Here is a 286,809-nt window from a genome sequence, read left to right on the forward strand (position 1 = left end):
CCGGTTAAGGACAGCCACCATCTGCTCATACGTGAAACGAAGCCCCATTGGAACCACACCAAGAGCCAACACCAAAGGCTCTTAAGTAAGGCTAAATAGTCCCTATTTTAATCCTCGTTCCAACCGTAATCAGAAGATAACTCATTAAAACCCTTCAAACATTTAACAAAGCACCAAGCCTCAGAGGCATTTGAGTTGTGATTAATCTCATCAATTTTGTTCCCAAAGCTTTCTTTTTTGTTTTTTTTTTTACATCGGATTTTCATTGTTCCCTGCGTTGCAGAGCAACATCAAGATTTTCCGGCGTTGGGAAATGTTTACTTTTTTTGAAAGACGCTACCATTAACCGATATGATTTAGCAAGTGCATCGTTCCACCAAGGTTTGCGTACCATCTTGACCTTTAGAAGAAAAGTGTCAGCCTTCACCTCCTCTTTAAAAACCTTCTCATATTTTCAAAGCAGGGTCGAAATTTGCATCTTTTAAGGCGTAAAGGAGTTTCTTTTTGATGATAAATTTAACTTTTTTTCGCAACCGTTTTAATATCCAAAACGACTGGGAGATGCTGGCTGCCCCAAGAGGGAAGGGAAGAACTCTCCAAGCACAATTTTTAGCGATGCTAACAAAGATTAGATCTATTCGAATTCTTTAGGTCTTTTTAAACGAGATGTAACCAACATTTAGGCATATAAATTTTTAACCGAGAATGAGGCTAACTAGCTTTTTCCCCTTTCCTGTGTCCATTGCATTTCCCCATAATTTGCTTCTACCAATAAAATCACCCACGATGATAACCGCCTTTTAAAAAGCCTAAAGTCTTTCAATTTTTGCTTCAAAGTCACCAGTAGAGATGCTGGGCGGGAAGTAAACTGAAACGAAAATCAAATTTGGGACTAGTTTTTTGTTTTAATAATTAAAATGTCTTCAACTGTTTAATATTCTACTGTTCTGAATATAATGTTTTTTCGTATGGCTATGGCCACCATATCTCTTTTTGACAGAATTTGGAAGTTTAAAAACTTTCTACTGTTTGACACTTGAAAGGAGAAAATTTCGCTAATAATAATACGTTAACATATAAGTAGACGATCTACTTTTTCGTGCTTAACTCCCAAAATGTATCTCCCAAAATCTGAGATTATATTGTAAAATAATCTTAGATAGTAACCATACTTTTGGACTTTTTGTTTTCTGTGTAATAGATCATTATTTGGTTTAACAGGATTGTAGACATAATTCTAATAAAATGTTTGTTAGGTATTATTAACTATGAATTTATTTAACAGAAAATAAGTGTGTGTCCTTTTATTACTTATTATAAAATGTAATATCCAATTTCGAATGCGTGTTGCTGCCATAATTTTTTGAAACCTCCTTTCCTTCAACTGTTTATTATTAGCAGCCAGTTGCGCAATTAAACTAGCTATGCCTTCTCCTTGTCTTTTCTTAGTAATAATTAAACAAACCAAAAGCATCGAAATATTCCACCAAAATAATTTCTATGAAGAAAAACCTTTCACAACAGTATTGACAGCTGATTGTCAATTTTGCAGGTAATCTGCCATATGTGAACGGGTAGCTTAATTTTGTGGATTTATTGGTAATTAATGCATATGTGAACGTACTTTAATGGTGCAACACTGACCAATGTATCGTGGTTCCTTGCCGCAGTCCGTAAAGAACACAAAATTGAGCAAAACTTATACCGTAGAAAACCACTGCGTTCTTTTAGTTACATATTTTCACAATACATCGGTTTGTGTGTATTTGTGTTTGTTTGTATCGACACAAAGTTGCCATTGATATTATTGCATACACACTTTTTCATACATGCGAGTTATCAGTTACACTTTTTCATTGTTTAATAAACCAAAGCCAAAAACCACCAAATGCAAATAGTTCATTTATTTATAATTAACATTTTTCAACATTTTTTTTAAGTTATTTTAATAAAAGTTATAATTTTTCTATGTTTATGTTGTAAATGACTTCGAAATGTAGTGTTTGGCAACACTGTATGGTGAGAGCGCAATCAGCTGACACGATTCTACGGAAATTTCCAATTTTGGATTTTATAAGTCCAATGGTCTAATCGGTTAATGTTCTGGGTCACGAAAACAAAATGAATTATGACGGAGCCAATATATTTACGGCCTGATATAGTGAATATATATGTTACACATTTTAAAACAATTTGAATTTCATATTAACATTGGTACGTACAACATATTGCATGCATTTGTACGGTAAAAATGGCATTCACTGCCATTCTGTCGTGTTTCGATTGCAACCTATCTGTTTCAAATGCCTAAATCCTAAAATAAAACTTGCATTGACGCATAGGTTGTTAAATTGCTGATTAATTGCTGTAAAATAATATTTCTTGTAACTTTAGTCGTAAAACAATAATTGGACTTTAAATTCAATAATAAACTTTAAATAAAGATAAACGTTCCAAGGTATTATCAAGGCAATGGAACAGTTACAAAAGCATTTGACGAAAATTCGCGTACCATGCGATAATGTACCCATCTATAAAGATGAATGTGTCTATTCATATGATACCCCGGAAACTCCGACTGGACTTTATGTGAGTTTAAGTAGCTTTCTTGGCTTTGGTGAAGCATATGTCAAACGATATGCTGAAAAGACTGGAAATGCAGTGTTCTTGCATATACAACGGATTAAGACTCCCAAAGAAAGTACGGGCAGTGCATGCGCTGAAGAAGGTGGGCCAGAGCGTAAAATAACCCGATTGGCTATAGGCGTTGAGGGTGGTTATAATGAGGCAATTGAAAAGAAATTTGAAATTAAGGACACTTTTAGTATTGTGGTAATGCCAGACATTGAAAAGAAATTGCCATTCCCCGATGAGCAATTGCCTCTGCTTATAACACAGTCGGTTGGGGCGGTGCTGGCACAGGATTCAGCTTTGGCTCAATTAGAAAAGAAAACACTAACAGGTAAGACTTCAAGTACATGATTTTAAAATCTAATTGGCAATTAATAATTCATGTAGGTACTTGGGATGGCGAGGTACGACAAGTCTCCAAGTATTCAGATACCTTAATTCAGCTAGATAATGGCAAAAAAATACCGCCTTCAGGTTGGAAATGCGAAAAATGTGACTTAACAAACAACTTATGGTTGAACCTAACTGATGGTTCCATACTTTGTGGACGTAAATTTTTCGACGGTTCCGGTGGCAATGATCATGCTGTGGAGTACTACCAAGAAAAAGGCTATCCGTTGGCTGTTAAATTGGGCACCATTACTGCCGACGGTAAATCTGATGTTTTCTCATATCCAGAAGATGACATGGTTATCGATACAAATCTGGAAAAACATCTCACTCACTTCGGTATAAATATGGCCGCCATGAAAAAGAGTGAAAAATCGATGGTGGAATTGGAGATAGAAATTAATCAACGCATTGGTGAATGGTCCCTACTTACAGAAAGCGATAGTGAGCTACAGCCACTAGCTGGTCAAGGTTACACGGGTATGCGTAATCTCGGCAATTCGTGTTACATCAACAGTGTAATGCAGGTGAGTAATATTATATCAATATATTATATATACATATATATATATTATGTAATTTGCCCATTTACCCATTTTGGATGTTTGGCCGATCTCCTCCTCCTATTTGTGGTGTGCGTCTTGATGTTCCACAAATGGGAGGACCTACAGTTTCAAGCCGACTCCGAATGGAAGATATTTTTTATGAGGAGCTTTTTATGGCAGAAGTACACTCCGAGGTTTGCCATTGCCTGCCGAGGGGCGACCGCTGTGAGAAAAAACGTTGTCTTTATTTTGATCTTCCACCGAGATTCGAACCTACATTCTCTTTAAATTCCGAATGGTAGTCACGCACCAACCCATTCGGCTACGGCGGCCGCCGATCAATATATTATACTTACATAAAAAAAAGAAAAAAATGTGATTTTACTGCCTAACTCTTATTTTTTGATGTTACTCGTAGAAATTATTTTGTTCTCACATAGATACATATGTACATATGTACATATGTATATTTAGAAAGTTCTCATTTAGTATTTTTTTTTTGTTTTTTAAATAGGCTCATTTTAAAGAGCAATCCTGTACTAGGGCTACTATTCTGTTGCAAGACACATATAACTACTTGTTTTTAATTTTTCCTTTTCTAAAACCTAAATTTTAGGACATTTTCAGGATCATTATAAACTATATTTAATTTTTTTTCATGCATAAAAAACAGCATTTCCAACGTATGATGGTTCGTAATTTTAAAATCATTTTTAACTGGAAAATATTTGTCAACTATCTATTTATTATTCTAGCTGGAAAATTAATTTGACGTCATATAACTTTAGTCCTGAAAACGGGAATGCCCATTTCTTTGCGTTTAACTCCTTAAGAAAAAATAAACATTTTTTCGGCATTTTGTTATCTATATTTATTAATTTACAGAATTTATTTAATTATTTTTGCATAAGTAAATAATTTTAATTTTTCCAAAAACTCATTTAACAGGTAATATTTACGCTGCCTGATTTCATCAAGCGATACGTAGGACAGGGTGCTGAAAAATATTTCAACGCATTTCCATCAGACCCTGCAAATGACTTCAACATACAAATGGCCAAGCTGGGAAATGGCCTGTGGTCAGGGAAATATAGTAGCATTTCGGAGAACTCGCTGGATTCGGAGTGTACTGGTATTTCGCCAACTATGTTCAAAAACGTAATTGGCAAAAATCATCCTGACTTTAGTACAAAGCAGCAGCAGGATGCTTATGATTTTTATTTACATCTTATCAATATAATCGAACGAAACTCTCGTGGTGAAGCCAACCCAGTAGAAGCACTCACAATCAATTTGGAAGACCGTGTAGAGTGCATGACTAGTAAAAAGGTAAAGTACACACACCGCAATGACTATTGCTTGCCCTTGGAAATACCATTGGAAAAAGCCACAAACTTAGACGAAGTCAAAGAATATTTGGAACGTAAAGCCGCAGATGGTAAAAATAATATCAGTGACAAAAACGTAGTGAGACACAAAGTGCCCCTACTAGCTTGTTTAGAACGTTTTTTCGCACCTGAATTGCTTGATCAATTCTACTCATCCGCTGCAAACTGTATGACCACCGCCAAAAAGACCACACGACTTGAAAACATGCCAGATTTCCTGATGTTGCATTTGCGTAAGTTTACACTTGGCTCCGATTGGGTACCAAAGAAGTTGGATGTGTCGGTTGATATGCCAGACGAATTAGATCTCAGCAACTGGAAAGCCACGGGAATGCAGCCGAATGAGCAACCTCTACCTGAAACAGAAGACAAGCCAAAATTTTCATTTGATGAAAATTTAATGGGCGAGCTGATGCAAATGGGATTCCCTCTTGAAGCTTGCAAACGAGCGGTGTTTCACACCAAAAACATTAGTCTAGAAGCAGCTTCAAATTGGTTGATGGAGCATATAGGCGATGCGGATATATCGGAGCCGTTTACTCTGCCTGTTGATGGCATTGGCGATAGTAAAGCAATTGAGTTTATTGCTAATCCTGATAGTGTAGCTATGCTAATGAGCATGGGTTTTGAGGAACGTCAGGCAACTAAGGCATTGAAAGCTACCGATGGCAACATTGAGCGGGCAACAGATTGGATTTTCTCACATGCCGACGATATGGACATAGATGAAACCCCACAAAGTCATGCTGACGCTGATACTGGTGTTGGAGAGCAGAGAACGTACCGCAATGGTGTAGGCAAATATAAGCTCGTTGCCTTTATCTCACATATGGGCACATCGGCCCAAGTTGGACATTACGTGTGCCACATACAAAAGGATGGACGATGGGTGATCTTCAACGATAGTAAAGTAGCTCTTTCACAAAATCCACCAAAAGATCTTGGTTATTTATATTTATATAAACGATATGAGTAACTTGGCAAAGTAGATTTGGTTAGTTAAAATATGCGCATTTCAAATGAACTTGCCTTTATTTCAATATTGAATTCTTAAAGTATAACACCTAGTTTTAAATGCAAAGAACTGAAAAATTTTAATACTTCAAGAAATATAGCTTATCGTCGGAATTAAATTATGCCGTGAAGAATAAAATTTCAATCGAGTAAATTTACGAATGATTTTCTGGCATTATTTATAAAGCATTCGCGAAAATCTTATTATAAATTTTTCATGGCGTTATAAATAATTCGTGCTGATACATTGCAATCTCTTTATTACTTATGTCTCTTTTTTCATATTATTTTCCTTTGTCCATGCCGGTTTCATTACGCTTTCCACAATATTGTTGAGTTTATCGGTAAAAGCTTCGAAAGAAAATTTTTGCTGTACCCGCTTGTGCCCCATCACACCCATTCGTTCACGCAATGCATCATCCTTATATAGCTGTAGCATTGCATCTGCAAATTTTGTCGGTTGTTGCTCACATAAAAATCCTGTTGAGTTGTTTACAATTGTCTCCGTCGGTCCACCACTATTTAATGCAATCACTGGTTTTGACATATACATACCTTCGAGTGGCACTATACCGAAATGCTCGTTATCAGGGGTATAAAGTAGACAATGAGCTTTATAAAGCAATACAAATTTTTCATCGTCATTCGGGGAACGTAGCAATAACACGTTTTCCCTCAGTTCAAGCTTGTTCACCAGCTGATGGAGTTCTTCGTAGTGCTCTACATTTTCTACAATGCGGTTATCGTATCCGCCAGCGATTATTAACCGGCAACGTCTCGATTCCGAAATGGGCAACGCATCGATCAGCAAACGAAATGCGTGCAAAGCTAATGCATGGTTCTTCTTTCGTTCATATCGATTAATATCAAGAAATACAAACGCATTTCGTGGTATATTTTCACAACCATGAACTCCAAACTCAATACTTTCCTTTTGTGCAATTTTGGCTTGCATTGCATCGAAATTTTTAGTGTTCAAAGATGGATATAATACGTCGGGTACTCCATCTAGGCGACGGAAGGTGTCACCGAAAACACGTAAGGTAAACTTTGAGTTGACTAAAGTCACATCGGCCATACCAACAGTAAATTCTTCCAAATAATTTAATGGTGCTCTGTAAACACTTTTAATATACCCTTCTCGAATACTCAGTAACTGGTCGGGAAAATGACAGTAGAAAATAATTTTTGGTCGTCTCTTAGCAAGTTTCAATATAGGTACACCAACAGAAATTTGATCACAGAAGAAAACGTCTAAATGTTCCTGACGCGACAACACGAGAGATGCATATAATGCGGCATACATCATACGTAAGTATGCGCAAAGGGCATAAAATCGGCCGAATATCTTGCGTGGCAACCAATCACCAACTACTTGCACCTGGAAAGTGCCGTCTGAAGTTTCCTTAAAACAGTGCGATGGATCATGATGATTTGTCAAGAAACTGACTTCATGCCCTCGCGATTTCAATGCGAGCGCTGCATCCACAACCAATCGTTCAGCGCCGCCTATCCCCAAATCGGGATGAAGAAAAACTATACGTACCATTTGGCGGTTTGCTTTGGCGTAAAATAGAAAAATTAATTAGCAGCTTAAATCAAAAGAAGTTTTAGACTAACGTTTGCACTTACTAAATATTTCTGTGTCATTCAACCAAATTAAAATTCCGCATCTGTTCTAAACGTCTGAGTCAATACCACAGCTATTATTTTTACACGTTTGCTTTCCGATGCAAAATAAAAGACAGCTGATTAAAGTACACAGAACTGCCAGCGGTGTTGAATATCCAGGATTTCTACATATAACTTATGGTATAGTTAGACACCAATAGATAGAATATAAATCTGTCAACTAATAATACGTTCACATATGCATTAATCACATATAAATTCACCAAATTAATCTACCCGTTCACATATTACCTGCAAAATTGACAATCAGCTGTTAATACTGCTTTGAGAGGTTAATTGGCTGCTAATAATAAACAGTTGGAGGAAATCCGTATGCGACGTTTACTGCGGTTGCAAAAAATTGTGGCAGCAATGCCCATGGGATATTCTATATGGCATTTTATAATAAGTAATAAGAGGACAAAACGTTTATGAACACACGTTGTTTTCTGTAAAATGATTCCATAATTACTAATATTTAAATAAAATTTTATTAGAATTATGTTTACAGATCTGTTTTCTTTGCCACCGTCCATTTCATTTAGTTTTTATTTTGATGTTTCTCCTTACATTCGTAATAATAATTATCGATAACACAGGGTTGTATGTCAAAAGGTGTCGTTATTATCTAGGATTATTTTATAATCTCAGATTTTGGGAGAGAAATTTTGTATGGGAAATTTAATTACGGATTTTGAGTTAAGCGCGAAAAAGTAGATCATCTACTTATATGTGAACGTATTATAATGTTACCTATCCTAAAAGCACGTTTACATTTGCAGTGAGTAGCAACAAATCCACATTAATTAATCTATCCCCTCACATAAGGCATATTAGCTGCACATTTGATCATCACCTGTCAAGATTGTTTTGAAAAGTTTTTCGTCATAGAAATTGATTTGGTAGAATATTTCAATGTTTTTGATTTGTGTAATTATTATTAACCATATGAAGAAAAAGCAAAAAGAAGAAATATTTAATTTAATAGCGCATTTTTCTGCTAGTTATAGACAATTGGCAGCCACCGTAGACGAATGAGTTGGTGCGTGATTACCATTCGAAACTACATGAAACACCAAAATGAAGAACAAGTTTTTTCTGATAGTGGTCGCCCCCCGGCAGGTAATGGCAAACCTCCGAGTGTATTTTTGCCATGAAAAACCTCATAAACAAATATATGTCACTCGGAGTTGGATTGAAACTGTAGGTCCCTCCATTTATGGAGCAACGCCACAAATAGGAGGAGAAGCTCGGCCTAACACCCAATAATGGTGTAGGCGCTAATTATATACATATATATATAATAGGCAGTTGGAGGAAATCCGTAAACGACGTCTACTGAGATTGCAGCAATGTGCATGCGAAACCCAATATTACATTTTATAATAAGCAATGAAAGGGCAAAGCGTCTGTGAACACAATTTTTTTTCCGTAATATCAATGCAGAATTAATATCTAATAAAAATTCTATTAAAATTATGCCTGCACACCTCTTAAGGTTTATCCTTACATTCGTAATTATAAGTATCGATAATACGGCGGACGTCGGAGCCGAATGGGTTGGTGCGTGACGACCATTCGGAATTCACAGATTGAACGTAGGTTCGAATCTCGGTGAAACACCAAAATTAAGCGGTCGCCCCTCGGCAGGCAATGGCAAACCTTCGAGTGTATTTCTGCCATGAAAAAGCTTCTCATAAAAATATCTGCCGTTCGGAGTCGGCTTAGAACTGTAAGTCCCTCCATTTGTGGAACAATATCAAGACGCACACCACAAATAGGAGGAGGAGTTCGGCCAAACACCCAAAAAGGGTGCACGCGCTAATTACACATATATAATACAGAAAACATAGATTTTAAACATAAATTTTATACAGGCAATCTCGCTTTTTACGGATTGGGAGTTTAGCTCGAAATGGTATGAAACAAACAATATCAATCGGCAAGGAATGTGTGAAGTTGAATCAACATTGAGAAAAGTAATCATGAATACAAACATGTTTTATACTTCTCCAAAAATGTGTAACCAGTTGTGCTAAATAAGGTCAAGTACGCCTAACATTTATATTTGGGATGACATTGAAATATTTAAATCTCATACGCTAATTCGTAGAGCCTTGCGAAACACTATTTTAGAAAACCACTTCTGTAATTAATTATTGTACACATTTTCAATTTATATTTGAGATTTAATTGAACAATAACTCTATAACTGCTTAACATATTGCAGTAGATTGGATGTACACTTCAATATGTAAATAAGTACATATAAGCATACAAAGTGTAAGAATATAGGACAAAAGTTTAATAAGTACAGACTAAAAAATCTGTGTTTTAATATTGCCTAATCCCTGGTGGGATATACATAGGAAACCAATAAAATTTCATAGGTGGTAAAAATCTTTGCTAGGTTTCATTATAAAGTGTACACACATACATATAATGTGGGTTGCGCATTACATGAACTTGTTTTCTGTTTCTTGTTTTCGTACGCAAAAAACTTTCAAGGACAGGGAAACTGAGAGCGCAAAGTTACATTTCATTTTTAGATGAAATGGCAAGTTTTTACTGAATAAACTTTTACTTGTAATAAAAAAAATTCATAAATGTCAACCTACAATTAGTGAACTGATGAAGCAAGTCTTTTGAAAATTGTATATGGAAGAGTCTAAGAGAGCCAAGAGTCGACAGCAGAAAATCGCCGGACACGCCAAACACTTGTCTTATTTATGCCTCTCACAAACAAACTAAACATTCTACCTCGTACATCGAAATCAGAGGAATGGTGTGGCATTAATGTTCATATACATGCGAGTATGGTACACTGAAATATTATTAAAACCTAGAAATAAATTTTCCTGAAAATATTTGAAAATTTGATTAACACATGCAAGCTACCGTAAGAAATAAGAGTAGGGAAGTAGCTGCAGGCAAATACTTTTTTCGTTTGGTGTTGTATGAAATATAATATTACATTATTAAAATCATAATTACATAAACCATACTACATTATTAAATATCTAATACCTTCAAAAGTGTTTAAATTTGAACTCTGTAAATTTATATTTGCTTGCACATATTGGTAGGTATTTGTTTCGTTTATGTCACGATGAGAATAGCTGACTGTCAAACTCAAACCAAAAAGATAGCGAAACACTCGATGCGCAATCTTATATTCGTCATTCTTGGTCTGGCATCACTTGACCGTTGACATACACATATAAACTATTTGACAGATTATCCGAACTTTCAAACGCACGTGTTTACTTGGAGTAATATTTTTGATTTTTTAGCAGTGAATTTATGGTAAAAATGGTGAAATTACAAAAATCATTAACCAAACCAGTGGAGATAATAGAGAAGAAGAAAAAGAAATTGCTGGCACCGCCTCTTGCTGGTATTTCCAAAACGAGTAAAAAAGATAAGTCAAAAACTTTTGAGAATGTTTCGAAGTCTAAAAAAGAAATTCTCGGAAAGGCTATCGCTAAAGATGCTGATATTGTGGTGCCTCTAAAAAACGAAAAGAAAGAAAAGTTAAAAAAGGAGAGCAAAAAAGCGTCGAATAAACAATCTAAGGAAACACAGTCAAAAGACTTAAAAAAAGAGGCAGTAAAAGCTAAGAAAATACCATTAGTTCTAGCACCACCTGAGTCTCCTGCTGCTCCCAAGCCCATAAAATCTGTGCTTAAAAAAAAACCACGGCATCACAAAAAGTCTAAGGCACAAAAAGACGAAAAAATAAATTCAGCAGAGCAAACATCAAATTTAACGAAGTTGGAAAAGAAAAAAGCCGCTAAGCGTGCATTTAGAAAGCAACAAATAAAAAAGAGGCGTGAGAATAAATTAAATAAAATCAAAAAGGCCCAACCGAAACGCCTATTTAAAGCGCCACCTTTTAATGAAGAAAAATTCAATGCTATTGTTAACGAAGATAACATAAAGAATATAGCGAGAGGTCTCAAAAAGCAGGCGGAAAAGGAAGTGTCTGGCAAGAAAACTGCTATATTTAGCGATTTTCAATACTTCTTAAATGTTGCTTGTTTTAAGATTCCCAATGCTCCTAAACGCGTCGTAAAACTGTAAGTGTTAAATATAAATTATTAATTAGATTAGTATCGATGTATTTACTTTTATTAATATCTCCCTTTTCCTATCACGTTAAGCAATTTGAAGCATTCTTTAGTCGATAAGGATGATGATGTAGCTATTATTGTGTCGGATTTACAACGTGGCGCCAAAGTCGACTATGAACCAACAATTCAACACTATGAGGATATTTTTCGTGAGGCCGGAATTGAAGGACTGACGATTATACCATTTAATAAACTTAGAAATGAATGTAATACTTTTGAAACGGTACGGAAATTTGGAAACTCCTATGACTATTTTCTATGTGATGGCCGATTGGTAGGGCATGCATCTGGCTTTTGTGGCAAGGTACGATTTAATGAAATATCTGTAGAATTTTTAATTTTTCTAATAATATTCAAATAGGTGTTTCAGAAACCCCGTACTACTTTCCATTCTGTGCGCATGAGTAATGAGAAAAATTTAAAGCGTGAGATTGAAAAATCTCTACGTCGTACTGCTTATAAACAGTTGCAAAAAGGTGATCTCATATCCATACCAGTCGGTAATCACAAGTTTACAAAAGATCAAATAGCTGAGAATGTTATGTACGTGATGGAACAATTAAAGAATATATATCCAGGTAGTTTTCCCAACATACGAGGCTTATATCTAAAAATTAGCATTGCTGGGACATCGTCATTGCCAATTTATCTCAGCGCTGCCAAAGCCCCTGAGGATACACCATACGTTGTTGGTCCACGTGAGGAGCGTTTGATAAAACTGAAACGTAAAGCTAACGAAGTTTTGACACAGTTTGAAATGACAAAAGAGGGTAAATTGTTGAAACTCTCGAAAACAGACGTGAAACGTAAACAAAAACTAAAAGATATGCGAGCTGCCATGGAAACTGAGAATACTGCATCAGAACAAAAAGATGCCGATGAGTCCAACGGAAAACAGTGCGTTGTACCCACAAAAAAGGCTAAAACTGAGAAGGGTATAAGCACTGGAAATAAAACTGATAAGGAGAAATCAAAAGATGAAAAATCAACTGTAAAAGAGAGCGATGAGGAAGAAGACAGTGAAGAGGAACAAGAAGATGCTGATGATCATGATAGTGAAGATGATGATGTTGAAGGAGATGATAGTGGAGAAGGGGATGATGATGATAATGATGACGATGATGATGATGATGATGACGATGATGATGACGATGATGATGATGATGATGATGATGAGGGTGATGAGGATGAGGATGATGATGAGGGTGATGAGGATGAGGATGGTGAAGGGGATGATGATGATGAAGAATAAGGAAGAGGATAGTAAAAATGGCGATGTCTGGAAATAGTTTTAAGGCTGTGTATGTAAGTGTAGAATTTAAATTTATATATTATATCATAAACGATAATAATGAAACAAATAAAATTCGAAATGAAAAAAATTACTACTATTACAGCAGTGGTTTATGAAAGTTAATAGTTCATGTTTTTGTACTACCCTTACGTATTCAATCCGATCCGCTAAATACACTGATGCATTTTTATTTTTAATTTTGTGAACTGAGATAAGGTTATTTAGTTCAAATCTTTCTTTCATATTAAGCACCTTTAAAGTATCTAAACATTTACTCAATTGATGTACTTACATATCTGGTTCTGGAATAATATTTTTGGAACCGTAATAGCCCGAAAATGAATATGATACCGCTTAGCCATCGAAATCGTTTAGAACATATTAGGCCGTAGTTATGCTGAAGTTTTGTTTGGCAAACATCGAGCAATTGTTGCACCAAACACGAAGAGAGAAAGTTCGCCGACTCTCACAGCAATCAAAATTTGTCCAGAGAAATAGCCTTAAAGCATGGTGTTGCCATATATAAAAAATTATTTAAGCTCAAAATATATATAAAACAAAAGACAGCAAATTAAATGTCACGGCCTATCTGGAGATGTAACATCGCTCATAAAAACATCGATGCTGAATTTGCATTCACACGTCCACGATTTTAAAGATCCAATAATATTTCGATAAATTTTAGGGATTTTCTTTTAAAACTTATGTTCATAATATGTAATTTTTTTGCATATTGCATATATTTAACGCTTTTTTGGCTAGTATATATGTACAAAGTGGAATGTAGACGTCTATACTTTCAGACACAATTTGAAACGAACTGTGAACACCCCAATTGTTGCACACAGTACAAGGTGAAAAATGTTTTACTAGCGTAAATAAACCTGCCCTTTAAACCAATTCAAAAACCAACTGGTTTTGATAAAAAGAACTTCTTTCAATATAACCACAACTGTTATTTTTCAAAAATATTTAGAGCATTGGAGAGGTTGCCTTCACTTAATTTTAAACTGGAAGAGGTTTTACATCCGCTTGGCGACACCCACGTACCACTATCCTGCTCTCAGTGAATTCAACAAAATAAGCTGATGATATAATAATATAATATTTATGTACATTCATTTTATTTTCGAACTGTCTTTTATTTTTATTGGTATTCACGAGCGAATTTTTCCTACAACGCCGTTCTTTTTTTCTTGTTTAGGCAATTGTTACATCAATTAGAAATGCTGTGACGAATGTTGAAGTCCTTTAATCGATGACATAAGGAGAGTTAAGGTTTGAACTATACATTGAATATATTTTTTTATTGTAAAAAATCACAAAATTATCACCCATGAGTCACCCTGCGATATATATATTGATAGAAATGTCAGTTTACCGATTATTAAAAGTCAAATTGGTCTTAAAATATGGCAACTAGGTATTTTGTTCTGAGTGTGTTTTTCTTTTAGTCCGTCTCGACAATTTCCTTTTAAATAAATATACAAGGAAGTAAAACTAATATAGAAGAAATCAGAGCTAAAAAGAGTAGGTTTATGTGCGTAGTGTTTTCGCAAGTGCAAAAAATGTAAATTCATAAATTAACTACGGGTTTGTTGTTACTTGTTCGCTGCAAATTATTAACGTAACTAAAGTTCTATCCTCAACTCCGCGACGATGTGTTTTTTATTGCATTCGCCAAAGAATTGTGTGGTGTTTTCAGTCGTCTATTAGTTGCTTGCGCTATGCATTTTTGGTAAAACTTATATCAAAGTACATAATTGTAGTGTGCTAACTCTCGCGCCGCGATATGTGGATCTGTCGTTCATTGCCACTAGTAGTATTTAATTAACTTGTACATAACGTGTGAAATAGCTCGAATTAAAACAAAGGGCTTTGCATTAAACACTGTCGCCAGTCCATTGCAACCACAAGCGGCGAAAAGCGCCAACTTTGGCGCAGCTGCCGGGTTCCGACAATCCACAGAGAAAAAACTAAGACACTTGCTTGTATGCTTGTTCCATTGTTCCCTTCGAGAGGACAAACAGAAACTAGATAATCTTCGTTTCGGTCACCGATTGGTTGTTAAGAAAAATCTAAAATGCCGAAAATTTATATAAAAAAACCACTAGGCGGCATGGTAATACGCAATCGGAACGCCATCAAGGACGTGGTCATCACTGTAAGTTGAACTACATATTTCAGAATTGTAACTCTTCTTATTTAATTTTTTTAAAGAAATATTATATTTGCTACATGTCATATGTGTGAGTACCTGATAAGAGTAAATATTGGTGATTCATGCCAATTGCACGATATTACCTATTGATGTAGCTTGTACTGAGGATCGGCTGAGCTTAGTGAACACTTAGCTTGCACACATTTATCGACAAGTGAAGGCTTATCGCTATGACCATCACCCAGGTTGTTCCACCCACATACATTCTTTGAAGTACATACTATATATATGTATGTATGTACATATATGTGTGCCTATATATTCGAATACTAGGGTTGCTCCCCCTACTGATGATGTCGCCTAAATTTATTATACCAGCGCATTATGCTCATGGGTATTATAAATTGGTTCACATACCGGTTGTACATTCTGTCATAAAATATTGGGAATTGTTCATAATAAAGCGCGCGTTACACATATGTATGTCTAAATTTCTTTTACTGGAATATTGGTACAACTGTCCTCTATAGTGTCGCACAGTTTGAGTGTAATCTGTCAATTATCTTGTTGTTGGTATTTAATTATATCAGTCAATAGCAGGTATACTTCGGATTTTCACCATAGATAAAAATATCGAACAAAGAATTTGCCTTAAATTTTGTGTGTTTGAACAGGATTTCGTGTGCCGAATCGTGGAAAATGTTGCAGGAAGCCTATGGCGAGTGTGCTTCATCATAGACACCGGTCTACGAATGGTATAAGGCTTTTGCTGAGGCCGAGAAGTCGTGCAAGATTTGCCCCGATCTGGTCGCCCATCATTGAGGGAGGTAGCTCGTGACTTTAGTGTGTCTCACGAATCAATTCGCAACATTTTACATCATCAATTGGGCATGCGACGCGTGGCTGCTCCACTCTTTCCAAGAGAGTTGAATTTCTTGCAAAAAATTCATCGGAAGAAGGTGGCTGAAGACATGAAGCAAGTGAATTCGGACCCAACGTTTATCCAGCGCATCATAACAGGTGATGAGCCGTAGGTATATGGTATGAGTTTGATATGCAAACCAGTCAACAGGCGGCTGAATGGCTCTATCCATATGAGCCGAAACACAAAAAATCACGTTAAAGTCGGTCAAAAGTGATAATGCTACCCGTTTTCTTTAATTATCATGGGGTTGTGCACTCGGAATTCGTTCCAAATGGTAAATAAAGAATATTATTTGAAAGTTATGCGACGTTTGAGAGAGAAGGTGTGTAGGAAATGTGGAAAGAAAACTCTCAAAAGGCTCATATTCTGAATACTTTTTTGACCAAAAACTCGACAAATATCATGGAACAACCACCGTATTCACCAGATTTAGCCCCCTGTGACTTTCCTTTTCTCAAACCTTAAGGGGTTATATACCTTGTGTTTTTCAAAAAAATCAAAATAAATTTTATTTCTTTATCGTAAAGTACAATCCCTTGAGAACATTTTCCAAAAATTTCATAGAGATCTGAGCAATAGATCGAAAGTTACAGCGTTTTAAATTGTGCGTCGTCACGTCCTGAGCGTACGGCCTCATGCGGCGCTTGAAACTTTAAACGCGATTATCTCAAAAACGTGTTTTTCCAAAAATGATTTTGCGGTGGACGCGATTGCAAAAAAAGTATTCAACCGATTTTTATAATTTTTTTTTAAATTGTTCGTAATTGATGTCGCCTCTTAGTGAACGATCAAATTTTTATGTATAAATTTTTATTTTGCAGATATGAATTTTTTAATGCCAATTTTAGGACTGTAGAAGTGGAGTTTTTTAAAAACATGTTCCTATTTTCACAAAAATCAAAATATTTAATATATTGATCGTTCACTAAGAAGATATAACTCTATACTAATGAAATCTTTTCGATTTTTTGATTTCAGTTGACTTGGTGGACTTGAATCGCGTCCACCGCAAGCCTCTTCCAAAAAAAGGGTCTTGGGGGAAAACGCCATAACTCCGCCATTTTTAAATATTTTTACACAAACAAAGCCTTTTTTTTTTCTTTAAACATTGTAATATCCAATAATAAAAACTTTTATACAATAAAATTATTGCTACATAGGCCATTAAGGAGAATTCGCTGAAGGAGCTGAAGAAGACCCTTTCAAACGCGTTTAAAAGGTGCTTTGATGACTGGACTAAACGTTGGCACATGTGTATTGCTTCGAATGGAGACTATTTTGAAGGCGACAAAATAAATTTTGATGATTAAACAATTATTTTCTGTTTTATTGAACAATTTCCGATACTTTTTTGACCGTATGATTGTAACAGCAATGATTGCAACCACGATAGATGTGTACATACATATATAACCAAAATGTTCAGAACGATAAGAGGAGTCGATTACTACATGTCTGTCAGTCCGTCCGCTGGCGCGCATAACAGTAGTTTAAGAAAAAGAAAAAAGTGATATCTTTATAAACTTACTGATATTTGATATCAATTTTGACCCCAAAAAAATATAGACGACAAAAAAGTATAGATGACAAAAAAATATAGATTAAAATTAAAAAAAAAAAAATAAATACTTAATAAAGCTCCAAACTTGGTACACGTGTTGCTCCCAACCTCATTTAGATCCGACGCAAATATGTTTGCGATCGGATAAAACCCACGCCCATTTATTGAATGCTAAGACTAAATTGCCACCTGCCCATCCATTACTCTCATTGTCTATGCGCCTGTTTGATTTAAAAAATTAGCAGCTATTCCATATTAAATTATATTAAAATATTCGCGGACCGAACTTGGCCTTCCTCGCCGTTTTTTTATATAAAATCGTATGACTCTTATAAACATACAATATGTATGAAAAAATTACAAAAATACCACTATAGCAATAATCATAAGCTTCATCTATTAATAAGGCTCAAGTTTTCTTTTTAAGCTTTTTTTGTTTAAAAGTCCATGCAAATCACGTCTGCTTTTGATACCGTTTCCCCTAGTTAAATTGCTTGAATCATGACGGCTCTTGATTTTCACTGGCAACTTTGCGATAAAATATTCTTTAAACGCTTAATTTGGTTGTCATACTAAAAATAGCCAGTTCAAAGCAGTTGAATTATAAAAGTATCTACATACTTACACATGTGCACATGTGTATACTTACCTACATACTATACCTTACATACATAGGTACGCACTGAATGTTCGTTTGAGTAACAACATGAGCGTTTGCAGTAGTTAATTTGAATTAAATGAAGATTTAAATAGTTAAATGCATTTAAAAATTCGTTATACTTAATAAATTCATATTATCCGCCATTGAGTGTATTAATATTTCGTTTGAATGCTACACATTTTCAATAGGATCATATAAAAAATTGTGCATATGTATTATATTTATTTTCGATCGGCGAACATGTAGATTATAGTTAAAACTTTAAATTCAAATTATATTGTACGATCACTTGCGAAGAAAGCAAACAAAATTAAATTTTGATAAGACTTAGGCAATATTCATTATGAACATTCATATGTACATACCGACGAACCGGGCAATTCAACGTTATGAGTAAGATAATTTCAAAATTGAAATAAATTGTACATACCTTAAATTTTGAAAACAATAAATTTTTGCGTGATTCATTTTCTTCAAAAAAAGAAAGAAAGAAATAAATCAAACTAAAGGCACTTATTAGGCATATTTTGTTCTGCTCACTTATGATTTCAACCTGTTGTTTAAGGGGTAATAATTTTCAAATTGATACTGTATATTTCCAATGACGTGCACATAGTTTTTGAATGTCTAACGCATTTATTAGATAATAAATTATTAAATAGAAAAAATTGAATAAGGTACAACCGAATTGCAATAATAAAATGTGTTAGATACTGGCATGCACCCTTAAGCAAGCAATATTCGAAATTTTTCTCGTTTGAACTGCGACTGGAATTCCAATTCTTAGCCCTTTACAATCCCTATTTTTAATTTTTTGATATAAATTATAAATTGTGAGTTGCGCGACAGGGTGCTGTGTGTGGCATGAGCTTGAACAATAAAACAATAAGGTTGAGCATTATTTTAAGCCTTATAATTGTCAAGTCAAGCGGCAATTTTTAATCATATATTTACTAAAAATATCAAGGTATTGTTCTTTAATAATCATTTTTGTCGTTTATCCCTTTTAGAAAATCTATCCAAACCCTTCCGTAAAGGCAGTGTCAAATATTTCCTACTGCTATTATTACTTCACCTTTATAATTTCATCATATTTCTAGTTAAAAAAAACGTTTGTTTACGTTTCTTTTCCTAATTAACCCAAAAGTTTTTTATATTAAAAAATAAAACACTTTCATCCGTTTAAAAAGGCAAGTGGTAATTTTTTTTGTAATTGCTTAAATAAATTTTAAATTTTTGAATGTACATATACATTTTTCGTAAGTTGCGCTAATTTCTGGGTAATCAGACATATGAAGAATATCATACATTCAACATACTTTTATCTGATACTTTAAACTTTATGCGAAGTTGTGCAAAGTACGTATAATCAGGGTTATGGTGTATTCAAACACGCGTGTTAAAGACATCGACAATCTTATAGTGTCAAAAATTTTCAAACTACTTAACCTATGACCATGAGCAAACTAATAATCAAAAACAACATTATCCAGAAGCCAATAGGTCATTGCGAGACCAAGTTCAGGGTCCGGCACTCGAAGTGTAACCAACCGCAGCTGATGCACGGGCAGTCTGTTTGTTGGCTAAATGTCAGTCCAGAGTATTGCTTATAAGCACGCGGAAGCATTTTGCCGAGAGTTAACGCGAAAAAAGAAAATCGGGATTTCAAACGCAATAGTGCGATTGAATTATATTTGGCTGGAAACTCACAACCAGCGATTGTTCGTGAGCTGGAGCACCTTCAAGTAAATAAAGTTTCTATTTATCACACCATTACTCGTTACAATGATACTGGTAGCGTCGCGAAACGTCATGGAGGTGGTCATCAAAAGACTGCAACGTCACGTGAAATGGTTCAAAAAGTGAAGAAGCGACTTGAGCGAAATCCCCGACGAAGTGCCAATCAAATGGCGAAAGAACTGAAAATATCTGACCGCAGCATTCGCCACATACTGAAAAATGATCTCAAAGTCAAGCTTTACAAGATCCAAAAGAGAGCGAAGGAGTTGCTGCGCTTGGCCGAAAGCGGTCAATTTCCGAAAATTGTGTTTTCTGAAGAGAAAATGTACATGATAGGGTTTATTTGACCGACCGTTCATACGAGAATTTGAGTTATCGATTGGGCACCATGAGGCAGCACCCGCCGCAGGCAATGGTTTGGGCCGCTGTAACCGCAGATGTGCGCTCTCCAATCGTTTTCATCGAGCCTGGCGTCAAGGTAAATGTGAAATATATAATATTATCGGGAAAGTATTCTGGTGGGTGCTTTGAAGCCGTGGGCAGATAAACATTTCGGTGGCAGACCATGGACGTTTCAACAGGACTCGGCACCGTCTCACAAAGATCGAGTGAACCAAGAATGGCTAAAAAACAATCTTCCGAACTTCATAACGTCCACACCATAGCTCTCAAATTTACCAGACGCGAATCCGATGGATTATTCTCTTTGGGTCATTTTGAAGAGCAAGGTCAGAACTAAAAGATTCACCAGTATCGAGGCGCTGAAAAAAACCATTGCCTGCGATTGGGCCAAAATACTTGCAAGTCACATTCGGGCAGCTTGCGACTCCTTTCTGGACCGCCTCACGGCCATAGTCAAGGCAAAAGATGGTCATATCGAGCAAAATAAAATTGATTCTTAATTTTGTATTATTTACACACATTTTTTACTTTGAATTGAATAAAAGTAATTTTCCAAACTATATTTATGACCTTTTTAATTGGTTACACTTCGAGTGCCGGACCCTATAATAAATATAAAATAATTTAGTTGGCGCACAAATTTTGGGCTACAGGATATGGCTTGAATGTGGGCAGTACTCGTCGATACTATTGTACTATATATATATATATATATAAATGGCGCGTACACCCTTTTCGGGTGTTTGGCCGAGCTCCTCCTCCTATTTGGGGCGTGCGTCTTGATGTTGTTCCACAAATGGAGGGACCTACAGCCGACTCCGAGTGGCAGATATTTTTATGAGAAGCTTTTTTCATGGCAGTAATACACTCGGAGGTTTGCCATTGCCTGCCAAGGGGCGACCGCTTTTAGAAAAATGTTTTTCTTAATTTTGGTGTTTCACCGAGATTCGAACCAACGTTCCCTCTGTGAAATCCGAATGGTAATCACGCACCAACCCATTCGGCTACGTCGATACTACTAGATTACTAGATTAATATAGCTCTTGAAGTATTTTTCAAAGTTAGCTTGTTTTTACAAGTTATAGTCGTTTAGGCTGAACACTTTCAGTATGTTTTTGTATTCCAATGCATGCGCTTCAAATTAGTTACACATAAAAAAGTTATGCTAACTTTCGTTGTTTCTTTCTACTAGCGCATACATACGAGTATGGGCTAAAGCGAACTTTTCACATTATCATTTTTATACAAAAAGTGTGCTATAATTACATAGCGCATATGTTTGAATACACATTGCGTGAAACAACACATCAATTTTGTTATCAATATGACTCAGATTTTTCATAAAAACTATAATGATAGTATTGTCCCGGTAAAATGACGAGTATAGCTCGTCATTGGTTTTTCACACCATACCGAATAATAACGAGCTGTATTCGTCATGCGTTTAAAGTTACTAATGAATATGATAACTATTTTAGTTTGGAATTAAATTTAATATAATAATAAATTAATTAAAATTAAATTCAGTGCACTGATTTTGGCAAAATTTTTGTTATATACTATATATTGTGGATTGTGGAAATATCACAGAAATCATCACTTTTTTTTAATTTTGCCCTTTTTCATATTATTTAAAAATATGTAAAAATAGATATTATTGAATTTGCCATTTGCGGCGTCATACATATCTGTTGATCTAGGTTTTTTTGAGCAATTTTAATCACTTCTAAATTCTTTTATTGTATTATTGTAATTCAGTTTCTGTTTGATTCTGAAACGTAGACTTGGCTGTTATTTGAACGAACACCTCTAGTGTACGCCATATTATGATATTCGGATAAATGGGGCACTTTTTTCCATTATAACGGATGACCACACATCCATTTTGTGTACGCTCTCTACCCAGAAAAAAAATTGTAATTACTATTCTTGTACGATTTCGTCAGGGGTAGCTGCCAGGAATGTGCTTGTGATCTTATATTTTATGCACAAATTTTCAAGGCAGTGTAGGCTAATGTCTATGAAGTACACGATAGATTCCAATTTCCATTAGAGAATGTGTGACGTCATGGAAGGATGTGAAAATGCGAACAAAAGTGCAAGAAGAAGAAATTACACAAACAACACACAATTATAATAAATTGCACAAGTGCGTCGTCACACACACAGTGATTCTGTAAAATTTTCTGAGAGCAAAGAAGCGGTGCCACGATAGGCGTCATCTTATTATTTTCTCCATCGTGCATTACATATATGTATATGTATTATGTACGCATACATATACATACCCCTTTTTATGTCTAATAACGAGTTTTTGCTTCAATTTCACAAGTCATACTCACAGTGATACTTTCGCTGAAATTCACTCGTCTACGTCAGTTTAGCTTTTCAATTTGGGATATACTCGTATGTCAACCTGGTAAAAAAGATGTCGCTGGTAGAATAGTTACTGCGGTTTTTGGTAGAAATTGTGGTAATTTCTAAAAATTTTTTTGGGATTAATACTCTCTTGCTGTCGTACCTGAATGGGTTTGTGCGTGACTTCCATTCGGTAGGGTCCGGATGCAAAACTTATTGTGGCCATGAAATAGCTAATGAGAGCAAACGTTTTTTCTAATGACGGTCGCCCCTCGGTATGCAATGGCCAATCTCCTAGTGTGAAATACCTCATAAAACTTTATGCACCTCTACTATATTTGTGGAGCAACATCAAGACGCATACCACAAATTGGAGTAGTGACTCGGTGCAACACCGGACAAAGAATATATAAACTGATTGTATATATATATATACTATTAACAAGGGGGCGCAAAACTAATCATCCAATTTTATTTTTGGTTAACTTTTTTGTTAAATAAAAAAAAAATTTGACGACATGACCCAGGCAACGTAGCTGCTGGATCTTTATTCGCTGCGCTATGTCTATGTCGTCGTAAACTTCATACTGCTCATCATTCCATCACCTGCGATATTCGCCGTTGCCAAAGTGCAAAAGTCCAAAAATCTTTCGCAGAATATTTCTATCAAATATTCCAAGCGTCGCTTCATTGGATGTTGTCATCGCCATATGTTGCTGTCTAGTTCACAAGTGTCAAATATTGATTGGCACTATGAATCTTCCTATAGGGTGATTAATTTTGCGTTACATTATATAAGACACTATAAAAGTCAATCAGAGCGAAGTCTTTTTCACTAGAAAGCATCAAAAAATAGTTTTCCTCAATCTCACACACAAGCGATATGCCGATCTTGTAATATCGGTCCTTGTGCATCATCAATAATTGCTGTGGGCGGTCCACAAGAGTTTCGTTATTGAGGTTTATAAATCAATTTCGTAACGAAATTTTCTTAAGCTTATTCCATTCTTATGCTGCCACACTACTTTGAAGTTAGTGTTAGCACAAATCGTGCTAAAAAGATAAATAATTTTGAATATGTTTTTTATTAAAATTGTGAAATTTTCGGGTGAAAATGACAGTTAGCATCTTATAGTAGCGACCCTCGTACTTTACTTTTCTTTGAAGTAAGCTCTTAAAGATAACATTGAAAACAAGTGTGAATACGGAAATCTTGGTATGTACTCTACGATAACACATAACTACCTACCTGTAGTAGATCAGAAAAGGCATAACTTTTAAAGGTGATTTGTCCGTTTCGATATAGAAAATTATTTTAACATAGCTAAATACAAATTCTTACAAAATTGTGTTAATGAGCAAAAATATTTATTATGGTTTTAGAAACGAAATTATCTAACTCAATTCATTTATTTATCAGCCGAGTTTATTAAACTTAAAATTAAAGATGTGGAAATTGATTTAGAATTTAACGTCAATGGTTTCCCCTAATTGCTGATAGCATACGCATATTGATTAATTAATTTTATGTTCCAATAAAGATTGTGGGTGCGTTGCGCATATTTGCGTATTTTTTTCTTGATATTTTTTATGTAGGTTTGCCACAAAAAGTTCATTGCTCACACTGTATTAAAAAAAGTGCATATTTTGTGATAAACATTTTTTTATCAATATTAATGTATTCGCCGTCTGTTTGGATACTGAATGTTGCACGTTCTCCAATTGATAAAACCAGCTATTTATGTCCTTTTTATGTATGTTATTTAGGATGGTGGTCAAAACAGTTTGTATAGATTCAGTCGGCTTTTCGTCGGGCTTTTCTACGTTGCCAAATTAAGTTTACGAAATAGATAATAGTCGCAGGAGTGATTCTTCTCTATTCATTACTCATGCAGATTCCATAAAAACACGAATCAACTAATTTTAATGGTATGCAAATATTTCTTATAATGTACACACGAGTATGTCTAAAGCTAGTTTAGGTGAAGTTAGTTGATAAGAGTGAATGCATATGTATGAACTACAGAACTGGTTCCCTAAGGCTACCAAGAGGTTGCACGTAGGTGTAGGCTTTAGATGCACGATTTGCGAGCTGAAGTCGTATTATGCAGAATACTGGCACCTTTAGCATTGTCTTCGAATTTGCACTTTAGTTTTCAGTTTTACTTTAAATTTGGCCGGATAAGATGTTGGTGTAAGAGACATTCCTTGATGTTAAAAATTTTCCATAGTTGAGATCTTCTGATTCGAAGCACCGTGCGCTATATTGTATTTAATAGGTAATAAAATTATATAAATAAATTATTAATAATATTTAGTTAATAAAATTACGCAATTTGATGTTGAAATTTATTTTAGATATTTTTATTAGATTTTTTTTACTCGATTACAAATTTTACAGTGTTGGGTCAGTTTTCTGTTTTTACGTTCTTTGGTGTAAATGATATACAAATAGAAGTAGACGATATCTTATTTGTAGGTATTATTGGTATTTGAAGCATAATTTGTACAATACCTTTATTTATTAAGGCCTGCTAACTACAGGGAAACCTCCCTTGGACGAACACTCACCGCCAGTCAGCTTGCACAAAATTTGTTACAGGAAAAAATGCCAGGCCAGGGGAATTGCCTGTCCAATAGAGGGGTCCATTATATGTTACACTCTATTCTTTGATATCAATGGGACGTTAAATTTAATTCTTAAATAACTGAAAGTGGGGAAGATATAAGACTGATTGACTATTGTCACTGGTTATTGTTCGTACCCAAGGAAAAATTAAGAAATTCCTTATACCTTACTGGGTTAAAAATATTACAAACATGTTAATGGAAGCCATAATTTCAATTAAGTGAGTCTATTTAAACACTATTTTTGGCTACCTTTTTCCAATAAATGTGGTCATAAGGCGTTAATGGTGGCTTGAATATTTGCTGCCATGGCTTCAAGAGTTGCTGGTTTGTTGCACGTTAAATTGCACGAAGGATGCCAGTGAACAGGACCAATTCTGGAAAGAAAGTTGCCACCAAATAAATCGATTCTTGAGTGGGCTGTATGGCGAGTCCTCTGTGAAATTCGCACGCATTTTTTTTTTTTTTTGAAAGTAAATTTCCACAATTCGGAAGCGTTGTTTTGGCGTTAAACGACACATGATGACTTGCCAAAGCTCACTGAACAGAAATAGTTTGCCTTTCTCAGCTATCAAACTATAGGTATCGATATCGAATTCTCATGCAGCTAAAAGAACACCCAATATAATGCTGCAAATAATTTAATCCGAGTGTGTTTAAACTTTTTTGACGGAGCCGAAATGTAAAAACAAGTAATAAAGTAACGCTTATTTCTATAAATTCTTCTATGGTTCAATGGTATAGTATTCAATTAAGATATAAATTAGATATGCTTCATTTTCCATGCCATTCGTGTATTTTTAATTTTAAAATGCTACTTTTTTAAAAGGCTATTCTAAAATAATTAGCTACGCCTTTGCACATAATTAAGAAAAATCAGTGTTTTCATTGTTATTGCATAAACCGGTTTCCGCGGCAGCCAGTGTTTTAGTTTGTGAGTGTTACATTTATTTATGATTGTTACTCTTTTAAATAAATAAATGAATTTATTGGACAAATATGTACATACTCTTTAGTTCAAACGCATACATATGTACCTTGCACGGAAAACACCATTTTTCACCATTTTTTTTTTTGTTTAAATATTCTCACAGAATGTTTCCCAGAAACGGCTGTGGGCAAAAAAAACTGCTTATGTGAATGAAATCGTATTTGGTGCACCACGTGAGGGCGTAAAGCTTGTTGCTGTGCTCTCACTATGTTCTCTTTCCCACTGCCTCTCTCCATTCATTTTCAGCTTTCCTATGTAAATACAGGCAATAATAGTTACGCGAGAAAAGCTTCTTTTCTTTCAACATATGCACAGTATGCTTGGGAATGTACCGACTTTTTGGAAAATTTTACAAAAAAGAAAAAAAAAGATGTTGTGGTTGTAGTTTTTGTTATTGTAGAGAATGAAAGTAAAATGATGATGGCAAGCACGCAATCAAATAATTACTTTGTGTATAATGGAATGTATGTATGCATGAGAAGCTTTTCAACCCGAGTCGGAAAGTTTAGCAGAGAGGACATTTGAATACATTGTAATTGAACTAAAGTTGATTGAATTAATTCAACATAATGTAATTCATATTTAATTTAATCTTTTAAAATATTCTGTTTTGCATTCATTTAATTTAATGGAGCTTTGTTATTTTCATTTTTCATATATTCAACTAGTTGCAGCTCATTGTTGCAAAAAAACTTATTTCTAAATTATTGATATTTTGCTGGTTTTCTTGTACAAATAGAATATTTTTTGCTTGTTATTTGTCTGCTCTTGCTTTTAAGCAAACAAATTGTCATCAAGTAATCAGAAAAGCAACCCTGAGTCTTCAACCCGACGGAGAAAATAGAAATGAATCTAAATATGTTCCCGCCGTAAGAATAACCGATGGCAAAAAATCCGTCCCCGCCCAATACTGTGCAATTACATGCTAATTAAATATGTTCTAATTTTGACAGCGGGTACCCGTCAACCCGTTACCCTACCAATGTGAAAAAAATAAGAAGGTGTGACCAATATCAGACCGTTAACCGGCTCTCAGCGAATTTGGAAGAATAAGCTGAATAGCTGAAGTAACAGGGGTAGTCATGACAGCGGTTTGTTTACGAAAAAACTGAGATTGTGTTGGTGATATATGAAAAAATCAACACATTCTACACTGATTGGACGAGTGTGAATAAGTGTGAAATGAGTGGGAATAATTCTGCTGCCGAGTGCCGAGTTGCCCGGTTACATGGTAGCCGAAGTTACTCGCCCAATTTCGTTTTTCACCATAACTGAGAGCCAAACCTGGTAATCTATCATCCTTTAAATACTTTTGAAAAGACGGAACAGGCTGTATGTGGACCCAATGCAGTATCGAAAGCAAAAGTAAAAAGTCGGTTGGCATGGTTCCATTCTTGTAATAAGGATGCTGTAGGTAGACCAATCGTCGAAAATGGCGATAAAATCATAGAAATCGTGGAGTCGGACCGGCAGGAAGATTAGCCATAAGAGCGCTTAGAATCATTTACAAAAGGTCGGTCTCAAGAAAAAGGTATATGGGTATACATACAGGTATATGGTATTACATTCGCCGTATACTCGAGAGCTGGCACCAAACGATCATTACCTTTTGTAGCATATGAAAAATTTTCTTAACAGTAGGGACGAAAACTTCTTCTAACACGGAATTATGAATTGTTCCGGAATTATATACATTTATCTTGATGCAGCAGTTCATGTTTGTTTTGATTCGCATCGTCTTCATCTGGGTTCAAATTAGATACCTGTATGATCAAGTATTGTAACTCAATTGTAATGTCGATAATACGTAAATTTTTAAAGTTAAAAACTTTGTTATAAAATATTCATTCTCTCATCTATTTAATTTTTCAAAAGGCTTTCAAGTTTCAATTTTTCCTTTTTTCAATTTCACTATATTTAAAAAAAATGGTTTTAAATATTTACATATACTCACTCTGTATAATATGTACATCAAATGAAAGAGGATTTACTCAGCTATAAATATAGCCAGGATAAATATAGATTTTGTTTAGTATTCATTGTGTATTCTTTATTTCATAGGAAATAAGTTCAACTATTATTTAATGTTTTAATAAAACAGCAGGAAGAACCAAGTTGAAAAGTAAATATTTTTTTTTATAGATGCCCATATTAAGACCACAGACTGAGTATAAGTATGTAACATTTTTTTGAAACTTCAATGTCCTTTAAAATATTAAATTGATGGAAAAATTAAAAACTGAGTGTGCAGCATTTCTATGTATATAACAACTTTAGTTTCATGTGCATATGGAGTTTTTTCGGTATGACTTTTACAGTCGCATCGTGCTATACGTGGTAACTGAGAGAGAAAATTATTTCAATTGAATATTGACATACCGTTTTACGCCCTTCAGTAGCAATCAATTATCGAAAAATTTTAAAAGTATTAAAAGTATACTTCAAATTGCATATGTTTTGTTTTCGTAATTTACTAACTTTACAATATTTAAATACAATTTACAAGATTAATTAATCGTGAATTTTACCCTGTTATTTTATTATATTAGGGTAATTTTTGCTTTTTCCTCATTACAAAGTCTAAAATTCTTTACAATATGTAAATCGCTTTAATATCTTGTAAACTTTGTTGCATTTATGCGCAAATTTGGCCCTGGGCCAGCCAATGCAGCAACTTTTGCCAATTATAGATGTAAAGAATCGAAAGCTTTGTGGAAAGCAAAAGTTTCACTGTCGCATACGCTTTCCTTACTCGTACATGTGCAAAATGAAACGTGTGCATACGCGAACGGTCGTGGAAACTCGGCTTCCTTTTATATACATTTTTATTTTAGTTATTAATACTAAATTCTACAAATATTAAAGGCGATAGAGAAAAAATTAGTGAAATTAAATAAATTTGTGCAATGTCAATAATATTCTGCTTAAATTCTATCAACTTAAATAAATACTAGTCAATAACAAAGAAATTTTGTCGAACTTCGTGTTGCCTCAATGTCAATGCAACAATAACAATAAAGGTGATCAACAAACAAAACAACAAAAAATAAATAAAACATATATACAAATTTAAGTGTTCGAAACGTGTTATCAATCCATATGCGGTGAAAAACCCATTAATAAAATATTTTTATTTTTATACGAATGAATGTTCCATTGAATGAACACATAATTAATTCCTAGTTTGGAGATACTGAAATGAAAGTGTTATTTAATGCCACAACGAAAAACTCATGCAATGAAATAATCGATTTCCTAATACCACAACAAAAGACATATATGTGTATAGCTGCAAAGTAATATAGAGAAACATATAAAATCTGGAAAAAAGTAAAACACACATTTGTGTAGTATGCATGTTGATTGACGAAGTAAAATTCCATGGTGTGTATGTGCCAACTATCAGTCAATTTGTGCTTTATTTTTCCTTGTGCGTGGATTTATATTAGTTAATTTTTTTTTTGCTCCCAGCAGTTTGTTACTCTTTTCTGTAATTCGAGAATGCGACAATAGCCAAACAAAAGAATATTAGTACATAAACCTAATGAGTTTACAAAGAACACGTTACAGAGTTGCAAAAAGTCAGCTGTCAAGGCACTAGAAAAAAGTTTCACACACAGGCATACGTTTATATGAATCTTCGTATGTATGTACATACAAAAGTATGTGTATGTATATATTTATATGCATATGCTTGCACTCTGTTATGCTTAAAGGTAAAAATATTTAAAATGTTACACTCCAAATAACATTGATGTGTGCTGGAATTCGCGATCACGTTTATTTGCTCAGTTAATTGCAAGTAATACAATACGATCGCTGTACAACACGGCGTATGCGTAATTTATTTACATTGTACACAGTCGATCAATACATGTAGTGGCATATTCGTTTTGTCCACTTCTACAGTGGTGACTGTATGTAAATAACTGTAAAGTAATTACCATTTTGAAGTTAAAAAGAGTTTTGCATGATAAATTTATTAATTTGAGTTTATTTAGATAATTTTGTAACGTAACTCTTTTGAATTGAATCTGCCATCAATAAGTCCTTGGAAATTAAAAAAAAGTAATACTCTCTTCGCAAGCTCTCCGATACCTATACATTTCATACCATATTTCTGAAATTTTTTTATGCTCTCAATGCTTTCTCATTCGACTTAAATCTCTTACTGCCAAATCATTTCTTCACATTTAGGAACTGGAAATAGTCTCTTTTGCTATTACGTATCTATAGATCGTTCTCAACTGGGTTACTTATTTAAATGCTGGTTAAAATAAATTATCATTTCGTTGTATTGAAAATATCATACAACTTTTTTTCGGATATTAATATATACAATGATTTTGAACTGTTTTAAGTAGTAATGAGGTATGACAAATGGTAGTCCAGAAGAACTTCGGGTCTTAAAAGTTCTTTTCTTGGTTTTAGGATGATAATTAATTAATATGTGTTTTTTCTAACAAAATATAATAGATCTATTGGTTTATTATTTTCTTATTTTCTAAAATGTGATATATTTCAATCATGCATAAAATTATTTTTTGATACCACCTTTTACGTCCTCGCTTGTATACTATTTTACATCTTTTTGATTGATTATAACTGCCAAAGAGATTTCAACCACATTTTCCTTCTAGTGTCATATGATGCCAATTAAAAACATCAGTAAAGCCATCACATTGTTCTCCATTTGACATCTTTGTGTATAATGTTTAGTTAAGCTGATTGTTTCCAAGGGATACACTATACAAGTATTATATATGCATACATATGTATGCTATTAAAAAATCTTATTTCGCCAACATGTGGCTAATATGTACTAATGGTCCAATTCTTGCTTTGTGATATCGCATTTCGTTGCCTGGTTCTAAATTTTCTTTTCTCGCTTTTCTGAGCTTTTTTGCATTTTTTATACCAGCGTACTTGTGCTCAAGGGTAATATAATTTCGCTAAACTGTTGTATGTATGTAACAGAATAAAGGAATCGCGATAGATTTAGATATATATACCTTATGATCTGAAAGTACCGGGAATGTTTAAATAAAATAAAATAGAGTTAAATTTCAGGCAAATTTATTTTATCTCCTTCAAAATATGACCCGTCTGAAACAACACACATATGCCAACGGTTAACCAAGTCCTTCATGCACCCCTGGTAGGCCGACGAAGGGATGACCTTCAGCTCCTTCGTCGCATTCTCTTTGATCTCCTCTATCGACTGAAATCTCCTTCCACGAAGTAGGAACTTCAACTTGGGAAACAAAAAGAAGTCGCACGGGGCTGTATCAGGTGAATATGGGCTTGCGCGATGGTATTTACTTGGTGTTTGGTCAAATAATCCAGCACAATTTGGGGTAATCATCATGCAAAATCCAAGAATTGTTTGCCCACATTTCCGGCCTTTCGCGACGTACAGCATCTCTCAAACGCTTCAAAACGAATAAATAATATTTTTGATTGACTGTCTGGGCCGATTGAAGGTACTCATGGTACACTACGCCTTAGTAATCGAAGTCAGTCAACATCAGCTTCCCGGTACTTTTTGATCATAGGGTATATACCAAAATGCTCAGAATGATGAGAGGAGTCGAGCAGAACGTCCGTCCGTACCCACGAAAACTTGAGCAAAAATTAATGTATGCATTTCAATGAATCTTGGTACACATATCTCTCTTTGACTAATTTAGTTTGGTATTGCCACGATGCCATGCCCCTTTTAAAAGCGCGTATCTGAATAACGATTTACGAAAACTTACCGAAACTTGGTTCGCGTGTTGCTCAGCACCTCATTTAGATCCAACAAAAATATTATCCAGATCGTATAAAAATCCTGCCCACTTTTTAGGTGCTAACATTAAATTTTCGTCCTTCCGTCTGATGTTACAAGCAAACCCATGGCTGAAGTAGTTGTGAAAATTTCAAAACTTTTGGTGAATAATACTTTTTTGTGACTCTTAATTTGGTCTGTCGCACATATAGCATGATTGATAATTTTTGAGGACTAGTTAAATTTATGCATTCAATTAAATTTTACAAAGTCACTAATTTTTTCCAATCTAAAAAAAAAAGAAACACAACTTCTCAGTAAAGCTAAAGTTTAATATCAATTTTGCGATTCTTCACATGATAAAGCAGGGTTTATTTAGTCCCAATTAAAATTTATAAAACATATTTCTCAAGTTACTTGCGGGCCTTAGTGAAAAATTTTTCAAGTAGCGTTACTTTAATTATCGTACTACAGATATAAAGAAATAGAAACGCACAATCTATTAAGCGATAGGCCACACTTTTCGACGTTAAATACGAACGAATAAAGCTAGAACAAATCCAACCAACGTCCACAATTAATAGATCAAAGTCTGAAAAGGATAACTCTCATTGTCTATGAGTTTGTTTGATGCCAAAAATTAGGAGCCAGTCCAAATTAAATAATACTAAAATGTGCGCGGGCACAAAAAGTTCGATCCAGGCCGAGTTTATCTTCCTTACTCGGTTCTTTTTCTTCTGTTTTTTTTTTCTATTTATGATTTTAAATCTGGAGCCTTTGTGCCTCTTCTCTTTGTTTTTAGTCCCTAGAATGTCAAAATCTATAAAAAATTGGCAGTTTAGAGTAATTTAAAAAATGTTTATAATTTAGAGACCAAATGAATAGAAAAAAATCAAATCAGTTGCTCTATTGAGAATACCTGTTCAATGTACCTTCATCATGAATGTCTAGAGCATAGCGCCACCCACCTCAACTCGCTCGAGGCTGATCATTTGGTTTCACAGAGGCCAAGAAAACAAAGAAAACAATTTGCCTTGGAATTCATTTTTTGCAAATAGAAATTAAAATGGTGTCTTTCTTTAAGTGCTAATTTTAGATCAAAAATCTAAATGTTATTCCTCGAAGAGGTAGTTAAAAAAAATTGCGTGTGCAAATACTACTTCAAATATTTCGTAAAATATTTACTAAAATATTATTGAGGCCAATGTTCGCTCGTTTACTTTCATTCTAAAATCTTAATTTTTACAACACTGAAAGCGGCTAACATATCTGGCACTTATTTTTTAATTCCGACATTTCATTTAAAATCTTTTTGTATCTTTTTTTGAAAAAGTCAAAATGAAATTAAGCAAGAAGCAGTTAAACAAAACAAACCAACAACTGATGCGATCTGTTATAACAAAAAATTAAATGTGCATAAATCTTGCTGTGATATTTGGCAAAAGAAAGAGTATAATATACGCATTGTTAAGTGATACAACAAAATTGAAACGTTTTTAGAATGCAATCTCAAACACATTTGTATGTCAGCAAAAAATACAGCAAAATGTTTAAGAAATGCTCATGAGTCATGCGCCAACTATATATGTACAAAAGATCACCTATTATGAAGACCGTGTGACAATTTTTACTAGCTTCGTTTACATTTGATGCTGATTTTTATGATTTAAGACTGATTAGCTGTTTTGATGCAAATATAGTAATAATAAATAATATAAAGTGAAGTGTATTGAATTGTAAAAATAATACCAAAATCAATCTACAATTTTCATTTTCACAGTGTGCTAAACTGCTGCCAGCTCATTATGCTTTCTGCTTTCTGGTTTATGTTCTTTGTTTACTTTTTTGTTGCATTTGGCAGCTAAAATATGTAGGCTTATGAACTGATGTTACTTTTCTTACACGCCGTGACTATCCGTTGGCCTATGGTGGTTATGATCAAAATGATGTTGAACAACTTGAAGATGGCGTACTATCTGCCATATAGCTTGAGGGTAAACATCAAAGATAAAATAATTCAGTTGTAAACAAATCACAAACTTACCTTATGTGATAAAAAAGTAAGCGCTTAACTGAAAGCGTGTGTGAGTTGCAGTTCGGAATGGTTCATTGAAGCAGTGAAAAGCTATTGTTACATGTATTACAGAAAATTAAATATTTATGATTACAGCCACGAACTTGTTTAAACATATAAATTATGCTGTGATTATCAAAACAAAAACAAAAAAATAGGAAAAAACTTAAAAAGCAAATCGTGCACAGAATTCAGTGACGAATATATATAATCGTTTTGGAAGTGTGTGATACGCGCGTAGCGATATTTTGTGCAATTAAGACTGTTAATTCCTTTGCCTCCCAGTGAACGGCATTAATTAACCAACAATAAGCTTTTCTTCGCAAAAAAACCAACACTATTTATCATCATCACAAATACTCAAAGGAAAGTAACAAAAAAAAAAAGCCCGAAACATTGTAGACTACCACGAAACGCCGTTTTTGTTGCAAATGTTTAACATTTGCCGCAAATTTAAATTGAAAAACTTTGCGCCGTCATGAGCATTGATGCCACAGCGTCTCATGATGTCGCCGAAACTTCCAATACAGAAGATCCAGTCTCGAGCTGTGAGATCACAGAGGCCGATACGAGCAGTTTTGAAATTGACGAGAGTGAGGATGAGGCTACCATTACCGATATGTTGGTCGATGATGTGGCCACCGCCCCGCCACTGATGATCGTAGCCATACCTGACACTCTATGCAAAAGCAACATAAGTAATAGCAGCAGAAGCAACAGTAGTAGCAGTCATAGCAACAGCAGCACTTATAGCATCGGTAACATACCAAGGGATGCAAATGCAAATCCGTCTAGTGATCTCAATAAAAATGAGTTTACAGCAGTGGTTACGCTTAATTCATTTGGCTCATTTGATCCCAGTACTACTACTGAAGAGCAAGCGGCTGATGTGGTATATCAGCAGCAGCATCAACAGCTTACAAATAATATATCGCCAGTTTTTGCTTTGGAAGATACAGATAACAACAGCTCAAAGACGTCTACTGCATCGCATACCACTTCATCAACCCCTTCAACGGCGGATGTTGCCAATGTTATGAGGGATAATAAGACGTCTTCTTACAATCTGCCAAAGTCAAAAGCAATTGCTTTGCCTTCTACACAAACGCAATTAAGATTGATCATTGCTTCGGCTGCTTCTGCAAAACAACAACAGCAACAGATTTTTATAGATGCAAATAATGCAACTTCCATTTCTGAGGATAATATTTCGTTTTCCATTGCAACCACAACTACTATCACTGACTTAGACGCAGACAATATTAGCACAGCTTTGCCAGATACTAAACCAGGGCTGGCAAAACGTGCAATCCACAATCAGGTCACTAAATTAAGTCATAATAAGCCATTAAAAAGTGCTGACGATGATGCCACATGTTCAGCATATGCAATGGGTAATAATGACTTGCCGCTTCCGCCGGTGCTAACTGTGAAAACGGAACGTCGTTGTGTAAATTGGACTCGATGGCTTTGTTTGCATTTCAAGGTGAGATGGGAGTGCACTGAACTGCGAACGTATGTATGTAATTGTACTATGTATAAGTATATAATGACACTAAGTGCGTAATTCGGCATAGTTTTGGGATGTACGAAATTAAGACCTTCCTTAAATCCTCTTTGACTACATATAATTATATAGGGAATTTTTGTATAGAATACAAGTACGCCACATTTTTTATTACCGTAATGAGGCTATTGAATGAGAGTTTCTGTACCGAGTTACCTTTCTATCAGTTTCTCTGTTTTACTTCAACGTACCTAGTATGTAAAGATGCTGACCGAATGCAGGCTTTGTTCGCTTTAATTTAGTTTGAAAGCTTTTCTGGCGAAATAACGAAACGTAGCGACGCCTAATACTGAAGCCTGTTGTCGAAGCAAAGCAAGCGCCCCTTGGGTCAGCAGCCTTTCAAACATATTCACCCATGATGGAAAGAATAATGAGATGGCGCCTATCGTGGTCCCGTTACTTTGCTCTCAACGAATTTGACAACGAGTTAAGTGATTTTAGCACCAGTATGGATTACCATTCTTGTAACTTGATTTAGCATTTTTTTGCTATTTAGTTCTTTCTTCATGACATTTTTCTAGCCTGTTCTAATTAAAATGTAATGTTTATAATTTTGTTAAACATACATTTTTTAGTAATAGTTAAATAATTTACTCAGTTTCATTTAGCTTTACTTTTTTTTAACATCTGGTGGCATTGCCCGCGATTGCAGGTGTTGTTGGTGTTCTTCTGCTTTCGGCAGTCAAATCTCTCTCTAGCAACTGCAGCGTTGCCTTGCTTTAGATATAAAAAAACACTGAAATGCCCATCTAAAGAAAATAAAACACCAAATTTTTATTGAATCACTTAAAGAACTTTGTATGCGTGACAAATTGTCTTTAAAATGTGCGATTTTTTTTTTAATAAATGTGTAATGCTTATGTACAATTTAATTTATGAGTTTCTTTTGCTAAACGAGACTCTTTTGTTAAGGGAACGACTTATTTGCTATATTTAAGGTTATGTACCTAGATATGGTACTCTTTTTGTAAAAATGTCGGTATAGTGTCTTTAGTATTTTCTGGTATTTTGTGGCTTATTTTACAATGAATGCACCTCTTGATGCCCTATGCCCCACTTGTTGTGCATAAGCTTCTTTTCTAAGGCATATTTTAAATCTTATTTATTGGCAACACAATAAATAACTCTCTTTTTACACGAATTGATTTATTTTAACACGTTTTTCAATATATAATGAATTTTTCTTGAATTTAAAAGAGCAAATAGAGTGAGTTTTTTCGACGCCTGTACGAAGCGTTTAAATTAGTCTCAGGAAAAGCCTCTGAGACTCGTTAGATTTTGCTCTCGCCGTTCAATAATTTTTTCATATAATATATTTAATGAATTAAAATGTGTAAACACGAAATAAATTCTTAAGTGAACTCCAAAAATATTTTTTTCGTATTCTTTTCTTTCAAAAAGAGAATTAGGTATTATCGTAATGTTGCTGTTACATATTGTAGCTACACATTTATGTATGTTTTCCTATACGTCGCGAAAAAGTATTTTGAAATATCCTTGTGCCATTTATGATCGATTGTTGGCTCTCTGATAACATAACCACTAGCTGCTCGGACTGCTGTTTAATTGTTATTTTCATCTGTAAACCTCAACATGTTCAATAACTGTAATAAATTATTTAAGTCAACAGTCGGCCGAAATTTTTCAATGGGCACTAAAATGACGTTTATATTTACTAATTTTTTCGTGTCGTAAATGTGCTATTTATCACGATTTCTGTCGATTTTGATTGTACAATTCGACAGACGTAATGCCAATTTGTGGAACAACATCAAGACGCACGCCACAAATAGGAGGAGGAGCTCGGCCAAACACCCAAAAAAAAAGGGTGTACCAATATGTATATAAAGCGTTTTTCAGTAAGAGCGCTTCAACTTTTTTTTTTAATAAAACACAAACGGTTTGACTTTTTTAACTAATTTTTTTTTTTATTATCGAGTTTAAACATATACATTTAAGAATGAAATTCGATTTCTTTTGCATGACCACCGCGTGTACGTTTTACGAAGTCCAATCGTTGAACCCAATTTTCGACCACTCTTTTGCATAAATCGGCCGATATTCCTTCCAGCAATTTCGCGTTAAATATTGGCTCTGAGCTCACAAATCGTCGCCGGCTTGTTACTGTAGACCAATGACTTCACATAACCCCAAAGAAAATAGTCTAGAGGCGTCAAATCACACGAGCGTGGCGGCCATTCGACCGGTCCATTTCTGGAAATAATGCGCTCATCGAACTTACTCTTCAACAAATCAATTGTAGCGTGTGCTGTGTGGCTTGTGGCCCCGTCCTGTTGAAACCACATGTCGTCTAAGTCCATACCATTCAATTGCGGCCAAAAATAATCGTTTATCATGTCGCGGTATCGATTTCCATTCACAGTAATGGCGATCGTTCTCGTCAACGAAAAAATATGAGCCAATTACGCCGTCGGCATGTAAACCGCACCAAACAGTGATTTTTTCGGGATGCAACGGTGCCTGATGAATCACGTGTGGATTGCTTTCTGTCCAGTAACGCATATTTTGCTTGTTGACAAAGCCATTGAGCCAAAAGTGAGCTTCATCACTGAAGATGATTTTTTGGAAAAAATCTGGATCAAGTAGCAGCAACAGAACATTATTTTCCCTATCGGAAAAAGACTGAAGCGCACCTATTGAAAAACGCTTTATATAATGGCAATTCAGCCCTAGTGAATATGTTTAGGTTGAATCCGTCAAACATAACTAGGGCGATTATTAATACGAACATTTGTGCTCACATGATTAGTTTTTTTCTAATGTTCGCAATATTTTTCATCCTAAATATTTGACGTAATTTGTTTATAAAAACGTAGTTCACTGTATAGCAGAAACTTTATAAATTAAACTTTGAAACTTTGTACGAATTCACAAAAATTGCAAAAATTTCTAAAAAATTATCATCAACATTTTCAACTTTTCAATCAGAATCTTAAAAAGCTTCTGTGTATGCTGTTTTATAGCCCATTCAATTTTAGTACAATAAAGTGCATGTTGGAAATGGCTCAAAAGTTATGTTGGTTATTTTTTTTTGCATACGATGTTGGGCATGCATTTTCTTCCATATAAAATACTTCCGAGCATGCGCTTCATATGGAAGAAAATTATCCACATTAATCGCTTGAAGAGAATTGCAGCGGACAGCGGTTTACGCCTTGACGGGTACCCGCTGTTAAAATTAGAACACATTTAATAGTATGAAACTGCACATAATTGCGGCGAGGACGGCTTTCTTACCGTCGGTTATTTTATTCAATAATAAGATTGTTTTCTTTGTTATCCGACGTGTTGAAGACTCAGGGTTGCTTTTCTGATTACTTGATGACTATTTATTTAAAAGCGGCAGCAGACAAATAACAAGCAAATAATATTCGATTTGAAACCCTGCAAATTATTAATAATTTAGAAAAAACTTGTTTATTTGTAGCAATAAGCTTCAACAAGTTCTTAAATATAGCACATGAAAAGATTTCACTATTGAAAAATATTTTATTATAGCCACAAAATGTCAGCTGAAAACCGGTCCGTCGAAATAGTGTTTTCCGTCTCCGTCGCAGTTGTGTTTAACCGACTGCATTTTCCGAAGGAAGTGGATCAGCTGATCATGACCCGTCAACCCACTGCAATTCTGTTCCGGGCCTCAAAGTAATGGTTATCCGTTGCCGCAGCCGAGTGGGCTCGTGCCCATATATTATATGTTTGTGGGAATTATAGATCTAAAATTGTAAGCAACAAAAGTCAACTTGGGCGGCTGGCCAATTAGCAATAGTTCAAATGTTATCCGATCATAGGGCGAAAAAATTAACGAGTTCCCCCTTGTAGAAGCTGTGGGGAACTTTCAGAGAAGGAGACTGTTGGGCACTTTCTCTGTAAATGTGCGGGATTGGTACTTAGTCGATTAAGGCCGCCAATCTAAATCCCATAAATTTTCTCCATGATATCAACAGCTCTGGTTGGCCGTAGTTGTCTGCCTATTGGAGGTTTCATAACGGTATCAAAACGGCGGTTTAGTGCTACTGTGGGAGTGCCAGAGTGGTACTTCAACCATTTCACCTTTTCCCCTACTTACCTTCTTTGTTTTGATTTGACAACTTACTTCTATGATTTTCCGATAAAAATTTGGTAGACAACGATTTTTTCGTAAATCGAAAGGTATCGCACAAAAGTAGCTCTCTCAAAATTTTTTATGGCGAATTACATAATCCGAAGGATAATTGGAGCACCATTTTACTATATTCAAATGACTTTCATAGCTGACGGTACAATAGCCCATTCTGACAAAAAAATTTGCACTCTCATCAGGGGCGATTTCAATCGTCTCTGTGATGTTGGCTTAACATTTATCCTTAAATGCTCTCTATAAAAAATAGTCTAATGGGATCAAAAGAAAGCTTGTAGGCGGTCAATTGGCAACAAAGTTTCGGCTGATTTTCGAAGACAGTGCACAAAATTTCGAATAACGGTGGGGCATGTAGCGCTATCTTCCATGCCATCCTCTTTCATTTGGGAACACAAACAATTACTGAACATGACGCTGTAATGCTCGCCATTAACTGCAGCGGTGTCGTCTGACTAAAATCCGCACCAAACAGTCGTTTGTTATGAATGCAACATTTTATCCATGATTTCGACCTCCAAATACAACAACTCTGTTTGTTAATATAGTCACCGAAGTGAAAGTGGGCGTAATTTGAAAAGATGATTTTTGGGAAAATTATCATTTCTAATATATTTTGTAAATATCTAGCCATAAACTAAATCTGTGACACTTCACGGATTTTATTTTAGCTGTCAAAAAGAAAAAAAAGATGGTTCAAATCCCAAATGCTGCTGTCCTGGGAGTTCAACGCAAACAAGGCTTAAACGATTTTTATGTAATATAACTTGGCTTTTCTCCCTACAAATAGATAGATCATATAAGCATAGTTTTATATCACCCCGCACGAAAGATGATTTTTAAAAGAAATACATTGTTCACAAACACAAACTTTGTACACTTATTTTAACATTTTGTAGTACTTTGTTACACTTCAGAAATAAGATTTTACAATGTTCGCTGATATGCAATACTTTTTGATATAAACACTTGGTACCTGAACGAATAAATCCGTGAAATTACCGACACGTGCATACGTAGCCAACTATAACTCACCTGGGTTTTTTTTTAATTTAATTCGCACATTAGAAGATACTGCCCCTAGTTTTGTTATAATATATACATAATTGGTGCTTACACCCTTTTTGAGTGTTTGGCCAAGCTTCTACTCCTATTTGTGGTGTGCGACGTAATGTTGTTCAACAAATGGAGGGACCTACAGTTTTAAGCCGATTCCGAACGGCAGATATTTTGTTCATGAGGAGCTTTTTCGTGGCAGAAATGCACTCGGAGGTTTGCCATTGTCTGTCGAGGGGCGACCGCTGTTAGAAAAAACTTTTTCGTCATTTTGGTGTTTCACGAATAAGTATCGTTCAAACAAATTAAAGTTTATACTCATTGCCAAGGTGACATTTCACACTAAAAAAATATTTGGCTGTTTTTTGCTTTGTCCCATTCAGTTGTGGGTTACAGGGCGTTAACAGTGGATGTCAACAAAGAGAAAATTTGGTACATTTTACAGGTTTTGTTTGATAGGGGCGAGCATGCAACCAAGGCCACTGAAATTGTGAATGGTGCCGATACTGTAACAGCTAATTACCTGCAATTGTGCTTTCCTTGAAAATGTCGATAAAATCACAAAAATAATCGAAGTTCATTTAATTCATAATTTTTTCCTGCAAGTCGGAAGTATTTTTAGAATATCTTGACTCCAGTAACGAATACAATTTTTTCCAAAATAGTTTTTTCCCGTTTATCTTCTATAGCTAATAAAATAATTATAAACATAAATAGTTTCTAATAGCTATAAATCTTCTTAACTTAAACTTTTTTATTTAATTTATTTGAGTAATTTAAGTATTTGCTACATTAATTTTGCATATCTTTTTACAGAGCTCTGGCATTGGCGAGCCTAGCGTATATCACGCCTTAGTTGTAATATTTTTAGAATTCTTTGCATGGGGTCTATTAACAATGCCAGTAATAGCGGTAAGTACTTCTGAAGTTTTGATTTGTACAATTTGTTTCTTAATTATCTTTAAATATTTTAATTATAATTATATAATTATTTTTTAATTTCTTACAGACTCTGAATCAGACATTTCCTGATCACACGTTTCTCATGAACGGACTTGTAATGGGCATTAAAGGTATATTGTCCTTCTTGAGCGCGCCACTTGTAGGTGCTCTCTCCGATATTTGGGGACGGAAATTTTTCCTACTCATCACAGTATTTTTCACGTGTGCACCTATACCGCTAATGGCCATCAATTCGTGGTGGTTTTTCGCAATGATCTCCATAAGTGGTGCACTGGCAGTTACTTTTTCTGTGGTATTTGCTTATGTGGCTGATGTCACTACTGTCGAGGAGAGGTCGCGTGCGTATGGCTTAGTTTCGGCTACATTTGCAGCCAGTCTGGTATGTATTGCGCATATGTATGTAGTTTATGCTGATGCATGACTTAGAAATAACACAAATAGCAAACTTAATTAAAATTAAAATGAAATGAATACTATATGTTTATATTTTCTTTTTTTTCACATTCCTATTAAGGTGATTTCACCCGCACTCGGTGCTTTGCTAATGGAGACGTATGGTGATACGCTAGTTGCTGCGCTTGCGACAGCCATCGCTGTCCTTGACGTATTCTTCATATTGGTTGCCGTGCCCGAAAGCTTGCCAGAAAAAATTCGTCCTTCTTCATGGGGTGCGCCCATAAGCTGGGAACAGGCTGATCCCTTTTCTGTAAGCTAGTAGTGCTTTAATTTTTCACATCTGCATGTTTATGTTGTATATTTAATGGTTAATATTTCAATTTGTTGTCATATGTACGTATGCATGATGAATAGGCGCTGCGCAAAGTGGGCTCCGATCAGACCATACTTATGCAATGTGTTGCTGTGTTGTTGTCATACTTGCCTGAGGCGGGGCAATATTCATGTATATTTGTATATTTGAAATTGAAAATGGGCTTCAATTCAATGGAAGTGGCCGTTTTCATAGCAGTTGTTGGTACGCTTAGTATATCCGTGCAAGTGACGTTGGGCTATCTTATGCGGTGAGTAGCGGCTACATTCCGTTTTACATATAAAATGTGCATTAATTTTGCTTCAAATTTAAGCTATATACTCGTATTCTAATGAAATATGTTTCCATCTTACAGGGTATTTGGTGCAAAAAATACTATTATTTTAGGTTTAGTACTAGAAATGTTGCAACTATTTTGGTATGGTCTAGGCAGTAAGTCATGGTAAGTAATAAATATAATTTTGTTGTCATTATATCCTTGACTTGTTTTGTATTTCACTTCAAGGATGATGTGGGCAGCAGGCATATTGGCGGCACTCGGATCAATAACTTACCCAGCCATAAGCGCTTTTGTTTCTATTCATTCACATCCTGACAGACAGGGTAAGAAGTTAACTAAATATAAATTTTATTGTTTCACTTTAACTAAATTCAAGCGTGCGGCACGTAAAAGCGATAACTATGTTTAAGGGCCGCCGTAGCCGAATGAGTTGGTGCGTGATTACCATTCGGAATTCACAGAGAGGTCGTTGGTTCGAATCTCGGTGAAAGCAAAATTAATAAAAACATTTTTCTAATAGCGGTCGCCCCTCGGCAGGCAATGGCAAACCTCCGAGCGTATTTCTGCCATGAAAAAGCTCCTCATAAAAATATCTGCCGTTCGGAGTTGGCTTGAAATTGTAGGTCCCTCCATTTGTGGAACAACATCAAGACGCACACCACAAATAGGAGGAGGAGCTCGGCCAAACACCTAACAGAAGTGTACGCGCCAATTATTTATTTTTTTTTTATGTTTAAGGGCCAGTTTTTCAGTGCCAATTCAACTGTGGTGAATTTTTAAACAAAAAAACAGATTCAAAATGAAATAAATAAATACCTGGCGCCTATACTTCGGTGATGTCTTTAGCCGAACACCTCTTATTTTTGTTATGCGTCTTGATGTTGGTACACAAATGGAGGTACCTACAGTTTTAAGCCGAATCCAAACGCCAAATGGTTTTTATGAGGAGCTTTCTCATAGCAGAAATACACTCGGGGGTTTGCCATTTGCCTGCCGAGGGGCGACTGCTATTAGAAAAAAACTTTTTCTATTATTTGATGCTCATGTCTGGAGATTCGAACCTACACACTCCCGAATGGTAGTGACGCACCAACTCATTCGGCTACATAATAAATTCGAACGCTAAATAATGAAATTAACACTTAAAAATTGGCCCTAAGCGAGATAGTTTTAACTTTCTCCTCTCAAATGGCTTGTGTAATTTTAAATTAAAAGCGTAAACAGTGTGCATACTACAACAATGTTTTGTATTAAGCTCTTCGAGCAAATCTCTTTACAATAATCTCTCCGTGTCATATGGCATCACATTGAAGTGCGCTAACAGGCTCACTGAGCTATAAAATTCAAATAGAAAAGTATGAAATTCTTCCCTTTCTTTACAAGAATCTTCCGCAGTGTTTCCAACACTTGCATCTCAAAAGGCATCAAAACTTGGAGAAAAGTGTTTTGCCATATTAAAGGCACTCTATTTTTTTCAATCAAAGCATGCATATTTAGCATAACTGTTTATATTTAAAAATGTAAAATATAAACATATAATGCATCGTATAATTCAATAACACAAATTTTATTCGTTCATAACGATTCAGTAAAAACAATTACCCTCTATGTATACACAAAGTGTGTTCAAAAAGTATCGCGAATTTTGAATTTTTGCAGGTTAGGTATATTCGAATTTTGATGCCGACGAGTTCGACCATTTTGAATACTAAGTTAATTGTTGACAACTGCTTTGCTTGCACGTGTTTCGGCTCGTCTTCGATTTTTACATATACAAAAAACCTGTATCAAATTTTGTGTGAAAAACGAAATTAAGTGCGCGGATGCATTCCGAATGTTGACTGTGTCATACGGAGAAGCTACTTTCGACCAAAGCAACGTTTATCGGTGGTACAAAATGTTCTCAGAAGGCCGAGAAGGTGTGAACGACGAAAAGCGTGCCGGACGCCCGAGCACTTCAACCACAGACGGAAGAATTGAGGAAGTGAAGAAAATGGTTTTGGCCAATCGTCGAATCACCGTTAGAGAAGTTGCTGAGGACCTAGACATATCGATTGGCTCGTGCCATTCGATTTTTTTCAATGATTTGGTCATGAGACGGGTCGCCGCAAAATTCGTACCAAAACTGCTCAATTTCGACCAAAAGCAGCATCGCATGAACATTGCTAATGAGATGTCGGACTCTGTCCGCGACGACCCAAATATGCTCCAGAGGGCCATAACTGGTGACGAATCGTGGGTTTATGGTTATGACGTGGAAACCAAAGCTCAATCATCCTCAATGGAAGCTGCCGCACGAACCAAGACCGAAAAGAGCGCTAAGTTTGGTCGAATGTAAAAGTTTTGCTTACTGTTTTCTTCGATTGCAGGGGCGTTGGGCATCATGAGTTCTTGCCACAGGGTAAAACGGTCAATAAATAGTATTACCTGCAAGTTATGCGCAATTTGCGCAAAGCAATCCGCCAGAAACGCCCGGATTTGTGGAAGAACAAAAATTGGCTCTTGCATCACGATAACCCCTGCTCACACATCTTTGCTTTTGCGCGACCCAGATCTGACCCATAAAAATGCTTTCTAGTCTTGAATTCAGATAAACGTGTTTATTATTCATGTGATAATTCACATCATCTGGAATAACTATTCAACAACGATTTTCTCTTTTGCATAATTTTTTATGTGATACAATTGATTTACTGAGTGAAAGAACAAACGGTTAGGAATTTTGTTTTAAAATAATTCATTGCAACTTCTGCATTTGAGTATGACAATGACAAGTTCGAATTGTCAAATCTGCCACATTTTCAAATGAGTATTTAGACGTCTTAGGTTGAACCCAAAATTCTGAAGAAGAAATTAATATTTCAAATTACTTCATGTTTTTAACTATCTTAATATTAATTAATTTTCAATAAAGTTTAAGTTTGCTTCAAAAAACCGTTAGAGGTTTATTTGTTTTTCCTTTCAATACATTGAGTCGACACCAGTCCTTTCCTAAGACCATCATTGGATAAAATATATGTATTGGTAAATTGCTGGGAATTCGCATAGAACGTGTTCTGCTGTTTCTTGTGCCTCTTTGCAGAGTGTACCGGAATCGTTTTCTATAGTACCCTAAGGGAATTATAAAACGATAAAACTTTTTTGGTTTTCTGTTTATTTTTCATTTATTATTTACAAACAGGTTTGAGTTTAATTAAGTTCTTGGAACTTTCTATTTGCGTTTTTTGGCTTGTAGTTGCATTGCATACCTCGTAAAGCTGATTATGAGGCTGTTACTTATTCACTATTAACTAAACTGTCCATGGGGTATACTTTATGATATGATAAGAAGTATACGGCGAAAAAATTTAAAATACGTTTGCATATTAGAAATAACAATATATAATTTACGAGCATTACAAAACAATAAATCTGAACTCTGTTTGAAAGTGGCGAGGGAATATTAATAATATCAAATAAAATGCCGAAAATGCAATATATGATACGTGTTGAAACAATAGACCATATATGCTCTGAGGTTACCCAATATTGGCTGCAACAAAAGAGTACATGGAGTGGTATAACATGCTAGCTAAAGTCATTCACAAAGAAAATATTCACAAGAAAATATACTTAAAAATCTAAATATTCAAGAAAACACTCCCTCTGCCATACTATACATAAATACACACCAGACACAATAGTTAAAAACGATAGATACAAAATATACTATGATAGAACAATTCACACAGACAAAACAATAGCATGTAATAAACCAGATATTACAATAATCAATAAAAAAGACAATACTACCCAATTACTTGAAATAAGCATACCAAATGATAACAACGTCCATAGAAAAAAACACAGATTTAGCCAAGGCGAATCTATTAAACGTGGTATCGGTAAATCAGCTATTTTTTTTTCTTTCGTCGTGTTCATGTGGCTGTCAGCCCAGCGTGAAACCAGGAGAATTCATTGTTTGTTTTCTACTTTGCCTATACTTTTCTTTGACAATCAAATGTACAAAATATTGTTGTTGGTCTAGTGGATTTAGCAGAACAAATAAAACAGATATGCAAACAGAACGAAGTGAGTATCATACCACTCATAATCTCAAATACAGGAATATTGCATACAACTTTTATAGATATACGATACACTAGACAGGGCTAGTGTGCTGGGGCGGCAGCCCTTGGTCGGGAAAAACCCGAGTCATTCCGGTAACGTAGAACCGGCTGTCATAGCGAAGACGACCGACGATATACTTACACTGACAGGGCTAACTATGCTGTTAAAACAACAACAACAACAACAACTTTTATAGAAAATTTAAAATTAATAAAAATTGACAAAAAAAAAAAAATACACGGTAATATTCAAAAAGCTGTGATAATAAAAACTTGCAATATTGTTTTAGGTCCTTTTTAAACGAGTTCTAATAAAAAATCAAAATACTTTGAAATAAATAACAATAAAATAATACAAAACATAACATAAAAAACAAATATTTAGTACAGATACGACTTGTAATCCCAAATGTGCCGTCGTGTTCGGTGAAAATGGACCCCGCTTCGCGTGGCATGCGGGGCGAAATTGGCGTGGGGAATATAAAATAATAATAAATAATAATATAAAATAACTTCGCTCACATAGAGGCTTACCTGAAAGTTTTTTGATGATGGATTTTTAGTGGTTATAAAAATAATTGTAACAATTTTATTTATAATTTTAACTCTGCATCAGTGTTTGTTTCCATAGGTCTGCTTTTTTAATTTTACAGCTTTATATCAAATTAGATAAAAAACTATTTACATTGCCCTACAACAATATAATATTTTAAATAAATTACAGGTGCCGTTCAAGGTATGGTAACTGGTATGAGGGGCCTTTGTAATGGATTGGGACCAGCTTTGTTTGGTGTTATTTTCTATTTATTCAATGTGGATTTAAATGATGATTTGTTGGGAAAAAATCCTGATGACTCAGTACAAAAGGAGAGTAATAAATACACAGAATTGATACCAGGTCCACCATTTGCTATTGGTGCACTAATGGTAATTCTGGCAATTTTGGTTGCAATCTACATTCCAGAAAAGCATAACGATTTAAATGTTAGTCGAACTTCAAGTGAAAAGAAGCGTAAGTTTTTCACATTTTTACACACTGCAAGCAGGCATGAATGCATTTTATATTTTCTAGGTACCTCCGTAGATGTGCAGTATGAAATTGAATGCGGCAATAAGTCGACGAGCCCACTAGCACCACTAATGCGATCTGATTCAATGGCACAATTGTAGTTTTTAGTAAATTAAAACCAAAAAAGGACATATTTGTTTTCGTATTTTTTTGATGAATTTGTGAAATGCAGAGCAGAGAGGAAAAAAGAAAAGATATAAACTTTAAATAAGTGCTGACTTTTTATTTTGTAGATGCTAAATTTTAAGCTAATAGCAAAATGAATTCCTATAATGAAGTTATTTATAATTTTAACCTTAGAGAGCAAATGTATTTTTAATGCATGTATGCATGTTTGTTCTGTATGTATGTATGTGCTGTATATAAAAAACAAATGTAGAATATTAAAAAGAGCTCTAAGCTTTGCTTGTGGTTTTGTTTTTAAAACCTGGATTTGTTTAATAAATTTGTAAAAAACTACGCAATGTCCTGGACATAACATAAGATATTATGTTATACGAATTATATCTTCAATATCAATACAATACATCTAATTCGATATAGTTTTTTTTCACATTAGGTGGCTACTCCACTAAGTTCAAATGTATATTTTAATAATGAGAGTTGAAATATTTTTGTGAAACCTTAAACTTAGCGTTGTATTTGAATAAAAGAAAAGAAAATCGAGTGCGATAAAGCAGGTGCATTTCCTAAAAGTTGTAATTTTAACTTGAAATTAATCGCTTTTCCTCAATGGTGGCGCAATTTGGGGCATTCATATCCAATAAATTCTTCGGTGTATATGTATTATATAGGACATTTGTACATTTCCGTTTTTTTTTATGGAAAAAGTCATTTGAACTGTTTCTATTTTACTAAAATCGGTCCTATTATCTTCTTATGATTACTTTTAGTAGCTAATTTAGTTATTAGAGTACATATATGATTATGTGATTAATTGCTATGAGAGTATGTGATTAATTGTACCACCACTTTATTACACATTGAAGATAACTTGCAGCATAATGTGATTAACTGCACCAACACTATTGCACATTTAAGATAATTTCACTGTACAAAATTCAAATTCTTGTTTGAGTATTTTAATTTAATTACAATACATAACAGATATTTGCACATATATGAAGCTTAATTAACTTTTTTATGTAAAAATAATAATTCTAGTGCTCAACCGTGTTTTCAAGGTGGGCAGCTCCTTCAGACAACGAGTTTTTCAATCATTTTATGCAATAAGAATGGCGGCGCTACAGCTCAGACGTGGCTTCTTTAATTTGCGCCGTGGAATGTACAGCCTCTTGTATCAAATGAAATTAACCAAACGAAAAAAATGAAAATTTGAAGGGAGAAAGAAAAAAAATACACTTTTTTATAAACAAATTGATAAAAACAATGTTTTTAGTGCTGATATAAAATTTGAGGTACATGCAAAGGCCAATACTCGTATGTTAAAGAATATTCCTGTAAAATTTTAAGTTGATATCTTGATTACTTTTTGAGTTTTATTCGGCATCGCGTAAAAAAACCTTATTCCGGAAAAACGCGATTAAAGTTTTCGTCTTTATAAAGTAGAGTTAAAAGAGAGTTAAAATTATAGTTTCACAGCTGACTGTTTGTGTGTAAACAATAACAACAGTTACCCAATTCGAATAATTGTTTAAAGTAGCTCCTGTACTGGAAAAAGCAAAGCACAAAAATTAGGTGGGAAAAAATTAAAAAATATAGGCTGTGAAGAGTGCGCGCCCTCTTACCTACTTTCGGTGCTTCCGACGCTCATCACTTCACTGACTTTATAGGGGCTTTTTAGACTTTCTATTAAGCTTAAACCATTGAAAATATATTCTTTAGATTGCAAATGAATTTTTAAAGCAAAAACAAGAAAGGTAATGGAAAATTTTGAAAGTGCTAGAGGAGCTGCCCCCGTTAAATAATGAGAGTGAAGTTGTGAGACATTTTATTTGATTCTACATCTTTTTTCTTTCTTAATATCACCTAGAATATACACTCCTCCTCTATTTTTACAACTCTCCATGCGAATCTTCCATTTTTCCGAACAGTGCTGAAAGTATTCTTCTGTCAGCTGCTTGAGAACGTACGCCGTTCTTTCTTTTAATGAGCTTTTTTTAATACAGACTTCACTTTAGAGAACTAATTGGAGACTCACAGTGCAAACTGACCTTCGCTAGAAATCTCTTAACGACAATGAGGAATGAGCCGTTGCCATTATGCCAAATTTGAGTAAAAGATATGCTCAATCATTTTTGTTTTGACACATACGTTATTTTCTCGATAGATGGCTTTAATGATCTCGTAAAGTATTGATCAAATTCAATTGTGAGTTACTGGGTGTCAACAATGGAAGACAACAAAGAGTTACAGTTTTTCATTGATAAAGGCGAAAATGCAAGCCAGGCCGCTGAAATTGTGAATATTGTTTATGGTGCCGATACTGTAACAGCTAACTTAGAGCGAACTCGGTTTCGTCGATTCCATTCATGTATTTTGATGTTAAAGAAAATGTTGATAATGTCGAAAATGTCTATAAAATTATATAATTAATCGAATTTGGCCGGCATCTTAGTAGTCGTAGCATCACCCAGAAACTAAAGATCGTCCATAAAACAGTGGTTTAACACTTGCGTCAAAATTTTACGCAAAAAAAAAATAATAATAATAAATAATTGGCGCGTACACTTCTGTTAGGTGTTTGGCCGAGCTCCTCCTCCTATTTGTGGTGTGCGTCTTGATGTTGTTCCACAAATGGAGGGACCTACAATTTCAAGTCGACTCCGAACGGCAGATATTTTTATGAGGAGCTTTTTCATGGCAGAAATACACTCGGAGGTTTGCCATTGCCTGCCGAGGGGCGACCGCTATTAGAAAAATGTTTTTTTTATTAATTTTGCTTTCACCGAGATTCGAACCAACGACCTCTCAGTGAATTCCAAATGGTGATCACGCACCAACCCATTCGGCTACGGCGGCCGCCGCAAAAATAGGTGACTTAATTTCCCCCAATCATACAAAGCAGGCTCAGAGATATCGGACGCTCCTTAAAAGACGAGCCAGCTGGTTTTCGCCCTCACCGAAGCTGTGTTGACCAAGCCAACACACTTCGGATTATAGTATTATATAACAATCAGTTGAGTGGCGCTCCCCCTCTTCATGCTGCTCATAGACTTTAAGAGGGCGTTCAACAATATCAAACAAGACGCAATATGGCTGGCATTGAGAAAGGGAGTTCCCGCCAAGATAATCCGCCCCATCAAAGCTCTCTACGAGAACTCCGAACTGACAGTGCTTCACAAAGGCGATATCAGCGATCCATTCACTACCACTATTCACTACACGCCCCTTCTCTTCGCCATCGTCCTTGATGACATCGTGAGCCAACTGACCCTGCACAAAAAGGGCATCGTATGGAGACCAGACATCTTGAGGATCTGGACTTCGCCGATGACATCTGCCTCCTCTCTCACAAACTCTCCGACATGCAAGCGAAGGCGGACAAACTAGTCGCGCTGGCACGCACTGTCGGACTGGAGGTCAACATTGCTAATTCCAAGGCCATGAGAGTTAACCACAACAACGCAAGGCGGATATTGGTTGACGGATGCCCGGTGGAATTCGTTGAAAGCTTCTGCTACCTCGGTTGCATCATCACGGCAGATGGTGGAGCAGATGAAGATGTTAACTACAGGCTAAACAAAGCAAGGGCGGATTTCGCAAATCTCCAGGAGCACTTAACTACGAATATTCGGCTCATGCGTAAAGACAGTATTGTTGTACGGAAGCGAAACATGGCTGGTCTCTAACACCATCACACAGAGGCTATAATCTTTCATCAACAAATGCCTCCGCATCATCTACAGAATATTCTGGCCAAACACCATCAGTAACGACGCACTGTGGAGATTAACGAACGAGGAATCCATTCCTAGGCAAATCAAACGCAGAAAGTGGTGATGGATAGGTCACACACTGAGAAAACCACCAGATAGCATCACGAGCATGGCACTTGACTGGAATCCGCAAGGTCGACCAAAAAACATTTGGAGAAGGTCGATGCTGTGCGAAATAGCAGAAGCCGACATCTCATGGGACGGTGCAAAAAAAACAGCACAGAACCGTGTAAGATGGAAGAGTCTTGTCGAGGCCCTGTGCTCCCGAGACGAGTGAACAAGGAACAAAAATAATTTTTTCCCCCAAACTAATATTTGGGTTGTTTCGGTTACGTAGAACCGATTGCCATGGGAATTAAAAAAATAGAGGCAAACATTTTTATCCTAAGTTCTATTGTGCTCCGTGTTTTTCACAATATCTCATCCAGACTCAGTTCTTTCAATACAACTAAAATGGTACTGGGCTGGGTTAAGCGTATGAGTATCTCTTCCGGTCACAGCAGGTCGAAATACTTCTTCTCGTTATGCTATTATAATCGAGACCCAAGCATGATGATGCTTCTGGGGATAGGTCGCAGAATCGACAAGGGTCATTTGACCATATCTCGAGGCTGTGCAGTTGCTGTCGCAATCTGCAATGGCTGTGAGCATTCTAATTCTATCCTTGGAGAGGTTTAGACTGCCGTAGAAATTTTATGTATTTTATATATACATATACATATATATTTTCACAAAACACTGGCGGCTCTTCAAATATTTGTAAGCACTCATCGTTTCACGCAGTTAAAAAAAATGAAAACAACTTTTGTAAATAAAACGAAAATTCTTCAAATATATTTTTATATTAATGTACGATACCCGCGTATAAACACATTTAAAATGGCGCCTAATAAGTTTATGTACACTCCTCTTCCGGAAGAAAGGGAAGCTAGCGATAATATGCAACCACAGTTTATTGACATGCTAAAATGGGCAGAACATTCTGTTGAGCAGTTCGGCACAGAGGATGTGAAGTTTGGTATGCTAAGGACCAGATTGTTGATGATTCTAATTCGAGATTTATTCCTGTCTTGTATTTTGTTACAATAGAAGATAGCGAGGATTGGGCAGTGATATTGGCCACTTTTGAGATCACTTGGGTTATGCTAATCATCACGATAGCAGTGACATTGATAGGGTAAGTGGAGCATTCCTATACTTATATAAGTTAATATGTAACTACATAACTACATACAATTATTGGTGTGTATGTGAGCACTTCAACAGCATGTAAATTATAGGTTAATTTATCTGTTACTTCGCTGCCAAGGATATCTAAACCCAACCAAAGATTATACTGAGAAAATTTATCAAAAATGTATACGTTGGCTTCTAATACTACTAATGCTGATTCTATTAGCGGCAATTCTGTAAATTGAACATCATTACATTTAAAATTATGCACATATTTGTTTATCTTGTTTTTGCTCTAAGATATTTTCTAATCTCGTCTATAACGAGCAGTCTTGCCTTGAATCCTATACAAGATGAGAAAAAAAAGAAGCTGCATGTTACAGATCGAAGACTAGATCACGTTTTAGTTTTCAACTATCAAGAGTTCAAAAATAAGACTTATCGCAGTGCGAATGGTTTGTAAATATCAATTTTCAAACATATCTTTTATATTAAATTTTATAATGTATTAGATTTGATTGATAACTCGCTTCGAGCGTCGAATGTGAATGATGTGCCAGAAACTGCATGCCCACCTGCCAATGATATCGAGGGTGTAAAAGAGAGAATCCAGAATATAAATAAAGAATTCGAGTTGCTGTGCATAGAAGTATTGATATGGACTGACTGTAAGTGTGTGTGTGTGTGTGTTTGTGTATGTATACATGTGTTTATTAATTGCTTACATATAAGTAATTTCGAGCTCTTAAAATAGATAACATTAGATTTGTTAAAGGACTTCTGTCCGCTATCATTTGTAGTTTACTTAGGAACGAATTAGCGTAAATTTTTTGTAGCCCATTTTGATGGTTCAGGGTTCATGACATGTTAACGGTTTTATTTCCGTAAAAACAAGAAAGCTGTTGAACTTATCTTCTTCTTCTTGAGTAGCGCAAGTGATTTGTTGAACCGATTTTTGCCGACTTCAATAAAACACTTCCTCGTGTTTTCTTCATGCTAATTGGCAATAAATGGAAACATCAAATAAAGCTAAAGCTTTATACATTTATACATAGCTCGCGCTGTATACCATTTATAAAGTATTTGTTTTCGAAGAAGTACGGCTTAATAACTCCGCCAGCTCAAAAATTACAAAAAATAGGGCATGGGCATAGTTTTTCCTTGAATCTCATGCGAATTGTCAGTACCTCAAATGCGGCAGTTTTGTTTGTCAACGATTTCTTTTAGATTAAAATGTGCCATATCGCTTTCACGCAATGCGCAAAATGCACTTTTTCCAGAACGATCAGAAAGGACCACTTTTACGCGTTGTGCAACTGAATATCATTCCATGACTAAGTTTGTTAAGGCTTGTAGTATTACTTGTCTGAAAAAAAAACTTTTTAAAAAATTAACATGCCAGAGATAATTTTTATCAAAGATCTGCATCACCCTTAAATTACCCTGTACATCGAACCCTTCATTAGCTTGAAATACTTAATGACAAGTTGGCGCATAAATAATGATCGCATTTTGCTTTTGAATAACTTTTTTACTAAATAAAAAAAGTGATTTTGTCTGACGGAAATCTTTATTTTGACCTTTACGCTCTCAATTGTTTGTCTGTTTGTATACTGCATTTCATTAAAGGTGGTGGCACTAGACCAACAATACTGTTCTGTACGTTTGATTGATTGTCAAAGAAAAGTATTGAAAAACTAGAAAACAAATAATGGATTCGCCTTGTTTCATTCTGAGCTGACAGCCACATGGACACGGCGAAAGGAAAAAAAACAACTCAGCTGATTTACTAACACCACCTTTAATAGATTCGCCTTGACTGCGGCTGTCTTGTGTCAAATAAAATTGCCGTATCACGTCATTTGCAAAAATTATATATCTTCCTATATATATATATATAATTGGCGCGTACACCCTTTTTGGGTGTTTGGTCGAGCTCCTCCTCCTATTTGTGGTGTGCGTGTTGATGTTGTTCCACAAATGGAGGGACCTACAGTTTCAAGCCGACTCCGAACGGCAGATATTTTATGAAGAGCTTTTTCATGGCAGAAATACAATTGGAGGTTTGCCATTGCCTGCCGAGGGGTGAGCGCTATTAGAAAAATGTTTTTCTTAATTTTGGTGTTTCACCGAGATCGAACCAACGTTCTCTCTGTGAATTCCGAATGGTAATTACGCACCAACCCATTCGGCTACGGCGGCCGATTAGGGTGATTAATTTTGCGTCACCTCATTATAAATATATGGAGATTATAATACGAGTACATATTTATATGTATCATCAACTCCGTTTTTCTGGATAAAATGTTTGAGGAATTTTTGTGCCTTCTAATAGTGTATACATAATTTTTTTTTCAAGACATATTTTTATTCGATTTGAGCTAATTTTGAATACTCCAAGAAGCGATTTTATACATATGAACAATTATTTTACGCACAGATATGCGATTTTTTCATCGTAATATGTCTACAAACCTGTTACAAATGGATTTGGGTTCGACGCTATTAGTGGATTTGGATTTTAGTAATTTTATAGAGCGGTCGCTGCAAGTGGATGCGGTAAGTTAATTTTATTCGAAAGTTAGAGTTAAATTAAATAATACGAACAACACATCAAATGTTGTCCATACTCCATCTTAAAAGTTAAGTTTATAAATGTTTAAAATGCACTAAAAAATTAAGCAAGGATATTTTAGTAAAATTTAATATGGGTTTGTTTGTTAAAATTTGGAATAAAACAAATTCATGGACAATGACAGTTATTGATTGTAAAATCAGACGGTCGTAGGGAAATGCATTCTTATGCTGAATGGGAATACTCTTAAAATTGAAGCCTCAAACAGCTTGTACAGATTGATTACTCTGATCCACAAAACTTCAACGCCCCAAGTCTTCGGACATACCGCCAGTTTCTCATCCGCAAAAAATAGCCTTAAGTTTTTCAAAACTGAGATGCTCCCTCAAACTTGGAAGGAATATTTTTCTTTGTTTTGGATTTCTATCATAAAAACGAGAAATCAAATAATCAATCCAAAGCTTTTTTTAAGCCTATCACCCAATGCTTGTACAAAAATATCAAATCTTCTACAGACAGCTAAAGTTTTAGATGTGCCAATTGGATTTCCCAGGCATAACTACTGTGATCTGATTCTTTTACCACTAGAAAGGCCAAAGCGGTCAAATGAACGCAATCATATTTTTGATCGAACTTATTCAAACTTCACAGTGTTCTTAAAAATTGCGCTTTTTAATACTTAACAATTTTTTTTTGAGCTTTTAATAAATTCATTCATACTTTTTTATGTCCCTTTAATGCAATAATGTACAAAAAACAAATAGGTTTTATTGATCCTAATGATTTATGTTTTTTGTAGCCAGAGATATTTAATATTTATAAATATGTGATTATTTATTAATAAATAAAAATAATAAAAAATAATAATATCAAAAATAAAACATTATATTATAACTTTTTGGCTATTTTTAATTGTTCGTTATTATTAAATTAATATTTTTGATTTTTGTTTTTTTTTTTAATCGTAATTAGTCAAGTGTAATCTATCGTTAAACGGATTCTTAAAAAACACAGTATAATTTACAATCATTACAATTAATATAATAATTTTATATAATAAGTGTGAATTTAACAGACAAATATTTCTTTTAAGCTATTGAATTTCCATAGCACCTTCAGTTTTGTGGAACGATTTTTCAATTCATATTCGTTACTCTACAATACCACAACGCAACTGCCGGATGCAATGCAAAATAGAATAAGAAATGTACTGTCCCCGTATTTTCTAGAGGTAGAAAATGATTTAAAAGAAAAAGGTAAGTATTATATTTAAATGAACCAAGGATGAAAGGTTTGCCAGGTTTGCTCTATAACTATGGTGAACAAGAAAATTGCGAGTGTAGTTTTTGGTTGTCACGGCACTTGGGGATTCGACGATTCTGCACGATGCACACTCGTCCAATCAGCCGTTGTTTAGACGGCAACGAAATGTCAATGGCAGATTTTTTATATCACCAACACAATCTCAGTTTGTTTGTAAACACATCCCAAGTGATCTCAGCCCCTCAGCTGCGTATTTAAAATTTGCTAAGAGCCAAATAACGGTTTGATAAATAGCACACCTCTAAAAATCTTTTCACCATGTAAATGTACTAATATTTCCATGACTATATCACAGTTTAAGTTAATCTGATTGCCTAGGCATCCGCATAGACGAATGTACAATCTCAAATTATAAGGGAGTTAATAAATTTGTTATATAAGACACATATAACAAAATTTTAATATTTTATTCCATGTTTTATTATCTTCAAATCATAGGTTCTTTCATTTCGGCCAGACAGCCTTTACACAGATCAAATACACCATTTTTTTATATTTTTATTTAAAAAATGAGGTCATGCTGAGAATTAGGCCCCAATAGTAGAATAAGCGGTAGATTTCGAGAAATCCGTGCCATCTAGTGTTTGTCTCAAGATACAGAAATATCACAAGCTTTACCTATCTCGTGTATTTCTCGCCGTAGGATTGTCTGTCTTGCCTAACACAAATAACAGCACACCTGAGATGGTCTAAAATAGTTACCAGATAACGTCTAAAACAGTGCATCTGGTCTTTTAAAAGTTTGGGAACTTAAATGATAGCACAAAACAGAAACATTGTTGGAATGAATTTTTAGATAATTTCATGGCTTTTATTTTTTAATCTGATATCCGGCATATGTCTGCCGCGGTTACGAGTTATATGATCCGTTCGAACAGCCCAATAAATCGATTCTTAGGCGCGCTGGATCGCAAGTCGCGTCGTGTTGTTGGAACCAAATGTTGTCGATGCTTGGGCGATTAATTTTTGGAAAAAAAAGTTCTGTCAGCATGACTCGATAGCACCTGCCATTTATTCATTTCGAGAACCGATGATGCCGTAAACTTCGGGAATAGATTTATTTATTGAGTTTTTCAAAGTAAATTTCCACAAGTTGGAAGCCTTGCTTTAGCGTTAAACAATTCATGATGCCTTGCCAAACCTTGCTAGTTGAAATGTCAACACAGTTTGTCATTCCTAGCTGTCAAACCATAGTTATCGATATCGATAGTTCTCATGCAGCTAAAAGAAACACCCGATACTAAAACTAGTCGATGGGCTGCCACTGGCGGCCTCCGAGTCAACTCTGAAAAGACGGAGCTGGTGCTATTTACCAGAAAATATAAACCTACATCCTTTCGACTTCCCGAATTAAATAACCATGTTCTCCCGCTTTTACTCCTTCTATGTTCGATAAAAAATGGCCACAGGTCATGCTGTGGGTGTACAACGCAATGGTTTTGCCAATTTTAACGTAGTTTGGTGGGAAGGTCTTCGAAAGGGCTATAATAACACTCAACTGGGGAGGGTGCAAAGGACTGCATACATTGGCATCACCGGAGCACCGTAAAACTTGCCCTGAATGTTCTTTTGCACTTACTTCCCATCATCCAAATAGGTAGGATTGGATCGAGGGGAAAATCTGCACCGAAGCTTGCATCTCTTCACTGACAGTTCCGAGATGGAATCGGGAGTCGGAGCAGGGGTTTTCTCTAAATCAGCCAATTTATTTATCTCATTTAAACTGCCGAGCACTACTAGTGTTTTTCAAGCAGAAGTCTTTGCGATCCGGGTGGCATTCAAAATGCTTAGGGAACGCGAGAGCGAGGGAGATATTAACATTTTCTCCGATAGTCAAGCCGCGATTCAGGCTCCGACGCCACGGGGCAGAACGAAATTAGTAAACTCCTGTAAGGAAGTGATCAAATCTCTTGAGGGAAATGAAATTGCTGATGAGCTTGCCAGGAAGGGGACTGAATTTAGAATTTAGAATTATTTCATCAATTCATTGCACGCCTTTTCATATCCTTTCTCCCTGTAAGGTCAAACATTTCGATCACTTTCAACGAAACTTGGGCAGGACCGAGCTGAAGACAGATCAGAACAGAGCAAAGGAAATTGGAGGTCAAAGAAACCACTATGGGTTTATGTCTGGGAATGGATATGCTATCTAATAGTTATATTGGTAAGTGTAACAGATGAATATTAATAAATATAAAAATATATTATATTATTCAAGCGCAAATGATCTTCATAATTTTGGCGGAGCTCCTTTGGGCCGAGCTTTGTGGTGTGCTTCTTTGGTGCTATCATAGAAATCATAGAATAGAAAGCGTTTGCCGCGTACTTTTAAGATGATTTGATTTTCTTGCTCCTGTTAGGATCTGCGACGGTTCCAATTTTAACATATTCATTATACCTAGGACAATTTCCAGTAACGTAGAACCGACTGTCGTGAGAACGCCTTCGCTTAACTTCCTTAACCTTTCTTGTTGTCAATGAATTCTCTTATGCCATCAAAAAATTGACTGTCATTCGTAATCCATTTAACTCTTTGAATGAATTTATTACCACCATTGTAGGACCGGGCATTTGGGATTGTTGCGCGGTAATAGACCATCTCATCAATCGACTAAAAGTCGTATTTTAAGTGGCAACCCCTCCGGTGGAGAGAATTCAAAAGATGTGGCCAACATCAGACGGTTAACCTAAGGATGATAGATTACTAGGTTTTGCCACCCGAAGCAAATTTGGGAGAGTAACTTCAGCAGCTGAATTCTGTCCGGTCATTTCACACGTATTCACACACTCGTCCAATCAGTCGCTGTTCAGGCGGTTCAGACCTAACATGGACGATGGCTGCGTTGATTTTGTTGTATATCACCAACACAACTTCAGATTTTCTGTAAAAAACCGCTGTTGTAATCCTGGGGGCGTCAGCCAATCGGCTAATTGAAATACGTTGAGAGCCGGTTAACACCTCTGCTTTCTGTACATCATGTGTACAACCGAATGTTCAAATGGACCTCTAACATGTCAGCCGAAGTTACTCTCACAATTTTGGTTCGGAGGGTCAAACTTTGTAATCCATCATTCTTGCTAACCACTCTCTGTGTTGCTACCATACGGTGAAAGAAAGGTAGATATGGTATATATGGAAGCCATTCATAGCCTTTCGTTTGTTGTAGTCAGACCGACGATCTAAAACACTCGGTATGCAAATATTTGTGCTTAGTGGAAGTAATTTGAATAAAACAAATCAGCACGATTACTATTTTTATTTTCAAAACATCCTCCTTATTTTGGGAAGTAACTTATAGAGATATCGATCTCTAAAAAAATTCTTAAGTACTACACTAATCATACATATCATATACTTGTCAAGTATAATTCAATGGAAGATGTAGAAAAAAAGTTCACATTATTCCAAATTACAAAATTTTCTCTTACTGCAATTTACTGCCAATTCAACAAATATCATGCATAGCACTACAGCTCGGTGTGACCCTTAGCTTTCTCCACAATTTATCTCCATGCACATCCATAGCCAAACTACGGTAGTTGGTCGCCCCTATGTTTCTTAGATCGTCCTCAACGTCGTCTAACAATCTTTTACGCGGTCGCCCTCTTCGCTTTTTACCATACATGTATGCATCCGAAACGTTGCGAGGTATTCTTTCAACTACACTTCACACTTGTGCTTACCGTCAAATGCGTTGCGTGGGCTTGCCGTCGAGAGTGTAGGCATTAGTTATTTACAAAGTTGTGTTCTTGTCGTCTATTAATAAGCTTCTAATTTTTATAAAATTATTGGGATTATTTAATTTGGAAAACTTAGGTCCCAGGATTTGTTAGAATTTTTCAAGCAATATCTGCAAATACTTTCTTCCAAAAATCTAAATAAAATCGGTAAAGATCAGTGACCTATTCAAGACTATTTTAATATTTTATGGACAACGAGCCCCTAGGCGGTGCTAACCTTATATACTGCTGCGTACATCGTTAGAGGATAACGCTGAAACAAAATTTTTCGAGAGGAAAATTATTAAACATACATAATAACTTATTCAGTTTCGAGAAATTGTTAAAAGTTAAATTATATTAAAGTTTAAAAAATTTTAAATTTTCTATTGCAGATTGCCCTTATATTATTAGTTGCATCCTTACTGAGATGCTTCGGTAAGCGCTATAGAAATGAAGCCGAATGCTGCAATCAAGAAAATGGTTCCATACTTTTTCAATTGTAAGTGCCAAATACTATTATATAATTTCGAATCAAATTAAAAAATTAATAACTGTTAATGTTTTATTGGATTTCAGGGCGGCATTTCTAATATGCATATTTTTTCTCATCGCCCTTTTACCATTTCTGTGGAACTTCGTCCATGGTGTTGGCCTTTACAATGGTGTTTGTTGGAAACTTGGAACAAATCGACAAAAGCGAGCAATTGAGGTTGACGCCACACATAGCGACACCAATTGTCTAAATGAATATTCCATCCAAAAGTTTGTGGAATCTGTAAGCATCAAACCAAATTTCACCCAACTGATAGCAGAAGATTTGAAACTGATTGAAAAGGAGCCTGAATTGCGTAAATATTCAAATGATTTTAAACAAAAGGCAAAAGATGCGAAGAATATTAATCTAACAAATGTGTGTGATGATATCAAAATTGATATGGATCCAGCATATTTCAGTAAAGTTTATAATAAAATGTTCGAATATGTAAATGGCCCCATAGAAAATAAGCAAACCAAAAAACTGGGGCTGTGCAATTTAAATACTTTTAAGAAATATATAATTGATCAAATTGGAACTAATACAATGTATAAAAGTGCCGATCAAATAGCTGAGGAATGCAAAAAAGTTGTGGATTTCTTTAGTGAAAGTTACACACAAATTACAACAAAATGCATAGATAGTATCGAAAAAATGGGAAATTATTATTCAAGAGATAATAAGCATAATTTGAGTGCAATTGTTGATAGCTTGAATGAAATGTATGCTGATGAGCTTAATGGTTATGTGGATATGGTGGAGGATGCACTAGCCAATAAAGTTGGTCTGTGCCGCCGCCTCGCGGATACGACAGATGATGAAATGGAATGCCATGGATATGCACATATACTAGTAAATTCTCTACATACAAATATTTTTAAACGTTGTTTTTTAGAGTCTTCATATTTCTTTTCAATAGAATACTATATGGAGCGCTTTAATGATTTTACTCTGGCTTCTACTGCCTCTAATCCCAATAGCACTTTATTTAGCTAGATTATATGGTACGAACTGGCCGCTAAAAAAATGTAGTTGCGTAAACAGAAAGTCAAGAGAGCAAGAACAATCCAATTGGAAAGGAGATAGAACAAATCAGGGTGCAAATACATCTCGAAATTTGATGTCAGCACAACAACAAATATTAAAAAATCAATATCGCAATTATAGAGTAGAAAATCGTGCACAGAATGGCCAGCCCATGTACCGAAGGGGAAGAATTAATAAAAAAGTAGCGTGCAGCGAAGTACAGCAATCTGAAAATGTGTCAAGAGACTGCTATGAAAAGTGTTCAGCTCTAGAAGATAGAAGCAATAGTGTTCATCATAACGTAGTGGTACATGAGACATGCATACGGTTGTATAAAGAAGAAATACGAGATGCACACAAACCTTCAACTTCAGAAAGTGTTTGCCACGCAAGAAAGGAATCAACATGCAAATCGACGCCGCCGAAAATAAAAACTGAAAAATGTTTCAATGAGGTAGAAGATGCGCTAATATCTTCAACTCCACAAGATGAATGCCCTCACACTAAAATGGAATCATCATACAAGTCCACGCCTTCGGAAAATGTAACTAAAAAATTTATCAACAAGATAGAAGTTACATATAGGCCTTCAACTTCGAAAAGTATATGCGACACTAGAAAGGACTTAACAAGCAAGTCGATGCCTCCGAAAAAGATAACTAAAAAATGTTTCAGTCAAGTAGCAAGTGGGTTAAGAAGCATACCGGAGAAGGCTAGAACCCCAGTGTGCAGTGAGGAGCACTCAACATATATGGGAAAGGAATCAATGGAAACTGCAGCACACACAAGGAACTCTAATGCCAGTAATATTAAAATACTCGAAAAGGCGAATACCCCTGAAGATATGCATAGGGAGCCAAGTAGTTCTGAAGAGAAATGCCCTGGACGATATAGTAACGGCGAAGAGATTATACCAAGTACTTATGAACCCTCAACTTCTACAAAGCAAACGACAAATAAATTGCAGATAAAGATACCAGAACAAGTGCAAGACCCGAAGGAATTTGCGAAGAAGCGACGAGAGTGCAGAGAAAAAGTAATCAAGGCCACTGCTTCTCTACATATAATACAATTTAGTAAAAAATGATTGTTGTAAAGACGGCAAATAATGTTAAGAAATTTAATAAATCATTTTATATTTATGCGTTTGCTTATGGTTATTGTACGGATAGTACAAATGTGCTAGAGGGAATGGAAACCATAGTACAAGTACTACTCTGAACTCGGCTTAGACGCTTTCTTATTTTTAGACAGTACCTAAAGGCCAAAGAAGTATTGGAGGATTATAGTATGGAATATGTATGCCTTTACTGGGCCAGGATAATGTGTGCTGCTAAAAGGGCTAAGAGTACGCCTTATGGGGTTAGGGGTAGTCAGAAATTTCAAAAAATTGAATTTTTTTTTGCATTTTTTTTTTAAGTATAATATCTTAAAAATGTTGTGTGAAAATTTGAAGTAAATCCGACAAATACTTTTCGAGTTATTAAACAATTAACAAAGGGCACTCATGCGCTCCGGAGCGTTCGAGAGCAAGCAATAGCAGCAGCTGTAAACAACCGCACGTTTGAAAGTGGTAGATAAGCGCACTAACGATAACACTCGAGAAGGTAGACAACAGGCAACAGTAAATCGATATTTTGGAAGATGCTATGACGGCTAAAGAACTATTATATGGCCCAGGAATACATGACACAGTGTAAATTATTAAATAATTCGCATAACTCTACATAAATCGATACTATATTTTTTGAACTGGTGATCACTGCAACTTAAAAACCGCTTGGTAGCTTTTAATAAAATGTATACTGCTTTTGAAAAACACAAAAAAACTCGTGCCTGATCCAAAGAATTTTTTTTTTCAAAATTTCGATTTTTATTTTAATTAATTGTCGGTTTTTTTTCTCGAAAATCTGAAAATTATTTTCTGAGGACGCCATATTGTTAAGTTAAAAAAGCAAAGGTTCGATCAGACACAAGATTATCAGTTAATAAACAAATTTCTCTTGTCCGATTAATTTTAGATGAACTCATGATCACCGCAAGGAAAAATTACAATAATAAATTTTTTTTTTTGAAATTTTGCTAAAGTCAAGTCGAAACAAGATGTATTAATTTTATGTTTTTATTTTTGTAAAATAAAGCAATTGACTAGCAAAAGCAATTGAAAATCATAATTTTCGGGGCTCTGACTACCCTTAACCCCTTATCTTACGATGCAGTTTCATTTTATTTGCAAATGAAATGGGAGTTAAAGTACGTTCACATATGCAGTAATTAGCAGTAAATTCAAAAAATGAATCTACTCGGTCACATATGGCTCCTAGTATAAACTGTTGGACGAAATCTGTAAACGATGTTTACTGAGGCTTCGAAAAGTTATGGCAGCAATACGCATGCGAAATCTGATATTACATTTTATAATAAGCAGGAACGCCAAAGCGTCTATGGACACAGCATATTTTATTAGTGAATATATGTACTAATCAATGCGTGTCCGTGTATTGTAGGTGAGGCACGGCAAGTTCTGGGAGATAGAAATTCCTTTCGGCATAAGTAATTTTTTAAGGAGTGTCTTAAGATTAGGTATTCCTTTGCCTTTTTATGTAACGAAGTCACGCCCATTGCAAGAACTAATACAACATTTAGGAAAAGTGCATCACTTTAGACAATCGTACCGCATTTTGCTTCATATGCGTGTGGTTCCTTAGCCAGTAATGCTGTAGACTATTATAACTCTAAGGGTGGGTTTATATAAGTACGTTCGATGAAAATACTGACCTTAATTTTTTATAGGTATAGGTTTATGTATATAAATGTTGGGGCACCCGGCTGCTGCAAAGATTCTCAATTTTCGAGCAGTCGTTATTAAAGCACGTTTCTAAAGCCCTCTTCTCAGCGAGAACTCGAAACCAATTTTTAGCATAAGTCCCAGTCATTGTGCGCAGCATTTCGCTTTACACAATTTCTAATGAAACCAATGGCCAGATGAAAAGAAAAGGTCTTTAATTACTAACTTTCCAAGTTTAGGAGAGTAGTAGAGACCACTTTCGGTCACTTGAATAGTCCATTGAAGTAGTTTATTTATGAATTTATCATTTTGACCTCATCATTTCATGTCGACTGATTTTAATACTGAAGGCAGACGCCATCCAATTGATGTCGAAGCCAACCGTCAGTTGGTCCAGTAGCGGTGGGTACGTGTGTAGGATGCTGCGAAACATGCCGAAAAATTTTTTTAACAACTCATTTAATACCGGCTGAAATTCTTTTGTGTATTGTTGGCATTTAGTAGAATAAAAAACAAAATAGTCAGCTGCGCCGTAGAGGGGGGAAAATACTTCAGCTGAACGGGCGAACTTGTAAAATAAATTAAAAAGTAAAACTACTTTATGCCGATTGCAATTTTTTTACATAATTTTGGACACATATGAAAATATAATAATGATGGTCAGCTGCGTTATTGACGGTGGAAAGACCCTCAGCCGAAACATTGAAAACTCCACGCGCCGCCGTGATGTATGTGTGAACGCAATGATACATTCTTGCTTCGGCTGTCAAGAATTTAACGGTATAAAAACGCAGCCCAAAATCGACCCCTGGCTCCCGGACTAGAAAGCAAGGTTTAGAAATTCACAAATCAACAAGAACAACAAGAATCGACCTTCTGTACTCAAGAGCACAACTTCAGCGCAGAACACATAAGAGAATCAATTGCTTCGTTTTTATGTTCCTTTTAAATTTCATTTATTTTATAATCTTCTTTTTAAATTCAAATTTTATTCTTAAAATAGTTAAAGTACTAACAACAAATACATGGGATATTTTTGTTCGATTAGTTTTTAATTAAAATATAGTTCAATTTATCTGCAAACTTAAAATAAATATACAATAATTCATTTATTACATGTACATATTTTTTAATTTTGCTAAATTGAAAGATTTATACCCGCCAATGATATGATATCGTACTATTACGCAAATGGGGTAGCGCCTGAAGGCCCAACAAGTTTCTTCTCAAATTTGTAAAACAAGAAGACTATTTGAAGTGCATACAAACTTTTTGCTAGAAACAAAGTTACATAATATGTATATATTATATTTATTAGATAAATTGTGAATTTTGACTTTTATTTCCCTCAACGAAAACACAAAGTCTCTTATAGCATTCTTTTATTTAAAAAAAATTGTGGTGCTTTTAGTGTGATAGAACACTCTTTTTCCATGTTTCAGTGCTTTTTCAGAGTTGGCAACACTGATTTTTCAGCACTGGCGGCGGGTGAACACAATGGCTTACCAGATCGGCGTATTAGTTTGTATTACCAATGTGAAAAAACGTTATATTACATCAAAACTAACAGAGAAACAGATTATGCCTTCCGAATTTGCCGTGACATTTTGTAATCTTTTTGATCAATTGGCAAAAACAAAGTCACGAAATTGACATATTGATAAAATATTGTTAGGAATACTTGTTACGTTAAAATCCAAATAAATCTCCCACAATAATTCCTCCGAGTTTGATCATTAGATTGCCAATAAAAGTCACAAAATTAATGGCAGCATACTTACATGTTTTAGTGAACCACTTTATTACTTTTCATTTATTCATTTACACATTTAACTTCCGCCTGAATATAAATCTTCTCGTGCACAACGTTCATTTACTGTCAAAAAGTAAGTGAATGTTAAAAAGGGTAAAAGTTGTCAACATGTTCATTCGCTACAGCTCAAAATAAATCTTAATACTGTCAAGTGATTAATACGCATCTGGCATTACCCCGATGGAATGATTAGTTGAATGAACGCATTGGGAAAACGGTAATTTGTGGAGAATGAACTTTTTCATGTTTAGTGGAAGTTCTTGCTTCGATAGGGGAAGACGGTTTAGTTTTTCGACTAGTGATGTGGGTGTATTCCGCGGTGTGGATGTGAAAGTTAAAGTTTCTTGTGTAAACTGTTTATCGAAAAAAAAGAATGGTTTAAGACAAAAGGTGAATCATAAGTATACAGTTTGTTGCAAATGCGAAGTGTAGATTTGTTTTCTGTATTGTTTTAATATGTTAAAATAGCGATTTGATGCTGGAGTTGTTTGCTGTGCCCATGCCTACAATACATATGCTAATTGATTTTTCCCCTATTTGGCGTTATGGTAAACAAGCAAACACATTGATGTAGTGTATTTATGCAGCTCAAGAAAACAATGCATAATTTTTAATCTAATTCGATATGCTTTAAAACAAATAAAAATAAGTAGGTATAAGCAAATAAAAATGAATAATCTGCAGCAATGAAATGACAAAAGATATATGTATATACATATGTATGCCGATTTATTAAGTAACTGTGCGTACTTGAAATTTTGATGACCCCAACAAAGACGCGACTGTGTATTAAAACATAGAAAAAAAAACTTGAAAAAGTTAAGAACAACAAAGAATGGATAACTTATAAGTGAATTTACTATGCTTTCATTATTTCTCTGATTGCTTGCATGCTTCTATATACATGTTACTCTTGCAGGAAAGATTAATTTGTGTATTTGATTACATCTGTGAAAGTGGTGCAGCATTTTATATTGTGATACTCAAGTTGTACCAAATGCATGAATAGTGGGTACTCTTATTAGAAAGGTTGAAGCCCTCACTTCTCTCCAGTTCAATTCAATACATTTATGAAAAATAACTAGATTTCAAAGATAAACAAGTATTTTTATAGTATGCTGCTTGTTTATCAATACATAAACACTCAACTTTCTGTAATTTATTTAATAAAACCATAGAGGTTTATAGAAGTAGCAGCACAATTTTAAAAAATGAAAACCAACTATTTGTTAAATTATTTCTTTTATAAATTAATCTCGAATATTTTTTGTGTGCCCGTCAATTGCTTTACTAACAAATGATATCACTGGCGCGTCTCATTGGAATAGTGTGCTCGTGCCTTTACTACTTTATTCTCGGCCAGATTCGCTCGTTGCAGTTGTGTGAGAATGGAACAGCTCTATTCCCTATCGTCGGAATAATCTAGCGGAAATAAGCGATGCGTTATCTGAAGTTGCTTTATTGAGTGCCTTCAAATATACTTAATGCTTACTTAATAATGGGATAGTGGCATTACAGAATGCAAGATATGTAGTTTTTTGCGGTATTTAAACAGAAGCTACTAAAAATGGCTCCCTCACACAAAATATAGGGTTAACTTCAGTGTAATGTCGCAAGAGGAACTTTAGACAAAATATAATTATTTTTTTCAATTGCGCTTGGTGGAGATGCTATAGTGGCAATCTCGTTCCTGATGTCTTGCAGTACTAATAACTTTAACAATAAATTATTTACTTAAGCCTCCGGAGGTGACCATAGTTCAGACGGCAACGAAGTAAAATGGAGGAGTGCGTTCATTTTTTTTGTATATTACTACTTTTCTCTCAGTTTTTTCGTAAACAAACCGGCGTTACATTCCCTGTTATAGCCCCTGGTGACGCTCAAGCATGCATGTCCAGCAGGCTTATATGTGTGCGTGTCGGGTGACATTCGTACTTGCTTCGTGTCACACATACTTGTTGTCGGCTTTTGCCTGATGAAAATCAAAAATTTTAGATATTAGCGTCAAGCACCCGACACGCACACATATAAGCTGCAGAACATGCATGCTTGAGCGTCACCAGGAGTTATTACGTCATAAAATCAGCTGATTTCTTCAAAATCTCAGAGAGCTGGTTAATAGTCTGATGTTGGTCATATCTGAATTTATTTCGCCATGGTGATATATCCCTCTCCCTTTATTTGCACTAGGGGTGGGACTATTCGAATAAAAATTATTCGAATAATAAAATCTTTTATTCGAGAGGTATTCGTAATTCGAATAATATTTATTCGAATTTTTTATTCGTTTATTCGAATAATGCTATTCGAATACCTCACTATTCGAATACCTCATTATTCGAATACCTTACTATTCGAATACCTTACTATTCGAATACCTTACTATTCGAATACATCACTATTCGAATACTTCACTATTCGAATATTTTTGGTAAATATTTACATATTTAGATTAGCGGACTACTAATCGGTTTATGTACAAGTGCATGCACCATGAGAAGGGCCAATGTAATTTTTATATTTTTAAAAGCATTTTCTCCCTGATGTTAATGAATATATAGTGAGGTATTCGAATAGTAAGGTATTCGAATAGTAAGGTATTCGAATAGTGAGGTATTCGAATAGTAAACTATTCGAATAGTGAGGTATTCGAATAGTAAGGTATTGATGAATAATGAACTATTCGAATTATTTGAAACGAATAGTATTATTCGTTTTATTCGAATAATGTTTATTCGAATATTATTCGAAAATAATCCCACCCCTAATTTGCACCCTTTTTTCAAAGCATGTGATATTATACAACTTATGCCCCAAAAAATGTGCTACTGAGAGTAACTTGCTTCTGCAAGAGAGATTTGACCTGTCCCATAATCAGATAGTGCAGTACTTAGAGTCAATTTATTTATTTATTTTTTTTTAAATTGCAGCATTAGCAACGAAGGCCATCAGCTATCTGAATACTTACTTATTCATAGAGTCAATTTACACTATGACTTTTCACCTTGGGTGGGTTCGCGCCCGTATTGCCATAATTTTAAACGAATGAATGACCAAAATAAATTGTCCGCTAAACATTAAATGCACGCAAGGGAAGCCGCAAATTCGTCATGTAAATGGCCGAAGAGAATGTGTGAACCCAGGGTAAAAAATCATCATGTATGTATGTAAATTGGCTCTTAGTCCAAAACTCTTTTATCGCCCAAACCCTTGGAAAGTGTTAAACGATTAGCTGAGCTACGTTTATAAACCAAAAGTTAAATCAGTGAAATCAAGGCGAAGTTATGTAGACAATTACAGTTCGGTATTTTGAATATAAAAATTACAATGAGAATGTAGACAAATAAACAAGGAAACAACAAAGATGATGTTGTTGTTGTTTTAGCAGCATAAATATTCCCCATACTTACGTACGGGGAATGCTGATGGAGTGATAGTTCTTGGCCGGATATAAATCCGGGTCGTTTCGGGGTGCTTTGACAGTCAAAGTACCAAATCGCAAGAACAAAAAAGCAAATCAGCTGTTATACCGAAGTCCACTTATATGAACGCCTTGAATAAAACTACACGAAATATAATATTCAACTTTTTTAACACTTTTGTTCTCCAGAGGGGAGTAAATAATAAATCATGATCAGTTCCGCTTACATGCTAACGTTGTGCTTTTTAAACTGAGTTCTTGTTTAGACAAATAGCGCCACAGACTCACACAGATTTAAGTAGTTCTGAAGAAGCACGTATTGTAATCCGGGCCGAACTTTACATACCTGTGCACATTTTAGAAAAATTTTATTTGGGTTGGCTGTTGATTTTTGCAATCAAACAAAGGCTGACTGCCTATACGTCTGTTGCTCTACAAAAGTTCAAATATGAGTACGAATATGAAAGAATCACCTAATTGGTTGATGTTACGTGGGCCATGACAGCGATGGAAAGCGACAAGCGATATTAATCTGGGTTGTTGACTGTCGTGGGAAGGGCATCGCTGTCTAAACTCTTCTTTGGACGTTTAGCAAACTTGGAACCTGCACCCATCAACAATATTTCAACGTTTATCAGAGCGACGAAGTGGTTTCATCACTCCGGGAATTAGAGAGGGAGACTTTGAGTCTAATAAAATGATATCACAATGCCTCCAGGTCTATGTGGACCACTCTACATCATCATGGAGACTGGCAACCACCTTAACCTAACCCAACCTAATGAACATTAACCCTAGACGGACATTCTTCGTCGTTTCGACGACGCTCGATTGCATTTAACTGCTTATCATAATTTCCGTTCATTGTTTTTCTTTAATTTTTCGTACAGCTTTAGTCGTTGCAGAGCTTTAGTTGTGAGCGTCCGTTCATCTGTGCTAGTTGCTTGTAAGTACCGTTTTAAAAAATGTTCGTCGTCGAAACGACGAAGAATGCCTTTTGTGTGAGTTTTGCAGCAAAATATATTAATATATCGCTTTTAGGATTTTTTTTGTCTTAAAAACTTTTATATAATAGGACTATGAATAAGTTCGTGCGGTTTTACAACAGATGGCGTAACTTTATTATTATTCCATCGATCCACATTTCCAAACATTCATTGGAGAGCTACTGTCGTAAGGCACAAACGTCAGTATAAGTTTTTTATTTGAAGCGTAAACAACAATATTTTTACCACACTTGAAAATGTCGAATTTCGTGCCAAATAATGTGTTTTTGCGGGGAATTCTTCTTCATTATTTTAATATGAAGAAAAAAGCAGCCGAAAGTCATCGTATCTTGGTGGAAGTTTATGGTGAGCATGCTCTAGCTGAGCGAACGTGCCAGAAGTGGTTTGCACGCTTTAAAAGTGGTGATTTTGGCTTGGAAGACGAAGAACGCGAGGGTGCGCCGCCAAAGTTCATGGATACCGAATTGGAGGAATTGCTCGATCAAGATCCGGCTCAAACGCAAGAAGAGGTTGCAAAAACTTTGGGAGTTGATCAATCAACCATTTCCAAACGTTTAAAAGCCATGGGAATGATCCGAAAGGTAGGCCATTGGGTGCCGTATGAATTGAAGCCAAGAGACGTTGAACGCCGTTTTATGGCATGCGAACAACTGCTTCAACGGCACAAAAGAAAGGGTTTTTTGCATCGAATTGTGACTGGCGATGAAAAGTGGGTCCATTACGACAATCCAAAACGTCGGGCAACGTATGGATACCCTGGCCATGCTTCAACATCGACGTCGGCGCAGAATATTCATGGCCTGAAGGTTATGCTGTGTATCTGGTGGGACCAGCTGGGTGTTGTGTATTATGAGCTACTGAAACCGAATGAAACGATTACGGGGGATGTCTACCGACGACAATTGATGCGTTTGAGCCGAGCACTGCGAGAAAAACGGCCGCAATACGCCGATAGACACGACAAAGTTATTTTGCAACATGATAATGCTCGGCCACATGTTGCACAAGTGGTCAAAACATACTTAGAAACGCTCAAATGGGATGTCCTACCCCACCCGCCGTATATTCCAGACCTTGCGCCATCCGATTACTATCTCTTCCGATCGATGCAACATGGCCTGGCTGACCAGCACTTCCGTAATTACGATGAAGTCAAAAAATGGATCGATTCGTGGATTGCGGCAAAACCGACCGAATTTTTCACAAAGGGAATCCGTGAATTGCCAGAAAGATGGGAAAAAGTAGTAGTAAGCGATGGACAATACTTTGAATATTAAATTTGTAACCATTTTACGTCAATAAAGTTTCAAATTTCGAAAAAAAACCGCACGAACTTATTCATAGCCCTATCAATTCGACATGACAAAACAAGCCTTTTTAAATGACAAGGAAATTGAAAAGTTTCTTGCTGAAGACGATGTCTTAATAGTTTCGGATGAAGATGTTTATGCCATTGGCGAGCTTGAGACAGACTTGGGAGAGCTAATGGATGAAGAAAATTCTTCTGAAGAGGTTTCTGCAGACGAAGACGATGTCCCGTTGAATGTGTTGCTTGAAGAGTCTGATATAATTACTTTCTCAAAAAACATATTACGTGGAAAAACCGTCATAAGTGGTCGACGCAAAAAGCTACGTCTCATAGATATGGACAAAATATTGTGCATCAAGTACGTGGTCCTACTCGAATTGTAACCATGGATAATTGGTTCACTTCAGTCTCCTTGGCTAAATCTCTTTTAAAAGAACCATATAAATTAACATTGGTTGGAACATTGCGAGATATACCTCCAGAGAGATAACTCCAGAGATGAAAGTCAGCAAAGATCGAAAATGTGGCACTTCAATGTTCGCCTATGACAACGAACGGACGCTGTCATATAAGTCAAAACTGACTAAAATATTTTACCTGTTGTCCTCATGCAATGAAATTTGGAACTGTAAATAGCATGACAAAGACGCCACATATGATCGAGTTCTACAATTCAACAAAAGGTGGTGTAGACACCTTCGACCAAATGTGCAACGTAATGAGTTGCGCTCGAAACACCAACCGCTGGCCAATGGCAATATTTTTTGGCATACTCAATATGGCTTATATAAATAGTTATGTTATATACACCCATAATATGTTCCAATTGGGACAGAAACCACTTAGTCGCAGAATATTCCTGAAAGGTTTACACTCTGCTCTCATTCAAAAACACTTAGGTATATAAAAGACCTAACGTGGTAACTTTTAAAACGGCAGCTCGACAAAATATACAAAGCGGACTAGTTCAACATCATGAGAAGGCAAAAAACAGTGGAGAGGTATCAGCAAGCAAAAAAAAGAAAGATTTGCACGATTTGTTCATCATCCAAACGTCGAATGGCCAAATCTTCATGCGCCAAATGTCAAAAAAGCTTGGGTGGGGAGCATAAAATTGATCTCTGTGCCTCATGTGCAAAATAAAGTTAAAGACCTATAAAACAGAGTTTTATTTTTAGTTTTAAGCATAAAATGTACCTTTTTAAAGTATTAATGAATTTTAATTCGATTAATATTACTTTTTTGTTGAAGTTTGTCAGAGGCTATGAGCAAAAAAAAAAATTTTCATTGAATATGAATATTTTTAATTTTAAGTTTTGTATTATATTAAAATAAATAAACAAGCATTAAAACTATTAAATACATATTTAGAGTAAAATACTGCATTTATATTTTATTCTTTTTGGGTGTAGGTGCAATTTGAAGAAAGCTTAAAAAGAGTGGTCGTCGTTTCGACGAAGAATGTCTTTAGTGTACTAAAAATATGAATGTCCTTCTAGGGTTAAACAAACAAAAAGTTGAAAAATATTGAAATTCTTAAAATAATCCGTCAGCAAACGCAGATGTTTCTTCTGCATGAAGTTATAGAGTTCGCGATAGCATTCCATTTGTCTAAGCTCAGTCGTAGTATTCTCGATGAAAGTTGAAAACTCTTTAATATTGATGTGGTTGCCCTGAAATATATGTAAATTATTAAAGCACTTAAAAAGTATGCAAGGAGAAAAATAAATTTAAATAATATTAAACAATTATAATAATAATATAACAATTATAAAGCATACTTACTTGTGAATGTGTGGTGTTTATGGTATGCGGCATTTATGCATCGTCTAGTTTATTTTTTATATTTTATTTTTTTTTGTGGGTATTTTCAATTAGTTCTTTATTTAACAACTTTTTTGTATTTCAATGCCGCAATGAAAATTTCAAGCTTGAGCAATGTGTTTTTTTTAATAAAATTGTTTGTAATGAGCAGTCAACTTCATGACATAAAATACAATAACACACTTTCGCACATTTGTATTCATCGTATTCTTTATGCCATGACACAGAACGCGATCATGACCATTAACGTTCTCTGCACGGCATTGGCAGTGGCTATGTTGAGTTTTTTCGGTATATCACCAACACAATCTTAGTTTTTTTCGTAAACAAACTGCTTCATAACCCCACTTATGTCAGCACCTCAGGGGATTCTGTAAAATTTGGTGAGAACCCGTTAACGTCCTGATTAGGAAACACCTGTACAAATCGTTTCCCCATGCTTCACAAGCGGCTTGATCAAATTTGTGTGTATTCTGGTTGGATCTGGTTAACCTCTTCGGGGACGAATTTTTTAAAGAAGCTATCGTTCCAATGCTATAAAAACACCATGAATAATAGCAGAATATTCCGTTATCCGTTCCGTTATACTTAACGATTTGTTTTTCTTTAGTTGAGGGATTCTGTAGTGAAATATTCTCTAATAAAATTTTACTTCATTTCTCTTGAAATAACTAAAATAAAAAAACAAACCCTAAACGTACACATATTTGCCTATGTCGCTGAAGAGGTTAAAGAGTTTTGGAACTACAAAACAAAATTGGATTTAGACCCAGAGGCTTGCTACAAAAGTTTATCTTTATAATAATTACAAGGTTGATTAATAATTTTGTGTGAAAATTCCACGTATTGGTCACAACTGAAACATCTCGTATGAAATAAAGTGGTTTAATACGGGTTTACGGCTACTGAATTCTACTATTACAAGAGAAAAGGAAAAATTGGCGAGTATGAATCATCTGTCGGACATGTGTTGCCTTAATCAACAATAATTTCCAAGTTTTCTGGTTTTTGTATATATAAGTTATGTATGTGTGCGCGCCTTTTTTCTTCAAGACTTGCTTTAATAGACAAAAATACATATTTATGTGTGGTACACTGCATGAGTACTTGTATGTCTTGTAAACCGCAGTTGACGTTGCGTTTTGATCTTTTGTATTTATACACAAACAAACAATTATATTTGTCGGGTACAGTATGTATTATAATAACAAATTGCATTAATTTGGTCTCATATCTTTGAGAACTCGTCGGCCTGCCGATTATTCTCATTCTTATATACAGTGAATGTGGCTGAAAATCGTTTGAATGGTAACAAAAAGAGTACACATCGATTTCTTACATTTTTTACAACAAAGTCTATGAAATTCCGTTCAAATTGCAAACATTTTACTATTTTTAGTATATTAATTTGTTAGAGTATAGTAATGGGTTTTCCAATAACAGGTGTTATTTATCGCTATTGAGAGATGATTAACGATTTTTTATGGCCGGAATTGGATCGTATAGTTCTAGAAACAAGACGGCGCTACGTGCCACACAAGCAACGAAACCATTGATCTTTTACGGGAAAAATTTCTGGACCGTGTTATCTCTTTAGGCGTAGAATCTGTGCAAGAAACTTTATAACTTTTAAACAATTAATAGCAGTCACTTCAAACTTGCATTATTTATACGAAAATTTGAAGTGAGTATCAAAAATTAAAAAAAATTTAAAGTTTGAAATTTTGCCAATTTTTTTAACTGTTCTAAAATTCCACATATAATTAATATAATATGTATAAGATAAGCACACATTCGAAAATATTGTAGCCATTTCACACAAATAGCTGTAACGTTTTTCAAAGACACTCACTGTACTTTTGACGTACACAGAAACGTATCTGTACTTTTAGCTTTCATTGTTGTTATTCTATGGTCCAATTTACCACTGTTTCTTTCTTTGCTATTTTCTTGAATTTTTGTAGAACAAGTTAGCTTCAAAATACAATAAATACAATGGTGATATTTGATGTGCTTTGCGGTAGTGAGTAACCTTGTCTTTTCTCGTCGCGTTTCTACAGTATCTTTCATTCTATTTTTGCTACAAACGCAAATAGTTACAGTTATCTTTAAAATCATTCTTTATATCTATCTGTTCGCGATAATAAACTCATTCTTCTTAGTTTATCAGTGAAGTTGTGTATATATGTGTATGTTTGTATGTTTGCATATGTGTGTATGCTTGTACGTTGTTACTGATATGGATGTTTTCTAATAGTTAACCTCTGTTGAACCAGGAAACTTAACTATGTGAAGTTGCATCCGTTCGGAAAGTGTACGTAAACCTCTAAAGGTTATGATATTACCGGGCTTGGTAGTAAAAATATATTTGGGATTAGAGAATACTCTACTCCCGGAAGAAGTCGAATATAATCTTTTGCTTCCTTTAACCAACGCTTGTACTTTCATTCCGATAACCTCAGTACTTTTATTGTTATATACGGGACTTGATATAATATACCGATTTTATTTTGTCTCCTGTACTTCTTATAGTCTTCCATGTTCACATCTCTCATATGTTAGATCGTGTGCCTCTTTCTCTTTCACAGCTTCAACGGTACTCAAATGCTATTCCTTTTAATGAAGATTTCACCTTATCAATCAATATAGAACCCGCTTGACGCAAAATCTGGCGAATGAGACGTATTGATCTAATGTTGGGATATGCTATACTTGGCTAGAAATATCTCGACAGACAATGCGAATGAACCCTATGACTATACTGATTTGTTTATGGGTATGAGAAGCATTTAATTTGGAAGAGAAGGCTACATGTCAATGGACGCTGGGGTAATTTAGCAACGCCAGTCTTATTATTTTATAGCCAAATCTAATAGTATATATTTTTTCATGGAAAGGATTACTGTATCACTCACCATCACTAGTTACTAAATAGGCACTAATTCGTACATTACATTGCTTGCCATTTCATAAGCGGTTAGGGGTAGTCAGAGGCCCGAAAAAAGGATGATTTTCAATAATTTTTTTTACTTGTCAAATACCTTATTTTACAATAATAAAAACATAGCATTAATACAACTTGTTTCGACTTGACTTTAGCAAAATTTCAAAAAAAAAAAAAATAATAATACAGTGCACTCGCGATAACTCGAACTAATTAAAACAGGCGCTGTTCGATTTATCGAATTTGTTCGACTTATCAATTGAGTGTGCTATGTTAAAAAAACAGTCATCGATATCGATTTTTCGATCGATTGTTGAAAATGGAAGCCAGTAGAAAATTTCTGTAGTATAGTTTCGTTATACGAATTACATTTTGGTCCATTGGCTGGATCAATGGTGTCGCATTCGGCGGCATAAACATAGTTAAAATTAAACCATCCTCGGACTTTAATTCGATTTCGTTGGGATGTGATGGGGCATTATCAATTAGAAGAAGAGCCTTCTCAGGTAGTCCCCCATCTTTCAAATATTTTCTTACCTAAATATTAAAGTCATTTAACTTGGTTAAAAAAATTGTTTTAATGAATCTGGATTTTACCTGCGGCACGAACGAATTATGAAACCAGTCTTTGAAAATCGCCGAAGTCATCCAGGCTGATTTGGAATTTTTGTACTCCACGTTCGACTTAGCGGCTATTCGAGTTACCGCGAGTGCACTGTAATTGTAAAAGCTATAGTTGTTTGGGTGAAGCCCGTTTCTTGCGGTGATCATCACAAGTTCTTGGAGACTCATCTAAAATCAATCGGACAAAAGAAATTAGTTTTATTAACTGATAATCTTGTGCCTGATCGAACCTTTGCCTTTTTAATTTCACAATATGGCGTCCTCAGAAAATAATTTTCAATTTAAAAAAATTTTAATTAAAAAAAACAAATCTAAATTTTGAACAGAAAAATTCTTTCGATCAGGCACGAGTTTTTTATGGTTTTCAAAAGCAGTATACATTTTATTGAAAGCTGCGGAATTTAAGGTGCAGTGATTACCAGTTCAAAAAATATAGTTTTGAGAAAAACGCATTTAAAGTTTTGCTATCGATTTATGTAGAGTTATGTGAATTATTTAATAATTTACACTGTGTCATGTATTCCTGGGCCATATAATAGTTCTTTATCCGTCATAGCAGCTTCCAAAATATCGATTGACTGCTGCCTGTTGTCTACCTTCTCGAGTGTTATCGTTAGCGCGCTTATCTGCCACTTTCAAACGAGCGGTTGCTTGCTGCTACCTACTTGCTCTCGAACGCTCCGGAGCGCCCGAGCGCCCTTTGTTAATTGTTGAATAACTCGAAAAGTATTTGTCGGATTCTCTTCAAATTTTCACACAACATTTTTAAAATATTATACTTAAAACAAAAAATTCAAAAACAAATTCAAGTTTTCTGACTACCCATAACCCAATAATGCAAAGGGATTACATCCCCAAACAGCATTCACAAATTGTGAAAATCTATTTTCTCAGTGTGTAGTACAAAAGTTCTCAAAGCGAGTTGTGCGGTTTTTATTATTTAAAAGTGTACGTTTTGCATTTATTCATATTCATACTCAGAAAGTTGTCTACTACTTGTCTATTTCTGGGTAACTATGACACTATGCACTTCAAGATTTCGACTATCTACTTCTACATTGGCCTATTTTATTCACCATAAACTACCTGCAAATCTAACAAAAATGTAAAATAGTTTAAAATACGAGTACACTCAGTCTGGGCTTCTTTTCCACCAGATAGATTTGGAAAGAATGTAAACCCAATATTTTGTAAGATGAATGAAATGTGAGCAACTAATTGAATGGATATAAAATTTACTTACTTTTATTGCAACAAAAATAAATTCAATAAAACGCCAGCAAAAATAAATATGAGTCACCACTTTTATTAATTAAAATAAAAAAATTATTACCTTGAATGTGCGAATCTTTTTTAGAAGCCATACTGGTTTACTGTTGCCTTTATTGGCAAAAAATTACCATTGAGCGTGAGCGTGCAGTTAAGTGGCCATAAACAAATGTACTCCTGGAAATAGAGTTTTTTATACTAGATTTGTGCATTAGTTTCGTCAGTAAAAATTTGCTGCGAGAGCGTAACAGAAAAACAGAGATATTTTGTGGCAAACGAAAAATATCAGAAAAACAGTAAAATTTTGCAATTAAACAGCTGATGAACTGTTTTGTCAATTTGTTATTATTATTTTTTTAATTTATTAATTTAATTATTTCCAACCAACTTCCGCATTTTGCCGTTGCTTTGCCGGTGAACTTTGCTGCGGTAATCGAGACTTTTTTAACATAATTTCCTTTTCACCAACTTATGTATGTACTTGCAATTTCAACACCACCAATTCCCTTTTCACTCGTTTCTATTTATTTTTAAACTTTATGTAGGTGAAAAATTCACAAATGTATTCACCGAAATGTTTTGTTTACGTTTTTCGAAATTCATTTAGCTAAATGAATGAAGAGACACTAATGAGGTGTTAATTTGACTTCGTAAAGTCGTATTGCATGGTCTTCGATTTTGAAAATGTCTACCACTCGGGCAGCCACTTGGCTTTGGAGCCTAACAAAAAAACAGCCCTATATGTACATTATTTGTAGGCCATGAAGCTCAAATAAAGGGTGAGCATTTATTATGTCGAAGGAAATGCCCAATACCATCTGCAAAAAAAAAGAAAATAATTAAAAACAATATCAAAAATCAATGGAAATTCAAGAAATTAAAAAAAATTGTTGAGTTTTTCCAAATTTTGCATATTGCCTGAACCTTTGATTTATGTAGTTTTGATTGAGGAATGAAGTGTATTTTCTTAAAAAATGTGTTAGAACTCATTAAAAAAAAAATAATTGTTAAAATTTTCCAATATATAGTGCTCGTATTATTTTGTATTTACTAAAATCCATACATTCACGTCATGTTGAGCATAGATGATGCATATACAATACATAATTATAAGTATATATTATAATATATAAAAAATATTTAAACAGAATTCACTCAAGATTAGACTTCATTGCTTCTTATTCTTGTATCGGTTTCTTTTGTATTAAGTTTGTGCGGTTGACGTCTGAGTTCATATTTCGGTATAAAATGCAGATAACCAACTTTTTTTTGTTTGAATTTGAATCATACTTTAATTATGCCCTGCAGTGAAAACGAATTTTCTGACAGAGATCGAACTAGTCCGCAAATGACCAGATTTGCATCAATTATACAACAATTTACTCATGCTTATTTTATTTGACTTTAACCTTTAAATTAACTTTTATGGACATGTTGTAAACCATTAAAACTATATGATAAGTATGCAATTTCATAAATCGTTGCTTAGCAAAAAAAAAAACATATTTAATATAATTTCAAAAGATTAAAAATATATAACTTATTGTATTTGAAATTTTTTATTTGGTTAATATGTACAAAAAAATGCGTTTAATTAAACTTGGAATGATAATTTTTAGACAATTAATAGGGTATATTATTTTTCTCTGCAATATATAGAAAATGTAAGATTAAGGCTGCAAATAATAAATCTAAGGCTGGCAAATAAAGAAGTGTAATGTTTTAGGCTTAATAAAAAGGTTTTTATTTTGTATTCACGAATTTATTTTATCCCTTAATTACCATTTTAATCTCAAATTGGAGGTTTTGGTATGAGACTAATATATTTCTAATCGAAATCTGACAACTATCAGTAGGACATCGCGATGTAAAAATACGAGTTGGCGTATGAAAAAAGACGGTTGACTGACTAGTTGGATCTGCGACTCTTATTCTGAGAGGTAGTTTATAACTAGTACATATGGCTACAGGGTGCTCACATGCACATGTATGAACGTATATGTATAACATCTGAGTATGTACGTATATGTTTACTAATTTACGCACTCATGAGCTTACTATATCTTTTTATACACAGTTGGCATAAAAGTATGCGTACGTGATAATGATTAAATAAATAAATTAGGTAAAGTTACTTTCACAGGATTTTTCTAAAGTCTAAAGTATTTTATTTTCATTGAGTTAGCATTTTTACAAAGCTAAACATGCATGTAATAGAAAAATCCTTAGAGTTTACGTACAAGGACAAAAAATAACAAAAAGATTTTCATTTAAAATTTTACATAAAATTCGATAACTGTTTGATAGCATTTACGTTTTAAAACGGCTGCATTGAATTACCAAGTTTGTAAGTTTGAAGATACTTGACTTCTTTGCTCTCGCAGGATTTCGAAAGGAGTATTCTCTTTGAGGAAATTTTGCTTTGGCGTATTTTTCAGTTGAGCACATCTCATAAGTGCTTTATAGGACGGTACTTAGGTCTGTTCGTTGTTCGATGCTGTTTGGGCACATTTTAAAGCAATCAAAGTTTTACAATATCAGCTAGATCAGCAATATCAGATTTTCTTCGTTCCTTTACCGGAACGACCCGGACTTACTATATATATCCGGCCAAGGACTGTCACTCCAGCAGCACTCCCGTACATGTAAGAGGAATGTTTTTGCTGCTATAACAACAACAATACACCTTTAATTACACGGGATTTAACTTCCAATGAAGTTAATGCACGTTGACTTTTTAAAATTACGTTTTATACTTTGAGCAATCTGGATTGGTGAAATAGTTGGCTTTTGCTGGTGTTGCTAATATCGAGGATCGTCCTGAACGTAATCGGGGCAAAAAAACATTTGTGGATACAACTTTTTTGAATAAAAGAATGTGGCCAGTTTTTTTATACAATATATTCTCCTTTGTAGTGTAGGGACGCTAAATGAATATATAAAAAAGGCGATACACATAAACTTAATGCTGGGCCGTAAATTAGGGATTGGCATTTCGTTTTCCTGGAAGAAGTTTTGAGTTTGCATTGTCTCGCATGTAACGCATCGATTATATTGGAATGAAAAAGGTCGCAGTCTCTTTTGAAATTGCTATAATTATTATCGTCTCGGAATAAACAAACGACGTACAAAGTAAAAAAAAATCACATCCTCTATAGATGGAACTGGCTATGGCTCTGCGGTAATGGGAAATTCTAAATTTTTGCAAGCCAAGAAGTGACAAAGTTTATCCTGATAACGCAGTTGAAAAATACCATTTATGCATATACATACGTTTCCGCGTTAAGTTGATCCACCTCAGTTGCTCGATCTTTTCGCTGTGTCTGTAATAAACCGTGTGAACGGCAACAAGTGAAATTCCGCGGATATGAGCACGCGGTATAACAGGAGAATGAGGGAATGCATAGATTAAATTTGCTTTAAGAAATTTTGTAAAGTTCAGTATATAATTTTCAATTGTGAAATAAAGACGGAGTTGCTCCGGAAAAAATTATTTTTTTAAAGTTATCAATGTGAAGATAATTAATTGGCGCTCAACGTGGTAGGAGGAATTCGGCGCGAGTATTTGTAAAAAGGACAAGCAAGTCAAAATTTTTGCGTGCCTAAGACGACCTCAAGTAGCTCGTCGCACCTCAAATAATTACAAGGACTTTGATTTTTGCGTGCCTAAGACGACCTTAAGCAGCTCACCGCACCTCAAATGTGCCGAAAACTCCAATAAACTACAACAACTTCCTGTATAAGGACACCCGTACTGCTGTTCTGTAGCATTCGTTCGCAGACGCCCACACGAGTTGGACTTCGTAGACCCCCAGTAGCTGCCAAAATTGCAAAAAGCACCCCCTGCAGAAGCCTGTGTTGGAGTATTGCGGTATGTATATATTTATTTAGCGAACAAGAAAAGTGAAAAAGAAATAAAAATATTGTGAAAAAATAAATATAATAAAAGAAATTAAAGGAATATTTCAAAGTAAAATGAATTAGAGGAAAATAAAATTAATTTCTAGAGAAAGAAAAATTAACAAAGAATAAAAATTATTGCGGATTCTAAATAAATTAAGAAAGCGAAGAAGAAAAGTGGATACGAAATAAAAGTGAAAATATTGTAAAAACAAAATATAATTCCATATAAAATGAGTAACCCAAATAACCTCATTAGGCCCCCAGTCCTTAACGCACCTAACATACCAATCCCTCCAAATCCCAATACTATACCCGGACTCAGTGAATTTATTACTAATATTGTAACGAACGTTCTTAGAAACACGAACAGAGAAGACATAGGGACGGACCAAATAATTAATCCCGAACATCTTAATAATTTAAACGAACCAGACAAAATACCGGACATTGTCAGGTCTATAAGAGAATTTTCAGGAAAAGAAGATGAATTTAATTCATGGAAGAAATCGGTAGAAAGAATCCTTAAGATCTACGAACCATCTGTAGGAACACCAAAATTCTATGGCATTTTAAGTGTCATTCGAAATAAAATTATCGGTGAAGCTGATGCTATTTTGGAGTCATACAATACTCCATTAAATTGGAAATCCATACTTAAATGTCTAACACTTCATTGCGTGGATAAACGCAACATATCAACCTTATAATATCAAATGACCACCCTAGTACAAGGCAATCAATCTATACAAGAATACTACCAAACAGTTTACAAACATCTATCTCTAATACTAAATAAAATAGGATTTATGGGCATATCTCATGAAGCAACCTGCCTCCTTACACAAACTTATAGGGATAAAGCCCTCGACACGTTCATACGTGGACTAAGAGGAGACCTTCCACGCCTTCTCGGATTGCGAGAACCTGTTGACTTACCACAAGCACTCCACCTGTGTTTAAAGCTCGAGAACCAAAGTTACCGTACGAACTACGCTTGTAATAACCACAATAAAAAAAGTTTTCAGAACCAAGCACCACCAGTGCCACCAAGAAGATTCAACCAGCCAACCCCACAAAGACAACAAACATTTTACCCTCAGTTAGCGTACATCCCGCAACCCCAAAATAATGCTATCCATAATAATAATTTTCAAAGACCCTTCTTTAACCAAAACAATAATAATCGTCCACAATTCGTACCACCTCGAAATTTTGCACCAAAACCGCAGCAAAAACCAGAGCCTATGGAAGTAGACCAGAGTCTACAAACAAGAAGAGTAAACTATATAAATCGGCCACCATCGAATCGAAATTTTCAGGGAAAAAGACCAACAACAATGCAACCACCAATACAGGATAAATGTCAACGCAATTTTAATATAGAAACACATTACGAAGATGTAACCAACACGCCATACTACGAAGACACTCTAACATTACCCGAATACGTCGACCCTATCAGGAACTATAACATAGAAGAAGACGACCAACCCGATTTCAAGAACCAATTTCAGGACGTTGATTTTACAGACATTCATTTTTTAGAATGAATGTCTCTTCGTTGCCATACATTGAGAGCAAAACGAGCGATGGAGAGATAATAAAAATCTTGATACAGGGTAGGCCATTTAAAGCGGGCCCATCTGGCAACCCTATAACTTTTGACAGGAACGTCAGATCGACTAATGACATAGCGCGTTGGAAGCGTCAGTCCAAGACAATTTTTACCATGGAGCAGTACACTCCAAAAGAACGCGCTGAAATAATTCAGCTTTACATCCAAAATAACTTCTCAATTGTGAAAACTCAACGTGCGTTTAAAAAAAAAATAAAGTTAAAAGTGCGCCATCCAAAAGCACTTTACAGCGTTTATACGCAAAATTTATTAACCACGGTAGTCTCAGCAATACCAGCCACGCATCCAGACAACGTACACGACGTTCTGCTGAAAATATCGAGGCTGTACGAGCCAGTGTTGAGGAGGCTCCGCGAACATCGAGTTATCGTCGTTCTCAGGAATTAGGCATCGCCAGGACAACACTCAATCATCGAAGAAAATGACATGGAAGGCTACTGGTTCCAACAGGACGGGGCTACATGCCACACTTCACGCGCTACAATCGATTTTTTGAAGCCATTGTTCCCTGGAAGGTTGATTTCGAAAAATGGTGATTTTCCGTGGCCACCGAGATCACCAGATTTGACGCCACCGGACTTTTATTTGTGGGGTTATCTGAAATCCAAGGTATACATCAACAAGCCAAGGACTCTAACTCAACTTAAAAACAATATCCGACGCGAAATCGCCGCCATACCGGCCGAAATATTGGCCAAAACGATGGAAAACGCCGAAAAAAGGACACATTTGGCCATCAAGGCCAGAGGCAAACATTTGAAGGATATCATTTTCAAAAACTAGCTGGAACAAATCTCCTTGAATCAAAATAAATGATTTTTCATATCAACACAAAAAAAATGTTTTTTTCAGTGTTTTTTTTCAGAAACAAATGGGCCCGCTTTAAATGGCCTACCCTGTAGATACTGGTTCTAACAAGAACTACGTTCAATCTCGTTTAATAAAAAAGAAAATTAGAAATGAAACCCCTTTTAAAGCCAATTCAGTAGGAGGATATATCGATGTTACCCACCATACATTTGCAAACCTCTTTAACTTAAAAGAATCCAATATAAAATTTTTTATTCTACCCAGTTTAAAATCATTTCTCGCCATCATAGGAAACGACTCTTTAAAAGAATTAGGTGCAATAATACACACCAAAGACAATTATATGACTATTAAAAACTGTTTAAGAATAAAACTAAAGCAACAGATTTCACAAGATGTGAATTCAATCAATAGCATTTGACCCCAATCCAAAACTCAATGTTGAGAAAATTAACAGAAAACTACAAATCTTTATTTAGCGATCCAGACGAAAAACTGACGCTTACAACCAATGTAAAAGGTGAAATCAAAACAACATCAGGAACCCCAGTATATACAAAAAACTATCCCTATCCGATGTGTCTCAAAGACCATGTCGAAAAACAAATTGAGGAATATCTCCGCGACGGTATTATTCGACAATCTAGGTCTCCATATAACTCGCCTGTATGGGTAGTACCAAAAAAATTAGATGCATCAGGAGAGAAAAAATACCGAATGGTGATAGACTATAGGAAACTAAACTCAGTAACAATAGCAGATAAATATCCAATACCCGAAATAAATGGAGTACTTTCAGAACTTGGAAAGAATAAATTCTTTTCAGTACTCGATCTAAAGAGCGGCTTCCATCAGATTCCTTTAAAAGAATCAGATATAGAGAAGACAGGTTTTTCGGTGAATAATGGGAAATATGAATTCACCCGATTACCTTTCGGTCTCAAGAATGCTCCTTCTATTTTCCAAAGAGCTCTTGACGACATTTTAAGGGATCACATAGGGAAACGATGTTATGTTTACATCGATGACGTTGTGCTATTCAGTAAAGACCAAGAAACCCATTTTAATGATATTAAAACAATTTTTGATACCTTGAAACAAGCAAATTTAAAAATTCAGCTTGACAAATGTGAATTCTTAAAGACAGAAGTAGAATTTTTAATTTTTATTATTTCGGAAAACGGTCTTAAAACAAACCCCAAAAAAGTAGAGTCAATAATAAATTTTCCAGCCCCCAAAACCTTGAAAGACTTAAGATCATTTTTAGGTCTGTCTGGTTTTTATCGCCGTTTCATCAGGGACTATGCGAAGCTTGCGAAACCCCTGACAGCCCTTTTAAGAGGGGAGGATGGACGTGTGTCCAAAAATCGATCCAAAAATATTCATATCACATTAAATGAAGAAGTCTTAAGTGCATTCGACTAAATCAAACTTTCTTTGACTACAGAAGATATAATACTAAACTATCCCGATTTTACAAAACCTTTCCAACTAACAACAGATGCATCTAACTATGCAATAGGAGCAGTCCTATCTCAAAATGGCAGGCCCATCGTTTTCATATCTCGTACATTAAGCGAAACAGAAGAGCACTACGCTACCAACGAGAAACAGATGTTAGCCATCATCTGGTCACTAAACAATTTACGTAATTATCTCTATGGGTCACGAAAAGTTCAATACTTTACGGACCATCAGCCTTTAACTTACGCCCTCAGCAATAAGAATAATAACAATAAAATGAAGCGATGGAAGACCATCCTTGAAGAGTATAATTATGAATTATACTACAAACCAGGAAAGGCAAACGTCGTAGCAGATGCCCTATCCAGACTACCCCAAATCAACCATCTAACAAATTCTGAAAATGACAATAATTCACTAAGCGAAACTATCCACAGCGACATTAGTTCTTCGCATCATTTGATACCAATAGCCCAAGAACCAATAAATGTGTTCAAGAATCAAATTTTTCTTAAAATAGAAGAAACGTCATCTTATCAATTCCAAATTATATTTCCAACTTATCATAGGCATATCATTACTGAAACCGAATTCAACCAACAAAACTTAATAAATCTTCTGAAAAGATATCTAAACCCATCAGTTATTAATGGCCTTCATACTGACGAGAACACCTTAGGAAAAATCCAAGAAATTTACCCAATTTATTTTAGCAACTGCAGAGTAAGATTCGCAAGAAACATAGTGAAAGACTTACCTAACGAAACAGAACAGAATAATGAAATAATTAAAGAACACAAACGCGCTCACAGAAATGGTCGCGAAAATAAAGCACAAATTCTAAGAAACTTTTACTTACCACAAATGCAAGCGAAAATTGATAGAATCGTTAAACAGTGTAAAATATGCAAGGAACAGAAATACGAACGACATTCTACGAAACCACTATTACAATCAACGCCTATTCCTCAATATCCAGGACAAATAGTTCACCTCGACATTTATCATACTCACAAAAAAGTAATACTAACAGCCATAGATAAATTCTCGAAGTATGCCCAAGCAAAAATAGTCAATTCTAGAGCAACCCAAGATATAATACAACCCTTGAGAGAAATCCTTTTAAACTACGGAATCCCCGAAAAAATAGTCATTGATAACGAAAAATCTTTGGGATCACACCCAATAACTCATTTGATAGAAGATCAATTTAATAAAGCAGTTTTCCGAGCACCCCCTTACACCAGTATTGTCAATGGACAAATAGAAAGATTTCATTCAACTATAGGAGAAATCATGAGATGCATAAAAGCCAAGAAAATCCATACCTCATTTCAAGACTTATTAGAAAAATCCATGTACAAATACAACTACACAATTCATTCCACTACCAACCAAAAACCAATCGAGTTATTCTTCGGAAGAAGAGTATCAACAAATCCTTTGGAATTACAGAAAGATAGAAATGAAAATATTAATAGATTGAAAGCAAAACAAGTAAAGGATCTTAACTATCACAATAAAAATAGACAAGTTTTAAAAGACTATAACCCATGTGAAATAAAGACGGAGTTGCTCCGGAAAAAATTATTTTTTTAAAGTTATCAATGTGAAGATAATTAATTTATATGCCTGCTTAAGTTTGTGTGTGTGTATATGTAAATCCGCATGTGCATTAGCGCGGGTCGATTTTCCTCTGACAAATTTCATGTCTGAAACTTATGCTGAATAAAAAAATCACTAATCTCATTTTATTAAATTCGATTTTCGAGGTTTTACCAAAAGCAAAGTGTGCGGAATTTTTCGAAAATTTGCAATTAATATAGTTTACGACAGAGTTAGTCGGCAGAAAACGGAATAGCAGTTCTCAGAGGAGGAGGGAGTAAAAATACGTAAAAAATACATGATTGAGAGTATAATTGGGTGTCGCCGATCGTGGTACCGTCACTTTGCTCTCAGCGAATTTGCCAATATCAGCTGATTTCGTGACGTCGGAGCGGGGCAATTGGCGATCATTTTCCTAACTTGATTTGTCATTTTTTTTGTTCACTAACCTCGGAGTTTTAGTTCTTTCTTCCTGACATTCTTCAAGCCTCCTTTAATTAAAATGTGATGTTAATAATTATGTGAAACATATTTTTTTCAATTAGTTCAATAATTCACTAAGTTCTATTTAGCTTTACTTTTTATTTATCATCTGGTCACATTGTCGGAAATTGCGATTATTGTTTGTATTGGCTATTATTTGTGTTATGTGACATCTCTATGCTTTATTTACATTTTTTTCCCAAGTTTGTTTTTCTTTTCAAGCCAACTCGCGCTCTCGTTAAAATTCCGAAAAGTCCGTCCTTGTATTTAAAACTTATGTTAAGAAAATTTCTTGAAAAAAAAACCCTAAAATACTTTTTTGCTATATTTAAGGTTATGCAACAAGTTAAGCTACTCCTTTTCCGAAAAGGTTGTTATGGTTTCTTCAGTTATTTTTCTACTATGAATACACCTCTATGGCTTTAATTCGTATTCAGAAGATTCAAAGGCCTTATACAATTTATAAAGATGGTTTTAATGTTAAAAAGTGTTGAGAGAAGATGCAATATTCTTGCATAACCTCAAAAGAAGCAAAAAATGAGAACATCAAATTTCATAAGAATCAATAAATTTTCAAAAGCACTGAAATTTTATCAGCATAAGCTTTAAATGCGAGATTAACCTTTTTAATATTTTTTTTTAATTACATATACAAATGTTTTTTTTAACTTATAGTTTTGGTAGGTTTAACTTCAACACCAAATTTAAAAATTTTCCCATTTTGGGTATAAAAAGCTATAAATTTATTGGAAAGAGCAAACTGTTGGCAAAACTGCATCAATGTAACGTCACGCACTCTTTGATGGACACAATTTTGTTTCTATCATTTACGTAAAAAATATATTCAAAGCATCGTATGCTCCCACTCTCGTGATTTTTATTGAACGAAAGTTGCGGAAATACTAAAGAACTGTCCACATACAACTTTGGCGTTGGTGTCGCTTCGGCAACTGACTATGAATGCATGCATTTATGTATATGAAGACGTTCACATAACAAAAGTTAAGCAAAGCCAATGCCAAAGCCAAGCGTAAATATAGGTAACTCTCATCTTCTTGCTTGCTCCGGCAATCATCAGATGTAACCAAATGAATGAGTACGATATTAGTTATTATTGTAAATAAGAAATTGTACTAACTTTATAATATATAATTTACACATTTTTTAGCTTAAAGCTTTTGCTGCGAAAGCGTTAGAGCGTCAAAGCGAAGCGAACGCCAATGCGAAGCAAACGAATCGACAAAAAAATTACGTTCCCACGACAGTCGGCTCTACGTAACCGGAATGACCCGGATTTATATCCGCCCAAGGACTGTCACTCCAGCAGCATTCCCCGTATGTTAGTATGGGGAATGTTTATGCTGCTACAACAACAACAACAACAAAAAGTAAACCTGAAACATTGCTGCACAGGTGCAAAACAAAATAATGCGATTTTCGATAGGAGGTATGAAGCGTTCTATAGCAGCATAAACGATCCCCATACATGCACGGGTAATGCTGCTGCAGTGACAGTCCTTGGCCAGATAAAATCCAGGTCTTTCTGATAATGTAGAACCGACTGTCGTGGGAATGAATTTCTATCACTATTACATATTTCTGTATGCAATTATTTGTACTATACGTAAACAGCATTTTTCCATAAAATTGTAATGTTTTTATGTTTATTAAAACAGTTTTCATGTCGCAGAAAGTAGTAGTCGTTGTACCAACAGTAGTAGTATTAAGTAGAAATACGCAATCGTATGAAAACGCAATCCCCCTCCTCCTCCGCGAACTTTGGCCAAACATTTTGGTACATTTTTTGCTTAAAAAAGCTTTTAGATATAAAAAATTGTTGAATATTGGTATTAAACTTAACATTTTTTATTGCTTTGAAATATCATCTGCTTCTCCATCGAGTGTGGCTAGCAAGTGGAATATTCCGATAAGCTAATATTTTCACATTACAATATAAAATTATTCAACTTTAGTATTCATGTAAAAAGAATATTTTTTTTCTATACTCGTATGTTATGAGCTGAAATGAATGTGATTGGGATGTATGAACCTTTTATTAATAAAAATACTGAATTTTTAAGAAGCTATTGCTTCTTTATTAATTGTGCCCTTTAAAATGTTCAGTTCGGTTTTGATTCGACCGTAAAAATCGATGTTTGGTCATTTTCGAATTATACGTTTATTTTTTCAACTTCTGAAAACCGAACCGACTTCTGATATAAAACCGAATGCAAATGGTAAAGTTACTGACAATGAGAAAAAATAAAATATTAATAAAAACAACAAGGAAAATTTGCTAAAAACCAAATGGTTATTTTTTAGTTAAAGTTATTTGTATTTACATAAGACGTAGAAGCTGTGTAAATACTGTCTTTATTAACCCACCGTTCAGCCACATGCGCATTCTCTTTTGATTAAGTATTAGTAAAGTAAACGAGATAACAAAAAAGAAATTGTCACACTATTCGTCCCTTCATGCTTAAGAGTATCTCTGTTTATGATATTCTCTGTTGTAATATACTCGAACAAATTTATGTTCCATGTGTTAGAGCCGTCTTAATGCAAGTGTTTAAATGTGCACAGGGAAAGGAGGACATAAAAAGTTGAAAAGTAAGAGTCGTAGTATTGCTGTAAGGAAAAGTATCATAGAAAGTTAAAGTTAAAGACTAACATTTTAAAAGTCTCTCATCATGTCCGCCCTATTTTATGGCGCAGAAGCGTGGACAATGCTAACATACGATTAACGTCTCTTGGTGTCGTTCCCACGACAGTCGGTTCTACGTAACCCGAACGACCCGGATTTATATCCGGCCAACGACTGTCACTTCAGCAACATTCCCCGTATATATGTATGTATATGGGCATGTTTATACTGGTACAATAACAACAACAACAAACGTCCCTTGGAGTGTTTGCGAGAAAGTTTCGGTGAATAACGCAGACTATAGAACAATTATCATCATTGGATTTACGGTACCGTACTATACATTTAGGGTAGCTTAGTAGAGCGTAGTATAAAGATCCAGTAGCTCCGCTGGCTAGTTTATGTCGTCCGAATGGATTCTAATACTCCGGCTCTGAAAGTATTCGATGCGTTACCAGCTAGTGGTAGCAGAGGAAGAGAGAAAGATCAGGTGGAGAAGGACTTGGCTTCACTTGGTGGTGGTCAGCACGAGAAAGAAACGACTGGTGCGCTTTGTTAAACTCGGCCAAATTTGTATGGCCATATGTGTACAAGTATTTTTAGAAATAAGGTTAAGCTAAGTTTTCCTAGACGGACATGTGAAAAGTTATTTCTGGCCAGTAAAAACATTCAATAATAGAACTCTGCTTAGCATTGAAGATGAGCCATCAGACGCATCATTTGTGTAACTTCAATCTAGGGCTTATACATTTTGGAAAACCCTTTAAATAGCTCTGGGATGTACACATGAATATTTTTTTTATTCATGAACATAGTATGTATGAACTAATTTCTCCAGCTGTATAGAAAAACAAAACCGAATGGTCACTCGTGTTGGCCACTTTCCGCGTTGATGTTTATTTGAATTTATGTATGTATACGTGTGCGTTTGCCTTTATTAAGTGGTTCGTGAGGTTCAACTATAGGGTGTAATTTTATTGGTGACAATTTTAAAGTTGCCATTTATCAATGTGAATGACCACCAAACTGTATATATGTATGTGTGTATGTTTGCATGTAGCACTAATCATGAGTATGTATGAATTTTCATATACATTGTATATACGCATACTCGTGTTAATTTAGCAGACATATCTAAAAAGAACATCTACATATACATATGTATGGAAAAAGTGTTCGTAAACAAGCAAGTAGCATAAGGTCCATTATAACGGTAAAATGCATGAATGGATGGAAAAAGTATTTTTACACTACGCAAAATTAATTCTTAAAATGAAAGCAGATTTTCCATACATGTCGCACAAAGGTCGAATTAAATTAAAAATGCGATTTGCCTTTTTAGCCATATTTTAAAATTCTTTTACTTCTCTAAGCAAATTTCTCATATAGTGTCTGCTATAATCGCTCTAAAACCATGGTGTGGATTATTTCGAAATGAAGTTCGTTTCAGTTGGTGCCATAAATCGGAGATCATCGCATAATAAATTTATTGCTCTGCCGGTGGCAAAATTTCCAACCATGTTACTGCAAAAAATTTAACGTTTCTTTGTCTCCAAAGTTATAATAAAATATGATAACTTTATGCTGCACCGTTTTCTGTCTTTGGAAATTGCAAAAACAATAGAATAGCATCAATTCTTCGAAGTTTTGACCAATATGTGTGAGCGTGGACGAAATGAATTGAAGCCTCTCAAGCAGTAAGCAAAGTCGCGTTTGACATTGGATTGTAAGGGAAATATATTTTGAGCTGCTACCGCTTCGGCAAATGTTCGATTCTGATCTCTACTTTAAATTGTTAATCTTAATAAGTAAACAATTCAATTGAAGCGTCGAAATTTTTATCAAGAAAGGATGTTGTGTTCAGTCATGCATACTAACGATGATAACGCTGAAAAACTTACATACTTCTTACCTTCAATGCATTTCTTTGTATTTATTTATTTAAGTCAAATATACAACCATAGGTTAATTTTACAATGACTGACCTTAAGAACAGCTTACGTAATTAAATCCTAGATAAAGAAATTAACAATAAAAATAAAATTAAAATTATAGTTAGAAGTAAAGAATTTGAAGTTTTAGGAGGTATTAAAGAGAAATATAAAAAATAGTAGTAGGAGTAGAGATTAATTAGAAGCAATTGAAAGAATGATAAATTATTTGAGTACGTTCAGCAATATTCGTCAAGGCTACAAAACAATTTATGACTGAAACGCAAGTTCTCTTTCATACATTTAATTTTTAGTAGTAAGTTATGCCAAAGACGCCGCCGTAGCCGCATGGTGCCGATTGATGCGTGACTACGTTGGTTCGAATCTCCGGGAAACACCAAAATAAAGAAAACGTTTTTTTTTTTAAAGCGGTTGCCACTCGTCATGAAAAAGCTCCTCATAAAAATATCTACCTTTCGGAGGCTTTTAAACTGTAGGCCCCTTCATTTGGGGAACAACATCACGACGTGCGCCACAAATAGAAGGAGGAGCTCGGCGAAACATCCAAAAACGGAGTAAGCGCCAAAGACGGACAGAGAACACAAAATAACTGTGTTTCATCGGAACTAAGTTTGACGAAAGGCAAGATTTTGAAAACATGTGTCGATCTTTGAGATATCTGGGTTCCTGAGTAGTTATGATCTTCTGAAGTAACACTAAACACTATATATAATATATAAATACTTCCCTTTTATATCCTTACAACGTTCCATGCGAATTTGAAATTTGTTGTTACACTACTGGAAGTCTTCTTCTCGGCTCTGCGTTTCTTTCTCTTTCACAGGTTCTTCGACTCAAATCTTGTTTCTGTTAATGCCAATATCACTTCAGGAAATAGATTGGACGTCCTTTCACCCAGTACATATGTATATTGTACATTTTTTCCCCTTCCTTAAATTTGTTTGTGTGAACAGAGGAACTTTACGAGCTATTCTGCTGGTAGTTTCATGTTGTACAATCGACACCCTACAGTTCTCGCTGATACTACGTTGCTGCTATTATTCATTTATAAAACTTGTATTTTCCGTATGAACGTGGGGGTACTACAGGGTCCAGCACTCGAAGTGCTGCACGGGCATAAGCTATCTGTTAGTTGGCTAAATGACAGTCCAGAGTTTTGTACGAGTAAACTAAAAGATTCTCCAGTATCGAGGCGCAGAAAAAGGCCATTGTTCGCAAGTGGGCCAAAATTCCTGCAAGTCACATTCGAGCAGCTTGCGAAACGTTTCTGGACCGTCTCAAGGCCATTTTAAAGGCAAAAGATGGTCGTATCGAGCAAAAGTAAATTGATTCTTGATTTTGTATTATTTTCATACATTTTTTACTTCGAATTGAAGAAAAGTAATTTTTCAAACTAAATTTATGGCTTTTATAATTGGTTCACTTCGAGTGCCGGTCTTTGTATTTTAGGCACTTTATGTGTATGTATATGGGAGTTATAAAACGGAAGTAAAATTAAAAATGGATATTGAAATTTATTTTTTATTCCGATGAAATTAAGTTTGCTAAGGGGAACTATGAGGTCGAATTCCCCTTAAAATCAGTTTTAGTCCTATCATATCGTGAAATTTTGAGAGTATTTTGAATTACGAGAGTAAGAAGGATTTTGTGAAACCTTTAAAGATTTGTTTTCTAATATTGACGAAATTATGCATAATGGACCTGTAACATAAGAGAAATATTTCTTTGATCAAAGATGAAAGAAAATTGAGTAAGAGAGTTGTAAGGTATGAGTAAATAATCATAGGATTCTATCTCCTTTAAAACGTTTTATTACACATCTTTATGCTTTCAAAACAAATCAAAAAAATCGTGTGACGCATCCTTTATGGGCGTGCATCATCTGGCACCGGGTATAACAAATAAATAGCAAACAAAAAAACAAAATAGAGCATCTTAAAAAATATTTTCTTAACTTTTATAATTAGCACTCTAACCTTAACTGTGATTTTTTCTCAGCATAACTGTATATTTACATGACAAATAAGTTTCATCGAGTTCTTTTAACAATTGCTATTTAATCATTTCTTTTGAAATTCCATTCCGAGTGATTTCTGTTTAACAATTACTAATACACAAAGTGAATTTCCTTTGTCCGATTGGGTTTGCGTACGTCTACGGATGTGTGTGTGGGTGGGGTGGCTTTTTACTTTACAATATGTCACGTTAAATTTGAAGAGACACTTCAAACGTGTGGAGTAGATACATTACCCCCCAAAGTACTTGTTTTATCATAAGCACATGCACTCACATACATATATACATATGTACATGTACTTATTATGTCCGTAAAGCGGTATCACTATTTTCCTATTTAATAAAATGAGTACATTTAATTAATAACTGATTTTATTCATAATTTTTTTTACAGCACTTCCAATTTGTAGTTAATTGCTGAAGCGTAACTGCCTTGTACGGAGCGCATCGTTTGTTGTGTGCCAAATCTACAGCAACATAAGCTATCAATCAGTCATACCTACAGTCAGTCACTTAAATAGTTATATTCAATTACTCACGCACCTACATACATACATATTAAATGGAAATATATCATAAATGTAGCACATCTCAGCAGCATTGATGATATTCATATCGAAAATTAGCACTTGCTCATTGTAATAAAGAAAGGAAAACAAGAAGAGCAACCGCAAGAGCAAATAAAACACGCATATACGCACCAAAGCATCAATGTTTTAGTTACCTAGTGGAAAAAAGTGATTGCTTTACACTTTCTCCGACAAAAAGTTTAAACAATTTCAACATAATCAAAAATGCACCAAAAATTAACAGCAACAACAATAACAACAACAAGACAAAAATTAGCTGTGAAAATGTCAACAGATTCAAGCAACTCTACACAGCGCCATAATATTACCAATATACGTTGCCATATTTCCTGTTGGAGTACGCTTTTTGTGCTTTTAGCGCTAAGCACTTTTGCCAGCCAAGCTCGAGCATTCGATTTGGGCAATGAATTGAATCTCAAGCCTACCAAGTATGCAGAATGGACGAAAAATGTCACGTACGTTAGCTCGACAGTTTATAATGCGCGTGGCATGCAACCACTTTACGATATTACACATAAAATTATTTGGTTCTTCACCGGTGAACATCCACTGCCAGAAGGTTAGATAAGGCTTGCTGTGCTTTTCCCTATTAATATTAATTAGTAATTAAAAAGTTTATATATCTAATTTTAAAATTTCTCCCTTCATAGGCTACCTCGTGGTCAAGGATAAGGATATTGAATTTGGACCAAAAATTGAACGAAATGAATGGATTGATTTAATTAAACACTATTGGTTAATATGGCTAATTGTTTTGCTCGTTGGACTGCTAATTGTTACAATGCCAGTCGTTGGGTAGGAAAGAAAATTGTGTTTAAAATGGCACCAAACTAAATAACAAAATAAAAACAACAACACAAGAATATTTACTAAGTAAAATTGTTTTATATTTGTATAGCTTATGCTTCTGTTGCTGTCGCTGCGCTGGTGCTTGTGGTGGCCGTTCGGAGCCGTTTGACAAGAAACATGACACCTGCCGCCGTGTGTTCTTGGGACTTTTGCTCATAATATTGGCAACAGGTTTACTGTAAGTAGAGTATTTTTTTGTTGCAATACACGTTTCTAAACATTTAACAACACACACAGTACCTCACAAAAGTATTCGGTATTTCATATTATTTCTTTTTCGCAGTGTTGCATGCTAAAATATTGCAAAAATCCAATCAAGGAAAAACTGAACAAAATATACTATTTAATCTTATAATCACTTGCAATCAGTTTGGTCTAAATAGTCATGAAAGCATTGATTATTTAATAATTTTTGCATTAGGTAATTTTCGCTCTTCATAAAAAAAATCGTAAATATAGGTTCCTTCTAAAATTTGACTATACGGATATTCGGCTGGCAAACCTTACTACTACAATCAAGTTATAGATACTGTAGTAGGTTAAATCCGTGCTTATGGAGAATAAAATCCGAAAGATCTACGCACTAATCAACTTATGCCAACCCACCTAACACCACTTTCCCTTTCTGAGCTTACCGTTAGACGGCTATCTTCGTCAATACTTAATCGATCACCGACCTACATATGTATGCTTTAATAATAACACAAGTTTGCTTGCCTCCAAGAATGTATGCATTCAACCTGAGTAGACTTAATGACTCGATTTAAAAAACTTTTTATTCATATGAGTTTAATTAACCCATTTTGAATAAAAGTGAGTTTAATTGAAACATAAACATAGTATATGAGCCCATATTGAAAAAAACTTCCGCTCGCTTATATTGTATAAGGTCCACTATAAGCTCAATGATCAGATAAATCGAGATGATTTCCATTGTAGCGGTGCCCTATTGATGAATTCCAGAGTTATTTTGATATTATAATAAAAAAAAAATTTTAGGTTCATCCGAAAAAAGTGAAATTGTGATTACTTTCGCGAGGCACTGTAAACATACTTTATACCTACCTACATACATTTGTGTGCATATATTTAATAGTACGCTTAAGTGGAAGAATAGTATATCATTTATTGGCTTACATTCCTTATAAAAGATTATAGCAAACATATTCATTAGTGTTAATTTTCTCCACTTGTTATTTCTTTCTCAACTCGTTTTTAGTTTCGGTGTTATAGTTACATTTGCAACGAACAGTTATATGCAACAAGGTATTGAGAATAGCACAAATCGTGTGCGGGATGGCAGTATCGATACCCGTAAATTCCTCGAAGCCTCATCTGAGCAAATCGATCATATTCTAATAACAAATTACAAACAATTGTCCATACAGTTGGACAATATTTTGCGGGGTAAATATAGCACTTGACAATTCATTACATTCATGAGAAAAAATGATCATAAAATTTTTTGCAGAAACATCAAATTTCATCATAAAGGAATTGGAACAGAAATCCATGGCAGTTTCGCTCATTTACCTTACAGACTTTCTTGAAAAACTGCCTCAGCTGAGATTAAAATTACAAAAAATGAAAACCATTACCAACGAGTTGCGTGTTTATGCATCACAATTGAGTGATGGTAAGTTGTATGTAGAGTTAGACGAAATTCATATTCACACATATCTATTTACATATATATTAAAAACATTTGTTTCTTCTTTTGTAAAAGGCCTACGCGGTGTCAAGCGTGATTTGCTGGTTATGCTTACGAAGTGCAATAATAAAGCATGTCAGGATGTTCTCAACAAATATGAGATCGGCAAGCTTGACGCTAACGGTATACACTATGACCAGGTAAGCAGAATAAACGGCGGAATCATATGGAAATATGTATTAGGGCATTCGTTTTTTTGTTATTGTAAAAACAAATCACTTTTTCCTATATTAGACACAGTAAGTCCGTCGTAGAAAAGTTACGAACGCAACCCTCAGCTATGGCTATAAAAAATTTGCTAACACTGAATTCATGCGAACTCAGGAAAAAGTGCCGCCAAGCTCAAATGTCAAATACTGATGTTTGGATGCTAGCTGGCACAAAGTAACAATAAAAATTTTAGCGCTATTTTTAAATTTTCCCGCGAAAAAATATTTTTGAATGAAGAAACGCAGTAGCATTTAATAATGTTTCAAATGCAGTGAAACATATTGAGAGATACATTTAATCAATAGGAAATTAATGGAAACATATTAAAAATTTCAGATTGAAAAAAAAAAAACTCTTAAGCTCTTCTGCAATATTTCTTCAAAATTTGTCCAAGTCATTTTTTGAAATTTGAGTAAGCCATTCCAAATCTTATAAAAATGCCAGGAACTGAATGTTTTGCTGACGCGTAGTTAAAATTTTTGACTTGCAAGAAATTAAAAAAAAAAATTATTAAAGTAATTGCATTTTACTAATTTACTATATTTTTATTAATTCGTAAAATAAAAGTGGTTGCATTTTTTTTTTTAATTTTTTATCCGACAACCAAAACACCTCGTAATAAATTCTTAGAAAAATCTACGAAATGACACTACAAACGAACTCAGTAATGTCACTGGACGAATTTTGAATTTACAACGCAGTTATTCGATTTTAGTGAAATCTATGAAAATAGTACTACGATGGATTTAGTAACAGGTTGACAAATTCTAAAAATATGACAAAATGAATTTTTGAATTGAATGAAGGATTATTGAAGAATGAATAAAAAACCAATGTATTTTCTTATACATATATTAAATATATTTGTGATCAATTTTGATTAACACTTTTTACCTGAAGCGCACCAAATTTCCGGTTTAAAGATGGATTTGGTTAAATTAGGTCATGAAGACGTCGAATTTCCAAATGAACAAGTATAATTGCCCAAATATTTGAGAATATTTATCCTTTGGGAGAAGCAGAGCTTAGCTTCGTTATTTGTTTTTAAATCCTTTTAATCCTTAATTAAGCTATTAGCTGAAGTCAGGCCATAAACGACTTTGATCGAGAGTGAATGAAAACCTTGCATTTTCCTCCCCTAAACGTTGTTATCGGAGACCGACCACCATCTCGTTGCAGATGAAGAGCTCGATCTGCCCCATTGAGTTATCCATATTTGCTATTTGTTTGTGAACTGTTTATTTATGCACATGAAGGCTCTACCTCTCTAGCAATGCTCTGTAAAAAGTTACTACGACAATAAAAAAATATGTTGACTTAATATGCTGTATCTCGAAAGCATGGTTTTTGACTTAGGCGGTTATCGTTTTGGACCACAGAATTCTTTTTAAATATTTTTTCATTTAAATGTTTTTTGTTTTTGATTTTGAAATGCTGTTGTGCCAAAATTAACAAAAATAATATATAAAAAAAATTAATATTTCTTTTTAAATGCTATCAGATGGTAGACCGATATTTTCCCAAGGTAAAAAAATTTAATAACAAAAAACTAAAAATTTGTATTTAATGTTATTTATATAGACATAAATGCACTTTCAACAACATGAGTACCTACTGATATACACACGTACATATAAATTTTTATTCATATGTATTTATATTTATTTACTATTTACTAATAATGGAAATTTTCTTAGCTACCGGATGTTACAGAAATCATCGATAATTTGGATAATTTGATAAGTAGGGACATAGCTTCGGCTGGCAAGCGTGGACGTGATATGCTAAAACAAATGCGCGCACATCTTAATACGACTATAGCCAAGTATACGCCAAAAGTGATTGACTCTATAAATAAAGCAGGTGAGTCAAGAAGATGATAATATATTCATTATAATAATATATTTTTAAAAATATCTGTAAGAAATTTGAATTTTTTCGAAATACTATATAATATTATGTCTTATTTTAAAGGAAATGCTTTCCAACATGCCTCAAATGAAATCAAAATGGAACTTAACAAACTGTCATTAGTTATAAAAGACAATACTAAGAAGTATACCGGCGTTGCGGATGATTATTTGGATGAATATGGGCCGTATCGATTCTATTTTGGCATTGCAGTTTGCTCTATATTACTACTGGTAAGTCAAGCTCCAAATACGGTAATATTTGTTAAACAACGTTTTTTAAGTTTACGACGCATAAAACATGTTAAACAATTTTAAGTGGATTACTGTGGTGACATTTTTTCACATATGCTTCGTTTTCGCCCATTTCAGGGAATATAGAAATCTAAACACAAAACAGGCATATAAATGCTTTGAATATAGTAGAAAAGCGTTTGCCGTAAAGTTTCTGCATTTATCTATTATTTTAATGGTTAATTGAAAATATTCAATTTCGAACGAATCCAAATATAATATGGTGCAAAATTAATCACCCTATGAGAAGCTTTATAATTTTTGCAAATGGTGTCGTACTTTAATCATATTTGAATCTTGAACTAGATAGCTGCAATATACAAACGTACAAGCAATGGAGGGTGTAAAAATCAAAATAAAGACAAAAAGATGAGTGAAAATGTAGGTATTTAATAAGGCATGCATTTGTTTCTTCGGCATATACAAGGCGCTCCATAGTGTTTTTTTAAATAAAATTTATTAAATAATTTTATTTTGACAATTTACTCATCTCTGGGTAATATCACTAAAGTTATCAAATTCAAAAAGAAGTTCAGAATTGAACTGGGCGACAAGGTAAACTGGAGTATACCTGCATTCGAAAGTAAACTCGAGGTATAAGCACTGCAATATGTGACCCAAAAACAAAGCGTTCTGTGTCGATGGCTGGTTTTCCAAGCATCTTCCAAGCGGAGGTTAATATCATCTGTCGATATGCAGAGATTAACTTAGATAAGAACTTCCGGAATGAGCGAATTGCCATTCTGAGCGACAGTGAGACGGCATTCAAGGCTTCGTCATCCTGTGAAATTAAGTCCTCATTGGTGCTTGAGTGTATCCAGAAACTGAACCTGTTAACATAGGACATAGGGGTACAACTAGGAACGTAGTAGCGGACGTTGTGGCGAGAAGTTTAGGAGTGAAGAGCTAAGGTTAAGGGAGGTTAGCTGGCACCAAACTATGGGGCTACGCCAAGGAATCGCTTGCTAGTGGGTTACAACTGAAACAGGTTTAAAAATCTCACAACTCTCCCCAAGGATAAACTGAGAATGATCCCGACATACCAAACATATGCCCAGCATGTGAAGGCACTCCGCACCACACTAAGCACCTTTTCGCATGCTCCATCAAACCCACTCATCTAAAACCCCTCGCCCTCTGGACTCAATCTGTTGAAACAGCAAGTTTCCTGGGTCTACCGTTAGATGAGCTAGACGAAGACGACCAATGATTTGCACTACACTGACAGGGTTAAGTATACTGCTACAACAACAATAACATGCGTTCTCACAGGCCATTGCAGGCTTCGTAGTCATCAAATGACCAATCCCAGGAGACTTCAATGCACTCCTTGAATCTCTTTGAATGCAGCGCTATAGCGCGGAGAAGGCCGAGATATTTCGGCCATTTGCAGCCGCAAGAAAAGCACATAGGCTCAGTCCAACCCAGCTGTAAGTTTATAAGATTTCAGAAGGTTGATGAAAACATTATATATATGTATATATATATTATAATTGGCGATTACACCCATTTTGGGTGTTTGGCCGAGCTCCTCCTCTTCTATTAGTGGTGTGCACCTATAGTTTTAAACCGACTCCGAACGGCAAATGGTTTTTTTATGAGGAGCTTTTTCATGGCAGAAGGACACTCGGGGATTTGCCATTGCCTGCCGAAGGGCGTTATTATTGTTGTGTTATTATAAATAAATAGGGTAGGAATTCCGAAGTTCTCTTCTTGGTACATTAAAGTTTATTTTTCCCAAAAGGGCGCACAGTCAATTAATAATGCCATACACAAATGTTAAGGAGAGAACAAAACTTCTACTTTCTACAGGTTTGAGATTTAAAAGAAGTAAACGAGCATTATATGATGGAAGAGGCCCAGTAAATCGTAAAGACCGCAAAGCATACTTAAGAAAAACCTTATGAATTTTCTCAATCTTGTTCATTGAGAATTGTTGATAAGGCCGCTAAATATATTAATAGTGACAAAAGTCTGTATGTACTATATTTTCATTTTAAAATCGCGTAAACGTTGATCAGCTCTTACAAAAAAGTGCAGACAGAAACTTTTAAAACGGTATTATGACAGATAATACATCGTATCATAAACCGTTTTAGGACCTTGTGATTTTTTGTGTTGTTCAGTGTTACTATCCTCAAATAGTGAGTAATTCTTATACAATAATCGGTATTTCATCCCCAGATTTTGGTTTGCATAGTGGCTGCATTGTTATGTGGTATATGCGGCAAACGCCCAGATGGCTATGGAGATGACTGCTGCAATAAGGGCTCCGGCTCGCGTTTCTTGATGATGTAAGTCTTTCAATAAGCTTATTTATCTATTCATACATATATACACATATTTCACTTTACGATTGACGTTTTTTTTTTGCTTCCTTACAGGGCTGTAGCATTGATTTTCCTGTTTATTTCATTGGTTGCCTTAGTAGCTTTGGTACATTTTTTGATCGGCCTGATAGCCTATCGCGGCTTATGTCTTCCATTAAAGTAAGTGATGCCTTTTATAAGTTACCCCCAATGCAAATATTTACATATAATGTTTTGAATTTCTAGGGACCCTCAAAACGATGAGATATTCGCTCAACTTGACAATTCTATTGACTTAAACGATGTGCTTTACCCCCCCAAACAGAAGGGCAAGCTGACTTCTGGTGGTTTACCGCCCTTACGCATTTCACATGTGATCACCGCTTGTCAGCGCAATCAAACAATTTACGAGGTGCTACATATTCACAACCGTATCGATATTCATGAAATTAATGATTACCCAGCACAATATAAGATAAATCAGACCTTAGATGATTTGGTAGATGGCATTTCCTTCGATGATAGCGACGTAATGATACTAAGCCCTGAGGACAAACAACGTATATTGAGCCTTAGCGAATCGGCATTGAAAAACTTTGATTCTGCCCAATATATTGACAATCTTAACGACACAATAACAAAACATTCGTTAACTGAAATTGCTCAAGAGCTCCGCCAAACAGCTAAGAAAATCGACAGCAGTGACGATATGAAAGATGTACAGGTTAGTCTGCGTAATCAAGCCTTGCATTTGGAGACATACGAACAGAATTGGGTGATACCAATGAAAAATCAATCAGTGGAACTTATTCGATTGGCGAATGATTTGGATCATAGCTTACGCTATAAAGATCGTCCATTCCACGAATCCATACCGTTGCTGGTCAATGAGATTGAACGTGCGCAAACATTTTTCCGCGTAGAGGGTCGCCAGTTTGTTAAGGCTACAGCTGAGAATTTGACTCACTATTTTGCAAGTGAAATAGAGAATTATTTAAAGATGGTTGTGCAGGCAGTGGAGAAAAAAGTTGGCTTATGTGCGCCGTTAGCGAACGTCTACGACTCTGGTATAGTGGCATTGTGCAATTCTATTGTAGATCCATTGGTAAGGCGTTACTATTTTTATAGAATTTATTTTTAACTAAAACTGCTTATTTTCGTTTTGTATAGAACGGTTTCTGGGCTGGTGCCGCATTATGTGTTGTACTCTTTTTGCCAACGTTGATGGTGGCAGTTAAATTAGCAAGTTTATACCAGAAGTCTGATCCGTATCCTGGCCCACTAGTTGAATCGTAAGTGCAAACTTACTACAGTCTCTTAGAGAATGCATATTAATTATAATATTATATTATATTTTTGTATAGTTCATAATAATATGCTTCTATTTTTACTAACATTTTGTTAACTTATTTTCAATATGTTGTACTAATTTATAAAAATACCATTTTTTCAATTGAGGGTTTGTTTGTTTTAACAATTTTAATACACATATTCATGGCATGTAAAGGGTGTTTTTTTTAGAGGTTAGGTTTTCAAGTTGGCACTCCTTTTTTCGTAGATGGTCTTTTTGACAGCTGTCACTTGATTTATGCTCAGTTTGGTTTGCCATTTCATAATGAATAGACTTACACCTGAACAACGTTTGCAAATCGTGCAAATTTATTACGAAAATAATGGTTCGGTTCGCGCGACGCATGGAAGAAAATTTTGTTCAGCGATGAAGCTCACTTTTGGTTGAATGGGTATGTCAATAAGCAAAATTGTTGCATTTGGAGTGAACATAATCCACAAGCCATTGCTGAGACGCCGTTACATCCTCAAAAAGTCACTGTTTGGTGTGCTCTATGGGCAGAGGGAATCATTGGTCCATATTTCTTTAAAAATGATTAATGACTTTTTCGTGCCTGAATTGGACGATGTTGATGTGGACGACCTTTTGTTCCAACAAGACGGCGCTACATGCCATACAGCCAACGCAACAATCGATTTATTGAAGGAAACTTTTGGTGAGCGCATTATCTCGCGCCGTGGACCTGTGGCGTGGCCTCCAAGATCGTGCGATATAACACCGCTGGACTATTTCTTGTGAGGCTATGTGAAGTCGCTTGTCTACGCAGATAAGCCCGAGACGATTGACGTCTTGGAAGAGAATATTCGGCGCGTTATTGCTGACATACGGCCCCAATTGCTGCAAAAAGTGGTCGAAAATTGGGCCTCTCGGCTGGAATTTATTCGAGCCAGCCGCGGCGGCCACTTGCCCGAAATCATTTTTAAAACATAATGGCAAACCCTTATCTTTATAATAATAAATAATATAATAAATTCTTGGCCATAACATTAAATTATATACGTTTTATTTCATCTTGAAAACCTAACCTCTAAAAAACACCCTTTATATTTACAAAGGTAAATATCTAAGGGTCGAATGTTGAGTTCGAAGAGCGATTAATCAAAAATTGAACGTAAGCGCGTCAGAGTGTTGGAGTTGAAATGAGCTACAGGCTATAAGGGCTTAGTTCCATATTACTTCTTTTGCCATAGTTTATTGAGTGGTAAATTGATAAGTCTTCAAGTAGTTTTTACTAGTCTGCGGCTAGATTTTAATGACATAGTTTCAATGTGCTATGTATCAAAATTTAGGCACAAGGAGCTCCTCCTCCTATTACAATTTTCGATGTGTAGTTTTGAAGCTCCTTAAATTTCTTATAAAATAAAGGACAAATTTGAAGTTGCTCAAAAATTCCGTTAATTTTTTATAATTGTTTCCCTTGACGATGTTGAGCTTCATATAAAAAAACATGTGAGCAAGCAGAGACCAAAAATATATGACATAATAATTATAAACAAGTGTCTTATATAGATGCTTAAAAATGAGCTAAAAACACGAAAAATCAAATTGTAAAGCAGCAGAATAAGCGTTAAATTGAGATAGTGCTCTATATACCTATTTCCAATCTTCACTGCAGTTTGCTGGCATAACAAAATGTTATGTTAAAGGTTATAGCCATACTTTCATATGCAAATTTACAGAATACTTTCAGGCGCATCCATGTAAATATACGAGTGTAAGGGAGAACATTATTAACTTTTTTTGTGATAGAATGTTCGCACATAAAATGATATCTTTTCCTTTATTTTTATCGTAAATATATATCCAGTGTAATAAATGAAGTAAGTGTTTATTGGAAATAAATGCTGAAAAACCAAATCAAAAGCATAAAATAAGCATATGACCTCTATATAAAAATACTGCCATCTGCTATCAGATATCTTAACCAAGCTTTACCCAAGAATGCTGAAATAAAGATTGTGCAATGCGAATTTCCGTTACATATGTTTCACTCTGCGTCACAAAATCCAATTATTTGGTGAAGTATTTATTGCGAGGGATTGCACCTTAACTAAACCGTGTTCTTATTAACTCAATTTGGTTTAAAAAAAATGAAGTGCGAACAATAGCAAAAAAAAAAAAAAGTTTCAGTTCTGCCGGTAAAGCAAGGCTTTTAAGCTTAAAATTTGCTAAATGTGTATGAATGACTTTTTAAATTATTGAAAACACTTTAAAGCGTAAACTTAAGTACACAATTACATAATATTCACATTGCACCGGTAGCATGGTGTTGTTGCTTCGGAAAAAGGTTTTGAATGTTTGCAGCTTGTATAGCTCCCGAAGCGTGGACTTAAACATAGTCCGTCGTCACCAAACCACAGGACCACAGCAGGTTTCAGACCTCAGGTGTTGAAAAATCCTTAATGTGCGATCCACATTCACCGAAACATGTTTCTACAAAGTCAGTTTCTGAAGACTAAGTCTGTCCAATTTCCTTTTTCTCGTAAACAAAACTAACGTAGTTTTGTTCGGGTTGACGAAAAGACCTTGTCTAATGCACCAGTCGTCGATTTTATCCAGAATTCTCTGAACTTTCATGCAAAGCCTTCTTAGGTATTTACCCGATGTTAGCGCACAGACATCGTCCGCATATGCTTGGACATGAAATCCGAGTTTCTGCATCTCCATCAGCGGAGAGTCTACGACGAAGCATCATAACAGCGGAAAAAGAACATCCCCTTGGGTACATCTTTGCTTGGCCCTGACGGTAATTAGTTCGTCATTGATCCCATCAGCGCTTAGCAGCCTCTCAGAGAGCATGAAATATATCCACTTTACAATGATTTGATTAATTCCGTGCAGAGGAACATATTGAATCAAAAGTAGCGTTATCAAAAGCTCTCTTAATGTCCGTGAACACGCCCAGCCCACTGTGTACTCGTCAGCTTCCAGGCCGGCTTCACTCTTGCTAACAAGATCGTGTAAGATTGATTCATATGATTTTCCACTCTGGTTAATGTGTTGATTTCTACTAAGTGGAGTTCTCGGCAATACTCTCACTCGAATATGTTTCTCTACTACTCGTTCTAGACAAGTTAAGATAGTAAACAAAAATACCGCAATTTCAAAATGTCTTACTTCTTTATTTTTAATTGTAAGAACCGAATTTCATGTGAAATGTGTGGGAATTTGAAAGCTCGTGAGCACAGCTTTTATATTGTGACGCAGATGCGCAGAATGAAACATTTGTGTACACTAATCGGGCAATCTTTGTAGTTTATCATTCTTGGCTCTTACCTGCAGTGAAAGGTTCGGGGAAATTAGGCTACGAGCGTATAAAACTTTTGAAATACCTTTAATTACAATCTAGTAAGATTTTCAAGTAGATAAAGCTGTTATTTTTAGCTACGTACATTTGGGCATGAACTCTAATACTCGGTGATAAGTTCAGTTAACCGATTGCTGTGTTTTGTTTTTTTATTGTTTATTTACAATATATTAATTATTACCTAAAGTTATCTTAATACTACATATGTCACTAATATTTTAGAAATAAATGAAGTCTTGCGTAAAATATATTAAATAAAAAAATCGTTACCCAAGGAGTGAAGAAAATAATTTGTGTAGGAATTTATTAAATGGCAGCGGCACCTATATCAAAATAAAAAATGTAAATGTAAAATTTAATAGAAAAAGAATATACAATGTTTTACATATATTTAATAGTCTGATTAAATGTTTTCAATAGATTTTTGCTTTAAATAATGCAATTTTTGAATCTTTTCTAAAAGTATGTTTATGATCGTCTCGACCGAACGACTCGCTAAGAATGTTTACTAATCCTATTCCGTGGAAATATAATTTGACAATAATGGGTTTTCGATTAGCTTGTAAAATATGTTCCAATTATAAAACTTTCACCGTTCATTAATTTCATAATTTTTTCAAATACAAAAATCAATTTAATCCATTAACATTATTTCGTTTATTAATTTTTTATTTAACTTTCTTTATTTAAAATAAAAAATCGTAACCTGTTTTCGTTTATTCATTCTGTTTTCATTAATTCATTTGTATGTGTATCCTCTTGCATGCTGTTTTCATATTGTTTGTGTCCTATGTATGATTAAATTTTGCAACTACCAATTTTCAGGGAGTATTTGTATGACGCATATAGTGAACGTGATCACATTCCATTGGCAAAGTAAGTGAAACGTTTCAAATAACAATAATTTTATACACATTTTTATTAACAATTACAAATTTAGTTTTTTGTATTTTTAGTTTTTGTCTATGTTAAAAAATAAAAACGCCTATGCGCTTGTGTTCACACAATTAAATTACTTTAGCTTTTTATAATATACGTAATATTTTTCACGCAAACTTTTTCGGTTAATTTTTTTCCAAAATATATTACATTGCATGACGTAAACCTTGTAAAACTTGGAACTGTGATTGTTCTGTACAAAATTCATAAAAATTTAACGAATTTCAAACAATTTTTATACAAATTTTCAACTTCAGTACCAGTAGGCAGAAAACTTCTGGCTATGCAGATTAATAGCTCATTCAATTTTAGAAGAACAATAAAGTGTAAATTATAAGTTGCTCAACGTTTTGATTTTTCCACAAATGGAGGGACCTACAGTTTCAAGCCGACTCCGAACGGGAGCAATTTTTATGAGGAGCTTTTTCATGGCAGAAATACACTCGGAGGTTTGCCATTGCCTGCCGAGGGGCGACCGCTATTAGAAAAATGTTTTTCTTAATTTTGGTTTCACCGAGATTCGAACCAACGTTCTCTCTGTGAATTCCGAATGGTAATCATGCACCAACCCATTCGGCTACGGCGGCCGACTAAAAAACTACATAACCAAAAATTCAGATTAAGACGATAAAAATTTTGAAGATAATTTTTGAAAATTTCTTAAATTTTTGTAAATTTCGTATAGAGTTTGGTACTTTGATTTATAAGGTTTTTTTGTGCTGCAATGAACTATATTGTTATAACAAATTAATAAAAAAATGTACCATGAAAAATATTAACAATATAAATATAAAAGTATAAATATTGTATTAAGTCACTTTAATTATGTGAGCGCAAGCGTAGTTTTTTAGTTTCAGCTGTGAATGATTAAATAATATCGGCTTGTCTTATACTCTGTAATTTAGTGCTTTTCATTTTTTTATGCTAAGTTAAAATTTCGTTCATATACAACTAATTTGTTTAAATTTTTTGAAAAAAGCTTTTGTTTAGTTAAGTTTTCTAGATAAAATATCTAATTTGACTTAGCTTATATTTGATGATGTTGCTGAAATGCGCTAAAAATTCATAAATAATCTGGTACTAAATTATGCTTCTACAACCAATCCATATGGATTTGAAAAGTAATAACAGATTTATACAGTGAAATCACATAACAAACTATGCTGTAACGAAGAATTCTATATATGGTACTGTTTGTTGTGTCCCCTGAAAGAATCTCATTTTTGCCATGGTTTTCATACAAAAATGCTCCGTAGATAAAAAGAAGAAGTTGTAGTATTGAAATTATGAAAATGCTTCATAAAGCGAATTTTTGGTTCTAAAGCCTCTGTGTACAATGCACCCTCTACTAAGCGAACACCCAGGTTAGATTAGATTAGGTTAAAATGGTTTTCAAGAAGTGGGTACATTTGGACGAAGAAATCTAATTAATCCTTTGGGTTGAAAGGAGAGGGCGGAGAGAGGTGGGGTGGGTTTAGAGTGTGTGGATTATGAACGATGACTGCGCTGCGTTTGCGTCAACCGCTTTGTGCTGCTGATGAATTTCATCAGATTTTTAATGTCACGGCCTGCTATATCAGTAGGCGTACCTAAGAAGTAAGAGCCCAGATGCCTAAATCCTACCTCCGTGAGAGCAGGGCGGCTAAGGAGAAGGTGCTAAGATGATTCCACCTCATTCTCCATATAGTTAACGCAAAAAGGACTCGAGGTAATTTAAGTCTCACAGCATGCGCACCTCGCGGATAGTGTCCTGTGAGCCCACCCACAAAGCTTGAGTGCTGAAATTTTGTCAACCTCAGAAGGTCACTCAAGCGCCCCCAATCCACACATGGCCAGAAGGATTTTGCGGCCTCACAAGTTTGTGTACTTGCCCAGCGCTCGCTAAGTTTGCGCGAAGCCCATCTTTCCAAGAGCAGACCTCAGGCCTGTTTGCGCGGAAATCACCTCATATGCTATTTGTTTGGCCAGCTCATCCGCTTCACAGTTTTCTGCAATGTCCCTGTGACTAGGAAAGCGAACACCTAAGGTACTCAACAATTTTTGCGCTTATGGGAGGTACCCGTTAATAATACTTTGTGACAGATCTTTAACCTTTAGCCAATTTTATTTCCAAAACCAGAACATAGGTATGTATGTATACATAAATATTTGGAAACAAAAATTCTTTGAATTTTCAATGGAATTTTATGATGTAAGGCATTCAAAGTCCGACATTTTAGCATGGCGAGTTTTTCCTTTCATTTCAATATCTTCGAGGTGTATTTGTAGATCAGTGAGTAATTCAACTCCATTGGATTTGTTTTTAACAACTCATTTAATACCGGCTGAAATTTTTTTTGCGTATTGTTAACATTTAGTAGAATAAAAAACAAAATAGTCAGCTGCGCCGTGGAGGGGGAAAATACGTCAGCTGAACAGGCGAACTTGTAAAATAAATTAAAAAGTAAAACTACTTTATGCTGATTGCAATTTTTTTACATAATTTTGGACACATAAATAATATAATAATGATGGTCAGCTGCGTTTATAGCGGTGGGAAGACCGAAGCAAGAATATTGCATTGCGTTCATAAATCTCATAAATGACTTGTTAAAAATTTTTTTCGACACGTTTTGTAGCATCCCACGCACGCATATACCGCTACTGGACCAGCTGACGGTTGGTTTCGTCATCCATTGGATGGCGTTTGCCTTCAGTATTAAAATCAGTCGGCATGAAATGATGAGGTCAAAATGACCCATGGCTCCCGGACTAATAATTAATGCTTAATATTTGTAGTACTGGTAATTTATAGATCTACACTGCTATTGCACTACAATAGATTGTAATTGGCACACAGAAACTTGCAAAAATATATGCATCATTTTATTATGGCCTTTAGTTCGTAACAATTATTTTTATTTTAATTTTCCAACACACAAATTTCGTTTTTGTTTATTCTGTTGCAACAAACTATACACTTTTACCTTGACTTTTTATAGTGGACCAAAGAACAAGCGACGAAAGAATAAAGACCGACGACGTGGTCGTGAATACTACGAAGATCCAGTCGCTTCCACGGCGCATGGTGTGCCACCAACTGCTGGTGTGCGTGACACTCGTTATAACGACATGGCTCCCAAGTAAGTGTGCAACTTAATTCTTAAATTTTTCTTAACTGCTATTTTTTCCTAAAATTAACTATAAATATACTCTCGCTATTCTTAAATTTAGTAATAATATTGTTGGTAATATTTATTTGCTGGGCTGTTGCCTACTAAACGTACTCAAATACAAATTTACTATTAATTGTATTTTTTTGTTTCAATATTTCGAATGTTGGTTTGCTATTTTTTAATATAATTTTTATTTCATATTTACATATACATATATATTTCTTTTAATTTTTATCTTAATTTCCTTAGAGCTAAGAGTTTTATTGGGTCTATTGATACGAGGCCAAGATCTCTGACGGCAGATGGTTACTATTAGGTTAACACTGACGATGTTGATGATTATCGGTGATATTTTTAATGGTGGTGATAGAGTTGTGGTGCGTTGCATAATATTTTTGTTTGAGAGCTCTAACTGTTTCGTACTCAAATAAAGGGTTCAATCAAAATGCCTAGTTCAATTTTTAACCTTTTTGTTTTTTTAATACTTAATACTACTAATACTTGTCGAGTTCAGCATTTACTTTTAATCATTAATTTCACACATACCATCTTTCAACATATTTTTATATTTATTTTTATATGTATTATATGTATGTTCATACCTGTCTGCTTGATTTCGCACTTGAAATGAGAGAAGTAGTTTAAAAAGCCACATTTTCATTTTTTTACTTTTACTTTGCAATGGCTTATACAATTTTTTATATAGTATAATACTATTTTTGATATATCGGGTGTTTTTTTAGCTGCTTGAGAATAATGGCGAACTACGCTGACATTTGTGTTCAGTAAGGTTTGACAAGTAATTAAAAATTAACACCAGAACAACGCTTCCAAATTGTGGAAATTTACTCTGAAAAAAAAGAATAATAATAATAATAAATAAAAATAAAATACATATGTTCGCGAAGTTCATACGTGAAAAATTTGCAAGTTCGTGCAAGAATTGGAGCCCAATGACTATCGTTTGCGTCACATTTTTGCTGATATATTAATTATATTTATTGGTGAAGGGGATATGCCGGATATGTAACAAAATAAATGACATGAAATTATCTACCATATTATAATAAAAAAAATCTAAAATATTTCTGTTTTGTATTATCATTTTAAGTCCTCAAGCTCTTAAAAAACATCCTTTACATAGTAAAATTACTTCATTAGCTTCACATTACACATAAGGTACACTTATGCTCACATAATTAAGTCGCTTTATCTTATTACAATGTTCGCAATGTTTTTCATGATGGATGTTTTTCGTTAATTTTTTATAAAATTATATAGTTCATTGTATAACTTAAACCCTATAAATCAAAAAAATTATATTCAAACTGTTTAACTCTATAATTTAAAATAATTATATAATTTTTAGGTGTAAAGTGTAAAATATGATTGACGTATGTTACGATGCCATTTGCAAAACATATAAATCTTCCGACAGGGTGATTATTTTGCGCCACCTTATAGGTGCTTTTAATCGATGCTTAACAGTTTCTTGTTTTTGTAAAAAACAGTAATTGTGGTGCAGGATGAAATTTAATCCTTGCTTAGTATACTGCTATATGAGCACCGCGAAAAAGGCAGTGTATTTTTTTACCAATTATATTTTTAATAAAATATTTTTAACCAATTACCTACCACTCTTCCACAAATATCGGCGGGAATGACCGCAATTTTGTGTTCGATAGTTTTTCTGAATTTTATTAAAGAACTTTCGGTGCTTCGAATGACCAACATACTTTACTTCTTGAGCTGTCTGATTGATGGTAAAGGTGTAGCTTAAAATTTGTGTGCCCAATTCGCCACAAGGTGGACTTAGTAAGCGTTTTTCGTTTTGTTTTGTAATTATTAGACATGTTGCAGCAGTCCTTTGAATTTTCTCTCGTCTTAAGTTGAATTTTCTCACATTACTTGCTTAAGCGATTCGCCTCTCGCATCGCGTGTAGAATTGCTTACTTTACCGCACAAGCATAATATTCACGTGCCCACAACTATCCTCATCACCATAACCATCATCATCATAATCATGAACTAGATTTCTATAGAAGTCTAAAAGTGATAAATTTCGAATATCTATTTATACTAAATTACTTTGTAATATTTATTTTTGATAATTATTTTATATATGTGTGTGTAACTTGTACATATGTATATTCACCTTACAGTGTAAAACCAATCTACTCTGGCTGTCTAATAATATCAAAACTATTTGCTATGGCCACTTACACCATTTTCATCAGACCTTATGTTTGTGTGTCATTTTCGTGCTTCATAAATATATACATATGTACATTATGTATCGAAGATTTTGTTTTTAACTTAAACTTATTTTTATCAAAAAATTCTTTCATATAAAATACATATTTATTTTGCAGGCATTGGGATGGCGGCCCACCGAGATACCAAAATCCTCCAATGGCACCACCTGCATCCGAGTATGAACGCCCACCGCCATATTATTATCCGGGTGCTACGGAGCAAGACTAAGTAATACAGATTGAGATACATTTTTAAAATGTGAACAAAAACAGCAAACAGATAACAGCGCCATTACAATAAAGAAAAAATAGCAATAACAATAACAGCCAACAAAGTGACGTGACGATAGACAATGAGAACGCTTGAGATGAGGATGTATGTGATGTTTAAGTGTGGAAGGGATATGCGGGAGGGGTGTGTGGCTGTGTGCGTGCACCAACAACAATAATGCGAATTACTACAACAGCAACGACAACACCAATGTGTGCATATTGCGCATATTGCAAGTTATTTTTAGTGCGAATTTCTCAATTGAATGATTTGCCTTTTTACATCTGTGAAATGCATGGAAAATTCCAATTACATTTGGCGGCATACATTCACAGCCACATACCACATTAGTTTTCTACTTCTCAAAAATATAAAGAATCAAAAATATAAATAAAAATACAAATAAAAACGAAGCGCAATAGCGAATAACTATAAAGTAAAAAATTTCTTGGTTGCACATAAAAATGTTGGTTTCAAAAACCGAAGAGCAAATGGTACGGATATACATGCAAAGATATATAAAAAAACAAATTGATATGAAGGAAGAAACAACACACAAAAAACGGAAACAAAAACAAAAACACAGCCATTATGCATTCTTCATTCCGGCGCTCAGACACATACATACATACATATGTGTTGTGTTTAGTAGATACTCAAATAATATTTCGATTGTCTCAAGTATTTTAGTTAGTTTTATATTGAAGTGTTATTCCAAAAACAATATACATATATAAATATATATACGAGTATATGTGTATGTAAAATGAGACTGTATTTATTAGGTTTTGTAAACACTTTTAATGAGTTGGTGAGTTCTTGTCTCATTAACTATATATGTATGTACATAGGTATTGAAACTTTCTGTTAACATCACATCATTCATATATTTGAATTTTTTAAAACACAAAAAAAGAAAAGAAAAAAATATTGTACTATTATAGATTCATAAATTTAATACATACATATATCCATTTTTAATCTGTATGTGTACACCATTCGATTAATTGCAAATGTTTGTTAGATTTTAAACATATATGAATATATATATTTATGTATACATAAATGTACAAGCGAATATAAAATTAATTTTCAATTGTGAACGCAACCATTTATAATGAAATGAACGAATTTTTAATTTTTAAAACCAAATGTCTTTTTATATTTACAAATTAATCAAATAACGGTTGCCAGAGATAATTATAAGCAGTAAATTTGGCTTTAATTTAAAGTTTTTTTGTTTTGTTTTAATCTTTTTGGCATCTTTCATGCTCACCAAATGTCGAGCTGAAAGATGAGTTGTGTAATTGCAACGATATTGTCATAAATACCGTATTATCTTAAGAAATGAAGCGAAAAGAATATCCTTAGCAAGTTTTTCTAGCAGCCGAGAAGCAATAAGTTGGCATCGTAGCAAGTAAATATAAAAGTAAGAATGTTGTATTTAAAAATTTTGCTCGTATATGAAAATGGAAAAATATACAAAAACATAAAAATATAAAATTTAACTAAAAAAAATATAAAAGAAATATATAGGCCATCAAACATTGTTTGTTGGTTCTTCAGCAGTAACGAAACACTTCTAAAATGCTTCAATTTTACTGTATGTTTAGATAAATAAAGCTGCAAGTTTATTATTACATATATATAAGACATAAAAGAAAATGCATTTTTAGAGTACGAAAGGCGTGAAAAGCAGTAAGTTGAACTTTTAAAATAAAATTATATAATAAATAAAGTATATAATAAAATTTATTAGCCATAAATTAAAATACATGGTATTCAACAGTAAAACCATGAAAACAATTAATAAAATAAATGTTAAAAACAGGTAGCAGAATGGAAGTCATATTTGTATGTAGGTTAAATGCAATTTTACGTAACGTCATTTGTATTTCGGATAAATTGAATAATTGTCAATAATTTTTAATGTTGAAAATTTTCTCCTCCATAATATAAATCTAAAAACAAACAGCTGACTTTTTGAGAAACATACCAAGTTGGGGTTGCTCCCATCCACTTTAATAGATATTAGTGGAGTTCCCCTATATCTATTGTGCCCCTTTCTCTTCACAGTTTTTCTGCATCTAAACCTATTTCGCTAAAGAAATCTAAGACGGCCGTGGCACTAGTTTCTTCGAAACGACCCGTATTTATTTACGACCAAGAATTGTCACTTAAAAAAATATATATATAAAAGGCAGAGGTTAAGAGTTTCTTGAAATTTAAATATTTGAATAGGTTAAGTTGGGTTGGGTTGACCTGGATGGCTGAAAGCTATCGCATAGACCTATTAGTCCTTAGTGGTGCCGGATGGAGCTTGACTGTTACGTTTCCTTGTAGTAGGCTTATTGCAATAAGCCTCCGTCATTTGCGAATCGAAGTAAGCTCTAAAGCTCTAACCTCGAGAGATATTCCAACGTCTCATATTGTAGAGCTCCTAAACATTTCATTCGGGTTCAGGCTAATATAGGACAAGAACATAAAAGGTGTTCTAGAGTTTCCTTCTCTTTTAGTTCATTGCGTGTGCCGCTAACAAACTGTGGCCAGTCAGTATACCTATGATATTTCTGCTTTCTTTTCTGCTAGTACGAATCTGGCGTATTTATTAATACGTAAATATTTGAATAGCCTTTTCCAATTTTTTGCAGTAGTTCGTATTAGGTTAAACAAAAGCTCGTTTGATTGAGGTACTAGGATTGCAAGGACGCCAAAACAAAGACACAGACATGTTTGCTCATGAGGAATTTCTTTTCGTTGCCCTTTTCTTGTTGTAACAGCAACTAATCTGTATAAAAATAAGCGTTTTTTAATCGGAAATGAATGGGGTTGTTTATTTATTTTCTTTATCAATGCAATAACGATGCATAGCCCTCTATTTCTTTAAAGTATTTGGTTTGTATATCTAGCTATGTATTTATGTATGCATCTAAATTATTAAATGAAATAAGAGATTATTTTGGCGGTAAAAATATCAACTAATCGATATGGAACATTAAATAGCATTTATAATAAAGCCGGTTTACTTTTCGTCCCCCATCTCAATTGGGCAGTAAAATTTGTTGTATGCATAATGAAAAAAAGAAAGTAGTTCCACTAAAAATTTTTTGACGACTACAGGGATTTTTGAAGCCTTATTATTTGTTGTGGCAGTGTTGCCACTTTCTTAATTATGTTATGTTAGTTATTATAATTCGAGTTGGGAATTTCTTTTACTTAATTAATTTTACTTTTTTAACCTTCTTAAAAGAACGCAACCAACTTGAGTACAATGTAAATGTTAATTTTACTTCACATTTACTTCGTTAAAGAATCTCTCACCCTTATTCAAAAACTAAAAATAAATCTATAAGTATGGATGTCTGCGTAGTACTCAATAATTACAGCAACATCGCGACGACCTGCTTTTTATTTTTTGTTGTCCTGATGGCTGATACTCATCTGATTAGCTGTTGCAATATTGCAGAAGTTATTTCGCACCAAACGTGTTGTTCGAAAATATGGAAATATGGACCAATAACTTCGTTTCATTTGAACTTAACTTTGCGCTAAAGCGAAGATAAATAAAAAGTAAATAATAAAAATTAACTTTTCCTCTTCCGTTTCTACTTCGGAGTGGAAATTTTATACTGCATAGCTAGCGAGTTCCGTCAGATTGTCAACATTTTACTAACAGAATGCGTGACGTTGGCATTGTTGTATAAATTATGTGACAGAACGGGGTTATATCTCATAAAAAGTGACAATGCCGCAACTATTACAGCTCGAGCGCGCGCTATTTTGTCTTAACAGTATAAAGTTTTTTTATTTAATAAATTCAATCAACGCATAAAGCTGTCATTTTTCGCATCTTCTTATTTTGATACTTAGTTTTGTTCTCCTTTAGTTTAAAATTGAAGTAGCGATGCGTAAAAATGATCTTACCGAAAAAAGAGTTTCAAAATTCCTTCCTTCAGGGTTGCATTTGAATAGCACTTACAATGAATTTTGTAAAAAAATTGGATTTGCATTAAGATTTAATGTTCCAATATATTCAAAACATAAGATTTCGACTTATAAAGATCTTCGGACAAGCATTTCATAAAGATTTCTTCCACTACCCCGCAGGCCTCTGGCTATTTTTGCCTGACCAAAGGAAGCGTGGGAAATTAAAAAAACTAGCGTCTTCCTTGTACTGGCATGCCATGTTTTTGCAACTTGCAAATGGGCATCTAATTTATTTCTTTTAATTACTTCCCTAAATTCAAATTGTCGATAGAATTCTTTCAAAGGCAGTTGAAAACAAATTTCATTGTAATTTTCAGTTTGGTAGCTAGATTTCGATGAACAAGTCAAAGAAGTACCACAAAACATCAAATGGTTAACTTGGCTACTAACTAACTAATTATTGTTGGCATAGAATGGGTGTTGATAATAATGAGCAATAGAAATGCCAATATTACGTTGATGGAATGCTTGATAATATCAATGTTGCCGAAATTTTCGCTTAGAGCGTTTTTTTATCTCATGAAAAGTCACTCTGCACCTTTTGATGCTCGAGCCAGTGCGCCACACAACTCCCAAGTTTTTCCGCAGTCGGAATTTTCATCTTATACCTTCTTTTCATAAGATTATAAAGTCGCCAAGTAGAAATTTTGTTTAACTGGTTTATCTCGACAATATTTTCCGACTCAACTGATTTTCAAACCACTATACTTTACATATTTTGTATTTTTTTTCAAGCGTTATCAAACAACTTTTGCGCAAGTATATGCACTTAAGCAACTGAGTACATACAAGTACAATGCAATTGTTGTAGCTACTAAGAAGAACAAGAGTACAGAGCATAGGCTCGGGTACGTGTGACTCGGTATCAGTGCCCTCTCCTGTTTTTGTTGTAGCAGCATAAACATTCTTCATGCACATACGAGGAATGCTGCTGAAGTGACAATCCTTGGCCGGATATAAAGCCCGGTCGTTCCGGTTACGTAGAACCGACTGTCGAGTCCTCTCCTCATCGCTCTTCGCCTATTTTCGGCAATTTGTCTCGAAAAATCAGTACTATTGAAGTTTTAGACAAATTTTACATGATTTTATTTTTGTGTAAGTAAAATTGATATTAAAAAAAAGATATATTTAATTCTGAAAAACAATTATTCTAGCGGCTTTTAGAAAGAAACCAAACCAAATGAAAGGAGTTCATTGTAACAGCCTCTGATTGAAGTAACATACAAAAAATGGACTATGATGTTGAAAGGTTTTAAACTGCCATTTAATAAATATTAAACTACGAGAATAAATATAATAGAACTTGTCCAAGAAAAGTTGTAAAAATATCACAAATACGAACCCATGCGAAAAATGCATTTTAAATAACGCAAATGTTGTATATTAGTATGTATTTATTATGAAACATTATTGCGGTATATATTTACAATACAAACCCATACACACATACACACGCACATACATAGGTATGTACACATCTATACGTTATGTATGTTAAGCTAAATAAATTGATAATAAAGAAATAATGAAGAAAAGCAATTTATTAAGTGAAGTGTTTACAGCCAATATTTACTTTTTTTTTAAGTTAAATGAAAAACAAAAAATAAAAATTGGTATGCTCATATGTCAAATATACTTATGGATGCTCTATTGATTGACTAACTAAAAAAGACAAACACAAGTTTATAACAATACTTATACTATAAAGTAATATATACACATTTATTAATACCTATTATTGTAACAAAATGGCGAGTGCCCTTTCACCCGTTGCATGCATTTTAACTTGGTTTTTTACAAGTAACTATGCCTGTATTTTAACATTGCACCAATTAAATGTTACTGCCCTTATTTTTTTTAATATTTTTCATATCAAAATGAAAAGGCGAACTATTTTATGTGTTACAACTACATAAAAAGCAAAGTTAAAAAACAAATATTTGTCCCTTTTTTCTGGGTTTTCTAATATTTCATTTTCAATTTGATTAAATTTAACACATTCTTTATATTTACTTTAAGTGTATGTTGGAAATAAATAGAAAGAAGTTGGATGAAATTAAATAAATTACGAAACAAAAATCTAGTGTAAAAGTTTTCAAATAGTAAACTCATATATTCACCTAAATATAAACTTAGCTACTTGAAATCACTCTAAATCTAAATGAAATCATTCGTAAAAAGAATAATGCACTTAATTCAAGAAAACGAAAATAAAATATGAAGTAAAAATATAAAAAAATTATACAAGTGTCATAACTTTTGAGAAAATTTGCATTTCCATAAACATTAGTAACTAATGGTTAGACAAGAGAGAAGGAAAAAGTTAATTAAAACGAGATACAAAGAAATCATATGAAATGTAACTGAATGACGCAAAATAGAAAATCAAACACACATACATACACACTTCTAGTAAGAGGAAATGGAAAATGTAATACAATATATCCAACATCATAAACAAATGTAACGAGCAATCGGTATATCTTCAAGCCGATCGAATCGTTCGACTACATGAAATTGTAAAAGTGGAACGAAATCGTAAGAATTACAAATAAAGTTTGAAACTACCAAAATGTGGTTTACATTCTGTGAAGAATTTTTTCTGTGGGTAATTTGTTAGTGGTATTTTATAAGCTTATGGCATAATATAGGGTGGGCCATGTAAAATTTGCTTTTTGAATCGGCTATAAAAAAAACTAATGAATATTGTTTCAAACCTTTTTTTTATTTTGAAGATTGAACATTGTTATTTATGAATAAAAAATAATATCGTTCAAATGACTGCCACGACTGGCTTTACAGTGGCCATTCGATAAACCCAGTTTTTAAGCACATTTTCCATTGTTTGGGCTTCAATTTCATGAATGGCAACTTCGATTTCATGTTTTAAAGCATCAATCGTCTCTGGATAGTTTGCATAGCATTTGTCCTTAACGGCTCCCCACAAAAAATAGTCCAGCGGACTTAAATCACAGCTCCGAGGCGGCCAATTGATATCGGAATTCAAAAACGGTATCCAAAAGATCGAGTGTAACTTTGGCAGTGTGACAAGTTGCACCGTCCTGTTGAAACCAAATGTCGTCCTTGTCATCCTCTTCAATTTTTGGAAACAATGTCACGGTAACGCTCGCCATTTACTGTAAGCGCGGCTCCTCGCTCATTTTCGAAAAAAAATTGCTCGATGATGCCGCCAGACCAAAAACCGCACCAAATAGAGACCCGTTGTGGATGCATTTGCTTCTCTACAGTAACGTGTGGATTTTCTGAGCCCCAAATCCGACAATTTTGCTTATTGACGTAGCCACCGATGTGAAAATCAGAAAAGAAAAAGAAGACTCACCACTTGGAAATATGTTTTCAATATTTCCCAATTTTGTTCAAGCGTATAGCGTCCTATTTCGTAAATGTTAAACCTTTAAGTAAATTACAATATGAACACATTTGACATGTCATTTGTGTTACCATTCTCAAAAAAGCATTCTTCAAAAAGCAAACGCTATATGGCCCACCCTGTACTACGAGGGTAGGTGGATAAAGGCCTTATCTAATCGCCAAACAAAGTGCGCCAGTCGTTTCTTTCTCGTGCTAACCGGAGCCAGTTGGACACACCAAGTGCAGTCCTTCTCCACCTGATCTTTCCATTCTTCTTCTTCTGCTACCACCAGCTGGTACCGCATCAAATACTTTCAGAGCCGGAGCGTTTGTATCCATTCGGACGTCATGACCCAGCCAGCCAGTGTTGCCGCTGGATCTTTATTCGTCTATGTCGTCGTAAAGCTCATACAGCTCATCGTTCCATCGCCTGCGATATTCGTCGTTGCTAACGTGAAAAGGTCCAAAAATCCTGCGCAGAATCTTTCTCTCAAACACTCCAAGCGTCGCTTCATCGGCTGTGCTGCGCCATACGTTAGGATGGGCATGATGAGTGTGGAGTGGCAGTTTTGTTCGTCGAGAGAGGACTTTATTACTCAATTGCCTACTTAGTCCAAAGTAGCACTTTTTGGCAAGAGAGATTCTACGTTGGATTTCGAGACTGTAATTGTCATCGGTGTTGATGCCGGTTTGTAAAAATAATTCTATTAAAATGTTTATTAAATGTTATTAAATATGCATTCATATTATAAAAAAAAGATAGCAATAGTACAAAGAATCAGTCAAATTTCTTCTGGATTTGTGGTTCGAGAATCTGCCGCAACTACCCGGCTGAAAAAGGAACTTGTGTGCATACAGGGTTGGCCATATTAAACTGAACCATTGAGTAACCCTATAACTTTTTACTGTAATTTGAAATCTAAGGTTTACGTCAACAAGCCAAAGACACTAGGCGCACTTAAGGCCAATATCCGACGGGAAATAGCCACCATATCGGCCGAGACGCTGGCCAAAACTATGGAAAACGCCGAAAAACGGGCACATTACGCTATACGAGCTAAGGGTGACCACTTGCGCGATATCATATTCAAAAAGTGATGTAAACGAATCTCCTTGAACTAAATTAAATGTTTTTCACAATGAAACACAAAAAAATGTTTCTTTTTCCATATTTTTTTAATAATCACATGGGTCAGTTTAATATGGCCAACCCTGTATATGTGCAGACAAAGCAGGGAAAATGTCTACATAGGCTTTGTGCTTTCATTAATTGACAAGCTGATTGCTAATTTTACAACTAGTGAACAGGTAGATACAGTTTTTGCTAATCACTGCATATGTGGACGTAGTAGTTGCATTACTCGACTCTATTCTACTACTCCTTTACTTGAGCCATGGAAAGTCAAATATTTCGGTGGCAGACCATGGGACTCGGGGGGGACTCGGCACAGTTTCACAAAGCTCCAGTGAACCAAGAATGGCTAAAAACAATGTTCGGAACTTCATAACGTGCACACAATGGCTCCAGACGCGAATCCGATGGATTATTCTCTTTGGGTCATTATGGAGAGCAAGGTCCGAACTAAAAGATTTACCAGTCTCGAGGCGCTGAAAAAAGCCATTGTCCACGAGTAGGCCAAAATACCTGCAAGTCACATTCGAGCAGCTTGCGATTCGTTTCTGGACCGTCTCAAGGCCTTAGTCAAGACAAAAGGTGGTCATATTGAGCAAAAGTAAATTTATTCTTAATTTTGTATTATTTTCACACATTTTTTACTTTAAATTAAATAAAAGAAATTTTCCAAACTAAATTTATGGCCTTTTTAATTGGATACACTTCGAGTGCCGGACCCTGCACTTTAAGTCGCTTAAATCTACCCTGTTGAAAAAGCTAAGCTGATACTTTTCTGATGTTTGTTACTTATTTTCCATAGAAAGATGAAGGTACGTACATACATATATCTTATATATATATATATTTATAAAAAAATTAATTAATTTTATTGGTAATATAATATATATATATACCATTATATTATATTATATATATATATTTGCTTTGACAATTTCGATATTGGCGGTAAGTTACTATTGAAAATGACAAAGAAAATAATAAAGCAATCATGCAAACAAAATTTTTATGAAGTCGATTTAAAAGACTGCGCGCAACATTGACTGAATTTTTGACAGTTAGAACGCCTAACTTTAAGCAATTTGCCAAATTTCACATCGGAGGTGATACTTTAAAAAGTCCTATAACATTGCGGTTGTAATTGTAGCTCGGACAAGTCCCCTGAACAACGCTTCCATAATTTTTTTCGGTGGTTTTCCTTTTACGTAGTCTGCTAATCAAGTTCTGAGATATGGCAACAACTGGGCGAAAAATCAAATCTGATATTTTTTATCGTAAAGTTTAAAATTTTAATGGTAATCGTACTCAGAAAAAGTTGTTTCTATTCGAATGGATTCGTATGTGACTACCATTCGGAAGATGTAGGTTGGAAACTTCGTGAAACAACAAAATGAAGGAAAACGTTTTTTCTAATAGCGGTCGCCCCTCGATAGGCAATGGCAAGCCTCCGAGTGTATTTCTGCCATGAAAAAGCTCCTCATAAAAAATATTTGCCGTTCGGAGTTGGCTTGAAACTGTAGATCTCTCCATTTATGGGACAACATCAAGACAAACACCACATAGAGGAGCAGGAGCTCGACCTAACATCCAAAAAGGGTGTACGCGCCCATTATATTATTACTTGATACATGATCTTGCTCCAAAATGTAATTGATGCGTGCGTAGCGATGACATTTTATGACTTTCGACATACGTATAATCTTAGCCACCAAAACAAGGAACTATAATCATTTTATATTGTATTTATTTATATAATTAATTAATCTTGTTTATCCTTCATAATCTTGCATCTAATTCCAAACAGTACGACACCCATGTCCAAATATAATACAACCGTAAATTTTTAAATTAAAAACAATGCGCCGATCCTCTCGTTTCGACTTTTGGTGATAAAGTCGTGCCTCGTGAAGATCGCCCAAAAAATAATCGTTTCGAATATTTCGAAATACATACAAACGTTTTGATATTTATAAATAAATATTTGGACCTACTTTCTATCTCAGACATAATTTGCAACCGTCGTATGTGAGACACGAAAACAAAAGTTATTTTGCTGTTTGTTAATAGTGAATGAAGATACAAATAAGATTTTTATATTATTTCCGCCACAAAGAAGACAGTTAAAACTGCTTTCGTACTATCACTGAATTCTAAATAAACATAGGTGAATGCTTTCCAACCCAATATCTGGGATGATTTTATAAAGCTCACGATTCTTCTGACTATGTTCTCATATTTCCTTTGGCAAACACTAGAAGTTACCAAATGTTTTAATATAACTTTTAGTAATACGTTATATCCACTTCAGCAATCCTCCAGAAAAGTCTAAAAAGGTATTTATTTAAATTTTATCCATATTAGAAACTATTATTAACTTTATTAGTAAACAATTAAAAAATAATTGTTTCCCGACGCGAACACATACAGGTCCCGCCATCTATCGTTACGGATTTGAACTAGGTATTATTTGAAGAATGGTAACACTTAGCTGTCATCTGATTTAACAGAAAATTAGTTTTATTCTTCCGCTGAACGAAAATGGTTGCGTATATGCTCAAACTGGTGGCATTTGGTTCCAACAAGATGGCGCTACTTGCCACACAGCGAATGCTACGATCAATCTTTTGCGCACTGTCTTCGAAGATCGCATTATCAGTCGAAATTCTGATATCGTTTGGCCGCCTCGGAGCTGCGATTTGACGCCGTTGGATTATTATCTTTGGGGTGCCGTCAAAGACCAGTGTTATGCCAACAAACCAGCAACAATTGATGCACTGAAAACCAACATACGCGATGTCATAGCGAAATACAGCCGCATACAATGGAAAATGTGTTGAAAAAGTGGACCGATCATATGAGATGGCTAGCCGAGGCAGCCATATGAATGAAGTTGTGTTCCATCATTAATCGGAAAGATTGTACTTCAAAATAAAAAAAAAACAGTTTGGAAAAATATTGAGTAGTTTCTTTTTTATAGCATTTTTAATTCCGTAAAGTTATATGGCGGACCCTTTATAAGCTGCGGGACATGCATGCTTGAGCGTCACCAGGAGCTATTAATTTTCTAAGGTCGCATCAAAGTTCTTGGTAATTTTAATCAGACAACCAGATTCTGGAGTATTATGCAGTATCCTCTTTCAAAGAGAAAATTATGGAAATTGAGCGCAAAAGAAAATTTTGAATGACAGCTGATTTCTTGTTGCTTGGTTTGATAAGCATAAAACAGAAAACATTGCAAAGTATTGAAATCTCGGTTAAACGAGTACACAAAATGCTTCTTTGGGAACACTTATTATTTATATATATGGTATAATTGGTGTTTACAGCTTCTATTGGGCGTTTGACCGAACTCCTGCACAAATGGCGGCATCTACAGTTTTAAGCAGACTCCGAATGGCGACTGGTTTTTATGTAAAGCTTTTTCATGGCAGAAATACACTCGGACGCTTGCCATTGCCTGCCGAGGGACGATTTTTATTAGAAACCACTTTTTTAACATTTTGTTTTTCGTGTTTGAAGTTTCGAACCTGTGCACTTCCGAATGGTAGTCACGCACCAACTCAATCGGTTACAGTGATGCCTTAGAGAAGTACATTCTGTCATAAAAATATCGGGAATTATTCATTTAAAAAGCGCGCGTTACACATATGTCTACATTTTCTTTTGCTGGAATGTTGGTACAACTATCCTCTATACTGCCGCAGAGTTTGAGTGTAATCTGTCAATTAGCTTGTTTTTGCCACTTAATTATATCCGTCAATCGCAGGTATACTTTGCGATTTCCACTATACATAGATAAAAATATCTGGTTGCCCATCCACGTCTTCAAAGTGAAGGAAATGGTTGTGGAAAACCATCATTTAAGTTTAAGTAAGGTAGCTCCTGACCTTAGCGTGTCTCACGAATCAATTCGAACATTTTACATCATCAATTAGGCATGAGACGCGTGGCTACTCGACTCGTTCCAAGAGAGTTGAATTTCTTTCAAAAAATTCATCGGAAGAAGGTGGCTGAAGACTTGCTTGAGCAAGTGAAATCGGATCCAACGTTTATTCAGCGCATCATAACAGGTGATGAGACGTGGGTATATGAGTTTGACATGAAAACCAGTCAACAGACGGCTGAATGGCGCTATCCTCATGAGCCGAAACCTAAAAAGCACGTCAAAGTCGGTCAAAAGTGAAAGTCACGCTACTCGTTTTCTTTGATTATCATGGTGTTGTGCACTCGAAAATGCTCTCGTTCCAAATGGTTCTACGGTAAATAAAAGCTATTATATGGAAGTTATGCGATGTTTGAGAGAGAATGTGCGTAGGAATTTTTGGCAAGAAAACTCATGGATCTTGCACCATGATAACGCACCGTCTCACAAGACTCATTTTGTGAATACTTTTTTGATCAAAAACTCGACAAATATCATCGAATAACCATCGTATTCACCGGATTTAGTCCCGTGTGACTTTTTCCTTTTCCCAAATCTTAAATTGCCACTCCACGGACGCCGCTTTGAGTCGATAGAGGCCATTAAGGAGAATTCGCTGCTGAAGAAGATCTCTTCAAACGCATTTAAAAGCTGCTTTGATGACTGGATTCATCGTTGGCGCATGTGTATTGCTTCGAATGGAGCCTATTTTGAAGGCGAGAAAATAAACTTTGATGGTAAAACAATTATTTTCCGTTTTATTGAACAATTACCGATACTTTTTTGACAGGATATACAATATATTAATTTAAATATGAGCATATTTAATTAGTTGGCTCATCATTCATCATCACTCAAAATGATAAAATTTATGTCGATTGGTACAAATTGGTAACAATTAGCTCTTGCGCTATCACACTTTTTGTTGTGAAAGCGTGGTAGTTAAATTTAAAAAACCTTCAGAATTTTTTTGTTAGCCCCTGAATAGGCAACATAATAACCTATGTATAATGATGATATTTACCTAAAAAATACTCCTAAATATCATAAAAAATTCGGCCGATAACCTTAGCTGCTAGTGCCTATTTCGAACTGTATGGACTTAATTTATTTTCCTGATACAATAAATAAAATATTTAAACGGTGAACAATTGATTTTGAAATGAATTAAAAAAACTCAATCTTAAAAAATCCATTATCTACATACAACAATGCCTTAAACTCCATTCATACATCTTATTTGAATAATAACAATTTTTGGCTACCATTTTATGAACCTCGAACTTATCAGCTATAAATGAACAAAATGGAATACTAATATTCACCTGTTTCTTTTCGTTCTTTAAAAGAGTTGAAAAAAACGCAAGTTTCTGTTATATTTTGATGAAAGGAATGAACAAACTGATAACAAGGTTACAAAGTTGACAGTATCTTTTTAGGTGGTTCAACTTATGGTATTGAACTTAATGATACTTAATTGATATGTCATGAAAGTACTTGTACAATGCACGAGCAATGGCGTTATTTATTCTATTTAATTTCTTTATTATCCATTATTTTCTCGGTAGATGGCTGTGGTGATCGATATCTCATAAAGTGTCACTCAAACAATTTAAAGTTTATGCTCGTTATCAAGGTGACATTTCACACAAAAAAAATTCTTTTGCTGTTCTTTTGTTCTTTAAGCTGTCACAGAAATAATCGAAGTTGACCGGCATGTTAATAGTCATAGCATCGCTCAGCAGCTAAAGATCGACCATAAAATAGTTTTAAGCCTTGTGCGCACAAATAATGAATTTCTAATATATAAGCAATATATAATAATATTTAACAAAAATATTTAATAAATATTAAAAATGTAATATTTCTCAGCCTGAATTGTCAAAAGTGAAAGGAGTGAATGGAATTTGAGTTGGTTTTTAAAGAATATTAAAAGAAAACTGCTCCTTGGCCTACCTTAAGACTAGGTTAGGTTAGGTTAATATGGTTGCCCAGGGAGTGGGCACACTTGGACGAAGAGAGATTCGTCCTTTGTGATACCATTTTCAAGGAGGTGAGGAGAGGGGAAGGACCGATGAAGTGCAGGGAGAGGGCGGGGAGAGGTGATGATGGGAAGCTTAGGAGCGTGCGGATTATGAACGATGACTATGTTTGCGTCAACCGCTTAATGTTGCTGATGAAACTCATCAGATTTTTAATGTCAGCGCCAGCTATCTCAGCAGGCGTGGCAAAGAAGTAAGAGCCAAGATGCCTGAATCTTAGCCCCGCCAGGGCAGGGCAGCTAAGGAGAAGGTGCTGAGATGATTCCACCTCATCCTCCATACATCCTGCGCAAAAAGGACTCGAGGTGATTCCAAGTCTCACAGCATGCATTCCTCGCGCATTGTGTCCTGTGAGAGAACCCACTAGATTGGAGAGCTGATATTTTGTCAGCCTCAGAAGCTCACCCGAGCGCCTTCGGTCCACACGTGGCCAGAAGGATTTCGCGACTTTGCACGTTTGTGCATTTTCCCAGCGCTCGCTGAGTTTGCGCGATGCCCATCTTTCCAGGAGCAGACCGCAGGTAGTCAGGGGGATTCCAATTTTCTCCCTCCGCGGGGAAATCGCCTCACATGTCCCTTGTCTAGCCAGCTCATCCGCCTCACAGTTTCCCGCAATGTCGCTGTGACCGGGAACCCAGATGAGGCTGATGTCAAAGAATTCGGACGCAGTCGAAAGTGAGGTCAAGCATTCCTTGACCAATTCCGAATGCACCGTCATAGACCCGAGGGCCCTTATTGCCGCTTGGCTATCGGAGTAAATATTTACCTTTTTGACTGTTAGTACACATTTGAGCAGCCAATCAGCTGCCTCCTTGATTGCGGCTACCTCTGCCTGGAACACACTGCAGTGGTCCGGTAACCTGAATTTTAGTCTGATGGGGAGCCCTTCGCAAAAGACTCCTCCGCCAACCTTTCCTTCCAACTTCGATCCATCCGTGAACAAGTTCACCAGGCCCTGTCCCCAAGTGTAGCCCCCCGTCCACTCTTCCCTTGACGGGATGTGAGTGGAGAATGTTCCGGTTGGACTAAATTAGGGTATACACTGGTCTGTTGACAGAGGGATGAACTCAAAATTTCTAAGGATGCTTGAGTGCCCATATGGGAGATTGAGCTTATAGCTCCAGCCCCTCAGTCTGATTGCGGTACGTGTAGCGACAGTTCTGCCTGCGATATCTACGGGTACCACATTTAACATTGCGTTGAGCGCCAGAGTAGGAGTCGTTCGAAGCGCCTCACTGATTCCAATGAGTGCCGACCTCTGAACTCTTTCCAGCTTCTTCACCAATGTCGTCTTCTCTAGTGAGTTCCACCAGACTATGACTCCATATAACAAGATAGGCTTTACAATAGTATTATACAGCCAGAAAACAACTCGAGGCGAGAGGCCCCATCTTTTGCCAATTGCGCCCTTGCAACTTAAGACTAAGAAAGCTTTATTTTTTTCTTTTGACTTTCACTTTATGAAAACTGAATCATAAAGTATCATTTTTTAATATTATATTGTATATAAAAAAAATATATATTTTTTTAATTAGTACTAATTCATTGAAAATATCTTTATTTCTATTAACTTAAATTTAAAGGAACTTGGCTCTATATACACCTATTATATATTATATTATAATTAAGTCACTTTATTTTTTCACAATATTCGCAATAATGTTCATGCTAAATTTTCGTATTAATTTTTTATGTAAATATAGTTCATTGCATGACAAAAACCTTATAAATCTAAGTTCCAAACTTCGTACAAAATTCATAAAAATTTAACAAATTTCAAAAAGTTGCCATTAAAATTTAAAACTGTTTGGTAAAACTTTTCAGAAACTTTTTAAATACGCATATTTGCAGCTTTTGGTGAAATCTTGAAGTGAGAGTTTAAAGTCGCTTAAAAATCGTGATGATTTTTGATAATTTTTTTTTGCATGCGTTTATGCATAAAAATTGCTTTGGAATTATTAACAATTAAAAAATTTGTTTGCATGATAAAAAAATTCTACGCAGAGTGGAGCGAAAAGTAGTTTTAAATAATACAGTTCAAATTTAAAGTCAATCGAACAACAATTGTTCGATATCCGTTTGACCAACTCGAAATTTCTGGTTTTGAAAAAAAGAAACCGGGATTAAAGCTTTAAATTGTACTAACACAGAGTAATGAAAAGGACAGCGATAAAAAGTATTTAAAACTCGACTTACAGATTTTTCCCGAACATGAAACTTTGCAAAGTAATTTTTCGGAACTGAAGGTATAATTTAAAATCGATTTTTCGAGAACTCTAGAGTGATCAGCAAGGCGTTACATTTACAAACATACATCAAGAAATTTTATGAAAAAGCGGTCTAAAAGTGAATAGGCTTTGTTTATATTGTGAGGCTGTAAAAGATTTTTTTTGAATACTATTTTTTCTAAGAGTTATGAATATGTAGGATAAGTGCCCTAATCTCTATTAACTCGTACCCCACCGCTGTCTTCTCATATACACACCGTTGCAAAATGATAACTACGCCACTATAAAGCAAAAAGATTCCCTTGAACGCAACGTTGCATATGATTGGGTACCACTGACATATTTTCACTTGAAATTGCTATGTATGTAATTCTATTGCTTTTCAAAACATCTGGGCTGAAAGAATGCGAAGTATAATAAAAAAAACAATATTCATCATCACGCGTGAGCTAATCGGTACAAAAAGTCGCTTGCTCATTGCTAAACTGTTGTTCATTTTACGCACCAATGTCTCGTTTAGCGATTAACGGTATTCTCTAGCGAGCAACGAGGTGGTGAAACGAATGCGACAAGTAAATCTCTGTCGTATGCACCAGACTGTGACAAACAACTATTATGAGAGGAAAGTTATTATTTCCCAATGTACTAAAGCGCCATTTTTGTGCAATTTCTAGTTTATCCGGCTTTCCTGCTTGACAAGAAGGAAATACATGTATTAGTGGAGTTTGCTCTTTTGATAAGCAACCGTAATAATAATAATAATTGGCACTTACATCCTTTGTTGGGTGTTTGGCCGAGCTCCTCCTTGCTATTTGTGCTGTACGTGTTGATGTTTTTCCAGAAATGTGGAGACCAACACTTTAATGCAGTCTCCGAACGGCGGTTGGCTTTTTATGAGAAACTTTTGCAGGGGAGAAATAACCTCGAAGACTTGAGATTACCTGTAATTGAGTAACTGCTTTTACAAAAACTCTATTTTACCATTCGGCCCTACCGAATCGTAGTCACGCACCAACCAATTCTGCAACTAGTTCTAAGTAAATTTTTTTAGTTGAATTACAACAGCCAAAATGCAACTCTGTGTATGATGTTCGTTTACATAATTTTTTTTTCATTGTGGGAAAATTTTTTTGTATTTAAATTCTAATATTGGAACCACGGATTAAAAAAGAATAATTAAAAACCACTGAAGAAGTGGTCACATTGTGCAATACATATAAAGGTAAGTTTCAAGGGCCGGTGTTGATTTTGAATAAAATACAATTTTTTAGACAATTATTGTTATTTCTCTTTATTATGATAATATTGGTATGGCTCAATTACGTATAGAACAAAATATCGGCCAAATGGCCGCCGCGGCCTCGGCGGAACACCTCCATCCGATGGTCCAAATTTTCGATGACGCTGAGGCATAATTGAGGTTCTATGCCGTTAATGTGCCGAATTATCTCATCCTTTAGCTCTTAAATTGTTGCTGGCTTATCGACGTACACCTTTTCTTTCAAATAACCCCAAAGAAAGAAGTCCAACGGTATCAAATTACATGATCTTGGCGGCCTATTGACATCACCGCGACGTGAGATTTTTCAGCCATAACATTTTTCGCGCAAAAGAGCCATTGTTTCGTTAGCTGTGTGACAAGTGGTACCATTCTGTTGAAACCACATATCGTCCGCATCCATATCTTCCAATTCGGGTCATAAAAAGTTCGTTATCATCTCACGATAGCGAACACTATTCATAGTAACTGCCTGACCGGCCTCATTTAGGAAAAAATACGGCTCAATGATGCCGCCGGCCCATAAACCGCACCAAACAGTCACTCTTTGTAAGTGCATTGACGAATCCACTGAGGTAAAAATGTGCCTCATCACTGAAATCACGAAGTGCGCGATATGCATTTTGATTTGAACGCCCGTTTTCATAATAAGCCTGAATAACTTTAACGCGTTGCTGGATTGTGTATTTTTCCATGGCTCAAATTGAGTTAGTCTGAAATTGAAAAATGTCAAATGAAATGTAGAAAAAAACTTGACGTTTAGTGTGGTTTAGATTCAACATCGACCCTTGAAATTTAACCACCCTTTAGAAAGAAGCACACACTCGTTTCATATTTACTTTTTATATTTACCAAAACTGGATGTTTCGTTAGTTCTCTTGCAAAGTTGAGACATGGAATACTACTACTCAGCAACTCAGTAGAAATACCTTATTCTAAAAATTTTTTAAATCTCCGTTTTATAGTGTTTTTTATGAAATGCTCAATAAATAATCATAAGCGTCATTATGACAAACACCGCGTTCTTGCATGTGTGCAAGTACAAACTTCTTTCAATATTGAGATTTAAAATCATTTCGGTTTTTATTGCTTTTTTTGTCTCAAAATATCTCAAATGAAATCGAAATAAAGAAATGTCTTAATATAATAGCTTTTTATTTTGAGACTGGTTTCTTTCTCAGATTAGTTCATTGACCACAACAAAGCACTGAACTATTGATTACGAAAATTGAAACTAATCGAAAATGAATGCCAATACATACAACTGTGACGAAATCACTTGATTGATTTGTGTTTTTTGTTTTACATATCCGCTATTGGTATTTAAGTTGCATGCACGCAAATACCTTCATGTTTGCATGGTTTATGATTGTGCATACGAGGTAAGTCTGTACATATTTATGTATGCACTTGTATAAATAGTATATTTAATCAGCAGGCCAGCATAGTTGAGCCTTTTGCTTGGGTTACACGACATTATCCATCAATATGCAACATTTGTACTGAGGAAAAAGTAAACTAGAAAGTACTTTCACTATAAACTGCACACATACATACACACTTGCTCATTTATGGTATATGTACACATGTATATACATATGTTTAGGAGTGATCAGTTAGTTGTAGGAGTTTCACTAAAACCGAGATTTAATGCGAAACAAACAAAAAAGAAGCAGAAATGGACATTAGTATCGTGATTTTGTTCGTTTGTTTAAAAAACAGTTGCGGACATGAAAAAATGGGAAGAAACAAATTTTTGGAGTTTTTTTTTTTAGCTAATTGCTATGGGAAACAGTTTATTAAAAACGAAACTTTGAACAAATATTCTGTGCCCCTTTACAAGTAGTTCGGGATAGAATTATGCTATTTTCTATATTTTGCTATATTAGCACTAAGCAAATTATATTGTATGTCACAGTATATAAGTGGAAAAATTAGATATTTGAAAAAAAATGTGCTTAATATTCAATTCAATTCAATTTATTTGATTTGTTTTGTACATAGTAAGACAAAGTCTTGTGGTAGTACATCTTCATATAATTCTAGAATACGAGAATGGTACCACATAAAAATGCTACTTAAATTTTAAAACTATTTGAACTATTAAACTTATGGACTAAAACTTAGAATAGTAAGTGAGAAAAAGAGAAAGATGGTGGGAATGGGAGAATGGAAGGGAATTAAAGGATAGAAGTAATTAGAAACTGCAGTTTTAAAACACCTTGCTTGTTTTATAAGCTTTATTGTAGTTGGTATAGAATTCCATAGTTTTATGGCACTAACAAAGAACATGCGTTCTGATTCCAAGTAAGTGTAAGTCGGAACAATCAGATTCAATGTGCGGGTGCACTGGCATTGTTTAATGTTTTTATACAGGTACAAGGGTTTTTGTGTGTATATTAATTTATGCAGAAACAAAAGAGAGCGTATTTTGAGATATGAGTCGAGGTTATGAGCGAGAATATTTATCGAGTATCCTTTAGATTTAAATTTAGATTTAATTTCGTTTAATAGAATTTTGTAGTGCTCCTTCTGCAATTCCGTGACAAGAAACTTCTTCACACAACACAGGTAAAAACTATGGCTTCCTCTTTTTTACTTCCATCTTCAAAAAGTGCCAAAGTTGAGGTTGGAGCTTATTTCAATTTCTTCAAAGTAATTTTGTACCTTTAAAGACAAAAATGCACCAATTCATGAACCTTCTAAATAGATTTGCCTGTATAATATTCAGAGGAATATGTTGGATATATGTACATAGTATGTATGTCTATTTGCCATTTTGGGATCATAACAATGTGCGGAATCATTTTGAAAGATAAGGTCAGTTGTTTGTGAATAGGGATCTTCAATCGGTTTGATCATACTTTCATCAAGTGTATACTTGTTAATGAAAAGTAAACTTTAACTAAACATCTGTTTACAGACATCTAGGCAGCTGTATAGCGGAATAGCGTATATCTGTGGCAGTCGTAGCCGAATAGGTTGGTGCGTGGCTACCATTCGGAATTGCACAGGTTCAAAACTCCGGACACGCAACATGATTTTATAGAAGGCGATGAAAAACCTGTGAGTATATTTCTGCCAACAAAAAAGTTCCTCATAAAAAACCATCTGCCATTTGGAGTCGGCTTATTGGAGTAGGTCTCTCCATTTGTGGGACAATATCAAGACGCATGCCACAAATAGGAGAAGGAGCGCAGCCAAATATCCAAAGAGACTGAAACGCCAATTAAAAATATGTACTCGTACACTTATATATATATATATATATATATATATATATTTACTTATGTCTGGAGTTAAATGGTATAGACATTAGGAAAATTTTCAAAATATAATGGTTTGTTATTTTTTTGTATAATACGCTTAAGGATATATCCCAATAATATTATGCTAAACTATTACACAATACATATTTCTTCAATCTATTTTAGAGCATTGGTTGCAATCCGATGAGTCTAGCTCTAAAAATGTTTAAAAATAACACTGTGCGACAATTTTGGGGTCATCAAAATCAAACCGCACCGGACCTTTTTTTTCTGAAAATATACCTATTCAATAGCAAAACCCTCGCTGGGTTTTTAAAAGTTAGCTCGATTTTTTTTTTTATTGCGTTTTGAAGTTTTCTATTTTCATGAGATTTTGGAGTTTTACCTGTACGCTAAATTTGACTTATAAATCGACCTTTGTTTGATTTAATCGATTTATTTTGTCATAGCTTGATGCAGAAATTTCGTACATGTACAAATAAACTTATTTTGAGAAGAACCTATATCTCAATACGCAATTTTGAATACCAAAATTTCGAAAAATTGTATGTTTTTACCATTTTTTACTGTAATTATGAAAATAATTTTATACGTAACCACCCGTTATACACATTTTCAGATTTTTCTATTTTTGCTAGTATTTTTTCCAGATACGGTTTTCCAATGAATATTGGATGTAACAAAATGTGATCGTGAGTAGTGAAAAGCAAGATTGGTCTCACAAGACTTTTAGCCTGTTAAGTACATAGAAAAGTGGCTAGCACACATTCCAAAATAAAAAGTATAAAGAAGGTTGTAGTCTGTCTTATCAGGAAATGTTTGTTTTAGAAATTCCAAAATTTGTTCCCAACGATTTTACCTGTTCTAAGATCGCAGCAGTCTTGCGAGATCAGGTTCGTGCATAACAACTCCTAAAACACATTTGACGCGCTAAATATTTTGTGAACAATACGGTTTTTGTTAACATATTTGAATTTATTAATTTCATTTACGTGAATTTTTTATGAATTAAGAAAATAAAAAATGTACAATTGTCCTGCAAATATTAACGTTTTCTGCTATTGTTGTGGACGTTTCACACCAGCGAGTGAAAAGCATGGATCAATCAGTGATGATTTTACTGTGGCATACAGACATTATTTTGATCGTGAAGTTATTTTGAATGTACCTTGGGCGCCAAACATAGTGTGTAGAGCTTGTTATGTTGGTTTAGTTAATTGGTTGCACAAAAAACAAAGCAGAATACCTTTTGGAATGCCAATGCTATTGCACAATCCAGAAGAACATGATCTTTACTGATGAATCTGATTACTCTGATAATGATGATGTTGAAATTCAATCATTGTCGAAAAGAGCTCGTCTCTAAGGTTTTAGTACGTAAAAATTCTTTATTTTAATAAAAAAAAAAAAAAAAAAAAAAATTATAAGAATTCAAGTCTATATTCTTTTTACTTAATCTATTTAATATTTTTACCTACAGAGTTTTTAGATATTTAAAACAAAATTTAAAGCAGAGTATAAAAAAATTATTTTTATGAAGAAAAATCTTGTTAAAAATTTATTTTTTTAGAAAATAACAAACTTAAAGTTCAGTTTTATGTTTTTATCTTATAAATGACTTTTTTAGTACATTTTGCAACATTTTTGCTAGAAGAAATAGTGAGAAATTTTAATTATTTTCATAATTACAGTAAAAAATGGTAAAAACATACAATTTTTCGAAATTTTGGTATTCAAAATTGCGTATTGAGATATAGGTTCTTCTCAAAATAAGTTTATTTGTACATGTACGAAATTTCTGCATCAAGCTATGACAAAATAAATCGATTAAATCAAACAAAGGTCGATTTATAAGTCAAATTTAGCGTACAGGTAAAACTCCAAAATCTCATGAAAATAGAAAACTTCAAAACGCAATAAAAAAAAATCGAGCTAACTTTTAAAAACCCAGCGAGGGTTTTGCTATTGAATAGGTATATTTTCAGAAAAAAAAGGTCCGGTGCGGTTTGATTTTTGATGTCGCACTGTGTAATTGAAGCTCTATTAATTGGAGCATTAGTATTGTAAAGCGTTTTAAATAAAGTTGTACGAAAAGTATCGAAACTGTGAATGTTTTTACCTGACACATTCAAATCTATAAACACAAGAAGGGACGAGCAGTCAATTTTACCCAAAAGAATATCGAGAAAAAAGAAAAAGACAAAAGAAAAATTTAAACGCAGAAATATTTAATAAATAAGGTCCCCAGGTAACAGCAGCGTATTATAATTTAGACCGAGCAAACGTAGAGTATAAAGTCTTGAGCTTATATAGGTCAGAGAATTGCGAACATGTTAAGGGAAAACCAATTCATTACACACCTAGCTTATTGAGTTCTGATTGTAAAACAACTTTCATTAAGACAACTAACCTTGGAGTAAATTTTCTATAAATAAATTTGCCAATTCAGCAACTAAGATTTTGTTGGAAATCGTACCAAAAGCTTTAACGAAATCAGATATCATATATGTTATAGCTGTTCATTACCACAACAGGAGATGAATCCACAGCTCACCAATTGGCTTTCATCAACTCGTTGCCATAGCGCTTACCTACAGATCTTTTAACAAACGTATGACATCGCATCGGAAAGATTTTGCGACTTTTGGTCTCGTTTGAAAAAATACCTTTCGTCAGTGTAATTTAGATGTAATTTAGTCCAACCGCGTTTTCGGAAATATCTTTTTGGCAAGCTGCCGCGCGGTTAGACCAGCATCTTCAAGTTGCGAAAGAATTGTACAATATCGAATTTTGTTGTCACGGTCTTCTATCAATTTTCTTCCAATATCTTAAGTGCTTTTGAGTTTATTTTACAAAATCATCTCATTCAGGTAGCGACCCTCACTCGGTTCACCTTGAGACGGCACACTTCTTCACATATGTATATATATATAAATATACATAATACACACACACACACATATATATATATATATAATTGGCGCGTACACCCTTTCTTTCTTTCATGACAGAAATACACTGCACGGAGATTTACCACTGCCTGCCGAGGGGCGACCGCTATTACAAAAAAACTTTATTTTGGATTTTACCGAGATTCAAACCTACGTTCTCTCTAAATTCCGAACCGTAGTCACGCACCACCCATTTGGCTACGGCGGCCGCACATACATGACCTGCTTAAAATTCTTCAAAAAATATCCAGCAGCGAACTTGCCAAATCATACTTTTTCGTTAATTTTCCAAATAATAGTCTTTCCGTGTGACAAGAATTGTAACCTTTCCACTTTCGTAATTTTTTTTTAATTCGATATATTGTATGCATATACTATAATTTTCATTGAAATTGGGTAACCATTTTTCAAAGTTAAAATCAATTTATGTAATAAAAAATACTTAATGCATTTTTACTAAAAAAAGTACGTAGCTAATTTACTCCACTGCTTTTCCGGATTTTCAAGTCCACAACTGTGCATATTTGTAACTTGATGTTGGTATGTGTATTTTTAAATTGTGAAATTGCCTTCCCTCTAATCCATTTGTTTTTAGTAAATAAGTGTAAGCGCATATCGGAGTTGGTTAAGTTACAACTAATTATTTTAGATTTAATTTTACGCTAATGCGCATTCATTTAACATCCAAAGGAAGTAGAGCATTGAATTTCACATTTCACGGTTTCTGCTCATTAATACCCATCTGTGTATTATAGCGTGCTTATGCGCCTGCAATAAAAATTAATACTCGCCTACTCACTCACAATCGTAAATACGTACAGAGATACCTATGTATAATGCATTAGATCTTTTTGGTAAATTTGTATGCAGCTAGGAAATTGTGTTGGTTTCAAGTGAAAGCATCATAAATAGTGTTAACAATTATGAATGTTGTTTTATTTTTTTGTTTTTTGCATTTATTTTAAGTATTTGTAGGACCTTTCTCTCTTAGTAGCTAACAATAATTCATCAAATAGAATATTTTCTTATAAGCCAAGTTAGCTGGCTATTTATATGACCATTTAAGTAAGATGGGTTCTATTATAAAGACTCTGTGCTTTTCACATTATAAAGTTCAAAGTGTGTTTTCATCGTAGTTTACAGTATTCGCTTTAATCTTCTATTAAGATGCCGAATACTCTTTGGCTTTCTAGACATGCAAAAATGATAAAAATCGGTTGTAAACCAACAAAACTGCCAAATGCCGAGTGAGCCGGAACACTTCCTAATTCGCTGCTGCTTTGAGTTCACCATAACTTTTCAGTTGAATTTCTATAAATCGCTCAATTTTGCCGCGATTAACCGATTGCCACCAATTTTGTCGATTAGCCTGCTCATTAAGCTTTTTAGATCAAATGTTAGGGATCAGTTGATTTTTAAGATAGCAATATCATCTTCAAATATTGACTTTAGAACATTGTCTAACACTCTGAGATTTATGGTGAAATTTAAATATATATGTACATAGTAATGTTGAGACACTGCAACTGCTATAGGGAACTTCTGAGATAATTATTTTTACAAGTTACAGGTAACCCTCCTACAACGCGATTAATTGGTTCCTGAAAAACTCCGCGTTGTAGGAAAATCGCGTTGTAGGAAACTTTTTTTTTCCTCCATTTTTCCTTTTCTTAAACAATATCACGCAAGTAACATTTTAAAGTTTTCTCAGCCGCATTAATTATATTAGACCTTTCATCGAATAAAAAAAATTTATTTTTTCAAAGATATTTTTCTATTTGTCTATTTCAATATAATAACATAAATTAATTCATTTAATTAACCAGCAAAAAGCAATTCATTTATTTAAATAACATAAAACTAAGGAAAATAAAATCTGGGAAAAATAGACACGGATTTTCAAATCTACATATTTCAGAGGATTTTAAATCTCAACCTTCTACAAATCCGCTTCCTCGTCCTCGCTTATTATAATTTGCTTCAAACGTTTTACTCTTGGTCGTCCTATTTCAAAATCCGAGCAAACACTTTTAGTATGTACATATGTATAATACAAACATATTATTATTTCTTTATGAGACTACGAATAATAGATATACACATATACACAAGTAATTTTTAATAATTGTGTGTTTATAGAATACAGTTTATAGAATATGTATTTAAAAAATGCTTAAAAATCGCGTTGTAGGAGTCGCGTTATAAGAAACATTCCGCAATTCGCAAACCGCGTTGTAGCGAAATCGCGCTATAGAAGTACCGCGTTATAGGAGGGTTACCTGTATAACTCTCATCTTCTATGAGTTAGTTGGTATGTTTTTTAGGTCACATGCGACCTATGATGTGGTGGTGTGAAGGCTTCTATGAGTTTGTTTGATCCCAAAAATTTAGAGAGAGCCCAAATTAGATACACCACCTTGATCAAAAAGTTCGAGGAATATATTCAGAAAATTCAAAATATAAGTTTATTCCTCGAACGTGATACTATCGCATTCAAAGTACTCCCTATCAACTGCAACGCACCTATGCCAGCGTTTTGTCTTGGTGCGAAATCCACGAGTTGTTTTACCACAAATTCTTTCTTATTTGTATTTCTTTCACGCCCGAATAATAGTCTTTGTTTGTTATTGTTTTAACTGTCTAACCTTTTTAGAAAAAATATGTGATGTACTATACCATTGTAGCCCATAAAACTTGTGAGTATCGCTTCCCTTTTTGACTGAAAACGACGTGTTTTTTTTTTTTGGTCTTGATTCACTCGCCTGATGTTACAGTGCAAACCCAAACCATTAACTATGATGTTCTGAATGGATATAAAGGGTGATTTTTTAAGAGCTATAGGAAAGTTTTTCAAAAAAACACACGTAAAATTCAGAAAAATACATGAAATTTTTATTTAAATCGATAGTACAGTCCATATAATTTAATGTTTGAAGATTATTTCATGCAAATGTTAACCGCGACTGCGCTTCAAATGGTCCATCCGCTTAGTCCAATTTTGGCATACTCTTTCGAATGTTTCGGCCGGTATCTCACATATAATTTATATGATATAAATGCTTTAATGTTGTCTTCCAATGCGTTAATTGAAGCAGGCTTGTCTGAATAGACATGAGCTTTAACATAGCCCCACAAAAAATAATCTAAAGGCGTTATATCGCACGATCTGGGTGACTAATTAATAAAATGTTCACCGAACTCGTCTCTCAACAAGTCTATTATTACGCGTGCTGTGTGGCATGTGGCACCGTGGCAAAGTTAGATATCATTTCACAGTAGCGCTCACCATTCACAGTTACTTTACGATTCGCAGCATCTTTGAAGAAGTACGGTCCAATGATACCTCCAGTCCATAAACCGCACCAAACTGTGACCTTCTCTGGATAAATTGGTAGTTTTTGCAATTCTTCTGGCTGATCTTCACTCCAAAATCGACAATTCTGCTTATTTACGTACCCATTGATCCAAAAATGAGCTTCGTCGCTGAATACAATTTTTCGATAAAAAAGTAGATCTTCGGCCCACTTTCCAAGAGCCCATTCACCAAAAATTCTGCGTTGCGGTAGATCGTTCGGCTTCAATTCTTGCACCAGCTGTATTTTGAAAGGCTTCACACCTAAAGCCTTTCGCAAAATTCACAATAGCTCGAATAGCCGCTTCAGTGGGTGGATTAAACTGACCATAAAATGGAAGAAGCGCGCGATATACTTTCTTAACAGAACACGCATTTTTATAATAAAATTCAATGATTTGCAAGCGTTGTTCGTTTGCAAGACGATTCATGGCTAAATTATAGACCAAACTGAAGATGTTTGACAGTGAAACAAAACACGAAACGTGCGGCAGCTGTTTAAACCAACTGTTTAAAAAGATAATAGCTAAAAAATCACCCATTATAAGCAATGTTTAAGTCTTTTGCCAGCTCTCTTATGGTTACCTTGCGGATAGTGATCAACTTTTATTTCACTTTTTTGATGTTTTCATCGGCTCTCGATGCCGACGGCCTGCCACCATGTTCGTTGTCCTCGATGGACTCTCTCTCTCTCTCGACGTATTCTGAAGCGTTCATGCCACTCGTAAACGGCTGTTTTAGAGTTTCATTACCGAACCATATCCCAACATTGATAAGGTTTTCGCACCATTTAATCCACTTTTGAGCGAAATTTAATACAAACTTGTTGTAGCAAATTCAAATCCACCTTTAAAAGTAAACATGTGCAAAGCTATATTTACTCAAGACGGTGTAAACAAATGTCAAGCAATGAACATGCAATTTTGGACGTGTTTTTTTTTTTTTTTGTTACGAGGTGTAAAAGCAATCTAAAGCCTTAGTCAGCACTAAGCATCTCAAGTACGGCGGTTCATCCTACAGGAATACCGTTTTGGTAATTACGTCGGAAGGCCGTCGTGAGCAATAAACTCAATCGTCAGTTATATTCGTCTACTGTTCGCCTTGCTGCTTTTTATCAATGCGACAGTTGTGGTTACTGCCGCGTTCGTCTCGCGTCGTTCCTTCGCCTCCGATCAATGTTGCAAAATTCCACGATAAAATTCTTGATTTCGAGTTGCAAAAACTTGCACTGCCTTCCATTTTTCATTCGACTCAAGCATTTGTGGGTTAGGTGGACTAGGTTAGTGGAAGTCAGAAACACACCAGTTGTTCTTGCTAGGTCCTCGCGTTCCTTAACGAACCTGGTACAATAGAAGGCCACATGTTCGACCGTCTCCTCTTCGTCCAAGCACTCTGGACAATAAGGGCTACTAGCTAAGTCTAGGCGATAAAGATATTTTTGGAAACATCCGTGGCCACTTAATAGTTGCGTTAGGAAGAAATCAACGTCTCCGTGTTTCCGACAGATCCACTCGTTAATCCGTGGGATCAGCCTATGCGTCCACCGGCCTTTTGATGACTGGTCTCACTTTGATTGCCAGTCAGCTATCGAGGTAGAATTCATCTGTCGGCTTCACACCTTGCGAGCAGTACAACCTCTTCTGTAAGTTTGCCCGGATGTTCATAGGCATTTTGCTAGCTATGACGCAGATTGCATCGTCCGACACCGTTCTATAGGCACATGCGGTCCTCAACGCACTTGACCTGCAGTAGTTCTTTAAAATGGCACTTTTTTGCTCCAGCCCAGATTGGAGAGGCGTACAACATTATGGAGTCTGTCACAGTGGAAAGAATTTTTCTCCTGGCACCCTGTGGTCCTCCTAAGTTCGGTAGCATGCCCATAAGTGCGTTGTTAACCTTTGACGCCTTCACACTAACAGCTTTAAGATGTTCCCTGAATGTTAGTCTGGCATGCCAAGATATTTTATAGCCTCCTGGGATTCTATATCGTGACCACCAACTGATACTGACAAGCAGGACTTCTGCTGATCAGCACCAGTTCTAACAAAGATACCGAACTTAAATCAGTTGACTTATAGGGACTCGTTGATCAAGGTGGTATGCGCGGCTATATAGAGTTCGGTCCGGACCGATTATATCCACTGTAAAGCGGAAGAACGATTTGGAGGTTCATGCTCAGGGTTTCGAACCCGGATACCACCCAATGGTAGTCACGCCCAACTCATTCGGCAACGGTGGTTGAATTATACGTATCTATGAAAATTTTCTCAAAATTTCCTAATTTTCCACTCTTTCATTCTCCATTTAGTTTTTAGTGCTTATACTACTGACGTCTGCAGTTGGTTGAAGCATATAAGCCAAACTACAACAAGTACTTTTTATTTATTTTTTCTAAGTTCTAAAACGAAGTATGCGGTCCAACTATTTGAACAAAGAAGCTGTTTAGCATTAATCGAAGTCGAAAGTTAAGAACAATCTGATAAATAAAAAACTTAGAACCGAATGATTCAAGAGAAAAAAAAAACAATTTGCAAATGGAACCCCTCTCTAAAAATTTTGCCTTTACATTGACCTCTACTTTTCTCGTGTTCGATTCTAAAACAAGTATAATCCGGCGATAAAATTCTGTGTTTATTTCTAAAAATGACGCGCTCAATGAAATCAGCTGACTACTTAAAACGTTAATATAAAGAAATGCGTTTGTCAGGCAAAGATATATACATACTCGCAGTGTTTTGTGCTCTTTTTATAAGGTTGAGTGCATCATTGAACAATTTTTACACCTTGGAAGGGCAAAGTTTTTGCATAGAAACAAAAATACTATTACAAACAAATTTTTCATTTGAAATACAATACTTCTCTAATGCTTGTTTTACAGATTAGAGTATTTCATGACAAAATGTTTATTTAATTACCTTTTATTTTTTTCCATTTTGCAAAATTGCACCTTTATTTAGTGTGCTATACCCCGACAAAAGTATCCGTGCCTTAATCTATTCTCTAATTGTCAAGTATTTTGCTTATTTTGATGGAAATATATGCTGAACATCATCTGGCGCAACAATTTGTTAGGAGAGCATGTTTTGATTGAGAAACTAGTCCGAAGCAAAAATTTCCGTCAAAATTCGGTGGAACGTTGCGCAAGCTATTTATTGTTGGTTATAATAACGGAACATCTCAAAAATACTTTTCCATAAAATATTGCACTCATAAGCAGCCACTTTCAAGAATTATTTTCAAATTTATAAAAAGAAAAAATCATTGCAATTTCGTGGAAAACGAACAAAAAAAAAACTAACCAGCAGACTGGAAGTACGAGAGATAAATAAACATTACAGGAATATTAAAAGTGCTTTCCAAATAGTAAAAGAGCTAAATGTAGTAAAAGAGGCTAAGGGTAAAAGAGTTATAAGCAACCTTATCGCTGTCACTCCTTGCCTGAATGCAGCTGGTTTTCATAATTACCGACCTACTCGTATAAAGAAACTTCCTTATAAGTAAACGGGACCAACAAACGTTACGTCCCAAAGTGATAGCCTCGATGTCGCGGCGGTACAAGGCAGTCAGTTATTGAGATCAATGTATTTGCCTCGAATTATAATATTATGATTTTTGTTTTCCTTTTTTTAAATTATGCACTATTTTCATTAAGTACCAATTGTTTTGTCTCGTTGAAAATAGATGCATGGTCTTTTTTACCTAAATTTAAGAGATAACTCGTGAAATTTTGGTCAATCTTTTTTTATGTAAATAAACTTGCATTGGTTAAAATACAATCAAAATAAAAGGTCCAAGCAGCTAACTATTGTGCATATGAGAATATTCGCGCTATCTATAAATGATGTAAGGAACATTTTTGTTAGGCAAATATTTTTCGCCCGGTCATGTTATACAAAATGAAAAAAGCTTTACAGGTATCATCTAATTTTTTATGCTTATGCATTTGTACATATATACTTAGATATATGTATACATATTGCTACGGCTATATCTAATGAAGGATATTAGATATTTCACTGTGCTTCTCCTTCAATTTGAAAATAGAGTACCTATATACAAGTATGTATATAAGTATGCATGTACATACATATATGTCAGCGAACAGCTTTATAAGCATAACATGAATCGTTAAATTCATTGCTCGTGGTATAATGCTTAAAATGGTGTACACCAACACAAAGAAAAAGATAGCTATCGAAAACTACATGACAACTGACATTATCAATATTACTGATTTCATGCGTAATAGTATTTAGAGTTCGTAGCAGTCCGTGTTATTGCCGTATATGTAAACATGTAAGCACTCAATATTTGTAGACCCTCGAGAACAGTCCCCACCTAATCAGCGCACCCTTTCGGGGAGGTATATGGCGGCGAAAATAAAGCATTTTCAAGTTTGTTAAGAGCAATAAATACTTTGGAAATGTTGTACAGTACTCACACATTCATGCTTCGCGATTGTATATCATGTAGCAAATTTGAGGTAAAGAAATACATTTCTGGCTTAGAACTAGATAATTACGTACCAGTTCGCTCACTGAAGCTACAACTGTTTGCCTTTCTGAAGAATCAAAGCTGGTATCTTCTAAATCGACGATTTTGACATGAGCGATGGTTGAGGAGAAACTGGAAGTTGTGTATGTCGAGCTATTGCCACTCTACTCTCAGAGAATGTGACGTAATCGGCTGTTGAGCTGAGGTTAGGTTAGGTTAGGTTAGGTTTGGCAGCCGCATCGCACATAGAGGCAACGATGCCGCTTAGACCACGAAATGAGTCCGTTGTGAGCCGCGGAGGCTGGGCTACATTTCCCTCTCCATATATTGAACCATCTTGAGCTTTTGACAAAGCGTAAAAGGTTGTTGATACCTAAAGTGTATAGATTATCTATACTCGTTAGGAAGTAGGATTTTAAAAATCGGTTCAAGCTTCTGGCTAGAGCTGGGCATGTGCAAAAAAGGTATTGAATTGTTTCCAACTCCTCCTCATTTCTGCAGCTAAGACACAAATCATGCGTGTAAACGCCTAATCTCATTGCATGATTTCCTATGAGACAATGTCCTGTGAGGGCTACTACTAAGGTCCTGATTTGAAGTCTACTCAGTTTTATAATACTCTTGGACAGACGTAAATTTAGCCTTGACCATGTTTGCCTAGCAATTTAACGCTAATCCATCTTTGATTTGTATAACTGATTAGTGCGTCCTTAATGAAAAGCTTATAAGTTGCGAGAGGTATCTTCATAAAATTACTTGTGTCTGGCATACCGGTACCTTCTCTTGCAAGTTGGTCTGCCCTACAGTTCCCTGGTATATCTCTGTGGCCTGGAACCCAGCATAAGATTATACGATATTGTTTGGCCATCTCATTTAGCGATTGGCGACAACGTATGACACTCCATGATGTTGTTTGGAATGCATCCAGGGCTCGTAGGGCAGCTTGGCTGTCTGATAGAATGCAGATATCCGTTGATGATACTCTGTTTATCTTTAGCCATTTTAAGGCTTCATGGATAGCGTTTATTTCCGCTTGAAAAACACTACAGTAATCCGGTAGTTTAAAGGATTCACTAATAGAAAGCTCTTCTTATTTTAGGTCCGTCCGTGTCGATCTTAACGGGTGTGTTGAGCTGAAGTAACTGTAGAATTTAGTTTACTTTTTAGTTCCTATTATCTACTTATATAGGGTCCGCCATATAACTTTACGGAATTAAAAATGCTATAAAAAAGAAACTACTCAATATTTTTCCAAACTGTTTTTTTTATTTTGAAGTGCAATCCTTCCGGTTAATGATGGAACACAACTTCATTCATATGGCTGCCTCGGCTAGCCATGCACCATCCCATACGATCGGTCCAATTTTTGAACACATTTTCGATTGTATGCGGCTGTATTTCAGCTATGACATCGCGTATGTTGGTCTTCTCGGCCACAGCAGCAATATTTACGGGTGTACGCACGGTTTTTGGTCGGTCACGCGTTGGTTTGTCAATAAGCAACCCAGTTTCTCTTACTTTTTTCGCAAAGTAACGCACATACGCTTCATTCGGTGCTTTTCTTCTTCCCATTGCCGTACGTAATTTTCGTACACATTCTGGAACATTACCATGATTTTCAAAGTAATGTCGCAATATTTCCCAGCGTTCTTTGAGCGTATACACAACCATTTTCGTTCAGCGGAAAAATAAAATTACTTTTCTGTCAAATCAGATGGCAGCTAAGTGTTACCATTCTTCAAATAATACCTAGTTCAAATCCATAACGATAGATGGCGGCCCCTGTATTGCATTAACCTAAGCTAGTTTCTCATTTTTGTTTTCAAAGCTGACTATTTCATCATTATCTTCATACAGCTCATTTGCAACTACGGCACCACGTGAATTCCTGCTAAATACTAAGGTTAAATTTTATGTTTCTTTAGGAACTCAATACATGTATGCATCAACATATGTAAAATAAAGGGCCCAGCGATGTTGTTTTAAAATAAAACTAGTAAAACATGTAAGATTCTTTCAGGCATCACTATTTTTATTTCAAATACGACTCTTAACAATTACTTATATTTACATAATTTAAATCTGATCCAGAGCACAGCTAAGATCCGTCAAACAGTTGATTCATGAATGCCTAATTTTTGAGAGTGTCGAAACATCGATGTTGAAGGTTGTTCAGCGACACTTTTCAAAATATTCACAATAGAACGCCCAGTTTTTGGTCTACCACCGAAAATGGTTTTCCATCGAAAATATCACGAATTTTGCAATATTTTGGTCTTAAAGGTCGACCATTTTCCTAATAAGTTTCAATAATTGTCAAAGCGTTGTTCTATCATGTAAAACTGTACATCTATCTACTTAAAAAATGTCACAGATGACATAAAAAAGGTACATCCTAGAAAGTATTCACTATTATAGCCGTCACTTTTGAAATTTCCTTTATATGTCATTTAACTGACTCTGAACTTTTGAAAACGTTAAACACGGGATATTAAATACCATCTGGGGAGCTCAGTACTGGTTCAGAAATACAGAAAAAGAGATTCAAAGCGCACAACTTACCATATAAAGATCTTGTACTAGTTCTGAACTATCGAAAACTGGATGCAGTAGGATGCAATTGACACTTCGTTGGATACCGTCCGCGAAAAATTCACCATTTGCTACATATAAGCAAGGGAATGAACTACTGAATATAGAATAAAGAAGATGTGGCTAACATCAGACCGTTAACTGGTCGTTAACGAGTCTGAAGGAATCAGCTGATTTGCTGGCGTTGCAGGGGATGTGACAGCGGTTTGTTTACGAACAAACTGGAATTGTGTGGGTCGTACACGAAAAAATCAACGCAGACACTGCTTATAATAGGTTCACATATGCATTAATTACCTACCAATAAATCCACAAAATTAATCTACACGTTCACATATGGCAGATTACCTGCAAAATTGACAATCAGCTGTCAATACTGTTGTAAAAGGTTTTTCTTCATAAAAATTATTTTGGTGAAACATTTCGGTCTTTCTGGTTTATTTAATAATTAACGATCTGAAGAAAAGACAAGAAGAAGTAATAGCTAATTTAATTGTGCAATTGGCTGCTAATAATAAACAGTTGAAGGAAATCCGTAAACGACGTTTACTGAGGTTTCAAAAAATTATGGCAACAATACGCAATCGAAATTGGATATTACATTTTATAATAAGTAATAAGAGGACACACGTTTACAAACACACACTTATTTTCTGTTATATGAATCCATAGTTAATAATACCTAAAGAACATTTTATTAGAATTATGTCTATAAACTTGTTTTCTTTGCTGGCATCCATTTCATTTAGTTTTTATTTTGACGTTTTTTTTTGCACGCGTAAAAATGATGATCTATTACACAGAAAACTCAGGGTTGTATGTCAAAAAATATGATTATTATCTACGATTATTTTATAACCTCAGATTTTGGGAGAGAAAATTTGTATGGGAAATCTCGCTTTTTAATTACAGTTTGGGAGTTAAGCACGAAAAAGTAGATCATCTACTTATATGTGAACGTATTATTATGTTACTTCAATATCGTGTGAAAAACGACTGATTGGAAAATTTATTGTAAACAACTAACTTCACTTACACTCTTCACTCTCTCTCTCTCCTCTCTGTCAAATCTTTATGATATAACAGCCAAAGTTACTCTCACAATTTTGCTTCGAAACCAAACCAAACCTTGTAATCTATCATTGTTGTAAATGAGCGCGAACTAGTCATAGTTCCAAATTCAATAAAAGTGAACCAGTCCGAAATTCGGGGATTTTCGAAAGAGTAGCTTACCGTTTCATAGGTTTTCATGCACCCACATCAAAATACTCGTATTTATCTTCATACAATCGGAACGTAAAAACTAAGTTGGCGTATCCAGGAAGATGTAAAATATTTGATAAAAGCACATGTTTGTATAGTTTGTTACAAAACGTTTGTACTCATTTGTCTTAATGCATATATATAATATATATTATACATACATACATACGTGCTTGAGTCTCCATTTGTTTACGTTTTGTGCCAGCTTGTCAATTAACGCATGCCAGGCAGTGCTAACGACAGAGACTGCACAGCGTAAAATCAACCGCGACGACGCGTTGTTAGCCCAAAAAAACTTTCGCTTTCATTGCAAATTATTTTATATTTACATATATACATATATAGGAATATACTCGTATACATCTATGTACTCATTATATATTTATGAAGTTGAAAGTGTGATAGAGAACTAAAATTAAAATTAATGAAGATAGTAAGCCAATAAAAAAAATATATTGTATAAATAGTAGTATAATAAATTTATGCAGGATAGCTGGTTATAAAATGTATAATAAATGTACATATGTATGTAAATACATATGATAATCTACCTATATATATACAGCTAAAAACATGGATACGCCTTGTTTCATGCAATATTGGACACAATTATTTATCAGTGCAATACGCTTTTGTCTATTTGGGAAAGCTGCGGAATTACGGGTTTTAGGTTTCGGGATTTCAATATCCACGAAGTCCACAATACTAATTTTGGGATAGGCCGCATCGGCCGAAAACACTAGCATACAAGGCCGCGAGATCCTTATGACCATTGGTAGATCGGATTAGTAAAGCTTCTATTGCAAACCATGTCGTAGCAGCCGATAGTGGTGTGGGTCTTAATTGGATACTTTACTTCAAGTCTCGTTTGGTGCATCTGCCTGAAGAATAATGAAGTGGATTTATCTCAGCATCTACTCTACACCTGTCCTGCTTGGCTCACATCCATTTTAAAAACATATGAGGTATTTCCTTATTAACATTCAGCGTGTAATGTACAGGTTTGTCGTTGTCTTCTTCTGCATTATCATTTTAAGTTCTCAAGCTGGGAAACATGGTAATTTAAGCAGAATAAGGGGATTCACTTTATCTCTTCCAAATATTTTTAATATGCATTCGCCCCTAAATGGTTACGCTGTGACCTTAGAATTGCAGATATAGGCTTTTAGTCTCAAATATGATTAATGCTAACAGTACTAGAGAATTTATTTGTATAATTATTTTTCTGTGCCGAGATATTCTCTTAATTCTTCATACTTAACTTAGAAGAAACCATATGAGTATTCAGACGCGACCCGTGAAAATATAATAAAAATTAAGAAAATTGGGCATAAATGATTACTACTAATAGGATGAGCGGGATCAAAATCGGGATCGAGTTATTGGCACTGTGACCATTTTAAGTATACCATATATGAGAGTACATACATAATATTTGTGGCTGCTTGGGTGTGGAGTGATTTTTTTAATGCCATCAAGCAATTTAGACGTTTACGTTTGGATTTTTATGCATTTTTATTTAAAAGGGAATATGAGCATAAATATGTGTGAACATAGATAAATATGGTGGCGTGCGTTAAATGCTTGCACACTAAAATTAGTTTTTTTTTGGAAAAAATTACTTTATGCTAATTTTGCGCACAAACTAGCCAGCTCGCAGTCATTTGCTAGACGTTTCATAATTAGCTAAATGCGCTTGATTTTGAATAGAGAACTAGTTGCTACTGATAATCTTTTATATCAGCTTGGATATGTGAAGTGTGCGCATGAACGCGCTTCTTCCTATGCAGTGGATATGAAAGTTGTGTAGAGGATGCTTAAAAGAAGTTTCAAAATTTATTTAATACTAGTTTTTATGTGATAATCTATTTAGAAGTAATAAAATAGAAACATTTTGCAAATGAATTTTAATTTATTTCTTGTGTAGACTCCAGGTTTCAGATAATGCAAATGTCTACCACTAAAGAAAATATATAAAACAATCCTTGGTTTCATTTATTCAGCCAGATATTTCAAGGCAAAGCAAATATAATTGGGAAAAAGAACAGTCCCCTGCGTTGTTGTACTAAAGCGGAACTGCTGATCCAAAGTACTTTTAAGATCAGTAAACCTCAATGATGTCTAGTTGGAGTTATCTTAAAAATCATTATCCCAAAATGCAAACTTGTTTATCAGTTGTATACATTGTTGCCTTGCACTATTTTGTTTGTAGTTGCCCTAGTAATTTAGTTCGATTTTTCTATGCTCAGCTATTTCGGGACTTTGCTATTCAATCCACCCAGAATATGGAGAAGATAAGCACAAATATTGTTTCTAAAATAAAATCTCGAAATGCATTGCGTTATGTCTCAAGAGCGTTTCAGGTGCGAAATTAAAAAAAGCAAAAATTGATCGTGGTAAGGCACAACATTGTGAAGTAAAAAAGGTAATGCTCATGCTTGCTCAACGGATAATATTGCTACTTTAACGATAGTGTGCTCTTGAACCCAAGAATGGCAATTCGCCGCAGGTCTCAACAACACAATATTTTCCCCGTTCCTTTGAAGGGTGCGTAAATCTGCGAGAGTAAAACAAATTTTAATAAAACTTTAGTGAAACTTCACGAATTTTTTACAGAACCCTAACTTATTTAATAACTATAAAATCATTCAATAAAATTTCCATTAGCTGTAATAACCTCCTTGATTCGGATTCGGAAACGATTGCATGTCTGAGCCAAATGCTCCTTATTCATATTGACGATAACGGCATTAATTGCAGACTTCAGAAAAGAAAGGAGGATGCTTATTGGTTTCATGCTTAACTACGCCCCACACTTAATAATACAGGAGAGAATACCATAAGTTCGGTATTATGTGGTGATGGGTATTTTCAGCCATCCAATTTTGTGTCACCATCGCTTTGTGTGAAGGAGCAGAGTTTTTGTGAAAGATGTGTGGTCTGTCATCGCGTACCATATCAATCCAGGATTTTAGTACTGTCTCTAGAGCATCGATATATGCAGCAGAATTTACCTGAAGTGTGTGACATATCTTTTGTTGCTCAGAACATCTAAAACCATAACAGTGGCTGGAAACTTTGTATGCATGACAACAGGATTGGAACATAGCCATCTATCATTCAGGTTTGGTCGCGGTTCTGCGGTTGGTCGCTTGAATTTGGTCAACATTTCTTAGCCGCTTCAAGGTGTTTAACTATATTTAGAAGGCGTTTATTTCGGATAACTTTCTGTTCTCATGTTTGCTTCAGCACAACTATTTTCTGCGCATAACGTAGGATTTATACCGGAGATGGACAACTCGACGGATAAGACCCTCAGAAACATTAAGCTCCATCATAAAGGCCTTCATTGATTTTGAAAGGTCTTCGTCAATGATCGCTTGCACTTGCTGAATAAATTCGGACAGTGTCAGAACATTCCTCGTGTTTTTTGTGTTTTACAATATGCATCGTCGCCTGATGCTTTCAATTCACGACGAACCTTGTGAATGAACGAACGGGCGCACTTAAGAAAAAGAGATTTCTAAATCGGTTTGATTTGCACATATATCGACGATAACTGCATGCCTCTTCATTTCTTGAGTTAAGTTTTAGTCCTTCATATCTTGTCTGAAAAAGAGCAGAAAGAAAAACAATGGTCTCGCGAGGATATAGTTTTGTACCGTCTCCGAACGGCAGGTGTTTCCTTATGAGGAGCTTATTTTCGTAGCAGAAATACACTCGGAAGTTTGTCATAGCCTACGAAGGGGCTATTAAAAAAAACTTTATCTATGATTTGGTGTTTCATGAAGGGAGATTCGAGCCTGCGCACTTTCGAATGGTAGTCACGCATCAACCCATTTGGCTACGGCGGCCGCTAGTTAAATAGTGACAGAAATTCAGATTAAAAAATTATTTTTACAGATGAAGCCGATTTTCATTGGCATATTTGGAAATTAGGGAACCCACGCGTTGCCACAGAGCAGTTGTTGCATCCTCAGAGTGCAATTGTTTTGGGTGAATTTTGGAGTCACGATATTAATTACGTAATGTCTAATGCAGAATACTATGGAGATTTGTTAACCATTTATTTTACTTGTGACAGCTCCTTGAAGAACTGAATAGTCGTACGCTCTGGTTTCACGTAAGTAGAACGCCACACGCTACGGAAGTCGTCCAATAATCGATATTCTACGCACTAAGTTCGATAATCGTGTAATCAGACGTGATGTTAGTTAATTCACGTGAATCTACTATTTGATTTCATTTCGTACCTAAGGATCGATGTGCTGTTAAATTGGAATAAAATAATGAAATTTGAACGGCGTTTGTATAGTGAACAATTTGTTTGAAAATATTTTATGAAACGCTCTTATTTCGATTTTCAAATTTCAATATGTAACTGAAATGGTAGCCATCATCAACTCATATATTTAGCATTCGTTAATTTATTTGCGCTTAAGCGATTCCACAAAACTTCAGTTTAGTTTTACTTTCATGGTGCATATGTTGGCTTTGTTTTGGCAAATTCGACCATTTCACTCAAGTCACGAAAGACCAGAAGTTAAATTGAGTAAAAGAAGATATTAAATACAAAATATATCGATGTAGCTAATAAACAAGTGCCGACTGCTAGCAAGCAATATTTGTCTTAAAGTCGACAAACCAGCTACTGGATAGGTATGGTTGGTTGGTCAATATGGTAATGTATATGCAGTACAACTGGCTTTCGAGGCTCACTCGCCTTGTTGGCTGGCTACACATTGAGTTGGTGAACTGCTTGAGTTTCTCACTGGCAGAGCCAATGAAAAAGAACTCAAAATCACTGACTTGTTATTGTTGTTGGTTTAGACATAAGTACATACGTAATTTCTCCAGCTGGTTTGCTGGTTTTTTGCTTGCTCGAGGAGTGCTGCGTATGCGCACAAGTCGAGGAATAGTTCAGTCACAGTTACCAACTCCAGCGGTTGAGATCAGTTGAACGGTTAGTGCGCAAAATTAAAAGCGAGCAATTTTGTTTATAATTTTATTAAATAATATGAACATAATATATGAAAATATTAAGTAAAAACACTCCAAAAATTTTAGTGCGAAAAGGAAACAAAATTAAAATTTTAATTGTATGGAGCTAATGGATTTGGGGAAAAATGTATTTTTATAAATAAACAAAAAAAAAAAATAATAATAATAATTATGTTCCAAAACGCGTAAAGTAATACGGAACTGAGTAAAAATATAAAAAAAGTTTTTTGTTTTTACGATTTGGCATACAAATTATGGAACTAAAAGCAGAAGTGTTGTTGTGCTTTCAAAAAAAGCTTTAAAATAAAAGTTTGCAGACTTTTGATACAGCCCATTCGAAATTCTTCGAAATGTTTTTATTGCTAATTTAATTTTTAACTGCTTTTGGCAATTTTTTTGTCACAGCGAAATTTATAAAAGTGTTTAAGTGGCCATTAAGACAATTACCAAAAAAGGCAGACAGTTTGTTTTATACCAAAATGCTCAAGCTTTGTTAAGCTTAATTGACTATGCCACGATTTCACTTTTCAAATGCAAATACATTTTTAGTATACCATTTTAAAATTCATTTTCATTTGCATTAGCATACGTTTTTAAATATTTTTAAATTTCAACTGTGGCGTACTTGATCTATATACTTCTGGAACTATGGTTTAAAACTAATTGCCCTTAAATTTTAACTAATGTAATTGCAAACAATTAACAGAAAGTAAATAAATTTAAAAATTGTGAAAGTTGAAATTAAGGGGAATAAATTTATGAATCTCTCACTACAGTGCTTTGTTAATGTCATCTAAGTAAACGGCCATTTTATCGATTTTTCTTATTTTAGTGCAATTGCAGCTTAACGAAATCAACGCCTGAATTCGGTGTTGCTTGTAATTTGTGCAACACGCAATATACTTATATATATATACACAAACTTATCGTTCTATTTTTCACTGAGTTTTATTGGAAAAAGTGGTAAATATTTTTGGGGCAGCGCAATTAAAAGCGAATCACTCAAAACGTTAATTTTGGGAATTTATTTGTGGAGACTACGAATTTTCAAACAAAATGGTAAGTTATTGCATTGAAATACTCGTATACGCGTGAATATGAATATATGCCTTATAGTAGCGGCTGTAGTGGTATGAAACGAAAGACTTAAGGCACAAACTTGAAAGCCATATAGTCAATGCATTTCAGGCGTATAGACAAAGTGCGCTGCAGTGAATCACTGATTTAATTTGGTTGTACCTCCACCAAATGTACGTAGATATCTCTTCAATGCTCTTACCTATATGTGCATAATGTACATGTGTTGGTTGTTTTGACGGAAAAATCAATAAAAAGCGCATGAATTTGTGGAAGAAATAAAAATCCAAGCATGCACACAATTTTATATGTTTCTTAAATTCATTGTGTGTAAGTAAGCGTATATGTTTGTACGTGTACGTGCATGTTTATGTTGCAGAGTTTCACTTTCGAAGTGCGAAAATGTCTGTATGAAGTAAAAAGTACAAAACACTAAATTGCATATAATTGTTAAAACGAATTCGCCACACTTTCGTGCTAAATTAAATTTCTTTATAATTGTATATTTTCCAATATTTATATAGTTTTATAAAAAAAGAAATAATCTGCACGGTGGTGTGCTAAGAAGTTGGCCATTAAAGCAAGATATAATTTTTTTCGTAACATTGATTTTACTTTTCATGTCAGATTATACTCGAGGGGCTGCCTCAAAAGGGATACTTAAATCCAATTAGAAAATGCTGGAAATGATTGGCTAGAAGTCCGAATTAACAACTATATGTATTATTATTATTATTATTAGAAGGCCATTACGCACTGCGACCAGAGCTGATCTATTGTGAAAGGCATATTTTGTAACCCTAGAGTGTAAGGCTTTTTAAAAATTTTAGCACAGTTTTGGGTTTGTTGTTCCAACGATTGCATGGAGATACTACGATACCACCAAGGTGGTGAAGTCTTTGTCTATATATATAATTGGCGCGGTCACCTTTTCTGGGTGTTTGGCCGACCTCCTCCTTCTATTTGTGGCGTGCGTCTTGATGTTGTTTCAAGTAGACTTCGAACGGCAGTTTTTTAGGGCAGAAATACACTCGGAGGTTTGCCATTGCCTGCCGAAGGGCGACCGCCATTGGAAAAAACTTTTTCTACATTTTGGTGTTTCACGGAGGTCCGAACCTACATTCTCTCTGAATTCCGTATGGTAGTCACGCACCAGCTCATTCAGCTACGGCGACCGCCAATAACTATAATATATAATTGGTGCTAATATTCTTTATGGTACGTTGTGCTAAGCTCCTCCACCAATTCATGGTGTGCATCTTTATGCTTTCCACAAATATGGAGGTGGAATCTAAGTACAGTTTTACACCACCTCTGAATTGTAGATGTTTTTTTGTGAGGAGCTTTTTCACGGCAGAAATACACTCGGACCATTGTCTGCCGATGGGCGACCGCTATTAGAAAAAAACTGTTTCCATTATTTGGTGTTTCATGCCAAGGGCTTCCAATGGTAGTCAGTCATTCGGCTACGAAAGCCGCTTTTCATGGCCTTGTGGCTAAGATGAAAGTGTATCAGCTTAACATCTGATAGATCCTCCATCGGAGGACAACAAATGCTAACTGAATTTAATATATCTAGCGAACCGTCACTCTCGAAAAGAGTGCGGGAATTTTTTATGTATCACCCCGGGGGGGAAATGTCCCCCCGGGGAAAACGGTCTTAAAGCCCATATTATCTGCTCTTATCAAATTAACAAACACCTATATATATTTATTAGGGTAGAGCGAGAAAGTGTATTACATATTTGAATTCTATGCTTAATTCTAGGCAAAATAGCTGAACAGTTTATATCCCCAAAATGACGGTAGACCCTCCAAGTTTGTAAAAAAAAGCAGTATATGTATTATTTATATTATTTTTTGATCGAAGTTAATTTTTCATTTACAAACTTTTGCAATTGCCAAGTAATTGCATTCCAATTCATATCAGTTTCAGTACAATCCAATGAGATCCTTGGTGTTTCGGAAGGTAACTCTTTTATTTTATATTCGGGCATTGTCAGTTTTCGCTCATTATATTGATTCAGGAATAATTTTTGAAACGCATTGGAAGTCTCCCGCATGAACATTCTTTTGTCTGTAAATCCCACATACTTTTGTCAAAGACTTCATATATGCTTCGACTTTATTAACCAATGTCCTATGTCAAACATTTGTTTTCCACTCTGTGGCGTTGATAATCCCTTAGTTTGTTCTTAAAGAAAAGAACTATAGGTTTTTAATAATTCTAATGAAATGATCCCTTAAATATAAATAAATACGCAAAATTTTGTAAAAGCAAACTTAATATTGACCAAAATAAAAAAATATAAAATGCCGATCTTTTTTTTACAAATTGGTAGGGTCAAGCGTAGTTTGCTTGCAGGAGGGACCTACAGTTTTAAGCTGACTCCGAACGGCAGATATTTTTATGACGAGCTGTTTTATGGCAGAAATCTCGGAGGTTTGCCATTGGCTGCCAAGGGGCGACCGCTATTAGAAAAATGTTTCTCTTAATTTTGTTTTTTCATCGAGATTCGAAACTACGTTCTCTTTGTGTATTCCGAATGGTAGTCACGCACCAACCCATTGGGCTACGGCGGCCGCCAATTTAGTACTGGTAAAAAATGCTAAATATTCCTTAAATATATTTACATTGTAATTGTTGTGAGTTGTGAGCAAAGGCCACAGCCAATGGGTCATAAGTTCATAATTTAAAAATACGTGGTGTCATTTATTTGGCGTTCACTTTTGTGAGAAGTAGTAAGCAGTCATTATCATTTCATTGTGTCAACTACCCCTTGTTGGTCATCATAAACTCTCAAGTGATAGCATATTAAAAAACAAATGTATACATATATACTTATATAAAGTATATAAAGTACATATATATATATATATATCAATTCTATACTATGGATGTACCTATAGTGATCACTTTTAAGTCCATCCTCGCACTTAAAATAATCAAGATTTTGCTAGTATTTCCTTACTTGAGTCTCTTCCATTAAAAATTAAATGCTTGTTATGGCGAAACAATGGTGAACAAATTTAAATGGCATGAAATTGTCACTTTGAAATTACAAGCATGTCTTCTTGCTTTTCGTGCTGAAATACGCTTTAAAATTTTGAACAAATTCACTTTTGCTCTGCGCAAGGCAAGTTTGCGACGCAAGTTGTTTATTTCCATTTTCTAAAACTCAATCTTCCTTTCACTCAATGTAGGTGTTTTTTGTATATAGTTTTATGAAATGAAAGCTTTCCAAATCCAAGCAGTCTGCTCCTCCTCAAAGCAAGTTTGTGGTTACGTCTTTCTCGTTTGCTCTTTTTGAACTATAACAAAAAATCTTAAATTGCATGAAATTGTCAATAAAAGTTGGAGCGAGATTTTCAAAATTAAATCCTATTGTATATGCGAAATTGCAAGCACAATTATTATTTTGAATTTATGACTTTACGGCAACTTGGTTTTTAGGCTCTCCGAAAGTAAGTTTGCGGCTTAAGTCTTTGAATTTATTGGCTGTAAAATTAAATTTATTGGAAAAAGAAAAACGTATAAAAACTTAAATGAATTGAAATTGCCGTTTGAGTTACGGAGTACCATAAAGACTAGACATTGGTGATGCAAGAAATTTTGTCGACCTTACACTAGCGGCCAAGCTATAAAAATATGTAGTTTTTTATTCTGATTTATAAAAGAAAACATAAAAAGAAATAGTAAAAAAAAACTATTAAAACTTATATAATTTTTTATAGTGCCGAAGTACGTATATACAACTTTTTCGTGTTCGCGAGAGATTGAGGCATCCTTGGGCATTAGCATCACTAGCATCAATAAGATTTTGCATGATCGCTTTGTGGTAGAAAAGGTTGTTCGCGTTGGATCCGCGATGTAAAAAACACTTTATAAAAACGACTGGAAAAAATGCGTCGAAATGCGTCGTTCAAACGAAAGCAAAAGTGTATTCATCATCGTGGAGAATACTTCCAAAAACAATGAAACCAATTTAATTTCTCTACTACTTGGCTAGAAATATATTATGCCAGTCCACAAGTTCGTGCGTTTTTTAAAGGTGGTTTTAAAATTAATAAAAAATATGCTTAAAGTATTTATTAATCAATTATATATTTTCCTTCATTATTTACAATGTCTTCCCAGCGCTAACGCAAATTTTTAATTTCCTGCTCAAAAAATTGTTTGTTCTTGGAGCCAAAATATGCTTCGATATCCCTTTTTATAGCTTCTTTTGAGGAGTAGTTCTTGTTACTCGTATGGGATTGAAAGGAAAAGGTGATAATCGCAAGGTGCAATATCCGGAGACTATGGTGGATGCGGTATTAGCTCCCATCTGAGCTGGTTCAGCTTGCCTAATGGTTGCCTTGCGGTATGAGGTCTTGCGTTGTCGTGGTGAAACAAAATTTTGCGTGTACTCACTAAAGACGGTCGATTATTTTTAAGTGCCTCATTCAGGTTTGATAGCTGATGGGAATAATAATCATCAGTTATTGTCTGGTTTGGTTCTAGAAGTTCATAATAAACAATACCGGCCATATCTCACCAAATAGACAGATAATCTTCTTGGAGTGAAGGCCATTTCTAGGGATCGGTTCGGGTGTTTCATCTTTATCCAACCATTGGCGTTTGCGAACAGGATTATTGTAAGGGACCCATTTTTCATCACCAGTAACGATATGGTTCAACAAACTTTCATTTTCAAGCCGTTGCAGCAGCTGAGAACACACATTCACTCTCTGCTGAAGGTTGGCGACGGAAAGTCTATGCAGAACCCATTTTCCCTGCTTTGAAACCTTTCCCAACTGAACTAGGTGCCTGTGAACTGTTCCATGCGATGAATTTAACCTCTGAGCTATCATATCGCTTGTCAAACTTGGCTCATCTGCCACGAGTTCGAGCAAGGCTTAGGAGTTAAAGACTTCAGGACGACCAGCGCGCGGGGCATCCTCCACGACGCAGTTATCCCTTCGGAATTTGAAAACCACTTTTGCGCAGTCCTTACACTCACGGTATCCTCTCCATGAACAGTGTTTATTTCTGCAGCAGAATTTGTTGCATTTTTACCACTTTTATAAAAAAATATAAAATATGCCTCTTATACGCGTTCGAAGATTCCATTTTATTTTTTAACAACACGTGCTTCCATCCGCGATTAAAATCACTTGTTGAATGCACTATATAGCAAAGGGAATATAAATAGTTCCGTTATATTCCGCGAATAATTTTTTGTATGCAAAAATCGTACAAAAGTGAAATTATGGGTAAAATACGCACGAACTTATGGACTGACCAGATAAAATTAATGGTGTGGCCGTATATTATTTTATTATTATTTTTTTAACGTTTAACGTTAATTCATGGAAAAAAGGCACATTTTTATGATTTTTTTTTGATGACACAGTTAAAATTTATTCGTCAAATCTTTTACTACATAAAACTATAGCATTTGAAGTATATTTTGTGAAAATTTCATCCAAAAATATTTAAAAATACGGCAATGGCAGAAATTATTCGGACGCATCTCAAAAAAAAGTAGTTTTGCGGTGCCCCTCATAACTCGGTGTTAAATCATCTGAAATCAAAAAACCAAAGTTATTTCGTTAGATAATCGTTTTCTCCGGGTAACGCCGAGAGGGTTTTTTGAAATTAAAAATTTTTCGATTTTTGGGAACATGTTAAAGTCAAAAACACGATTTTCGCGTAAAAAATCGGTGAATTAGTTACCATAAAAACAAAAGTATCAACAAATTCTTTCGCGTTACCTTGTAAAACATCTACAGAAAAAGTGTTCAAAATTTCAAAAGGATCGGTGCAGTAGTTTCAAAGTTATGAGGGGCACCGACTTTGAAAACGTAAGTTGTGGGAAAACAGTTGCTAGGTACAAATGGCGCGCGGTTGAGCCAGGTAGGTAGAAACACTTACATGGCTGTATTTTTGTAAGTTTTGCTCCGATTCATCTAAAATTTTCACAGAATATTCTTGAAAGGTTCTTCATTTAAAAAATCAAATAAAAAAAAAATGCAAAAAAAAATTTAAAAACGTTCGCAGCTAATGGCATTGATCTTTTCTAGTAAATTTTAGTTATCAAAGCTGCATTCAAATTGCAACTACGTATGCAACTATTCGCCCAAAAGGAAGATCTCGTCCAATGAAGCCGTCAACGTTTTTAACATCTGTATACCCTTGCAACTATATATTTGTAAACGGATTTAACTTGTTCAAATAATTTGCTGCAGATGCATATGACATTTTTGGATCTATAAGATGCTTGTTTCAAATCGTTTTTTATGCGCGGAACTCATTTTGTAAAAGTCACTTACGCTTTCTATATTTCTCACAACACCAACATTGCACATCGCTTACTGTGGAATGGATACGCCTGTTAAGTAGCATTTAAATTTTTTCGATAACAGAACTTTAAGCTTGAATTTTGTCGGTCTCCATTAGACAGACTATAGTTATTAGAGGTATGTTGCGAGTCTTTTTGCCGATGTATAGAGTTACCGGGAAGGTTATCGTAGATACATTCGATCATTATTATTTAGGCATTATTATTTATTTCTGATAAATTTGGTTATTTGACATGATGTCTAAAACTGAACCGTTCTCGAGATATTTGATTGTAAAGATTTTTTAAAAATATGGCAGCTAAAAAGAAAAACTAGTTTTCAAAGTAATTTGCAGAATAGTTTTCATAGAAGTTTTTTTAATATTGTGAGGTAAGAAATGCTTAGTGAAAAATCGAAAAATAAAAAAAAACTTTATCGAGCAGCAATTTTTATTTGTCAGCGCTTGGTTCGAATTTTATTGATGAATTTTATTTTAATAATTTTTATATTTCATTTTATTAATTGACATACCCTTCCACATAATCAAAAATAGGAACAGTTTTGAGCTTGAGCTTAAAGAGAGGACGTACAACTAAAAACAAAAAATTTTGTAAATTCAATCTTTAAAATCGAATAATTGGAAAACGGTTAATTATTAATCATCCCGTCATATAAACCAAATTAATCTATTATCTAAATAAAAATGCCTGCAGAGCGGCTTTCCTGGTAACTCTTTGTACTTAAGATATATCTATCTAACAGGTGATTTTTTAGCTATTTCGTTTCGTGTTTTATTTCACTGTCAAACATCTTCAGTTCAGTGGTCTATAATTTAACCATGAATCGTCTTACAAACGAACAACGCTTGCAAATCATTGAGTTTTATTATAAAAATGCGTGTTCTGTTAAGAAAGTTTAAGACCCAATTTTTTATCGAAAAATTGTGTTAAGCGACGAAGCTCATTTTTGCATCAATGGGCACGTAAATAAGCATAAGTGTCGATTTTGGAGTGAAGATCAGCCAGAAGAATTGCAAGAGCCACCAATGTATCCAGAAAAGGTCACAGTTTGGTGCAGTTTATGGGCTGGAGGTATCATTGGACCGTACTTCTTCAAAGATGCTGCGAATCGTAACGTAACTGTGAATGGTGAGCGCTACCGTGAAATGAAATCCATAATGCAAAAGCTTGACTTGCATGACATGTGGTTTCAGCAAGACGGTGCCACATGCCACACAGCACGTGTAACAATGGACTTGTTGAGAGGCGAGTTCGGTGAACATTTTATTTCACGTTCGGGACCTGTCAATTGGCCACCCAGATCGTGCGATATAACGACTTTAGATTATTTTTTGTGGGTCTATGTTAAAACTCATGTCTATTCAGACAAGCTTGCTTCAATTAACGTATTGGAAGACAACACTAAAGCATTTATATGTGAGATACCGGCCGAAACATTGGACAGAGTATGCCAAAATTGGACTAAGCGGATGGACCATTTGAAGCGCAGTCGCGGTCAACATTTGCATGAAATAATCTTCAAACATTAAATTATATGGACTGTACTATCGATTTAAATAAAAATGTCATACATTTTTCTGAATTTTACGTGTGCATTTTTGAAAAACTTTCTTATAGCTGTTAAAAAATCAGACTTTATATGCATTACCAATATATTATATAAAAATTTCGAGCTTTGCTATGTTTGATGTTTCATTGAATCTCTATGCATTAAAGTAGAAACCGAAAAGCCTTAGAAATAAAAACACTTAGGTATATAAGTTTGTGTATATGCGTATGTGATCTGTATATACATATGTATTTGCCGCCTTAAAATTAGGTTTGCTTGGAGCTAACAAGTCCGACCAGCTCGAAACTCGACCCCATTTGGTCAAAACTGCTAACGACAGCAATGCCTTGACTATGATATGTGTGCAGATATCTTGATGTATGTTGTTGTAGGTAAGTGTATATTTGTATGCCTTGCAAACATATGAACATATATACAAAATCATTAAATTCATTCATATGCACACAACTAAATGTATATAGTTACATTGGTATATGGTATACATACATTATAATATCAATACCCGCTTCGTTGCTTTTACTTATGTGTGCATGTATGGGTTTGAAAAAATCGGACAATTCTGCGCTGCTACGAATTCGATTTTATTTTATTCATATTCACTTACTTCATGTTTTAAGTTACTATCATACAAATATCAGATCAGGTTTTAGACTCTTTTCTGTTACTCGAATTTTCTACGCATTTCACAAATATAAACACAAAATGAAATATAATTTATATTGCACATACATGTATGTACATATGTATGTGTGCCCTTATGTTTATATAAAAATTAAAAGCTATGAATTAAGTGAAATTCACCTGAATTATAGTGGAAAGGTACAAAATTTGCTGCCCTTAAGAAATTAGTGAAATTCACTTTCAAATAACGGTACGTATACGCAGTCATTGATGCGACTGGACAACTGCTCACATGCACAATGAATAAGCAGAAGTATGCATGCACATATACATATATGGACAAATACGTATGTAGACTGCCAGCAGCTATGAGCGGAATCAAGAGATTTCCTATTTAATTACCAATAATTACACTGCATCCAAGCATGGCAAGCAACTCTTGCTCGCAGCCTGCACGAAGCATCTCTGTTGTCCAGTAGCAGTTGTCACTGTTGCTGCCGCTGCTGCTGCTACCACTATTGACTGCTGGTGGACATTGGGTAATATACTATTAGTATAGGCGGCACTGGTGCACAAAAGCCAGCAAACGCTTTGGGCTACGCCATGGTTCGGCGGCCGTCAATTGATAGTTCATTTTACTTATTTATTTCTCTCTCTTTATTTTTCTTCATTTACAAATGTTGTTTATGCGTAAAAAGTGTGTGAAACACCAAATTTAGGTTTGACTTCTCAGCATTTCGTTGCCTCGTTTATTTTCCTAATCGTTCACAATTTGTCTGCTGGGCTGTTTGTCTGTTTGGCCCGAGTAGATACTGCTGCGTTGCCTTCAGCTGGCTTTGTTGTCTATTCCAAAGAGATAGAGCAGGAAGTTAGACCTGCTAAATATCTTTAGTGGAAACCTGTAGTACACACATATGTATGTATGCGGTTGATAAAATTCGTTTTGATTATAAAATGTTTGGTAATGTGTTTTTCAAAGTCAAAATGAAAAGTAATTAGCGAATGCTACTTTCGCGTGGATTCAAGAAATTTAATAGAGACGGCCAAAACTTATTAAGGCTTTGTTTGTTATATTCGTACAGCCCACAAGGAAGTGTGCCATATAAACATACAAATATTAGCACGCAATAAAGAGAGTTAAAAACAAATAAGGAAGTACTAAATTTGGCACGAACTGGGAATGTAAATTTTTTTGATTTTTAAAATCTCGGGATTTAGATAATATTTATTTTGAAACAAGTTAATTTGGAAAAAACATCAATACTATTAAAGAGGTTCTCCTATGATATGGTAAATAATAAATAAATTAATGGTTTTTACTTTTTCGTTTAAAGTTAATTAGAGTTAATTAGCAACAAAACAAAGGCAATAATCAAATTTATACACATTAGTAATTTTTTAGCCTATTTTTTTACCTTAGGATGTCAAAAAAACTCAATCCAAACAAATTTAAAAACGGAGACGAAAGCTTCTGACTCCTTTTGTTGCGGAAAAAACCTGTCAGATATAGTTTGATGCAATGATAAAGTCAGAACTTAATATCCTTATTCATATACATACCTGAAGTGCATGCCCGTTCACTCACATTATTTTAATATTATTTAATGTAACACGAACACAAATACATATTTCACTCATAAGAAGAGGTGAACATGGAATACAAAAACTCAGTAGAATTTTACGACCGAAGTGTCGTAAACGCAAAGTGTTTTTCAATTTGCTGTATAGACGATTTGCCTATTTCTACTTTAAATATTTCGCAAGGAATTGCAAATCCCGAAAATATCGGGATTGCTAGCATTCACGGCGAACGCCTTAGCCGAATGGGCTGGTGCGTGACTAAGATTCGGAAGTGCAAGTTTAAATCGCCCTGCATGAAACATCAAATGATAGAAAAAGTTTTTTCTAATAGTGGTCGCCCTGAAAGCCATTGGCAAATGTCCGCGTGTATTTCTGCCATGAAAAAGCTTCTCATAAAAAGCATCTGGCATTCGGAGTCGGCTTAAAAGTCGTAGGTCCTTCCATTTCTGGAACAACAGCAATACGCACACCACGAATTGGGGAGCGCGTGGTTTTTATCCGATTTTTGGATTTTTGATTTATACCAAACGGGAGTATTTGTTTTTTAAGTAATGGAATATTTCGTTTTTCTTTTTTTAAATTAGAATTAATTGGGAAGTTATTATGGGTTATTGACCGATTTCGCCCATTTTCAATGCCAAAAAAGTAGTATTCTGTACCAAATTTCATTGAAGTATATTAATTTTTGGTGGAGTTACTGTGCTCCTGAACGGAAGCCTGGAATATTTATTTATTTACTTTTTAATTTTATATTAATTAACTTTTTTATGAAAGTATAGTTTATTCTGAAGCAAAGTTTATAATAATCCAAGTTTCAAATTTTGAAAAAATATGTAACAATTCGTCAGGGTATCATAGAAACTTCAACATTTTTAATCACAATTTTTGGAAATAATTTGAGTACGCAGCTTTACAGCCCATTAAATTTTAGGCTGCACGGAACGTGTAAGTCTGAAGTTACTGAAAACTCTCGTTCAAAAAAAAAAAAACTGGGGTGCATTCGTTATACGGAAGCAAATGCACAGTTTATTTTATTATGCCAAAAACAAACTGCGATTTTTCAAATAAATTTTTTTTTAATTTCGATACTTTTATGAAATTCTTATGTATTAAGTATAAGTTTGAAACTTGGACTATTATGGTATTTATTATAAAAAGAACTATAATTTCATTATATTAAAAATATATATTTATATTAAAAAAAGTAAATAAATACATTGTCAAAACTGGGTATATACACTCGTGCTCACATAATTAAATCATTTTGTCTTTTTATTATTGTATATTCATAATAAAGGGAAATCAATTGAGGGGGGATTAAATTGAAACAACGAACATTCAAATTGTCTGGGCAATCTTTATTATTATTGTTAGAACTATTCATGACGTTTATTTTTCGAAGATAATCCGTAAACACCAATTATGAATGACTCGCTGAATGACTTCGGTCGGTATCTCGTGAATTACTTTAGTAATGTTAGCTTCCAATGCTTTAATCAAAGCTGGTTTGTCCACGAAGCATTTAGATTTAATATGCCACCACAAAAAGAATTCCAAAGACGTGATACCATACGATCTTGGTGGCCAATCCACTGGTCCGAGATGAGAAATAAATTGCTTACCGTTCGCTATTCACTGTTACATTGGCGCCAGTCTCGTCTTTGAAGGAATATGGGCCGATGATTCCTCCAGCCCATAAGCCTCACCAAACGGTTAGCTCTTCAGCCCATGTGCGCGATGAACACATTCCACAGCTAAATCCTTATAAATCAAAGTTCTAAACGTTGTACAAAAGTGAATAAATTTCAAAGAATTGGCCTCAAAATTTTCAACTTTCTGATCAGAAAACTTTAAAGTATGCAGTTTGACAGCTTATTTAATTTCAGTATTAAAAAGAGTAAGGTTGAAATCGCTCATAAATTGCGTTGTCTTTTGACATTTTTTTCCCATAGGATGAATATTCGTCCATATAAAGCACTTGTTCAGAAAATTTTTGTTTTTGTTATAGAGTGAACTAAACTTTTATAAAATATTAACGAAAAATGTAGCACTAATATTTTAAAACAATAAAGTAGTTAATTTATGTGAGCACAAGTATACTTATCACAATTCCTCTACGACAAAAATTTTAATACCCCTTTGCAGAGGAGACTGCGCGTGTAAAAAATGTATTTCGTTTTCAAATGCATTTTTATTTCCTTTCTCATTTTAATAAGTTCGTGCGGTTTTACAACAGATGGCGTAACTTGATTATTATTCCATCGATCCACATTTCCAAACATTCATTGGAGAGCTACTGTCGTAAGGCACAAACGTCAGTATAAGTTTTTTATTTGAAGCGTAAACAACAATATTTTTACCACACTTGAAAATGTCGAATTTCGTGCCAAATAATGTGTTTTTGCGGGGAATTCTTCTTCATTATTTTAATATGAAGAAAAAAGCAGCCGAAAGTCATCGTATCTTGGTGGAAGTTTATGGTGAGCATGCTCTAGCTGAGCGAACGTGCCAGAAGTAGTTTGCACGCTTTAAAAGTGGTGATTTTGGCTTGGAAGACGAAGAACGCGAGGGTGCGCCGCCAAAGTTCATGGATACCGAATGGAGGAATTGCTCGATCAAGATCCGGCTCAAACGCAAGAAGAGGTTGCAAAAACTTTGGGAGTTGATCAATCAACCATTTCCAAACGTTTAAAAGCCATGGGAATGATCCGAAAGGTAGGCCATTGGGTGCCGTATGAATTGAAGCCAAGAGACGTTGAACGCCGTTTTATGGCATGCGAACAACTGCTTCAACGGCACAAAAGAAAGGGTTTTTTGCATCGAATTGTGACTGGCGATGAAAAGTGGGTCCATTACGACAATCCAAAACGTCGGGCAACGTATGGATACCCTGGCCATGCTTCAACATCGACGTCGGCGCAGAATATTCATGGCCTGAAGGTTATGCTGTGTATCTGGTGGGACCAGCTGGGTGTTGTGTATTATGAGCTACTGAAACCGAATGAAACGATTACGGGGGATGTCTACCGACGACAATTGATGCGTTTGAGCCGAGCACTGCGAGAAAAACGGCCGCAATACGCCGATAGACACGACAAAGTTATTTTGCAACATGATAATGCTCGGCCACATGTTGCACAAGTGGTCAAAACATACTTAGAAACGCTCAAATGGGATGTCCTACCCCACCCGCCGTATAGTCCAGACCTTGCGCCATCCGATTACTATCTCTTCCGATCGATGCAACATGGCCTGGCTGACCAGCACTTCCGTAATTACGATGAAGTCAAAAAATGGATCGATTCGTGGATTGCGGCAAAACCGACCGAATTTTTCACAAAGGGAATCCGTGAATTGCCAGAAAGATGGGAAAAAGTAGTAGTAAGCGATGGACAATACTTTGAATATTAAATTTGTAACCATTTTACGTCAATAAAGTTTCAAATTTCGAAAAAAAACCGCACGAACTTATTCATAGTCCTATTATATATATTTTTTTTTTCAATTATCTACTACATATTTTAAGTACTTACCAATCCTGTGACCATTGACCTCAGGTAACTTTCTTTTGATGGCGAAAACTGCAAAACCATGCAACACTCACATAATCATTAAGTAATCATTTTGGTTTTTTCCTCAAGTTATTTATTAGTCGCCTCAAATACCAAACCCTTATTTTGTAGTGGATTCGTGCAAGCATTACATCGTTTATAAACTATTTTATGGCGTTAAAAAGGTAGTCAATAAACTGACAATTTCCAAAAACGTTAAGCACCACAACAGCAAATAGCAATGAGTTGAATTCAAAACGAGCAGCTGGAAATATCAGTTAGCCGATAGACATTTGAAAATGCAGACTTATTCGTATGCACATGCAGAGGTTTCTTTCATATATATGTGCGTATATGCTCACACATGTAAATACATTAATACATTTTTCTTAGTACTCCTATATGCCTGAGTCGACCGGCATCGTATGACGTGTGTGCAACTGTGAGTGAAATACCGCAATACCGTACCGGCGCCACGCAACCAATTGCAATAAGCAACACGAACAGCAACAAAATCGAAAACAATAACAATGCTCAACTAGCAACAAAATAATACGAGTACAAAAAAACCTCATCAAATTCGCCTTTCACTTCAACCACTTCACTCACTGCGCTGCTTTATTGTAGCCGCTCTGGGTATTGGAAGAAGTACGCGGTGGGCGGGAGCGATATTGCACATGGTTGTGCATTGAAAGTTATCCGCAATGTTGGTTGAAATGGAAAACCAACTAGGTAGCCAATAGTGGAAAAACAAGTCGGTAACTAAATCAATGGTTGGTATTGCATTGAAAATCTGCAAGTCAGCGTATAAAGTGGCGCATGGGAAAAGGAAAATTGTAAATGGCAAGTGTTGCAGAAAAAATATATATACTTATATATCTGCAGTCATGTTTAGTAAAATAAAAAGTACTAAATTTTTAAATATAGGGAGCAGTACAGAATAGACTTACAGATGTATTTTGGGCTTACAATTTTTGAACTTTAGTTGAATATAACAAAAAGGTTGCTTCGTATAAAATGTTCTCTTAATTTCATGTGACAGCAATTGTCAGCTTTCACAAATTCTGAAATAACCCGAAATATAAATCTTAATATTTATTTCGAAATTTTAGCTTTCTATAAGCGATAAAGGGTTACCTCCAAATTTTTGGTTCTTATTAAAGGGTCAGGTTCGAGATAAAAAGGCTTTAATTAATTTTAATGTGGGTACAACAGCAAGAAAAGCACGTCTTATCTAATTCCCGTTATTTTTATTTTCTATGATCGCCGTTTTATAACACTGCTTTCTTTATAAATTTTTGAAAATTGAAAAGATTATCGTAATGAAGGTATTAAATTGATGGTCTTAAGGTTGCCAATAGAATGACAAAAATATAAAAGTTTCTGTTTTAAGTAAGAGTATGTGATATTTCACTTAAAATTATTTCTTTATTTAGTAAATTTACATAATAAAAAGAGTCGATTTCTATTCGAATTTGAACATCCTTTACAACTGCTATAACATTTTTCATGTGCAACCATTTTTCAAAACTTCTGCATTAAAACTGAAATTCTAGAATCCTTAAATTCTATATTCTTCTATACCCATTTTCTGATAATTTTGTGACATTTTTCTTATTCAAAAATATCCCAGGATTAAATTTATCTATCAGCACTGAATCTATGAGGTCGCCGCAGCCGAATGGGTTGGTACGTGACTACCATTCGTGGGTGAAACACGCTCCTCGGCAAGCAACGGAAAACCTCCGCCATCAAAAAGCGTCTCATAAAAAATATCGCCCATTTGTGGAACAACATCAAGCCGCACACCACAAATAGGAGGAGAAGCTCGATCAAACTCCCAATAAATGGTGTAAACCCCTATTATTATATATTTTATAATATATATATGTTAACACCATTCATTTAATACTCTTACTTTAACATTTCATTGAGCTTTCATTTGCTACCTATATTTTGATAACCTATTTACTTTTCAACAATGAATAATTTCGGTGATGCCACCTATTTAGATAAATTTACAGTTTGAAATAATGATTACTTGTATGCTTGTTCGACTTGCATGTAAATCTCAACTTCCAGATTTAGAGTATCGTAACAGGTGGCAAATTAGTCATCCAATTTTGTAATTGAATAACTTTTGCATTAAATAAAAAAAAATTGGATTATGGTAATCTTTATTTTGATATTTACGCGATTAATTGCTTGTCTATTTGTATACTGCAGCTGTCTAGTTCCAAAGTGTCAAATGTGATTGACATACGATGCCATTTGCAACAGTTGTAAATCTTCTTATAGGGTGACTAATTTTGCGCCGCCTTGTATGGCCGATATTTTTAAGTCGAAATTTGCTCGTGCTTTAAATACTTAAACTTGATTGAAAAAAAGGTTTTATAAACTTTGGCAACTAATTTCGGATGCTACTTATTTTATTGATGCAATTTGAAAGTAAGAAGAAAAAAGCCACAAGTTAAACCCCTTTCTGCAAAGATAGTAAGAAATTGAAAGGAGTCGACATGCAACTTAAATTAATGTTTTCAACTGAATTGTTGGATTTTCAAAATTTCTGCAACATTCGGTACGTTTCACAAAAATCTTGACAACATATATCTTAAAAACTATAAGTCTTTTCCAATCAAAAATTTCGGAATCCATTTACTTGACATAAAATTTAATTCATAGCCCTTGCCCTTTCATAGCCCCTAGCCCTTAGTTATACTTTGATTTTACTTCTGAGCCTGCCCTTGATTGAAAGATGCTGGCTGAAAATTTTCTTGTTCACCATTATTTCTGCTTAACCTTTAGTATTAATTCAAAATAGTTTTACGTGTATGAGCATCACATTTAAGCAAGCCGATCAGCCATCAGGCAGCTCGATCTTGCGAAATAAACCTTTCATAGAACTGTGGAACAGCTCCTATATACTTTTGATGAATACTGTTGGAGTGGTAGTCTTTGGCTGACTATGTCCAAAGATGATAGAATACAAACTAAGGTCAATTAAAATAAATAAGAATTAGCAAAAGTGTGTGCAAATAATAATCGTCTGTAAGCAAAAATGAAAATTTACGCTGAATTAATGTAAATATGGAAGGTAATAGACGAAAAAAGTAGTTTGTAAGCAAAACCGAAATTTTTAAAATTAAATTAACTTGAAACCACTGAGAATCGAACAGTATATGAGTTTTACTGCCAACTTTTGCTGAGAATTAGTCTCATATTAATATTGATTGAAAATTCCGTCTTGCTAGAAATTCATTTGGCTGGCTCAGCTAATTTTCATAGTCTAATTAATTTTTATATTTGTAAATATGCTTACACATAACGGCATTGGAAGAATCGAATTTTGATGATATATATACAAATCTTCGCATAGCGGAGGCAATACAATAGATTATTCACGTCTCTTTTCCTCACCCTCATACGATAGAATAAAGTAAAATACCATGTATGTACACGTATTTATATGTGTTTCTGAGAAAGTATGTATACATTTGTGCACTTGCTAGCTTAGCACTTCTAAGACTGCACGTATTAACAAAAGACTTAAGCCACGAACCTGTTGCAATGCAATATAGCAAATTAACAGATTTGCCATGCCCCAATGTTCAAATGCTTACTACGTTACTACAATGCGTTAAAATGAACTTTACCAAGTTCTATATGCTATACATACATACACTTTTATTTACTTACATTCGCACACACATATGCGTGCCAAATAAGTGACCGCAAGTGTGTCAACAATATGAATGTTGCAGTGCATTGAAGAGAAAGTTGTTTTGCGCGCGTTTATGGTGATTGTTCTGTATGTCGCCACAAAATACACAAGTACAAATTCAACACACACTATGCTAACTTTTTGTCTGTAAAATTTTAAAAATTTACATTTACTTAACACACCTAAAAATAATTAATATTTGAAATGATTACAGTAATAAGAGCGATGTATGAACGTCCTTGGAAGTGGAACGTAAAACGTCAACGCAGAAATTGCCATAAACGTAAAGTGTAAAATAAAACATAGTGAAATAATAGCATTTTTAGTCGGCCAATCCCTTGGCTACGTATCATATTTTGCGTAAAATAAATAAACAACAGCAAAATATTTATTGAGAAAACTGCAAACGACAAATATACTGAAATACTATGCGCCAGGTTACAGTAAATTCATGAGTATGGTTGTGTATGAGTTGCAAAAAATTAGTACGCCAGATGAATTCAAAAAAGACAACAAGTGGTGGAAAATCGCCAATACGAGTATATAGGTTCTTGTAGATGTATGCATAGTGTAAAAATCTTGTAATGGCAGCTCATGTTTTCGATTTCAGTACACTACTCGAATGACTGGAACGTTGAATTACCTTTCATAGTTTCATAGCTCGATGCATACAAATGTATAGTAAAATGTAATGCTCTGTGTGACTGCATTTATTATCTGTGTACCTGTGTACCTGTTGAAATGGCTCAGTGGCGTCGAAGTTACATTCGAGTGGTGCAAGTTAGGCAACTTACTTAAACTAACATGATACTTATTTCGGCATAAATGAGCATACACATTCATATACAAATTTATATATTTAATCACACAAACAAACAAATAATGAATATAAACATATTTTTACCCCCATCGGCTATTGCTACTGCTGCTGTAGAAAATCAAGTAGCTGAAAATACCACAAGCGGAATTGGTTTTTATGAGTACTTCCTGCTTCGGTAAATAAATAAAAACTAAAATATAGCGGAAATTAAAAAAAATTTTCCAAATAAAAGATTTTGTTCGCACCTATTTGTGTGTGTCTGAGTGTGTGGCTTTAACCCATTTTGGCTATGAATTACTTGAATAATAACACTTGATTAACTTAATTACAGCTCATTTTTGAAAAAATAAATAGCAATCGCAAAGTTTTTGTTATTTTGTGTGCTAAACAAATTTTTTCCCTGTTTATTTACTTTTTTGTTTATTTCTTTGCTTTTGAGTAATTTAATGCACATTGTTCTGTTATTTTAATTTCTGATTACGATTTCCGATAAAAATTTCGTTAACTTTAGTTTTTTGTCAAGGCAAGACCGGCAGCAGTTTGTCGTACAATGGTAAAGTTGAGAAAACAAAAGTCTTTAAAAAACATTAGAAGTATGTAAATAACACATTTGACCTTAGTTCAACAGCATAAGCAAGGTGTAAAATTATTTTACCTCTTTTGACAGTAAGTACCCATTGTTGTGTTGGCCTATTGCTGTAATTTATACGCGAATCGAAATTTATGTCCATGCAGATGGATCATCAACGGAGTGACTCACAAATACTATCAAATATTTGTGAAAAGAAAAACAACCGAACATTTTTAATTTTTTACATTTTCTTAATTTAAAATTACTTAACTGTGTTATATATTAAACGGCATTACAACAATATTGTGAATAACTTAATTTATTTGAAAACAATCCATGACAATGTATTGGTTGCAAGAAGTTTTACTTTATTTATACTGCACATACAAAGTGTGCCCTGCCATATCCGCTTCCAAGTAGTCGTAATTAATACGCGAAGTCACTTATTTTTTAGTAATAAACTCAACGATTGCGCTCCAATATCTCAACCGATAAGAGATTTTTTTAAATTGTTTTTAACTAAAATCAGAACAAGTTTAATGCCATCCTATCTTATTGTTCGCACATATTTAATCCAATTTAGGTCAAATACTTGAATATACTCCGCGCCGTTTTTAAGCTCTGCAGTAAATATAAAATTGATCTTATGTCCGGAAATTGAATAAGCCATTTTTTTCCATGTTAGGGACATATAGCTTCGACAAGGCTCTTCCACCATACACGGTTCTGGGCTGTTGTTTTTGCGACATCACGCAACATTAACTTTCACCAAATATTCTTTGACTGATGTCGACCTCTGCTACCTTACGGATTCCAGTCCGTAGTCGGTTTCGTGATGCTATCTAGTGGCTTTTCTAAGCGAGTGACCTATACATCGCCGCTTTCTGCGTTTGATTTGCTATAGGGTGGCAGGACAGCTCGTCGTTGCTGATGGTGTTCGACTAGAATATTCTAAAGAAACTTTCAACAATTTCCCCGAGGTACCCATCAACCATTATAAATATGTCTTGCTTTATTGTGTTTGACTCTCATAGTCTTAGTCTTGGTGTTGTTGATCTGCAATCCGACAGCCCAGGTACGCTGGCTAGTCTAGTGGCCTTCGCTTGCAAGTCTGTGAGAAGGAGGCAGACGTCATCGGTGAAGTTCAGGTCCTCAAGTTATCTGCTGAAACTCCATGCGATGCCTTTATTGTGCAGTTTAATTGGGTCATGACGTCAAAGAGAGACGGGGCGACAGGGGACAACCGTGCCTTACATCTGCGTTGGTGGTGAATGGGTCTTTGATATTGCCATTGTGAATCACTGCCAGCTTGAAGTTCTCATAAAGGACTCTAATAGTCCATTGTAACACCTCAATTCCCTTACTTTTAATCTAAACGGTAGCTATTCCATCAGTGTTTTTAATGTTATTAGCAAGTTAGAGGATAGCATCTGTAAAACTTACGAGCCCATTTTTGTGTTGTCTTGCTTTTACTGGTCCTCTTACTATGTCTGATCTCTTTTGTGCTAACACATCCCAAAAACTTTACACCTAGAGCTTATGCTTTTACTCTCCTTCCCTAAAAAGAAAAATGGGACGCTGTACAGGATATTTCTACGCCATATTTCTAATAAGACGGACATGATAAGAACTATATAAGGTATGCGCTTTATTCACCGAGAGAAGACTTTACTGCTTTATTGAATACTAAGTCCAAAGAAGTACATTTTAAAATGCGGTTGAAGGCCGACGTTGTGATTCCCAAGTAGGCAAAGTTCTTAACTACTTCAGCAGACATTTATGACCTGATAATAATGATTTCTTCGCTTTGGCTCTTTCCTTTAAATCAGCCACTGTTTAAGTTCTCCTTTTGGTTTCAGCACGTAAGCAGACGCATTCTGCATCCTCTTTCATAATTAATAGCATTTGTTCCTGTTGAGTAACATTTTTGTAAGGCTATTGAACTGTGTATTTAAAATCTTATTTATATATTTACTTGAAGCATATTTGTAAATAATCACATGACAAAATCAAGGCAACTAGCAGCATAGGCTGTTGGGCTGATTTAATTTCTATGCTTAATTTGAAGCTTTTGATTTATTATTTTAACCTTTGTCTCTTTTTCGCCATTTTTTGAATGAATTGTTTTGCTGAATTTTGAATAATACTCTGGTTTTTAAGTGCGGTTCTCTGTGTTAGAAATCAAAAAAAAATCTCAACAACGAATTATTTTGAAAATCAATAGATAAATATCCGATGAGCGAGATTAGTGCAATAAATAGCTCGCTTAAGACAAAAGTATTTAAATAGTTTTACGGTCAGTATTTCTTGTTAGTTAAGTGTATTTATGTAAGTAGTTTCATCACTCAATAAGCTATACACTGCCAGCAAGTAGTTCGGCCTGGACCATCATCAAAATAAAGAGAAAATCAAATGATTAGCTGGACAATAGAACATTGAAGTGATGCCTTTGACTGCCTGAGTAAAATATGTACGTATGTGTTACAATAAATATATAATAAATATGTCGCAATATCGGCTCTTATCGACCCACTTATTATTCATAATGTTTTGTTATAAATTTAATAACATAATGATTACAAAAAATAAAAATATGCGAGACTTTTCTTAACCAATTACTTAAACCCAATCTAACCTTGCGTGGAATTATGCGAGTTTTTCAAATATAAATATTTAACTTATACTTTGCCCTAAGCGGACAAATATTCAGAACACATAAAGCTCATGGCAATAAATAATTAATAAATACTTAATACAATACAATTTACAACACTTTTTTTTGCCCTGCTCTGCTACTTTCGCAACATTTTCCAATGCTATCACGAATTAGTACCAATTAATGGTCACGAGTATGCGTGTCAGCGTTAAGTTGCGCAAAAATGTAGATGTGAAGGCGAATGCAGCAATCAGTTGGTATTTAATTCATTAGCAATATGAAGATATGAATGACAAAATTTATATACAGTTGGTGCCTTAATAAAATAACTAATCAATGTATGTCAATAACATAATCAATGCTAAATAAATGTCAACAGAAAAAAAATCGTGTCGAAAAGAAAATTATAAAACAAAAGCAATGCAAAGTGGATGGGAGTAGCAGACATAGACTATGGGCCAAAACTAAGTATATTTTTGTATTCAAATTTATTTTAAAATCAGCCTAAATTAACTGAAAAGGTGTATTAGTTTGATTTATTTATTGTGCAGAAAAAATATATTTTTCGAAAATAGCATTTAATAGTTAAAGACTTGGGATGCAGAAATAATATGAACGCGCAAACATAAAATGGCAAAACTAAACCTGCTCTAAAATTATGTTAAAAAACTTTGCCGTATTATTCTACTGCGTCTATGCGACATTAATTAGTATTACTGTACGCTACTCTGGAAATCAAAAGAAGAAAATTATATAGATTTCTTAATGAGGTGATTATTTTAAAGTTTTCGATGAGATTAAAACAATTTAAAGATAAAATTATTAATGAATAAAAAATAAAATCAAAAATAACACTACTCAGGAAGTTTCCTACTTGGGACTTCATCTGGGGTTATATTTGGTATTGATGTAATAGGGAACGCGCTAGTTAAAATTTCCTGTCATATCTCAGTTCTCAAGTTGGAAATCCTAATTTTCTTACCCCAAAATACTCACCTCGACTTTTGGTGTGTCGACTGAAAAGGCGATGCGTTTCAAGTTCAACTGACTTTTACCTTGTACTGGAATTCAGGGGAAATCTCATCTCATCTGTAACAGGAATCTGCGACCAAAGTGGGGTTTTGTTGTTGTTGTAAGAGTTTACTAAGTACTGTTAAGCACGGTCGTCATTACCGATTTCATCTAACGGTACACCTAGGAAACATACTTATTGTTTTGATGGGGTTGTTCCAAAGGTAGAGAGATGTTAAGGTTTAAGGGTGCACGTGAATAAGTGGCTAGTGTCGTGCGGGTATCATACACAAACCGGATATATGTTGAATATGTGAGTGTCGCTTTGGAAAGGTAGAAGCTTAACCTGCTATAGATTCGAAATGTGCCAGCTGAAGCTCTTCGTTATAATCGATGGTGCTTGGACTCCGATAATGACACTCGGTGTGCTGGAGTTCTTAAAGCTGGTGAGAGACTCCCGATGAATGTCGTTTATCGTTTGCCTATATAAGTGAAGGTGGGCTTCCAGCTTCCTTGATTTAAAATGATTCTTTGAATTCTATTTCTTATTTGTGAATAATAAGAATTTCAGAATTTCTTAAGTGGCGCCTACATCCTTTTGGTTAAGCTCCTCCTCCTATTTGTGGCATGCGTCCTCGTGTTTTTCCACAAATGGATCGACCTACAACTTTAAGCCGACTACGAACGGCAGATGGCTTTTTGTGAGAATCTTTTTCATGAGAGAAATACACTCGGAGATTTGCCTGCTAAAGGGCGACGGCTTGTAGAAAACAACTTTTTCTATCATTTGGTGTTTAATGCACGGAGATTCGTACCTCATAGTCACGCACCAACCCATTGGGCTACAGTGGCCTTAAGTTTTTGCATTGCCATAATAAAGATACAAATAAAATAAAGTCTTACAAAATGTAGTTCAACAACGTCGTTTTTCAAAAATAAATTTAATATATAAACAAATTTGACTAACAGATACTTAATTTTAGCCTACCTCTGTATACGAAAAGTATGACGATATTGCTGGTCTTATGCCTTATAGTAGCCGCCAAAATCATTCAGCTGCTTAGATGTGGTCTAAAAAATGAATATTTATTAGTTCATATTGCGAAGCAGACAGTGTGGCTTGGAAAAATGCAGACACAGTGCTTTGAATAATTTTCTATTACATAGTCGAATATGCCTTGAAAGAGAAATTAGAAAATGCAATTTGCATACAGATATAAAAAAATATTAATAAACAGGCAAACATATGTACATATGTACATGCATATGCAACACGCATAATAATCTCACACAGTTCAAGCGATTTACGAAAGTAGTTAGCTAAGAAAGTATGTGCCGCAGCAAAACGAAAGCAAAAAATCAGATTATGTAAAACGTAATTATCTCACGAACTATATGGGAATAACTTGAGCGTGTTAATTTGCTTGCTAAACAATTTAAAATCAATCGAAAATGAGAAAACTAAAAAGGAACAGAATGAATTTTTGAAATTAGTTAATTATTTTTTTTATCGCTGCTGATATTTCGTAATAACAAAACTGCCATAACAATTGCTGCTAATTAAGTTTTCGTTGCTGCTGTTACTGCTATGGCAAATTAGTGTTGATTTTTTGTTAAATAAGTTTTACGCTTGCTGGCATTGCACTATTGGCCGTTAGCTTGAAAGGCGCAACCATGCTGAGTGTAATGAGTTTATCGTAAATCACAAACTGCATAAGTATTAATAGGTTAGATTACTAATAGCGGTCACAGAGGCTGGCAAAAAAATTCAACTTTATAGTGCCGAAAAAAATTTTCACTTTTATTGTTTCACCTTCAGTTTTCTTGAATTTCAGAGTAACTAATTTTGTTTTATGAACTCTTTTTGTTTTTAAATAAAACATTATGCATATAAAATTTACATAGAAAGTTCACAAATTGACCGATATTGGTAAGTTAAAGGTTATTCGTTATAGAAAGTCATTCAACTGTATGAATAAAATCATCGTTTGAGAATATATAGAAGTAAGTTCAGGAAGATGATATGAATAATGATGAAAAAAGATAGCTTTAATTTTGAATAAGGTTTGGAAATAACAGAAACTTACTTCCAAAGTGATGCACTTATTAACAAGTGTTTTCAAACGAGGCGCATTGGCTATTCAATACTGGAAAACCCGCGAGATTTGATATACTTGTATTCCCAATGATCAGAAAGTACCGGAAATGCTTAAGTTAAACAAAACAGAGTTAAATTTCAGGCAAATTTATTTTATCTCCTTTAAAATATGACCCGTTTGAAGAAACTCACATGTGCCAACGTTTGACCCAGTCCTCCATGCACCCCTGGTAGGCCGACACAGGCATGGGCTTCAGCTTCTCGTCGCATTCTCTTTGATCTCCTCTATTGACTAAAATCTCCTTCCACGAAGTGGTAACTTCAACTTGGGAAACAAAAAGAAGTCGCACGGGGCCATATCAGGTGAATACGGTGCTTGCATGATGGTATTTAGTTGGTGTTTGGTCAAATAATCCAGCACAATTTGGGCTCGGTGCGATGGCGCGTTATCATCATGCAAAATCCAAGAATTGTTTGCCCACATTTCCGGCTGTTTGCGACGTACAGCATCTATCAAATGCTTCAAAGCGTATAAATATTATTCTTTATTGACTGTTTTGTCCGATGGCAGGTACTTATGGTGCACTAAGCCTTGGCAATCGAAGAAAACAGTCAATATCACCTTCACGGTACTTTCTAATCATAGGCATCTATGAGAGTTATTAACTACAGATATATTTGTATATATCCCAATTTTTGAAAATATGTACTGCCGAAAACGCCATTTCGGTTACGGAACTAAAACTTATCGACATTTTGTGAGCGGATAGATAACTTTTGGATGCAACAATGGCAAAATAATAGTAATACAGCTCCTCAATTGTTTGATCTTTTGCCCACTCTTGGCTATAATTCTATTATCAGCGTTTTGGTGATATCAAATGGTTGCCTTGCAGTTTGTGACTTAAACTCATTTGACTTTGCTGTTGTGAGTTTGCGATATACGGATTACCTAGAAATAAACCGGTCCTATAACAGGAGTATCAGTAAAGCAATTCGTGAGTTAGAGCCAGAAATCGACAACGTGGTCTTTAAAAATTGACTTGATAAATGAACTATCGCTATTTATATATCACAATTCGTTAAAGCATCTAATCTCTCTATTAAAAGGCATGTCTTAAATTTCTGATGAATCTGAACTTATATGCAAAATTTTTTATTTTGTCCCATTGATTCTTTTTTTTTTTATTTATCGACTTTATGTATTTGAAGCAGCGTTCGGACTTTACTCCGATTGGTGAAGATGCGAATTGAAAAATTGTTGGAATAATTTTAGAATACCTATACTCCAACCCTCTGCTTGAATATGAATCTACCTTAACTCTACAGCACCGATCTCAACTCAACAAAAATTTTAAATTCTAAAATATAATATATGTCACCTTTGTTTATGTTTTTTGGAATAAACTGTTCAGCGAACAAAGTAACGGCATTTGGCTCTTATACTTTTCCATATTCACAAATATGTCTTTAAGTGAAAAATTGATTGCCTTCATTTAGTATTCAGCAATTTAAGAGAAAATTAATCTTGTATTTCATTTCTTTTCGATTTTATTCCCGTCTATGATTTAGAAATCTGATTGACTAGATTACAACTCAGTTAATGCTATACTTAGCCTAAGAATAAACAGATTAAAGCTGGCGAATGAAAACTAATATCATTTTTCATTAAATATATATTCATGAATTTAAAATAACTTTCGCAATCATTTGATTAAAATTATGGATAAGTCATGTGCCTCTATATGTGAACTCCATGACTTCTTTTATTTTTCAATAATTATAATTTCGAAAAAAAATTTCAAAAAATTACTTTCATATCGGTTTAGGTTTCATTTATTTTATTTTTATTCTCTAAAAAAGTAACAAATAATACAATAAAAATAAATAACATATAAGGTGGATTTACTTATATTCTTAAACACTTACATATATACTTATATGTACATATAATGGGGATAATTTTACGAGATTAGGATTATATATTTATATACAGGGTAGGCCATTTAAAGCGGGCCCATCGGGCAACCCTATAACTTTTGACAGGAACGTCAGATCGACTAATGACATAGCGCGTTGGAAGCGTCAGTCCAAGACAATTTTTACCATGGAGCAGTACACTCCAAAAGAACGCGCTGAAATAATTCAGCTTTACATCCAAAATAACTTCTCAATTGTGAAAACTCAACGTGCGTTTAAAAAAAAAAATAAAGTTAAAAGTGCGCCATCCAAAAGCACTTTACAGCGTTTATACGCAAAATTTATTAACCACGGTAGTCTCAGCAATACCAGCCACGCATCCAGACAACGTACACGACGTTCTGCTGAAAATATCGAGGCTGTACGAGCCAGTGTTGAGGAGGCTCCGCGAACATCGAGTTATCCCAATGTTTATGCCAATCATCGAAGAAAATGACATGGAAGGCTACTGGTTCCAACAGGACGGGGCTACATGCCACACTTCACGCGCTACAATCGATTTTTTGAAGCCATTGTTCCCTGGAAGGTTGATTTCGAAAAATGGTGATTTTCCGTGGCCACCGAGATCACCAGATTTGACGCCACCGGACTTTTATTTGTGGGGTTATCTGAAATCCAAGGTATACATCAACAAGCCAAGGACTCTAACTCAACTTAAAAACAATATCCGACGCGAAATCGCCGCCATACCGGCCGAAATATTGGCCAAAACGATGGAAAACGCCGAAAAAAGGACACATTTGGCCATCAAGGCCAGAGGCAAACATTTGAAGGATATCATTTTCAAAAACTAGCTGGAACAAATCTCCTTGAATCAAAATAAATGATTTTTCATATCAACACAAAAAAAAATGTTTTTTTCAATGTTTTTTTTCAGAAACAAATGGGCCCGCTTTAAATGGCCTACCCTGTATAACAGGCGGACATTCGAACCTACGTTCTCCGGATTCCGAATGGTAGTCACTCACCAACCCATTCGGCTACGGCAGCCACTTAGGATTATTAAATTTAAATATGTGATTAGACATGACAATTCCCATACAAACTGAAATTTTCATACTATATATTTTTGAGACATGATTTAAAAGCATTTCGGGTAGGAAAATAAACGCTCTTGTTAATATACCATAAGCCCTTCGGTTTGGCTTTACAATTTTATTTATTTTTCATAACCGGCTATTGTTTTTGATTTTGTACATATAAATTAATTTAGTTTGTGTTTTTGGGAAATATTGACTCAACTTCAACGCTTAAGACATTTGCTTAACATTCAAAGAATTAATCACTTGGCAGTAAAAAAACAAGAAACCCATGTGCAACTGTCATTGGGATAAAAATACACTTTTGTTTCAAATAATAATGAAAGAAGGTATGGAAAATTTCAATTATGGCTGAAAGTTTTGCGAAATAAAAGCATGCATTTACGATCCCCTTATCAATTATTACGAAAAAATGTCTGGTATCTCGGAGAACCAGTTTGCAGTTCAATTGCAGTCGCTTTGGTTTTTTTGCTGCATTGTAGTATTTGAAAATGTGCTTGACTGCAGATTATTAATTTCGCAGCCTCGGAAAGATATAAAAAATGTAATGTATATGATTTGAAAAAAATCTGCTGAAGTAAAGATGCAATCAAAGACTGCGCATCATTAAAAAAATATGTATGTAAATATGTAAAGCTCATATCAGCTTAGTTGTTGTGGGGTGTACATAATGAATGATATATGAACACATATATGTGTGCATATTTGCATATTGGAACTGTTGACATTTGCATACAGCTGTGGGCATAAATATATAATTGCACTTTTTGCTGTATTACTTTTTAAAAATGTCAATGCCAATAACTATGTGAATTAGCTTACTCAACAATTTTAATGTAATTGAAGTAAATTCTATAATTTCGTATATTTTATGCTTTCAATATAATACTTTTTGTATTTTATCACTTTGTTTATATTACAACTACAAAAACTATACATATTGCATTATTAATTAGAGTCAGCATTAGATGCTCTAAAATTTAATTATTGATAATTTATCCAGACACATTTAAGCTTTAATGATGGCACATGTGGAGAGTAGTAGCTTAACCTAACCGAAGAACTTTTATTGATTTTGGGGGGATTTCTAATACAACTTCCAGGCCAGCCCATTGTGGAAATGCCTATTCTTGTAAAGTACTTTTTTCTGACAAAAAAACAAATTGTTAAAATAATATATGCAATAATATGAATTTACATAGTCCAGTCTGCAATCGATTAACCACCTAGCTAGCGAAACAAAAAAAATCCCAAAAAAAATTCCCTTGAATCCAACGTTGCTTTTGATTTAGCAGCACCAATTTTCTTGCGTTTTAAGAAACTGCTATTTAATCCAACTGATTTTCAAAATTTCCTCCTGAAATGGTTTGATCACGTGGTGGTACGACCCAAGGATGAGCGTCTTTCTCCTCAGCACATGTCGCTCAAACTGTTTTTTAATTATATTGCTTCATAAATTATTCCACCTGAAAGTATGTAAAATATAATAAAAAAATAACTATACTTACACTTGGAAGCACTGGCCTAAGCATGTAGCTTATGGGCTAAGCGGCTATAAACAAACTCGCTTCACCATCGCTAATTGGCTGTTGCTTTCACACACATATTTTTTGCTCGGAACTCTCTAGTGAGCAGATGAGTTGTGAATCGAAAGTGGCAAGTATTTATACTATTTTGTGCCGATCACAGGGGATAAAATTCTCTTGAAACATAAGGTGCGCATTACAATTGATTTTCGTTACTGAAACAGCCTGGTTTTATAGCCGGGTAAAGGTTGTGATTCAACAGCACTGAAAAAAATTGTAAGACCCAAATTTTCCCCATTAGGATCAGCTAGCCAATATAATCGGTTCTTCTCCTTATATACATGTAATAACCAATTATGGTTCAATGTTGGTGTTGTTGTTGCCATTGATGACGATTTTGTTGTATCTACGTTATTAGAAGTGAGTTTTTGGCAAAACGATGTAATGTACTCGACAGTTTTGGATGCATTTATTTTGCAAACTTATTTTGCATTCCATACAGTACCTCTCCCTCCAGCTAGTATTGCTGGCAAACACTGAGCCAGTTCCCCTTTTCACACTTATGACCCTTCCACCATTTTTTATTTGATATTAAGTATCCAAACTTTTCATTGATTTCCTGAATGATATACCTATTTTCCTATCCGTATGCCCAAATTTGATTCTCGTCTTTTCCACTTACCCAGATGTTTGTGTCCGTAACTGTACATGCATATATATTTGCTACCTGCAACGGTGCGTTGATTAAGCAGAATTCTCTTGATTTCGGTTGCTTATTCTTATGGCTTTAGCGTTGAGAGAAATAAACTTGTTTGAAGTAAAAAATATTACTGACTTGGGCTGCTTTGCTTACAACTAAGTCGCAATTTCGCTTGCATTTTAAAGAAATTAATTTTCTAATATTCTTATTGGTGTATATATCAATACTTAGATGTTTATATTGACTTTTTATTCATAAACGAGTATGATTAGCCATCTTCTTTGTTGAAATATGGCTTATCTGAGTTGTGTTAGCATCTTCAGAGTAGCAAAGCAGTTTCCATTGAATTCTTGGAATATTCTTGAAATTTTTGCAGTGAATTTAAATATAAAAGTGATTATTGCACAAACGACTTTTGGCAGCCGTACCGCACATAGAGACAACGATGCCACTTAGACCACGAAATGGGTCCGTTGTGAACGACTTGTAAATATTGTTTTTTAGAAATAGCAAGTAGTTAAATCAGATTCTCTTGAACGTGTCATGTCATATTGTTTTCAATGTAATCGCTTTTGTACGAATTATTTGCCTTTGCGCGGTTCGTACCTTGAATATCTTTATTAAAATCTACAAGGCAAACTTAGAGTCAAGATTACATATTACATTTGTATGTGTATATGGCTGTTATTTTAATTCCTAATTGAGATGTGATATTTTAGAAAAAAACACCACGTGAAATTCGATGGTTAAAGAAGAGTTCACTCGGTGGCCGCAGGGGCCCATTGTGGTGCTCGGGGGACATTTCTATAATTATATAAACAGGTGCTTAAACCAATTTAGACCTATGGGATGCAGCTATGGGGCTGCTCAAGCTCAACCAATATAAAATCTATACAAAGATTCCAAAATAAGGTATTACGATGCGCTGTTAATGCACCTTGGTACGTCCGCAACATCGATATCGGGCACGACCTTGGCATCGAATCAGTTGCCACTTCGATCAACATAAACGCTAAGTCTCATATGGTAAGACTGCGCCACCATGTAAATAGCGAAGCCTCAGCCCTAATTGATCCCGGTAAATGGAAAGTAAGGCTGAAACGAAAAAAACCGCACCAACTCACGCAGTAGCCCACTTCTCTGCAAGCCTTGGACAGAGCATTATTAAATTTAGTTGTATTGCACAAAATTAAATCCAAATTGTTCGTTAGTTTATAATTTATTAACTAGTTACAATGTAACTAATAAAAAAATTAAAAAAATAAAAATTCTCTAATTATATAAGTATTCCTATACGTTAGCGAATTCAAGTGGCACTCCCATCCGAATCCTCCACATAAATCTGTAGAGAATTCGATGTGCTGAATGGATTCGATCAGAATCAAAGTATATTATTGGATATACGATATTGAAGTTTCATTTGCTAATATCTTAGCTAAGAACCAATTTAGACATGTCAGTATCAGATGATGATGATCAAAATTAACTAATTACTTAAAACGGTACATAAAAATTGTCAGGATTTGCCTAACATTTACATGTATTTATATATAACATACCTATAGTATATGACGTGTGTAGGCTTTTCCCCCAGATGACGACACGTTACTCCCAATATTAGTCTCTTGGTAGAATCATATTTGTTTTACGAAAGTGCTCAATTTCAACCCAGTTGGTTACATAAAAGGGATGCTTGCCCTCAAGACTTCTCTTCCACCAGAATTTTACCCATTTATATATAAAGATATTATTTTTTTTTATTAAATGTGAAGATTGTAAACTTTTATCATCAGTCGAGTAAAATATTAAAAAATAAGTATTTATTCGTAGTTTCAATCTTTTCTCCATTTTACTGAATAAATACTTAAGTGTTTTTTGTTATGTTCAAGATGATTACAATTTCATCAGAGCTAGAATAAAACTGCCAAGGTTCCGTTTCTGACTGCCCTTGTGTTGCACTTACGTTGAACGATGATTTTCTTTTAAATTAAAAGATAAATCATCTATAAAACCCATTTTTTGACGTGTACGTAATATTCGGGGTTACAGGGAAAGTCGTCCTACCCACTTCAGGATATTATTATTTACATCATTTATGATTACTTCTTTGGGTAGCTAAGAGCATGCCCCAGTATTAAAAATAATTTGTTGAATTTTTTTTGCTTAATAATGAGTGGTAGGAAACGCTTAGAGGAAAAGCTAAATTTAAAACTTTATCTTGAAGCTATTTAGAATTTCCAGGGTTCGTTTTTTTTTAAATAATTTATAAAATCGAATACCGCGAAAACGCCAAGGGTTGGACATCATGTCATATAAGAAAATTTATCAGAACTTACCAAATAATGTCGCTGAGTATTAAGAATGCTTTTGCGGTAATCATGTTTGAGGTGGTGGTAGTCATCCACTTTTGTTTTTGAATAATTAGCTTCCGACTCTGCAAAAAAGAAGTTATCTCATGTCAATAAAAACAAAACATTTCGACAAATTTTGTTATTTTTGTTTATTTGTCAAAGAACATTTGCTGTCTTTTTCATCACCTTGTATTTAAGTACACATTTTCACAAGCTAATAACTAGTCACTTTATTTTCAAGTCATAAGTTCAACGCACAATTAAAATTACCGCAACATCGCTATTTCATAAAACGACCTTGTTGGCCTGTCAAATCGTTTGTTGTACTTTTCGCTTACCCAATAGTTCGTGTACAAGAAGTTTCTTAAGCGCGCAGCATGAAGCAATCAACAAAATGTCAAAACCATAAATTTATGCCAGCTACCATTTTCGCCATTGTAGTCGTCAACGTTTTTGTATGATTTCTGTCCTAAGTCTTTGATGTCACGCGTTTTCGTGTAAAAGATAAAACCGAAAAAATCTTCAAGCTATAAAGAGGTTTTAAAGTTGAACTTTTATTAAATCACGGTTGGAAAAAACTTTAAGAAATATATACTCTGCTGAAAACTAACTAACTAAACTTATAGGTTTAACTGACAATAGAAAAATGAGAAAATTACTATTAAAGTTTGTGGTATTTGACGGAAGCACTTATCATAAATTTCGTAATTTTGTTTTTGCTTGCAAAACCTTTTTCAAACTTAAATGCGGCTTATTAAATATTACCACGACTTTGGCGTTAATTTGACAGTGAGAAATTGCCAGAATGACAGCTCAACTATGTATGCGCCGAATTTAAGCGATTTCCACCAAATGCCATTTAGTTGATATTTAATGTGCAGCTGAGAGGAAAAAGAAAACACAACAAACGAGTATAAAACAAAGTAAACTGCCAGCTTTGGCACGAAATGTAGGAGCCTTAGTGAGGTTGTTACCAAGTCTTGCACACTATTACTCGCTACATTACAAAAACTTTGAAGTGCTTTAGCAGCGGTCGTTGTCACTTCAAATGCTAAGAATTTCAACGCGAATGCGGTCGATTGCCTATTTTTTTGATTGATCAAAAACGCATTCAATTAAGCAACATGTTTTATGCGCTTCAGGTGTTAGTGCTTCAATGTGTGTGTGTGTGTGTGTGTTAGTTGCTTCACATGAAACTTGTTGGCCGCCAACTTTGCTGCAACTCAAGAACTACAAACACTTTCATACATACATACATACGTACTCGTACGCTTTTATAAAAAATAAATGACGAGATATTCAAATGCTTGTAATGCCTGATAGACATTTTTTACTCCACTTCTCGTACCGAGGGTGCTTAATGCCGTGTGACAAATCAGTGGAACGGAAGTTACTCACCAATCAAGCACACGAGTGTTCATAGGGTTTAGAAACCATTCAAGTGTTGAATTATTTTTCTATTAGAGTTGAATAAATGTGAAATTAATTTATAGATACCTGGGTTTGAAAAGATTTGTTCTTGGGTTTGTATGTATGTATTTGTAAAGTGGTCCAGCAGTGACAGTGGCTACTATAGCAGAGTAAGCTGTCAGCTGCCAGTGGCCAATAGTTGACCGACCGACCATAGAGGTGACTCATAAACATGTTTGGTATGCGTTTTTGCTGCCATTAGAAATTTTGCAATAACAAATACAGAAGGCGTAGTTCTGATTGTATTAAATATTTTACACCATATGCTGAGAACTCTAAGTTTATTGGATGGTTTGTTAAATGAAGATTTATCGTACCGCCTGAATAATATCTAGGAACGAGGAGGAGTGTAGGGGCGGTAGTGTTTCATCTTGGCCCTGAAGTTATCGGAACCCTCCAGATTTTTCCGACAATTTGTTTTTATTTTTTACTTATGAAATACTATCGGGTGTTTTTTAGCTGCCTAAGAACTATCGATCCGATAACTATTGTTTGACAGCTGAAAATGACAAACTGTGTTGACATTTCTGTTCAGTAAGACTTGGAAAGCCATCATGAATTGATTAACGTCAGATTAATGTAAATACGCAATTCAAATTCACAGTTTCCCTGCCATTTTTTCTTCAAGCCCACACAGCTATTTTGAAGCATTGTTCATTGGTTAATCTCTTTGCAATTAAATGATTCAAATCACTTTTAATTTTAAAAGAAACTATTTTAAATGTATACACCTTTTTTTTAAACCGCTAGGTATTGCCATCTCTGAAGTATATTTTTACCAGCAATAGTAGACCAGTTTGAAGTAATTACGTTGGGGAATTGCAAAGGCCTTATCAATGGAGTAATCGAAATCACAGAAAGGTTTGCCATTATCTGCCGAGGCACGACCGCTACTAAAAAAATATTCAGATCAATTTTTCGTATTTCGCATCCTGGGTTTCGAACCTGCCCACTTTTATAAGGATAGTCATGCACCAACCCATTTGGCTACGGCGGCGCTTACCATATAATAAAAATGAAAATAGTACTTTAACAGGTTAAACTTTTTTGATTCATAGTGACTACCTGGAGTTTTTTAATAAATATTTATAGAAAGATTTTTTTTACAATGTTTTACTATGTTTATCGCATAGTATTTGTTTGATGATAGTACCTAGTTAGACGATTTTTCTAAAACTTACATCCGGAACTTCGCATCCAGCACAAGCTAGCTTCTTCTAGTGGCTACTGGTTCTATATTTTCTGCCCTCCTTAATATGTAGCTTTAAAGCTATGATTGTGCTCATATTGTCGCACATTAAAATTTTTCCTTTTTCTAGTAACAGGTCTGGTATTGGGCTGACTTTATTCAACTCTGCACCACTTATTGACAATGCTCATACATAGAATGGAGACCTTAATTTATTTTCATCTAATTGCACATGCAATCACATATATACATAAAGCAAGCCACACAAAATCATGCCCTATCAAATACCAATAAACTCTTATACGCATGTGCATGGGGTATAAAATTGTATACGCATGAAACGAGTTCTTAAGATCCATCAAGCTTCGAAAAATTAAATTCTTACTAAGAGTTGTTTCAAAGCAGTCAAAGTAATTGTACGTAAAAAATTATTCACCTCAACATCGACTGAGAATTCGTGAATAAAAACAGCTGTTGAAAATCATCGAAAATGTTTAGCACAACCTGACTTGTTGCTTATTTCATTGCCGTACATGTTTTGTTTGCCATTTGCTTGTGTACTGTCATTGGCTGATAAACCAAGGACAACTGCTATTTAGTTACAGTCGTAAGCGATTGCAGTTGTAGGTTGTTTTTGCTGATAACTACAAGCAATTACTTGACTGTTTCTAGTCCGCTTGCCGGCTGCTGTGACTGCACCCCTCAGTTGATATTTTTTTGTATTCATTTTCACCATTTATTTTTGAAATTTATTTTTGTTTTGTTCGGATATGGTAACATATGATTTTTGCTTAACTTATCATCAACCATATCAGTGCATTGTACTCTAAAGGGGTATTTATGTATAAATATGTTTATATATACATTAGGGCGGGTCAATTTACATGGTACTAATTATATTTTGTAACATCGTTCCAAGCAGATTCGGATGCTACATAAATTTACGAGCATAAGAAAAATCAGCGCATAACTAGAGCATAATTCTTAACAATTTCGAGACCGTCAAATTTTAAAAGACGCAATGCTTGAGCTCACATAATTAAGTAATTTCATCTTTTTCATCTAAAATTTTTTGCATTCATTTTTCATAAAAAAACTCTTATACATCAAAGTTCCACACTTACTACAAAATTCACAAAAATTTAGGAAAAAATAAAAAAACCGACATCAAAATTTAAAATTTGTGTAACAGAATCTTCAAAAATTTGCTGGGTATGAAGTTTCATAGCCCATTCAATTTTAATGCAACATAGGAAAAGTTTAAAGTCGCTTAAAAATCGCGTTGATTTTTGAAAATTTTTTTACAATGATGATTTTTTTTCTATTAGAGCATATGTTCAAAATAGAACTAACAACTGCAAAAAGAAGATTGTTATAATATACCATTAATATATTTAAAATAAATATCTATAATATAAAAATATAATAAATTTAGCACTTCCTTGTGGTTCTTTAAATAAAAGTAATATACATAAAATAAAAATATAATATAAATAACTAATACATAAGTATAAAAAAATAAATTCTTCATGCGAAAAATTTCTTGGTATAAGTTTGCTTTAAAAAAATTAAATTCTTAGTATTAATCTGTGTATCAACTTCGTACTAATGAAAGGTAGTTACTTTTATATTTGGTGTGCTAGAAATTGACTTTAGATCTATGCTCTTATGGACTTCTCTTCTTACAATCTTATGTAGATTCCGAATCTGCTAAAAACGATGAAAAATTTTAATAAAATAAATAAATAATTGAGGTTGTTCCACAAAACAAAAAAAAATTGTACCCACCCTAATTGTTTCTACAAAAGGCGGTACTGAAATGCTTTATAAACCTGTATAAGAGGTACAGACATTTGTTAACTACGGAAATGCATGTAGTGAAGCATCATAAGCAATGAAGCACAGAGGTTTAACTTGGCAGAAAATAATGTAATAAAAAAAAGTAGGAAAGTCAAAAACTCATAAAAATTAAAAAGCAATACATAAATTGAATACCTGAAATAAAATGCATAATTATTAGGAAATTTAGTTTAATAATATGCGTTGCGCTGCATCACAGTAGGCGGAAGCGCGTCGTATCCATGCCAACGGCAACATAGCTTCATCGAACATCTCTAACATAGATGTGCAGTTACATATGTATGTATGTATGTATATTGTTGTGCTATGCTCATGCAACTGTATAGTTATGTGGTGAAGCGTAACTGAAATGTGGGTTTATTTAATGTATTTATGCATAAAAATTGCCTACAATTTTACCCACTTAGCGCATTTACTATATTTTTCTTTTTTGTTTCTACTTTCTTATTTTTGTTTTCGGCACGCATACTCTATACCATCATACTTGCTGGCTGCTGATGCCGCCGTTATTGCTGCTGCATTCATTACAAGCAGGCGACTCGTCGAATCATTGTTATATGACGCGCAGCTACGATTTTCATTTAACTTCTTGTATACATCACGTTTTCATCGTAAACAATTGCCTCTACACACACTTATTTCTTATTTGGCACTCAAGAAAAAAAAAGAAAAAACAAAATGGGCGCATTGCGGTTTTGATTGCGTAGTATACATATACGTAAGTACGTATGGCTAAGTATTATTTGGGTTCATGCATATTTACATGCATAAATAATACTCATAGGTATGCACATTTCTATGCATGTTGCATGCTTATTTCTTAGCATTAGCATTTGCATAAATAGTTATGTAAAGAAATGAAATTTTATAACGCACAGCTGTTCATTATTTACAATATTTCAAATTTTATATGGCTTCGAATCACATGAGTTTGTCGCTTAAGTCTTTTGTTTTTGGTCGTAACAAAGCCGTGTTTTTTTTCACGCGTACTCGTATATGTATCTGAGCTTACAGTAAAAAATAAAAATGTACATCGAAAATTGTCTATAAATCTTAAAAACATTTGCCATCGCTGCTCAACAAATATGATATGATATGACTTTTTGCAGTAAATAGCGAACTGGAAAATGTAAGCGGTAATTTTTTTTTAAATTAATAGAAAAATGTATAGTGATTCATATGTATATCTTAATTGTTTTTAGAATTCTCAAAGCTTGTTGCATGATATCAACATCCGTCTCCTCTGTTGAAATTTCGTTTAATATTTATGAGTGATAAAGCAGATTGCGAAACGCCAATAAAAGCTATGTGCATAACCAACATGGTAGCCCCAATTTCAGTCGCAAACTTTTTCATAAATGCATATAAAGCTTTGCGCTAGCTATATACATATGTGACCCTTTAACTCCTATTTGGAGCATAAGGCATCAACTACACTTCTTCGCCAACGGACTCGGTTTTGGTCTAGGCATCTTAGTGTGTTCCACGATAATCCAAGATCCTTCATTTCAGTTTTTGTTGAACCGCGTCAAGTGGTACGTGCTCTACCAGTTTGTTGAAATGGATTCTAGGGCAGCGCTTGTTTAGCGACATTGGCGTAAGTTTTCCATAGCGTTTGGCCAACCCATTGCCATTTCCTTTGCGCTAATTGTTTCATACGAATTTTAAGCGCAGACTCATATGCGGGCACTTATATCCAAGCCACTGATCTCTTGGTGACTTATTACTAAATATTAATGATTAGCACATCTAGCAATAAATATTTGTAAAAAATATTACTAAGAAGTTTTAAGTTATAAGTTCTATCAAATATAAGGGTGCAAGGATAAATCTACAAGCACGCAAGAGCTATGTTCGAATGGTCAATGATCGGGGAATGGGTGTGTATTTTACACGCAGATACAACAACAACGACGTCATTGTGATAGAGATGCGTTCTGTTCGTTTTGTTTTTTGTCGCTTGTTCAGCAGCGCAGCCTTATGTAATTGGCAGCACTGACAAGTGAATGTCTACATAAACATGAATTTATACGAAGTACATAAAACAGCTTTTAATTCAGATATACATTTTATCTTGAATGGGGTTTTTGGCAGTACATTTTAATGTTTCGCGTTGATATAAACTATTACGGCGAATTTATTGGTTTTATATTGTAAAATCACTAAAACAACAACGGTGAATTGATAACATGAGCTCTTGCAAAACTATTTATTATAAATGGCTATTTGTGAACTGCGACTTGAATTATGGTTTTATTGAAAATCTGATTTATTTACTTCATCTGCTGTTAATGTTTCATCGCCAATGTTGACATGTTCAAAACAGCAAAAGAATTTGAATAATTTATCAACATATAATTATATTTATTAGTTTCTTATATTATATAGTTTCTTGTATTTGTATTTTTGTAAGTAGGGGAACAGAAAAATTCTCAAATAATTGCGTGTACGGACGAATGTTATTATATTTATGAAAGACACATTTTTGGAGCTACACGAAGCTCCATTTCCATAAAGAGCTTTTTCATGGCAAATATACTTTCGAAGGTTTGCCAATGTCTGCCGAAGCAGCCTAAATACATTACTTTCCCCTTAATTTGGCCCTAACTAGTCTACGAAAAATACAATCAGCAAGAAATCATAGACTAACGGAGTACATAAACCAATAAAAAAATATTGAAAGATGAAACTGCACCATTCGAAATGAAACAAGGGTTCTATTTTATTTCTATTCTATCTTACACATCCGAAAAGTAGGATTCGAACTAAGAATTATTAGAGAAACAGCGAATATGCCAAGTGCAAGACCCACTCCCTGCTGTATTAAATTTTATTGTACACAAAAATGTTTTGCTTGGCTGTTTAATGACAGCAACCAGAGAACACATTCGAACTAAATGACTGGTTAACCTTGTTAACGACAGCAACGTCAGACGAAATCGACAACACCATAAGATTTACTTTACTTAAACATATGTACATAAATATATAAAAGAAAAATTAAAAATTATAAATGTGTGAAAACAAGGCATAGGCATCGTATGGCCAACGAGTGCATAGTACACACATACATATACGAGTACATACATACATATGTAATAAAAAAAATAAACTACGAAACATGGAGAATAAAAACTAAACTATTTTGTTAAACAAATTTAAAAATCAATCAAAAATTTTGTGTTGTGATCATAAACTTTTAAATATATCACAAAACAAAATATATGTACGTCAGCATTTGTGGTATCTAAAAAATAGTTTACTCATAAGCACATATACATACCCATGCGCAAAAATGGGTGTGCAGCTCATAACAAAACACTTCATTCTCCCTCGGTGCCACTGACCACTAATTAGCAACTCGATTAAGGTATTTGTTTCAACATTTCAAGCAATTTACGGTCATGTCTTTCTAAAAAAATTTATTTCTACCGGCGCATATATTCATTTGTCTTTCATTTGAATATAATTTATCGAGCGCTGCCTACATAATGACCAGAGAAAACGGATATGAGCACATAAACACACACACACAATGCGCTCGGTAACCGATAACTAAATAATATTATTTCTGGTTTTATAGCAAATTTAATTAAACATTCAAATTTGTTTGTTGTTTTATGAGAATTTTCAATTTTGCTTCCAGTTTCAAGTACTCGTCCCAACATGAATCCATTTTTGGCACTTTGACAGACAATTTGCGGCACAGACGAATAGAAGATTTATGATGTCAAGAATAAGCTTAAAAAGAATAATTAATAATAATACCCGTTGAAAATTAAGTTCATTGTTTTTTCTCAACAATTGTTTGGCCAGCCAAGCTTCACAATTGTGGTATGCCAAAGTAGTGAAAGGTAATGAAATAAAAGGGAATTCAAAACATGATACCTTAAAGTGCTGACGTCAATGACGCTATGAGCGAACAATTGCAGGTGTTTAGAGAAAAAGTTAAAGCAAATATCGGGTTTTAATACACAATTGGTAGCACTTACATTCAAGTAAATATATTTTTGGTTAAGTGTAATAAAAAATTCAAAATACAGCAATGTAACGGTTCTCAAATCATAAAATTTACAAATTATCAGGTTGAGAATGAAATAAAATTTTGCAAAAGTCACTTGACCGCTATTGCCACCTTGAGTATATAAGTAAGCAGAAAATATTAATATTTTATTTTATTTCATTACATTGCATCATTTCATTGTTTTCGCCCAGATTTTTGTTTTTGATGTATGAAACCAAGCGAAAATTTATGAAAATACAACAAATTTTTGTTGTTATATGTGTGTACAATCTGTGTCAGAAAACGGGAACCGCGATTATTCATGAAGTACGAAAGATATACCTTCTACTCAAATATGAACGAGACGTTATCAATAAAACGGTCCGCGGATGACATATGGCAAAAATAAATTTTTTGTTTTTTGGTAGGACTGTTATAAGCTTACATGGCAAATTTCATGTTTTCTGTGCTACTGTAAACAAGTCAAGCTCGAGTGTGTTCTTCGAATTTAACGATGGAAATTCAAAGAATTTGTTTGAAATTTTGTTATTCCAACAAAATTTCGGCTTCAAACGCCTTAAAAATGTTGCAGACAACCTATGGAGACTCTGCTCTATCGCGTGCACGTGTTTTCCAGTGGTACAAATCGTTCAAAGAGGGCCGTACATCAACCCAAAAAACCACGCCAAAGTCGCTCAAAAATTAAGGTTATGCTGACTGTTTTTTTCGATTACGAAGGTGTGGCGCACTCGGAGTTCCTTCCGCAAGGCCGATCGGTTAACGCTGAATATTATTTAGACGTTTTAAAGCGTTTGCGCGAGAACATTCGTCTTAAAAGGAAGGAATTGTGGGACAACAAGTCGTGGTTCTTGCATCACGATAATGCACCAGCTCACACATCACGTCTTGTTCGCGATTATTTGAACAAAAATAATGTTAATATCGTTCCGCAAGCCCCATATTCGCCTGATATGGCTCCATGTGACTTTTTCCTGTTTCCCAAGCTCAAGTTGCCGCTCCGTGGAAAACATTTTGAGACAATTGAAGTCATAAAAGAGAATTCGAAGAACACACTCGAGCTTGACTTGTTTACAGTAGCACAGAATACAAACTATGTGACATATCACGCTGAAATTTGCCATGTAAGCTTATAACAGTCCTACCAAAAAACAAAAAAACACAAATTTGAGCAGAAGTTATATTTAAAATTTTTTTTACATAAAAGTATGTACAAAACTACTAGACACAATTACTCAATAAGCCGTGTAGTCTTCATCGTTGTCGAGTATAGCCTGGCATCTTCTTCATGTCTTCAACCAACTTTTCTGCGTAGTTCGTCGACAAACAGGACTAGATTTTACGAACTCGATGCACGACTTGCTTAAAATCATGGACTGCCCTTCCGACAAGATGCGTTTTCATAGTTGCCCACACATTTTCAATCGGGTTGGCGTCTGGGGACTGGGAAAGCCAGTCCAATACTGTGACGTCATTTTCTTGTTTTTTTGTTTCTCAATGTGTTTTTCTGAGAGCAGTGGTTTTGATGATGTGGGACGGTAGGATATGTTCGCCACTTTATCCTGCTTTGTTTTCGTCACTCGCTTCAAACCACGCTCAGCAAAGTCATCAACATTTTTGTACACCTTATACCGCTGATTCCACGTCACAACAAATTTTTTTGATTTTTTAAACACTTTTGCAGCCGCGGCATAAGATTATTCCGGTCCTTTCGAATGCGTGCATAAAAATACAGCCTCAAAACGCTTCGCGTACTTCTCAATCATTTTTGTTTGGTTGCGTTTACGGGAAAGTTTCGAATGACACTAACCTGAGTTAGCGCTGGAGTCGTAGCCCTTGAGTGGGACTATTATGCAGCAAAAAGCAGAACGAAATATATCTTGAACTTACAAGAAAGAAACCGGTTCTTTTCTTCTGACACAGACTGTATATATATACTTTTGTAATAAAATAAATATAATTGGAGAAACATTATTCATTAGATCGTTTGGCCAAGCATTTTTTTTCCAATTTGTGGTGGTCGTCTTGCTGTTGTTTGAAAAATCCAGGGGTCAACAGTTTTATGCCTCTTCCGAACGGCAGATGCTTGCTATTGAGCGTTGTCATAACAGAAATACATTCAGAGGTTTGCCATTAGTTACTGAAGAGCTACTGCTATGACACATTTTTTTTATCTCTGCAGTTCCTACAGAAATCTGTATATTTTGCTCCACAACTAGCGCTCGTATGAACAATAGCTCGGTGTATGTGTAATATTTCCTTTTTAAGCCGTACATTCGTTTTTGAGAGCCGCTGTAAACTCTCTGTCAGCCAATACTCGAGTGTTAAGCAAAGTGAGCGCAATAATCTGCTGTTAGTAGCTATTCTAGTTTTATCCTCAACTTTTGGGAATATAAAAACTTACAGATTTTGCATTTATTTACATATACGGATGGTTTTGTGCCTTAATAAATAAACGCTCACTTCAATTAAAACACCTCCCTTCGAAGATACTTCAAAGAATGTTTTATTACTTGCATCTTCGTTGCGCCTCGTTATGTTTATAATGTCGCTCCCTCTCCTTTGCAGCCAGTGTCGCATTCTTTTGCTAGAGGTCGGTTTTATTTATTTTTTTTTTTGCATTAGTTCATTTTTTAGAAAACATTCTTGAACACATTTCAAATATGCCTACAGAAAAGTTGAGTTTTGAGGGATCGTGGTACATCTTATTCATTAACTTTTAAATAATGTCAAATGCACATTTCTCTTGTATCTTTTCTTCTCTTGCCTGTAAGCTCGTCAAGCTTGAAAAAGTTGTCAGGTTCTGTTCCTTTGCCCATTTTTTAATCATCTGTGATAACTGACGTCTTATCATCGCTTAGAAAAAAGCTTTATTTTGAGTTAAAATCCACCTTAATTTTTTTTTAATATTTTGAAAAGCCAAGGTAACAAAATTTTCGTTGAGTCATCAAGATACATATTACATTGTAATTAAAGTATTGGAATTTAAGTAATTGCTATTTTTAATAGCGTTTAATTTTCAACCAAATTGTGATTCATAAATCGTTTTTAGAAACTAAGAACTTTATTCGATAAAAAATCCTTGTGCAATCATACAAAGTTCTTGCCATAGAACTAAAATATACAACATAATGAATCACAATATTTATTATATCACAAGTCCGCATGTGTTTTCAACTAGCCCGAAAATTGGTCTAACAGTCTGCTTGTTGCGAAAAGAAATAAATTTACATAATTTATTGGCAAAACTGTAAGGCTTTAGTGGTCCACCAGCACAGCTGTGCTAATATGATTCGCCTCAGCAATCTTCGTAAGTATGCATGTACTTTTGTACTATACTTACAGTTGTGTGGTCTCGATCATACGAATGTGCTCTAGTTTTTTTGATTGTTGTTATGTCGTATTCTCACCTATTAAATATTGCCTGGTCTACCGTATTGTTTTTCATTATTTTAATTTTTTTATTCGTATCTACTTCGGCTAGCAATTTGCCGCTCTAAAAACGTTTATGGAATTCCTTTTGCTAACCGGAAATTGAGCTGAAGGTTGTACAGTCACAAAATCTCGAAATATAAAAAAACATACATGCATACTTATATACTTGTACAAACATGGACACTTATCTCATTAAGTCAGAATTCGTATGGAAAAATGGCAATATATGATAAATAAAAATTAGCAAATCAAATTTTTCAACCGCATTCATTGTTTTTGTTTGCATACCTGTATTGCACAATCGTACTCGAATAATACATAGATTTGAAGCAATTATTCAATTGCCTGGAGTTTTCAAAACCATTTGTTTTTTTTTTGTGTTTTAATTAATAAGCGAGCAATGTGGTACGAAAAGAATTTAACCTGTAAATAGTGATGTGAAAAATTCTTACATTGATGTTGACGTACAGTCTGTCAAACAACCATTTCTTTTTCTGAGAACTTTCTCGTAGGTAGGTTCTGGATCAATAACGAAATTTCAGCTACACTTTAGATTAGATTAGATATGTGGGGTGTTGCACAAGTCCAAGCACTTAGTCAGGAAACCATTGTACTACATCCGGCTAGATTTCAGTGGAAATAATAGAGATAGGAAAGATAAAATGTGGGTGGTGAGACAGATAAATTAGTTTGAGGTCACTCTTCCACAAATCTCTTGGAATCATTGATTAATCTTAATAGATCCGGAAGAGGAAGAGTATGAACTTTATCCATATTCAATACATCGCAATCCAATATCCTAAGACTGATTCTGGAGAACGCCGGACAGCTACAGAGAAATGCTCTGCAATGTCGTCATTCTCAGGATAGGCATATCGGGCTGTCTACGACCCCATGGTAGCCATATGCTGACGACAGGGTTGTGCCTTGTGATTATACCTACCAGTACTCTCAGGTCCATTCTGCTGAGTTTTAGGAGAAAGTTAGTTATTTTCCTGTTTGGTTCTTTCACAAAGCACTTAGCTACTCTGCACGTGTTGAATTTAGACCAACGTCCTCTATGGGTAGACCTCATGAAGTCGTCAATCCATAGTTGAATCGATGCAGAATTGACACCTAGAAAGGGTTCAGGGCCTAGTGGTATACTTCCAAAGCTTTCATTAGCCAGTTTATCAACTAACTCGTTCCCTGTAATACCACAATGTCCGGACACCTAAATAAGACTAACTTTGTTGTGTTTTGCAACACTGTTCAGTTATGTCTTACATTCATCGACTAACTTCGAAGAGCAGCGTGGGTTAGCAAGGGCTTTCTGTGCTCAGCTTGACTGTCACTACAAATTCCAATACTGCTACCACGCCAATTTTTCTCATTTAGCCAGTATGCCACATTCAAGATGGCATATACTTCCGTAAGGAATACCGTGGCCATCTGTCCTAGGCATATGAGTACTTAGTGTCTTCGTCTAAGTACCATTCAGATCCGCTACCATCACTGGTTTAGGATCGGTCGGTGTAGAAAGTGTGCTGATATCCCGTTAATAGGTTCTCTGGACTTAAACATTGATCTCTATCTGGGATCAAAATATCATACTTCCTACCGAAGTTAACGAAATTGTCTACTGGCATCGAGAACAGTGTGCACCGCTGCGACACTTACGGCAAAGTGTAGTTTGAAAGTTTCCTGTTGAAATATGCAATAATTTGTTTTTAATACTACTCAATTTCTTGTATGCTTATACAAGGTGGCACAAAATTAATCATCCAATTTTGTTTTGGAATAACTTTATTATTAAAAAAACAATTATTTTTTTGCCACTTGGCAATTTTGCTTTATTTTAAATGTGCTAAACGGTTTTACAAAATTTAAATTCTTTTGCAAGTTATTGGTTATCAAACTTTAGAGTCATCTCATGACATGAAATCTCGGATTTTTAAAAGCAATTTTAAATAATATCATTCGGAAAAATCAAAAGTTATAAAAACATATTTTTATTAAAGTTGCTAGTGTCCCTAAGAAATGCTATAAATATACAATAATAAGGTTGATTTTTCATATTCTCGATTCATTTTTGAATCTCTGGCTTCTTGGCCGGCTTTACTCGACTATTGGTGCGAGGATGGTTGGTTTTCTTAGGGCCGGTTTTTCAGAGCTGGTGTAATTGTTGTGATTTTTTTTAACTGCATTATTCGGCAATTACACTTTGTTAAACCGGAAAGTAATAGGTCTATTAATTAGTTCGTGCGGTTTTACAACAGATGGCGTAACTTGATTATTATTCCATCGATCCACATTTCCAAACATTCATTGGAGAGCTACTGTCGTAAGGCACAAACGTCAGTATAAGTTTTTTATTTGAAGCGTAAACAACAATATTTTTACCACACTTGAAAATGTCGAATTTCGTGCCAAATAATGTGTTTTTACGGGGAATTCTTCTTCATTATTTTAATATGAAGAAAAAAGCAGCCGAAAGTCATCGTATCTTGGTGGAAGTTTATGGTGAGCATGCTCTAGCTGAGCGAACGTGCCAGAAGTGGTTTGCACGCTTTAAAAGTGGTGATTTTGGCTTGGAAGACGAAGAACGCGAGGGTGCGCCGCCAAAGTTCATGGATACCGAATTGGAGGAATTGCTCGATCAAGATCCGGCTCAAACGCAAGAAGAGGTTGCAAAAACTTTGGGAGTTGATCAATCAACCATTTCCAAACGTTTAAAAGCCATGGGAATGATCCGAAAGGTAGGCCATTGGGTGCCGTATGAATTGAAGCCAAGAGACGTTGAACGCCGTTTTATGGCATGCGAACAACTGCTTCAACGGCACAAAAGAAAGGGTTTTTTGCATCGAATTGTGACTGGCGATGAAAAGTGGGTCCATTACGACAATCCAAAACGTCGGGCAACGTATGGATACCCTGGCCATGCTTCAACATCGACGTCGGCGCAGAATATTCATGGCCTGAAGGTTATGCTGTGTATCTGGTGGGACCAGCTGGGTGTTGTGTATTATGAGCTACTGAAACCGAATGAAACAATTACGGGGGATGTCTACCGACGACAATTGATGCGTTTGAGCCGAGCACTGCGAGAAAAACGGCCGCAATACGCCGATAGACACGACAAAGTTATTTTGCAACATGACAATGCTCGGCCACATGTTGCGCAAGTGGTCAAAACATACTTAGAAACGCTCAAATGGGATGTCCTACCCCACCCGCCGTATAGTCCAGACCTTGCGCCATCCGATTACTATCTCTTTCGATCGATGCAACATGGCCTGGCTGACCAGCACTTCCGTAATTACGATGAAGTCAAAAAATGGATCGATTCGTGGATTGCGGCAAAACCGACCGAATTTTTCACAAAGGGAATCCGTGAATTGCCAGAAAGATGGGAAAAAGTAGTAGTAAGCGATGGACAATACTTTGAATATTAAATTTGTAACCATTTTACGTCATCATCCATCAAAGTTTAACTATTTGGAGCGACTTTGGTAATGCGCAGGAGACGTAAGTAGTAGCAGAAAGCAGTTAAACAGACTAATCCTACACGCTCGACAAACAAAAAAAAAAAAAAAAAAACAAACAGAAAGTTTACAAATAATCAATATTTTTCCCAAGTTGAAAGCTTCTTTGGCATTATGTACACCATTTGATAAAACTAAAAACTCCGTGATTTTTACCACTCTACGGTGAGCAATGTAATGTAAAGACAAGTCAGCTGTTTAGTGGAAGAAACTGCTGAATAGAGTTCGCAAAAACGTAAAAGATTCAGTTTTCTTCACTTTTACATAATTGAAGCTATGTATTTATTTTACTATAATATTATTTATTACATAAAATCCAAACACGGCATGATACGATTTTTTATTTAAAAGTCAATAAATATTTTCATTCTACGTTTTTCATTTAAAATCTTATAATTGCATGACTATTGCTAAATTTAATAATCAAAATTTATTAAGACTAGTTCAAGAATTTTTTTTTTATAGTCAACTTATAGAAATCTGGTTTATTATTTTTTTAAACTTGATTTTATTAAGTAGTCAACACAATTTAGCACAATTCTGAAATGTTTGAAGCAGCTTTAAAACTGAATTTTGAAATTGTCAGGCAACGGCAACCCACCAAGTGTATTTCTGCCATGAAAAGACGTACGCTACAAGTATGATAGATACCAGGTTTGCTCGTGAGGTATGGTAAGAAAAGAACGAAATTTTGAGGGGAACTTTGGATTCTACGTCATTCGTTTTGTGTTTCTCAAAATTTAGCTTTAGCTTAGGGAAGCACACACCGAACGACGTTGGCATATCTGTGAAATTCGCTCAGAGCCGAATAACGGTCTGCTCTAAAAATCTTTTCACCATGTGTACGCTACAAATAGGAAGAGGAGCTCGGTCTCACTCCCAAAAGGACTGTAAATGCCAGTTATGTATGTATATATGTATTTATATAAAGAATTCGGTTGTAAATTTGAAATGGTGGTCTGTGAAATGGGAAATAGACTACCATAGATTCATATATGTAAAAGATGCCTCATTCATTACTTCGTGCAGCAACATTTTTAGTCAGCCTAGTAAGTTTTAAACAATATTGTTGTGAATTTAGTCTAAAAACAAAGCAAATGAAAAATTGGACTTCCAGTATCTTAACGAACAGATAACTTTAAATTCAAACTTTCATTAGCAGCGTCGTTAAAATAATTGAACCTGCTAATATATTTTTACCTCTCATTTTTTATACTTAAAGTTTTATTAAGCTCATAAACAAGTTTTGGTATCAATTTGAAGATTAAAAAATACTCCAATTAATGATGGAAATCACATAAACTTAGTTTTATTTATTAACTATGGCTCAAAAGTTCTTAATTTAAACAAGGTGAGAGTTAAATTTCTGATTCATTTCAACGTTTTTAAAAATTAAAAAATTAAAGTTAGAAAAAGTCGGAATAAATGAGCGAATGGCTGATCTTGTCCTGAAACTAAAACGAGATAAATAAGTGCTAATCGCTGTTAAAATGGAAATTCGAAGCATTAGGTTATCTTAAAATTTTTGGAGTATGTTGACAACAGAAATTTTATTGCGAGACAGTTTGGGTTGGGAATTGAATTGGTTAAGTGAAACGTTTTATATTTTATACGTTTTTTTTTGCTCAAGTGTTACTCAAAGAAATCTGCTTAGTATGTTTAAATCATCTGAGCAATGAGATTTTAACACTTTCAAAAATTTTACCACCAATAACCACTCAGATCTTAGGCGAAACAAGTTTTACATAAATATTCAAACATACGTACGCAAAAATATATCTCAACCAGAAAAAAATATTTAAGTATTTATGAGCATATGGGCATTTATGTATTTGTGTTGGTTTCTCACATCTACTGCCAAATATTTTACTTAATATGCAGAACATCAGCGGTTCAGTTACTAGATCGCTAACACCATTTCACACATCGTTTGCGGTTAAATTGCAAATTGTCAAAGAATGACAAGCGAATGGTGGCAGGTGACTACGACAGCAACAACTACAACTATATAGTGGTTTTATAGTTGGAAATCTACAACAAAATCCGTTAGGTTGCAATTAAGTTCACGCTGGCAAAGCAAATTAGCAACTGAACAAAACTTAAAAAAAAGTTGGGAAAATAAGTTTTGAAATAAATAACAGCAAAGAACTTTGATTTAATAGAGAAGTTGCTGAGAACATTGCTGTTAACGTTTGGTGAAAAATGTGTCTGTAGTGAATGAGTACCAAAATGAGCGCAAAATGAGTGCCCCTCAAAACTCCTCCTATTGAGTCTTCTCTTTACCATTAACATTCTATGTAAGTTGCAGGAACGAAAGAACTTGCAAACAAAACATGGACACGAAATTTTTACAATTCCAATAGTAAATAATGAATAATAATATTTTTCACCGAAGGCCCTAGTAGCCAGTGTGATAATTTAGTTAGGGTTATATTGTATATATCCCCTATAAATAATAATAATAATAAATAATAATATTTTCTATCTTTTTAACTGAAATTACGTAGATAAATTTGTATATGTTTTTTTTTATAATATCGGTGTTCTTGTGCCCAAGGTTGTTAAAATTTTCTTCACATAACGGTTGAATGTAACAGCATAAAATGACCGAGATGGATATAAACTTATACACACCAATATGCTCAGAAAAATGAGAGTAGTCGATTTAGCCCTTTCTGTCCGTCCATGCGTTCGATAGCTCGAGCAAAAGTTAATATAATTAAATCAATAAGCTTGGTACATATTCATTATTGGTAAATATTCACGCCCACCTGACATGTAACGGTAATTAAAAAAAAATAAAACCAACACACACATTCCAAAAACGATTTACTAAACGCGCTATAAATTTGGTACACGTATTGCTGCCCACCTCATTTGGATTCAACAAAAATATTATTGAGATCGGATTGAGACCGCGTCCACTTTTATAAGCTAGAACTAAATTTCAATCACTCCAAGTTAAATTTTACTAAAATGTGCGCGGGTATGTAAAGTTCCGCCCGAACTGAACTTAGTCTTTCTTACTTGCATTGCAATAATTTACTTTAAAATTCAAGAGTTTAAATATGGTATTATGCATCTATTCGATTGCAATTTTGGTTAGGTCGACTTTGATGTTAAAGAAAATGTGTTAGTCAAAAATGTCTATAAAATCACAAAAAGAATCGAAATTGACGGCCATGTTAGTAGTCGTAGCATCGCTCAGGAGATAAAGATCCACCAAAAAACAGTTTTAAACCATTTGCACAAAAACTTTACGCAAAAATAATGGATTTCTTTTTCCATAAACTAATATAAAACGGTTTGAATACATTTATATATAAATACATAAAACGAAATTTGAATAAGAGAAAGTAAACCAATGCATCCCAAATAAATTTCGGTGTTTCTTGAAGTGGTATCACTATATGTTTTCCCCAAAGACAAACCCAGTTTTTCAAATTTTTGGTTGCGAGAGAATCATCAACTATTTCCATTGCATGTTTGATGGAAATTGTGTTTAAACTATAATTCGTTGGTTTCATTCTTTTTATGTATTCCTAAATTTTAGGTGCCTGCGATCAATTAAATTCTCTCGATATTATCTCCCTAAAAATCACATAATAGAACACTTTAGTCACCATTTAATATAGAAATGCATGTAAATCAAACATAAACATGCTTCGAAATGGGTTTAGAATATGATATTTCTATGGAATTTGACAAGTGTTTTGGCGGTAAGAAGCCTTTAAAACGTTAGCGACAGTCAACCCAAAAGTAAGCCGCGGTGGAAACGTTATATTATAAGCGGTATGTAAATGCACTATAAGGCATGAACCAAAGGTACAAGTATTTTTCGGCACTGGCGTCACTTTCTCGACACCATGTTACGCATTATGCAATGAGGCAAAAAAGGAAGAAAACAGCAGTGATTGCTCAACCTATGAATAAACATATTTATTACGCAAAATCGCTTAAAATTAAAAAATTAGTGGGCTTAAAACGATATTTGTGTTGAATTCTACTTCACTTTATAGATAAGCACGCTGCGAAAATTACTTCTAAAAAGCAAACAAGGTAACGAAATGAAACACAGAAAATGTAAACAGTCAAAGAAGTGTACACCAAAAAGCTTTTACGTACTTTTTTCCTAAATTCGGTTACAAATGCACCTTATGCGATCTGTTATAAGGACCAAATTTTCGGTGCAAGTTAAACTCATCCTTAAAGTTAAATTAAGTTAAAATGCTCATATTTTCGTTGACGATTAGAGACAACAGGTATCATCTATCAAATATTAAAAATGCACTGTTCTTATGAGCGCAATTATTTATTAGTTATTTCAATTTGATAAATCAAAAAATCATAAACTAATTATGCTCTTTTAAATTTAATAACAATAGATGCTTAAACAAATTAATTAATTAATTTTATTTTTTAAGACCACTTTCGCAGACAAGGAGTTTTTTCTGTCTTTACATAGTTAAATGCCGTCGTCGTGTGCTTATGCAACCAATTTTGCAGGGTTAAAAATTCAGCACAGTTGAACTGAGTTTAAGGCGGCAAAATGGGTGTTTGACCATTGTTTAACTGGAAAGCATTGAAGAAGTGACCCTAACAAAGGTAACAAAGCATGCTGCCTAAAAACGCATCTGGTTTAACAATCAGAGAGCGTCTCACATCTATACACGATAACATTTTATAACATTTCGTAGTAAAGTACCTTAAGCGTAGCTGAACTTTTTTTGAAAAATATCAATTATGTTTTATATAAGTAGTCAGATTGATTGATTGATTGGCTGTTTGGCCCGCGACTTCTGGAAATTGCTTTTTACTAAAGACTGAAGCAGAAGTAACCTTCAATTGAATATTTCAAAACATTAAGTAGATATTAATACATAAACAAAGCATTTGTTAATCAAAAGGGTGTTAAATTCTATCACGTTTCTGCTCAAAAATCTACAAACTACGAATTCTAATGCAATGCATACTTATGTACACGTGTAGTACTATATGAATACCCTCACTGCACCGTTACTCACCCACTGTCAATCAATCGTCATCGTAATCGTTGCACATTTGCATAAGTCTAGAGCGGAAAGTACAAAATCCACAAAAGGTTAACACGTACTAAGTAAATATGTATGAATACTATTTATATGAAAGTACATATGAGTATGTGTGTGAAAAATAAACAGTACGCATAATTAAAATGCAAACCATGCACATTATTCACCACTTTACGGCACACCGCTTCGAAGATGCCATCGGCCAGCGTTCGACTGAAACTGAACCAACAACACAAACCACAACCACACTGCGTGCGCACCACTTCGATGAGTAATTAATTTTTCTGTTTCATTTGACAAAACTCGAAACTTTCAAGAAAATAAACACAACATACATACGAATATATGTACGAATAGGTCTGCATCGCCAAGGTCAGACACTGTAGCTTCGCATAGTAGTTAATTAAATGCCGACTAGTTTCTTAGGTTGTTAGTACGTAGAAGAAGAAGATGATGATGAAAACTAAACAATAACTAACTATATAAATCATACAAGAAACGACTTCTTCAAAATTGCGTAGAACTCTAAAATGTGGTTTACACTTATAACTAACATAAATTTATTTAACAAAATGAGAAAAATCGCAACACTGCTTAGTTGAGTTGCTGAGGCTGTATTGCTTAAAATTCTTTTTACTCACTTTGCAATATGAAATAGCGCCGTAAGGCAAAATAAAATAAAAGATGTTATAAAGTAAGACACACTTTTTTATGAAAAATGTGTAACCGATTCATTAGAGTTAGAGAAATAGAACCAAGTGTACGAAGCCAGAAGAATTCATAAATGAAAACGAAAACAACGAGGCAGCATTCAAAAGCATAATTTCCTTTACACTTTTGCGCTAATTCCTAACAAAATGTTGTGCGTCCAAACGCTTAAGGCATCAGCTGTGTAGTAGTCTACCAATGCTTCTTTTTAACTGGTTTTCTTCAGTTGCCAAGGTATCAGCCTGTGTAAGGCGTTGCCTTTTTAAGCAGCTGTCGAGATTTCGCTTTTTCGTCATTATATATTAGATAATTTCTGAATATTAAATAAGAAAGCGAAATCCACGTTTTTTCGACACTTTCTGTGCTTTTACTTTATGAATTTTTTTTAACAATTTTGTTTTTAAGATTTTTTATCTTTTTTTAGCAACTTGCCATAAAAAGAAGCTTCTCTAAAAATACTTAAGTTATTATTTTCTTGTGCATTATTTTAACCTATGTACTCGGCCTGTTAGTCTCTACTTGTTTTTTAAAACTCAAATGAGTATTTAAGCTACAATTAAATAATTTCTTTACAGTACGTTTTAAGGGGGGGGTAGGGTCACAAAATCGAAATTTTTTTTCTTCACTCATCTTATAGTAAATCATTTCAAGAATGTTGTGTCAAAATTTTAAGTGGATCGGAGCAGAACTCTCAAAGTTACAGCCTTTGTAGGCACTCTACCTCGAATGCGGAGCATCGATAATTTCTCAGAGTCATTTTTTCAAACGCGTTTTTCCCGAAACGACTTCTTAAAAGTCGGTGCCAATCACAACTCCGAAACTATTCAACCGATTCTTTTCAAATTTGGCACACGTTTTCTAAATCAAAAATACCTCCCCCCTACACTGTTTATTTTTTATTTTTTGTTTTTTAAGGTTGTTTTTCACTTACAAATATGGCGAAATTTTTCGCCAAAAATGCTCGTTTTACGTTTTTTTGCCACCAAAACTACAAAAATGAAAAAAAAGAAATTTTATTAATGTAGGGGGGAGCATTGCGTCATACTTTAACTGAAAAATTCGACTTTTTTAGTTTCAGATGATTCTACGACGAATGCCGATTGGCACCGCAGAGCACCTCTCGAAAAACATATCTCCAAAAAAACTCTGTCATGGGCTTATTTGTCAATATTTTATTATTAATATTTTTTAAAAACTTATTGAAATGTATGTACAATAACATGTAACTGATTTTTTTAAAGTATCTTAAGCCATATTTCTGTAAAAAATTCACAAAAAAAGTGTTTTTTTTTTAGCGCTAAACCCTACCTCCCCCTTAAAAAGGCGGTATTTGTTGCGTTGGGTTAGAGTTTAAATAATATGTCGTAATTATCACCAAATGGCGACGTATATAAATTCTATTATGTTTCCATGTTGCGTTATTATTATGATACAAATTACACTATTGATTATAGGTTGGTCATGGGCAGATCTACCAGTATCACGAATATCACTTGCTTTCAGTCCCACATCTTTTAATAGTCACAATACATAAAACACCTCCACTTTCCCCATGACTACCGAAAGTGTAGTGCCGTGAAGGATGACGGTGGAACTCGCCTCATTCGACTTCACTTTGAAGACATATGTATACGTATGGATGTGATGAGCTGAACTAATTTGCATCTGGATGTAATACGTCGCATTATGGGATGTTAATTTAAGTAATCAAAACCTTACGCGTATACATACCTCTTTTATGGCACATTTATCTTCGAAGATTTGCCAATGTCACTCCATGCCGGTTTGCCATTACCTACTGACGGATGGTGCCTATCGAACCAGGGCCCTATCGAACGGCAGTCACGCACAAGCCCATTCAGCTCTGGTGACGTCAATACGTCATTAGAGATGCAGGCAGGCAATTACCACATTTTATAGCAATTCCTATTGTATGACCATCAGCTGCGCTCAACTCAGAATGTGGCTACACAGACTCTGAATGTCACTACAGAATGTGATCTATACACTAGAGGCCTTCATTGCTTAACTAAATCACGTTTATGCTTAATTTCTACTCACTTATATTCAACATACATAGAGCTACATACATAAGCATAACGGTGCAGTTTTTAGCTCGAGTTAGAAACTGGCACGTTATTAATTGAAATCAATGTGTCAAAGGCTACACGAAAGTGTCTCTCTTCAAAGTTTCTCATATTTTGGTCAATCCAATTGCACTATGAAGCTGCAGGCGTTGACCGGGAGCGGATGAGAAGGTTTAAAATGCCTAATGCATCATCAAAGCTGCCGTCGTGGCTGCGGCATGTCAGAGACTAAAACTAAACTACCCCAAGTTTTGAACTATCACTCACCCGGGTACCGCTTTGGCATTACTTAGCGTGGCGTTCCATCTTTCTCATTACAAGATCTATGTCTGTGTGCCTGCGTCGAGGTCCCGCTTTTTCATTCAGAGTATATTTTCTGCCAATCCACTGACGATTTCCAACGTTTCTCGCCGCTTAGCATCTTGGCGATTACTTCTTTGAAGTCCTGGGATTTTTGCAAAATGTCTCACTGAAGGGGCAGTTACCTCCTTAAAAAGATCTAAGTGCTTTGAGCAACTTAGTTTGTTGATGGAAATTCAATGATGGTATCACAATGGGCCTTAGGGTCACCGAGCTTCTTGTCTTAGCCAAGCAGCCTGGCTAATCTAATCTAACCTAACATCTTGCCGATTACATTTTCGGTGGTTATATGGCCGACTGCAGTGTCCAAAGTTCCATAGTTGTTCCAAAGTGGCATAAGAGTCTGATTTAAGTATATTAAAATAAGCAGTAAAAGGTGGAGCTTTGTACAACTTTGATTAGGTATTAACCTAGAATACTGGCTCTAAGTTCAGCACTAACAAATATTTTATAATATTTTCTAAAGTGAGATCCAAAGATTTTGAAGAACCACTAAATATAGGCAAAAATATAAATAAACGTTAAATGCCCGAACTGTCTCTTACAACTATTGATTTAGCTAATTTCAATCAAGTCAAGTGCTCTTCAACCACAAAAGGTATGAATGTAGGCATAGCCTATGTATGTACATATGTACGCATGCATTGTGGTCGTACCAATACGTCGGTCGTCAACTGGGTCAATGTCATACAAAATTATTTACAAAATTATTTTTAAATTGTAGCAGAAATCATATACGTACATATGTACTTTATATGCATGAGCATATAAAAGAAAAGCATAAAAAGTCAAAACTCAATAAGTAAGGAAGTACTAAATTCGGTCCGCACCGAACTTTTTATGCCATGTACAGTTTAATAAAATTTAATTTGGGCTGGCTGTTAATTTTTGGAATTAAACAAATTCATAGATAATGGGAATTATAGCTTGAAACATCAGAGGGACGGACAGAAACTTAGTCTCAACATATGAAGAGTGAGCATGGCTAAATCGACTTCTCTCATCATTCTGAGCATTTTGGCAAATGTATTAAAAATGTCAAATAAATAACTTGTAGTTATTACATATTATTATACATATACATATATAATTGGCGTCTACACCCTTTTTGGACATTTAGCCGAGCTCCTCCTCCTACTTGTGGTGCATGTCTTGATGATGTTCAACAAATGGAGGGACTTGCAGTTTTAAGCCGACTCCGAACGGCAAATATTTTTTTATGAAGAACTTTTTCGTGGCAGAAATGCACTCGGAGGTTTGCCATTGCCTGGAAAGGGGTGACCGTCATTGGAAAAAACTGTCTTTCATTTTAGTGTTTTATGCACGGAGATTCGAACCAATGAACCTCGAATAGTAGTCACGCACCAACACATTCGCCTACGGCGGCCGCATACAAATTTGTATTTGTATGTATACTACGAGTATAAATGGAAAGCACAGAATAAGTGATTAGCACGAACATTTTTGTTTTATGAATACATCACGTGTGGAGTTGCAGTCCAAAAAAACAAATCAAAAAATACATATAAAAAATAACCAGGTTATCTTTTCAGTTTCGTTTTTATTTATAAATTTTTAAGATTTCCATATACCGCATGGTGGCACATGTAGAATTGTAACACGACTTCAAAACTCGATATTTAACTCGGAACATAACTCGAAATTTACAACTACAACTATACACAGCCATTAAGAAATGTATCTGTGGCCCAAAGCACAAAAGCAAGGAAATGCGATAATGATTTTGGCCCATAAAATTAATAGAGGGTATCAATTGAAAATTCGTAGTGAGCGTACAAAAGGCGATTGCCAAATTGAAAGGGTCGAAAAGGGATCGCTCGATTTTTTTATTATATTTTTCTCCATCCAAGGAAAATTGTTACGAAAAAAAGAATAGGCAATTCCGGAAAAATCCGCTATCGTATATTTTGTATGAGAAATTTTATTTTCATCCAATTCTGACGAAATTTGTGGTTTTCAATGGTTTTACCGATTTTATTTCGCTAGGTGACTTCAGAGTCGAGATATTTGTAAAATCGATATCTACTGTCGGATTTTCTCTAAGCACTTTAAAAATGAAATCGACTCGGTACGTGGAGATGCAGTAAACCTATTTAATATTTTCTCTAACCGTATTCAGCTCCTCCACCAAACATATATTAACCCTTTGCAAACTTCTCTGCTAGGAGTACCGTCTGAAGGGTGCAAATTTAGCTTTTCGGAGTTATTTCTCCCTTAGTGACTTTAAGTAAATATATGGATATTAGAAAAAACAGAATTCATTAAAACCGACTTATTGTGTTTAATAGTATAGCTTTCTACTGATCTCGGAAATCTTTCCTTTCCTCATCTTGCCGCCAGAATGTCTGCACCGACTTTTCCGACGACTGTGGCGGCCTCAACCGTAAAGGGTTAAACAAAAATAAATATATTTTCCCTATCTAAATAAAAACAAAAAATTGTATACATAAGGCGGTGCTTGATTTGAAAAGAGATCGTTCAATTTGAGCTGCTTCTTTTTTGTTGAGTTCACCGCCGCTGAAAGGGGCTTTTTCAGTGTGTTAAAAATCAAAATTGTAAAAAATTGTCCATGGGTGAGCAACCAGAACCATTTGAATAAATACGAAGCTAACTTTCAAATGACACCATTTTGTGCGAAGTTAGTTGGAAAAAGTGGATTTAAGCCGACATTTAATGTAACTTCGTCTAAAATACAAAAGTCTCTATTACATATCTGTGGATAAATCACGCAATTTGAACTTGCCGCTAGCTTTACATGGTGAAGGTTAATTACCGGATCATTCTTGCCACCAGAGAATGAAAATTAAAAGTTTCTTCAAATCTCCATTAAAGAGGATAAAGGTCTAACTGGCAGTCATTGAACCTCAGAAAGCGCTAATTTCGAGAATTTCAATGGTTCAAACGAATTTTTCTTTTTATCTCAAACATATTCGGCTCTTACTTTTGCCTTGCCATAACAATAAATAAAGCGCAATGACGACTTTTGGAAGTATTTGAAGTTTATCTTAAATTCCCATGTTTCCCGCTGACCAATTCAATATAGGCCTTAACTATATTTATGATTGTTGTTAAATAAATTTTAGTATGCCAAAGTGATCACAAGTGCGTTGTTAAAAATGTACAACAGTAGAGCAATCGGAATTGATATTATAAAAATGGGGAATAGGTCCTAAAAATTGGGGCAACAGTTAACCTTAGCTCTGATTAGAAACACATTTGCAACACATCATTGGGCGATTTATACATGAAAACTGAGTGCAAAATAAAGGCGGACGTGCCCAAATTAAATTTTTAGTGTTAAATCCCCAATTATTGGCTCCAAAGCTTTCTATAGATATACCTACATCCGGAATTAGGAAAATCATGCAATACTGAAATTATCTGTCCCGTGCTTCAAACGGTCTTAAAGGTCGACTTGCTTGTAAGAAGCCACTTGTTAGAAAAAAAAACCAAGGGTGACAATTACAGTTAACTAAGGAGCTTTGCAAGGCATCGGGCTTTTGGAACACGGTCATATTTTCTACAATGCTTAAAAATGAGAACTCTAGAGCTATTGTAAATTATGGTGATTTGTAGCTGTGTGTCCGCAGCCAGCACAGAAAAATCAGTCTTTATTAATGATATTCTTGATATTCTTCAAAATTATTTGATCCAAAGAACCGATTTTACCAAGATAATGATCGAAAACATAAAGCAGCTATCGTAAAATCATGGCTCATAGGAATTGCACCCATTTGATGGAACCTCCTAATATGAAAATATTGAAAATTTGTGAGTTCTATTAGACAAAAAAAATTCGAAGCTACAAAATTTCAACCAAAGATGAGTTGAATAGGGTGCTACTAGTGCAAGCAGAAAATTACTTTAGAAACCACACAAAAACTAGTAAACTCAATGCCAACTGGTATCTAATCTCTTCTTAAGCCAAAAGGCTATCACACAAAATACTAAGTTTTGAAGCCTAACACTACTTTTTAAAATTATTTAAGATTAATTCAAACTGCATCAAATAAGCTGTTTAAATGTTTTCGATTGTTTACTATTTAGAGTACTCCATGTAAAAATTTCAGTGTTCACTATGTCGAGCTGTGTATACTTGTATATCGGTCGTTCACTATATTCAGGCACGACTGTATTTTAACTGGCGCCCATCCAATTTCATCTTTCAGTTCAAGAATTATATGATACAAAAAAAGTTTAATAAATTCAAAATATATTATAAGGTCTTAACGGGACACCCTTTATATTTATTTTTTTATCGAGCATGTATGTATTTGTATGTAGAGCGCTACTTATGCACTCGTAACACCGATTTTTATTTTACATATTTTCACGTGTGCTATTTGTCTGACCTTTATCTGTTTCAACGGTTTTTATAACAAACAGAATAGTCAATTGTCTAAACCAACTTTTTGTTTGACCTTTGCGCCGACAGTTATACGAATGTATATTTAAGATTTTTCTAAGCGCGTTCACCCATAGGCAGACAATGCTAAACCTTCGCATGCATTTGATGTCATGAAAAAGCTTATCATAACAACCAAATGCCGCTTGATGGCGGCATAGGTTCTTCATCAGTGTGAGAATACAAAGATGTACGCCCTAAAGTGGAAGAGAAGTTCGACTAAAAATATAATATTGTAAGCGCCAATTCTTGTGTTTATGAATGTACGTATGTATGTCTATAAACATATCTGAAAATACAAATTGTAAAAGTGTGCTGTGAGCTGAGTTTTGTACTTCTTTTGTACATTTGACCTTTCGAGTGGTTTATGGGTGGCATTATTGTCGCGCTTGAATGCGTTTATTTCGAAATCGTTTCTCACGTGTGAAAAAAGCCAAATTAAAGATTACTATTAAGATAAAATAAATAATAGTGTGTACATACATATAAAATATTCGTACACAAACGCACAAACGAATACATAATTAACTCGCCCATTGTGTGTTTATGTAACATAATTTCGAACACCTACTGTGACCTTCGTTGGCATGTTATTCAAGTGATTAAGTGCGTGTACGCGATTTTGAAATGTGCCAACTTTTTCAAATGATAAATGATTTTACCCTTTTTAGTGCACTCATTGTTTTATACGCAATAATTTTGTTGGTATGAATGATGTGGATAAATGCAAAACATTTGTGTTTGCTTTGTGTTTTTGCAATCTGCTAACTGTCAAATGGAATTATTGTGTTTTTTGAAAGGATTTGCATGGTTCATGAGTTTGTAACGCTTAAATGGTTAAAGAATTAGCTCAAATATATTTTTTTAGCAAATTTAGATATATATACAGTTACTGATTTTATTTAATTTTTTTTCTAATTTATGCCTTTCATTTTTTGTTTCTTTGCAGCTACCGCCACGGTTAATACGAGTGGCCTTTGTGGCATGCCTTATTTTAGTGCTGCTCTCACAAATAGCCGATAGTGCGCAAAGTAAGTAATATTTTTATACCCTCAACTCAATAAGTAGGCTCACAGTGCGATCTACCTACATACATACATATTTAGTCTTAAACTTTTACCGACCTTAAAAATTTGATCTCTTTACGGTGTAAGTGTTTGGTTAAGTAAAAAACATCATCTCAAAAGAGTGAAAGTGAGATATTAGCAGTGCTTCGTAATTGTTCCGCTGGTTATAATATAAAGTGATATGTTTAAAGGTTTGAATTTGTATTTGTAATATTTAAAGAGTTGTTGCGAATATATTCGCAAAGTTTTATTGGCTTGCTGAGTACGCTAGGTGGCACTAGAATCGATATATATGTAAATATAAGTATTTATATATGTAAAAACTCAACTATTTACGCTTTACGCGGATACGTGTTTACAAGGTGGCGCAAAATGAATCTACCGGAAGATTTATACAGGGTAGGCCATTTAAAGCGGGCCCATCTGGCAACCCTATAACTTTTGACAGGAACGTCAGATCGACTAATGACATAGCGCGTTGGAAGCGTCAGTCCAAGACAATTTTTACCATGGAGCAGTACACTCCAAAAGAACGCGCTGAAATAATTCAGCTTTACATCCAAAATAACTTCTCAATTGTGAAAACTCAACGTGCGTTTAAAAAAAAAATAAAGTTAAAAGTGCGCCATCCAAAAGCACTTTACAGCGTTTATACGCAAAATTTATTAACCACGGTAGTCTCAGCAATACCAGCCACGCATCCAGACAACGTACACGACGTTCTGCTGAAAATATCGAGGCTGTACGAGCCAGTGTTGAGGAGGCTCCGCGAACATCGAGTTATCGTCGTTCTCAGGAATTAGGCATCGCCAGGACAACACTCAGGCGCATAATTCGCATCGATTTGAAAATGTTTCCGTACAAAATTCAAATGGCACAAAAATTAAACCCGGCTGATTACCCGAAACGGCTTGATTATTCCCTGGAAGGTTGATTTCGAAAAATGGTGATTTTCCGTGGCCACCGAGATCACCAGATTTGACGCCACCGGACTTTTATTTGTGGGGTTATCTGAAATCCAAGGTATACATCAACAAGCCAAGGACTCTAACTCAACTTAAAAACAATATCCGACGCGAAATCGCCGCCATACCGGCCGAAATATTGGCCAAAACGATGGAAAACGCCGAAAAAAGGACACATTTGGCCATCAAGGCCAGAGGCAAACATTTGAAGGATATCATTTTCAAAAACTAGCTGGAACAAATCTCCTTGAATCAAAATAAATGATTTTTCATATCAACACAAAAAAAAATGTTTTTTTCAATGTTTTTTTTTCAGAAACAAATGGGCCCGCTTTAAATGGCCTACCCTGTATTTACTAATTACGTCGTATGTCAATCATCAGATCTAAATATTCTAAGAATCTGACATCGTATTAAGATACATCGATATCCAATCTTCATAGACGGTTGAAAAAAAAATGGGTCAGAATTTGATGTTTTCTTTCAGCAATTCTAATTGAGAGAGTCTTGCAGACTTTCTGGCTACTACAATGCTTGTAAAGCCGTGGTCAATGCTATTAACATGGCGGCATATATGTATAGTAAGCAGGGTCGCACCCTCAAAATACAAGCTCTGTCAGTTTCCTTGTTTTCTCGAATTGAGAAGGAGGACATTAGAGCAACTACTAACAGCACGTGGAATAATCTAAACATGTGCACAGCAATGAACAACACAAATGTGGTTGAGAATCTTAGAAGTAAAATTCTTAAGTAGCATTGGATTTTATGTAACAATGCAACGAAACTTGGCGGAATTATTACGGACATACTCTGAATGAGGCGCTAGTCAAAGGTACATCACCTCTGTCCAACGCCTGCAAAATAAAATCCTGTTGAGCATACTATAATAAAAGCGCCATACTAATAAAGAATAACGACCTTCATAGTGATCGAACGCGCAATTGTGACAGATCTTATGGGGAGCGAGTAGCAATTATAAAGGAAATACTTTCTTAAAACAAGTTAAATTATCAAATGAAAAATGCGTATTATTAACCTTTTATATACTTTAAACTTGTTACAATTGTACAACGCCTCTAAAAACATCTAAGAATCGTCAATGAAAAAAAAATACTCTGAATGGTTACCGGGTTTAGTTGAAAAAAAACGAGATGGCATCGATAGGTTTGTAAAAATGAAGAACGTATCACGAAGCACTGATTTGGTCTCACACTTGATTCTCTCAACCTCCTTCGTCCTTTCGGGTAAATAAACTACTTGAATATAACATAATCCAAAAAATGTTTCGTTCATTTTAAATAAACTTTGTGTGGGACGAAAATTGTTGGATCTGCTAGTAAATAAATTAATAAATAAATAACATTACAATGTTGTCACAAAAAAACGGCATATTAAAACCCATGGACATGAAAGGACAGATAGACCTGAGGTCTAACAATCTCGCCACTTGCGAACCCGCGAAAATCATGTGTAAACAGCATGCAGATAAATACGCCAGACACGTACTAGCTCCGTCTAGAAAAGAAAGAAGAACTATCGTAGTTATACAGACAGGTCACAATTACCGGCGGCACACGCATACAAGATAGGAATTACAAACAATGATAACTGCAGATTTTGCATTGAACTGGAAAAGACGAAAACTTTAGAACACCTTCTATGTTCGTGTTCTGCTAGCTAGAACACGAATAAAATGCTTAGAATTTTCACAATATGATAATTATCTCGGGGTTATAGCTTCATAGTTTATTTAGATTCACAAAAGATTCAGATTTATTATAATATATCTGCTATAGAGAAACGTAAAGGTGTAGCTCCATTTGGTACCACTAAGGACTAATGGGTCTATGTGATGGCTCTCAGCCAGCCAGGTAAACCTAACCCATGTTATCACTGACCATAATTTAACTCCAGAACTAGACTCGCCACAGAAAATTGGTGTATAATATTATCGAATCGATCATTCCTAATCCTCCTCCTCCAATTTGTGGTGTGCGTCTTGATGTTACAAATGGGGGAACCTACAGTTTTGTATCTCCTCCGAACGGATTAGCTTTTTCATGACAAAAATACACTCAGAAGAATTGCCCACTAAACAACTTTTTTCTATCATGCGGTGCTTTATGCCTATGGTGGGCTTCAAGCCTGAGGCAACCGAATGACAGTCAGAACTATGGCTTTTTCAATGGCATAAATGAACCACAAGCAAAATAACTAAGCTTCTACAAGTATTGTTGCGATCTGTTGGACCCGTACCTTTTATACCATCTGTTTATTTATCTTTACATAACTGGCAAAACAAAAACTATGGTACTATACATATATTCTCCAGCATTATAATAAAATACTTTTTTGATATAAAATACTTTATATGAAAAACAAATCTTGCTACGGTGATTCCACGACACTAACCGGATTTTCATAATGTCATAATTGTAAGTATGTAAGACTAACTTGCAATAATACTTTTTCCCTTGAAAGTTCAAAGACACCATCTTCAACTACATAAAATTAAGAATCAATAGCAAATGAAATCGTTCATTTACTGCAAATACCAAAAACGGTTAGGTAATAATTGTTTCGTGCGGCCAGCGGCCGATTTTTTCTTGGCAATTGCTCCTCAGGAAACCAAAAGCAATTAAGTATTTGCCACTACAATGCAATTTATGCAGCACTGTCAGTATTGTTGTTGTCAGTTGATGTTACTGCAGCTGCTGAATTGTTGCTTTATGATGCTACTTTTGCAGTAGGGGATGCAGTTAATGTTTGTTCTTATTGTTTTTATTTTTGTTAAACGAAGTCGTGCCTGAGATTTAAGTAATATTCGCTATCAGTGGTGAGTGGCTGAAAGGCATTTAATGGAGTTAGGAGTTTTGTCGCGTTAGCAACAACTACTAAATATGCAATGCTAATTTAATTTGCAGTTACTGCAGCTGCAAAATATTTTCATTTGTCTTTTTTCTTGTTTGCCGTTTTTTGGACTTAGCATTTGCAACCATTTTGCATCAACAAAGCGTGACGCTCATAAAGCTTGTTTCGATTTAAATGAATCTTGACGATTTAAGCGATAATAACGCTAAACGGAGGATTTACAGATTTTGAAACAAAATAGCTACAAATTCTCAAAAATTTGTTTGGCTGTGAGACTTGGTCAATGTACCCAACTGATCTGCGCTAAGCCGATTAATAATTTATGCACAAATATATGTACATAGTATATAGGTATATGGATACACGCTAAAACACACACTCATAAATAACTGCCTTTCAATCTCGTAAATTGCAATTTCGACAGTACACATACTCTAATGTAGTACTCAGTGTCAATTAATGACATTCTCAAGTTGATTAATGATTTGGAGGCGTTGTATTAGAGTGTTGGTTATGCGGTAGCTTTTTGAGCTGGAAACCGCACACGCAAATTTCTGAAACGATTATCGCACATTTAAATCTACGAAAGTTTAAAAATTGAATAGGTTTCTTTTGTCTTCCAACTCTTTAAATTGCAACTGCTGTAAATTAAATTAACTTACAATAGAATTTCTGCTTAGTAACTCCAAAAAACATCTGTATTGTGCGGTTTGGCATACTCCCGTTCATAAGAGCCCTAGTACTTAAAATCATTTCGATACACAACTCGGGCACCCGTCAACTGAAATATGGTAGTACTCGTATAAGCAATTTTTTCATAAAATCAATAGAAATATGGTTTATGGGTATCTACTCAAATCTCACGGAGCTTAAAGTCGGGGAGACTGTTGACTTTAAGAGTCAGTTTTGTATTTACGTTTCGATGCAAAGAAGAAACTTGAAAACATATTAAGCCTTCAAAGCTAAGCGATAGGATAGGGATGAAATTATAGTTAATGGTTGGTTGATGGTTCACTGGTTAATGGTTCACTACCACACAGTGCAGAATCTCCATGTACCATATGTATGTAAATCTGTTACTAGTAGCCGGAATTTTTCAATAAAATTAAGCGCTTCAATTATTTATTAATTTTAATTTAATTTTCTTCAAAGTAATTACCATGGTTTGTTGGTTGGTTTAAGTCACCACCATTCACCAAGAATCTAATTCCGCACCATTTTGTTGCCGCATCTGCGCTATCAACAACTAATACACGTTATTCCTAAATTACTATATTATTCCTAAATGACTATATATCTGTTTATATTTGTACCAGCTTGTTATTCGGCAGGGCATTTCTAGGGCACATAGTTTCCTTTTTCTCTGGTTGATTACAACTATGACAGTATGAATTGTAAGGGAATCACAACGCCTGAATCGCCTCAAAACGCTTTACACAAAGTGATAACTCAAGTGGTGGTCATATTAGGTGAATATAAAGCTTGGGGAATGGTGAGTGAGCCGGCATTTTGTTTTAATAAAAAACCGAGAGTAATTTCACTGCATGGATTGCCAAATATTCGTTCTCAAACGCTGCAGTATGCTCACACAAACCTTCTTCTTTATTGCTTGCCCCACTGGGCGGAATTCGAAGTGAAACATGTCACGGCAATCAAAGAAAATGATCAACAAAACCTAGACTTTCGCTCGACTTTGTTGTGGTTTCTTGGGTTTTGGCTGAACAAGTGCGTTTCTTTAGCGATAGCAATGCGATGCTGTTTATGCAAAAGTTACTGCACTGCCTTCAAATATCGCGCGTAATGCTTTACACCGATCCAAGTGAGACACCAATACAGGCTGTTCATACTTTCTCTGATTCTCAAACCACGATCTTTGAGTACAATCTTTTCAACGTTTTCGAAGTTTTCTTCTTTCACAGAATTAAATGGAGGATGGAATGAACCATAAACATGGCATTCTCAATCCCTGTATCCTACCTATGTAATAAAAGTATGTATCATCGATGAATTTCGAAAGGTTCCGAGATTCAGAGCTATATTTAACATATAAAGACTTGAAATTTTCAGTCGAGCTTATCCAATGAGTTTTAATTGTATCCCCAAAAAAGAGTGGACGTAGAGCTAAATTTCCAAAATATATTTTTTTGAGAGACGCCTTGTTTCAAAAAAAGTACGGTTTTTAACATTAAACCGAATTGGTACAGACAGAGTTGACCTCGGCGATCGGTTGAACGTATCATTTTGAGAATATAGGAAGATCACGTGATATTAAGCTCGAACTTTTAGTATTTGTCTAAAAATGTACTTCTAGTAAATTTTTGGATTGTTACAGACTTTGGTGTAAGCCGCATTGGTGAAAGTCAATCGCAAATAAGTGATTTCACTCAAAAAGTATCGACATTTTGAAGAATGAGAAATGGAAAACCACTTTAGCTGGTCAATCTCCAGCTAAATTTAAATTTGTGATACATAACATGTTTTTTTTAATGTTAAAAAAAATATTTTTTTAATATATTTACAATAGCTGCAAAGCAGAGGATCAAGGACCAAACAAAACACTACAAATACCACTTTGATCAAAAAGTTTCTGGAACAACCGCCAGGTGACGCTCTAAGTGGACTGATTTGAGTTCTGTTTTGTATTTGTTAGGTTGCCACATCTGTTTTTAATGGTCCTACCAAAATTTCATCGTTATTGCTTAACACTTGTAAAAGTTACGCCGACTTGAGTAAATCTACCTCTGCAGGTATTTTTAATTTGTAACAGGTATAAGAATGAATTTGAGTTTAAAAAAACGAGTTTTTATTAAAGTTTGAGTTAAAAATGGACTCGTGGTGGCAGGCCGTCGACATTGAAAACTGATGAAAACACCAATAAAACGAAAGAAAAGTAGATCAATAATCGCAAATTATCGATCAGAGTGCTGGCAGAAGACTTGAACATCGCTTATGGATCCATTCAGGTCACCGTAAGTAATGATTTGGGTTTACCCCATGTTGCTGCAAAGTTGGTCCCACAGGAATTGAATTTCTTGTCACATACATAATGTCCAAGACTTAATCCGACCAAACATCCATCAAACGCCTCATTACTGGATACGAGACGAAGTTTATGAGTACGACACACAATCTAGATATCAGGCGAGTAAGTGGAGAGCTCTAACCGAACCAAAACCAAAGAAAACCACGTCGTTTTCACCCAAAAAAGAAAGCGATGCTCACGATTTTTGAGGATTACAACGATATTGTATAAGTACAACACGAATTTTCCCCAGAAGTGCTATTATTTGGGGGTGATTAGACGTTTACGGAAAACAATTCACCAAAAAAGAATTGTGGGAAAACCAACTCGTGGATTTGCACCATGATAACGCACCGCCATCATTATGAGTGCATTTTTGACCAAGAACAAAGCAAATACCATCCAACAGCCATCGAATTCATCTGATATGGCTCCCTGCGATTTTTTCTGTTTGATCGAGTCAACTATGGGGAATGTATTTTAACAGCCGAAAGGATGCAATGGAAAAATCGTGGACGGCTCTGAAGGTTATCCGGAAAATAGAGTTCCAGCCAAGGCCAAAAATGTTTTGTACGATTGATTGTCAAAGCAAAGTAGAAAACAAAGAATGATTTCGCTGATCAGCTGATTTACCGATACCACCTTTAATAGATTCGCCTTGGGTCCAGCAATGTTTCGAGAGCTTGATCAAACGCTGGCATAATTGCATTGCAGTTGATGGGGACTACTTTGAAGGCGATAATATCTCTTTTGAGAAATAAACTTGTATATTGAATTTACTAAATAAATAATTCGGGAAAATTTTGATTAAGGTATACAGGAGCCTTTGCCTCAATGATTCGTCTTAAGTTTAGTTTTCTAGTTGAGTAAAGCTTTATACAACAAATTGAAATCTTTGTCCCCAAGACAATCAATTTCTACACTTTAGTGCTCTTAAAACTGTTTTTAAGACGGTTTTTAATAATGGAGCCGACCAACAACAGTCAATTAATCGGTCCCGAACAAGACGATTTGTGTTATATTAATTTTAAATGGTTATATATATATATATATATATATATATTATTGGCGCATACACCCTTTTTGGGTCCTCCTCCTATTGTGGTGTGCGTCTTGATGTTGTTCCACAAATGGAGGGACCTACAGTTTTAAGCCGACTCCGAACGGCAGATATTTTTATGAGGAGCTTTTTCATGGCAGAAATACACTCGGAGGTTTGCCATTGGTGTTTCATCGAAATTCGAACCGACGTTCTCTCTATGAATTGCGAATGGTAGTCACGTACCAACCCATTCGGCTACGGTGGCCGCCAAGCATTTTAAATGGTTACTCTTATAAAATTTTTATCCTAATTTTTTGTTCAAATAAATTGTCTACTAAAATTAATATTTTTATTCCATTTTGCAGCTAAAACGCGCCGACGATTACGTCGCCCCACATCCGCATCTACGGCTGCTGACTCACGCAGCAATGTTGTTGTTGCAAAACGTGCTACCCAATCGCCAGTTGATGAGATCGAAAAACGTGTTGATCAACAGTCATCTTCGTCGTCGTCATCCTCCACGACCACCGTGTCACGCGCACGCGGTCGTTCGAAATCGAAGGTACGCAGTTCAATTGGCACCATCGCAGCTGGCACCGCTTTAGTGGCGAGCAGCTCTACTTTGAAGGGCAAAAAAACCAAAGCCGATGATGGTGGTATGAAGATCGTTTGCTATTATACGAATTGGTCGCAGTATCGTGTGAAGATCGGAAAGTTCGTACCTGAAGATATACCAGCAGATTTATGTACACACATCATCTTTGCTTTTGGCTGGTTAAAGAAAGGTAAACTAAGCTCATACGAGTCAAACGATGAGACAAAGGATAATGTGCCCGGTCTCTATGATCGCATGTTGACCCTGAAGAAGGCCAATCCGAAATTGAAGGTAAGTCGCAGGTCGGAATAATTCTGGAATTCTCGAATATTCAATGCTAATAAAAAAATTCGTTTTGTGTCCTACTAGATATTGCTTGCATTGGGCGGTTGGTCCTTTGGTACTCAAAAGTTTAAGGAAATGTCCGCTACACGTTATACTCGTCAGACATTTATATACTCAGCCATACCATTCTTGCGTAAGCGTAATTTCGATGGGCTGGATATGGATTGGGAATACCCGAAGGGCTCAGATGATAAGAAAAACTTTGTGTTGTTGTTGAAGGAACTGCGTGAAGCTTTCGAAGCTGAGGCTCAAGAGTTGAAGAAACAACGTTTATTGCTCTCCGCTGCCGTACCAGTAGGTCCCGATAATGTTCGCGGAGGATATGATGTGCCAGCCGTGGCCAGTTACTTGGACTTTATAAATTTGATGGCTTACGATTTCCACGGCAAATGGGAGCGGGAGACTGGTCACAATGCACCGTTGTATGCGCCCTCTACCGACTCGGAATGGCGTAAGCAATTGTCTGTGGACAATGCTGCCAATATGTGGGTGAAAATGGGTGCGCCAAAGGAGAAGCTTGTGATTGGTATGCTAAATATATTCCCTATTATGCACTTCAGTTTTAAGATACCATTTCACACGTTCAGGTATGCCAACATATGGACGCTCATTCACATTGGCAAACACCGATAAACATGGTCCAAATGCGCCTGCGACTGGTGGCGGCCGGGAGGGTGTCTACACTAAGGAAAGTGGTTTTCTGGCCTATTATGAAATTTGCGAGCTGTTGTTAAATGGTGCCGTCTATGTTTGGGATGATGAAATGAAAGTACCTTACATGGTGGATGGCGATCAGGTAAACTTCTCTAAAGAATAATTTTACATGTGACTTAACTAATTAAACATTTTGTTCTGCTAGTGGGTTGGCTTTGATGATGAGCGAGCTATTCGCAATAAGATGCATTGGATTAAATCAAATGGATTTGGCGGTGCTATGGTTTGGACTATCGATATGGATGATTTCAAGGGTGAGGTGTGCGGCGGGAAAGTAAAATATCCGTTAATTGGTGCAATGCGTGAAGAATTGCTGGGTATCTCGCGTGGCAAAGAAGCAAAGGATGTAAATTGGACTGAAGTAGCTGCCACATTCGATGACTTGGAAGAAGTAAATATTAGCTTTATGATAATTCAAGTAATTTATTTATAAACTTTTACTATTTTTAGGAGGAAAAACCAGAACCGATCAAGATTGATGTTGAGGAACTGCTCAGTAAGGTGCGCAAACCGGTGAAGAAACATCGCATCAAGTCGGGACTGCTTGCTAAAGAGCAAAATAGTAAGCACACATAAACATATATTTTAAAGTTGTACATGTTTATGCTTGTCTTTCTTTCTCCACAGCACGCCCGGCTCAAGTATTCTGCTACCTGACAAGTTGGTCTGCCAAACGACCAGGTGCTGGCAAGTTTTTACCCTCAAATATTGATCCTAAACTCTGCACCCACGTCGTTTATGCTTTTGCCACACTCAAAGATCACAAGCTAAGCGAAGCAACTGATGATGATCCCGAAAACTACGAGCAAGTTATTGCTCTGCGTGAAGAGAACCCAGATTTACAAATTCTTTTGGCCATCGGTGGCTGGGCTTTCGGTTCAAAACCATTCAAAGAGCTCACCTCAAATGTCTTCCGTATGAACCAATTCGTTTATGAAGCGATCGATTTCCTACGCGATTACAAATTCAATGGGCTCGATGTGGACTGGGAGTATCCACGTGGAGCTGAAGATCGTGCTGCTTATATTAACCTGTTGCGTGAGTTACGTGTTGCTTTTGAAGGCGAAGCGAAATCATCCGGACAGCCTCGTTTGCTTTTAACTGCCGCAGTGCCTGCTTCATTCGAAGCAATCGCCGCCGGTTATGATGTGCCTGAGATCTCGAAATATCTTGATTTTATCAACGTAATGACCTATGACTTTCACGGCCAATGGGAACGTACTGTTGGACACAATTCACCATTATTCCCCTTGGAGGCGACAACTGGCTATCAAAAGAAATTAACTGTGGACTTCAGTGCACGCGAATGGGTGAAACAAGGTGCACCCAAAGAGAAATTGCTAATTGGTATGCCGACTTACGGACGTTCATTTGAGTTGGTCAACGAGACACAATTCGATATCGGAGCGCCGGCGTCGGGTGGTGGTAAGGCGGGTAAATTTACGAATGAGGCCGGTTTCTTGAGTTACTACGAAGTGTGCTCGTTCTTGGCGGCGGAAAATACGACATTGGTGTGGGACTCTGAACAGCAGGTGCCATTCGCCTATCGTGAGAATCAGTGGGTCGGTTTCGATGATGAACGTTCGCTAAAAACCAAGGTTCGTGTGTATAGATACATATCATTGACTGCTTACGCTTATGCCGTTATTACAATTTACTGTAGATGGAATGGCTGAAGGAACAAGGATTCGGTGGCATTATGGTGTGGTCTATTGATATGGATGATTTCTCGGGACGTTGCGGCGCTGGCAAGTATCCGCTTTTGAATTCGTTGAACGATGAATTAAAGGATTATAAAGTTGAATTGGAATTTGAGGGTCCATACGAATCGCACGGTCCCCGCGGCGCCTATACCACGAAAGATCGTAAGTCGAAACATCTTTAATTGCGTTCAATAAATGAATTTAATACCTTTTCCATTCTTTAGCTCACGAAGTGACCTGCGAAGAGGAAGATGGGCACATTAGTTATCATAAAGATTGGAGCGACTGCACTCACTACTATATGTGTGAAGGTGAACGCAAACATCATATGCCATGTCCTGCCAACTTAGTTTTCAATCCACAAGAAAATGTGTGCGATTGGCCCGAAAATGTGGAGGGTTGCCACGCGCCGACAGAAGCGCCTGCCTAACCATTTTCAATCGCTTTGCTCTTTACATATACATACATATATACTAACTTAGAACAAAAAAGGAATAAATTTCGAACGAAAGTGAAACAACAGTGAAGAAAGGATACATAAACTTATGAAAAACTTGTTAATATTTTGTTCTTGCTCATTTCTATACACATTTGCTATTTAGTGAGTAGTTGTTAACTTTAAATTTTTGAGAACGCTTTAGTAAAACTGCCAACAAAAACTAACAACTAAAACTATAAAAATTCGATACGCACTTTTGAATCAATACAAAAATTTACAAACGAAAAAATACTCAAAAAAAAAGAAATATGTATACAAATGCACATCGAGGCATTTTGCAAAACAAATGGAAATTGTTAACGAATTTGCATGAATTTTTTTCTCCAAACCATATGTGTAATTGAATGGAAATTACCGCATTCGAACGTGTTAACTTTTAAGTTCCCTGCTATTAGTATGTAGTGCCTATTGAATAATTATGTTTATAATACTAAAACTGCCAATACAAACTGCCGTATCAGAAAATGTTTTTATCATTTCAAATCTCTTTCATTTATCTATTTTTACTTATCTCTGGATCTAAATATCTTGTGCTTCAGCCCTTGCTTCAATATTCGAACTCTTTTATTTTGTATAATATTTTAATTTTTTACAAATTTATAAAAACCATCCTGTTTGTATATACAAAACTGTGATAAGCATTAAAACGATATACTAAATTTCAGCCTTATTTCGCTGTGCTAATTCGTTAATATGTATCTACTATAATCTCTCTTCTTTTCTATCCTTTGTATCCTCTATTTTGCTTTCTTGCTTACACGTTCGAAGAATAATGTTTTTCGAAATCGGTGAAATTTTCGAAATTTTTAATGTAATTTATGAAATGTAATAATAAATTTGTATTATAGTGTTATGTTTAGTAAATATGATAAATAAAATAAAAAGTGAATAAAAGTATAATAACCAAGTCTTAGCCATTTAAGGAATATTATAGGGTGACCAGAGAGAGATGAAATTGATTAGGCTCTATTTTGAAGTAACTTTTATGTGCATAATTGGTTGGCCCAATTATTGAAGACTCGGTGTAATATATGCGACGTTATTCGGGTAACACTATCCTATGTTGTTAGGTTAAAATTGAAAATGACAGAAGAAACATCATCAAAGGTGCCGTCACACCAGTGGTATGTGGGGCATGCTCCCACTAACCCTATAACATTCCTCCCCTCTCGGCTAATCACACCCTGGGACTGCTAGAAACAATTTCATCAAAGTGGAGCCGTGTTTATGCCACCAGGTGGATGCAGGTACCTCTCTTAATTGTGTATTGGGGTTATACGCTATTCATAGCATCCATTGGTTTGCCACCAATGGGGCATCGGAAAATTGCAATATCGTTACTCGATATCGACTTGTCGTCTGCTTGGGTTCGTCTTGAGGCTTTACCTCACGCGCTCGTGCTTTTCGTCTGTTCGTGAATACAGTCATCCCCACAGGAGATCTGTTTTAAAATGGCTTCTTTGGGTGACGGATCTAGGCATCTCTTGGGTGTTCTATATCGGTCGCATTCGTTTTGCTTCCGCTTTGCGCTTCCATTCTAAGTTTCGCGGCTTTATTAATATCCTTGCTGTAAACTGTTTTACAGCTTCCCATTTCTCTTTGGAGTTCAGCATTTGCGTTAAAAGGTTTTCTGGTGTGGGGACGACGCCGAGGACTTTTGCGAGCTCGAAACGCTCTTCATAAAATCTGGCGTAGTGAAAAGTCACGTCTTCTGCACTCTTATCTTCGCTGTGACACTCTGGGCAGGTCGAATTATCTGCTAGTTTAAAACGGTAGAGGTACGCAAGAAAGCCACCATGTCCACTGAGGATTTGCGTTAGATAGTAATCCGTTTCGCCGTGCTTTCTGCTTATCCATTCATCTAGTTTGGGGATTAACTTATACGTCCATCGTCCTTTAAAGGAGTGATCCCGTCTATTTGCCACTTTGCTGTCGTACGTTCGCGCTCGGTTATTTTATTTTCAGATGTTGCTTTGTGCCCACGTGAGTGATACAGTCGCTTAAGTTCATCTGCTCGTATATCGAGCACTGGAGCTCTTCCTGTACACTCCCGAGTCTTCACTGAACCAATCTGTTAAAATCCTTTTACCTGTTAATAACCTTTTAATATTCTTTTACTGTATAGAGCAATTCATATACACAGAAGGTGTTCCACCGTTTTTTCCTCTTCAATTTCTTGACTGCTTCGAAAATAGTCATTATGGGGTACCTCCATTTTGCATTAGACAGTCTCCTGAGATTTAATAGCGATTTTGTGCGGCCGTGGTTCCATTCTGGCCAAGCTTGCCTACTTATTGGGCAAAAAGGTGATTGCCTCCAATGGACATTAGCAGCATTGATAGAGTGTTTATCTATTAATACTTTGCACGTAGCTAAGGGAACCGGTATTACTGCATTATCTGGGTGAATGTTTTCTTGCAAGCTCATCTGCTTTATAATTACCTTCTATATTTCTTTGACCTGTCGCCCAGATCAGGTTTATTTCAAAATATTCCGATACTTCGCATACTAATTTGTGACATTGACTACCGTTTTTCACGAGTGCCACAGACTCTAACGATTTCAGAGCTGCATGACTATCTGTGTAGTTTTATAATTCCCTTATAGTTAGGGGTCTCTTCATTAAGAGCAATAAGCCCTCTTTATGGCGATAACTTTTGCCTGAAAGACACTACGGTGATTAGGCAAGCGAAAGCATGCACTGATGTTTAGCTTTGCAGAGTAAACTCCAATACCAACCTGTTCATCAAGCTTAGATCAGTCAGTAAATATATTTACCCTTTTTTCGTTATCTACCGTACTACTGTCCAAGTTCTCTTCTGAAGGTCATTGTGCTGAATTATTTATTAGAATGAATCCCTAGACTGTTACAAAAATCTATATAAGCTGGAATAGTGGGAAATTTTTCTATTATAGTCGAATGACTTTTATTGAATGTTTTTGGAACGGCAAGTTCCCTGAGCCTCGATGCTGACTTCGTAACTAGTTGCTTACCATATAAGCCAATGGAAATAAGTATAAAACTACGTTTAGTACTTCTGTGGGAGTGAGTCTAATAGCTCCACTTACACATAAGCTTGCTGCTCTTTGAATGCGATCCAATCTGTTCACAATAATATTTTTATCAAATGCCAGCCACCATACTTATATTCCCTATAGTACAACAGCACATGCCTTTGCTGAGTACAATCAGAGTACTTACTATTTTCGGAAATAAACCTCAAGTACATCCTGTGATTTTCTGGCATGAGTAAAGTGCTATTGACGCTTTCTTCATTTCTACATTTAATTTCCTAATCTAATATTAAGCTTAGGTGGCGAGACTTTCGCTGAACATATGCGATAGCGCATGGTACTCCTCTCTTCAAGGTTGTTCAGCAATTTATTCATTGTCAGAACACAAATGAGTGGAGACAGTATGCTGCCTTGAAGGGTGCCGCTGCTGACGGCTCTTTGTATCGTCGAGGTTCCTAATTTCGAATTAACGAACCTGTATAAAAGCATTTTTTTTATTAAATTCACCAGAACCTTGGGAGTACGAAAATCCGTTAACATCGAGTACTTTTGCCATCGCAAGAACATTTTAAAAGCACCTTTGTTATTAAGAAACGCTACCAGCTTGACGTAACCCCAATGAAAATAATTGAGGCAGCTGCGGTATGCCCTTCTTCATTTCGAAAGAAATAAAGCGCACCAAACGGTCAATTTTTAAGGATGCATTAACGCTTGGTCGAACACTTGTGGATTGTGTTCGCTCCAATAATTCGGCCGCTGAGCCGAAAATAGCCTTGATCTCTTGGAACAACAATCATTACTCTCTGGCCACTCTGAAACTGGAGCCGCTTAGCTGTTAAGCCAGAATTTGGATTAGGTGGAGCCAAATTTCACTAATGTACTGGAATTTTATGATTCAGACTTTTCAGGGGAAGATGATTTGGAACCATTTTATTTTGACACTGACATTGCCATCGTACATGATTGATATTTCGTAATTTCCTAACTTTCGAACAACATTGTGAAATATTGAAATCTTAGTGCTCTTTTTTGTTTGTTTTGGTGTTCTGAGACGTCGATGTTAAATGGAAATCTAGAACTCAGAAATAATTAAACCGTTGAAGGCATATATTTTCCGATCAATTTGGTAGAAAGATTAACTGACAGAAACTGTCAACATGTATTGAAAATAGCATTGGTAGGAAACGCTACAGCGGAACCAATTGAAGCAACCAAATGAATTAACAAATCTTCCATAAGTAGCTGGATTATTTCGAAAAGAAAATCCATCTAAGCGCCAAGGGGAGTGAAACCTTTGTTAATCATTCTAAAAGTATGGTTTTTGAAAGAAAGGAGTAAAAGCGTTGCGTTAATCACACCCTATAATTGAATATGGTGGGTAAATACTGGAAGTGAGTACTTGCAACCAATGAACTCTGGAACAAACAAAAATTATCCCCTCACGTCAAGAACATTGAAATATCGCTCTGAAGGCGGCGTGGCCAAAATGCCGAGGATTTGACGAAAAATCACCTCCGTTCGGTAAGAAAAAAATTGCCTTACAAAAACATTTTCGACTCAGGGTTGCATGGCGAATTTTTTTTCACTATAGTCTAATGTACATACATATATCCTACATACATATGTTATAGATATATAATGTACTAGCAAACCCGACCCGCTTCGCTGGGCAAAGACACGGTGGGTCCACGTTTTGGCATATATTTCGAGACCCTAGTCATCAATAGGTATGAAAATTACCCCACGTTAAAGCACTTATCGACAGCTTTCATTTGATGCCCATATTGCACATCCACAACCAAAGGTTACCCGGGCCCACGTTTTGACCTATATCTCGAGACCCCAGTCACGGAGCGGCATGAGAAATACTCTGTACTAAAGCATTCACCAACAGCTTCCAATTGATATCCATATTGTACAAACACATTCTAGGGTCCACGTGTTGGTCTCTATCTCGGGACCCTAGTCACGGAGCGGCATGAAAAATACTCTGAACTAAAGCATTCACCAACAGCTTCCATTTGATACCCATATTGTATATACACATCCGAAGGTTACCCGGGCCCACGTTTTGACCTATATCTCGAGACCCCAGTCACAGAGCGGCATGAGAAATACTCTGTACTAAAGCATTCACCAATAGCTTCCAATTGCTATCCATATTGTACAAACACATTCTAGGGTCCACGTGTTGGTCTCTATCTCGGGACCCTAGTCACGGAGCGGCATGAAAAATACTCTGAACTAAAGCATTCACCAACAGCTTCCATTTGCTACCCATATTGTACAAACACATCCTAGGGTTACCCGGGTTCACGTTTTGGCCTATTTCTCGAGACCCTGGTATCCGATTCTTAAAATTTTAAAACACAAACCATCTACTGAATAGTCCAAACAAAGCCTAAAAATTTGGTTTGGATAGGTGAGCCCGTTCGCGAGTTTTAAGCGAATATAGGGACAGATTTTCACATTTATATATATAGATAGAAGATATATGTGTTCAGAAGGGGTGTCTTTTCAGCATCGTTCCCTAAACACTTAACAAAAACGACGGAAACAGTAGCAGTACCACAGAGGATCTCCGAGCATACAACTTTAGGCATCCGTGGATAATGACGGGAAAAAGCAACCTCATCTGCACAAAACGGCTTAAATACATAATTATAAAATATAATATGAAGATATAAACTGCAGCGGCAAGGCTCTTTGCCTCCTGAATGGGAGAGGTGTTAACTTTGTTCGGAGTTTCGAATTTCCTGCTCCCAGATAGGAAGTGAGGCTTTAAGTTTTTATCAAACTACACTACTAATACACAACTAGAGGGTTAACCAAACATTTAAAAGTACTCAGATGAAAGAGTTTGTTCTCCGACAATAAGGTGTTGTTTGAGTGACAACCACAACAGCTGTGTTGCACGATTTTTTCGAGTATTAGGTTTGATGTGAAATTCTGGCCACAAACTGTTAAATATTTAGAAATTGTTGCATTCAAAGTCTTTTAAATCGGCATCAAAAATATTTTGCTTGTACGATTCCTTCATTCTTTTCTTTGTCATTTTCAATAGTAAATGAAACATCAAACAATCATATTTTAAAGACATCTTGGTGTTTTATACCCTTTTACACCTTGCAAATATGTAAAGCACCTTTCAATAAAAAAAATCCCCTAAACAGTCGATTCATCATTGCCCAATTGTTGAAGACGTCGTGATATCGATGTTGAAGGATGTTGCGCAATACTTTGCGCTACAGCAGCAATATTCCCAACAAAGAGTCCAGTTTTTGGATTGTCAGTACTTTTTCTATAATCAACAGAACCAGATTCTAGAAATTTTTTCAACAACCCATTAAATTGTCGACTCATCGGACGATTATTTCCGCAAAAAAATTACTATTTATGCGATATGTTGTTCTTAAAGATCAACTATTTTCATAACAATAAGTTTCAATAATTCTAAAGCATTGTTCTATCGTGTAAAATTATACTTCTACCTCTGGGCATCACTTTTGTTAGACCCTCTACAGCTTAAAGATAGGTATTTACGCACCTCGGCAGTCAATGGCAAACCTCCGAGTGTATTTCTGCCATGAAAAAGCTCCTCATAAAAAATATCCGCCGGTCGGAGTCGGCTTGAAACAGTAGGCCCCTCCATTTGTGGAACAACATCAAGACGCACACCACAAATAGGAGGAGGAGCTCGGCCAAACACCCAAAAAGGGTGTACGCGCCAATTATATATATATACATATATGTTCCTGTAAAAATGATATAGTATGTACAGTAACTTGGCGGTAACTTAATTTCCGAGAACTCGCTCTCAAAAAGAAAAATATCAAAACGAGTGCATGAACGCAAAACCGGTAACAACTAGTAAGTTTTACGAACAGCTGATTAAATTGCTGGCAGGAAAATGTATAAAAATTACGCATTAAATTAAAAAAATTCCATTTCATTATTGCTGTCAAATGAAGAACATTCCATCAGCAACTGTATTGTTGTGGCAATCACAGCTTTCTTCATATTTTCCCTTTATTTAATGATTTAACATATATTTCGAGAATGGCAGCGAAGGTGACTCGAAGCTGTGGTCCAGAAGCGCATACCTCTATATCATTGGCTAATTCCCATTTAATAAATATGACTTCAAATAAACTTTATAAATTTTATTTAAAATATACTTACTTACATTCTCCACTTTAGTCACCATTTTTATTTAAATTTAGCACTTTGACGCAATTCACAAATTTGAATTCGTGTTTACTTTTACTTTGTGATCAGCTGTTTTTCTCACTTGCAAATTCTTACAAGTAAAAATGTATCCAATATAAACTTTCAACTATATACCTCTCAAAATGAAATGCCATTTTGCTCTCGCACTTTCCCCTACTTTGGAAGTTTTTTGGATACTATACATGCACACCTAACTTGATAATTTGTAACAAATTACAATTGTACGAAATTGTGACAAATTATTTGCTTCATGAACAGACGTAATATTGGCTTATCTCTCAGAAGTCTGCTGTCTCCAGATTTTCGAGAAACAAAATTGATGTATGAGATTTAGCTTCAGCTTGTTGCAGTTGTATTTGCGAACTTTTTTTTTAGATTTTGTATAATTTAGTGAAATAAAACTTCACTACAAGCTTCGTTAAAAATTTATTTATTATTATTAAAAATAGTAACAATAAAAAATACTTGTGTATATTGGAAAGTATCCATAGTAATTTTAGGTGTACATAATATTTTCAGTTTTTATTAATAAAAAATATATACAATATACTAAATTTACGCATGTACATATTTGCAGTTACATTCTCAGTCCTATCTAGATTCCCTTTGAACTACTCCTCAAACCTCTCCTCTCAGTTGAGCGCTTGTTGTACGCGTTGTAAAAAGCGTACTGGACGGAACCAGGGCATTAAAACAGGTTGCACTGAATGCGGTTGTACAACGGGCACCTCCATACTAGCCTCGGTAACTTGTTGACTCTTCAACCACGCATCGAGCATCTCTGCAAAGTCATTACGAAAACGCTTTGGGAACAATTCTAAATTGGTACCTTGAAATGTGTTATGCAACAGTTCGGTGCCATCACGTAGTCCAGCACGCAATCCTTCACCTAATCCTGATTCCTCAAAATTCCGTATAGTATTTTTAATTACTTCTCCAACGGGTGCCATTGACATTTCTTGCGAATTGCGTTTCGTTTCATTTTCTTCGCTTTCTTCACTTTCCTTATTAACTGATTTCGAAGATTTTTGTTTACGAAAGATCGGTGCCGGACGTAATAGTCGATTGGGATGATCACTAAACCACGAATTGGATTTTTCGGATGGCACATTATCTTCCTTGCGCTGCGTTTCGCGCTTCTTGTTGCTGCCATCGCGCCTACGCAACGGCGCTGGACGCACTAAAGTGTTGGCAAAGTCAGTAAACCAGTCTAATGGCTCTGTTGAACGACGACGACGAGCGGCAGCCAAACTTATAGCTTGCGGACTTTCGTTAGCCTGCAACTGTGTATTGCTTTGCGTGGCCATATTCGGCCGATAAATGGAAATGGTAGTGCGTTTCTTAGGCGTACCCGTCAATGCGACAGCTGCACGCGCCGTATCCAATTCGAATTGCGCAGCCGTGCGGATGAATCGTTCACTGCTTGGTCCTTGAATGAGTACTTCGAAAGGTAGGCTTTCTGTATGTGCTACTTGCTGCATTGATGCAATGCATTCGTAATTTGACGCTTGTTTTGTTTTTGTACTGTTGCGTTTTTGGTAACCTCCATGAAAATTGCTATACTTATCGTACTCGCAGAGACATTCTTCGCCGCAGTAAAAACCCATACAACCACATTCTCCACAAAGTGCCTTACAACTGTTTTCCAAACGCTGCTCTTGTGCTGGATTCTTGCCCCATAATTTCGCAGTATATAGGTCTTTCTTTTCAAAAGGCACCGCTGTTGTTATCACGATAATCCAAATAAGTAGCAGACCCACTGTGTACAAGCATAAGTGGGTATTGGATACGACTGTGGCAGGTGGCATATTAAACAACGATTTGCTTTGTATACTTTTGTATGTACGAGTATGTATGTATTTTCTGAAGACTGCCCGATTGTTTGCGATGCGCTTGACGGTTTTTTGTCAACTCAATGCTGCTGCAATGCAATTAATTGATTTTATATTGCACTCACAATTGATGTTATTGTGGTCGATTGCATGTTGGTAATATTTCGAGTGTTATATGTTCTCAATGTTTATACATTTCGTAATTTTCATTTTAATATTATTATTTTGGTTTTTTGGCTTTTTGTTTTTTTGTTTGACTTTGCTGTCTCTCAATGCTTCTTGGTACTGAACTGAGTATGCTGATTTGAATATTGTTTTGGCTTGGCTCGATGGAACGTTGAAGAATCTGCCGACCAAGCAACTTCAAACTGTTTCGAGTACTACATAGCTAAGCCAATAAGTTAAAATAGCCTAAATCGACATAAGTAAGCAAGTAATAAATGTTTATTATTATATTTATATTATTGACCTGTGAGAGGCATACTTTTTTGTACTATTGTAGTTCAAAGTATCCGGGTAGAAAAAAATGATAAATGAGGTACGAATAGGTTCCTCGAAAAGGTTAATAATAACAAATTTAATTTTACTCAAATCGACTTAAGCTGCTTTAATTTGTAGCCACCGATGAAGTACATGTTGAATTATAAGTGTGAGTACTTTCTGTACTTGTCGAAATGCCAGGGCCGGCTATAGCTGGAATTTGTTTGGGCCGAAATCGCTAAACAGCAGTAGATAAATAATACACTTACAAAATTAAATATGCACTTACATAGGTACATATGTATGTATACATATTTGCCGTATACACTGTGAACGACTACTATACTTCGGTACTATCGCCTTATTTCAATGAACGTTATTTTTAACAATAAAATAAGATTGAAATAAGTGAGAGAACACAATTCTACCCAGATTAAAGTGGATTTTCAAGACCAATTCTGCCATATCGCAATTGAGGTCGAAAGGAATTTGTCTAAATAGCCATCTTTTACAAACAACAGTAAGCAGTTAAGTTCATTTATTTAAAAATTTGGAGATAACGATGTATATAAATATATAAGGCCTTTCAAAAGTGACGCCTAGATGTCAGTAGTGAATAATTTCTAGACGCAACCCTTTTTGAAGTAAAGCTTCTTACCCGTCGATGGACGAGCGAGAATGGAGAGTCAAATTTCAAGGCCATGCAACGTTTTGGGCATTTTCGTTCCGCGCGAGAGAAAAAAGATATAACGTAAAGGAAAAGGAGAGAGAGAGATATACCTTATATAAATCTTAGATACACCTTATACTATTTTTCCTGAGTTTTTTCTTGTGGTTGCTAATTTCTATTGAGAAATAACACTGCCTACTTTTTGGCGCTTATTTGTTGGTGCAAACTTGTAGGAAATATATTTTTGGTGCCTACTTTTTGTCGTTATATCTCCTGGGGGGCGTTTTTTGGTCGCATTTTTTTACAATTTTTTTTTGTGCCTACTTTTTGGCGCTTATTTCCGTTTCCTGGCTAGTGCTTGTGCGTACAATAAAGTACTATCCATCCCGGCGTTGGATTAATTGGTATTGCCTTGCAGTAATTTGTGCCGTTGCTGCGATCCTGGAATCGCTGCATTTGTGCGGGTGATAAAATCTCAGAGTAGTGCGCGTTGTTGCCACGGTTTGTGTCCGGCGTTTACCTACACCGGTCGACCCTTCTCTGTTTTTTGTAAATTTTGTCTATTTGTATTCTCTGCAAATGTTGTGAATTTATTTAGATATATATTCTTTCTCTCTCTCTCTCTCTGTCATTCTCTCTCGCGTCTCCCCCTTTTTCTTTGTCTGTCTTGAAAGTTTAACTTCTGTTATGTGTACTACGCTACACGCACTTTTTTATGTCATCTTTGACTCTTGCCAAGCAGACAGATGTACAATTTTACGCGAAAGAAAAACACGTTAAAACTTGGAACTTATTATGGAAATGTATACGTATAACGTCTAATATCGTTCGACCACACTTTGATGGGTTGACATTAAATTCGTAATAGAAACAGGAGCCATGCGGGTGGAGTATTTCAAAGCACATACATAATTAATGAACTGCATATAGTACCGCTATGGCAGTGTCGACAGGTGTACATATGTATGACTGCAAGCCAATCACTTCAACCTAACCTAACCTATTATGAAAATGGTCGATCTCTAAGAATAACATATCGCAAAATTCGTGATTTTTTGGCGAAAATAATCATCCGATTGAGTCGACAATTCAAAGGTTGGTTAACAATTTCATGAAACTGGTTCTGCAGTGGATAAAAAAAGGACTGACAGATATAAAACGGTACGTTCTATTAAGAATAATGCTGCTGTAGCGAAAGTGTTGTTGAACCACCTTCAACATCGATAACTCGACGTTCTTAATAATTAGGCGTTCATAAATCGGCTGTTTGGCGTATTTTCCTTGTGCTCATTGTGGACATTCAAATGATGCCATCACATAATTTTTAAGAGTTCTCTACAAATGTATGAGGGAAGTTTCATATTTTGTGAAATCCAAAAAAATTCGTAATATCGAAGAAGCTAATAAACAATTTAAAAATTATTTTGTAGCTTAAGGTTTCTGAACATTTGCTTTTTGGATTTTTTTTTTACTTTCGAGCAATCGAAAATCTCAAATTTATTTGAAGAAAGTAAACTATTTAATATACAACATTTTATGATCAATGGGTTTCGAAAAAGGTTGAAACCGCCACCTTTCTTTTTATACTACACCATTCTCACAAGGTTACTAGAGCGGTAAAAAAGTGGCGCTTCTCACCAAATACAGTAAACGTAAATATGAACAAATACATATATATATATACATACATATGTACATGCATATGCATATTAAAGAGTACTTGATGAGCACACGTTTTTAAAGCTATTTTCGACAAACAAATAAAAAATAATAAACCATACGGTTCAGATTCGGAAAAAGCACGTTGAACAGCCTCACAGTGCATACATTCAAAGTATTATATGTACATATGTATGTACATATCTATATCTTACATTTCAACTCACTACAAAAACTTCACATTTAAAAAAAACGCAAGTTTAATTTACCAAATGCATACATTTGCGTATTCTTATTTACCATTTGAATAAGGTACCATAAAAAAATTACAATAAAACAAAATTAACGTAAAGTTGCATACGTATTAGTGCTACAGTTTCCACAAACATAGCTTTTGCTATCGTTAAACATTTAATAAGCATTTTCACAATTCTCAATCAAACTGTATAGAACTTGCAAACTAATTTTCTGACCAGTTCTTAACGTCTCTTGCCTTTGCCCTTCTTACCGCCGGCTGACTGTTGCGCTTGCACATGTTGTTGCTGATCACCAGTTTTGCCTTGACGTGTTTTTAGTTGTGGTATTCTGATTGATATATAACGCATTATATCCTCGCGGTTGCTCAGCTCTGGATTGCAGGCTGTTCCATCATCATTACGCATTTGCACGCGGATGCGACCACGTAACTGCAATTCCTGCAAATGATTAGCAAAACGTATATGGTTGAGTTGGTGCAAATTGCCTATCAGGTGCATTGCCAAGAGTTTACCCTGCTTCGCTCGCGCGAATACTGCTTGTTTTCCACACCGACACGCAAATTGGTGACCGATAAGACATCACGTATTTCAGCATAAGTTGGATTCTCAACGCAAACATCTTTTGGTAGGCGCCGTCCTTCCTGGCGTGTCTTTTTACTATTTATATATGCAGGATAGATGCAAATCCAACTAGAATAATAAAATAATTCTTTAATCAGGGACTAACGTGCGAATATTTAAAGCCTTTACCGTTCAACATCGCTATGCTTTTTGCTCGGATGCCAATTTGTTTGCACTGGTTGTGACGTAGCCATGGGGTATTATTATTTAATATTATTCCTTACAAATTTTATATTACAGAAAAGTAAGTGAAATTCTGCTCTGCTTAGGAGGAAATTGACATAAAAACAAAAATTGACAACAAAATCGTTTGACACGTTGCAAATGTGGGTGCTGCCAGATTAGAAAATATGTTTTTGGGAAAGAAAGTTAATGGTTATTAACGACAATTTGCCAATAGGCAAAATTAATCTAATTGGGGTAGAAATCGAGGGAAACATTTAATTCACTGTCTATCGCTTTGAAAAAAAGGTTAAAAGGGAGGCGGATAGGTGGGTGTATCCCCATCTCAAAATTGAAAACCCCACCCTCCGGAGCCTTATAGTTTTTAAATAATTTAATGCTAAAGTTCTGTAATTTAGCGAAAAGTTGGTGTTGCCATACACCTGAAATAAACACGAAGTTCGTATGCAGAGATGTTCAGTGGAGGGTTGATTGTAAAGCTGCAGTATTTTTGCTGTAATTGAAAATTAAATTTAATCGATACGTTTTGGTGCCAATATTGATAATAGAAGAGCGATTTAATTATTTTTATTTTATTAATTTTATTATTATATTGACTAAAAATATAAACTCGAAAGCCCAGTTTTCAATATTAATCTAAAGAAATACTTACAGTCCACAAATCAGGAATAATTATATTTAGTTTTATAATTCACGGCAGCCCTGCTTTTGTGTAGTTTGGTGTCACTTTCTATTCAGTGCTTCTAAAACTGTGTTTGTTTACGTTGTAAATACAATCAATTGGTTGCCAAGGAATCAGCTGTTCGCCATATATTTCTTCGGCTTCTTTTCTTTCCATGTGCAATCTGTGCTAAGCAGACAAGTCGTTCAGTCGTGTGAAGTTAAAATATTTGTGGCGCCAGTTAAGTTCTTGTGAGTTAAATTAATAATTATAACAGTCTGAATGCCAGGCGACGCTAACATGGAAGAATTGTGTACAATACTCGCTAAAACGCGTGATCCGTCAACGCAAAAGGAACAAGATGAGGTGATAATTTAGCAGCACTCATTTATTACTTGTGACCTCATACACACAAATTATGGATATTTTATACCGATTTTATGCGATTGCGTGAACTTAATCCGCCTACGCTTACGTGTATTTTTAATCTTTTGTTTCGTGCAGATATTATTGCAGCCTTTTGCATACATACAACAAATACCTGGCAAACAATTCCGTTCAGAGCTGGCCTTGGCATTCAATCACTGGTTAAATATTCCGGCTGAGAAGTTGCACCAGATTGGCGAAATTGTGCAAATGCTGCACAATTCCAGCTTACTGTAAGTCTTTTTTACTATCTTCTAAAGCATGTGGAATGCCTTTTAAAGCACTAAATGCACTGCTACTAGTAACTGAGTGAGTGATAGATAAATCGAGTGTGGGAAATGGAGTGGCTGCTCATACAAGCTGGCTCCTTCATTCGAACAGACAAAAATGCACAATGTCATGTTTACGATTAGTTGGAGTGATATGGATGTGTGTTTGTGCATATATTAAAAGATCCGCCGCATATATGTATTTATAAAATTAAGATTATATGCATGCTGTACATATGTACATATACATATCTATGAATGTGCGCCAATAAAGATTTTATGTATTATTGTTATTATTTTTAGGTGTTTTTTTTGTTGTTTGCTGCCTTTGTGCTTTGAGGGTGGTGCCCTGTTTCATGTCAATTCACACTCATCATCAGCAGTTTTGTTTACATTACGATTTGTGTGTATGATTTTCCATTATATATTTATCTGAAAATGAAAATATGCAACTTTAGAAATAATTGCGCAGTTTTTATGTCCAAAACCTGCCGCTAATTTTGTGGATGAAAGATTCGGTAAAATTCATATGCAAGGCACGTAAATATTATATTTCCAGCTAAAATTTTCGACTGCGAAGACACCAACGAAATTATCAATAGGGAGATCGAATTGTATTTATGAGTTCTTCGAAATTAAATTGAATTGCCTCATAAATCTTTTAATCTGAAAATATTTTACAGGGAATATTGTAATCCACATATTTATTTATTTATTTTTTTAACAAAACAAACTTATTTTATTTGTTTGTAAGACAACTACATATTTATTTAAAGTGGTTAAAGTCGAAAGAAACCAATTAAAAAAATATGTTTTATTCGGCGCTGTCGCAACATTCTTTTCACATTCTATCAAACTAAAAAATTAAATAGTGTACACGACTATTTTTATGTTACCATTTGGTGTCATTAGCCACAAATAGGAGGAGGAGCTCGGCCAAACACCAAAAAAGGGTGTACGCGCCAATTGTGTATGTATATAGTATATATATGTATGTATCTATTTTTTGTGTGACCGCCTGTAACATTTATTACCGATTATAAACTGCTGGGCATTGAGAAAATTAGTTTTTTTAGGTCACATACATATTTGTGGAACATTTTTCCATTCTCCTTTAAAGCGCAGTTTCAAGTTACTTTTTTTGTTTCTAGAACATTTTTGACACTTTTTCAAATGCGACCGTAAATTTTCAATTAGTTTGATATCTGGGCTTTCAGCAGGATTATCTAGCACTTTGAACAGTTATGCATATGTAAGACTTTTGCTTGGGATCATTATCTTGGTATAATTTGATTAACAATTTATTTGAATTTTCTGAATTAATATATCGAAATTTTTGCACACTTTCAAATTGATACTTAAAGTATTTAAATCATTTGCTAAAAAAACAACAAAAAATCCAAAAAAAAGCATCCTAATATTCCACTGAGTGGGAAACGTGAGTTAGAGCAAAAGAAAGTAGTTTGTCAACGTTAGCATGCGATAGTAATACATTTTTTCTTCAAATTGTTGAAATTTTTTTAAGTTTTGAGTTTTAAGAAAGCTCTTCGGACCATTTCTTGATCTACTTTCACGGTCTTCGAAATCTGCGGCTAACATTCTAAGGCTCCAATTAGTGGTGCCGTAGTCATAACGCCATAGCTGTAACCATAACCATAACCACAACATTATAGAATTTGCCGATTATTCATGACGTAACCATAAACAGCTGATATTGAAGTAGAATTATAGACAAATAGGAAAAAATGAAGGACAAAGGGAAAAAATGCCCACGACAGTCGGTTCTACGTAACCGGAACGACCCGGATTTATATCCGACCAAGGACTGTCAGCAGCATTCCTCGTATATGCACGGGGAATGTTTATGCTGCTACAACAACAAAAACTACATTTGCATTTTGTCAAAAAAAAAACACGGATAATTTTCTACTAAGGCAAATATAACCAGCTGGTCGCTTTGGTTATGGTTATGACTAAGGTACGGCACTACTAATTGCAACTTAAGATTGCACTACGGTTTTCCATTAATTTGTTCCACTATTGACCTTTCCATGGCATGCCACACTTCAGCCATTTGTTTTGCTAATTTACCTTTGTACTACTAATTGTATACAACGTAAAATATGACGCTTTTGGTTTTCGTTGTTTTTGCATATTGCGCGTTCATATAACCATTTTGGTTTACAGGAACAAATAGAAGGCTTTAGCAAAGTGCTGTGATAAAAAAGATTCAAAGTAATATGCCCTAGTCGACTCTTCTAGATAATGATACTATGCTATATTATATATATTAATCTCTTTTCATGAAGAATTCAAATTCTTGTAGTAATGCGACGTTATACGAGTACATACAGGTTTTAGCTCAGTTCTGTATAACTTAGCTGGTGAAACACTTGCTTACCCAAAATAGACAACAATGTACTCTACAATCTGAATAAGTGTAGCAAGTCGCCAATAATCTGGCCACTCTATTTAATAGCTGTAACACCACTTGCCTTTAATCTCTGCTGTTGTAGCAGGATACAAATTTCCCATAGGGAATGCTCTCCTTGGACGGATACAAATCCGAGTCGTTCCGATAACGTAAAACCGACTGTCGTGCGTTTGGTCGTTGACCTCAATGATAATAGAGAGGCCCAACGATTTGGGCAAAGTTAAGTAATCCTGCTCAACAATATTCAGAGTCCTAAAAACGTCGCCCTATTTTTTTAATTTACTTGTAACTGTTGCACAATGAATAATCATTCATACATATTGAAATTGTATTATTAACCATAATTGATGGCAGTAGCCCATCTGCGCAATGTATGAACTCCATATACTCCTATGTATGTATATATGCAATACTTCTATAATGGTGCAAATGCATTGCGCAGAGAGATTGCTGCTAATATAGGAGTATTAATTATGTATAAGTATATGTTGGATTCAGCAATCAAAGGGAGTTAGTTTTGATATAAAAGTACAATTTGCGCATGCGCAGGTTTCAAATGCATTGGTGTCGGTATGCTTGCTTTATGTTTGCTGGCTACTCTTGTTGATACTTTTATTTAAATACATACCTACATACATCTGTAAATATGTAGATACACATGCAATAAGAATAATCATTAAAGCCATCGCTCTGAAAAGTTATGTATAGATATGCATGCTTATGCATATGTATGTACAAAGATACGTAAGCTATTACATATGTAGAGAAAAATAAAATTGAATAAAATGTTGCGGAAGCTGGAAGCGATAATTGCCTATTGTGGCATATTGACTGAAGCGCTCTACAGCCATAGTGTGGCAATAATCGTAGAAGTAAAATGAAATATGATGTAAATACTTGTACATATGTACAGCGAAACCTCGATATAACGAATGCTGATAAAAGGAATGTAAATATTAGTTTAGGGCTAAAGAAATCCATTACTTTTGCTTACAATTTTTGGACAAATGACTTAAAACTGTTTTATAGTCGATCTACAGCTCCTGGGCGATGCTACAACTACTAACATGCCGGTCAACTTCGATTACTTCTGTGATTTTATAGACATCGACATTTTTTTAACATCTAAAATGCATGAACGGAATCGACGAAACCAAAATTGCACGTAATTAGCTGTTACAGTATCGGAACCATACACATCATGAGCGGTTTGAGTTGCGTTTTCGCCTTTATCAAAGAAAATCTGTAAGATGTACTGAATTTTCTCTTAGTTGGCTTCCATTGTTAACGTTTTTTTAACTCACAACTAAATGAAGCAAAAAAAAAGCAAAATCTTTTTTTTAGTATGAAATGTCACTTTGACAACGAGCATAAACTTTAAACTTTTAACTACAGTTATCTACCGAGAAAATAACGGATTTCTTTTTCCTAAATCTAGTATAACAAAATTATATTCTGAGTCCCCTCGAAATTTTTCATTTAAGCAATACATAGATATAGAATTTCTGCGCATGGAAACGTTCGGAATATACTCATATTGACGGTTGAAGTCCCGTAAGGAAAAGCTTACGGACATAGAGAATTCTGAATATGTATGTTTCGGTTAGAGTGCGTAGAAATTCACACAAATGGGGAAAATCTCTCAACGCCATTCACTAAGCAGCTGCAGCACGATTCTTATGGTGGAAGCAGCTCACAACTTGCGAGTTTCACTGAAATACCCTGTGGATAGCTTCCAGTGAGCTAATGTGAGAAGGCGAAACTGCTCGGACGCTAATGAACAGAGGAGCAATGCCCTGTTTCAATGGAGACCACATGCAATTATTTAAGGAAAATTATAGCGCCAATCAAGAATATGAAAAGTGGTGTTGTCAAAAGGCGCTATATAATGGAGTATAGTGCGTTGAGGGCACATTATCAGTCAAGCTTAAATTGGTGTAAAAATTTTTAATGATTGATAATAGCAAATCAAAACTGTATTTGTTTGATTTGGAAATCAAAACTAAAAAAAACTATTAAAAAATACTTGTAACGACATATTTTTTAAATTATATTTTTCATTGTGTCTATTTTTTGATATTCTATAAATATGCCGAAACTTTAGATATAACGAAGCATTTCTCAAATTCCTTTATCCTCGCTATGTTGAGGTTAAACTGTATACATTGAACGTAGCTACATATATATTTACCTATATGTGGCTTCAACATGTGGTTACTTCAACAACAACCGCAACTGCTTCGATTAAAAAAATTCATATGATAGAATACACTTGCTTCACCCACCAACTGTGAATGCATTTGGAAATGTAATATATACCCTGCAGGAAAAACAAATCGAAGAAAATTTGTATATTACTACGAGACTGTTTCTCAACTTTTCCACACAACTTTATTAAAATTTAGTTAAAACATTCAATTGGATAATTCACTATCCCATCATCGTTCATAACGTTATGTATTGATTCTGAGCACATCTGAGGTGCAAAGCAGTAGTCAGGCCTAGTTTACCGCAGCGGTAGTCCTTGGTCGGGGAAAAATTGCAGTCATTCCGGTACGTAGAACCTGCAACCGCAGGAATCATTACTGCAGACACTTGCCTGAGACTGAGCTACCTCCCAGGTGATTTATTTCTCCGACTATACTGCCGAGAACCAGGAGCAAGCACGACTACAATACCACCTTGATATTCAGAAAAAATAAGTTTATTCCTGAAAAGTGATGTTATCGCCTTCAAAGTAGTACTCTCCATCAATTGCACCGCATTTATGCTAGCGTCGATTTTTCCATTACTTCCTTTCGGCTGTTAATAGGTCTATGAATAAGTTCGTGCGGTTTTTTTCGAAATTTGAATTTCGGATCATTCCCATGGCTTTTAAACGTTTGGAAATGGTTGATTGATCAACTCCCAAAGTTTTTGCAACCTCTTCTTGCGTTTGAGCCGGATCTTGATCGAGCAATTCCTCCAATTCGGTATCCATGAACTTTGGCGGCGCGGCCAAAATCACCACTTTTAAAGCGTGCAAACCACTTCTGGCACGTTCGCTCAGCTAGAGCATGCTCACCATAAACTTCCACCAAGATACGATGACTTTCGGTTGCTTTTTTCTTCATATTAAAGAATTCCCCGCAAAAACACATTATTTGGCACGAAATTCGACATTTTCAAGTGTGGTAAAAATATTGTTGTTTACGCTTCAAATAAAAAACTTATACTGACGTTTGTGCCTTACGACAGTAGCTCTCCAATGAATGTTTGGAAATGTGGATCGATGGAATAATAATCAAGTTACGCCATCTGTTGTAAAACCGCACGAACTTATCCATAGACCATATAAAACGCGTTCTCCGTAGTGGCTTTTTGACTCGATCAAATTGAAAAAAAAAAAAAAATACCAGTCTAACGGTTAGACGGGATAGAAGTGAAACCTTCCGTAAGACAAACTGAGAGAGAATAAGACGAAAGCAGCATTAGGAGCGGGATAATTATAGGTTCATTATAATATTGCTCTAAAGTTCATATTTTATTTTCTTCATTTTATTTTATTCATCCTCAATGTTTTCAATTTCAACAAGTGACACGAGTGGCTTATGATAGATAAAATATGATACAAATGCTTTGGTTACGATGTTGTCAAAAAAAATACCCAAACGGACCGAAGAAACAGACTTACAAATTTCTTCCATTTTCGTCTACTTGTATTCATATAAAAATTTATGTCTCTTCCCACCAAAGCTAAATGTATATTAGTATATTTCTTCTTGTATTTATTCAAGGTCGAAATCTCGGCGGTACTGCAATACCGCGCCAACCCGTGGCAGAGGTGGAGAGCAAGCCCCTAAAACACTCCGCCCATTTCTAAAAATCAGTTTAACATTTGTTGTCCTCCGATGGAGGATCTATCAGATGTTAAGCTGATAAGAACAGATATCACACTACCTAGTCAATAGATTTTAAATAATAAACCTTTTGAGAATTACACGCTCACAAAAATTATTTATATCAACATATAATATAACGCTTCGTAACTAAATAACTTTTAGGCCAGCAACGACAGCATGGAGCGGTAGCCGAGCGACTAGCAATGTGAGCTTCCGATCCAAAATCCTTGGTTCGAATCACAAGAAAAAATAAAAGTTATTTTTATTTAGTTCGTCGCTACGTTTATATCAACATATAATATAACGCTTCGTAGCCAAGTTGGTCGCTTTTTTCGTTTCACTTTTCCTCAAATCACTCCCAACGATTCTAAAGAAGTTTTCACTTCAAAAAATTCTAGGGAGCCATATCAGGTGAATTCGAAAGCTGTTGGATGGTATGCGTTTCGTTCTTGGACAAAAATTCACGGATAATAATGGCACTGGGCGACGGTGCCAAGAACGAATCCAAGAACTTATCGAGTGTAAAGTAATGGAATATTTTGATTCCTCGTAATATGTTTTTGCTTTATTGTAAATAGAATTTAATTTGATTCGTTTAGCGGGAGGTAAAGAGGATATACCAATTGTCCTTTTGACACATGGATGCTTCGATAATTCAGAAAAAAAGAAACTATTACAATTCCACGATCCAAACGTAACATTTCTCTTATAAACGAAGGTAGATCATTCATTGAAAATGTATTGAAATAAATTTACTGAAAGAATTCTATGTACAAATATTTTGACGTAAGTTATGTATGTTAGAACTTCAGCAGTAGCTGGTCAGTCACAAAACGCACAGCTATCGGTTGCGTTATGTAGTAAGAGCGAAATTGAGGCTATACGCAAAGGTTCATTAAAATTCATAGTTTATTGCACAGATAATTTTTTTGTTTAATGTCTAATTTTTTAAACGTTAATTGCCTAAAATTTTGTAATATTGAACTATGTCTTAAACAGCATTTTAACCACGTCTGTTTTTCTTCACTGTTGAAAGTCGGCTAAATCATTTCGTTTAGGAAATCTAATGGCGGCTTTAGGCTTCTCTCAATACTACCTTTTTTGTTCAAGGTACTTGAGCGCAAATAAATTCTTTTCTGAGTCGAAATCTGCTGGCCAATCGGTACCAACCTGGTTTTGGATCCAACCAAAGCTGTATAACAGCGCAAATTAGGGTAGGGGATGACATCAGACTCAACATTGACAATGATCGCGTAACTTTATTAACACTTCTGGATCATTCCAAAGCTTTCGACACTGTTAATCACGAACTTCTAGCCTTGAAACTTAGCAGTACGATGTAACTTCTCATCGACAGGATTACATTTAATAAAATCATACCTCAGTGATCGCTCGCAAGCTGTTTGTGACGGGGACAATATTTCAAACTATTTATCCGTAACTAAAGGTGTTCCCCAAGGCCCTCTATTTGTGTTATATATAAATGATTTACTGCCGCCGTAGCTGAATGGGGTGGTGCGTGATTACGATTCGGAATTCAGTGAGATAGTAGGTTCGAATCTCGGTGAACCACCAAAATTAAGAAACAGGTTTTCTTAATAGCGGTCGCTCTTCGGCAGGCACCCAAAAAGGGTGTACGTACATACATATATATTATATATATATATATAAAATTTACACAGTGTGGTAAAATATTGTGACATTCAAGTATACGTAGCTGATGTACGACTATATGTCAGCTGTGCTTTTGTATCCGTCAATATTTTATTTATAATCTCAACCCTGATTTAAACCAATTCAGCAAGTGGGCCTGTGTCAATAGGTTATCGTTACTTACAAGAAGGTTTTCAAACTCGAAGACTACAGTGAAGTGAAACTGAACAACAAATCGTTGACACAGTCAGAAATCTAGGAATAATTTTCCATAGAACTCTTTTGTTGGATAGCCATATTTACAGTGCAATAGGAAAGGTCTGTGGAATGCTCCGTTCATTATGGGCTCTTCAGCACTTGACTCCAATAAAAATTCGATTGCTTTTAGCTAAAGCATTTCTGTTACCAACCCTATTGTATGGATGTGAATTGTATGCCAATTTGTGTCGTAGTAAACTTAATATCCTCTACTACAACATCGCCAGATTTGATTATTGTGTAAAACGTCGCGATCACATATCAGTTTTTGCCTTAAAAATATTTTGTATAAAATTTTATGATTTATTAAAAGTAAAATGCCTAATAGTGCTTCACCAGGTCATTAACTCTAGTGAGCGCAAATACCTTGCCAAACGAATTCAATTCACTAGCCCGATCATTTAACCTGTTTAGTAAGAAATACAGTTGGCTTGCATCTGAACGTCAGTTTTTCGTTTTTGCTGTTCGTCTTTGGAATGCTCTGCCACAAAAAACCAAAGTACGTTGCACTTTAAAATTGAACTCTTGCATTATTTTGCGTACTAAATTGGTAATATGCACGGTCACATATATGTACTTTAAATACTTCCTGATTCTTATCCTCCTACTTGCACTTTTTACAGCCTACTATTTCTCCTTGTCAAATCTTTTTCTCTAAAACACCTCTATTTATAATGTTGTTTTTAATATTTTAGAATTTAGCTCAAACACTTTAAATGGTTGTGTATTTGATGAATAAAATACATAAATTAAACAAAAAGATCCTGTTTTTATAAAATTTGTTATTTGTCACTTCCGTCACTTACTTCAATTCGGTTGTTATAGCTCCATATGCTCCCTACAGTGTGTATTACGTATGGATTTTTTTTAAATGAATGAATGAACGAGTAAATGTGCACATGACAGCTCATAACGCATTGAAATGTATATGCGCCGGCCTTAATTGGCCGTTAAGGCCTTCCACAACACATTTCAATTTTTACTCACTGTCTCAGCCCTTCGTTAACAGTTTTATTGATCTGCTAGTTATGCCTTCTTAATCATATTCGTATTCCTCGGCATTTGTTGCTTTGTAAATATACATATGTATGTACATATGTTTATGAGTAATTGTGGGTGAACACTCGTTGAAAAATTTATGGCGCTGTATGGCTATGGTATCGGTTATTATCAGCGTATCGGTGCTTTTGATTTTGTGTTCGTTTTATTTTTGTGCTACATGAGACGTGGCTCCAATGTTTGGATGCGTTTGTCATAAATGATTGAGTCTAAAAAGCTTATTGAAAGAAATATTTCCCTCTTTCCCTACCAATTCCATATGTAGCTTCGTCTGGTGTCAACGGGCAATCATATTTCCACAGGCGAATTTAACGGCTGAATATATATATTTTAAAGCATTTAAGAGTGTTCACGATGGCTATATCATTTTTTTTTTAATTTTTATAGAACCACAAAAGGTCGATTTTTTTCTGGAATATACTATCTAAACGACCTTCTCACTCGTTATATATTATATATTTATGTACCTTGAATGGCGTTGCCTAGCTACTTTTGTGCTGCAATTCCAAGATTTTAATTGTGCGCTTTTAATTCTTCATTGTGTAAGTTTTTCATTTTTATTTTTATTTGACAGGGTCACTAAAGTTTGACTTTCTTTTTCGTTTTGTTTTATTTTGCCGGCTATCACGATCGCCCCACAGACAGATGTTTCTTTTGACGGATGAAAACTGTATACAAAATATTGAAATCCACTACGAAAATCGTAGGTCTATGAAAACTACATTTCGCAAAATTGTGGGTATTTTCGATCCTTATATAGATAACACAGGCTTTCAAAATCTCGCTTTTTTACAGCTTCTAAAACGGCTGTGGGTGTTTCCTGAAGGTTTTTTTATGCTGAAAACGAATATGACCTGGAAAATGCTCCAGCACGTCAGGATTTTTGGCAATTTGAGGTTAAATAGTCAAAAAATGCAGATTTTGGCCATTTTTTTAATTTTTTTTTTGAGCAAGGTAAAGTTTTTTTTTTAATTTTCCATAACGGCATCGCAAAGTAGTACTCTTTAGCTTTAAGGTCCTTTTTTAAAAATATTTTTACGGTTAATATAAAAAAGTTATTCTATTTTGAATTGGAGACTTTTAGATAAGCAAATTCAACCTTTCTAACTCTCTAACGCCCCTGGAAAGGGCGAATTCAAAATAGTATAACTTTTTTTATATTAATCGCAAAAATATTTTTAAAAATGGATTTTAAAGCTGAAGACTAGTACTTTGCGATGCCGTTGTGGAAAATTAAAAAAAAATTTACCTTGCTCAAACTTACCTGCTGGAGCATTTTCAAGGCCATATTCGTTTTCAGCATAAAAAACCTTCAAGAAACACCCATAGCCGTTTTAGAAACTGTACCTCGCAGGACTGTGAAACATATCCGATACATTTTGGTACATAAACTTTATTTTTACTTAATTGTAAAATGTGAAAAATTGATGGGTGATATAATAATTTTTTTCGTAATCAGGACACCAAATTACAAAGTAATTACTTAAAATTATCGAAAAAGTTTTTTGGTTATTGGTCTGTGTAATCATTCAACATAACCCGGAATAAAAAAGTTAATAAAAAGTTAAAATAAATTCCATCTGACTCTGTATAAGACATAAAAGTTCCACTGCACATTTTGCCGTTTGTTCGATTAAGAATATCGCAGCTGTAAGCAAAATCACTTAAGTAGCGAGTGTTTTTTAGCTGCTTCAGAACCATCGATATCGATAACTATGGTTTGACAACTGAGAATGGCAAACCGAGTTCAAATTTCTATTCAGTAAGGTTTGGTAAACCCTCACGAATCGTTTGACGCCAGCACAACGCTTCCAAATTGTGGAAATTTACTTTGAAAAAAAAGCAGTTCCCTTAGCTCGAAGAGCACTGGCGGCATCATCGGTCCTTTTTACCTTCGATATGAGGAAGGAGCTGCCGTTATAATAAAAAAATGCTTTCCAACAATATTTCTGTTTTGTATTATCATCGTAAGTTGTGAAGCTCTTAAAAAACACCCAATAGATCAAAATTTGCCAATCAAACGGCCTTCACAGCATACATATTGAGATGTGTTAGAATCTTTGTATTTCTCGCCATTTGTTGGCTTATGTCGGCGATATGTGTACGAAATTCCTGGGAAGACAAATTTACCAATATTCCGCATCAATTTGATCTCTAAAATCACGTGATTGTCTGTGGAATAGAGTTTATGTGAATAAACCAAAAGATGCTTTCCATTTAAATTCAACCGGGCTATTCGGGTCATGTTCTTCGATTTCGATGTAACTTAAATATGTTGCTCTCTGGTCAAAATAATGAGACACGTATTTTTTTGTTCGCCCGAAAAAATTTTTTTTCAAGAGTTATCGGCAATTTTGTTTTTCGCCTCAAACTCGATTTTTTTTAATTATATAAGAAATTTTTTTTTTAAATGCCCATAACTTAGTCAAAAATGAACCGATTTTAATAATTTTGGGTTCAAAATGATCGTAATTACATACACAAGCGACTTCATGTAGAAACAATTGCAAAAAAGTAGTTGAAATTTTTTTATTTAGCAAAAAAGAAAAAAAAATGAAATTTTTTCGAAATTCAATATTTCAAAAAGTGTATTTTTTTTTTTTTTATAACTTTTTCCAAATCAAAAGGACATCTCAAACTTTAATTGAGCTGCATGCCTAGTAGCTAAAATGCGTTGTTTTTGAGTAATGAATTTTTGAATAAACACCCTGTTTCGCACTTTTTGTTTTTCGCAAAATAAAAAATTTTCAACTACTTTTTTGCAACTATTTCTATATGAAATCGCTCGTGTAAGTAATGACGATCATTTTGAACCCAAAATTATTAAAATCGGTTCATTTTTGACTAAGTTATGAGCATTTAAAAAAAAAAAAATCTTATATTATTAAAAAAAATCGATTTTGAGCCGAAAAACAAAATTGCCGATAAAGCTAGAAAAAAATTTTTTTTGGGCGAAAAAAAAAATACGTGTCTCATTATTTTGACCAGAGAGCAACATATTTGAGTTACATCGAAATCGAAGAACATGTCCCGAAAAGCCCTTTTGAATTGAAATGGAAAGAATCTATATAAGAAATTTTTTTTTAATTGCTCATAGCTTAGTCAAAAATAAGCCGATTTGAATGATTCTGGGTTCAAAATAATCGTAATTACTTACATAAGCGATTTCATGGAGAAATAGTTGCAAAAAAGTAGTTGAAAATTTTTTATTTTGCGAAAAACAAAAAGTGCGAAACAGGGTGTTTACTCAAAAATTCATTACTCAAAAACAACGCATTTTAGCTACTAGGCATGCAGCTCAATTAAAGTTTGAGATGTCCTTTTGATTTGGAAAAAGTTATAAAAAAAAAAAAAATACACTTTTTGAAATATTGAATTTCGAAAAAATTTCAATTTTTTTTCTTTTTTGCTAAATAAAAAAATTTCAACTACTTTTTTGCAATTGTTTCTACATGAAGTCGCTTGTGTATGTAATTACGATCATTTTGAACCCAAAATTATTAAAATCGGTTCATTTTTGACTAAGTTATGGGCATTTAAAAAAAAAAATTTCTTATATAATTAAAAAAAATCGAGTTTGAGGCGAAAAACAAAATTGCCGATAACTCTTGAAAAAAAATTTTTTCGGGCGAACAAAAAAATACGTGTCTCATTATTTTGACCAGAGAGCAACATATTTAAGTTACATCGAAATCGAAGAACATGACCCGAATAGCCCGGTTGAATTTAAATGGAAAGCATCAAAAGCAATTGAAGCTTTGAAGGCTAAAATTCGATTCAAAATTGTCGATTATAGCTAAATGTGACATTAAGAAAACTTTTTCTTATTATTCATTAGTTGTGGCCCCTCTACTACACATGTTAATAGACAAAAAAATTATTCTCATTTATTTTAAAAAATTAATTGGAACTTGAAAGGCCCTTTATATAGGGGAATGTTCATAGATACGCATTTTTATATACTTTTTTCCTTTACGTTTAATTTCACAGGAATTATCAATTGGCATTTATGAACAAATATACATATGTATGCAAATACATTCTTATGCATATACACATATAAATAGCAGCCAACGTAAAAATTCCCATTCATTGGTGACAATTCAATTGCAAAGCTTTTAAGTCAGCCTTTTTCTTTTGTTGTCTGTTCCTTTTTTTGCTCCATTTTAAATATTTTTTCTTGACTATGACTATGACTCATCCATTGTGCGCTAGCCAAGTGAAAAGTGTGTGCATATGTTTAAATATTAAGCCTGTCCGATGCCCAAGAAATCATAGTTTCTTGATGACCAAATTTAATTTTTCTTTAACTTTTTTTCGCTTTGCTTGCTTTTTGGTACTCGTTGACGGTTTGTATGTTATGGTATCTTTCCTTAAAAGTAATATTCTATATCTACCAACAACTTAAGTACCTGCTCTGTTAAGTTTCCAAATATCCAGAGTTCCCATCGCAATAGAATTAACTCAACAGCAAGGATTTCAGATAGTTCCCAGAGATCTTTGTAAAACGGGTCATCTGCAAATTTCGTATGCTCACAAGTATTGATCCTTCTATTTTTACAGAAGATATATTAGCTTGGGGAAAAAAGAAATCCATAATTTTTGCGCAAAATTCAAAACTTTATTTAAAATTTTTCGAATTACCCGATTTGAGTCAATTTTTTGTATAATTTGTTGCTATTTTAAAGGTAGCTTCATGCGAAAAGGTAGCTTCATGCGAAAAACTCTAGTAATCGATTTTCACAATCTTCCCTTGATACCAAAAGAAAAAGGTGGTAATCGCCACATACGTGTGTGGCCTTGCATTGTTCTGATGGAACACAACACCTCTTCTGTTGGCCAATTTTGGCCGTTTCCGGCCAATCGCTAGCTTCAAACGGTCCAGTTGTTGTCAATAGAGATCTGAATTTAGTGTTTGGCTAATCGTAAAAAATGATTCCTTTCAAGTCCCACCAAATACACAGTAAATCATACCTGGCCGTTAGTCCTGATTTGGCCACCATTTGACCTGCTTCGTTTTCGCACAATATCGTCGTATGTGACTCATTTCTCATCCCCAGCCACCATCCCTTTAAAAAAATGGGTTCATCCAGTTTGGCCAAGGCTTCGCAGATGGAAATTCGTTTTTAATCCAGCTTTGCGCAAATGATTTAAAACTGTTTTATGGTAGATTTTTACCTCCTGGGAGATGTTACGAATACTAACATGCCGGCCAACTTCGATTATTTCTGTGATTTTATCAACATTTTTTTCCCTCGCAACCAATATTTATTTATATTTATTCGAAATATAGCATAAACGAATAAGTGTTATAAAGTATTAAATCTATTATTCCCCACATTAAGTTCTGAATATACTTCAATATTAGTGGACAGTGTCAGTACCAATGAATATGCAGAGACCATTATTGAAGACTATCAGAGTGCATTCCGCAAGGGAAAATCCACAATCGACCAGTGCATTGTCCTCAGTCAAATCTTTGAAAAAATCACGAATATGAAAAGGATATTCACTGCCTTTTTATAGATTTCAAACAAGTGTTTGATAGCGTTAGGAGAGAAAAAATTTTTTACGTACTGCTTAGCCTAGGAATTCCAGCAAAACTTATAAGGCTAATCATCGTTACGCTCACGGATACAAAAGCAAAAGTAATCATCCAAGGGAAGCTCACAGAGTCATTCGCAATTGAATCTAGTCTCAAACAAGTTGATGCACTATCCTCTGCCATATTCAATTTGATGCTGCAATTGCCAACGATATTGGCCTCTTCGTTAACGAGTGTAAAACGAAATACATGCTGAAATCAAGACGGCACACAAATGCACAGAATCTACATGTAGGTGCATATACTTTTGAAGCGGTGCAACAATTTAAATATCTAGGTGTTATGTTCACTTGTAGCGGTAACTCAACACCCGCAATCAAAGATCGTGTCAACGCCGCCAATAGAGCGTACTATTCACACCTTAGTTTGTTCAGGTCTCGTCTTTTATCTAGATCTACGAAGCTGATTATGTATAAAACACTTATACTACGAAATCTGACATATGGTTGCGATGTGTGGACTATGGAAATTAAATTTTAAGGAAAGTGTTCGGATCCATTAAAAATGAAGATGGCAGCTACATAATTAGGTACAACTCGGAATTGAATGAACTTATCCAAGACGAGACAGCTGTGCGTTTTGTAAAGGCGCAGCATATGCGGTGGCTAGGTCACATGCTCCGTATGCCTGCTGAATCCACTGTAAGGAAAGCCATGACTGGAAAGATAATTGGTGCGAAGGCGAAGGGAAGACCGAGAAACCGATGGATTGACGCAGTAGGAACCGATCTCACAGCAATGGGAATTCGCAACTACGAAGGAAAAGCAAGCGATAGAACACTTTGGAGGAGTTTTATGAAAGAAGCTTTGACGCACCCAGCGTTGTAATGCTGTGAAAAAAGAGCATTCATGTTCTATTCGATATTTGTGCCTTTCTCATAATACACATAATATATGGATTGCCTTTATAGTTTGAGCTGGACATTGTGGAGGGACATTTTTTATTATATTTTCCGCCTCCTTAAATCTTTCTACGATTATTAGATAATTAATTAGGGAACCAATTTTTAAGGTTCGCCATAAAAAAATGGATATAAACCTTACACTTTTCCTAGATTTTAGGAATTGGGCGCCGTTGAAAACTCTTGTAAACAATTGCATCTTGTAATTAGGAAAATCTTGAGAATAAATGAATTCCCGCTACAATATAATACAATGACTTCAGCGTTGTTTTATTTTTAATTTATGAATAAAAACTTCTCACTGTAGACATACTTATGGTACTGCTTATACTGAAAAGTGAATAGGAAATGTCCTTAATCCGCCCTTAAAGCTGTGTCACGCTATTGTCGATTTCTTCGCTTTTACCTTTACGCTAATGCTACTACTTACCCATATTCATATATAGGCACATGCAAGTTTGTTCTCCGACTGACTGGCTGGCTTGTTAACTAGCTGCCTGTGCCATCATCGTGTTTAACTGATGTTACAGGCATCCACACACAAGTATTTTACAGCTTTCAGACCATGCAATATTAGCTCATAGTTTGCAAAGTGAACTAGCAATGTCTTTGCAGTGACAATGCAGAGGATTCTAGTGCGAGTGTGCGTGTGTGAGGGAATGACACATTTTAGACACACCAACAAAGCTAAAGAGTTGAAAGAAAAATCCGGATAAAAGGGATATGCCAACATGTTTATACCCTGAGTACTATCGGACAGTTTCAGAAGTGGTGTGAGACTAGGCTGTTTTTGCAAAATTGTGGTCTTATTCTGAGTTTGGATCTAGCTTACGGAGTGATCCCTCCTGATATCCCCTAAATTTCAAGTTTCGGCAGGATTTGTCACTGTTCGTTTCTTCTGGGCATTTTGGTATTACATGTCTATATTTATTTCGATTCTTTTCTGCTGTTATACAAAACCGTTATGTGAACAATATTATAATATTCTGGTTCATAAGTGCGTGCGTTTATGTAAAATTCTGTTGCGTTTCGTGAGTAACACCGCTTTATCTAGATAACCACGGTAACAGAAAAAGGGGCCTGTTTGAAATTTCACGGAAGCATTCACCGAGGAACAGGATGTAGTAGACTAAGCTATACATTAATATATTTAATAAAGTAAATATGCTTTTAATGATCGTGACGGGGTTTATTGCCATTTTTACTAGAATTTTTCTTGGTAATTTTGGTGAAAGTAGCCGCAATTAAGAAAGCAGGGAACTGGTTGCTCGCTTCTCTAATTACTGTAAAAGTAGGTAAATATCTACTGCGACAGCCAAGCTGTTTTGCGTTCGAAATTAGTCGGGGAATGGCTGACTTCTCTCTCGATCGCATCGAAATGCTTCCATTTAAAGCTCACTTGGGTTCCTGGGCACATTGTCATAGAGGAAACTGCTGGGCCGATGAGCTGGCTAGACAGTTGACCCTGGAGACGGCTTCATTGCAATATGAGATGGCAACGGGCAGATCGTGAGCGCTTGAGAGATCTTCTAACACAGCTATCGAATTTGGTAGGTATCCTTACCGGACATTGTCCGTTAGGTGTGGTTTGGGATTGCTTCAAGCCCGTTTTGCAGAAGCTGTCTGGAGAACGAGGTGGAATCATCTCAGCACCTTGTTCTCAGCTGCCCAGCTCTTGTCGGGGAACAGTGTAGAGGTCTGGACTCTCACTTTTTCGCTACACCGGCAGGTATAGTGAGTTTAAATATCACACACTTCGTGAAATTCATAATTAACTTGAAGCGGTTAATACGTAACTCGCCACTGTTGGTCGTCATCCTCGAACCCAAGCTCCTTCTTCCTTTTTCTGCCACTTCTCCGTTTCGTCCCCTCACCCTGTATGGTATCACAACGGACAAATTTTAAATTTTTGTCCTAGTGAGCCCCTCGCAAGGACAGCCATTTAACCTAACCTACAGTACTTGGTTCAAATGATAGCCATTTGTAGCTTTTTTTAATTACCCACAGACAAAATCATTAACCCAGCACAGTGCAGTGCAGTTGTTCAATGCTTCCACTTGTAAAATATTTGCAAAAAATGTTTAGCTGCAAGCAGCGAATATCTTAACATTCTTCCTCACGGTGGGCATCGAAACCAGTGTTCCTTTGTTCTTATCCCATTTCCTATACCGGGGATATAAATACCTTTTAGTCTGCTTCGTTTTGCTATCGCAAAGAAGGAATTTTCTATGCGTTTTTCATCCGCGTAATTTTCTTCGTGATTAAATCTCGATGGTCACACAGCTATTTTCTGAACAGTTGCCAACATAAAAAAGGGCGTTGAATTCAAAATAGACGATTTCAAGGCCAAATACCCCTAAGTTCAGAGCAAATATATGTTCGATAAATAAGAGATTTCGAATTCAAGTTAACTAACTGGCCTCAATGTTATATGACTACAGTTTACTTGTCAATGCAGCGGAAATCTCACAATTAACATAATCTGTTAAATTATATACTTTTAACATTTTGTTTCATTGCTAGCAGTTTCTACACTTCTAAATATCTACTTTTATAAGCATGCTGTTACAGGTTTGCAACTGTGCTAAAGGTGACTTTGCTATATGTATATATGCATGTAGCTAAACCAAACTCTGCAGTTCGTTTTGCATTTTGCGTTCCATTGGTATGAAAGCAGTCCCCTTGATTAGCTGGTATGTAACTAGTCCTCTTGCGAAATTATCTAAATTTTTACTGAGTAGTATCAACATCTCAATGTGTGAGTTTCATAATAGCAATAGTATGACGCTTACGGTTGTCGTAATGAATGAGAAATAGTTGTTGCAAAAAACACCCAAAGAAGATGTACATAAGTGTGAATTTTTGCATTTTTTGCGCTCAGATGCTTTGATAGCGCTTACAATAATAACTTGGCATTGAGCGAACGCAAGTACTACATACGTACTATGGCAGGATGAAAATAGTTAAGTCCTTTATGACGTTTTTTTTATCTGTTTTGCCAGATTGTGCATTGGATAGTAGCTTGGATATTTAGAGGAGCGTAGTATCTGTGAGATTTTGTTTGAAAACCGTATTATATTCTGCTGCTGCGCCATTTGTATTTACACATTACCTTCTTATATCCGCGCGCATTTGTACAAACGGGTATTACAATTTTTCTTCACCTACGCTTATATCTAATATAGCACATAGGAATCGAGATAAACATATATGTACATATAAGTATTTACAAAGATACACAAAGCAAAGCCTTATGAAATAAGAAAATAAAAAAACGTTACATTATCTGAAGTCCGATTTAATGAAAAATCAATGCAGTTGGCTTACATGTTACTCTTTATTCAAGGCAGTTTGGTATTAAAAATAAAGAATAAATATTATTGAGATTGAATAAAACCACACCCACTTTTTTATATACTAAGACTATGTATAACTTCGATTGCCTGTGGGTTTGTTTGATTACAAAAATTAACAGCCACCCCAAATTAAATTGCTTACTAAAGTTCGGTTCGGACCAAATTTAGCACTTCCTTACTTGCTTCTGTGTAAATAATGAATGTCGTTTGCAATTGTGCATCACTCTTAATTCATGCTTCTATTGTCAGTGTTTATATATTTTTTCTTTGAGTTATAAATTGACACGAACAATGCGGCAATATGATTTCTTTTAATTACTTAAGTAGCTGCAGCAATTATTTTATGCTACATTTCAGTTGGCGCATTATTGTGTTGTCCGTTTTTTTTTTTAATTTTTTGTTGTCGGTATATTGAGTGAGTGTTTGGCTTTGTTCTAATTTTTGGCATGACTATGATTATAAATAATAAAACTTAAAGTATTAAGTATAGTATATAGCAACTAGTTCATGCATATTTAAGCTGTATTTAAGAAAAATTCGTTTAGTTGGTAACACTGAATAATTTGATTGCCAGATGATTTGGCGCAACTTCGCTATATGTCCATTCTAGTTTAACTGCATGGAGTCACAGCATACACGAAGTAAATATGGAGCGAAGAATACACGAAGTTCCGGAAGAAGAGTTGGTAAAAATTCCACCGCTAGCAAGAGATCCATATGTTAAATTTTACAGTTTTCGGTGCAGCTTCAAGCTGTACAAATATTTAATGATTGTCAATTAGCATACGGAGAAAATATTCCATTGCTTGTGATCGCCTTGAAGTCGCTCGCTCTGTAAATTACGGACCGAAAATGTTTCAATGAAGAACGAGTATTGTAAGGGTCACCCAAAACGTGCTGCTAATTTCGTAAATGTGGTTCTGACGACGAACGAAGTTTAGAGAATACCATTCAATCACGAGCTTCAAATACTGTTCAATTACCCGGATATTGTGATGACAATAAAGCTTAACCGTCTACGGTGGGCTAGTTACATTATAAGTACAGACGCAATATACCCGCCAAAGAAAATTCTACTGTTTACTTGCAGAAGAAATAGAAGCAAAGGAAGACCAAAACTGCGATGGTTGGATGGCGTAGATCGGGACGTTGAGCTATTTGCTATAAGTTGTTGGAGAACTCAAGCGAGGAACAAATTGAACTGGAGATAAATGTTTCAATAAGTCAAAATTCGGCCCGTGTTGTTGAGCTAACAATAATGATGATGATGGTTCTGATGAAGATCCTACGTTTGCCTAGGAAATATGTAATTGCTAAGGAATTGGGATTAAATGTCAATGTTTTATTGTAAACATTTAAGGATTCTTTTGGGCACACGGGTTTTAACGGATGTCCAATATATTCTTCAAAATTTTAAAAATGAAGAGCTCAGCACCTTTAATACAACTATAACAGTTTGTGAAGCTATGTAGGTTCTTCAAGTATGAGCCAGAAAGCAAGCAACAGTTGTGGTGGTACGAGTATAGACCACAAAAGGCGATAATCAGCAAGAATAATGATATCGATTTATATTACCAGAAAAGATTGTCGGTTGTCCTCTGACATAAATAACTGTATATACGGTAATTGGTAAAAGAAGTGTTTCGAAAAAAAAGTATCGAATAATTTTTGAGAAACCATGGGAAAACATAATCTGCGCTGCTACTTTTTGCATCACATAATGCTCCAGTTCACACTGCTGTAAAAGCGATCAACTTTATTGCGCTTTCACCGATTATTGAAAGGGCACCCTATTCCCGGTGTGATTTGTGGTTGATGTCACAAAAAAGCAAGACCAAAAAAAAGAGGTTTTTGTCAATAGCAAGGAGTTATGTAATGCAGTTAATGTTGAAGTTGCAAAATAAAATACTTTTCGAGGAAATTAATCGGAAGAATATTGAAAAATTTAAAAACGATGATAATTAATGACATAAAATTAAAATTATTTTATACTTTTTCTCAACGAACTTTTGCTAGCGCCTTCGTACTTACCTAAACATACCTACTTATGCATGCATATTCAATACTAACTATAAGTAACTAATTTTTAGAATTTTATGCGCGCTTCCTTTTTAACTTCAATATTAATTCACTCAAGCATTGAATGCCATTGAATGTTGTTCGTCACGCGTACTTATTTAATTTTTACAGAATTGATGATATTGAAGACAATTCAATACTTCGCAGAGGTGTTCCCGTAGCGCATTCAATATACGGCGTGGCCAGCACAATGAACGCTGCGAATTATGTGCTCTTCCTTTCACTGGAAAAGGTCCAACAGCTGGGTCACCCTGAGGTATATTAAATAAATTATATGCCATAATTCCAGACACATCCATTTGTATGTATTCGTATAAATCTCTATAGTTCCTACTGTCTGCTGATAGAATGTCGAAATAAGTAGATCACTTTGATCAAAAAGTTGCCGGAATATATAAGAAAATATAAGAAAATTCAGAACACAAGTTTATTTCTCAAAAGTGATGATATCGCCTTCCAAGTACTCCCCATCAACTGTAACGCAGTTATGTTAGTGTTTGATCCAGCTCTCGAAACATTTATGGAACTCTGTTTTCGGTATTGCCATCAGAGCCGTCTTCGATTTTTCCGGATTTTTCCACTTTTTTTCAACTGTTAAAACGTCTTCCTGCTAGTGGTTTATTGTTTCGATCAAATAGAGAAAAATCAAAAGAAGCTATATCAGGTGATTTCGATAGCTGTTGGAGGGTATTCGATTCGTTCTTGGCCTAAAGTTCACGGGTAATGATGGAAATGTGCGACGGGCGTTATCACAGTGCAAAATCCATGAGGTTTTTTCCCACAAGCCTTTTCTTTTCTTTACTTCACTTTAACGTCTCATAACGCACAAGTAATAGTCCTTATTAACTGTCTGACCTTCTGGCAAAAATTCGTGGTGTACAATACCGTTATAATCCATAAAAACCCTGTTTTTTTTTGGTCTTGATTCATTCGGTGCTCTCCACTCACTCGCCTGATGTCTTTATTGTGTGTCTGACTCATAAACATACATCTCGTCTCCAGTAATGATCTATTTCATGAATGTTTGGTCGGATTCAGCCTTGGAAATCAAATCTTTGTCGATATCTACGCGGTCCCATTAATATATGAAATTCATGGTCCAACTTTGCAGCAAACACAAATCATTATTTACAATGTGCTGAACGGATCCATAAGTAATGTTCAAGCCCTCTGCCAGCTCTTTGGTCGATAATTTGCAATTATTGATCTACTTTTTTTTGTCTTATTGATGTTTTCATCAGTTTTCCATGTCGACGGTCTGCTACTACGTTCGTCATTTCCGGTGGATTCACGATCTTTTCCGAAGCGTTCTTGCCACTCGGAAACGGGTGTTTTCTTTAAAGTATTGTATCATTACCGAAACACTTCGGAACATTTCTAGGGTTTTTGCACAAGTGAATCCATTTTTAACACAAAATTTAGTGCAAACTCGTTATTGCAAATTCAAAGTCGGTTTTAAAACTATAAAATATAATATTATATTATACAACAACCCGTGCAGAGGTAAATTTACTCAAGACGACGTAACTTTTACAAATGTCAAACAATGGCTATCAAATTTTGATAGGAATGTTATTAACAGATGTGGCAACCAACAAAAAAAAAAAAACAGATCTCAAATCACTTAGAGCGTCACCAGGCGGTTGTTCCGATAACTTTTTGATCAACGTGGGATTTAAACTATAAATAGTGCGAAGCCTTTTTGTTTGCTTCTGTTGTAAACTTTTTTAAACCAAATACTGGTCTATGTGAGACGGGGCATTTATCAGTCACGTTAACTTTTTTTAAATAATAATTGTGTGAATTTTGCAATTTTAGAATTTTATCGATTATTCCATAAGTGTATAACTTTTGAGTTTTTTGCGCGAAAAGCACATTTTGTAAGCCTATAAAGCTATTCAGAGGATGCAAGGTCAACCAGAGTAATATTACACACATCCTCCTTCCTTCATAATGGAACACTTTGCTTCTGTTTGTTGATTTATGCTAGCATCTCTAATTGCATTGTTTATTTCACTCTCATTAATTGTTGGTTTCGTGTGCCGTCAATCCTGGATTTCCTGTCTTTTGAGCGGGTTTCAGCTTTTTTCGCCCGTGGTATTTTTTTTTTTAATGAATTCGATTCACTTTTCGCTGCCAATAATTGCTCGCTTTAAAAATATTCGATTTTTTTCGTTTCGGCAGCTTTCTTTTCCACAAAGTCAGTTCCTTTAAATTTTTCACAGTTAATTTCACATAGTACAAAATTATTAAGTGATGGACGTTTAGTTTTCTAGCAATGTAATGAGAACTTGTGCATGTACAGGTCTTCTTTAATTTAACCCATGATTTAATTCACTTTCCAGTGATTGATCAAAAAGAACGAAAGTTTGTAAACTATTTTATTGCTGGTTGCTTAGGAACCACACTTAAACCCGAATATATCAAACAATATTGGTTAAAAGCCTGTACCATATTGCTTCTATTTTGAAATAAATAAAAAAACTGTAACGGCAGTCTTCCCTATCTTTCACTGGTAGGATCATTATACTTTCCTCTACGAAATCAACGATCATTTTATTTACAACCTTTACGAAGTTCAAGTTGGTTTTGGGCATTCACCTTTACAATAATGTGTTTCTGCTCCTAATTATGGATCATAACATAATGTTCAGCAAATAATTTCTGTTGGGTTGTTGTAAGAACCACTCCAGTAGACATTCGCTGGTGGCTGAGACGCCTCCTAGACACCTCCTTGAGCTAAACTACGAGGTTCAACAACTCAAATGTCAGTCGCTAGTCTATCGACAGGCAATCAATGACATTCCTCGAGAGTCATTTGAACTCTCTTCATAAACTCTTGCCTCATGAATACGCTTTGACCGACCAGCCCTACAAAATATCACTTTTCAAATGCGCTATAGTGTTACCAGGTGCGTTCTGGTTTAAAACCTTACAACGGTAATTTGTGAGGCAAATTGTTAAGTCTCCTAATATTTGTGAAAATAATTGTCATTTACATTTCCGAGACATTAAAAATTACGCTTAACGTAAAGTGTTTCTGGGTGCCTTTGCCCTTTACTCCTACTTTTCTTAAATTTCACAAATAAGATACATATTTATAGTTTAAAACATGTACTGGTGGACTCAAAAAGCAGTCATTAGCCAAAATAGTGTCCAATGATCATTAATACATACTTCTGCATAGCAACTAGTGACTACTAGTGCCTGTTGTCGGAAGAGTTTATTTCGATTATCTTTCCAATTTTCCTCTTTCTTATTACGAACTACTAAACTAACCACATCCGTAGGCCACCAACGTATATACGGAACAGCTGCTCGAACTGCATCGTGGACAGGGTATGGAAATTTATTGGCGCGATAGTTTTACTTGCCCTTCGGAGTCGGATTATAAGCTAATGACTATACGGAAGACTGGTGGTTTGTTCATGCTCGCCATACGTTTAATGCAGCTATTCAGTGAGAATAAAGAGGATTTCACCAAGCTCACTGCCATACTGGGATTGTATTTTCAAATTCGCGATGATTATTGTAATCTGAGCTTGAAAGAGGTAAGCATGAAAAATATGTACAATTTTAGTTTTATCATATTTTTTTTGTTTTTTACAATTTAGTATACGCAGAATAAAAGCTTCGCTGAGGACTTGACGGAGGGAAAATTTGGCTTTCCCGTTATACACGCAGTACGCTCGCAGAAGCATGATAAGCAGGTTTTGCGTAAGTATTTTTTTGAAATGTAGTTTAATGTTATTTTTTATACTGGAAAATAATATTATTTTTATCAGATATTCTGCGCCAACGCACTCACGATATCGAAGTTAAGAAATATTGCATTAATTTGCTGGAAAAGCTAGGCAGCTTTCAGTATACACGAGAAGTATTGGAATCACTCGATAAAGAAGCAAGAGCAGAGGTATAATAATACATTCCATTAAGTAATATAAGGCCTCTTCTTTTCGTCAAGCTTTAGCAACCGGCGAATAGATGAAGCAACTGGTATAAAAAACATATCTTGGCAGCGCTGGCATAGAACTGCCTAAAATTAATTTTTTTTGGAAGCCCTTAATGAGTATTAGTATACCGTTCTAAAGAAACTCTCTTTAAAGAGAGTTGGCAGCGTTGTATATAGTGAGTTATATCAGTGTTTTGAGATATAACCATAATCGCTAGTGGCGAAAGCTGTTCGATAACTTTGTTGTTGCTTCCTCATACAAATTTTTCGTCAAGTGAGCCGAGCAGCGAGATATCGAGCAGAGAAGTGTCGAATAGTAGGGGCCTATTGCCTTTGTCAGTGCTATCTTCAGGGCTGCTCTAGTACGCTCGCGAAAATTTCTATAAAGAAATATACAAACTGTTTCAAATTCTTAAATTAAAATTAGGAACGTTATGTTATACACAAGGTGAAGTCCAAAATAAACAAGAATGGCGTCATAAAAATGTTGTTGATGGCTCCATCTTTTTAATGCGTTAGACCTCATTAAAGAGACGAGAAAAGCCGAGAACTTCCTTTACAACTGGTGAGGAAACGTGGTGTTTCCAACATGAACCTGAAACTAAGGGTTAAAGGGCCGAATGGAAGGCCCCAGTCGAGCTACCACCCAAAAAATCGAGTTTGGAGAAGTCAAAAGTCGATGCTCATTTGTTTTTATGATTCCAAGGGAATTGTCCACAAGGAGTTCCTACCAACGGGCCAAACGGTCAATGCAATTTTCTATCTTGGCATTTTGAAGCGTCTGTTGCATCGCATTCGTCGAACTCGCCCTGAATACCGCGAAGGAGGAAGCTTATTTGCTTGATAATGCACGATCTCATCGATCCAGTCTTGTTTGATTTTTGGATTAGAAATCGCATTTTAACCATCAATCACTCATCGTATTAGCCTGATATGAATCCCTGCAACTTCTACCTATTCGGAATATTTCATTTGGCCAAGAAAGGAAAATGTTTTGCGTCCGTAGAGGCCACCTAAAAGGCTTGTACCGACATCCTGAAAGACATTCTGCCCAATGACCTGAAACACTCTTATGAAAAGCTTTTAGATCGCTTAAAACTGCGTATCGGGGCCAGAGGGGACTATTTTGAATAAATAAACTCGAAGTTATCAGAACAAAGCTCTTGTCGTTTCTATTTTAGCTCAGTCTTGTTTATTATGGACTTCACCTTGTATTTAATTAAACTATTTTTTCAGTTTTTGTATCAAAAGAAAAACCTAATATTCTAAATCAATCTTTATTAAAGCTTCAGCTGTGAATGTAAGCTGATTTAAATGATCATCATTATCATGTATAGCACTACATTTCGGTGTGAGCCTTAGCTTCCTGCACAATTTTTCTGGATCCATTGCCATACTACGGTAGTTAGTTGCTCCTACGCTTCTTAGATCGTCTAATCATCTTTTCCGCGGTCGCTCTCTTCGTTTTTCACCATGCATGCGTGCACACGAGGTATTCTTTCATCTCGCATTCTGCAAACGTGTTCTAGCCATTGAATGCGCTGCGATTTAACAAAACGCACGAAGTTTTTCACCTTGTAGGAATTCCTCCTGCTCGTTTTATATCTGAAGCGATAGAGACCATTTTCTTCTTGCACTGGACCCAGTACTGGACTCTCTTTTCAGTATTCTTCTTCCCAATATGCTTAATTGTGTAATTGTAACTGCTTTCAGTGTCCACGTTTCACATCCATATGTTGACACTGGTTGAATCAGTGTTTTATATATTTTGATTTTCGTTCATCTACTCAAGAGCTTGATTTTTTATAGTTTAACGTAGGCAAAATATGTTATGCTCTGTTTGCAGCCTGCGCACGAACTTTGAAAGCAATCGTTGTACCATCCATTCTACTGAGAAGCAGTCCTAGATATTTAATTTCATCCACCTTTTAAAATTTATGATCACCAATTGTAAGGTCTGGCGCTTTTCTCAACGTGTTAAGTCTTGTGAAGTATTTCGTTTTGCTTTAATCGATCGTCAATGTAAAGAATTTTGCTTTTATTTGGAGTGCTTGGAATACTTCGTATTACCGTATTAATTCGTATAACCCGCGAGGATGACCAGGCAGGGCCGTAGAGAGCACACCCGGGCCCCGGGGGAAAATTGCAAATGCGGGCCCTTTCCAATGATGTCTAATTCATATAAATACGTATAATCTCGATTCCGGGCCCCTCTGAAAACTCCGGGCCCGGGGGAAAAAGTACCCAATCCCAACCAATGCAGGGCAAGATCATAAAGTGTGTTCAAGAGTTTCCCTCTTTTCTATTTAGTTCATTGCAAAATCTGCAGCTATCATTGCATTAAAACTCGGGCATATAATGATTGACAGGTAGAAAGTGATAAGTGGATTTATAGTTTTGCTAAGAGTGCGCCAAAATATTTTTTTTATAAAAATGTATTACCGACTTAATTACACTCCCGCTTACAGGTTGCTCGTTTGGGTGGCAATCCATACATGGATGTTTTGCTCAACAAGTTGCTGTCATGGAAAGCTAATGATAATCACGTTAATCATAATGATGTCGCATCACCGAGCAACCACAACAGTAATTAACAACCAAAGAGGCAAAAGAGGGAACTTTGAATTAATACAATTGATTCGTCAGCCTCTTTTGCTGCTAAGAGTGATTTGAAAATGATAGAACTTTTTTTGCAAAAACTAAATATTTTTTAAACTATTCTACAAGCGCTTATTAACGTGTGAATCTTACATTTTGTTACATATTAAATTACTATATACACATAAAATGAGAATGAAAAGTACGTAAAATGCACTCAAGCGCCTAGAATATATATTTACAAAATTACTCGTATATACAAATATACATACGTCAAATGCTCGAGTCAACATACCGCATGGTCCATGTAAATGAATAAGAAGGAAAATTGATTGATTTTGAGAAGATAAAGTTTTTTTTTGGAATAATTTACTAAAACTAAAAAAAATGGAATTATTTTTGAAATTGATCCTTTTTTGGTTATTTGTAAGATATAATGATTTCCCTTATTGGTAGCCTATAGTGTTAAGTTCTGAGCCAAACATAAGCTTTAAGTTATGGATAAAAAATATGTACGATTCGGGTATTCCGGTGGTTGACTTGAAGTATACATTTATAAACATAAATTAGCACTTTTTTTCGCTGTGTAAAAAAAGTTATTAACACATTTAAATAAGCAATTTGATTCGATATTGATATCTTGTGGTAATATTTAATGGTACTTGTTAATATCGTGATGATTATAAGCAAAATAATTCCAATTTTCACTTAAGAATGCGTGTACTTATTATTCTAAATCGATGTTTTGTATTATGATTAAGCAATGTTTTAAAACAACTTTTCAAAAGAAATGTTATTAAAAATTTTAATATCACTTGTCATGAATTCGCACGTTTATGAAAAATATATTGCTATCGCAGCAATAATCGTGTTAGAAATACCAACATACATACATTCATACATATAACATACACACTTACTCAATCACACGTACACTATTGGCTATGCCTGAAGCATACAAAATATACCATATTTAGTTTCCGGTAAAAATATTGTATATTTATTTCGCTTCAGTCATTTCTTGACTACTATTTATACTATTTAATTTATTTTTTGTATAAAATATTTAGTTAATGATTTCATGAGATTTTGTAGACTTCAGGCAACCCATCACAACAGCAGTTACAAGTGAAGTCTTGCGAAAAATGTTTGTAAAATGTATAAGAAGTATTTTAAATAACAAAAACAAATTTGTATGTATTCGCAATATTAAAAAAAAATATATATATGGATGCACGGCTGGAGAATGTTAACTTTTTTCAAATGAAATGCACTGCGGTTTATTGCACATTGCACCACCTAAAGTATATAAGTATACACAGATATATATTAATTATTACATAAATATATTTTTATTCATATAAGTATTAAATACTTGCTACAAAGAATTTATGAAATAAAAATTTAAATAAATAAATAAATAAATAAAAGCGAATAAAGGAGTGTCAATTTAATTTTAATGACGAGGCTTTCACAAATTCTTCTTAGATTTTAAGCACGAAATTCTAAAAAATTCTAAATATTTTTACATACTTAAGGGGTAACACCACTGTACACGTGTAAAATAAACACGATTTTTAAAGAATTTTTTTGTATAGAAGGTAAGGGGAAACAATCACTCTGATTTGGGAAGTTATTACTTATATACTAAAATACAAAACTAAAAAGTTTGATCGAAAAATTTTACAAAATGGCGGCATTGGAGACATTGTTGTAATGTGGTTTCTCTTGAAGGAACTCCGCGGCACGCAGCACAGAGGGTGCAAATTTTAATCTGGAACAAAGAAACATTTTTTTTCTTAATCTAGATAAAAATAGCTAGAGAAACACGTAGGGGATTTAAAAAATATTTATTTTTGTGGAATTAGCAAGCATTTGAAGGAAAAAACTCTATTTTGGACTAAAAAAACAGCACTTAAATAAGTATAACAATCGTTTAAATTAATCTATCGAAAATCACGCTCTTCTCTTAAGAAGGTTATTATACAGACGTAGTGAAAAACCTGATTAAAAACATTTAAAATTGTTTGAGTTATGCTGCGTGCCAATTTCAGAAAACGTGATTTGAGAAAAACGCGTTTAAAGTTTGGAAATTTGGAGAAGTCGTTAGGTAGCAGTCACTAACGCTTGCTTAAAAGCTTAAAATATTTATGAAATAGACTTCGGTAACGTATAAAACTGTTTGTTCTGTATTTTAAAAGGTTCAAAGAATTTTTTAAGCTTATAAAAAAAAAATCAATTTTTTGAAATTTCTACGGTGGTGTTACCCCTTAAAAAGGTTACGCTTCCGTAACTTGTTTTTTTTCGCTTCCGTAACTTCGTGTCAAAGCGGCCGACGTAGTCGAATGGGTTGGTGCGTGATTACCATTTGGAACTCACAGAGGGAACGTTGGTTCGAATCTCGTTGAAACACCAAAATTAAGAAAAACATTTTTCTAATAGCGGTCGCCCAACACCCAAAAAGGGTGTACGCGCCAATTATATATAATATATATTATATATATAACTTCGTGTCAAAATTTTATGCAAATCAGAGGAAAATTGAGGGAGTTACAGAACTTTGACTGAAATAATTCAGCTAGAGCAATTACGTTAAATACTAGTGATGCTATAGGCTAATTTGTCCTATTTTTATTTTAAACCCGGTTTTGTGTTTTTTGGTATTATAAAAAGGTTAACGCTTCCGTAACTTCGTGTGAAAATTCCAAGCAAATCAGAGGAAAATTCAGGGAGTTATAGAACTTATATCTGAGGTGTATCTGAGAATTTCTGATCAAACTTTCTTGGCTTGTAGAATAGAATAATCTGATTTAGAGTGACTTAATGGTATTTATGTAACTGAACTTTTGTTAATATGAATTCTTAAGCTATTCTATTTTTCGATTCAGGTAGGTAGGTAGGTAGGTAGGTTAGATGGCAAGATTACCCCAGGTACACTACAAGTAGCACTTACGTGCCGTTTTGATACCTTAATGTGGACCACTACCTGCGAAAAAATTTAGGGAAGAGGAAACCGTCTATAGAGAAAAGGGATCTAGGCTGGAGAATTTCTTTAAGCCATCCCGAAAGGGCACGTTAAGGAATCTCAAGCGCCTAGCCGCCAGAGCCGGACATTTGCAAAGAAAGTGCTCAACAGTCTCTTTCTCTGCAGGATACCCGCAGCTTTTGCAATAGAGGTTGTACGGAATTCCAAGCTTCTCCGCATTGAGCACCGCAATGAGTTTGGAAATTGAATGGCGGCGGATTCCCATCACCTTAAGCGTTCTATATCGTATTGAGGCCATAGTGTGTTCGAAATAACACACGATGAGACAGACCTCCATCTATCTTGCGCTTTTTTTAGAAAGAAATTGTTTACTTTCCCTTTAACAGCGGACAAGGGGACACCAATGTCAGAGAAAGGGACAGCTGAAACCGGTTCTGTCGACCCTTTCCCGATTCAGGTCAAAACACATACAGTTCTTCTATCTTTTTAACTGGTTCTCGCATTTCTTTCGCAAGTTGAATCGATTATTTTCGTTCTGGCGACTCGCAATTTCGGTCAACATTTTTTATAGGTATCGAAAGGGAATATTGCATTAAATAGCATCAATTTTCGCGTTGCTTTCGCAAGTCGAATTTATTTTGTTCGTTTTGGCGGCTCGGAATTTCTGCCAAAATTTTTACATCGGTATCGAAATGAAAAATTGCATTAAGTTCCATCAATTTTCGAATATAAACTGAAAAGTTGGTAAATTGTTTTTATATACTTATAAAATTGTATATATAAAGGGTGGTTAAATTTCAAGGGCCGATGCTGAATGTGAACCACACCTAAACGTCAACGACACCGTTGGACTTCTTTCTTTGGAGCTATTTGAAAGAGAAGGTGTACATCGATAAGCCAGCAACAATTTTAGAGTTAAAGGATGAGAAAATTCGGCACATCAACGGCATAGAACCTCAATTATGCCTCAGCGTCATCGAAAATTTGTACCATCGGTTGGAGGTGTGCCGCCGAGGCCGCGGCGGCAATTCGGCCGATATTTTGTTCCATACGTAATTGAGCCACACCAATATTATCATAATAAAGTGAAATGACAATAATTTCCTAAAAAAATTTTCTTTTATTCAAAATCAACACCGGCCCTTAAAACTTAACCACCCTTTATTTTTTGTGTTTTTGTGATTTATCAGAGTTTGCGCGTCTGATATAGGTATAGAAATACCCGAATTTTTAACCGCAGTTAGTTAGCAATTTGGGTGATTTTAATTTTTAGGCTAATTTTTGAATGTCGTTAAATAATCTGCTTCTCTATAAAAAATGCCAATAAATAAGAACATACGCTTTTCATGTAATTATTTTGTATTACTTATGTATTTAAAATATTCAATTACGTTTTGTATATCTAATTTCTAGCTACTATGTACCGCACTGAGCATACACATTTTTAGTACATATATTTTTTAATACACTTACTTGAAACAATTTTTTTTAATTATAAATTATAATTTTGCACACATTTATATATTTATATATAACTATAAAAACAACAAAAAATACACATAAATAATTTTTAATTACTGCAAACATTGTGTTTTGATCAATTAAGAATTTTCTCTATCTGATTTATATTTTACTCTTAATTTAGTTGCATAATTTAAAGCGAATTTCATTTTGTATTTTATTTATATGCTACAAGTACAAAAATGCTTACTTTCTTTTATTTTATATTTTTAAGTCCATTTCAGGTTCTTCTAGGACTGTACGCTTTGCGAACATCTCTCGTTTTTATATGCTAAGCTTCAAATACGTGTTTATATTTTAGTAAGGTATGCCTTAGTATATGGTTTTTTCAGATAAATTTGTATGCTGTTGCTTTAGAAGCCTTTATAATTAAATTGTTTTTATTGTGGATAGCACACACATACATATATGCACATAAATTAGATAACATTAATATTATCTATTGGTATACACTTACACAAAAATTTGAGAATACATAATTTACAAATAAATATGTAATATCGTAGCACAGCAAAGATATATTCATACACACGAATGTTCCTATGTATGCATGCATACATATCAAAGTTACAAACAGTACAACTTTGGCAGAACTAACTGTTTCAAACTATGTAATTCCAACGAAAATTTATTGTAGTAGTTCACGTATAAAAACATACACTTGCGTGGATCTTTGACAAAACATACAAGTATTTTTTGCTATAATCTGATACTTATATTAGGTAAACCAATCTAAGTCAATTTCCGCTGTGGTATCAATAGTCCACAGATCTGCACGCAGCAGCAAAGTGGTCAAGTTTATATAGGGCATAGAAAATATTATACAAATTTTTTAACCAGTTAACTGTGTTGGACGAGCATACTCGTCATGGAAAGGTGGCAAAATTGTTTGTCATGGCGAGTATACTTGTATTTAAATAAAAAAATGAAACATATTCGGAAATTTCCAGATGCAGAATAATTTGAAACCAGGCCGCAATAAAACAAAAAAATTAAAAATATGAAAAATGTGTTCTAAACTCATGCGTTCCTGCATACAACGGCAGAAACAGCGTACTCGTATAACTTCGCATACCGAATAAACGATTGATTATACTATATCAGCGATTCATTGATATTTGGTGAACAGTTATTAGGTCTGTTCATGAAGAAAATAGTTTATATCAATTACAAATTACCAAGTTTTAGTGTTCATGTACCCAAAAAACTTGGAAAGTAGAGGAAAGTGAGAGAGCAAAATGACCTTTCATTTTGAGGGGAAGTTGCAAGTTTTTACTGGATATATTTTTATTTGTAAGAATTTGCAAGTGAAACAGCTAATCGCAAAGTAAAAAAATAAACACGAACTCAAATTAGCGAATTGCAATTGCTAATAGAATCTTCTTCATCTGACAGCGATGAGGAAAAGGTACAAATTATTGTGGACAAAATGAAATTATGTGATTCCGAAGCTCGTTATTGTGCATTTTATTTGCTTAATTTTTTTTTTTTTATTTAATACGTGGTAGATCAAGTGAAGAAATATTTAATATTTGAGATTTTTCCTGCCAACAATTTAATTAGCTTGCAGTAAAACTTGCAAATTGTGCGTGTATGTACTTTTTTTAAATATTTTTCTCTTTGAGAGAGAATTCTCTGAAATTAAGGGGATAATTTTTACGTGAACAGACCTGTTATCAAGTGAGTACAAAGTGTACTAAAAAAGTGAGTATGTATGAATGTTCACTGATCCACGCGTCAGTGGTACGGATCAAATGAGTGCAGTGCAACTCACGTAAATGTTATAAAGTTTCCCAGAAAATATTTGTAAATTACTATTTTTTTTAGTTTTAATTTTTTTATTCTCAAAATGAGCAATTCCGACAGCGACGAAGACGTAATTTCATTCGCTACATGCAGAGAAATCGTTTACAAGCATTTTCATCATCCTCTGAAAACATTGCTGATGAAGAGAGCGATTCTGAAATTCTAATGGATTTTGATATAACTGACAATGAGAACAACGACGATGGTGAGATGGACGATCTGGCTACAAATGCTTTGTGGAATATCAGAGGAGGAAATATAAAGCCGTTTGAACTTTGAAGTTTTGGTTAATTAATATAAGTGAGATAAATAAATATTAGTAGTTAAATTGGCAATTTTATAAAATAAATCCATCTGAGTCATGCACTTCTTCTCGACTATACTCGTCATCGTTCGATTTTCGGTTACAATTAACTGGTTAAATACGTTCATAAATATGCACATACCTACAATAAGCGAAATAGCCATATGGGACACTGATCAATGTTTTTTCTTGTAATAATATTATATATTCAGATATTAAATCTTTTTACCTTTCAGCACAAGGGAAGAAAAGAAAAACAGGAAAAAAGCATGTTAAAGTATTTATTTCAGCCTTTTATTGTAAAAATTTAATAATTTTTACGCCCATGCAAATTTGGAAATCAGGAAATAGGTATATGGAATAAACCTAATATTAAACCAAAGAAAATAATAAGTCTTAAGAAAACAATATTTAATGAATTTTATATTCTCTGTTTTTTGTAACTGATACTAGTCGTCGAGGCATTGCATTTACGGGTGAGACTGAAGGACACACGAACCATCTTGATTTCACTATAAATCTGCCTATGCCGTCTATTTGCTTTTCTGCAATTTCGTTCAAATTAACCATCGAGAATTCTCCTAGCATTCTATATCATAGAGCAGTTAGACTTGGGTACTCACACAGACAGTAAAAGACTGTTTTTTTAGATCCTTCTTTACTGCAGGCTTTACGTCTATGTTGTATGGTCACCATATCTTTCTGGCATGTTCTCTTAAAGGCCAGTGGCCGGTTACTGTTGACCTAATTCTGAATATGTTTGCTCGTGGTTTATTTAATAACTCGTCAATTCTGCGCAACGTTTGTTTAGTTATTTTGCAGGTATCCGGGTTAGTCCTTCTGTCTACGGACTGCTTCTGGAATAGCGAGAAGATCTCCCTTTTGCGCATGCCTTGGAGAAAGCCTATTTCTACCTCTTCGGATTCGTTCGGATGCCCCCTATCTTGCCAGTTCATCAACTTTTTCATTTCCTTCTACGTTCCTATGGCCAGGAACCCAAATAAGAGTGATGTCTGTCTTGAGCGCTAAAGTTCCTCTTCGCATTGCCTGACGAATTTTGAATTGGTTGTAGGTAACTTTAAAGCTAAGATGGCTGCTGGGCTATCTGAAAAATACATACTTCCGATAGCTGTTGTGAAATGTTTTTAATTATGCCGCAAGCTTCCCTTATGCCGAGAAAAAATACTTGGAAGTTTTCAGGTCTTTCGAAAATATATCTGCGCCGACGTCGCAGTCTTGGATCCGTCAGTGTAAAGGGCAGTTGTATTCTCTTTGGCTATTGAGCTCAAATCCCATTCCTTTCGCGTGGGGAATTTTACCTTAAACTCTATTTTGAAGCCTAGGTAGTAAAATCTGATGAGTTGCTAGTAAGCTTTTGGCTGTCTAAGATAACACTATGACCAAGCATCCTAGTATTCCAAAAACTAACTTAGTTTGTTCTGAGGGCGGTGTTCGTTGCTGTTAGCTGTAGTTGTAAGTCCATTGATAACCGGTAGAGCATGAAATTCAGTGCCTCTGCTGGAACGATCTCATAGCTCCAGAGTTGCTCCATTGGATTTCGATCTGGACTAACTGCGGGCCACTTTAGCGTAGGAATATTTTTCGATGCGAAAAACTCCTTTGTACGCTTAGCGCTGTGGATTGGAGTACTGTCATGTTTATAGGTTCAAGGCTTAAAGTGAAATTCTTCGGTAAAACTTCTACGTAATTTTCTGCGTTCATCTGAGGCGAGATTAAACAAATAGGGGTAGTGCCATGGTTCATGTTTAGTTCTTTGTAGCATGTTGTAAGCTGCAGTTTAGCCAGTCTATTTTGATATTTTAAGCTCGAATCTTCACTCAAAACTGGATGTATTCTTTCTTTCTATTCTTTTAATAACATGTCTTTAATTTCCTTAGGTTTGGCGTTTTCATTGTCAACCGTCACATCTCTCTCTCTTACACCTGTCGTCAGTCTTAGGCTTCGAACCAGTTCTTTTGATTTTTCCATATCCATCTGGATTTTTCAAAAAGTTGTGGATGATATTTTTATTTTGATTTACTTTGACCGCTATTTTGCGAACTTATGCTTTTCCTTCAAGAAACTCAAATTTCAAGCAACGCTCAAACGTAACGGAACTTGAGGCAAAAGATAAAATAATTATAAAAAAACTGCTAGTTCGTGCACACATTTATATACTTTACAAGGTAATTCAAGAAAATATTTTGCAGCTATTTCAGAAGAAAAATGAAATTGGTTTGTCCCATATAGCTATTTCGCTCACTGTACATTTAGCTCCCCTTTTCTGCTACGATGAAATAATTTTTTAGTTTTAGTTTTATATTATGTCTTTTTTTTACAACAAATCTTGGTTCAGTCATTCCGGCGTATAAAACTAAACTCGTGGGAATCTTTTTACTTTCTGTAATTTATACTACTTAGAAAACTGCTTTTTTTATCAATTTTAAATTCGTTTCATTTAATTTCATACATCAATATGAACTGTTTCTCGTATACATTTTCATAGACATAAGAATATTTTAATTGTAAATTTTTTAAGAGCACATATCCGATTATATTCATGTATATAAGGTTATAGCTATTTTTAGTTGAACACATAACATTTGCCTAAAAATTGCTGTTGATTAACTTTTTATTATGTAACATTGCAAATATGCACGTTTCTATGATTTAATGAGCTTAATGTTCCACATCATCAATTAATTTAGTATTGCATGCATGCATTTTTGAATTAAAATACTATCGAATTATTTAGTTAAATTTCAAGCCAATAAATGAAAGGAGACTGTAAATGATGGCCATTTTAGTTATTAACATACGCCTGCTATTACTCGCTTTTAATTTCTACTCAAAATCATCTAAGTGATTATTTCCGAATTCACGTAGTCAGCCGAAGCTTATAAGGAAATGGAAGTACACCACACGAGCAAATTATAAGACCTACTAAATTGCTTATATTTTTATTAACAGTTTAGGCCTAACAATTTATGCTTTTAAAATTTAAACTTTTAATGATTAATGTTTTAAAAATATCCAGAAATAAGCACAAATTTCACGAAACTTAAATTAATTATTGAAAAAAGTAAAATCTATAGAACGAAAAAAGTATAAGACCAATGCTATTATATTTAAAATAAATAAAGAGAATTTTTGGGTTTAGTTTATAATTTGAAGTTTAGTAGTTGGATCCTTCGTTGATTATAACTTGCTGAAGTCGTCGAGGCATCTATTTGATTGAGTTTTTTATAATTTTTTCACAAATTTTTGACCATACGACATTAATCGCACTTCTATGGCTTTTAGCTTTCTCTCAAACTGTTCTCCATTTTTGAAAACCATTTGAGAAGGTTGCGCATACATTTCCGATTGGGTTAAGGTTAGGACTGTAGGCAGGCCATTCCTCAATTAGTCCCTTTTTCGTTGCCAAAAACTCTATTGTTGCTTTGGAAGCATGAACGGCTGTGTTGTCTTACTAGAAAATCCACTCCTCATCGAAATTATCTTCAAAAAAAGTAATAGGTATTGCGTCTAGAAGTTCTGACATTATTCATTTTTGTGGATATGAAACATATAAAAGTTTTACCTTTGACATATCCTAACCATGACAGAATCCCCACCGAAATTAGGAGCCATTCTCTCCTCCGTTTTCTTACGTCTATCGTGAAAATACATTTGGGAATCATCTGGTCCATCTAGATTGAATTTTTTTCATTGAAAAAAAAAAAAAAATACGTTTTCCAATAATCTTCCGAGAAGTGCTGCTTTCCTGCAAATGTCAATCTGGCCTGACTAGAATCCGCTTATAAAAATTGTTGCACTTGGGGTAATAACTTCCAAATTAAGGGTGTGTTTAAATTCAGCAGGGCTATTTGATTTATTCATAGCTAAACGTTTGATTTCCCGAACATCTCTAGCGTAAAGTTTTCCACCACTTTTCTTGGTACATCCTACTTTTCTTTCAAATTGAAGTAATGTAAAGCCCCATTTTTGCATCTTTTTAATTTTGAAGCTATCTCTCGTATTGTAAGGCCACTCTCTCCCCATGCTAGAATTTGAAACTCCTCAAATTCAGACAAAGCTTTTCGGCGCGGCATATTTATTGTTTCTAAATCAAAACAACTTCATAAATATGAGAACGAGATAAAGCGGCCAAAATAACTTACATTATAAATTTTTATGTTAAAAGCAAACGCTCTTGGTCTTATAATTATTTCAGCGTTACCAGTAATTAAAGTGGAATAACTTCCGCTATGAAATACCGCATGAAACATGCAATCAATGAAATGATTTTGGGACATTTTTCTATTATGCTTTAGTAGATTATGATCAATTTGGTCTTATAATTTTGTCGTGCGGTGTATGTGTTTTTTATGTAAATATTATGTTCTCAACTGCCATTTCATAAAAATTGTTTACATAACACAATAATATAATATATTTCATATCAAATATGTCTATTGATTTGATGGCGAAGTAAATCGATCGAAAATCCCCGGAATTTTCAATACCTAATGCTTTTCGCTTCAAGTACCTTAGCTTAAGCGATTCTAGAAAAAAGCAATATGAAGCTTTTATTTTGAGGTGAGATACCCCTTTTCCAATACCTGCTACTTTTCCTCATTAGTATGTTACGTACAGTTTATTCATTCGGGTCAATTTTCAGTTCCCCAGCTTGGTTGGTTTAGAGCAGGGGTGGGCAAATACTTTAAAGAGCGGGCCAAAATGAAATTTTCAAAATGTCTCCCGGGCCGGAGGACTATACCGCATATGCTTTGCACAAGCGGATGTTTTGGATGGAGTTTTTTCCCTGCCAATTTTTTTTTTGACAAAAACACTAAGTATCATTTCAATTTGAATAAAATATGTCACGTAATTTGTAAAGAAATATTTTTATAAATAAATGCCTATTAGATAAACCAGTCAATGAAACATTTTATTTTGTTACTTATTTATGTCTTAATGATACAAATTATTTTATATTGACACATAGTTATTACAATTTAACATTTATATTGCATTTCGTAAATATAATAGTAAATAGAATTCAAAAAAGAAAAGAAAAACATCAAACGGTAAAATAAATATTTAAAGTTAATGCGAAACGTGAAATCTTGAATGTTCATCTGACATTATTTCTTCAAAATTGGGTTCCAAATCACTTGCAGCAATCCTTAATACCGAGTGTAGATTTTCGTCAGTAATTTGTGATCGATATTTATTTTTCGTGGAAACCATTAAAGAAAAAGTTCTTTCACAAATATATGTCGAACCAAATAAAACAAGGTATTTTTGAACATAGTTCAAAAAATGTTTGAAATGTTCATCATTCAAAGCGCCATAGAAAGCACTCAATTCGTTTGAGTGAAAATTTTCTTTTAGTAAAATATTTGATTGTAAGTCAATTAGTTCTAGTTGAATTTCAACAGGGGCTTCTTGCACATGGAAATTGAAAGGTTGGCTAATTAATGATAAAGGTTTTTCAATAGCTTTGAAATCTTGAAATCTTCTTTGGAATTCAGAATGCAGGTCTTGTGTTATTGTACTATATTTAAAAAAATCTGTATTTTTCAATGATTCTCGCCGTGCTTGCAATGAGGGGAAATGATTTAATAATTTATTATTAAAGTTTTCAGCAAATAAACTTAGTTTTGTCATAAATGCTTTGACGTTTGAGTGCATATTGAAAGCGAATTGTAATTTTATTGAAAACTGTGTGTTGGTTTATGTAAATTTATATATACGTAAATATTCTATGGTTGAAAAGCGTAGGTAAGGGAACTGAATTTGTGTTTGAGATATTTTACAAAAATTAAAGGTAATATGCTTTAACTTATTCTGTTCGTTGTTTGAGAATTTTTTTTTGCTACCCACTTTCTGTGTTATATTAAAAAATCGCAATAAGTCATGTTTTTAATTATAACTTATGTTTTTCGGGTTCATAACTTTATTACTATTAAATTACTTTTGTATTTCAGTTTTAAATAATTTCATTTACATATAAATTTTTAAATTTTTTGCTTATTTATGTACATATTTCGTACGGATTGTGCTTATTTTTAGTATATGTAGGTGTTTACGAGTGATATAAGGCTATTGGGCAACCGCACACTAAATCCTAACCTCAATGGTGGTGTGGAAACTAAAAGTTCCAGACCTTTGATTCAAAAATACCCAATTCATGTTTCTACCGGTGTGGCAATATTGGAAAATGTTATAAAAAATGCACATTTTTCAGCGCTCTCACGAGAAAAAGAGTTTCACATCTAGTCATCTATGGCATATGCCGTACTCACAGGCATTTCGAACCTAGCGCGATCTCCTTTGTGTTTGACGAAAAAACCGCCCTGAGAGCGATCGTCGCGAGCGACCCGTGTGAAACACACGAGGATTGTTTCAAGCTCACGACATCGTCCACACTAGTGTAGTTAGCCGACCGCCCATTTTATTAAGACTATTATATATACAGTACGCACACTAATAATGCTGATGTCAACAAAATCTCATAAAAGAGTTTAAAAAAATTTATGTGCGGAATTTTTCAACGGGCCGGATAAAATTAGCAAGAGGGCCGGATCCGGCCCGCGGGCCAGCTTTTGCCCACCCCTGGTTTAGAGGGTACATTGACTTTCACATTTTGGTCTTTATGTTAGATGACACGCTCCCTATATGTCAGGGCTAACATACAGGCAAGGCACCCGTGCAAAACGGTGCCAAAAGCAGCTGAGCGATTGCTGAGAATAGGTGGCAGCAGTGGTGGGATCAGTGACAAAGCGTGCGTTGGACCTACAAACTCATACCACGTGTTGATGAGTGATTAGTGAGAAATTATGGAGACACCGACTATCACCTTTCGCAGTTGCTCAGCGGATATGGCTGTTTTCGGGAATACCTGCACCGTTTTAAGCCGGCAAACAGCTCTTTCTGTCCAAACTGCCCCAATAATGACGAAAACGCAGAACACGTTATTTTTTATTGCGATCTCTTCAGAAAGGATCGCGCTATTCTCGAACAAGTCCTGGGTCGTCAACCATGCCCCAGCACCCTCATACGAGATATGTGCGCCACCAGCAGTAAGTGGGAGGAAGCCCGAATGTTCGCAGGTAAGATCATGACGCGACTCCGCCATATAGATTGGGAGCGTAAAGCGATGCAGACACAGTGACAGCAGCAGCAGCAGATAAGGCGGACAGTTTCCGACGAACCGACGACAAGCACAGACTTTTGAGTGAAACACTCAATACAGTAACGTACAGAGGACAAGACGGTAGTGGGCTATTATAACACCACGGCAACCACCTATAAACATAGTGGGAGTAATTGGGACTATAGATAGCATATAGCCTTCATATGCCTGCAGCAGAGGAATCTGGACGCAAGTACCTGTTGTGTCTTCGGGCATAAATGCGACTCTACCCAGATGCTATACTTTTGCGGTCTCAGGGTAGAGTTAGCCGAGATGGGAGGATTGTTATAATATTAGTGGGAGCGTGCCCCACATACCATTGGTGTGACGGCGCCTGTGAAATGTTTCTGACATTTTGATTTAAACCTCCTTCGAAACAAAAAAAAAAATAATAATAAAAATGTCAGGGCTAACATTTATGCATTAAAGGAAGTTATTTTCTTCAAATCGGTGCATGTTTCATTGTAATCGAGCAAACGGTGTGTAGCCGAGCTCTTCCTCTGATTTGTAGCGCAAATGGAGAGACCTATAGCTTTATGCCGCCTCCGAATGGTATAACTAGATGGTTACTTTATGAAATATACGCAGAGATTTGCTATAGCCTCTCGAAGGGCTGGCCGCTATTAGAAAAATAATTTTGATATCATATTTTCGCAAGTTTCGAACCTG

At 35.0% G+C, this 286,809-nt stretch overlaps 10 protein-coding genes and 1 non-coding gene across 16 annotated transcripts; 7 read left to right on the plus strand and 4 right to left on the minus strand.

Moving 5' to 3' along the window:
• The first annotated feature begins 2,307 nt into the window (after window positions 1-2,307).
• On the plus strand, window positions 2,308-6,126 carry LOC129240725 (ubiquitin carboxyl-terminal hydrolase 5-like). The gene is made up of 3 exons (XM_054876695.1): window positions 2,308-2,962; window positions 3,019-3,548; window positions 4,515-6,126. The coding sequence occupies exons 1-3, from the start codon at window positions 2,473-2,475 to the stop codon at window positions 5,928-5,930; spliced, it is 2,436 nt and encodes an 811-aa protein (XP_054732670.1). The 5' UTR covers window positions 2,308-2,472; the 3' UTR covers window positions 5,931-6,126.
• On the minus strand, window positions 6,100-7,763 carry LOC129240726 (alpha-1,3/1,6-mannosyltransferase ALG2-like). The gene is made up of 2 exons (XM_054876696.1): window positions 7,601-7,763; window positions 6,100-7,528 (listed from the first exon to the last, which is right to left on the minus strand). The coding sequence occupies exon 2, from the start codon at window positions 7,515-7,517 to the stop codon at window positions 6,234-6,236; it is 1,284 nt and encodes a 427-aa protein (XP_054732671.1). The 5' UTR covers window positions 7,518-7,528; window positions 7,601-7,763; the 3' UTR covers window positions 6,100-6,233.
• Window positions 7,764-10,854: 3,091 nt separating this feature from the next.
• LOC129242352 (ribosomal L1 domain-containing protein CG13096-like) lies at window positions 10,855-13,189 on the plus strand. Its single transcript, XM_054878945.1, has 3 exons — window positions 10,855-11,718; window positions 11,803-12,076; window positions 12,134-13,189. The coding sequence occupies exons 1-3, from the start codon at window positions 10,943-10,945 to the stop codon at window positions 13,022-13,024; spliced, it is 1,941 nt and encodes a 646-aa protein (XP_054734920.1). The 5' UTR covers window positions 10,855-10,942; the 3' UTR covers window positions 13,025-13,189.
• Window positions 13,190-14,475: 1,286 nt separating this feature from the next.
• On the plus strand, window positions 14,476-49,408 carry LOC129240840 (hippocampus abundant transcript 1 protein-like). Of its 2 annotated transcripts, none has more exons than XM_054876865.1 (9): window positions 14,476-15,230; window positions 41,915-42,010; window positions 42,108-42,440; window positions 42,576-42,767; window positions 42,872-43,080; window positions 43,186-43,272; window positions 43,336-43,433; window positions 47,944-48,231; window positions 48,292-49,408. In XM_054876865.1, exons 1-9 carry the CDS (start codon window positions 15,150-15,152, stop codon window positions 48,387-48,389), a joined length of 1,482 nt encoding a protein of 493 aa, XP_054732840.1. In that variant the 5' UTR covers window positions 14,476-15,149; the 3' UTR covers window positions 48,390-49,408. The 2 variants fall into 2 exon arrangements, with proteins under 2 accessions (XP_054732840.1, XP_054732839.1); XM_054876864.1 differs by lacking the exon at window positions 14,476-15,230 and adding an exon at window positions 34,715-35,823.
• Window positions 49,409-52,992: 3,584 nt separating this feature from the next.
• On the plus strand, window positions 52,993-63,684 carry LOC129241960 (uncharacterized). The gene is made up of 11 exons (XM_054878510.1): window positions 52,993-53,205; window positions 53,277-53,364; window positions 53,468-53,596; window positions 53,661-53,815; window positions 53,873-54,028; window positions 55,801-55,919; window positions 57,029-57,191; window positions 59,280-59,422; window positions 61,374-61,480; window positions 61,558-62,368; window positions 62,436-63,684. Exons 1-11 carry the CDS (start codon window positions 53,067-53,069, stop codon window positions 63,627-63,629), a joined length of 3,204 nt encoding a protein of 1,067 aa, XP_054734485.1. The 5' UTR covers window positions 52,993-53,066; the 3' UTR covers window positions 63,630-63,684.
• A 3,723-nt stretch (window positions 63,685-67,407) lies between these two features.
• Window positions 67,408-115,362, plus strand: LOC129240903 (prominin-like protein). 3 transcript variants are annotated; one of them, XR_008582107.1, is made up of 17 exons: window positions 67,408-67,533; window positions 96,449-97,203; window positions 97,295-97,439; window positions 97,543-97,671; window positions 98,713-98,900; window positions 98,965-99,129; window positions 99,220-99,344; window positions 101,112-101,277; window positions 101,389-101,558; window positions 103,803-103,912; window positions 104,003-104,107; window positions 104,174-105,032; window positions 105,098-105,219; window positions 109,411-109,461; window positions 112,506-112,646; window positions 112,929-113,056; window positions 115,052-115,158. XR_008582107.1 is itself a non-coding variant. In XM_054876971.1 (16 exons), exons 2-16 carry the CDS (start codon window positions 96,849-96,851, stop codon window positions 115,161-115,163), a joined length of 2,943 nt encoding a protein of 980 aa, XP_054732946.1. In that variant the 5' UTR covers window positions 67,408-67,533; window positions 96,449-96,848; the 3' UTR covers window positions 115,164-115,362. The 3 variants fall into 3 exon arrangements, 2 of the variants coding, with proteins under 2 accessions (XP_054732946.1, XP_054732947.1); XM_054876971.1 differs by lacking the exon at window positions 112,929-113,056 and having other exon boundaries at window positions 115,052-115,362; XM_054876972.1 differs by lacking the exons at window positions 109,411-109,461; window positions 112,929-113,056 and having other exon boundaries at window positions 115,052-115,362.
• Window positions 115,363-156,933: 41,571 nt separating this feature from the next.
• LOC129241490 (probable chitinase 10) lies at window positions 156,934-230,815 on the plus strand. Of its 2 annotated transcripts, none has more exons than XM_054877841.1 (10): window positions 156,934-157,148; window positions 218,388-218,469; window positions 226,771-227,291; window positions 227,370-227,871; window positions 227,933-228,141; window positions 228,205-228,450; window positions 228,510-228,621; window positions 228,687-229,657; window positions 229,723-229,924; window positions 229,987-230,815. In XM_054877841.1, the coding sequence occupies exons 1-10, from the start codon at window positions 157,146-157,148 to the stop codon at window positions 230,190-230,192; spliced, it is 3,054 nt and encodes a 1,017-aa protein (XP_054733816.1). In that variant the 5' UTR covers window positions 156,934-157,145; the 3' UTR covers window positions 230,193-230,815. The 2 variants fall into 2 exon arrangements, with proteins under 2 accessions (XP_054733816.1, XP_054733814.1); XM_054877839.1 differs by lacking the exon at window positions 156,934-157,148 and adding an exon at window positions 218,026-218,143.
• A 7,105-nt stretch (window positions 230,816-237,920) lies between these two features.
• LOC129242742 (uncharacterized) lies at window positions 237,921-239,562 on the minus strand. The gene has a single exon (XM_054879547.1). The coding sequence runs from the start codon at window positions 239,312-239,314 to the stop codon at window positions 238,139-238,141; it is 1,176 nt and encodes a 391-aa protein (XP_054735522.1). The 5' UTR covers window positions 239,315-239,562; the 3' UTR covers window positions 237,921-238,138.
• A 2,844-nt stretch (window positions 239,563-242,406) lies between these two features.
• On the minus strand, window positions 242,407-243,321 carry LOC129241253 (signal recognition particle 19 kDa protein-like). Its single transcript, XM_054877490.1, has 3 exons — window positions 243,155-243,321; window positions 242,917-243,094; window positions 242,407-242,842 (listed from the first exon to the last, which is right to left on the minus strand). Exons 1-3 carry the CDS (start codon window positions 243,217-243,219, stop codon window positions 242,627-242,629), a joined length of 459 nt encoding a protein of 152 aa, XP_054733465.1. The 5' UTR covers window positions 243,220-243,321; the 3' UTR covers window positions 242,407-242,626.
• Window positions 243,322-244,067: 746 nt separating this feature from the next.
• Window positions 244,068-273,755, plus strand: LOC129241813 (terpene synthase-like). Of its 2 annotated transcripts, none has more exons than XM_054878330.1 (7): window positions 244,068-244,235; window positions 244,374-244,528; window positions 265,938-266,046; window positions 269,081-269,341; window positions 269,405-269,507; window positions 269,576-269,703; window positions 272,211-273,755. In XM_054878330.1, exons 1-7 carry the CDS (start codon window positions 244,152-244,154, stop codon window positions 272,334-272,336), a joined length of 966 nt encoding a protein of 321 aa, XP_054734305.1. In that variant the 5' UTR covers window positions 244,068-244,151; the 3' UTR covers window positions 272,337-273,755. The 2 variants fall into 2 exon arrangements, with proteins under 2 accessions (XP_054734305.1, XP_054734303.1); XM_054878328.1 differs by having other exon boundaries at window positions 265,902-266,046; window positions 272,211-273,174.
• LOC129243155 (U2 spliceosomal RNA) lies at window positions 250,766-250,960 on the minus strand. The gene has a single exon (XR_008582248.1). It is a non-coding gene; the product is annotated as a U2 spliceosomal RNA (small nuclear RNA).
• Window positions 273,756-286,809: the final 13,054 nt, after the last annotated feature.

The sequence above is a fragment of the Anastrepha obliqua genome, chromosome 3, assembly GCF_027943255.1.
Source record: "Anastrepha obliqua isolate idAnaObli1 chromosome 3, idAnaObli1_1.0, whole genome shotgun sequence".
Lineage (NCBI taxonomy): Eukaryota > Metazoa > Arthropoda > Insecta > Diptera > Tephritidae > Anastrepha > Anastrepha obliqua.

Coding starts and splice junctions, on each gene's coding strand:
- LOC129240726 (XM_054876696.1), bottom strand. CDS start 7,517: ATGGTACGTATAGTTTTTCTTCATCCCGATTTGGGGATAGGCGGCGCT.
- LOC129240725 (XM_054876695.1), top strand. CDS start 2,473: ATGGAACAGTTACAAAAGCATTTGACGAAAATTCGCGTACCATGCGAT. Junction 2,963..3,018: donor AGAAAAGAAAACACTAACAG/GTAAGACTTCAA, acceptor TAATTCATGTAG/GTACTTGGGATGGCGAGGTA. Junction 3,549..4,514: donor ACATCAACAGTGTAATGCAG/GTGAGTAATATT, acceptor CTCATTTAACAG/GTAATATTTACGCTGCCTGA.
- LOC129241490 (XM_054877839.1), top strand. CDS start 218,066: ATGTGCCAACTTTTTCAAATGATAAATGATTTTACCCTTTTTAGTGCA. Junction 227,872..227,932: donor AAAGGAGAAGCTTGTGATTG/GTATGCTAAATA, acceptor TCACACGTTCAG/GTATGCCAACATATGGACGC. Junction 229,925..229,986: donor CGCCTATACCACGAAAGATC/GTAAGTCGAAAC, acceptor TCCATTCTTTAG/CTCACGAAGTGACCTGCGAA.
- LOC129242742 (XM_054879547.1), bottom strand. CDS start 239,314: ATGCCACCTGCCACAGTCGTATCCAATACCCACTTATGCTTGTACACA.
- LOC129241253 (XM_054877490.1), bottom strand. CDS start 243,219: ATGGCTACGTCACAACCAGTGCAAACAAATTGGCATCCGAGCAAAAAG. Junction 243,095..243,154: donor AAGCATAGCGATGTTGAACG/GTAAAGGCTTTA, acceptor TTATTATTCTAG/TTGGATTTGCATCTATCCTG. Junction 242,843..242,916: donor ATTCGCGCGAGCGAAGCAGG/GTAAACTCTTGG, acceptor AATCATTTGCAG/GAATTGCAGTTACGTGGTCG.
- LOC129241813 (XM_054878328.1), top strand. CDS start 244,152: ATGCCAGGCGACGCTAACATGGAAGAATTGTGTACAATACTCGCTAAA. Junction 269,342..269,404: donor GTAATCTGAGCTTGAAAGAG/GTAAGCATGAAA, acceptor TTTACAATTTAG/TATACGCAGAATAAAAGCTT. Junction 269,508..269,575: donor GCATGATAAGCAGGTTTTGC/GTAAGTATTTTT, acceptor TATTTTTATCAG/ATATTCTGCGCCAACGCACT.
- LOC129241960 (XM_054878510.1), top strand. CDS start 53,067: ATGGCGCCTAATAAGTTTATGTACACTCCTCTTCCGGAAGAAAGGGAA. Junction 53,206..53,276: donor CACAGAGGATGTGAAGTTTG/GTATGCTAAGGA, acceptor TTGTTACAATAG/AAGATAGCGAGGATTGGGCA. Junction 53,816..53,872: donor GACTTATCGCAGTGCGAATG/GTTTGTAAATAT, acceptor ATAATGTATTAG/ATTTGATTGATAACTCGCTT.
- LOC129240903 (XM_054876971.1), top strand. CDS start 96,849: ATGCACCAAAAATTAACAGCAACAACAATAACAACAACAAGACAAAAA. Junction 101,278..101,388: donor TGACTCTATAAATAAAGCAG/GTGAGTCAAGAA, acceptor CTTATTTTAAAG/GAAATGCTTTCCAACATGCC. Junction 103,913..104,002: donor GGCTCGCGTTTCTTGATGAT/GTAAGTCTTTCA, acceptor GCTTCCTTACAG/GGCTGTAGCATTGATTTTCC.
- LOC129240840 (XM_054876864.1), top strand. CDS start 34,816: ATGAGCATTGATGCCACAGCGTCTCATGATGTCGCCGAAACTTCCAAT. Junction 42,768..42,871: donor AACAGGCTGATCCCTTTTCT/GTAAGCTAGTAG, acceptor CATGATGAATAG/GCGCTGCGCAAAGTGGGCTC. Junction 43,273..43,335: donor GGTCTAGGCAGTAAGTCATG/GTAAGTAATAAA, acceptor TTTCACTTCAAG/GATGATGTGGGCAGCAGGCA.
- LOC129242352 (XM_054878945.1), top strand. CDS start 10,943: ATGGTAAAAATGGTGAAATTACAAAAATCATTAACCAAACCAGTGGAG. Junction 11,719..11,802: donor CCTAAACGCGTCGTAAAACT/GTAAGTGTTAAA, acceptor TATCACGTTAAG/CAATTTGAAGCATTCTTTAG. Junction 12,077..12,133: donor CATCTGGCTTTTGTGGCAAG/GTACGATTTAAT, acceptor ATATTCAAATAG/GTGTTTCAGAAACCCCGTAC.